This window comes from Salvelinus alpinus, chromosome 19 (genome assembly GCF_045679555.1).
Source record: "Salvelinus alpinus chromosome 19, SLU_Salpinus.1, whole genome shotgun sequence".
NCBI lineage: Eukaryota > Metazoa > Chordata > Actinopteri > Salmoniformes > Salmonidae > Salvelinus > Salvelinus alpinus.
The window spans coordinates 45,447,926-45,736,283 of record NC_092104.1 but is presented as its reverse complement, the minus strand read 5'-3'; the positions used below and the strand labels follow the sequence as shown (position 1 = coordinate 45,736,283).

Genomic DNA, 288,358 nt, shown 5'->3' with positions numbered 1-288,358 from the left:
ACGTTTGAAGTTCGAATTCCTTCGGAGAGGGCTCAGCTAGCCGTCATACGTCAGGGCAATTTGCTGACCTCACATGCTGCACACAAGTGTCTTTGTCTGCAAAAGAGCAGCTGTATAAATCCTCTGCCCAATCTTCTCTGTTTCTATAGTCCTCCGCTCAGGATGTTCTGTCTCGCACAGCTTGTTAGGCCAATAGACTGGAGTGCACCATGCAGTGAGAGACAATGATAGACTCATAGCAATGGGCTGTAGACCAGGCGATGGTGTCAGACCAGAGATGCAGGCCAGTTTATTTCGAATCAGTCTGTAGCCATTTTTCACCCTCTATTTATACTCATTATACATGTTTTACTGGGCTTTTTTGTCTTCAAGAGATCCAGGGCTGGAAGTATAACGCCCTATATTTGCTTAAAGCCCAGTGGATTGCTGGGATTAAAAATATGAATGTTTATGAAAATGTTGCTGTCTGCGGTCAATAAACAGTGTACAAGTTCAGACATACCAGTTGCAGTGACAGCATAGAAAGAAAAATATTTTACAAAATTCAGAATTGTATTATCCCTCTTTGTGGACCATGAAGCTCCCTTGTTCAAGAGACTGGATAAAAACACTTCCCAAAACGAGGCCATATTTTCAAAGCCCTGTATTATTATCAATCTTATGTAAGGTGAAGAAAATTATACATTTGTCTATGCCTCTTTTTAAAGGGTCAAGCCACAGTTGAAACAATAAAGTGTTGTCACTGTTTTGGTAAAACGTAGAGGGGTGGGCCTGGAGAAATATATAACCACTCTCAAATTCATAGACAGAGCTATGGACTGACCATCCATGATATCACAGTCGTTTTAACCAATATTTGAGGCTAGCACATTTGGTACCTTGGAAGTTGTGGGAACATATGTTTTTGGTTTGCCATTGGTTCTGGGAACGAAGCCATAATTTTCCCGACCGGTAAAAATGAATGCTTTTTTAAACATTCTGAGAATGGAAGTTAACTTTTCTCCAGTTCTGGGAATGTACATTTTTTAGGTTGCAGGGGGGTTCTGAGGAAGTTTTACTAAGGTTCCCTAAACTATTTCCTGGGAGGTTTTATAAAAGTCCTGAGAATGGAAATTATAGGTTATTTGAAGGAAATTAAATACATTTTCTGAGAACATTCTCTAAATGTTGTGAAAGTTTTGAATATAATGTAAAGGTTATTTGGAGGTTTTCCTTAACTTTCACTGAATGTTTCAATAAGACTTAATAAACCTGCTATCTTAGTTTGGGTTAAAGGTAAACATCACTTTTCTTACTTCATATTCAAAATCTCCAGTACCACCCCAACATCAACATATGTGAAAATGGCACGTTTCTATGTTTTGTAGTAAAAAAGATAGATATGTGTTTCCAATGACATCATCAACCAATTAGTAGACAACTAGTAGGAAGTGCCTACTCACAATTGGTAAAAATCACATGAATAACAAAACATAGAAACGTAGCATTTTCACATGTTGATGTTGGGATTGGGCTGGAGACGATGAATATGAAGTTGAAAAATGTTGACTTTTCCCTTTAGCTGTTCTGAACTCCAGGCACAGATGGGACAAATGGAAATGAATTTGCTTAGGCATTAATCATGCAAACACATTTCTTTTTTTATTTTGGCACGGTGTCATTGAGATTCAAACCTGTGATATTCTGTTCTCTGTCTTTGGAATTAGTCCTCAGCTAGCAAGCCATGTTTTTTTTAAACTCCTACAAAGCTGCTCATTTTAGTGTATAAAAACAGACCCCATTTCAATGGAAACACTCATTAGGATCAGGAGTGGCCAATTAGTGAGCCAACACACCTAAATAGGCTTGGGTGGTATCCATATTCTCATACCTTCATACCAACCTTATGCCATACCGGGATATTCTGTAATTGTCAACGGTGGGTGTAGCTGGTGCATGGAAGTCAGGCGCAGGAGAGCAGAGATGAGTGAACATGAAGCACTTTACTGAGGCAAATAGTAAGACCAGAACGCAACAGCGTCACCAAAACCAAATGTCCAAAACAAGTAAGGCAGCACAAAGTACCGCAAACAAAGTATAAAGTACAGGCTGCCACAAAACACAGTTAATACATAAAAACCTGGCGCTAACCAGCCGGAAGCGTGCCAACCTCGACAAATAAGCAATACCCCACACAGACATGGAGGGAACAGAGGGCTAAATACACATAGTAATTATGAGGAGACGTAAACCAGGTGTGGAGGAAAACAAGACAAAACAAATGGAAAATGAAAGGTGGAGCGGCGATGGCTAGAAGACCGGTGACGTCGACCGCCGAACGCCGCCCAAACAAGGAGAGGAACCGACTTCGGCGGAAGTCGTGACAGTAATACTGGCACTGAACATAAGGGGTGCAGTTTTTGAACCCCACAGCCTCTAATCCAAAGGTTAACAATGCTAACAAGTAGATGTAAAATCCCATAGAGAATGCTAAATAAATGCTAACGAGTGCTTTGCGAACATTTTGTACAGTCTCTGACCTAAACTATTTTCAGGACAGACATCACAGCTCAAAAAGTTATACAAGTATCAAAAAGATGCTACTCACAGTTTGCTGCACGCACAAAACAAATATTAGACAGCAAGGATCTAGATCCAGGAGGGGATTCTCTGCTGTTACCAAGCAAAACTTGATTTTGGATGAAGCTAACTAGCTACTAAATTAGCAAACCAAATGCACAACTGCAGAGCATTTGTCACATTTTAGACAGTTATAACATATCCAGCTGGCAAACATTTAGTTGTGAATTCCATACTGTATTGAAAAAACATTCCGTGGCTATTTACAAACACCCCAGTATATATATATATATATATATATATATATATATATATATATATATATAGTATACTGACCAAGCTTACACCTTAACACACTTAACAAGATAAAGGACAGAGTTTTGTTGACACTGAGAACGGAATCTATGTTTTAAAATAACATTCTTAGAACGTTCTTTGAACGTTACTAATGTTTTCTTGTGGTTTTTATGGAACATTTTCTTAATGTTCTGAGAACATGAGTTGTAATAGAACCCAGAGGAAACCTGTCGAAAACATTATGCTGAAGTATTGTAATTCCCACAGAAGAATTTTTCCTTCTTAATGTTCTCTGAACTAGTACATTGCCGAAATGAAATGTAACCATGTTAGATATTTTTAAGAAACATTCAGTTAAAGTAAGAAATACCAATATATTTTTTGTTCCTTAAATGTGCTGAGAATCTTCCAAAGCCAATTAACTATCCTGCACCATTCCCAGAAAGTTATGGGAAGGTTGTATGCAAAATATCCATATGACAACCACGCTCTCACAAAATTCTTAAGAAACATATGGTTCTCAGAATGTTAAGTGCTAGCTGGGTATACAGTGTTTGTTTACATGTACTTCTTACAAACATTGGAGTAAAACAAGTTTATATTTTGGGTTCTGATGGGGTACGACAGTTGAACTAAGATATTTATAAGTTATATTATACATACTTTTGTGTATATACACAGTATAGTGTATGTGGACAGTCCTTCAAATTAGTGGATTAGACTATTTCAGCCACACCCGTTGGTGTATAAAACAGGTGACAGGTGTATAAAATTGAGCACACAGCCCTGCCATCTCCATAGACAAACATTGGCAGTAGAATGGCCTTACTGAAGAGCTCTGTGACTTTGAACGTGGCACCGTCATAGGATACCTGTCACGCCCTGACTTTAGTTATCTATGTTTTCTGTATTATTTTGGTCAGGTCAGGGTGTGATGTGGGGGGGTATGCTTGTTTGACCTGTCTAGGATTTTTGTATGTCATGGGGTGTTTGTTAGTCAAGGCATATTGTAGGTCTATGGTGGCCTGAATTGGTTCCCAATCAGAGACAGCTGTTTATCGTTGTCTCTGATTGGGGATCCTATTTAGGTTGCCATTTCCGTTTAGGTTTTGTGGGTTATTGTCTGTGTAGTTGCATGTCAGCACTTGTGTATTATAGCTGCACGTTCGTTTTGTTATTGTGTTAGTTTGTTCAGTGTTATTTCTTTATGAAAAGAAGTATGTATTCATATCACGCTGCGCCTTAGTCTCATCGTTATGACGAACGTGACAATACCACCTTTCCAACAAGTCATTTCGTCAAATTTCTGCCCTGCTAGAAATGCCCCGGTCAACTGTAAGTGCTGTTATTGTGAAGTATAAATGTCTAACCGCAACAACGGCTCAGCCGCGAAGTGGTAGGCCACACTAGCTCACAGAACGGGACCGCCGACTGATGAAGCGCATAGCACCTAAAAATCGTCTGTCCTCTGTTGTAACACTCACTACCGTGTTCCAAACTGCCTTTGGAAACAACGTCAGCCCAAAAACTGTTTGCCGCCATTGGACTCTGGAGCAGTGGAAACACGTTCTCTGAGGTGATGAATCACGCTTCAGCATCTGGCATTCCGACGGACGAATCTGGGTTTGGTGGATGCCAGAAGAACGCTAGCTGCCCCAATGCATAGTGCCAACTGTAAAGTTTGGTGGAGGAGGAATAATGGTCTGGAACTGTTTTTCACGGTTCGGGCTAGGACCCTTAGTTCCAGCGAAGGGAAATCTTAACGCTACAGCATACAATGACATTCTAGACGGTTCTGAGCTTCCAACTTTGTGGCAACCGTATGGGGAAGGCCCTTTTCTGTTTCAACATGACAATGCCCCGTGCACAAAGATGTCCATACAGAAATGGTTTGTCGAGATTGGTATGGAAGAACTTGACTGGCCTGCACAGAGCCCTGACCTCAACCCCATCGAAACCTTTGGGATGAATTGGAACGCCGACTGCGAGCCAGGTCAAATCGCCCAACATCAGTGCCTAACCTCACTAATGCTCTTGTTGCCTCACTAGTCCCTGCAGAAATGTTCCAACATCTAGTGGAAAGCCTTCGCAGAAGAGTGGATGGAGGCTGTTATAGCAGCAAAGGGGGGACCAACTCCATATTAATGCCCATGATTTTGGAATGAGATGTTCGTAAAGGTGTCCACATACTTTTGGTAATGTAGGTTATCAATAATCCAAATATTGCCCCTTTTTTAAGCACATTTCACAAGGCTTGTGAAGCCTGCCTTCTCAGTTGTAACTGGTACTTTAGAGAGGGACTTCAGGTCCAGGGCCAGCTTGGGCCTACTCACTCTATACTCTGCCCTCTGATTGGCTCTTCTAAGCCAGGAATGTAGCTCTCTGCAGCATTTGTTCCCCTGAATGCCACAGAGGGAGAGAGTATTTCTGTAACCCAGTACCCAAACAGCTCCTGAACAGAAAAATCCCTAATTTATTTTCTTTACTCTTGAAAGAGGGAGGGACAGAACTCGGAGAAGCAATCTTGACTTTGTCATGGGTACTTCTGTGACTGCCTCTGGGTTGAGAGGAGGGGAAATGGCATGGGACATTTTGGATTGCTCCAATTTACTAGTCAGCTTACAGAGGAAGTCACTCTCTTTCTTTGAAGTGAGAAATTAGAAAAAGTCCTCTGAAGTTTTCCTTCATCCATACACCTTTCTCACGTGTGATCTTTAAAATAAAATTTGTGTTCTTTGTGGAAGACGGACAGTGAAATCCACAGTGTGCATTCCAACCACAAAACTCCAGAGTCAGCAATGCTTCTAAATGCTTTGTTTTCAAATCTAGTTTACCGCCATTGTAATGCCCGTATAGAAATGACAGCAGGTTGCTCTTCGATCATGCCAAGTTGTGACTTCACCACCCATAAGTCACCAAAGTGAAGTTCTTCTTTGCAGTATGTTTTGTATAATCCTCCCATCAGTAGTCACATTTCAATACTCTGAAACAAGCCACAGAAATGTGGCAAGGCTGTAAGAGCCCGTAAACTTTAGTGAAACCATGGGGAATGAGGATTTTTATTTTTTTAATTTTTTTGCTGTTTGCTTTATGTGCTGTGTTGAAGTGCGTTTCTCTTAAATGTTTTTCAAATTTGGTTGGTTGCTGTATGTACCCTATCTAGTGATTTGTGTGTTGGAATTTTGTGTCTCTTGACTGCTCTGAATCATACTGCTTTGCAGAAACAACAGTTCCCTACCAGTTTACCACCAACTGGCTCGAGAAGGTGCCTCCAGAGAGAAAGTACACAACACTGCTTATTATCCTCCCATCAGGGTATTATTTCCGCAAACTTTTTCCACCCTGGGTTTTAGAATAATCCACTCCTTTACTAAACTCTCTCACTCCTAGAATCTTCTCTGTGCTCAAACAGAAAGCTAGAAATGTAGCTTAGAGGATAAGTTAAAGGGAAATTCACCCATTTTGAATGTTATATTGTTTTTGTGCATCTGAGCAATGTTCTATTGATTCCTGGGGTGTTTTCATGTGTATCTGAGCTATTCGCCATTCAAGCAGGCAGAAATACAGCCAGTATGATGAGTTTTGCATCATATGCTCGGGAACTTGAGGAAAGTTTCAGAAATGTTGCAACCCTAATCTTTACATGTAGACACACCGTCAGCATGCTAATGATAAGCTTTCTAATCCAGATGAAGGCTTTGACTATCTTTTCATCCTAAAACAACCATCTGTGATAAGTGTAGCTAGAATACCATCAATGTTAATCTGAAGATTTGAAGATAAAGATTGTGCTGTGAATAGGTTGTTCCACAGGATTAATATTAAAATATAGGAACATTTAATGCAATGTTGTGTATAATGCCTGATTGTCTGGCTCTGACTCTGCCGTAAAGGCTGACTTGGTGTGAGAAGTTAGCTGCTTCAGTAGGTGACAGGCCCAATGTTAGTCCTGGCAAATGGAGTCCTCAGATTTTTGGATGTTGTACTGTAGGTGTTCATTGTTTTTAACAATTTTTGTAAAAAAAAAAAATGTTAAAGTTTCTTTTTAACACGAGAAAAAGGAATGAAAGCCAATGGAGAATTTGCTAACTGAAGCGTTAGCAAAGTTTTCGTTGGCCAGAGCTGGGTGGAGTAATAAGCTGATTACTGGAGTTTAGAATAATCCTTCATTTGGTATCACTAATTAGATTTGAGTATAAAGATATCCTTCACTGTAATGGTGAGTATCAGAGTCTCAAGTAGAACCATCTTGGATTTAAAAGCAAACAGTTTGGCTTTCTGAGGGTCTATCTCTACTGCATGTATTTTGGATGATTTACAGGCTAATATCTCACATTGGCCATACTCACAACTACTAAAAAGATTGGAACAGCATGCAGACTCAAGTAGGTCACCCAGATCTCTCTGTTTCCTGCTCCTAAGACAATTTCTGCATCATGGCATGAAACACCTCTGCCTGTATTTCTGGCCTGGCCTCTGCTTTAAACGATGACAGCTTTTGGAACACGAATGATTTGAGCGAACTCCAGAGATTAGTTTTGTTTTTGGAAGAGCAGAGTTGTGGAGCATTCAGGGCCCCCAGGCTTTTCACAGAAGCCTTTCACAGCAGCAGCGGGCAGGCAGGAGGGAGCAGCACTAGGTTTGAAGGAGCATACCAGACTGAGGGGTGGGTGACTGAGCGTATGTGACATGCTTAAGAGGGCTAGAATTCCAAAGGGGTTTGATCCTATTACAGCTGTATTACCATCCCCCCCAGAGGCATGAATTGCAATTTATGAAGGCTGAAAAAACGACCAACTGAAAGATGTCAAGGCGTCATGTGTCCTCTAAACTGCTTGCAGCATGGCAGGGATTTTTTAGGGACTGGAGGTTGTTGGAACATTCTTTCAGGGATGCATGTTAGGGAGATTACAAATATTGTACTTTTTTTCCTTAAACTATTTTTTTGTGAAATTGTTTTTGTGAGTATGAACATGTATTTTTGCAGCATTTGTTATGTATAAACACTAGACAGTACACACAGTAGCTTATTACTGCATTATTGGCCATATACACGTAGTGTACAAAACATTAAGAGCACTTCCTAATATTGTGTTGCACTACTCTCTCCCTCTTGCCCTCAGAACAGCCTCAATTCATCGGGGCATGGACTCTACAAGGTGTCGAAAGCGTTCCACAGGGATGCTGAACCCAATGCTTCCCACAGTTGTCAAGTTGGCTGGTTGTCCTTTGAGTGGTGGACCATTCTTGGTACACACAGGAAACTGTTGACCGTGAAAAACCAAGCAGTGCTGCAGTACTTGAGACAAACTTTTGCACTTGGCACCTACTAGGGCTGTGGTGGTCATGCACTTTTGTCAGATGGTTATTGTCATGCAAAAGACTGCCGGTCTCACGGTAATTGAGCGTTAATGAACATAAACACGTTTAGTATCTCCAGGCGTCCACGCATACAAGCTGCATACAAGCCGCTGATGTGCACCTTTTGGAACATCTACATTTAAAAAAGTAAAATAAATCAATTTAATGTACACCCTTATTTTAGTCAAGTCTAAAGAAAAATTATGTTGTGAAGAAAATCTATTTCCAAAGAACAGAATATGAGTTTGCCTACTGTATATTTTCTGGCTATGCTCCATGCCATAGGCTGTAGGCTTGTTCATTTAGCTGACAAGATATACCATTATTTTATATTATATGATTTTATAGTAAAAAGAATGTAATTGAACTTAGCTGAAGCGAGTGCACATATGAAGTTGCTATGTTGAGTGTAAAAGTTATCATTTGAAACAGGTCTTAAAAGCTAGATTTAGAGTTATTGGGCACATTTAGTTGTGAATGATACAAATCTTAGGAATCAAAACATATTATGGGCTGCTTGATTTAACTATAGGCTATTGATGATTTGAGAAAGTTGAAAAAAAAGCGTTCCTTGCCTCAGGCTGTATAGCTGTTCTCTCAAGTGATCATATTTTCACCCATCAGACTATTCTCAATTAAATCTTGTCTTTGCGAATATGTCAAATTAGTTTTGATTTATAATCAAATGGACAGCGGAAAAAAAGACATGCCATCTGTATGCACTCGAATAGCAAATTGCGGCCACGCGCTTTCCTGTCGGTCCATTTCTCAGTGAAGCCTGCTAGGCTACTTCAGTTTTATAGCTGAGCTGTGCTTCATATGAGCAGCCGAGAAATAAATATAACAACACTTATATTACTCCGTGCATCAACCACTGTTTGAGGAGCATGCTCTCGCTGGGCGCTGGTGATATTCCGGCCTAAACTCTGTACGCCAGGGGCTCTCCAACCCTGTTCCTGCAGCTACCCAGTGCTTAATTTGGGAAACCAAGTGAAATCTGTTCGGGAACATTGATAGTAACATGATTTTGCAACAAAACATATTTCACTAAACTGTTGATGGCCAGCCTCTCTGCACGACCAAGAAAAGAATAAAGGAGAGATAGATGGAAACGCATGGTGGTGGATATTCGGTATAGCTAAAGGTAATGTGCCACCCAATTACTGATGAAAATATAAAACTTTCCCTACTCAAAATCAAATACAAATTCACTATAATTGTAGGCTACCTATAAGCCACTCTACACAAGCAATGAACCAACAGCATCGCCTAGGGCTATACGTTCTCTCCCAGACTAATGGATAGACATTTTGGAGCCTAGCATAAGGTAATGAGTCTACCCAGTATGCATAATAATACAGTCCACACTCAAAGACGATTACTCTAATTGATTTATAATTTTGGAGAATAGGCTAGCCGCGAGACCAATTATGTACTAAAGACATCGTGAATCAGTTTAGTTTCTGCCATGCGTAATATGTGGTAGGCTATGAATTGCATAAGGCAGAATCATAACTTTATAAAAATGTTTAAAAATTCTGTCTTGTCTCATAAGCCTATGCTTATGTATAAGCTCTAATATGTGTATGGGCGTTTTGAATTAATCATCACCTTAGAAAGCGCTGTCCATTTTGTTGTGACAATGACCATGTTTTACAATCAGTTTCAACCTGCTTTTGAACTTATTTTTTTCAAATTGATCATCACAGTGAGGTGAGTTTTAAAAGCACGTACTGTTTTGATGAGTGTGTGATTTTTGTATATTTTTTTTATTGTATTTGATTTGCCTTGATGTCAGAGTGGGTAGAGGGACAATAGAGCCCTGCGTACCAGACCATTAGGACCTGATGGTCATCAGCAAGTTGGGTACTAACAAAGCATGTCTAGAGTGTATAAAAGGAGATTACCATGACTCAACGGTCACCTGGAATTTTACTGTGGTCATGACTCGTGACTGCCGGTGTAGAGGTAAAACAGTCGCCGCAACAGCCCTAACCATACCCCGTTCAAAGGCACTTAAATATTTAGTCTTGCCAATTCACCCACTGAATGCCACACACACAATCCATAGCTGTGTTCGAATAATCATACTAACCGCAATAACGGACTATTTGTGAAGTGAATTGAGTATGTAGTATGCTTATTGGTCATAATATGGATCTAGTTAGTATGCCATAAGTTCCCGGATGTCGTACTAAATTCACCAAAATACGACGTATACATGAAGTGGACACTATTTCCGTGCTTTTAGGAAATAGAAATACGGCAATTCTTACGAAAACGGACGTTGCTTCACAATGTTTTCAGATTTGAAGAAAATGGCGGAAAATATGCAGCCAAAGTCCGAGGAAATGAGAAAACAAATTCATTGCTTTAACTAATTATTAAGCAAAGTAATGACTTTTCAAATAAGTTACGTTACACGTTATATTGGCTGACAATTTGTTAGCTACGCTATCCTTACGAACTGCATAGCATTACAGCAGTAGGTACCTGTATGTTAGCTAGCTACCTAATGTTAGTTGGCTACTAATACATTGAACTTGCCAGGCAGTATTATTAACTATATGCTATCTAACTACCCAACGTTTATTGACTAGATCATTCTTAGCTAAGCGGTATAATCGTTGTGCGTTTCAATGGACAATGTTCATTCTGGCTATCTACTCTGATTTCAGAGCACTCTCGCGCAGGATAACTAACTAATTTAGGAATGCTCAACACACGTTGAATATGGCCTGTAAACGTCGGCAAAAAAAGCGTAATTAAATTGTTGCCAGCAGCACAGGTACAGTCACCAACATTCTAGATATCATGAACACCGACTAACCAGCTCTGCTAGGGCGAGTAAAATGGTCAGAGTGAGGTTCTCAGTCTCATTTGTGTCTGGAAGTAGCTAGCCAACATTAGCCAGTTAGCTTGGGTGCTTGACTGCCGTTGAACGCTCGCTCTGCTCAACCCTACTCCTCGGCCAAAGTGTCCAGTGTGCGCTCTGAATGCTCCGAATTTATGAACGGACAATCTGACAACTCTGGCACTCCAGATAGAATTTAGGAACACAACTGAAATTGTTAAATGTTTAGCTAGTCATTTGCTATGCTAACAAGCTAGCATGAGGTTCCACAGCAACAGCATCAACTTCTGGTAGACAGGCGAAGCTCTAGAACGCTCAACTGAAACGATACAATTCGTTTACAGTATACTAAAATGCACTGATACAATGTACTATATACTCATTAATTATGTAGTATACAGTATGTTAGCATGGGTATTCGAACACAGCTCTAGGCTCAATTGTCTCGAAGCTTAGAAATCCTTCTTTAATCTGTCTCCTCCCCTTCATCTACACTGATTGAAGTGGATATAACAAGTGACATCAATAAGGGATCATAGCTTTCACCTAGTCAGTCTGCCATGGAAAGAGCAAAGATTAAAAAAAAAATGTTTTGTACACTCAGTGTATAGGCCTATGTAGACATTTGTTGTGACTGGGGTGAAACTGGGTCAGCCCAAACATATTTTAATTGTTTTTGTCTGTGCGCTTGGATTGTTGTGGGAAGTAAGTGGATCTGGAGGCTGACAATCCAGCATTCCAGTGTGTTTGTTGGACCCTGTCCTTTTGCTGACACAAATGCATTGACTGGGTGTATTTTAAATCACTAGGGGAAAGTTAACAAGTCGTCTTGATTGGAATTATATCATGTTTTGGCAACTGACATTGTTAGTGGATTGGTTTGAGGGGGGGGATTATTATACCCGTAGGCACTCAATCAACAGATAAATTAGTTTGAAGTTCAGAATTTCAAATGAAAATGTATTTGTCACGTACCGAATACAGCAGGTAGACCTTACCGTGAAATGCTTATTTACAAGCCCTTAACTAACAATGCAGTTAAGAGAAATTAGAGTTAAATATTTACTGAATAAACTAACGCAATAAAATAACAATAACGAGGCTATGTATACAGGGGGTACCGGTACCGAGTCAATGTGCGGGGGTACAGGTTTGTCGAGGTAATTGAGGTAATATGTACATGTAGGTAGGGGTAAAGTGACTGCATACATAATCAATGAGTAGCAGCAGGGTAAAAAAAGGGGAGGGTCAATGCAAATAGTCTGGGTAGCCATTTGATTAGCTGTTCAGCAGTCTCATGGCCTGGGTGTAGAAGCTGTTAAGTCTTTTGGACCTAGACTTGGTGCTCCGGTACCGCTTGCCGTGAGGTAGCAGAGAAAACAGTCTATGACTACGGTGGCTGGAGTCTTTTTGGCAATATTTAGGGCCTTTCTCTGACACCGCCTGGTATAGAGGTCCTGGATCGCAGGAAGCTTGGCCCCAGTGATGTACTGGGCCGTACACACTACCCTTTGTAGCGCCTTGTGGTCAGATGCCAAGCAGTTGCTATACCAGGCAATGGTGCAACCAGTCAGGATGCCCTCGATGGTGCAGCTGTAGAACTTTTTGAGGATCTGAGGACCCATGCCAAATCTTTTCAGTCTCCTGAGGAGGAATAGGCGTTGTCGTGCCCTCTTCACGACTGTCTTGGTGTGTTTGGACCATGATCGTTTTTTGGCGATGTTGACAACAAGGAACTCTCGACCTGCTCCACGATAGCCCCGTCAATAAGAATGGGAGAATGCTCAGCCCTCTTAGGCTGTTTCATCGTTTTCGGTGATCAGGCCCACCGCCGTTGTGTCGTCGGCAAACTTAATGATGGTGTTGGAATCGTGCTTGGCCACGCAGTTGTGGGTGAACAAGGAGTACACGAGGGGACTAAGCACGCACCCCTGAGGGGCCCCCGTGTTGAGGATCAGCTTGGCAGATGTTGTTGCCTACCCTTACCACCCGGGGGCGCCCCGTCAGGAAGTCCAGGATCCAGTTGCAGAGGGAGATGTTTAGTCCCACGGTCCTCAGCTTAGTGATGAGCTTTGAGGGCACTATGGTGTTGAACGCTGAGCTATAGTCAATGAACAGCATTCTCACGTAGGTGTTCCTTTTGTCCATGTGTGAAAGGGCAGTGTGGAGTGGAATCAAGATTGCGTCATCTGTGGATCTGTTGGAGCGGTATACGAATTTGATGATGGTGTTGATGTGAGCCATGACCAGCCTTTCAAAGCACTTCATGGCTACAGACGTGAGTGCTACGGGTCGGTAGTCACTTAGGCAGGTTACCTTGGTGTTCTTGGGCACAGGGACTATGGTGGTCTGTTTGAAACATGTTGGTATTGCTGACTTGGCCAGGGACAGGTTGAAAATGTCAGTGAAGACACATGCCAGTTGGTCAGCGCATGCTCTGAGTAGACATCCTTGTGTCCCGTCTTGTGAATGTTGACCTGTTTAATGGTCTTGCTCACATCGGCTACAGAGAGCGTGATCACACAGTCGTCCGGCACAGATGGTGCTCTAATGCATGCTTCAGTGTTGCTTGCCTTGAAGAGCACATAGAAGTAATTTAGCTCGTCTGGTAGGCTTGTGTCACTGGGCAGCTCGCGGCTGGGCTTCCCTTTGTAGTCCATAATAGTTTGCATCTCTGCCACATCCGACGAGAGGCAGAGCCAGTGTAGTAGGATTACATTTTAGTCCTGTATTGACTATTTTTGATGGTTTGTCGGAGGGCATAGCGGCATTTCTTATAAGCGTCCGGATTAGAGTCCCGCTCCTTGAAAGCCTTTTAGCTCAGTGCGGATGTTGCCTGAAATCCATGGCTTCTGGTTGGGGTATGTACGTACGGTCACTGTGGGGATGATGTCATCGATGCACTTATTGATGAATCCGGTGACTGATGTGGTGTAGTCCTCAATCCCGGAACATATTCCAGTCTGTGCTAGCAAAACAGTCCTGTAGCTTAGCATCTGCTTCATCTGATTACTACCGTATTGAGCAAGTCACTGGTACTTCCCGCTTTAGTTTTTCCTTGTTTAGCAGGAATCAGGAGGATAGAATTATGGTCTGATTTGCCAAAAGGAGGACGAGGGAGAGCTTTGTACCGTCTCTGTGTATGGAGTAAAGGTGGTCTAGAGTTTCTTTTGTTGCTCTGGTGACATGCTGATAGAAATTAGGTAAAACGGATTTAAGTTTTCTTGCATTAAAATCCTTGGCCGCTAGGAACGCCACCTCTGGATGAGCATTTTCTTGTTTGCTTATGGCCTTATGAAGCGCGGTCTTAGTGCCAGCATCTGCTTGTGGTGGTAAATAGACAGCTACGGAAAATATAGATGAAAACTCTCTTGGTAAATAGTGTGGTCTACAGCTTATCAGATACTCAGGTGAGCAAAACCTTGAGACTTCTTTAATATTAGTTTTCGCGCACCAGCTGTTATTGACAAATTGACACAGACCACTACCCTTTATCTTACTGGAGGTAGCGGTCTCTCTTGCCAATGCATGGAAAACCCAGCCAACTGTATATCATCCTTGTCGTCGTTCAGCCACTTCTCTGTATTAATTTCAGTGATATTACAGTTTTTAATGTCCCGTTTGTAGTATAGTCTCGAACGGAGCTTATCCAGTTTATTCTCTAATGACTGCACTTATGTCAATAGGACGGATGGTAGAGGCGGGTTACCCACTCGCCGACGAAATCTCACAAGGAATTTAACTAAGCATGGATGTTGATGCAAGCAAAATGCACAGAGAAGTGATGTTGTCATTATTTATCCTCTGTTTTGATGAATTTAGAAGGCTAATAAGAATCTGGCACTTCACTTGTCTTCGAGTAAAAAAATTTTTAAACATCAACACACTCTGCAGTGTAGTTCTACCTTGAGGCAGTATGCCTAATTCTCAAAGTTATTCACTGTTCCCAGTCCAGAAAACCATTGGCCGTGTCTGAAATCTGGCTTGCCTACTTCTTACTTAATTAAACTGCGTTCTGTGTACTAATTGTACTATGTACTATTTAGCACTAACTGTTTAGTAAAACGTATGCATTATACCATGGCCAAAACCTATTACTTTTGGTGCATTCAAGACAACTGAGAATTCAGAAACAAAACAAGCTCAGACTGGGAAAAATTGTCACGTCGGGGAAGTCTGAGCTCAATGATGATGCCCGAGTTTCTGACTTGTAATTCCGAGTTGGATGACCGTTCAAACATTTAATAAAAATGTTGGAACACGTTTCTACCCCGAGTTCCCAGTTTCATTGAACGCGCCATCAGTTAAGCCTTCACATGTGAACCAGAATGGATTGTCTGTAGCCCAACCCAGTGACATTTCACTGCAACTGAGTGGTGTTGTTTTGGGCTTACATAAGTTAAGTAGATAGCTGTCCCTCTCCATCTTTTGGAGGATGCATGCACTCAAAGAATGGCCTCTATTGGTTGACCTAGCCAACTATAGCTACGTTTACAGTGGGTTCTTATTTAAAAGTTGCGTCATAGCACAGCTTGCGAGATGCTGCGGAATGTTCTGGCACATTGGAGTGCATGATATCGTAGTATTTTACTGTCAGCCATTGTTGCAAGTAATGCTTGTTCAACCACCAGAGGGCATCTTTGAGGGCTTCTTTGTGAAGCTTGTTGGTGCTTGCTTACTTTTCCAAATAATCCTAGAGGCCCATGCAGGCCAGACATTTTTATTGCTATATCCTTTCCAAAAGAGCATATTCCAAGGTTTTTAATTAACCTAGTTTTGCCAAACACCACAGCAGTTTTTACAGATGGTCTCTCTTTCAAAATATGTTTTCCTAGAATATATGCAGCTCCATGCCTACTGATGACAAATACCCATTTGGGGAGAATAACCTTTCTATTATATTCTGTTATATTCCATCGTATTCATATTGTAAAGGGCTGTGGCATATAAGCATGTGATTAACAAGTTAATTTCAGTGACATGGCGCAGCCATAGCCCCATCTAGAAGAGAAAGAAACGCACACCTATTTAGGCGAGGTGCTGGCTAGCGGAGTAGAAAACTTGAAAATAAAGGAGAGCCGCACACTCTAGGAGCTCAGATGCAAAATTTTATTACCAACGTTTCGACAGTAAAGCTGTCTTCATCAGGGTATAATCACAAACACTGTGGGATGACTCGTTTATATAGTGTCAAAAGACACACAGGTGTCTGTAATCATGGCCAAGAGTGGCCTAATATCATTGGTTAATTCTCAAATGGATAGTAAAACAAATGGATAGCATACGATCATAGATTCATGTTAGACTACACAAGCTTACAAACAATTACAATGGCAAAGTCACAATAATCACAAGAATGGCTTCAGATCAAAGTCTACGTAGTCATAGCCCCAACTACTATAGCGCGGATAAATACATCGTAAAACATGCTATTCTGTTTTGTGATTTGTGTTTTATTAAATTGCTTTATTGGACACTTTAAATATAATCAAGCATTTTAGTTATAAAAGGTAATAGCAAAATTAGCCTTGAATATTTAATGAATAAACCGCAACATGTTGGCTAAAGCGATTTGAATTTGACTGTTTTTAATCTTGGCTGTACTAAAGACTTTAAAAGCTTTTTTTGTTAAAACAGACTAAATGGCATTTATTGTAAATTATTATTGTATTTGTTGTGCTGTTTATACTGTTTGAAATTTGGCTTAATTCAATTGATTACAATTATGGTGTTTTTATTCCAAGAAACTAAAATGCATTTCACAATTTCTTAAGAAGACCTCTGGGTTTCCGTTAGGAAAATGTGGCGCTGTACAACGTGACCAGTCGGTAGTAGGCCTAGGCTACTAAGTGACTGCGAGTGAAGAGCAAAATAAAAAATGTACTGTGTGCGAACAGAAATAGAGAAACAGAAAATCTTACACTATTGCTCTTAATTCAATCACCCTCTTCATCATTCAGTTCATTCAAATTTAATTGTAATACATTTTGTCACTCACCTTCATCTCCAAATCGCTTTTGCATGCGCTCCAAAGGGATAACATGATATAGGTTCATTAAATAATCGAAAGGAAACAGTATTTATTAGCCTAGTGGATATGCAGTACCAGTCAAAAGTTTGGACACACCTTACTCATTCAAGGGTTTTTCTTAGTAAAAAAAAAAGAAGATTTTCTACATTGTAGAATAATAGTGAAGACATCACAACTATGAAATAACACATATGGAATCATGTAGTAACCAAAAGTGTTAAACCAATCAAAATATGTTTTAGATTTTATATTCTTCAAAGTAACCACCCTTTGCCTTGATGACAGCTTTGCATTCTCTTAACCAGCTTCACCTGGAATGCTTTTCCAACAGTCTTGAAGGACTTCCCACACATGCTGAGCACTTGTTGGATGCTTTTCCTTCACTCTCTGGTCCAACTCTTCCAAAACCATCTTAATTGGGTTGAGATCGGGTGATTGTGGAGGCCAGGTCATCTGATGCAGCACTCCATCACTCTCCTTGGTCAAATAACCCTTACACAGCCTGGAGGTGTGTTGGGTCATTGTCCTGTTGAAAAACAAATGATAGTCCCACTAAGCGCAAACCAGATGGGATGGCGTATCTTTGCAGAATGCTGTGGTCGCCATGCTGGTTGAGGGTGCCTTGAATTCTAAATAAATCACAGACATTGTCACCAACAAAGCACCATCACACCTCCTCCTCCATGCTTCACGGTGGGAACCACACATGCAGAGATAATCTGTTCACCTACTCTGCGTCACACAAAGACACGGTCGTTGGAACCAAAAATCTCAAATTTGGACTCATCAGACCAAAGGACAAATTCCCACTGGTCTAATGTCCATTCATGTTTCTTGGCCCAAGCAAGTGTCTTCTTAATGGTGTCCTTTGGTAGTGTTTTTTTTCAGCAATTCGACCATGAAGGCCTGATTCACGAAGTCTCCTCTGAACAGTTGATGTTGATGTGTCTGTTACTTGAACTCTGAAGCATTTATTTGGGCTGCAATTTCTGAGGCTGGTAACTCTAATGAACTTATCCTCTGCAGCAGAGGTAACTCTGGGTCTTCCTTTCCTGTGGCGGTCCTCATGAGAGCCAACTTTCATCATAGCGCTTGGTTTTTGCGACTGCACTCGAATAAACGTTCAGTTCTTGAAATGTTCCGCATTGACTGACCTTCATGTCTTTAAAGTAATGATGGACTGTTGTTTCTCTTTGCTTATTTGAGCTGTTCTTGCCATATGGACTTCTGTATACCCCCCTACCTTGTCACAAAACAACTGATTGGCTCAAACATATTAAGAAGGTAAGAATGGGCTGATGGTTGGGATGTGGAATTGGAGACAAGTGGGAGTGGAGTTAGAATGATGGTCAAAGATAAAGTAATAAAAAATTTAAGTCAAAAATAAAACATAATTAAAAGTAAGTTTGAATGACACTGAGGGCCAGTGTCATTAAAGCTAATGCCGGTTTGCCTGAGGCTGATGCCGTGCAGGTGTTTGTACACATGCATATATTCACACACTCTCATTCAAATACATACATACACGGACATGTAAATAGTGCTAGACATGCACTCAAACATATGCAGTTGGCCTTGCTGTTATGATTTTAGTTGTCCTTGATATCCTCTTTTTTTGCGTTGTTGTTTTCTGTTTCTTTTGTCTTTTTTCTCATGAGTTAATTTTCTTGGTTGGTGCGTTGGGGGATTCTTAGGGGTGGGGAATGGAATTAATTGTATTTTTTATTATTTCCTTTTTTTCTGGGGGGGGGGGGGGGGTTGACTGTGGGAGGGGTCTCGGATGGTTGAGGGACAGCTATGGGGAACTGTGGGGGGGGATCTTGGAGGGTTTGCATCCCCGTTTTTTCTTTGGCCTTGTGGGAGATTTGTCGATGTGCCCTTGAGCAGGGAGTTGGCCCTGTATGCTTCTGTGTGTCGCTCTGAATGGGAGTCTGTTGGATGACTGGTGTGGTGTCGTTGTTGAGCGGCTTCACTGCAAGTATGTTTTGGATATTAAATTTTTAAAAAGTATAATAATAAAGAAGGAAAGAACTTCCACAAATGTACTTTTTAACAAGGCACACCTGTTAATTGAAATGCATTCCAGGTGACTACCTCATGAAGCTGGTTGAGAGAATGCCAAGAGTAGGCAAAGGGTGGCTACTTTGAAGAATCTCAAATATAAAATATATTTTGATTTGTTTAAAACTTTTTTTTGGTTTCTACATGATTCCATATGTGTTATTTAATAGTTTTGATGTCTTCACTATTATTCTACAATGTAGAAAATAAACAAAAATAAAGAAAAACCCTGGATTGAGTAGGTGTGTCAACTTTTGACTGGTACTGTAAATATTTTAGGCATATCATGTGAATTAGGCCTCATGTAAATTCATTCTCAAAAGCACAAGAGATACTGATGCGTGACAAACAGGTGCTGTTAGATTACAATGTTATTCTTCTGCCCTTTTGGAACAGTGTAAACAACACTAAATAAATTATAAGTAAAACCAGAGAGTATCTTCTAATGAAAACAAATTGCAAAGATTAAAAACAGCCGGAGTTGTGAAATTGCTTTATCCGACATTTTGTGGTTGCATGAGGCTTGGTGATCACGGAATCAGTAGAATATTAAACCACTCGAATAGGCAACAGAAGTAGGAACAGAAGCATAGGGCTGAGTGACTCACTCATTTGTGGCTTTTGTTCAAAATAAGTTATATTATAATGTAGAGTTAAAGACACATTCTTTCTGATTGTCTTTGGCAAATGCAGTCTCTCTCTCACTACAGCTAATTTCGTTTCAATTATAATACATTTACATTTGTAGGGGTTGATGCATTCGTTTGGGCGAAACAGTTTTGTGATACTGAGTTAGAAATGTACGTTTTCCCTGTTTGATCATTAGGCTACACTTTACATTAGGACTCAACTGACTGAACTGAATACATCTATCAGCAGTCTAAACTGTGGCACAAATTGGGGGATTTTTCACACCTAGCCGAGTTATTAGACTATGTAGTGTGAACGTTTCTGTCCAAGAGTCTCTCTCCTCTCGCACTAGAGTCCTGCATTGGGTAAAAAAAAATCTGCAGGCGGGTGGTCCCGGAGTTGAGCGAGAACTTGGGTAAATACAATGGCGCAATTACACTTGACGTACGGACTGTCGGTTTTCGAAAAATAGGATACTTCTGCCTTACAGGCCATTAGCCTTCATAAACAAAGAGTGGGTGCTATCCACCACAGAGTGGGACAGTGCAGCTCAAAACTGCAGATAACATAAGGCCAGCTATTGTGAAAGAATGTGTGGATCTTGTTGATTTCCTCTATCGCTTCAAGAGGCCATTCTGACCTTGGAGGCAAGCAAACAGCCTACTGTTCACCTGTTCAATCCAGTGATGAATGGACTGTTTTTGAAGTTTTAGTATATTTATTTGTTGTCTAATATTAGAAGGCTCTTTAAAGCGGTATAAGTTGTCAATGTGTCCCATTGCATTGTGAAAATAAAAATTATATCGTTCTTAATTCATGGCATGGTTTCTTTTTAGCCAAATGTTGAATAGACATGCAGACAAATTAATTCATGCAGGAAAATAATAACAATAGCCTACTGTCTGTAGTCTTTAAAACAATCAGGCTAAATAAATTGACATTTTGTTGGGCAACGGATCGGATTGGCTCTCGGAAATCTATCTTCAATATAATCATTCATTCAGAAGGATAAACCCATAGGTCTTAGGCCTGCAGTAAATTAGATGACCAGGTCCGTTGTTCATTAGGTTATAATAATCCATGCCTTCTGGGAATGTTATAAAATCTGAAAGTTATGGGTGGCGTTAGAAAGTTGCTGTCAGAAGTATTACACTGGAAATGTACTTTTTAATCCGTCTGTGCATATTTCAAGACATGGCATATAAGAGTGCAGTGAGATACCGGATGGGTTGGACAATACTTTTCTCGTCAATAATCTTGAAAAAAAAAAAAAACGTATACTTAACTGGAAATCAACCAATGTCTGCCTTTTTAAATGCTTTATTATCCAAATGTTGAAAGTTTGTGTGTGTGTGGGCGACAGAGAGACAAAATAGTGCAGTTTGAGTCCATGTGGCGGAGAGTAATATGGCACTGGAGATGGGGGTGGGAGCGGGCAGGTGTGATGTAGTTGTTTGTGTGCGTCTGAATGTTGTCATTTTGTATGTGTATGTTTTGTATTGTAAAAACAAACAAAAAAACATCTTACAAAAAAGGAAACATGACAATCAACACACTTGAATATTCATTATGAGTGGGATGTATTTATTTTTTTATTAAATGTTTTAACTTTCATTGTAACCACAATGTCACAAATAATTGAACACATACACACAACATGAGCAGATTAACTTAGTCAAAAAAATTATAATTAAAGACCATCAGAAAGAATGTTGGTACTTTTAAAATGTTTATCCAAAGCCATGAATGAGTGAGTCACATAGCTTTATGCTGCAAAATTGCCAACTAAATAGTCCAAGCCTAAACGAATATATTAAATTGGCTAAAACTAGAAACATTTTCATAAATAAATTAAATCGATCAGGTCTTGAAAATGTGCCTTTTCCCCCTCTGTAACCTCCCTGGAGTCTTTCATCAGCAAAGAAGGATTCCTTGTTTCAGAAACTCACTTTTATATACTGTAGAGGGGCTATCACTCTTTCCACCCTGTGGTAAATAAATCCATTTTGTTATTTTATGATTCTTTCATTCTGTTTTTCGAGGGAGAGAAAACAAAAGCAGTGTTCTAACTCCCCCTTGCAATAGTGGCACAATGAGAGAGTGACGCAATTTACCACAATCTACCACCTGGCATAAGCTCAAAACTTTTAATTCAGGAACCACCGTAGGCCACTCATAATGACGTATTGCTTGTTTGTTTTTTTGCTTTGATGCGCTTTGAGATTTGTTATGAAACGCGCTATCGAATGATTATACCAAAGAAGGTTCATTTAGTTTAGTAGAGCAAAAAGGTCTGACGGAGGCCGACAAGTAAGCTTCGTTAGAAAAAGTTATATTAGCAAGAGCAGTGTGTAGGTTTCTTTTTTCTTTCAAGTTATCTCGTTTTTACCACGCACCTCACACAAGATGGCTGAGATGTGCGAGTGCTTTTTTGGATTGTTGAAAGGAAAACACACAAAGTACATGTACCGGTGTCAAATAAAAATGTTTCACAAATAAGTAACACTTTTTAATGAGAACAGAAATCCCTTCCCAAAAAAAAGACCAAAAGACCAAAAAGAGTAGAACAGCATGGTGTGAAATGGAACTGGAACCCAAGAACCTGCCTAAATGACTACAGACCCGTAGCACTCACGTCCGTAGCCATGAAGTGCTTTGAAAGGCTGGTCATGGCTCACATTAACACCATTATCCCAGAAACCCAACACCCACTCCAATTTGCATACCGCTCAAACAGATCCACAGATGATGCAATCTCTATTGCACTCCACACTGCCCTTTCCCACCTGGACAAAAGGAACACTTATGTGAGAATGCTATTCATTGACTGCAGTTCAGCGTTCAACACCATAGTGCCCTCAAAGCTCATCACTAAGCTAAGGATCCTGGGACTAAACACCTCCCTTTGCAACTGGATCCTGGACTTCCTGATGGGCCGTACCCAGTTGGTGAGGGTAGGTAGCAACACATCTGCCACGCTGATCCTCAACACCGGAGCCCGTCAGGGGTGCGTGCTCAGTCCCCTCCTGTACTTCCTGTTCACCCACGACTGCATGGCCAGGCACGACTCTAACACCATCAAGTTTGTAGACAACACAATGACAACGACGAGACAGTCTATAGGGAGGAGGTCAGAGACCTGGCCGGGTGGTGCCAGAATAACAACCTCTCCCTCAACGTAATCAAGACAAAGGAGATGATTGTGGACTACAGGAAAAGGAGGACTGAGCACGCCCCCATTCTCATCAACGGGGCTGTAGTGAAGCAGGTTGAGAACTTCAAGTTCCTTGGTGTCCACATCACCAACAAACTAGAATGGTCCAAACACACCAAGACCGTCGTGAAGAGGGCACGACAAAACATATTCCCCCTCAGGAGACTGAAAAGATTTGGCATACGTCCTCAGATCCTCAAAAGGTTCTACAGCTGCAACATCGAGAGCATCCTGACTGCTCGGCCTCCAACCGCAAGGCACTACAGAGGGTAGTGCGTATGACCCAGAACGTCACTGGGGCTAAACTGCCTGCCATCCAGGACCTCTACACCAGGCAGTGTCAGAGGAAGGCCCTAAAAATTGTCAAAGACCACAGCCACCCCAGTCATGGACTGTTCTCTCTGCTACCGCATGGCAAACGGTACCGGAGCTCAAAGTCTAGACCCAAAAGGCTTCTCAACAGCTTTTACCCCCAAGCCATAAGACTCCTGAACCACCTGTATATAGCCTCGCTACTGTTATTTTCACTGTTATTTTTAATTTCTTTACTTATCTATTCTTTACCTAATTCCTATTTTTTTTACTTCAAAAATACGCTTTTGGTTAGTGCTTGTAAGTAAGCATAAGGTCTACCTACACATGTTGTATTTGGCGCACGTGACACAAACTTTGATTAAATTATATGCAATCTCTAAGTCTGGCTTCTCTACAGACTCTGCATGATGATTCATCAACACTCAGTATGGAGCGCAGTTCACAATGAATGTAGACCTATCATCTCATTGTAACTTTTTTTTCTTGTGACAGGTAGGCCTAAATTTGTGGCAGAATAGCCTATGCTACAGTAATAAAAAGACCGAATGCGCATCTAATTTATTTTAAGGATGTTTTTTTAAATTACAGCCGCAGAGTTTTAAAACAGCCTATCACTCAAATATTGTTGCTTTAAATCAGTGTATGTCCTAGCCTACCTCTTTCAGGTAATATAGCTAATTATTGATGGGTTATGCCTAATAAGCTTCTGACTTATAGCTTATGCGCAATGCACGTGCTCCTCTGGCCTCTTTTTTTAAATGCTCCTTAGCTCTTGGAGTCTCATGTAGGAAAAGCTAGACTGGAATAGCTTGCTGGACATAATTTTTTTAGTATTTCTTATACCAATAGACTGTTCGAAGTGGGACACAAGCTCTTGTTTGCTGAATGTTAAATACTGCAGCCAATAGAACTCACGGGTAGTTTGAAAGAAGAGTGAACATGCGATGGCGGTAGGATATATCAGTTATTTATTCAGACCGATAACCATTCAATCTTTGTGAGGAGAAGTGAAAAGCCTTCTGCAACTATTTCTAGTCCTATATTATTAAAGGATGTCATTAGAATGATGGATGTTGAATGCGAGGAAAGAATGAAGCAACAATAGAGGTAGGCTAATAATATTATGGAAGGTATATAGTACATTCCAAAAAATATTCTGTCCCCTTCCCTTTTTCCACATTTTGTTACGTTAGACCTATTCTTAAATGTATTATACTTTTCCCCCCTCAATCTACACACAATACCCCATAATGACAAATCAAAAACAGGTTTAGACATTTTTGCATATTTATTAAAAATACTACATTTAAATACGTTATTTACATAAATAAGTATTCCGACTCTTTGCTATGAGACTCGAAATTGAGCTCCGGTGCATCCTGTTACCATTGGTCATCCTTGAGATGTATCTACAACTTGATTGGAGTCCCCCTGTGGTAATTCAGTTGATTGGACACAATTTGGAAAGGCACACACCTGTCTATTTAAGGTCCCACAGTTGACAGTGTATGTCAGAGCAAAAACCAAGCCCTGCGGTATAAGGAATTGTCCGTAGAGCTCCGAGACAGGATTGTGTCAGTACATATCTGGGGAAGGTTACCAAAACATTTCTGCATCATTGAAGGTTTCCAAGAACACAGTGGCCTCCATCATTCTTACATGGAAGAAGGCACATGACTGCCCGCTTGGAGTTTTCCAAAAGGTACCCAAAGGACTCTCAGACCAGAAGAAACAATATTCTCTGGTCTGAATGAACTCTTTGGCCTGAGTGGCAAGTGTCACTTCTGGAGGTAACCTGGCACCATCCCTACGGTGAAGCATGGTGGTGGTGGCAGCATCATGCTGTGGGTATGTTTTTCAGGGACTTTGAGACCAGTCCGGATCGAGGGCAAGATGAACAGAGCAAAGTACAGAGATCCTTGGTGAAAACCTGCTCCAGAGCGCTCAGGACCTCAGACTGGGGTGAAGGTTCACCTTCCAACAGGACAACAACCCTAAGCACACAGTCAAGACACCGCTGGAGTGTCTTGGGAACAAGTCTCTGAATGTCCTTGAGTGGCCCAGCCAGAGCCCGAACATCTCGGGAGACCAGAAAATAGCTGTGCAGCAACGCTCCCCATCCAACCTGACAGAGCTTGAGAGGATATGCAGATAAGAATGGGAGAAACTCCCCAAATACAGGTATGCCAAGCTTGTAGTGTCATACCCAAGAAGACCTGATGCTGTAATCGCTGCCAAAGGTGCTTCAACAAAGTACTGAGTAAAGGGTCTGAATACTTACGTACATTTTTTTTTTTGTAAATATGCAAAAATCTCAATCTGTTTTTACTTTGTCATTATGGGGTATTGTGTGTAGATTGAGGGGGGGGGGACAATTTTAATACATTTTAGAATAAGGCTGTAACGTAACAAAATGTGGAAAAAGGGAAGGGGTCTGAATTCTGTCCAAATGCACTGTAATGTGGTAACGATGAGTCAATCCTCTTAGCCTATTGTTTTCTGGCACGTTCATTTATTTTCTTTCACATGCAGGGTCCAACGACAACGATGGCGCACTGGCACGGGGCCAGAAAAACATGTTGGGCCAGTTGATCCCATCATGGCCACTAACTTTTCAGCGCGTTTTTGCATTCCAGTTCAACATTTAAGTGCTCTGTCGTGGTCTACCATTGAAAACCACACATGTAAATGTCATGCTATTTTTATTTGAGCAATATGATTTGCTGTTCGTTCAAGCACCACCACACTCCCGCAAGTCTAAACTTCTCTAGCAGTACATTAATTGATTCCATCACAAAGCACACGTGTAAGCTGTCCAGAACAAAAAGAAGCGCCCATCAAGCTGCTTGCTGAGTTTTATTTATTTTAGGGAAAGTGATTTACCCCACCAGCCCGGGGATGCCTGGCTGGCTACTTTTTCTATTTGGCTGGTTACTTCATGTGCTTGTGGAAAACACCGGAAAAATTTAAATGTAGGTTAGTTACCGTGTTACAAACGTTATAGCTCTTTTATCTCTTTTCAAAGATGTACGATGAAATAGCCGTGATCCTTTTAAGGATAACAAACTACTTACATTTGAACAATGCAGAAGCTTCGCTATTCGCCATCTTCCACATAGTTTTGCTGTTTACTTGGAGAGAGAACTCGCCGCCCCCCTCTTCCAATGCATTGTGGCTGTGAAATTACAGAAAAGTGTGGTGTGAATTCTACTAGATAAAAGTTGAAATGAGGATAACTTCCTGGCATTTTAAAGCATACTCGATTTTCAAAATGTACATCCTATAAAACGTTTTAATTTTTTGCATACGGAGTGTGTCATGTGCGATTGCGTTTCCCGCTATTCATTCATTTCTGTAGCACATCCTCATATCTATACTGAATAAAAAATTAATATAAACGCAACATGTAAAGTGTTGGTTCCATGTTTCATGAGCTGAAATAAAAAATCCCTGACATGTTTTATATACACAAAAAGCGTATTTCTCGCATTGTACTCACACATTTGTTTACTTCCCTGTTAGTGAGCATTTATGTCTTGAATAATTGTGGGGAAAACCCATTCTGATTGGCTGGGCCTGGCTGCCAAATGGGTGTGCCTATGCCCACTCATGGCTGTACCCCTGCCCAGTCATGTGAAATCCATAGATTAGGGCCTAATGCATTTATTTAAATTGACTGATTTCTTTATATGAACTGTAACTCAGTAAAATCGTATAATTTTTTTTCGCACACTCAAATGGCCTACTATTTAGGATGGAAGTATGGGTATTCGGACACGGTCCCAGTCTGTCTCAATGGTGATGAAGAGGATTTATGACTGTATTGATTGGAGGCTGCATGAATGTAGCCTGTCCCAATGGATTGGAAACATGGGTTGTGTTCATCAGAGCACACCATAATCGGGGGAAAAAAGTGCACAATTATTTAGTATCATCAAATTGAGAGCTTGGGACTATAAGGTTGGCTCTATCTGCATTTGTCAACATTTTGTTATTTATATAGTTCTGTTAAATGTTCTCTACCTATATAGCACTCTCATGTCTCTGACTTATCATTAAATGTGAAGACTTATTTTATCAAATCAATTCTCTGTAATTATTATTACGTGATTAGTTAATCATGTAAATTTAATTAACTAGGAAGTCAGGGCACCACGGAAAATGGTTGGTTTATTATAATTTTCCGAATTTAACTCTTCAGATATTTTAATATCTGATCAATTAGTCTTCTATTAATGTATTATTATTATTATTATTATCTTCCGTCAGTCTCATCTGAACGTCGTAAAATCTTTGGTTATCTTCACGAACTATGAATCATCCATACACCAATTGGCACCAATTGGCCAACATACACCAATTGGCTCAATGATTTATTTCCAAACGAATTAAACAATTACAGAATATACAATACATAGTAACATTATACAGTAAATACCGTCCCTAGTGAACTAAACAAAAACAGCTTGGTTATAACACAATAGATTCAGAGAGAAGAGAAAGGGGTTTTGGAAGGAAGACTAAGGGACATGGGTCTCTACCGGACCTGGGAAGCTATTCTCACATAAATACATATGCCACTAACGATCGCTCATTCGGAAAAGTAATGCATTGTATTTACGCGAAGGTGGCTTCGATAGTTGAGCTGGTGATGCAAGGCTCTGGTTTGCCCAGTCGTCGTTGTCGTGTGTGAGGTTCACGTGGTCTGAAAGGTTCATCTCACTGTTGAGATTCTTCCGCGTTGGTCAGTGTTCTCGTACTAGATTTGCTATCTTTCCAGCTGAAGTCTTTTAGGCTGTAACCTAGGACTCATTTCTTCTTGAGTGAGCAATAGTTCAGAGTTTCACGTTTGGAGCAAGCTCTCTCGTTTCCTAGCCTGTATAGTTGAAATTAGCCCTTTTCAAAGTGGAGGACAAGTCCTCCCGTTATTTGGAACTCAGGTGAATTTTCATCACGGGGGCTTTTATAGAAATGTAGAAAAGGGGTTGGTTCATCATTTCCAACCAATATCTATGGGCGTGGCCACTGAGTGAGCATCAGTTTACTTATGAAAACCATTCTCTCATTTAGAAGACTAAATATCACATTACATCATTTCGCAAATAGTTTCATCTTTACTCATTCATTTTATACAATAATTAGATGCAAGCCTCATAACTGAAGAACCTGTATAAACAGAGTTAGTGTAATGTGGCTGTATTGTCTTTCATGAGGTCACAAACATGAAAGAAAACGGACAGGGTCATAGCTGGCTTCTCCACTGACCGTTTCCACATTCTCCAGAATAAAAATATTGTTAAATTCTTAAATTCTGGGATGTAGTAGAATTTGGCGGGAGGGTTCTACTTTGATCCTCTCTCCCATATTGCATGGTCAGGGAGACAAGAGTCTCTGCAAGGAATTTACGACGTGGTTGTAAAGTTGTAAAACTGCCCCCCTCCTAACGGGGAGGGGGGGGGGGGGGGGGGTTGTTCACATAGCTGCTAGCCGATTCACTGAAAGGGCTAGCGTCATGACAGCATTCTAAATACCCAATTAATGTTATGTTCAAAGTAATAAAATATACAAATGTATGGCACCATTCAAACCAATGAGGGTTCGGAACATTAAAACCAAAGAAATGAAACATTGCTTTATTTATCTCAATCAGCTTTTTGCAGATATAACCTTATAGTCCCAAGCTCTCCATTTCTTTGAATGTTTTACTTCGTTAATAAGCAATTGTTTAATTCTCGTTGTGTTGATACTGCGATGTATGGCTTTTCATGTGGGTGTATTTTACATCTGTCATCTTGCCTCTCAGAAGAAGACTATTAAAGCCATTCAATACAAACTAGCCTCTGTGAGCTCACGAAGGCATTTTGTAGGTTTATCATGCTAGAAGGCAGAGGCACAGAACAATAGCAATGACAATGTCGTTATGATTCACATCACAAATGAACTTTTTGTTTTCACGTTCAAAATTCATGTTCATGCATAGATTACGAATCTTGTCTTTAAGCTGGCACACCCACGCTTTCACAGTGCTGCCAATTCTCTCCCCTAGCTCTAGATTTATTCATGTCCAGGCCACTGTGGTCCAGAGATAAAACAGACAGTGTCTTCAACATCAGCCTATAATTAATTGGAATCTGTCTAATGTACACAATAGCTTCTGCCACGCTAACACACAGGGGGGTTTCTCTGTTCTCTGAATGTGTAATGAAGCAAGCTGAGGTCCTCCTGAGTAGTTACTACTGTGATGAAGACAGAGACTGTTCAAAGATACGAGGCAATATTGATGATGGAAATATAGAGCTTATCCATTATAGTCCTGTTTTGATTTTGGAATTTGTCTTAGTCTCTGGATGGACTTGGAGACAATTTTGAAGGTTTTCCGTGATTGGAAGATGTAAAGACAGTGACACTAATACTTCCATGAAGGCAATTTACTGATAACATCATTAAACACTTTTGGGCTGGTTTTTGATTCTCTACACTTTTACCCAAAGTATGCACTTGCTCACTCCCCATCATAGTTTGAATAGCATTTGGATTGGTGTAAATTAGTACAGATTGAAAGAGTGAACGACTGCGCCCTTCAGAGTGCTTTTTACAAGGAGCCTGGATGAGCGTTTGATTATCCACACTAGTTCAATAGCGCTTCTCCCCTCATCCAGAGGAGGGCGCTACTTGGAAACATTTGGGGACATGTGTAGAGACGCCACAGATGTACTGAAACACCAGCTTCATTTGATTTCTATCACCACCACTGTCTGTCTCCAGTTGTGCCAGGACCAATTGAATATTCACCAATGTAGAAAAGCGGATCAGGTTTTTTTTGGGGGGGGAACAAACAGAGGACGGGATGGCCGGGTATTCATGTGGTTGAGTCCATTTCCGCGGTTATATTTACAATGGGATGAAACTTTGTTGCTCCTTGCTGAAACAAGCAAGGTGTTGTGGCAAATTAGGGTTTTACTGCCTAGGCAACGCTCCCCTTCCTGCAGCAGCAGCACATGCAGTCTGGAACGGAGGAGAGGAGAATATTTGTCTTTAAAAAAAAAATCATAATTGCTATTCAAGTGAACGGTGACCACGGTCATTTGGCTGACCAATAACGCCATCCTAAATTCCATGACCGTCACAATCCTAGTTACTGTATGGTATGCTGTCACTCTTGTTTTCCTCTGTCGAGTTGTCTTTTATCAAATGAATTTGATTTTCAAGAGACTATACAGATATTGAACCAAACCCGGCACTTAAGGGGGCAGTTAAAATCGGTGAGCAGGCTACATTTTTGGGGGGGGGTTTGCATTGGAGTTATATTAAATTCTGGTTATATAATCACGCTATACCACAATAAACAGCAGATACTCTGAGATCATTGAGTGTTTTTGAAATCTCTAGCCTACACTACATGACCCACAGTATGTGGACACCCACTCGTTTAACATCTCATTTCAAAATCATGGGCATTAATATGGATTTGGTCCCCCCTTTGCTGCTATAACAGCCTCCACTCTTCTGGGAAGGCTTTCCACTAGATGTTGGAACATTTCTGCGGGGACTTGCTTCCATTCAGCCACATTTATTGTATTGAAAAACCAACCTGTGGCTATTTCCAAATACCCCAGTATACGGTATGTGAGGTATATCGCCCAAGCCTTCTTTGAAGCCTAACATGCATTTTTTGTATTTCACCTTTATTTTTACCAGGTAGGCCAGTTGAGAACAGGTTCTCATTTACAACTGCGACCTGGCCAAGATAAAGCAAAGCAGTGCAACAAAAACAACAGAGTTACACATGGGATTAACAAACGTACAGTCAATAACACAATAGAAAATCTGTATACAGTGTGTGCAAATGAAGTAAGGCAATAAAAGGCCATAGTGGCGAAGTAATTACAATTTAGCAATTAAGACTGGCGTGATAGATGTGCAGATGAGGATGTGCAAGTATAAATACTGGTGTGCAAAAGAGCAGATTTTTAAAAATAAATAAATATGGGGATGAGTTAGGTAGTTGGTTGGATGGACTATTTACAGATGGCCTGTGTACTGATGCAGCGATCGGTAAGCTGCTCTGACAGCTGATGCTTGAAGTTAGTGAGGGAGATATGAGTCTCCAACTTCAGTGATTTTTGCAATTCGTTCCAGTCATTGGCAGCAGAGAACTGGAAGGAAAGGCGGCCAAAGGAGGTGTTGGCTTTGGGGATGACCAGTGAAATATACCTGCTGGAGCGCGTGCTGCTATGGTGACCAGTGAGCTGAGATAAGGTGGAGCTTTACCTAGCAAATACTTATAGATGACCTGGAGCCAGTGGGTTTGGCGACGAATATGTAGCGAGGACCAGCCAACGAAAGCATACAGTTCGCAATGGTGGGTAGTATATGGGGCTTTGGTGACAAAACGGATGGCACGGTGATAGACTGCATCCAATTTGCTGAGTAGAGTGTTGGAGGCTATTTTGTAAATGACATTGCCAAAGTCAAGGATCGGCAGGATAGTCACTTTTACGAGAGTATGTTTGGCAGCTTGAGTGAAAGAGGCTTTGTTTTGAGAAATAGGAATGCGATTCTAGATGTAACTTTGGATTGGAGATGCTTAATGTGGCTCTGGAAGGAGAGTTTACAGTCTAGCCAGACACCTAGGTATTTATAGTTGTCCATGTATTCTAAGTCAGAACCGTTCAGAGTTTGTGATGCTAGTTATAAGTTGCAGTTATAAGGTCTAAAAAGAATAGCAGATCCGTGCCACGTTGAGTGAGGCGGGTTGCAGGAAGGTATATTTAATTTGAAAATGGAAAAATGGATTTAAATGTATACAGAGAAAAAAAACGGAATATTACACGGGACAAAACACAGGACAAAAACAAACACGTCTTGCTGCTACGCCATCATTAGGTTTGTGCAAAATTATTTAGTATCATCAAATCGAGAGCTTGGGATGATAAGGTTCTATCTGCATTTTTTTCCAAATGTAGTTATTGATATAGCCTTGTTCTGTTCCATGTTCTATATAGCACTCTAAATTCCTAAATGAATGTTAAAAGTTAAAAGTATCAAAATAGAAAAATGTATGCCTCAATTCAAACGAATGAGGGTTCGAAACATTAAAGCCAATTCAGAAAGAAACACCGCATCCGTTTAACCATTTATTAGAAAAGATTACGATGCATAGTCTTGGCGTTAGAGCTCTGCTCCTTCAGGGTAGCTCACTGCTAGAGTGAAGCGTCATATGAAGATGATAATATAACTACAGGCAGTGAGCTATATCAAATCCCCTGAAGGAAGAAACACAAAACCCAGACAGGTGGAGGCTGGGGTGGTGATGGGATATCAGAAACAGCAAGCATACCGCGTAACAGCTAGTTACAGCAGCAAGAGACACCAGTGCATGTGTGCGAGGGACATCCGGCATTGAGGAAGCATGTGTACAGGTTCAATGGCATGCAATCTCCTCTGCGCTCTATCAGCAACATGGACAGCGCCCTAAAGCAAGATTTTGTTTCAATCTAGCTGGTTGGTTATTTATCAATCTTACCTTTCAAAAGAGTTGCAGCCTCCTTGATGCTCTGTGGAACCTCTTGAGTAATCAATCATTCCATTCTCTCATTCTCTTCTCTTCCGGAACCAGCTGTTCCGGAAGAATGTGTGATCACGCTCTCCGCAGCCGATGTGAATGTTGACCTGTTTAAAGGTCTTACAAGGCCACAGGGCCAGACGGATTACCAGGACGTGTACTGCAAGTATACGCTGACCAACTGGCAAGTGTCTTCACTGACATTTTCAACCTCTCCCTGTCCGAGTCTGTAATACCAACATGTTTTATGTAGACCACCATAGTCCCTGTGCCCAAGAACACTAAGGTAACCTGCCTAACGACCCGTAGCACTCACGTCTGTAGCCATGAAGTGCCTTGAAAGGCTGGTCATGGCTCACATCAACACCATCATCACATAAACCCTAGACCCACTCCAATTTGCATACTGCCCCAACAGATCCACAGATGATGCCGTCTCCATTGCACTCCACACTGCCCTTTCCCACCTGGATAAAAGGAACACCAATGTGAGAATGCTATTCATTGACTACAGCTCAGCGTTCAATTGTGGACTACAAGGGAAAAGGACCGAGAACGCCCCCATTCTCATCGACGGGGCTGTAGTGGAGCAGGTTGAGAGCTTCAAGGTCCTTGGTGTCCACATCACCAACAAACTAACATGGTCCAAGTAACTCAAGACAGTCGTGAATAGGGCACGACAAAACCTATAACGCCTCAGGAGACTGAAAAGATTTGGCATGGGTCCTCAGATCCTGAAAAGGTTCTACAGCTGCACCATCGAGAGCATCCTGACTGGTTGCATCACTGCCTGGTACGGCAACTGTTCGGCCTCCGACCGCAAGCACGAGAGATTAGTGCGAACGGCCCAGTACATCACTGGGGCCAAGCTTCCTGCCATCCAGGACCTCTATACCAAGCGGTGTCAGAGGAAGGCCCAAAAAATTGTCAAAGACTCCAGCCACCCTAGTCATAGACTGTTCTCTCTGCTACCGCGCGGTACCGGAGCAACAAGTCTAGGTCCAAGAGGCTTCTAAACAGCTTCTACCCCCAAGCCATAAGACTCCTGAATATCTAGTCAAATGGCTACCCAGACTATTTGCAGTGCCCCCACCCCACCACCTCTTTACACCACTGATACTCTCTGTTGTCATCTATGCATAGTCACTTTAATAACTCTACCTACATGTACATACTACCTCATATAACCAGTGGCCCCGCACATTGACTTTGTATCAGTACCTCCCTGTATATAGTCTCGCTATTGTTATTTCACTGCTTCTCTTTCATTACTTGTTACTTTTATCTCTTATTCTTATCTGTAACGCTTCTCGTGGGCTGAAGGAAGAGTGGACCAAGGTGCAGCGTTTAAAGTGTTCATGATTGAATTTTAAAAAAACAAATTGAACAAAAACAACAAACAGGAGAACGAAAGCGAAACAGTTCTGTCTGGTGCAGACACAAAAACAGAAAACAACTACCCACAAAACCCATGTGGGCAAGAGCTACCTAAATATGGTTCTCAATCAGAGACAACGATAGACAGCTGCCTCTGAGAACCACACCTGGCCAAACAACAAAGAAATACAAAACATAGAACACAAAACATAGAATGCCCACCCCAACTCACGCCCTGACCAAACCAAAATAGAGACATAAAAAGGATCTCTAAGGTCAGGGCGTGACATTATCTGTATTTTTTTTAAACTGCATTGTTGTTTAGGAGCTCGTAAGTAAGCATTTCACTGTAAGGTCTACACCTGTTGTATTCGGCGCATGTGACGAATACAATTTGATTTGAAATGATGGGGAATAACCAATCATGATGATGCATCGGCAGCTGTGAACTCTATAGCATGCTTCAGGCAACCACAGTGAATGTGACTGTACATCAAATGTTGCTATGGTAAAACGTTTTATATAATTTTCACTTTACACAATCACTTTGCCTACTCTTAAGTCTAATATGTTGGCATGCATAACCATTTTTAACCAATTCTGATGGCTGTTAAAAGCATTTTAAAAAATGTATATTACCGCTATATCAACACACTTGCCAGTCTCGTTTAACAAATCAAAATTGCTTTGGCACAGTGAGCATCAAGTCACTTACCGATAATGTTGTAGACCTTTCAAACATTTTCTATCATTTTCATCTAAACACGAAGTTAGTCCCGAGATGCTTTCAATTGCCAAACTTATAGGCATGCCCAATTTAGGCATTTTTTGTATCAACGTGATGCTGCGCTAAAAATGTGATTATGTATTAGCCGAGTGGTTAAAAGTATTTAGGCATATCATGTGAAATCAATGTCAAAATGTATGTATGTAGGTCTACATTGTAGTTGTTTTGATATTCCTATATGATCAAACCAATAAATGAAGCAATCGCATGTGGCGCAGGAACCACTGACTCACTATCAAGACACGTGCCGGTATCTCTTAACTGGTTAGGACCGCTCATGAGGTGTCCTACATATCTGTTGACTAGGTAGGACTCTAGATTAGGTTATGAATAGAGGCTTCATGCATAACTTTTATTTTGACCCATAAGTGTAGGAGTAAATTGTCTCTATTCTCAGCACATTTTCTACTCTGAGACGCTTTGTGGATACGGCCCTGATCCTAGATCAGCACTTCTACTCTGAGACACTTTATGAATACGGGCCCAGGAGCATAGCACAATGCTGCAGGGGCAGTAATAGTATCATCAGTCATTGATAAAACCAGCTCTGTGTGGTTGCAGTGTCTAACTACTCCTGGGCAGAGCCAGGGTGTTCACAGAGAGGTTGGTAGTCTCTGCGCATCTGGTGAGAGTGTATGAAAGAGAAACAGAGGAATTTATTTGATTTTATCAGGAAGTCATACTGAGATGAAGGTCTCTTTTACAGATGAGCCCTGCATTACATCAATTATAGAAAACACACACATCAAAATATAAATACAAAATGCAAGCAGAAAGAGAAACACAGTCATAAAAAAGGTCCTCAATCAGCTTTCTGAATTACCCTAGAGGCACCAGAACGTCACATTTAAGAGCATTTTGAAGATTGTTCCACAAATAAGGTGCAAGAACATTTCCAGAGTTAGCCATCCCTGAGACCGGGTGTTGTTAGGTACAGTGTGACTTTTTTGTAAATGTCCTTTATGAATGAAAACAAAGTATCAACCTATGTGACATCAGAGGGCCAATTAACTTTCTGGCAGAGATTGCAGTGATGAGTACTAAAATTGTCGCCTGTAATAAAGCGCAGAGTGCTATGATAAACTACATCTAATGGCTTTAATGACGTGGCAGCTGCGTTCATATACTGTACAGTGCCTTTGGAAAGTATTCAGACCGTTACAGCCTTATTCTAAAATGGATTTAACCAAATAAAAATATCAGCAATCTACATATACTTGAACATCTTGGCCATGTACTGTTATAATCGTCACCCGGCACAGCCAGAAGAGGACTGGCCACCCCTCAGAGCCTGGTTCCTCTAGGTTTCTTCCTAGGTTCCTGCCTTTCTAGGGAGTTTTTCCTAGCCACTGTGCTTACACATCTGCATTGCTTGCTGTCTGGGGTTTGGGGTTTTTGTATAGCCCTTTGTGACATTGGCTGATGTAAAAAGGGCTTTATAAATTTTATTGAACTCCTGGTGAGGTTTGTTCTAAATAGGACAAGGGGTTTAAGACTGCTTAAAACAACTTCTTTACATGCATGGAACTTTTCCTCCTATGACAGTTCCTTCTTTGCCTTTACTATATCTGCTAACTAAAGCCTGCTCTGTTTTGTAAGTTCAACAAAAGTGTCTCTAAGTTATCTGTTCTAATTTGGTTTCCTCTTCAGGCGTAAAAGGTCAAAGTCTGGCCAAATGGTGATTAAACACCTAATAGTCACAGTACTGCACATTACACCGAAATACCAACAGAGGATTCATTTCATTGCAGTCATTGTAAAAGTCATGATCATTTTCCATGGCCTTTGTAATGATCACCTATCTAGCTCATTGCTGCATTATGCTCCAGTGAAAAGTGTCATTGTTTTTGGTTGTTGTGGGAAGGGAGGGGAGAAACTAATCCCAGTAAAGGAGGTGTGTTATGCTCCTGAGGGGTGGGCCAGGGGTCATTCTTGTGGACTCTCAACCCCTAGACAGCATGCAAGTGTCAACTCACACCTAAACAAAAACAGAGGACATTCAGATATACAAGTACTATGTGTTTTTGACGTCCGGGGACCCTTACCGCCGACCCCGGACCGGGGACCCTCGCAGCGGGCCCCGGACAGGAGGGAGACCTGGCTGCTCCGGACAGGAGGGAGACCTGGCTGCTCCGGACAGGAGGGAGACCTGGCTGCTCCGGACAGGAGGGAGACTCTGGCTGCTCCGGACAGGAGGGAGACTCTGGCTGCTCCGGACAGGAGGGAGACTCTGGCTGCTCCGGACAGGATGGAGACTCTGGCTGCTCCGGACAGGATGGAGACTCTGGCTGCTCCGGACAGGATGGAGACTCTGGCTGCTCCGGACAGGAGGGAGACTCTGGCTGCTCCGGACAGGAGGGAGACTCTGGCTGCTCCGGACAGGAGGGAGACTCTGGCTGCTCCGGACAGGAGGGAGTCGCTGGAGGCTCCGGACTAGAGGGCGTTGCTGGAGGCTCCGGACTGACGTCCTTCGTTGGAGGCCTCGTGCCATAACTCCTCACTGGAGGCTTCGTGCCGTGGTTCATCACAGGAGGCTTCGTGCCATGGATCATCACAGGAAGCTTCGTGCCATGGATCATCACTGGAGGCTTCGTGCCATGGATCATCACTGGAGGCTTCGTGCCATGGATCATCACTGGAGGCTTCGTGCCATGGATCATCACTGGAGGCTTCGTGCCATGGATCATCACTGGAGGCTTCGTGCCATGGATCATCACTGGAGGCTTCGTGCCATGGATCATCACTGGAGGCTTCGTGCCATGGATCATTACTGGAGGCTTCTTGCCATGGATCATCACTGGAATGGAGAGACACACAGGAGGCCTGGCTCTGGGAGCAGGCACAGGACTCACCAGGCTGGGGAGACATGCAGGAGGGTTAGGGCTTAGCACAGGCACAGAACTCACCAGGCTGGGGAGACATGCAGGAGGCCTTGGCCTAGGCACCGGATGCACTGGACCGTGGAGGCGTACTGGCGGTCTTGACGCAGAGCTAGCACAACTCGTCCTGGCTGGATCCCCCCTGTAGCCCGGCAAGTGCGGGGAGTTGGAACAGGCCGCACTGGGCTGTGCTGGCGAACCGGGGACACCGTGCGTAGGGCTGGTGCAGTATACCCCGGGCCGAGGAGACGCACTGGAGACCAGATGCGCTGAGCCGGCATCATCCCTCCTGGCTCGATGCCCACTCTAGCCCGGCCGATTTGAGGAGCTGCGATGTAGCGCACCGGGCTATGCGTGCGCACTGGGGACACCGTGCGCTTCACCGCATAACACGGTGCCTGCCCAGTCACTCTCTCGCCACGGTAAGCACGGGGAGTTGGCTCAGGTCTCCCTTTAATGGCTATGCTAATGATCTCTTACTGTATACAGGAATGAGAACTGCAAAGATATGGGGTTTGGCACATACAGTGAGCTCCAAAAGTATTGGGACAGTGACACATTTTTGTTTTGGCTCTGTACTCCAGCACTTTGGATTTATCAACTTTAGTATTTTTATCCATATCGGGTTAACCGTTTAGAAATTACAGCACTTTGTACACATAGTCCCCCCCATTTTAGGGACCAAAAGTCCACATTCACTTATGTCTATCAAATCAAAGTTTATTTGTCACGTGCGCTGAATACAACAGGTGTAGACCTTACAGTGAAATGCTTACTTACAGGCTCTAACCAATAGTGCAAAAAATATATTAGGTGAACAATAGGTAGGTAAAGAAATAAAACAACAGTAAAAAGACAGGCTATATACAGTAGCGAGGCTATAAAAGTAGTGAGGCTACATACAGACACGGGTTAGTCAGGCTGATTGAGGTAGTATGTACATGTAGATATGGTTAAAGTGACTATGCGTATATGATGAACAGAGAATCGCAGTAGCGTAAAAGAGGAGTTGGCGGGTGGTGGGTGGGACACAATGAAGATAGCCCGGTTAGCCAATGTGCAGGAGCACTGGTTGGTGGCCCAATTGAGGTAGTATGTACATGAATGTATAGTTAAAGTGACTATGCATATAAGATAAACAGAGAGTAGCAGCAGCGTAAAAAGAGGGGTTGGGGGGGCACACAATGCACAGAGTAGCCATTTGATTACCTGTTCAGGAGTCTTATGGCTTGGGGGTAAAAACTGTTGAGAAGCCTTTTTGTCCTAGACTTGGCACTCCGATACAGCTTGCCATGCGGTAGTAGAGAGAACACTCTATGGCTGGGGTCTTTGACAATTTTTAGGGCCTTCACCGCCTGGTGTAGACATCCTGGATGGCAGGCAGCTTAGCCCTAGTGATGTACTGGGCCGTACGCACTACCCTCTGTAGTGCCTTGTGGTCAGAGGCCGAGCAATTGCCGTACCAGGCAGTGATGCAACCAGTCAGGATGCTCTCGATGTTGCAGCTGTGGAACCTTTTGAGGATCTCAGGACGCATGCCAAATCGTTTTAGTTTCCTGAGGGGGAATAGGCTTTGTCGTGCCCTCTTCACGACTGTCTTGGTGTATTTGGACCATTCTAGTTTGTTGTTGATGTGGACACCAACCTGCTCCACTACAGCACCGTCGATGAGAATTAGTGCTCGGTCCTCCTTTTCCTGTAGTCCACAATCATCTCCTTAGTCTTGGTTACGTTGAAGGATAGGTTGTTATTCTGGCACCACCCGGCCAGGTCTCTGACCTCCTCTCTATAGGCTGTCTCGTCGTTGTCGGTGATCAGGCCTACCACTGTTGGGTCGTCTGCAAACTTAATGATGGTGTTGGAGTCGTGCCTGGCCATGCAGTCGTGGGTGAACAGGGAGTACAGGAGGAGACTGAGCACGCACCCCTGGGGAGCTCCAGTGTTGAGGATCAGCGTGGCAGATGAATAGCATTCTCACATAAGTGTTCCTTTTGTCCAGGTGGGAAAGGGCAGTGTGGAGTGCAATATATATTGCATCATCTGTGGATCTGTTGGGGCGGTATGCAAATTGGAGTGGGTCTAGGGTTTCTAGGATTATGGTGTTGATGTGAGCCATGACTAACCTTTCAAAGCACTTCATGGCTACGGACGTGAGTGCTACGGGTCTGTAGTCATTTAGGCAGGTTGCCTTTGTGTTTTTGGGCAGAGGGACTATGGTGGTCTGCTTGAAACATGTTGGTATTACAGACTCAATCAGGGACATGTTGAAAATGTCAGTGAAGACACCTGCCATTTGGTCAGCACATGCCCGGAGCACACGTTCTGGTAATCCGTCTGTCCCCGCAGCCTTGTGTATGTTGACCTGTTTAAAGGGCTTACTCACGTCGGCTCCGGAGTGCGTGATCACACAATCGTCCGGAACAGCTGATGCTCTTATGCATGCCTCAGTGTTGCATTTTACATTTTACATTTAAGTCATTTAGCAGACGCTCTTATCCAGAGCGACTTACAAATTGGTGCATTCACCTTATGATATCCAGTGGAACAACCACTTTACAATAGTGCATCTAACTCTTTTAAGGGGGGGGGGGTTAGAAGGATGACTTTATCCTATCCTAGGTATTCCTTAAAGAGGTGGGGTTTCAGGTGTCTCCGGAAGGTGGTGATTGACTCCGCTGACCTGGCGTCGTGAGGGAGTTTGTTCCACCATTGGGGTGCCAGAGCAGCGAACAGTTTTGACTGGGCTGAGCGGGAACTGTACTTCCTCAGAGGTAGGGAGGCGAGCAGGCCAGAGGTGGATGAACGCAGTGCCCTTGTTTGGGTGTAGGGCCTGATCAGAGCCTGAAGGTACGGAGGTGCCGTTCCCCTCACAGCTCCGTAGGCAAGCACCATGGTCTTGTAGCGGATGCGAGCTTCAACTGGAAGCCAGTGGAGAGAGCGGAGGAGCGGGGTGACGTGAGAGAACTTGGGAAAGTTGAACACCAGACAACTTTGTGTTGCGTGCCTCGAAGCGAGCATAGAAGTGATTTATCTCATCTGGTAGGCTCGTGTCACTGGACAGCTCGCGCCTGTGCTTCCCTTTGTAGTCTGTAATAGTTTGCAAGCCCTGCCACGTAAGACGAGCGTCGGAGCCGGTGTAGTATGATTCAATCTTAGCCCTGTATTGACACTTTGCCTGTTTGATGGTTTGTCGCAGGGCATAGCAGGATTTCTTGTAAGCTTCCGGGTTAGAGTCCCGCACCTTGAAAGCGTCAGCTCTACCCATTAGCTCAGTGCGAATGTTGCCTTTAATCCATGGCTTCTAGTTGGGATATGTACGTACAGTCACTGTGGGGACGACGTCCTCGATGCACTTATTGATAAAGCCAGTGACTGACGTGGTGTACTCCTCAATGCCATCGGAAGAATCCCGGAACATGTTCCAGTCTGTGATAGCAAAACAGTCCTGTAGTTTAGCATCTGTAAAAGTGTATTATTTAGTCCCATATTCCTAGCACACTGATTAAATCAAACTTGTGACTCCAAAATTGTTAGTTGCATTTGCTGTTTTTTTTTGTTGTGTTACCCAATAACGACAAAGCAAAAACAGGTTTTTAGAAATGTTAACAAATTTATTACAAATAAAAAAACGTAAATTACATTTACATAAGTATTCAGACCCTTTTCTCAGTACGTTGTTGAAGCACCTTTGGCAGAGATTACAGCCTCGAGTCTTCTTGGGTATGACGTTACAAGCTTGGCACACCTATATTTGGGGAGTTTCTCCAATTCTTCTCTGCAGATCCTCTCAAGCATTGCCAGGTTGGATGAGAAGTGTCGCTGAGCAGCTATTTTCAGGTCTCTCCAGAGATGTTAGATCGGGTTCAAGTCCAGGCTCAGGCTGGGCCACTCAAGGACATTCAGAGAATTGTCCCGAAGCCACTCCTGCGTGGTCTTGGCTGTGGGCCTAGGGTCATTGTCCTGTTGGAAGGTGAACCTTCGCCCCAGTCTGAGGTCCTGAGTGCTCTGTAACAGGTTTTCATCAAGGATCTCTCTGTACTTTGCTTCATTCATCTTGCTCTCTCCTGACTAGTCTCCCAGGCCCTGCCGCTGAAAAACATCCCACAGCATGATGTTACCACCACCATGCTGCACCATAGGGATGGTGCCAGGTTTCCTCCAGACGTGAAGCTTGGCATTCAGGCCAAGGAGTTCAATCTTGGTTTCATCAGACCAGAGAATCTTGTTTCTCATGGTCAGAGAGTCCTTTAGGTGCCTTTTTAGCAAACTCCAAACAAGCTGTCATGTGCATTTTACTGAGGAGTGGCTTCCGTCTGGCCACTCTATCATAAAGACCTGATTCGTGGAGTGCTACAGAGATGGTTGGTTGTCCTTCTGGAAGGTGGTCCCATCTCCACAGAGGAACTCTGGAGCTCCGTCAGAGTGACCATCAGGTTTTTGGTCACCTCCCTGACTAAGGCCCTTCTCCCCCGATTGCTCAGTTTGGCCGGGCGGCCAGCAGCCAACTCTTGGTGGTTCCAAACTTCTTCCATTTAAGAATGATGGAAGTCGCTGTTCTTGGAGACCTTTAATGCTGAAGACATTTTTTGGTACCCTTCCCCACACATGTGCCTCGACACAATCCTGTCTCGACGCTCTATGAACAATTCCTTCGACCTCATGGCTTGGTTTTTGCTCTGACATGCACTGTCAACTGTGGGACCTTAAATAGACAGGTGTGTGCCTTTCCAAATCATGTCCAATTTAATTTACCACAGGTGGACTCGAATCAAGTTGTGGAAACATTTCACGGATGATCAATGGAAACAGGATGCACCTGAGCTCAATTTGGAGTGTCATAGCAAAGGGTCTGAATACTTATGTAAATAAGATATTTTTTTTTTTATATATATTTGCAAAATATTCTAAGAACCTGTTTTTGCTTTGTCATTATGGTGTATTTGTGTGTAGATTGATGAGGAAAATGTAAATTTAATCAATTTTAGAATAAGGCTGTAACGTAACAAAATGTGGGGAAAGTATTTCCGAATGCAATGTATTTGATGTAAGCCTACCTTCAATTAATTTAAAATTGAACGAAGTAATAATGGTGTGATTTTATTGATTTGAAGCAACATTTTAGGCTATATTTCCAACAACTTTTAGACTACTGTACCCTTGAAAAAATGTCAGCTAATCCAAGGCAGATTTTTGTCGATGCCTTCTGAAACTAAGCCAAGCGGAGGATGCAGTGAGAGGATATCTCCTGAGACAGCCAAACTCAGTGTAAACTATCTCCAGACCTTTTGCAGCCAGACGTTTTCTACACATCACTTTCCCATTTTGACAGCGTTCCCTTCCTGGTTGTTTGAAGTGATCTTGTCGTGTTGATGTGCTTTGATATTATTCTTTGGCCTTTCTGTGGTTGATCAGCAATTGTAGCTAGCCTAGCGAAACCCATTATTAGCTGAAATTGTTCGAAAAACCAGAAGTGAAGTTTTTTCACTATCAAAAGTTGATCATGTAATTGAATGCGGTGCCATTGTCTGTTATCTCCTCCTTCCTCCATGAGAAAGTGTGAGGCGATAAATGAGGGAGCTCAGAGGTCTGCTCTCTTGTTAGTCTTATCTCTCCAACAGAGGCAGCGGCGCAGAAATGAGAGTGACACTTCACTCTTGGCCTATCAACTTTGAACAGATACTGCTGCACAGAAAGAGAACATGTATGGATTTCATAGATCTTTGTCTCTCACGGATGGCTGCACTCTGTCAGTCATTTGTTTTCTGGGCAAACTCTCTTTCTCTCGTTGCGTTCCGCATAGACAAACAGGGGGGACGTGTAGCGCATCCCAAACACAAATCATTCAGAGAAAGCCAAGGGGTTGTGTGGGAAAGATACACGCAAGAGTGACATTGAGAATTAGATTCGTATGGATAAATTATATTATAAAAAAAAATCTGTGGATAGGCGATAATATTGAAATGACCATTGAACAGCAAGAACTTACAGATTGTACCTTTTTTAAGAAAAATAAACAAACTAGAAAAGCATACCCTTTTTAATTTGTGTGCTCGCTCCTTTCTGAAGATTATATGGACATTGTTCGGGATTATAATAGATCTGCAAACATCTACCTTTGGAATTTGACAATTGTGCACTAAGAACGTTCATGTGGATGTCTCTCCTCTCTCAGAGCTCCCTCCTGAGAGGGTTGGCCGCAGGCGCAGTATGCCGGGCAGCGCTCTGGACAAGTGCACCTCCATAGAGCCATCCACCTCCACCTCCTTCAAAGTCACGGTGAGCATTCATTAGTGCACCTAATCTACTCTACTGCTCGCTTGCTCTCTCTCTCTGTTTGTCTCTGTGTCTCTCTCTCTGTGTCTCTCTGTTTGTGTCTCTCTGTTTGTGTCTCTCTGTCTGTCATTCACAAACACACAGCTACACTATTGTTTGTCTCATGCCCTCTAGAGGTCAGTGGGGAGCATGAGATATTTGACATCTACTCTGTATAAACCAACTGCATGTAAATAGTGTTTTTAATGCTTTTGATGTACAGCTTTGTGTTTTAAAATCATACAGGTGTGGTTAGGTCCTTGTCTCAGTAGCTTTCTTTGGCCAAGAAAATCTATTTCCTTGCTATTAATGGTGGAGGCAAGACTCTGGTGCCTTAACCCCATAGGGAAGGTCCAACTGAATATGATCAGATAATTGTGTTCCCCTGAGAGCGGATGATGGGAGCTGACAGTGAACATAAAAGGTTGTGTGATCACTCACACACACACCTGTTGTGTTTGTAATGCCATGCTGCTAATCAGTGGGCTTTCTTTACTGTAAGATGGAGGTCATGTCGTTCACCTCTGTTGGATTGAGACGAGCACAGTAACCTTCTTGATACTGTGTTTAAATGGAGTCTAGGTAGATGGAGGAGCCCTCAGGTCAGGCTGGTGGTGCTAGAGGACCAGCTCCATGTTGTCAGATGGCATTTTGGCTCTGAGCGGTCACGCTGGAGGGAGAGACAACAGAGATCTGATCAGCTTATCCTCGTTTGCTTCACTGCCACAGAGCCTAATCAATTGTTAATGACTTGTTGTGTAACCAGAGATGGGACTGAGAATTCCCAGCCAAACAAAGCCCTGGCAGGCTGGCGTAGGACTGTTGCTAACGTAGCTACGGTATAACCTAGCTGAGTCGTTGTGGTTGTTGTTCAGTCACCGGTGCCTCCAATGCCATCCTGGCTGAGTTCTCCTAGGGGCAGGTTACCATGGTGACATTACTGCTGAGCGCCTCCCTCCGTGTCGTTCGTCATACCTGAGACACGTCAGTGGATTCGTTAGCTGATTAGAGCATGGTGACGGATTACCCTTGCTCTTTGCATTACAGGAGAGACATCCAGGCCTTCAATGTAAGACACTATTAGTGATGCAGTGCCTCGCTTCTCATTTGACAATCTCTCTTTAAGGATATGCCTAAATATAGGTTAGTACAGACATCTCCTCTCTCCTTCTGTGTCTCTCTCAGGATGTTCTCAAATGGGATAAAGTCCAATGAAATGATGCGCACAATGAAAGCCGTAGGATGAAACGGTACGGTGTTGACACGCTGTGGCTCCTCCCACTAATTGTCTCGTGTCTTCCTGTGGGACTGGAGGGCGAGAGGCTGGCCATCATGAGCTGAGCTCAGAGTGGTTGGGTGGGTGGGAGGGGGACCTGGAGCCTGTTGGAGCAGGAGAAAGGGGGAATGAGGAACCCTGGCTGTGAGGACGAGGCCCAGTGCCCCAGGAGGAACTCAACACCGCTAGCAGGTGGTCCATGTGAGAACCAGCAGGAAAAACCAACAGAGAGGAGGATATCCCACCAGTCTCATTCATACCAATCTGAAGTTGTAAAGAGAGAAGAGAGAGATCATTTCCGCTGTAGTTTGAACACAGCCGTGAGTCTTTGATTTGAGGTTCTACTTCTAGGTCTACTTACTGGCTCGATCAGCACCACTACTCAATGGCGTGTGCCAAACTCCTGATTTGTGTTTTGTTTTTGGAGTGGTCAAACGTACATGCAGCACTGCAGTCCCCCCAAAAAATAAAAGCACAGGCCAATCACTGTTCATCCAGTGATTGCCTGCCCTACCCAGCCCAGCCCAGCCCTACACTACACTACTCTACCCATGCCAGAGGTGCTCTGTAGGGGAGCTGGGGTCTGCGGCATCATCAAACACCTCTCCCTCCTCCAGCCCTGTCGAGGCCCATCAACAATTCCCCTCCCAGTCACTCTGCAAATGTCATTGGAGGGGAAGGCCTAAGAATAGAGAGCCCAGAAAATTCCCCACAAATTACAGCAGGAAAGGAGTAATGCCTCCCAAGAGCCTGTCATAATTGGAAAGGATGGTTTCTTTGCCAGAAGCAGAAATGTTTGGAAGGTCTTTTGAAGGACTAATTTGCTTGAAGGTTCCCGTTTTAGAAATGGGAGTTGACTTCAACCAGTACAACCCAACCTCAAGTCACCTCATCACCGAGTGTTCGGCTATGGTCAACATCTGTAATGTGATGTCATTTATGTTTTCTTCCTTTTTGTGTATTTTAGTTGTCAGTGTCACGCATTTCTTGGATACATTGAAGATTTCCTTTCTGTTTGTATGGAGCTCGTAATTAATTGTGGAGTTGGTATAATTCACATGGCACAAATATAATGTAGGCTGTAAAATGTAACAAACTGTAAATTAAAATTACCCTTGGTTAGGCTATTCTAGAAGGAAATAGCCTTTTTTTTTAGGAGCAGTGCTTGTGCAATATTGCAGATGGATATTGTTCTCTTCTGGCTGAGCAAAAGTTTTATTTTTGGCTCATGTTGTTCCTTGAAACAGATTCTGTTAGGACTAGCATCGACAATTTATTCAGGAAACGGTCCATTTCACAAATCTGTGTGCACGTTGCAGCTACATTAGCTATGGTGTGATGTCTGTGAGCTGTTCATTTGTTTAATGTGTGAGCCAGTAGGAAAGGAAGTGTGAGACCGATCCCAGTGAAAAGCTGTTATTGGATTTATTTATCAGTGTCTGTCCGGTGATTAAGACTGGGAATTGCCAGGGACCATCACAATACAATATTATCACGATACTGTGTGCTGATATAATATATTGCGATTCTTATGATTCTCACAGTTCTATATGTATTCCGATTCTATACTGTGATTTGTTGCGATTCGATGTTCCAAACATTGCTCACCATATGTCTGCTGCAGAGGGACAAGAGAGAGTCATGAAAAAATGAGTTTTGATCAGTCAGGAAAATAACAGTGCTGAAAACAAATTGGCTCCATGTTCAAAAAGAAGATGGAGAACAAGCTATGAAGGAAAAATACTAGAGTTTTGGTGCAGGTATAGCCAAACTAGCGCAAATATCATATTGCGATATTGTCAAAAGGATACGATATATTGTAAAAAAAAGAATGTCCCGGGATGTAGCTGTATCGTTTTTTCCCCCCATCACTACTGTTGATGTCTTTTTGTCCTTAATACCCACAGCCTTATACAGCCTTTTGCCATCTTTCCTCCCACTGTCTTCTTCTATGGCATGTATAGTTCATTCATTTGCTCAAATAATAATTAATGCAATTCATTAATTATACAGGGAAGTAGCCTTGCTTAGTATTTAGGATTGCAGCACCATCATTATCTCATCAAATGATTGTCGCTGAGGCGTTTGTTTGTCCCTCTCCACTACTCGAACACAGACAGGTCTAGGTCTTAGAAATAATCCAACGCTTTTTAATCTCTCTCTAATCTGGGCAGCCTATCAAAAGCACATGCTCAGCTTTCCCCTCTGAACTCGCGGCCGCTCCAGTCATGTCATTTTATGTGGAATACAGTTTTTTATTTTTTTCTCCTCCCCACGCCCGCCAACAGTTTCCATGGTAACAGGGACTTAGGAGAGTCGCACATCAACGCGGCTGCTTCTGCTGTGTGTGCACAGCGAGCAGATGTGCCGGAGAGATCCACACAACAATGCACTGCTCTATCCAAATGCCACGGATGAGAGGAGACACTCAATCAATATAATTTTTCTCTTGTTGCTCCACCATTTATATTGTGTTATTTTGTTATTTTAAATTAAAGGAGAGTCTGAGTGAATTTTCAACCTCTGGTTTCTCTCCTCCCCCCTGGGCCACGGCGACTCCCCTCTCTCCCGGTCCAGGGTTTCCTGAGTCGCAGACTGAAGGGTTCCATCAAACGCACCAAGAGCCAACCCAAGCTGGACCGCAACAGCAGCTTCAGAAACATCTTGCCGGGCTTCAAAACCGCAGACAATGACAGGTGAGATGCAACTGAACAAGTACTTCACATACACACACAGAACTATTTTCCAACGGGACTAACTATACATTTGGGTGAGGTTTTTTTCTCGCTTGAGTAGCCTTGTTTCACTGTCAAAAATAAAATTAACCATTTAGTGTTCAGCGAAATAACAACACAATACAGGTAGCCTAGTCAAATAATTAACATCCAATCACATTAACCGTAACTCTCTTGCGGGAATTCCACTAACGGTCCGTATGTAGCCAAACGTAGCTGCTGCTCATCCTGTTTGCTCGAAAATTGATAAATGTTTTTTTTTTAAAGTAAGGCCCGCGTCCATAGAGACAGTACTACACCTGCACCTGTCGACGACACAAGTTGTTCTGCTTCCATGAGCACATCCAATGCTAGCATCAGTAATTCTACATTTGTTGTTAGCCCAGCTAGCATGGACACCGACAGTTGTGAATCTGATGCAGCTGAAGAGCTACTGCCCCCTTACCCGGGAAAGCACCGAACAACAGACAGGGACATTGGATCATCGAAGAGGTGCAAATATGATGAGAACTACATTGATTTTGTGGTTCACTTATATTGGGAGTAGGGCCTTTCCTCAGCCACAGTGTGTTATATGTGAAAAAGTACTATCTCACAACTCGATGAAACTCTTGCGCAGACATTTAGAAATACAACATGCCAATTTAAAAAATAAGCCGCAGGAGTTTTTTGAGCGAGATTTAAGACATGTATAAAAGCAACAGATATCATGAATAAGAAGGGGCTAGAAGCTTCTTATATGGTGAGCTACCGAGTGGCTAGGACAGGCAAGCCCCATTCTATTGTGGGGGACTTAATTATTCTTGCTGCCGCAGATATGGCTGGGACAATGCTGGGGGAAAAAGCCCCCAAAAACTATACAGACAATGCCTTCATCAAACAACACTGTTTCACGACGCATCAATGACATGGCAGGAGAAGTTTTGAAACATTTACTGCTTCGCATACAAGCCAGTGAACTCTATGCGTTACAGCTGGATGAGTCAGACGTGGCGGGCCTGGCACTGCTCCTGGTATATGTCCGTTACTTTTATGAGGGGTCAATTAAGGAAGACATCCTCTTCTGCAAACCACTGGAAACCAGGACAACAGGAGAGGATATTTTTAAAGTACTGGACAGCTTTGTGACATCAAATGGACTTTGGGGGTTAAGATGTGTTGGTATCTGTACTGATGGCACAAAAGCCATGACAGGGAGTCATAGTGGAGTGGTAAAGCACGTGCAAGCAGTTGCTCCCGACGCCACTTGGGTACACTGCAGCATCCACCGAGAGGCTCTTGCTGCCAAAGGAATGCCTGACAGCTTGAAAGACCTTTTGGACACTACAGTGAAAATTGTTAACTTTGTTAAAGCAAGGCCCCTGAACTCTCGTGTATTTTCTGCACTATGCAATGATATGGGCAGCGACCATGTAACGCTTTTACAACATACAGAAGTGCGCTGGTTATCAAGGGGCAAAGTATTGACAGATCTTTTTGAATTGAGAGACAAGCTTAAAGTTTTCTTTACTAACCATAATTTTCACTTGTCTGACCGCTTGCATGATGACGAGTTTCTCACATGACTGGCCTATCTGGGGGATGTTTTTTCTCGCCTGAATGATCTGAATCTAGGATAACAGGGACTCTCCGCAACTATATTCAATGTGTGGGACAAAATTGAGGCTATGATTAAGAAGTTGGAGCTCTTCTCTGTCTGCATTAACAAGGACAACACACAGGTTTTCCATCATTGTATGAATATTTTTGTGTGCAAATGAACTCAAGCTTACAGACAATGTCAAATGTGATATAGCGAAGCACCTGAGCGAGTTGGGTGCGCAATTACGCAGGTACTTTCCCAAAACGGATGACACAAACAACTGGATTCGTTATCCCTTTCAAGCCCTGCCTCCAGTCCACTTGCTGATATCTGAACAAAAGAGCCTCATTGAAATTGCAACAAGCGGTTCTGTGAAAATTGAATTTAATCAGAAGCAACTCCCAGATTTCTGGGTTGGGCTGCGCTCAGAGTATCCTGCCTTGGCAAATCACGCTGTTAAGACACTGATGCCCTTTGCAACCACGTACCTATGTGAGAGTGGATTCTCGGCCCTCACTAGCATGAAAACTAAATACAGGCACAGACTGTGTGTTGAAAATGATTTAAGACTGAGACTCTCTCCAATACAACCCAACATGCAGAGTTTTGTGCATCCTTTCAAGCACACCCTTCTCATTAACCTGTGGTGAGTTATTCACAATTTTCAATTAACAAATATGTTTTTTTATGTAAGATGGATAAATAAAGAGCAAAATTATTGATTATGATTTGTGCCCTGGTCCTATAAGAGCTCTTTGTCACTTCCCACGAGTCGGGTTGTGACAAACTCACACTCATTCTTATGTTTATTAAATGTATCGTATAGTGTGCGTGTGGCAGGCTTACAATGATGGCAAAAAAACAACATTGGAAAGTGTGCTGACCCTGGTGCTAGAGGGGGTAGGTACGCAGCTGGAGGTTGAATGTTTGAAGTGGTACGGGACTATAAAAAGCTTGGGAACCATTGATCTAGGGCAATTCAAGCGGATGTTAGAGGGCGTTTTTACTGAAGAATGTGTTTTTTTTTCATATGAATGTGTTTTACTTTTCGTGTTTTGTGTTTGTTTTCCAGGTATTGTGTAAGTGTGTATATCGATACTGCACGTATAGTGTAATTGTTATTTATTTTTATGTTTGATAGGTCATCATTGTAAATAAGAATTTGTTCTTAATTGACATAGCTGTATAAATAAAGTATAAAATAAAAACTTCGGTCCTTCTCTCCGACCCTCATACTGTGGGGCTGTGGCACCTCACTTGGTGGTAGAATGACACTCTTCAGACAGTATCGTGGTTGCTGACTGTTCTATACTGTTGCTGTGAATCATTTTACATTTTATTCATTTAGCAGACGCTCTTATCCAGAGTGACTTAGAGTCATGCAGGGATTTATATGGTTCATATGTAGGTGGGAGAGGGATTGGCTGAGCTGTGCTGTCAGGAGATTTCATCCACCATTACACCTGCCCATTATCCCGGGGCTGGACGAAGAGGAAATCGTCCTCATGGCAACCACAAGGCAGGGGAGCCTGATGTATTATCTACACAGCCACTAGAGTGGCCATGCTTGTTTTTGTTTTTTAGGCAAGTCCGTTAACAACAAATTCTTATTTAAAATGACGGCCTACCCTGGCCAAGCCCTAACGACGCTGGGCCAATTGTGCGTTACCCTATGGGACTCCCAATCACATCCGGTTGTGACACCTCTAGCACTAAGATGCAGTGCCATAGAACGCTGCGCCACTCAGGAGCCCAGTCTGTAATTTGTACGCTCTACTGGAGAAAGGGAAAGGGGGATACCTAGTCAGTTGTACATCTGAATGCCTTCAACTGAAATGTGTCTTCTGCATTTAACCCAACCCCTCTGAATCAGAGAGGTGCGGGGGGCTGCCTTAATCAACATCCACGTCTTCGGTGCCCGGGGAACAGTGGGTTAACTGCCTTGCTCAGGGGCAGAATGACAGATTTTTACCTTGTCAGCTCGGAGATTCGATCCAGCAACCTTTCGGACCTTTCGGTTGCTGGCCTAGCGCTCTAACCACTAGGCTATGATGCAGACCATAGATGCTTGAATTGTGGGTGTTACTTTTGAGGGTGTGTTTGTGTGGGTGTGTTTGGAACTGGCATCCTAGCTCCTGGCTCTAGTAGTGTAGAAGAGCAGACCGAGGGGGTGCCTTCATCACCAGTCTATGGCAGGTCCACTACTTTAAATTAGTTTACACAACCCACTGAGTGAGTGTTTGTGTTTCTATAATTACATGGACTTCCCTCAAATATAAAGGTTGAATGTTAGTGATGGGGGGGAAATCGATACAGTTACATATTGTTAAGTTAACTAGCAATACAAATGGCTCTGAGATATGAATAATATTACTACACAGATCATACACTTAACGTTAGCTAGCAAGCCAGCTAGCTACAGTACGCTTTAACTTGAAATGAAAACGACTTTCTGACCAAATTAAAAACGTATAATATCTGAAAATGTAGCTAGCTAGACTATCTTACATGGATGGACGCTTCTCCCTCTGTCACGGATGCCATGGTTGTCCTCAGGGGCGTACAAGTTACGCCCCTGAGTGAGGTCAGAGAGTGTGTCAGCCTGACGGAACCGCCCTTTCTAACAAACTGTATAAAATGATGGGTTAAGAATTAACATATCGGACCAGAGAGACGTAGAGCTGCAGCTCACGTTTAAAGTGGCTTGAACTCTGAATCTCAACACGAGGTAGAGACGATAAAGTCACCTCCCAGACAATCACTGGTACGGCTGATTAGCTGTCCTAAGTAAAGTATCTAGAAAAGCGAATTGAAGTGGGACCATTCTACTACTCTGCTCAAACCACCGTAGTACTCTACTCTCATCACCCCACTAGGAACTGTCAACACGGCTGGCTAGCTTCAAAGAGGCATCTTCCAGAGCGAATGGAAGGAGAATAAACTCTGTAGTTCTGTTCAGGACTACACGACAAGTCACCGGATACCGGACAACTACAGAAAAGGACAACAGTAGAAGACTTGTGGAACCATTTTGGGACAAATCAGAGCCTTACAAGCGTGCCGCTAAAAGGCACAACCCCCTATACAAGGCAGCCCGGTTCCGAGAGAGATACACGGCGAACCAAGGCATTTTCACGTAAATACATTCATGATTTCTTACTCCAAGCGGGTGGCGGTTCGTGTGCAAAGTATAGGAGTACTAATAAGTGAGAGTAATTTTTAAATGTACCAAGTTTGTGTCTCTGTCCCTCTCTTGCCCTCTCCATGTAATTTGTAACAAGCAGCCATATTGTTGCCAGTCTGCAAGGGACCTGTTTTTTTATGTATTAAGTGTGTATGTTTATCCTGTGTTACCATTTAGTTAGCTAGTAAATAAATAATTAAGCCAATTTGTGATGTACTGAATCATATGTAAGGCTTGGGCTTTTGCAGATCCAAGGAGGTAATGACTGTTCAGAAGGATATGATACGAGGTTATGATTAATAAGTTGACTGTTTCTAGATGTGATAGGTAAGGTTCTTTACAGTTTCTGAACATGTGCCCTCTCATTATCAAGCCATTATCAGCCATCTCATTATCAAGCCTGTATGAGCCGCTAATATAGTGGGCTTTCTCCATATTCCATAGCTGCACACTGTGTTGTGACATAATGCCATGTGTTTGGACCTCCTTTGTCTTTGAGACATTTGTTTTGCTGACCCGGGTCGCCTTGGCCTTTCTTCGGATAGATGCCCAGAACAGTGAACTGAGGAAGAGGCACCCACCCAGGGCTGTACTGTTTCAGTGGTCTCACTTCCATCGCCTGGTTAGTCATAGAAAAGGTTTCCAGGTCATATTTTTACCCCAGCTCAGGGCAGTACTGTACAAGCAGTGGCTTACTTAATCACAGTCGCACACAGCTCTGTAACCGAGTGAATGCCAGGCATGGGAACAGAACACACAGTAATACCAGGAGATATGAAGGCTTCTCAGATGCACGAGTCCTTGTGTCTTTGTTTGGGCTTTAAGGGAGAGAAATAGGAAATTATTATTATTAATAAAAAATATATATTTAAAAAATTTGCCCTTTTTCTCTGCAATTGGTAGTTAGTCTTCTCCCACATCGCTGCAACTCAACTACGGACTCGGGAGAGGCGAAGGTCGGAGCTATGCATCCTCCGAAACACGACCCTGCCAAGCCGCACTGCTTCTTGACACACTGCCCTCTTAACCCAGAAGCCAGCCGCACCAATGTGTCAGAGGAAACATCGTCCAGCTGGTGACTGAAGTCAGCTTGCAGGCACCCGGCCCGTCACAAGGAGTCATTAGAGCGCGATGGGACACTGAAATCCCAGCTGCCCAAATCCTCCCCTAACCTAGACGACGCTGGGCCAATTGCACGCCACCTCATGGGTCTCTCAGTCACGGCCGGCTGTGAGCCTGGGATCAAACCCGGGTCTGTAGTGACGCCTCAAGACCGCTGCGCCACTCGAGAGACCAAGAGGAAATGTTTTGATGGCAAGCTGCTGTCTCAGATTCAGAGCCTGATAACAATATGTATTTGTATTAAATATGGTTACACAGGCATGCATTCCAGCTGATACTGTATACTATATTTCTATTGGCCTTGTTGAGCCAGTGATTGCTCAGTGGGTAGGTCCTCTGGGTTCTGGACCAAAGCTGTGAGTACTAGGAAAAGGCAGTGGTGCTGCTATGTGCTGAGATATGGACGTGATGGGAGTATGTGCGTGCAGTGAAGGGCCCGACGTAGTGGATTAAGTGTAAGAGCCTAAGGAGAGTGGATGCGATTTGTACATTGAGATAGAGTTGGGCATGTGTGTGATGTGTAGACAGACAATGGTTCCTGGCACCTATTGGGGATTAGCCTCATCAAATCCTAACCAACCAGCCCATCCAGTCTGTGTGCCTTCCTCTGATTTGGGCTGAATAGGCTCCCTCTCCCCCTCTCCTCCCCCAGTCTCTTTGAGCATGCTCTCTGTTACCCGCTTCTCTCTCCTGACATAAGAGGACCTGCTCCTTCCATTCCTGAGCTATCTGCTCTGACTGACTGACCATGCATTCTACACCATAAACATTATAGCCCACTGATTTAGTAATCAAATAAGTAGTAACTTTACCCAGGAAATGCACTGAATAGATGAATCAATAATGTACTGTATGTTCTCAGATGCATCCTGACTGTTTCAATGTCACTCAGGTATTTACTGGCATAGCCCAGGCAGTCAGGGATTAGCGATATGGATGTGGCGCATAATAATTACCGGAAGAGGATTTGGCCTCGCAGTCTGCAGCCTTTTTGTGTCTCTGAGATTCATGCTTAATTGGATGACTTGCTGGCATTTCATGCCTTCTGGAAGGTGAGGGAATTCCTAATCTTGTAGGATAGCCTATTATTATAGGCTAAATCTGTACGATTTCTCGCTTTTCAAGGGTCATTTCCAAAAATGACATCTATCTATTGGTTCCTGAATAATATAACTAATAAAATGCCTCATGACTGGATCCATACACTACCATTAGGGACTAGGTCTTCATTGTATTGTTGTCTAATTGCAATAGTGATGTCAAATCTCCTTTCCATTTTTATGTTCAAATGTAATTGAATTATTCAGATAAAGCCTATTTCATAAATGAGTCTATTTTGGTAGCTTAGTAGCCTGTAATCGTAAGTTATGCTTCAGTGCCGTATTTCCATTGTCTTATTGCCTCTGTCGTTCATGAATTTGGCTTGGACCACAAACCTCTGAACAGTGCCACATTTCTTGGCCCTGTTTGACATAGCCTAGGCCTAATCCATGAGAATAAACAACTGCGAAATGTCTCCACGCATGCCCTTTCACTCAGTGTGGTGCATCTGTTATAAAACATCCTTGTCTCAACCATGCAGTGTCAGCGTGTGCTTCCTAAGATTAGGCGTATCAGGCAATCATCAGCTAACAATTTACATGTTTAACCCACACAAAACAATGCAGCATTTTTTTAAACTTGTCTCTATTTCAAAAGTAATGACATTTCACATTATCAGCATGGAACAGATGCACACAAATCATTGAAGAAACCTATTATGTCAATACCATATGTAGCTTAGCCTTTATATAGGGTGTTTTGTTTTCAGAGAGATTGATAAGACATGCAAGAGCCTTCGTTCAGATTTTTTTTAAAGGCCACCCAGCAGGGGGCAGTCTGTTGGCAAACAGCAGGTCAAATTCCACATTTTCACGTATAGAGGTTCATTTTACACAGCAAATGCATTGTATTCGATAGTGACCGCACTTGTAACAAACTGCTGGTTTGTAGAAGACATTACACATTGGTCCTTGTGTCAGAACAGACCCTTTTGTCGAGACTTTCAGCCAAATGTTCCTGGCATCGTGACTGTGCTCTCTTGCTTAATCGGCTTGGAGCCAAGCAACTTAATAATGCAGGCCCATACGATAACTCCTGACAGGAGCAGGAGTTCTGTCCTCCTGTCTTCTCAACACTGCCTGACATGGGAAATGACTCGGAGATCTTCTCACCGACAGACTGCATGCTAATCCAGCCCTGCTCTAGTCCTGTCGAGATTCGGAGCCTACGAGAGCCTGTAAACACCATGCCAGGAGGACAGCATTGTCTATTACGCTGGTGGTGCTGTACCGGGATTCCCATCAGTTTTGTGTCTGACATTTTAGCACACGTTTGTTGAGAATCAGATACTAATGGCTACAGAAAACAAGATTCTGTCTGCTGCAAGACGGATTTTTGTCGACGCACTAGCCCAGAAATGGCAGCGCAACTGGAAGTGACATCATCATGGGTGCAGGTCAGGACAGTGTTGTGGTGGAGATCTTGTTGATGCGGAAGGTTTACAGTATATGCTGGTACATTATTACCAGAGGGCATTGTTCTGACTGAGCAGTGATCTGATCAGGCAATGGAAGTGGTAAGCTATAACGTTTACGGCAGTGAATCCCACTGATCAGCACAAAGCCCCTATCTTGTTACTTCGGATTTATTTTGTTTTAAGTGAGAGCTTAACCCAATCCTTGACCGCTGCGGTTCATTGTTTCACACGCACACGCACGTACTTATTTGTCCTGTGTGGGTTCCTGGCCTGTAATTGGGTACCCTAATTGTTAAAGGGCCGTTAAGCAGGAGATAAATCACTTTGTAGGACACAGTCCAAGTTTTGGGCTGTGATTTCGACCATCTCTCCTATTCTTTACTAAGAGGTCTTTGTTTTTCCATTACGCCACCTTTAATACAGTACTGCTTAGCAACCTTTATTATCCTCCTCTGGAGTACTCAGCGGTTTTATGCCGAAGATGATAATTGTTAACTTCTCATGCAATAATGGGGAGATGCGCAGAATGCACTCAAGGTACCAAAATGCTGTGGGTGACGTAATTTATGTGCCATGGTCGTATGGCTCAACCTGCACTCACTTCCATGTCAGACTCCAGAGACACAATCATTTGTGTGAAAGGAGAGAAAAAAAACATCTTGTGAAGTGTAGAAAAAAAAAATAGGCTGAAAATTGCACACTTACCCGTGAACAGTGTCAGTTGCCAGGAAGCAAAGATACCATTTTCCCTGACGCAGTGTTGTCATAGAAACACAAAAAACCTGACACTTATCAAGTGTGTATATTATTTATTGTAGCGTTGTGTGTATGTGCCTCCAATAAGTTGTGCATGAGTGAAAGTCTTTGATTCTCAGAGGTGGCTGTTTTAATGGATGGAACTCTTCTGACACTATAGGGAAGATAAGGACCACTTATGCTTTACCCTTGTTCTAGAGCTCTGAACTGTAGTGAGTGCTGCACTCTAAACAAGCCTGCTGAATTCTTCTGAACAGAGTACAGCTTGAAATGATCCGATTGACCAAACAGCATACCATATGGCCTCACCTTGTACTGCACCCCCTAAGTACATTGTGCAGCACCACTAACCTTTGGTCTGTCCCTGCTGCTGCTTCTATGAAAAGAGGAACGAGAAATAGAGAGAGAGTGTGATCTGCAGTGAGTGACTGCTAATCCCCAGAGGCAGATCTCTGTGTAGGGAGCAGGCCAGTCCGTCACAAAGACACCAGGACAAAAGACCACACTCACACGCGCACACACACTGCAGCAGGAGGGGGCAGAGTTACAGCACACCAAACAGCCTGCTTCCGCTGCGCGCGCACACACACACGGAGGCAGACAGACAGACGAAAGAGAGGGTGAGGGGGATAGAGAGAGGGAGCACAAGACGGTGGGCACAAGCAGTCCTCCGCCAGCCAGATAGAGGGAGAGAGAGGGAGCAGTGGCCCACTTAAAGGAGAGGAGCGGGGGAGGAAGTAGGGCAGGCTGTGGCTCTCTCGGCGGGGCTAGAGTAAAGAGTCCAGAGGAGACAGACAGACTGGGAGGGAGGGAGGGAAGGAGAGCAATAGGCTAGCAGCAGCACGCTGTGCAGGCTGAATGAGCCCCACCATGCTTTCCTCCGCTCTCACCACACAGAAGAAAATGGAGCACTGAGACGGCTGTCTCCTCATCCACCACCTCTTCCTCTTTCTCCTCCTTGCTCAAATTGTTCCCGGGGATTCTGACGGAATGTCTGGTGAGTATTCCGCCTCAGACTCGATCATCCATCTGATGGACTGCACTGTCTCCATCTCAGTGTGTTAGGAACGCTTGACACAGTGCATTCTATGCAAATGTCTCAGAATTTCTATATAGGTTTTGTGAGCTTGGCGTCTTATTATTTGTCTATAGACTTTGAGGGTGTTTCTTGTGTTTGGATGCAAGGCAGTAGTCTAGCTGTCGTCCTGATTGTTCTGGTTTTTATTTCATAGAATGAAAATGTTGAATGATGGCTTGTCGCAGTCAATATTTGCTCCTAGTAGACACATTCATTTGTGTTTAGCCAGGCAGCATAGTGTTCCTTTGTGCCAGAATAGATGCACGAGACTGTAGTTTACTCTATAATGACATCTCAAGAATGTCCTCGACCTTCCACCCGGCGCTTAACATCTCTCCCAGATTACCATTTAGTTTCTAATGTCCTATGGCTCCAAACAGTGTTCACACATGACAAGACTGTTGGCATGTGGTATGTTGAAAGACACTAGGTGGGTCTCAAAATCACTTTTCATCTGTGTTCTGAAAGGCAGCCACCCGATATGTTCTAAAAGCTTCTGAAATATTCACTACAGGAGTGGCAACCAGCTCTACCCTGCTGTGTGTGTGTGTGTGTGTGTGTGTGTGTGTGTGTGTGTGTGTGTGTGTGTGTGTGTGTGTGTGTGTGTGTGTGTGTGTGTGTGTGTGTGTGTGTGTGTGTGTGTGTGTGTGTGTGTGTGTGTGTGTGTGTGTGTGTGTGTCCAGCACTTAGCATGAGTGTGCACACGTGTGATCATAGAGAGTTGGAGATGTTTTTTTTCCCTCAGTTCTGCAGAGCTTCTCTGACTGCAATACTCAAAGTGAGGTTGGAGAAAAGGTGAGAAATGAAGGGCTTTAATGGTTTCTGTCATCGCATTTGTATTTATTTTTTTACTGCCTTGTAGAGGGAAAAAAAGGCATTGTGATATTCATGCCGACGTTTCCGTGCCTGTCTCAGAAACACACACACTAGACAGAGAGGCCTTTTGATGGAGGGATTCTGGGTCTGGAGTCTGGACTAACGTGTTGGTGCTCATTAAATCCAAACTCCTGTCACAGCTCATTTTGGAGGCAATCAGACATCTTCTTAGCAGTGGAACAGTTGTCAAAAGGAGGCGCAAACATGTCATCACGTTTCTAAGCCTGTGTGATACAGTATCTTCCCAGTCGCAGCACTTTGAACAGCTTGCTGTTTGCTAGACTTCAGTTTAGTGAGTATTTATTTATTAATTCAACACTTAAACTGGTAATATTTTGAATATGGAGCATACATTTGAGTAATCAATTTAGCATGCTCCGATGAACGATTCTTGTGCTTGACACCCAATAATTGTTATGTAGCAAATAGTATTATGTGCACCGTGCAGTTATGCGACTGTAGGTTATACAGCGGGTTACCTTTGCCCACTTTCACCCTGTTCTTTCGAAATGTACTTATTTTGCCAGAGTATTACCGCGGTAAGCTGCTTTGAGAAAGGGGCTTGCAAGTTTAACGCAATGGTCATCCATGCCAATAGTGCAGAGATTGTGTAATCTCAAGTCTTTCAGCTGTAAAAACATGAATCTAATGGAACCGTTTCTGTTTTTCAAGGCGCATTCTGACACATTGTGTGTAGTTGGTATCGTAAAATAGTTGGACTCCTAATACTCATGACATTATCCAAATAGGTGAGTATGTAGCCAACCGGTTGAGAGACATGCATGCAGATGTTTTGAAATGTATCTATTTACCGATTTTGATCTTTGTACCCTCAACAGGATTAGTTTAAGCTCATTGTATAAAATAATACAGGCTTTTGGCGAATGTTTTCCTTTCAATACACAGGAGCTTAGAAAATGTTCAGTCTCGCTCATGATAGCTCACAAAGATTCTCTGATTTGATTGATTTGTCTCCCAACTAGATTGGACACAGTGATAGCCCCACATACATTTTTGATTGCCCGAGAGACATTGTATATGCATCTTTTGAAACCCTGGTGATGATGTTTAACCTGTTTTCGTTTTTTGTGTTCTGACTTTGCCGTTATTGATGTATGATTGTTAGCGTACTGTTTTTTGGTGCAATCTGGATTCTAAGAATCGGGCCTCCATGTTCCCTTTTTCCGACACTAAAACATGCTTTCTGCCTGTTGTTTTGTGTGACTTCCTTGCTCGGGTGTTTGCTTTTCAGAACAGAGGTCCTCTGGGGTCCATGTTTCCTGTTAGTAGGGAGTGTTTGAGGCATTTTGGAAGTAGCCAGTATTTACAGTCCCATATCAAAAAGCCACTAAGTGATCTGATATCTGAGGTAAAAACGTGTAGACGGCTGCAGCGATGAATAATGATTAATAGGATGATGGGCACAACATCTGTTAAATTTTTTCTTTTACACCTGTATTGCCTTTTGATGTTTTAACTTTAACCGACTGGAACTGCACAACAGATGGTGGAGGACATGGTAGAAGAGATGACGACAAGCAAATCAACTGCATAAATTGCTGGGCTGTGCATTTAATGTGGTAGTTTGAATTCATGACTAGCACATTAGAGGCTGCTGCCCTATATACATAGACTTGAAATCACTGACCACTTTATTAAAGTGACTAGTGGTGCATGAATAATGTTTGCATATTTTGCATTTACACATCTCATAGTATGTATATTCTGTATTCTATCCTATTCTACTGTATGTTAGTCTATGCCGCTTAGACATTGCTCTTCCAAATATTTATATATTCTTAATTCCATTCCTTTACTTTAGATTGTGTGTATTGTTAAATATTACTTGTTAGGTATTACTGCACTGTTGGAGCTAGAAACACAAGCAATTCGCTACACCCGCAATAACATCTGCTAAACACGTGTATGTGACAAATACAATTATTAGATTATTATTGATTTTTTTGGAAAATAAAATATATAGGCCTATCTGGCTTATATTATTAACAAAATATGGAAATGTATAGAATCTAAGTTTGTTTGTTCACAACATTATGTACAGTACCAATCAACTTTAAGAACACCTACTCATTCAAGGGTTTTTCTTTATTTTTACTATTTTCTACATTGTAGAGTAATAGTGAAGACATCAAAACTATTGTAATAACACATATGGAATCATGTAGTAACCAAAAAAGTGTTAAACAAATCAAAATATTTTGTATTTTAGATTCTTCAAATAGCCATCCTTTGCCTTAATGACAGCTTTGTACACTCTTGGCATTCTCTCAAGCAGCTTTACTTGGAATGATTTTACAACAGTCTTGAATGAGTTCCCACATGCTGAGTACTTGTTGACTGCTTTCCCTTCACATTCGACACATCCCAAGCCATCTCAATTGGGTTGAGGTTGGGGGATTGTGGAGGCCAGGTCATCTGATGCAGCACTCCATCACTCCCCTTCTTGCTAAAATAGCCCTTACACAGCCTGGAGGTATGTTCGGTCATTGTACTGTTGAAAAACAAATGATAGTCCCACTAAGCGCAAACCAGATGGGATGGCGTATCGCTGCAGAATGCTGTGGAAGCCACGCTGGTTAAGTGTACCTTGAATTCTAACCACAAATGTGGAAGCCACAAATGTGCATGTGTCAGCATATGGTCTCACAAGGGGTCTGAGGATCTCATCTCGGTACCTAATGGCAGTCAGGCTACCTCTGGCGAGCACATGGAGGGCTGTGCGGCCCCACAAAGAAATGCCACCCCACACCATGACTGACCCATCGCCAAACCGGTCATGCTGGAGGATGTTGCAGGCAGCAGAACGTTCTCCACGGCGTCTCCAGACTCTGTCACGTCTGTCACATGTGCTCATGTGCTCAGTGTGAACCTGCTATCATCTGTGAAGAGCACAGGGCGCCAGTGGCGAATTTGCCAATCTTGGTGTTCTCTGGCAAATGCCAAACGTCCTGCACGGTGTTGGGCTGTAAGCACAACCCCCACCTGTGGACGTCGGGCCCTCATACCACCCTCATGGAGTCTGTTTCTGACCGTTTGAGCAGACACATGCACATTTGTGGCCTGCTGGAGGTCATTTTGCAGGGCGCTGGCAGTGCACCTCCTTGCACAAAGGCGGAGGTAGCGGTCCTGCTGCTGGGTTGTTGCCCTCCTACGGCCTCCTCCACGTCTCCTGATGTACTGGCCTGTCTCCTGGTAGCGCCTCCATGCTCTGGACACTACGCTGACAGACACAGCAAACCTTTTTACCACAGCTCGCATTGATGTGCCATCCTGGATGAACTGCACTACCTGAGCCACTTGTGTGGGTTGTAGACTCCGTCTCATGCTACCACTAGAGTGAGAGCACCGCCAGCATTCAAAAGTGACCAAAACATCAGCCAGGAAGCATAGGAACTGAGAAGTGGTCTGTGGTCACCACCTGCAGAATCACTCCTTTTTTGGGGGTGTCTTGCTAATTGCCTATAATTTCCACCTTTTGTCTATTCCATGTGCACAACAGCATGTGAAATTTATTGTCAATCAGTGTTGCTTCCTAAGTGGACAGTTTGATTTCACAGAAGTGTGATTGACTTGGAGTTACATTGTGTTGTTTAAGTGTTCCCTTTATTTTTTTGAGCAGTGTATATATATAACCGTTCAAAAGTTTGGGGTCACTTAGAAATGTCCTTGTTTTTGAAAGCACATTACTTTGTCCATTAAAATAACATCAAATTGATCAGAAATTCAGTGTAGACATAATTAATGTTGTAAAGACTATTGTAGCTGGAAACTGTATCTGATTTTTTAAAATGGATTATCTACATACTGTAGGCGTATAGAGGCCCATTATCAGCAACCATCACTCCTGTGTTCCAATGGCACGTTGTGTTAGTTAATCCAAGTTTATAATTTTAAAAGGCTAATTGATCATTAGAAAACCCTTTGCAATTATGTTAGCACAGCTGAAAACTGTTGTCCTGATTAAAGAAGCTATAAAACTGGCCTTCTTTTGACTAGTTGAGTATCTGGAGCATCAGCATTTGTGGGTTTGATTACAGGCTCAAAATGGCCAGAAACAATGCACTTTCTTCTGAAACTCGTCAGTCTATTCTTGTTCTGAGAAATGAAGGCTATCCCATGTGAGAAATTGGCAAGAAACTGAAGATCTCGTATAACGCTGTGTACTACTCCCTTCATAGAACAACGCAAACTGGCTCTAACCAGAATAGAAAGAGGAGTGGGAGGCCCCGGTGCACAACTGAGCAAGAGAACAAGTACATTAGTGTCTATTTTGAGATACAGACGCCTCACAAGTCCTCAACTGGCAGCTTCATTAAATAGTACCCGCAAAACACCAGTCTAAACGTCAACAGTGAAGAGGCAACTCTGGGATGCTGGCCTTCTAGGCGGAGTTGCAAAGAAAAAGCCATATCTCAGACTGGCCAATAAAACAAAAAGATTAAAGATGGGCAAAAGAACAGACACTGGACAGAGGAGCACTTATTTGGTTACTACATGATTCCATATGTGTTTTTTTTTTATAGTTTTGATGTCTTCACTATTATTCTACAATGTAGATAATAGTTTTTTTAAAAATAAAGAAAAACGAATGAGCAGGTGTCCAAACTTTTGACTGGTATTGTATAACTCTCAAAATACAGAAATTCAGCCGGCTGTATTTCTGTATTTTGAAAGTTATTCTGTATACCTTAAACTTCATTGCTGATATACAAAATATTTCGGGACTATATCAGCAATGGACTAATGAAACAAATACAAAAATATCGTTTTTGGGTGGAGTTTTCCTTTAATCCTTTGAATGTTGTCCACAATTACTTACAATTGTTTGTTTTTCTTTTCAGAAAAAACATTTAAGGGTTTCTGAACATTTAACAATATCAGTGTGGATTTGGATATCGTTTTTGAAAGATTATTTTTTTTTTATGGCAATCGGACCTGTCTGCAGTGCAAATAGCAATACGTATAACCTCATGAAATACTAGAATACAGTATTCTATTCGTAAATATATCTAACTCTGCCAGTAGGCTACTGTACGTATATATTTATTTTCATTCTGTGCTGTAAGAGATAGAAGTGTTTGTTTTATGTTAATTTCGATTCAGAGACCACCGTCTCCGAGACAAACGATAGTCTGACCTCATTTAATTGGCTGTTTTCGGCTGTTTGTGTGCTTGGCCCCCAACGGCATTGACAAGATCATTGGGTAAATGATGTGCCACAGACTGCAAGTTGAATAGCTGCCATCAGACGCTCATCTCTCAGGAAGTGAATTAAAAAGAAGCAAAGTTGTCAGCACAGTGCATTAACAGACTGCAGCATGAGTTACAGAGCTAGCCTACTGCCTTGGAGTTTGGTCTAGTGATCATGACACTTGTTTGTCATTGACTGGAAATATGAGGATTTCTTTTACGTCATTGATCCCCTATATCAGTGGTTCCCAACTCCAGTCTTCGAGTACCCCCAACAACGGCACACATTTTTGTTGTAGCCCAGGACAACCTCACCTGATTCAACTCATTGAGGGCTTGATGATTAATTGACAAGTAGAGGCTGGGGGTACAACAAAAATGTGTACTGTTGGACGTACTCAAAGACTGGATTTAGGAGTCTCTGGCCTAATATTATGGAACCAGACCCATTTTCATTTAAAGGCCATTATAACATTATTGTAGTACAATTTGTTTCATTAAGGCTTATTGTAAACAATTTTACACTGTCACATTTTGTTAAACAGTCACCAAGAACAAAATACACCCAGAGCTTCCCAAAGACTCTATTTTAGAATGTTACCCACATGCAAAAAGTTTTCCCCCAGAGATCTAGCTTCTCAGAGAGGAAGGTTTAATTTAGTTGGACCTCGAGGCTCTGCCAGGTATCTCTCTGTATTTCTCACAGCTCCTCACTGTGTCCCCGCCACCATAATAATGAGCTGAGCTAGAGAATGTGACGATTCACTCCCCACCCGAGGACTTTTCCCGACTCATCCCCGAGGCAGGAAGTACAGCCATGTTTAATTCATGCAGCCAATGAAGAGCCAGGGGAGCGATGAGTAAGCGCATATCTCTCCTTTTTGCCGCTCAGCAGGTGCTTAATTGCCCTGCTTACCCTCCTAGAAATAAATTGTAATGTGCAGGAGTTAACCAACACCACTTATGGGACAACAGAAAGAAGAGCATACACTGTAGGAGCAAACATTTATTCTGTCTAATATTATCTGTGACAACTTGCCAGTGATGCAACAATGCCAATATGGCGAGTTACAGATAGCTGGCATTCTAAAGCCTACTGTTTCCATTCCCCTTAAAATTGTATTCTTGTCTTTTTCGGTCAATAAATCGAGTTGAGGATTGAAGGTTGTGATACTTCTTTTACGAATGCCATGTTTTTCACATACAACTAAAATATTGAACCAATAACACCAAAATGAATCCTTACAGTTACTTGGTTGCACGAATATCTGTATCAGCTATCATATGTTACTGTGGATAGTACGAGTTTCTTGTCTTCTTTCACTTTAATGATATCGATTGATATCACTTGAACTTTGTTATTGCTGTTGACCTCTAATGGCCATGATGGTAGTCTTCCCTGCCTAGTGACTGAGTGACGAGTCAGATTGCCGCCACCTTGCCTCTGCAGCTGTGCTCTGCTGTTTGCCAGAGGCCCTATAAAGCATTATTGGAGCAGCGTCCCCACCTGCCAAACAAACAATCAAAAGCCCATCCAAGCAGGAGAGCTACCTGCTGGGAAATAATGGAGATCTCAGTCATGCCAACCCCGTAGGGCCAAAGCCAGTGGCATCCGACAGGGTGTACCCACAACACTAGTCTGTTTTTAGAACACATGCCTTCCCCCGCCCTCTTCCCTTGGTGTGGGACATAGCTGATTGTTGCCTATGTTGAGATATTGTATTTGTGTGAATGACTGACCGCGTCTCTTCCTCTTCTCCCCCAGATCCCATCTAATGCCGAGGCTGAAGGAATCACGGTCTCATGAGTCGTTGTTCAGCCCCAGCAGTGCAGTAGAAGCTTTGGATCTCAGCATGGAGGACGAGGTGTTGATCAAACCGGTGCACAGCAGTATCCTGGGCCAGGACTACTGCTTCGAGGTGAGCCCTCCCACCAGCGCCACCACTGCCACAGCTCGAGGCTCGCTAACTGCGGACTCTTTTTAATAGCGTCTTTTAGGATCCTGAAGCACCATATATAATGCATTGTGTCTAATCTCTGTATTTTGTCGCCATTACCTTAGTCTGAAAACCTGCGTAATAAAAGGTGGGCGGGTCCCTCAATGTCTGTCAAGCAGCCAGTGCCTTTGGGTAGTGTGAGTGTGTGGCTGGGCATCTGCTAGGGAGCGTCCCCACTGCCAGGAGGGTCTCCCTTCCCCTCTTCCTGCCTGGTAGTGGCATGTGTGTCTGTCTGGCCCATCTGTTGGCATCTCCATGCTCCTGCTCTCTGGATTTGCTCAGAGAGGTGAGCTCCGAGAGGGCCCAATTCACAAGGATTTACTGCCTATTATGCTAAAGCACGCTGCCAGCTGGACAGACCATGGCTCTGTGACCGAGTGGACAAGCGTTTCTCTGGTGGACAAGTGCAAGAGGATTTCAATGGCTGTCCAGGCTCAGTGTTTAGTATGCATTGTATCAGTGTGGACTGTGCACAGACTCTGCAGCCCAGCTGAAGCGTGTGTGTGTGTGTGTGTGATACCCAACCCTCCTTTCATAAAGGGAAGGGCTTAATTGTCTGCCATACTTCACAGGTAACCACTTCCACTGGAACAAAATGCTTTTCATGTCGGTCATCCGCCGAGAGGGACAAATGGATGGAGAACTTAAGGAGAGCTGTAAATCCAAACAAGGTAAACCCTGTACAAATAGTGGGCCCTCTGTGGAAGGAAAGAGCAATACAGTAGAACACATGTCAGAGCACCCATGAAAATGTTGTTGTTTGAAGTTGCACATGTTTGATGTTTTTCACAGGACAACAGTCGGCGTGTGGAGAACCTGCTGAAAATGTGGATTATTGAGGCCAAGGACCTTCCAGCCAAGAAAAGGTACTTCTGTGAGTTGTGTCTGGACGACACGCTTTACGCACGGACTACCTGCAAACTCAAAACAGACAATGTGTTCTGGGGAGAGCACTTTGAGTTCAACAACTTACCTGCCATCAAAAGTGTCACCGTCCACCTGTACAAGGAGACTGATAAAAAGAAAAAGAAGGACAAGAACAGCTATGTGGGCCTGGTCAACATTCCCACCGGCGCCGTCACGGGACGCCAGTTTGTGGAGAAGTGGTACTCTGTGAGCACGCCCAACCCGAACAAAGGGAAAACTCCCGGACCTATGATTCGGCTCAAGTCGCGGTACCAGAGCATGAGCATCCTGCCTATGGAGTCATATAAGGAGTTTGCGGAGTACATTACCAATAACTACATGCTGATGTGCTCCATCATGGAGCCTGGCCTCAGTGTGAAGAACAAGGAGGAGATGGCCAGTGCCCTGGTGCACATTCTACAGAGCACCGGCAAGGCTAAGGTAAGGCACCCTACTCTCCAGAGGCTGTGTTCTACGCATTTTCAAATGATAGTCCAAAATAGTCACATTGCCAAATGTCAACAATAAACATCAAATTGATATTCGCAATAAATCGTATTGTAATCATTACAGCTGTGAAAACGTTGATTACTCACAATCAGTAATACCGTTGTCTCAAATAAGCAACAATCAACATAGTCTCAGCTGCATATTGCACATAGTAGCTGTATAAGGTAAAGGGGTTTAACTTCTTACGGCTGAAATCCTGTTAACGGGACCGATTTGATAATAGCCAGTGAAAGTGCAGGGCGCCAAATTCAAACAGAAATCTCATAATAAAAATTCCTCAAACATACAAGTATTATACACCATTTTAAAGATAAACTTGTTGTTAATCCCACCACAGTGTCCGATTTCAAAAAGGCTTTACGACGAAAGCATATCATGCGATTATGTTAGGTCAGCGCCTAGCCACAAAAAAAAACACAGCCATTTTCCAGCCAAAGAGAGGAGTCACAAAAAGCAGAAATAGAGATAAAATTAATCACTAACCTTTGATCTTCATCAGATGGCACTCATAGGACTTCATGTTACACAATACATGTATGTTTTGTTCGATAAAGTTCATATTTATATCCAAAAATCTCAGTTTACATTGGCACGTTATGTTCAGTAATGTTTTGCCTCCAAATCATCCGGTGATTTTGCAGAGCCACATCAATTTACAGGAATGCTCATCATAAACGTTGATGAAAGATGCACTTCTCCTTAATGCAACCACTGTGTCAGATTTCAAAAAAGCTTTACGGCAAAAGCACACCATGCGAAAATCTGAGTACAGCTACCAAACAGATACCCGCCATGTTGTGGAGTCAACAAAAGTCAGAAATAGCATTATAAATATTCACTTACCTTTGATCTTCATCGGAATGCACTCCCAGGAATCCCAGTTCCACAATAAATGTTAGTTTTGTTCGATAAAGTCCATAATTTATGTCCAAATACCTCCTTTTTGTTCGCATGTTTAGTCCAGTAATCCAAATGCACAAGGCTCAGGCACTAGGTCCAGACGAAAAGTCAAAAAAGTTATATTACAGTTCGTAGAAACATGTCAAACGATGTACAGAATCAATCTTTCGGATGTTTTTATCATAAATCTTCAATAATGTTTCAACCGGACAATTCCTTTGTCTTTAGAAATGAAAAGGAACAGAGCTCGTGCTCACGGCCGCACGCATGACCAAACTAATGGCATTCTGCCAGACCCCTGGTTCAAACAGCTCTTATTCACTCCCCCTTCATAGTAGAAGCCTGAAACAAGGTTCTAAAGACTGTTGACATCTAGTGGAAGCCTTAGGGCGTGCAATTTGACCCCATTTCCACTGTATATTGGATAGGCAAAGACTTGAATATCTACAAACCTCAGATTTCCCACTTCCTGGTTGGATTTTTCTCCTGCCATATGAGTTCTGTTATACTCACAGACATCATTCAAACAGTTTTAGAAACTTCAGAGTGTTTTCTATCCAAATCTACTAATAATATGCATATCTTAGCTTCTGGGCCTGAGTAACAGGCAGTTTACTCTGGGCACGCTCTTTCACATTCTTCCGAACGTGAAAATTGTGCCCCCAGCCATAAGAAGTTAAAGGTCCAGTGAGCCTCGTTTTTCACCAGGGGCTTTGTAACTTAGCCTAGTCTTTGGGAGTCCTCCTTCCCCATGCTTACCGTAAGAAGTCTCCTGGAGGAATGTGAATGCTTCCTGTTTGGGTTGGGAGCAGGGTCATGTTCATGAGTCAAACGGAAGAAAAACAAACATGGAACGGACTATTTTAGTTTTTTAGTTTTCCGTTGCAAAACGCTTTAGAACGTTTTCCATTGTGTTCCCTAATGAATGTGACCCAGCCTTCACATGCTGTGGAAAAATAACTGAAACTACCCCTGCTTAGAGTGTGTGATTGGGGGACTGAGGACAAGATATTGTATTAGTACTTTCTAATGAGGACTAGCTGAGAGAGGACTTGCGTACACTGACTGGCATGGCTGAAAAAGCATACCTGTTGCTAATACCTCACAATGTTGCATTTGAAACAATCGCATAGACCATTTCAATTCAGTCCCTTTTTTTGACCACTTGCCATACATTAGGCTATGTGGTAAAATGTCCTACTCTTATTCAGAGAATCAATACATCCCATTGAGGAATTGTTTTGATGTTTTTGAAACAGTAACATTGATCTACTGTATTGAGTTGAGAAATCTGTCCGAACTCCACACAACAAAATCTCCCTTACTATAAAGAGAGAGAGAGAGAGGTCATCATGTTGAAATTCAGTCTTTATCCACATTCCATCTTTATGGAATGTGCAGACCATCAAATCTCACCACGCCTGGAGAAGTGTTTCTCTTCTCAGCAGTGGTGTAAAGTACTTAAGTACAAATATTTAAAGTACTACTTAAGTAGTTTTTTGGGGTATCTGTACTTAATATTTTTGACAACTTTTACTTTTACTTCATTACATTCCTAAAGAAAATAATGTACTTTTTACTCCATACATTTTCCCTTACACCTAAAAGTACTAGTTAGATTTGTAATGCTTAACAGGACAGGAAAATGGTGCAATTCACATACTTATCAAGAGAACATCCCTGCTCATCCCTACTGCCTCTGATTTGGCAGACTCACTTAACACAAATGCTTCATTTGTAAATTATGTCTGAGTGTTGGAGTGTGCCCCTGACTATCCAAAATAAAAAATTAACTAGAAAATCGTGCCTTCTGGTTTGCCTAATATAAGATATTTGAAGTTATTTATACTTGTACTTTTACCTTTGATACGTAAGTATATTTAAAATCAAATACTTTTAGACTTACTCAAGTAGTGTTTAACTGGGTGACTTTCACTTTTAGTCATTTTCTGTTACGGTATCTTTACTTCTACTCAAGTATGACAATTGGGTATTTTTTTCCACCACTGCAGGAGCCACATGAACGTGATCTAGTAGCAATCAATGCTGTATCTCATATGAATGTGGTTGTGACCTGGTACACGGCCACTGTGCTGTCTTCTCGCTCACCATTCCCAGGGAGGAAAGCGGTGTCAGCCCCCTGTGATAATTAGCTTTGTCGTCTTTAATTCCTGCTTCGCTCCATCCACCCCACAGCTCCTGCAGTAAAACCACGCAGATAGACAGAACGCTAACGCTAGTGTGTGTGTGTTCTAGTGCACAAGGTCATCGGTTGTCATTGAGGATAGCTGTTTCAGGATAGAAACGTCTTTTTAGACTTTGACCCTCAAACATTGCTCCTGCTTATGGAACACTGAGAATGTCCATGCCCTACAGCAGCTTGTATTAGTAAAAACAGCAACAGGGCGATGGAGCTTCATTTTAAACAACCTTTCTCTAATGTTAGCCTACTTTCTGCTCTGAGAAACAATTGGGACTTTGCCTCATTTCACATTTATCCACTGCCCCATAGTGGCTCACACCCCCTCCCTCTCATTTCATTTCATTTCACTGTTTAGCCTGCCCTAATCCAATAGATGGATAGATAGAGGTCCATGAATCTACACTTTCAATGAGGTTTCTCCTAGTCTAGAGGCGTTCTCTCACCAAATGGATCTCTCTTTAATTTTATTGAAATGACTGTGGCTCAATTTCAATTTAAAAAAGGGTTGTTCCACCTAAAAAAGCACAAGAAAGAGGATTGACACCTACCTTCTCAGATTGGGTCTGAAATCCTTTCTGTAGTTAGAAACAGATAAGATTAGCATTCCTGCAACTTTATTTTGATACGTTCCCCAGCAAGAAAACCAAAAATTGTAGCTCAAATTGTCGCTAAACAGGATGGGTTTTAGGAGGAGTTCTTTACAGACCCTCATGTGGATGTCCACTGAAAGTTGACTAGCAACAGCAATTGGAACATAAAAGACACCCTCCATGAGTGCCCACTAAATTTGGTCAAGACCAGGCAAACAAAATTTAAACCCTCACCAAAATAAAAGACAGGAAGGAAACCATAAAGGGGAGCAAAATGAAAACAGGGAAGATAAGCTAAAGGAGTATTTTCTTTTTTAGAACTCAAATAGGGAGAGCCAACTAAGTGTTAACCCTCCACATCTCTCAAGACAACTGGAGCACTGGGCCATCCATTCTTAAATATCACCTGGGCCTGCACAGGTGAAACACCTTCCCACTAACAAGATGACAATCCAGCATAGGTGTAACACATACTGACTAACGAGTTGACACCAATCGGTGCATCCCACATGCTAATGTGCTAACGTCCAACCTCAAAATATACATAGAAAAACCAAAGGCTGTAACATCATTCACCATACTTCAATTGCTAATTTCTCTGAACAGGGGGAAAAAACACAACCAAATTCACTGGGAATACATTACATAGTATGAAGAAGCAATAATCTAAGCCGCAACTCCATACTACTTGTTAGACATAGTGAACTGATACTGTATACTGGTTGCTTTGGTGGGATTTGGTGTGGTGGGTCGTGGGTGGCTTTTTACATTTTTGGGGGATTCCTCATGTCTCACTCATTGGTAGAAAGAAGTTGGGAACTATATTGAATATTATATGAATCCTATGAGTTAAAATTGACAATTTGGGTGCAATCAATTAGCTTAACTTCTCAGAGATCTAAAATATGTCTCAATATTGCTCAATGTCATCTATTTACAAACCCACCTCGTATAGTCTGTTAGTGTGTTTGTTTGTGCAGTCAGTGCATGTTAAGACTTCCCTAGCCGTTCTCCAGTTCTGCCTGAGGGTACTGTAGAAGTAGGGACAGCAAAACCCTTTTCACATGTCGGCATGGCTCATCACAGTAGTGTGAGACGGGTATAGCATAGTGTGTGTGTGTGTGTGTGTGTGGCTGATATGCTGTGACTGTCTGTCTGTCAGTCGAGCCAGCGCCCGAATTGGGCTTGCTGCTCATCCACATCAACCACGGATGAGCGTCATCATCAGTGATGAGGGCTAAGAGGGGTGCTGTATTAAGCCCTTAAATCCTCATTCAACACACAAGCAGGTAATGCTCTGACTACTGTCCTGCCATGCAGCCTGCCCTGCACAGGATATACAGCACTTCATACATTCATAATCCTCTGCATCCTCCAGAGAGCGTAATGGTTGAATGATCTGGCACGGGGTTCACGGCTTGTGTGAGCCAGGGGGACAGCAGCTATGTTGACAAGGAGCATTCGGGTATCTAGCCTACATTTGGCTGATACAGTAGCTACACACTGCATATACAGTAGCTGAAATGTCTACCTCTCTCTGGTGCAGACTTTAAGATGACGATAGCACGTTCCCTTTGACACCTCATTAGCATGCATAGCCTAGCGCTAGCCTACCCCCACAGGCCTCCCATAGAAGTAACTGCAGTCAGACGGAGCTGGAGCAGATAACAGGAGCTCATGGAGAGCGAGTGTGACTGGCTAAGAAAGACGCAGCCTGAGAGTGACTGTGTGTGGGAGGGGGGGGAAGGGAGGGATGAACCACTTGATCCATTAGACCAGAATCGATAAGAGAGTAAGAGTGAGTCATCACTTTTGTCTGAGCTGCCTGCGACTGACTCTCTCTCCAAACCCACTGCTTTCAGTATATATCAGGCTCACCATCAGGCCTGGGCTGTGCAGCAATAGTAGTACACTGTTATTTATTTATGTAGAGACTGTACACGTGCTGCATTTCAGATCACGTTGATAGCGTGTATAGCAAGCAAATGAGCCAATCTACAGTAAGTCTCTTCACAGGAGTTGTCGACAGAGATCACTACCACATTTGTTATTTTTCTTATTATAATTTTTTTTTTACTTCAGTTTATTTTAGTAAATACTAAACTGCATTGTTGGTTAAGTAAGCATTTCATTGTATTCGGCACATATAAGAAATACAATCTGATTTGATCATAACACACCTTGGTAAAGCACTGGTGCTGGTTGCCTAGTTCCATGATACGGCGCTGATCAGCCTTTGACTGCTCATCGTGTTGTCAATGTTGTGTCTGCAAGTTCTTGGAGATGAACATGGGACGAGGCGACACCGGTTCCCTGTTCCAATGCTTTTCCAAATGCATACTGTCTTCCTCCCTTCCTTGAGAGAAATTGTTATGATGACATTATAGGATTTGTGAAAGCTATGTGGTGGATCCATTGCTATCATCTATTCAATGGGGTAAGATCACAGGGAAGGAAGGATTTTCAAAGTATTGGAACACTGCCTCACTGTTCCATTTTTCTTTCAGGACTTCCTGACTGACCTGATGATGTCAGAAGTGGATCGCTGTGGGGAGAACGAACACCTGATCTTCAGGGAGAACACTCTGGCCACCAAAGCCATCGAGGAGTACCTTAAACTGGTGGGGCAGAAGTACCTGCAGGACGCACTAGGTAAGTAACACCCACACACCCTAAACAAGCGAGTGCTGCCATTACAGTAGAGCGAGAAATGCTTTTAGTAGAGAGCGAAGGAGCCATGAACACGTGGAATAGGCCTATGGGTTGTACATTAAGTATCATACGTCCAGGCTAGTATCTCTCCACACACAGTAGATCTTCACAGTAGATCTTCACAGTAGATCTTCAATTCTATTCAGATCAATAATTCATCGTTTTTCTGTAAAGTGACTTTGTTTGAAGCCGTGTTGAATGATTCAGAAAGGCGGCCTGTCCTTGAAGGTTGACTGGCCCGATTTGAAAGTATGAATGTATGAAAAGGGAACAGAAGAAGCCTGTCGGAGAACTCTGGGCTCTTTCTTTAGTCGTCTATCAACAAAACTTAAGACGTTGGTGAAAGACAATCACTTCTGCAGAGAAAATGATTCCTCAATCTATTTGCGGGGCGGCGAGAAGTAAGAAACCTGTGATTTAAATCTCTGATCTGATGTCTATGGCCATGTACAAATATATATTTTTTGCATGTTTTGTCACAGGATATTTAACTCACCACATTATAATGATCCAGTGGTCCATGAACAGTCATAACAAATAGCAGCAGCAGTTTTTTTAGTACAATACGTGGGTTTTCTATCAGTGTGCATGGCATTAGTGTGTTCCAACTAGCAGAACTGTACTCTATATGGAGGGATTTTAGTGCCAAAAGAAATTGAATCTGAATTGAATTTATTTTTCCATTAAAGCTACTCCATAACTGTAAGCCTATATGTACTGTAGATTGTAGTCCTAGACATAGTGCTGACCCCAGGCCTGTGTGCTGTGCTCCCTCCCTCCCTCTTCTAGGCGAGTTCATCAAGGCCCTGTACGAATCAGACGAGAACTGTGAGGTGGACCCGGGGAAGTGTTCCTCAGGAGACCTCCCTGAGCACCAGAGCAACCTGAAGATGTGCTGTGAGCTGGCCTTTTGCAAGATCATCGACTCCTACCGGTAAATACAAAAACCCCCCTGCCAATGCAAGTAGCTAGCATTAGCCCTCATACTATACTATCAAGTGTCCAGCTTTCAGAGCTTTCACAATTATCGAATCAATAATGAAAGCGTGAATTGTGCAAAAGGTCAAGTCAAAAACAACATGGTGGTACTGCATTCATGGAAGGAAGGTATTTTATTTAGCGGTAACATTTCCTTCTCTACCAGTGTTTTTCCGCGGGAGCTGAAGGAGGTGTTTGCCTCGTGGAGGCAGGAGTGCAGCAGTCGGGGCCGGCCGGACATCAGTGAGCGTCTGATCAGCGCCTCCCTGTTCCTGCGCTTCCTGTGTCCGGCCGTCATGTCCCCGTCGCTTTTCAACCTGATGCAGGAGTACCCAGACGACCGCACCGCGCGAACCCTCACGCTCATCGCCAAGGTCACACAGAACCTCGCGAACTTCACCAAGTAAGTGCGGGTGTGTGTGTTTACGATTGCGTGTGAACGAGTGTGTGTGTGTGTGCGTGCGTACGTACGTGTGCGCATCCATGAAAATATACGTGTATATGTGTTTATCTGATGAAAATAGCATCATTTTGGTTTTGGTTTTTGTTTCTTTGTCTGTCCAGGTTTGGTAACAAGGAGGAGTACATGTCCTTTATGAACCACTTCCTGGAGCACGAGTGGACAAACATGCAGCGCTTCCTGCTGGAGATCTCCAACCCAGAGACCATTTCCAACACGGCAGGGTTCGAGGGTTACATCGACCTGGGCCGCGAGCTCTCCACCCTGCACTCCCTGCTGGCCGAGGCAGTCTCTCAGCTGGACCAGGTACCAGGATTACACCGCACTACTTTGATTTACTCTCTAATGGCAAAGTCACGATACTCTCTACTTTCCGCGAGCAGAGCTACCGGAAATCAGTCCTTTTCAATGGGCTTGACATAAAGATGCACATTTTGCTAGGATAGCAGTCTATTGTCACCATGTAGATGTTATATGTGAAAAGAGATGTTACTAAATAATGAATTCATAGGAAGTTCATGGGAGAAATTGTAAAGAACTATACTTGATGTTATTATTTTGTGTCCCTGCAGAGCACAGCCTCTAAGCTTGGTCCACTGGCACGTATCCTGCGGGACGTGAACTCAGCACTGACCAACCCGTCTGGGGTCCAGGTGTCTACCCCCACGGAGCGTATGGGCTCCCCCCCCCTTCCCCTCCCCCTGGCAGGCTGCAGCCTCTCCACCGGCCTGCCTCTCCACAAGATGGTCATAGACAGCGAGCTTTCTGGGTATTTGTGCTTCGTATGACACACAACCTGCAGAGATCTGGGGATTACAGCTTTTCAATATTTATTTTAATAGATGTTGATTTTGCAATTCTGCTATTTTTTTTAACAGTTCTTTGGGAACCACAAGGACATTATCTTTACAGTGTCTCTGGTCAAAACAAAATGTATCTAATTTTTCAATGTTGTCTTGGTGCAGGTTGGTTGATTTTACGAGGCTACCGTCGCCAACCCCAGAGAACAAGGACCTATTCTTTGTGACGCGGAACTCTGGCATCCAGCAGTCTCCAGCCAGAAGCTCCAGTTACTCGGAGGCCAACGAGGCTGAGGTGCAGCTCCCCAATGGCAGCAAGAGTCTATCAATGGTGGACCTGCAAGATAGCCGCAGCCTGGAGAGTACCCCTGGCCCCCGCCCTGCCTCCCCCAGCGACATGCTCCTCAATGAATGCCAGTCCCCCGTCGCCCCTGGGCCAGGGGGCTGGGCCGCCCGCACCCCTCAGGGCATTATCCCCGGCCCCGGACCCACCCTCAGGAGAATGGTTCAGACCCCCACCAACCCTAGCACAGAGAGCAGCACCCTAGGTCCAGGGAGGCCCTCCCAGCTCCTCGCCCCGCTTTCATTCCAGAACCCCGTTTACCAGATGGCCACGGGCATGACCATGAGCATGTCCCCGCGGGGCCCCCTGGCCGATTCAGGCTCCGAGGGCCACAGCTCTCACAGCTCTCAGGGCAACAACACAGAGGATGCCCCCAAGCACCAGGGGGTATTCCTCACCCAAGGGGTTGCAGTCGGGAGCGGGGGAGGCAGCAGCAGTGAGGAGTTTGCGCGGCGCTCAGGGGAGTTCACGACCCGCCGCCAGCTGTCCCTCATGGAACCCCCGCGGCAGAACAGCTCCGGTCCCCAGCGCAGGATAGACCAGCCCCCTCCGCCCGTCACCAGGGGCAGGACGCCGCCAAACATGCTCCAGACGGCCTACCCTGGGCCGCGGCCCTCCAGCGGCAGCATGTTGTCATCATCTCCCGACTGGGGGCCCAGTGGCGGCACCCGGTTGAGACAGCAGTCGTCCTCATCCAAAGGGGACAGTCCTGAGACCAAGCAGCACACCCTGCACAAAGTGAGTAGAGCATGTCACGTCTATGTGTGTGTGAGGGGGGGGGGGCTGTGTGTGGTCTCACTGTTATCCTGGACAGCCACTGTGTCTGCTGACTTTTATTAGAGATAAACTCTTGGTTGACTAACTACTTAATATCTATCGAGCCAGAGTTTGGATTGCATGTACTGAAGTTAGGCTAGCAAAGCTAATGGGCTTGGCTGTGTGTATTATTCTGGACTTCATCCTTTGGTTATGGAGAGTTATTCCTCATCAGAATCTTATTTCCTACCTGCAGCACGAGTACATCCTACCTGCAGCACGAGTATAAATCCAAATTCTGGCTAGAGAGATATTAAGATTCTGATGAGGAATAACCAATGGCAGAACTACAGAATAATACACACAGCCAAACTTCATCTGTGGCCTAGAGGGATGAGCCAGGCAGGATATGACCTCAGTGGACGTATCCAGCTCACAGTCACAGTGGTGGGTGGAGAGGGTATGTATGGAGAGCCCAACTGGCCTCAATAAGCTATCATAACACTCAGCCTTGCTGAGCCAATAGCAAATCACCCAGGGCAGTGAGCCACAGGCATTACCCTACAGGCCTCAGCGCTGGAGCCTGCTAACAGACTAGACAAGCAGAATTAATTGTGTGACTGTGGACACCGAAGTGGTTATTAAATGCCTGTTCCGCTCAACTAAATAATTTTTGTACGTGGTCTGAATAAGTCCTCCTTATAAAATGATCAAGAATTTGCCCCCCCCCCTCCCCGTTGGTAATATTTACGATTAAAACAAAACAAGTGTCCTACTCTATTTTGGGCTCGATCTCCGTGGGTGTGTGTGGCCGTCTCCAGGTCTCAATCAGAGTAGAAGGGGTTATACGAGAATGAAGCGGGGAGGGGATCAATGATTCAAATCTTCTTTATCGAGGTTTTAGAGACGTGAGACCAAGCTCTCATCATTCTGTAATGATCTTGTCACAGACAATTCCAGATGGGCAATGCAAAATAATCACCCCCTGTGCCTTCCCACTTGCTTCAGTTGTTCCTCTAAACCCTCCTAGCTGAAGACACTGGCTCTCCTCTACTCCTCTGTAGACACTGGCCTCTCATTGTAGCTTGTGATCGTAATCGTGCAGCATTCATTTACCCTGCTGCGCTTCTTTCCCATTACTTACCAGAAGGCTGTGTGTGTGCGTGATGTGTGTGCGTGTTCGTGTTCGTCCCACCAGGCCCCCTCCCCTGTGAACCCCAATGCTCTGGACCGCACTGCTGCCTGGCTGTTGAATATGAATGTGCAGTATTTAGACCATGAGGGAGTTGACCCAGATACCAAGCACAGGGAAGACCTTCGAAACAAAGAGGAGCTCACTCAAACTGAAAAGGTAACTAACGTCTAGCCTCTTGTAAAAACCTAATATCTTCTACAGCACCACATCACAATATTGTTCAGCACAGCTACTTACAGACATCATCTTTATTACTTCAGAGGAGAAGCAGAAAGTCCTAAAAGATTAACGTGAGCAATTAATACGTGATTCTAGGGTTGTTATTGATTGCCAACAAGGAAGTGAATGTGTTGAGGAGCCAAAAGCAAAGGCATAACAAAGGCACTGTGTCTCTCCCTACTAGCAGGCCTGTCCGTGATTTGAATTCATGTGAATATTGAAGGGTAAATGCTGCTTAAGTAGTATGAAAAATTATTCTGTGTGTGAGAGATGCCCCATGATATATACTGGTTGTGTATTTATAGTTTTGTATACGAGTTCAATTAGCCTCTATTCTGACGTTGTTTAAATGTAGGCAGACAGATGGGGTTAGGCTGAACTGCTCGTACTGCAGCTCAAGAGAGGCCATATCTCAAAAGACACAGTGGTGACAAGGCAAGAGTGTGCCCTCCCTCTGCCAATTCTCCTAGCTACTCCAATGAATTATACACCAGCAACATATTGCACTCACGCACACTTATAAGCCAAAGACACTTGACACATTTTCATCACACACAAATGAATAGTTTTCAACTCCGAGATGGTTTTCAACTTTTCTTTTCAAGAGGTGTTTTAGTGATTATTTCAAAGATGTTAGGTCTGCCAAAGGGAGAACCAATCACTGTCCTTTTAAAGCGATAGTGGTGATACTTACGAATCAAACCGCTGTTTATTATGTTGGTCAATTACGACCAATAAATCCCCTTTATAAAATCGTTAGTTGTACTCTTTAATAGGTTTGTATTAAAAAAGAAAGAATGTAGTACTAAATGCTAAAGTAGAATATTTGAAAAACGGGGCATCATTCTGGTTTTAGACCAAGTTCAGTGTACTGTACGGTTTTTATGTGGCCACGTACCTTAAGTAAGGGCAGTGTCGTGAATGTCATTCGAAGTTGAAGTAAAATCCCTACATTTGAAATCCCATTTGACTTAAGAGGTTGATCGTGCAGCTTGTTTACTGCTGTGGGATGTATTCTTTTATATTTGTTTTGGATTCACTTGCTTGCAAAATGTCCTAGACATTTACATTTAAGTCATTTAGCAGACGCTCTTATCCAGAGCGACTTACAAATTGGTGCATTCACCTTATGATATCCAGTGGAACAACCACTTTACAATAGTGCATCTAACTCTTTTAAGGGTGGGGGGGTTAGAAGGATTACTTTATCCTATCCTAGGTATTCCTTAAAGAGGTGGGGTTTCAGGTGTCTCCGGAAGGTGGTGATTGACTCCGCTGACCTGGCGTCGTGAGGGAGTTTGTTCCACCATTGGGGTGCCAGAGCAGCGAACAGTTTTGACTGGGCTGAGCGGGAACTGTACTTCCTCAGAGGTAGGGAGGCGAGCAGGCCAGAGGTGGATGAACGCAGTGCCCTTGTTTGGGTGTAGGGCCTGATCAGAGCCTGAAGGTACGGAGGTGCCGTTCCCCTCACAGCTCCGTAGGCAAGCACCATGGTCTTGTAGCGGATGCGAGCTTCAACTGGAAGCCAGTGGAGAGAGCGGAGGAGCGGGGTGACGTGAGAGAACTTGGGAAAGTTGAACACCAGACGGGCTGCGGCGTTCTGGATGAGTTGTAGGGGTTTAATGGCACAGGCAGGGAGCCCAGCCAACAGCGAGTTGCAGTAATCCAGACGGGAGATGACAAGTGCCTGGATTAGGACCTGCGCCGCTTCCTGCGTGAGGCAGGGTCGTACTCTGCGAATGTTGTAGAGCATGAACCTACAGGAACGGGTCACCGCCTTGATGTTAGTTGAGAACGACAGGGTGTTGTCCAGGATCACGCCAAGGTTCTTAGCACTCTGGGAGGAGGACACAATGGAGTTGTCAACCGTGATGGCGAGATCATGGAACGGGCAGTCCTTCCCCGGGAGGAAGAGCAGCTCCGTCTTGCCGAGGTTCAGCTTGAGGTGGTGATCCGTCATCCACACTGATATGTCTGCCAGACATGCAGAGATGCGATTCACCACCTGGTTATCAGAGGGGGGAAAGGAGAAGATTAATTGTGTGTCGTCTGCATAGCAATGATAGGAGAGACCATGTGAGGATATGACAGAGCCAAGTGACTTGGTGTATAGCGAGAATAGGAGAGGGCCTAGAACAGAGCCCTGGGGGACACCAGTGGTGAGAGCACGTGGTGCGGAGACAGATTCTCGCCACGCCACCTGGTAGGAGCGACCTGTCAGGTAGGACGCAATCCAAGCGTGGGCCGCGCCGGAGATGCCCAGCTCGGAGAGGGTGGAGAGGAGGATCTGATGGTTCACAGTATCAAAGGCAGCCGATAGGTCTAGAAGGATGAGAGCAGAGGAGAGAGAGTTAGCTTTAGCAGTGCGGAGCGCCTCCGTGACACAGAGAAGAGCAGTCTCAGTTGAATGACTAGTCTTGAAACCTGACTGATTTGGATCAAGAAGGTCATTCTGAGAGAGATAGCAGGAGAGCTGGCCAAGGACGGCACGTTCAAGAGTTTTGGAGAGAAAAGAAAGAAGGGATACTGGTCTGTAGTTGTTGACATCGGAGGGATCGAGTGTAGGTTTTTTCAGAAGGGGTGCAACTCTCGCTCTCTTGAAGACGGAAGGGACGTAGCCAGCGGTCAAGGATGAGTTGATGAGCGAGGTGAGGTAAGGGAGAAGGTCTCCGGAAATGGTCTGGAGGAGAGAGGAGGGGATAGGGTCAAGCGGGCAGGTTGTTGGGCGGCCGGCCGTCACAAGACGCGAGATTTCATCTGGAGAGAGAGGGGAGAAAGAGGTCAAAGCACAGGGTAGGGCAGTGTGAGCAGAACCAGCGGTGTCATTTGACTTAGCAAACGAGGATCGGATGTCGTCGACCTTCTTTTCAAAATGGTTGACGAAGTCATCAGCAGAGAGGGAGGAGGGGGGAGGAGGGGGAGGAGGATTCAGGAGGGAGGAGAAGGTGGCAAAGAGCTTCCTAGGGTTAGAGGCAGATGCTTGGAATTTAGAGTGGTAGAAATTGGCTTTAGCAGCAGAGACAGAAGAGGAGAATGTAGAGAGGAGGGAGTGAAAGGATGCCAGGTCCGCAGGGAGGCGAGTTTTCCTCCATTTCCGCTCGGCTGCCCGGAGCCCTGTTCTAGAGACAGCAGAAATGTACCCAAAAGCTTTGCAGGATCCTGCATTTGAACCCAGTCGGCTTTTCACAGCATGACTAGGAGCTGTGTTTGTGTTTATTATGGATCCCCATTAGCTGCTGCCAAGGCAGCAAAATTAAGGCAGTTATACATTTTAAATACATTACAATACATTCATAACAGATTTCACAACATATTACGTCTGTGCCCTCTACTGCCACATATCAATAACACAAAATCTATGTGTACATGTGTGTATGTTATCGTGTGTTTGTATGCATGTGTCTATGTTTGTGTTGCTTCCCGGTCCCCGCTGTTCCGTAAGGTATATTTTTGTCTTTTTTTCAAATCAAATTTTAATGCTGGCATGAGTTACTTGATGTGGAATAGAGTTTCATGTAGTCATGGCTCTACATAGTCTTGTGCGCCTCCCATAGTCTGTTCTGGACTTGGGGACTGTGAAAAGACCTCTGGTGGCATGTCTTGTGGGGTATGCATGGGTCTCTCCGAGCTGTGTGCCAGTAGTTCAGACTGACAGCTCGGTGCATTCAACATGTCAATACCTCTCACAAATACAAATAGTGATGAAGTCAATCTCTCCTCCACTTTGAGCCACGAGAGATTGACATGCATATTATTAATGTTAGCTCCCTGTGTACATCCAATGGCCAGCCGTGTTGCACAAAGTCCCTCTTTGTGGCACCTGACGACATGACTGAACAGTTGTCCAGATGCGACAAAACTAGGGCCTGTAGGACCTGCCTTGTTGATAGTGTTGTTAAGAATGCAGAGCAGCGCTTTATTATGGACAGACTTCTGCCCATCCTAGCTACTGTTATATCAATATGTTTTGTCCATGACAGTTTACAATCCAGGGTTATTCCAAGCAGTTTAGTCTCCTCAACTTGCTCAATTTCCACATTATTTATTAAAAGATTTAGTTGAAGTTTAGGGTTTAGTGAATGATTTGTCCCAAATACAATGCTTTTAGTGTGACTTGATTGTGAACCTGAATTGTCATCCACAGACTTTCATTAGCATACACTGTACATTACACTTGTTAGTCCACAGACAAGGGTGGATGGTAACACCACTGTTCTGTCAGCAGTTGAGTACAGTGGCCCTCTGTAGCTCAGTAGGTAGGGTATGGCGCTTGCAACGCCAGGATAATGGGTTCGATTCCCAGGACCACCCATACATTAAAAGAAATGTATGCACGCATGACTTTAAGTCGCTTTGGATAAAAGCGTCTGCTAAATGGCATCTTATTATATTCTGGCATATATTTAAGCAATAAGGTCCGAGGAGGTGTGGTATATGGCCAATATACCACGGCTAAGGGCTGTTCTTAGGCATAATGCAACGCAGAGTGCCTGGACACAGCCCTTTGCCGTGTGGCATATTGGCCATATAGCACACACCCCCGAGGTGCCTTATTGCTATTATGAAGTGGTTACCAATGAAATTAGAGCAGTAAAAATAAACGAGGTGCTATATCCATGGTGTACGTTCTGATATACCACTGCTGTCAGCCAATCAGCATTCAGGGGTCGAACCACCCAGTTTATATTATATCATTATATATTATATTACAAGAAAAACAGGAGCATACCGAACAGAACCACAAACTGGGTTAAAGCCCACTGAATGGGCGCAGCTTTGAAAATGACAGGTGTGTTCGCGTGCGTTTGGGCATGTACGTACGTGCACGAGTGTGTGTACTGTCACTGACTCGCCACGTCCGACTCTGTCCTGTGTCCAGTACCAGCAGGAGATCGCCATCCTGCAGGACAAGCTGCGTCTGTCAGCCAAGAAGCTGGAGGAGTATGAGTGTCACCTGAAGGGCCAGGACGAGCAGACCCAGACAATGCTGCTGGAGTACCAGGCACGCCTGGAGGACACGGAGGAGCGCCTGCGCCGGCAGCAGGACGACAAGGAGCTCCAGATGAAGAGCATCATCACCAGGTGAGGAGTCCTCTACCACTGGAGGCTGGTGTCACTTCAAATCGTAGGACAGGTTTATTGCCTTGTTGTATTGGCTGTAATTAGGGTGACGGTAATGGACTTTAGAATGAAATTGTATTGGTTGCTTCCACATATTTTGCTGATTTTGATTGGGGTGTAACGAAATGCTTATGTTCCTAGCTCCAACAGTGCAGTAGTACCTAACAGTACAAAACAATATACGCAAATCCCCCAAAAAATCAAGAAAGGAATTAAGAAATATAGAAATATTACAACATGCAATGTCAGTGTCCGGAATATAAATATATATGTATAGTGCGACATTATATGAATGGAAAAGGTGTGTACAGCAGTAGTTATATAGGATGAGCCGTGACTAGAATACAGTATATACATGTAACGGTTCTCCTCTTCCTCTTCATCCGAAGAGGAGGAGCATGGATTGAACCAAGGCGCAGCGTTGTGATAAGACATGATAATTTATTAAACAAAACAGACGAAGACGAAAACGAACTATACTTGATATAACTAACAAAACAACAAACGATGTAGACAGACCTGGACGTAAGAACTTACATGTAACACGAAGAACGCACGAACAGGGAAATGACTACATAAAAACCGAACAAACAAAATGAACAAACAAACCGAAACAGTCCCGTATGGTGCAACATAGACAGACACTGACACAGGAGACAACCACCCACAAACAAACAATGTGACACCACCTACCTTAATATGATTCTCAATCAGAGGAGATGAAAACCACCTGCCTCTAATTGAGAACCATATTAGGTACCCATTAACCAACATAGAAACAGAAAACATAGACTGCCCACCCAAACTCACGTCCTGACCAACTAACACATACACAAACTAACAGAAAACAGGTCAGGAACGTGACAATACATATGAAGTGGGTAAAACAGTACAGTATGCAAACATTATTCAAGTGACCAGTGTTCAATGACTATGTACGAAGGACAGTAGTCTCTAAAGTGCCGGGTTGAGTACCAGGTGGTAGCCGGCTAGTAACAGTGACTAAAGTTCAGGGTACTGGCCGGCTAGTAACAGTGACTAAAGTTCAGGGTACTGGCCGGCTAGTAACAGTGACTAAAGTTCAGGGTACTGGCCGGCTAGTAACAGTGACTAAAGTTTAGGGTACTGGCCGGCTAGTAACAGTGACTAAAGTTCAGGGTACTGGCCGGCTAGTAACAGTGACTAAAGTTCAGGGTACTGGCCGGCTAGTAACAGTGACTAAAGTCCAGGGTACTGGCCGGCTAGTAACAGTGACTAAAGTTCAGGGGACTGGCCGGCTAGTAACAGTGACTAAAGTCCAGGGTACTGGCCGGCTAGTAACAGTGACTAAAGTTCAGGGGACTGGCCAGCTAGTAACAGTGACTAAAGTCCAGGGTACTGGCCGGCTAGTGGTGACTATTAAACAGTCTGATGGCGGTAATTGACCAGACTTTTTTTATCAAATTATTTTTGGGACGGTATTCATCCATAACCATCGGTTTCACGGTTATACAGTAATTGTGCCAGCTCTAGCTGTAATGGAATAAATGGAACGTTTCCAGCCACTGCAATGAGCCGTCCTCCCTTCACCAGCCTCCACTGTTCTCTGCCTACACTAACACACTATGAACTATGTAATTTAGTCCTGGTTTTGTGTACGTTTTGTACAAGCTATTTTTAATGTCTTATTTGTTGTTTTGTCAGTGCTATGCGTCAAAGTTAAATGTAATATTTTTAACATCACTATAATAAAAGACCAATCAGTCAACAACTCCAGCTTTCACCAGCCACCAGTACAAACATATCTTTGTTACTGTTTCAGGCTGATGTCTGTTGAGGAGGAACTGAAGAAAGATCATTCGGATATGCAATCGATAGTGGACTCAAAACAGAAGATCATTGAAGCCCAGGTGAGCGCTTAGTGTACACGAGAGATGTGTTGGCTGTATCAGCAATTACAGTTCCGCAACTGTGAATATACTGTATTTACTGAAATACTGTATTCACAGCTTTACTCTGTCAGTCTAAGGTCTTGAAGTGGACGGCGCCCTCTGGTGTTAAGAAAATGTCAACGACCTCAGATTGAAAATGAAAGTCTAGCTCCTTGCAAACAAACCAGTCACTGGAATTACTGTGACAAGTACACTATGGACTGTATGTGGACAATATGTCTCTGTTCTTGAGAAACAGTCCCTTTCAGTTCACAATAGTGGCTACTTGTTTTCGATGAGGTCCTGTTGGTCTCCTGAGGTGCTACAGTTTATCAGCAATATGATGAAGGACTCATTGGATTGTGTGAGGATGTGTAACAATACTAACCCTCCTCTTCGTCCCTCGGTCCTTCTTCCTCCATCCCCCTTCCTCCTCACTCTGCAGGAGAAACGCATCGCCTCTCTGGACTCGGCCAACGCCCGCCTGATGAGCGCTCTGACCCAGCTGAAGGAGCGCTACAGCATGCAGACCCGTAACGGCATCTCCCCCACCAACCCCAGCAAACTCCAGATCACTGAGAACGGAGAGTTCAGGAACAGCAGCAACTGCTAGGGATGGGGAGAGGGCCTCGCCCAACTCAATAACACTTGGGCTAGGGGAGAGACGAGAATATGGCCCACACCCAGTCACTCTCTGGAGAAACGTGTTCATACTGAACAAATCCATTATTTTCAATGGATGAGGTCATGATGACATAAGGAGTAGACTGACTATGAAGCTGTTGCTGAACAATATAAAGGAATTCAGCAGATTGACTTAAGATAAAGTTATAATGTCTACAACACCTGGCTGCATGACGTCCCAGACTCTCTATCCCAGTACATTAACAACATTGTAACAAATAAGATGGGAATAGGTTGCACTGTTATCTTGGAAAGAGCCTGTTTTGAAGTGATTTGAACCACCAAGCTTCAGAATGTTTCAGATTTCTCATGTACCCGTATCATTTTCAGTCACCGCGTTGAAATAGCACAGGTTGCTAAAAGAGGACGCTCCTTTATGGATCCTACACCTTTTTAGAGCGCACTTGTACCCTACATGTCCCTCTGACCTACAGTATACAGTACTAACATACTCAGGCCGTTTCTTCTGGCAACAGTATAGTACAACACAAGTGTGTATATATAGTACATTGTAGCATCAATCTTCGATTTTACTCAATGGCTGTTTTCTAACCCACTGATTTTGTTTCAAACTTCAATAGCATACATACAGTATGTGTTGCCAAGTGAACAACTCTCGATCAGTGAAAGCCTCCTCTGTTGACCAGCTTTGAAAACCAGAGCTTTGCTGAAAACACATCCCAATAGCAAGTGTTTCTGTATTCTACCTGTATATTTTAGGTATCCCCTTCTTTTCTTACCTCAAATGAATTTTTTGCATGTATCATATCAGGACTACAGTAGCACAACTTGCTAGCTTTGTTTTAAATAGATAATATTAAGGAAAGAGCTCAACTATTTAATGTTTTGCATACTTTGTATGTGCTTAAATATTCGTCTATTTAGAGGTTTAAATGCCTCGGAGATGTATATAAAATGTTCACAGTATTTTTATTGATTGTTTGGAATAGTATCTGTACAGTAAGCGTTCCTTGAATTAAACTCGGCTGTTCTAATATTACAATTTAAGCGGTTCTGACTAATTTTGGCTCTACTTCAGTAGACAGTTCACACATCCTTTGAGCCATTATTCCCTTTTCATACGTAGGTATTCTTTGTTAAAAATTCACAATTTATTGATGCTGTTAAATGAATGATATTGATAAACATAGTTTACTGTGTATTTAAATGGTTGTGTGTGGGCCAGTCCTATATTGTTTGCAGTTTGTCAGTGCTGAATAGAATAGGACTGAACTCAAATACCTGGCCACCCCTCTACCCTTGCACTTCTGGAACTTAGCTAAGGACCTTACAATATGCACTTTCAACCAACAGAAACACTCTTTAATTTAGAATACCTTCTATCCAAAGTAAAGAACAAAACATCCATATGGGGTTTTAGGCTGTAACTGAGGTATAAACCAGATTCATTGATAGTTTCAATTCCCTCTTGTGTTGATTAAGGGCTCGATTCAATCCGTATCGCGGATGTTCAGCGCTATAGCGCAATTTACATTTTTAAAGGCAATGTTCCAGCGTTCACGGAGTCTGCATTCTTGGTAAAGAATGCAAATGTCGGCTCAATCGGAAATGACCTTTACATTTCAATTGTGCTATCGCTCTGAACTATTGTGATTCAGGTTTAATCGAACCCTAAAGCTATACAAATGGAGTGGACTCAAAGGCTTTTTGTGTAGTCTTATTGAAGTTGCAGGTAGCTAATTTTAGCAACCATCAAAGGTGGTCTCAACAAATGGCTTGATTTCTCAATTCTGACTTCTGCAAATTCTCCTGTGAAAACACTAGCGTTCTGCTTTCATGAAGTTAGAGGCACGTCAAACGGTTCTTAGTGACATGAATCACTGTGTCTGGTCTGGAAACATTCAGCTTAAACAGAATGATCCTTTTTAAAGTAAATTTTATAAGTGATGTAAAATTGTATGTATGGTATGCTCTAAATTATGTTTGTTTATATCAGTTCCTTATTTATTGAATTTCTATATTGTTTTTGATTTAATAAAATGCCCTCGTGATGGATTGTTTTGAAGATGCAGGTATAAAGAAAAGTATGCTTTCTGGTAGAAATGTGCTCCTAATTCCCTCAAGTGGTCTTACTACACCCAACCTGCTCAGTCAAGAGAAAATGTCTTTAGAGGGTTTCAATTGATTTTCTCTTTCAAAGCCAAAGGTGCATCTATCCCGCTATGATGTTATTTTATTGAAAGGAAATAGTATATACTGCACCAGAAACCACAGATCAATTCACAATATTGTGCATCTTCATGGTCTCCCAGTTCTTTTAGGGAGGTTTTTCAACCATTTTGCAAGAAGAGTGACTTACCAAAACTATTCTCTTTTCCTTGCTCTATATAATACTGAACAATATTTTGCCATGTTGTCACTGCAAACTCATAACTTTTGTATGAATGTTAAAATAATAATTTGATTTGTGTAAATGGTAACAAGAATAGGTCAACTAAAGTGTATGTAATTTATGTACAAATTCAACTAGACTTATTAAAGATTTATTTCGTTATTTTAATCATGTAGTGTTCTCATATGTGGTATTTATTCTCACAATCTCAAATGCTGTCATTGATTAATTGAATATTTTTGAAATATCGCCAGCCAGTGGTATCACAAAGCAAGCACAGTAATTCAATCATTAGTATGCACTTAACAAGCAGCAGGCAAACTTGGTTGACATGACGTCATTACAACCAGAAACTAATGACGTCATTTAAACAAATTCTGTATTTTCAACCAGTTATTTTTCACTGGGATGGACCTAGAAATAATACACATATCCCAACACTGAAAGAGACATGCTCATCTTAGTGGCTGTTATTGTCCATACAGAGTAGACTACAGAGTCCCCTCTGATCCTTATCTGGAAGGTTGGCTGTTGACCAATACATCATTCAAGTGAGGTACACATCACAGAACCCCATGGTAACTCAGCAAACAACTTTGATAACGCTCCTACTCTCCTTTTAAAGGTCTAAAATATGAATGAGTCTTAACATTCAGGACAAGGATTTCAGCGATAACCTCATCACTTGTTGCTAAGAGAAGATCAGTGTTATAATTTATCAAATTTAAAAAACTGAAATATCACATGTACAATAGTATTTAGACCATTTACTCAGTACTTTGTTGAAGTACATATGGCAGAGATTACAGCCTTGAGTCTTCTTAGGTATGACACTACAAGCTTGGCACACCTTTTCTGCAGATCCTCTCAAGCTCTGTCAGGTTGGATGGGGAGCATAGCTGCACAGATATTTTCAGGTCTCTCCAGAGATGTTCGATTGAGTTCAAGTCCCGGGTCTGGTTGGGCCACTCAAGGACATTCAGACACTTGTCCTGAAGCCCCTCCTGTATTGTCTTGGCTGTGTGTTTAGGGTTGTTGTTCTTTTGGAAGGTGAACCTTCACCCCAGCCTGAGGTCCTAAGCGCTCTGGAGCAGGTTTTCATCAAGGATCTCTCTGTACTTTGTTCCATTCATCTTTCCCTCGATCCTGACTAGTCTCCCAGTCCCTGCCACTGAAAAACATCCCCACAGCATCATGCTGCCACCACCATGCGTCACCGTAGGGATGGTGCCAGGTTTCCTCCAGACATGAAGCTTGGCATTCATGCCAAAGAGTTCAATCTTGGTTTCATCCTTTGGGTGCCTTTTGGCAAACTCCTTTTACTGAGGAGTGGCGTCCGTCTGGTCACCATAAAGGCCTGATTGGTGGAATGCAGCAAAGATGGTTGTCCTTCTGGAAGGTTCTCCCATCCCCACAGAGGAACTCTGGAGCTCTGTCAGTGACCTTTCGGTCATTGGTCACCTCCCTGACCAAGGCCCTTCTCCTCCAATTGCGCAGTTTGTCCGGGCAGTCTGCTTTAGGAAGAATCTTGGTGGTTCCAAACTTCTTCCATTTAAGAATGAAGAAGGCCACTGTGTTCTTGGGGACCTTCAATGCTGCATAAATGTTTTGGTACCCTTCCCCAGATCTGACGCAATCCTGTTTCTGAGCTCTACAGACAATTCCTTCAACCTCATGGTTTGGATTTTGCTCTGACATACACTGTCAGCTGTGGGACCTTATATAGACAGGTGTGTGCCTTTCCAAATCATGTCCAATCAATTGAATTTACCACAGGAGGATTCTAATCAAGTTTTAGAAACATCTCAAGGATGATCAACGGAAACAAGATGCACCTGAACTCCATTTTGAGTCTCATAGCAATACCTTATGTTACTAATAATTAGAACTTTTGATAAATTATCCAACCCAAATTTAGAGTGATGGTCCTTAGTGCTTCACATTGGATCTATCACTTTAATTTAAGACCCTCAACTTAGCACACACTGATACTGGCAGAATGTACATTTACATTGACATACAGTGTATTAATCTTATATTTCTAGCATGAACTTTTCTCATCATGACAGATTGGTATCTCAATGCATTCTTAGTCTAAATTACTATGAATCTCAATGCATTCTTAGTCTAAATTACTATACATTTCGCAGTGTGCAGACCTCCACAATCAACTTGATACTCAAAATATTTTTTGGGGGGATAAGCCTAAATCAGTTCCGGCATGGTTGACCAACCCCCTCGCTCCCGACACTCATCCTTCTGGTGTTTCTTCATCCGATAGTGTTTCAGTTCGTCCTCCCAATGGCACATGTTCAAAGTGGATGGTCCTTGATAATGTCTTTCACCTAATTTCACCCTGTACAGTCCATTATGTCTTGTCCATTTTCCTACCAGTACACCAGCAGCATGAGAGAAGTTTGGATGGGATCTCTCTCCATGCTCACTCCACGTGGACTCATGTCGCACTCCTGAGAGGCAGTTGGTAGCTTCAACTGGATGCTGTGTACAGGTTGCTGGCTCGGACTCAGGTCTCACGAAAGAAGTGGTGAAGGACCACAGCGAACGCCATTACTTCAGCCGGTTAGGGGAGGTTGAGGTTCACACTGTTCTTGGTCAAATTATCCCTTCCATGCGTCTGGATACCATCTGTGGTCACCTTCACCATAACCTTGAGAAAGGGCAGACCAGAACAACAGTTTAGTTTAGAGCATTTCTGATTCAGGAAATCCAGACAAATGATTTACTGTACAGTATTATAAATTATTACTAATACCAATATTCTTAATACAGATTTCTAAGACAAATGTCAAAGAGAATAACAACACACAGTTGAAACACATTTTTTCCCCCCAAATTGGCTTATACTCCCCTATCATCTTGACGATCCCACCGCAGAGTTACAGGGTCAGGGAATCCCGACCATCCTGCAGACCCAATCTGGTGAGATTTGTATTGAAGCAAGACAAAAACAAACAAACAACACAACAACAGCAATAAACTTCTTCATATATCACTTGATGTGGGGAAAACTTCTGTCCATTTGGAGTAACTGTCAACCATTACTAACATATATTTTTTCCTTTTACAGACAGGCATGTGAAGAACATAAATGTGCATATTTACCAAAGGGACCTAGGGGACTGGTAGTTCCCCCTTTGGACACATGACTCACATTGTGATTCACGCGTCCCAAAAAAACAACACTGCCTGTTAACTTCTCTAGGGTAGGGGGCAGCATTCGGAATTTTGGATGAAATGTATGCCCAAATTAAACTGCCTGCATCTCGGGCCAAGAATATATGATATGCATATAACTGGTAGATTTGAATAGAAAACACTCTAAAGTTTCCAAAACTGTTAAAATAGTGTCTGTGAGTATAACAGAACTGATTTGGCAGGCAAAAACCTGAGAAAAATCTATTCAGGAAATAGTTATTTTTTTGGTTTTGTAGTTTTCTATTCAATGCCAATACAGTATCCATTGACTTAGGACTCAAAATGCAGTTTCTATGCCTTTCACTAGATGTCAACAGTCTTCGGAAAATGTTTCAGGCTTGTATTCTGAAAAATGAAGAAGTAAGAGCAGTCTGAATGAGTGGACCCTGCCGTGTCACAGAGCTTTTTCCTGCGCAAGACCGAGAGAGTGCGTTTCTTGTTTACCTTTTAAATTGACGACGTTATTGTCCGGTTGAAATATTATTGATTATTTAGGCTAAAAACAACCTGAGGTTTGAATATAAACATCGTTTGACATGTTTCTATGAACTTTACGGATACAATTTGGATTTTTTTGTCTTTCCGTTTTTACTTTGTTTGAGCCTGTGGATTACTGAAGAAAACGCGCGAACAAACCGGAGGTTTTTGGGTATAAAGAGACTTTATCGAACAAAAAGAACATTTATTGAGTAAATGAATGTCTGCTGAATGCAACCATATGTAGATCATCAAAGGTAAGGGATTCATTTTATCTCTATTTATAAATTGTGTAACTGTTCTACCTGGCTGGCTACTGTTTGTAATGATTTGTCTAGTGGGCTATGTTCTCATAATCGTAATGTATGCTTTCGCCGTAAAGTATTTTAAAAATCTGACACCGTGGTTGGATTCACAAGCAGTTAATCTTTAAACCTATGTGAAATATGTTTTGTTTTCTGAATTTTTATAATGAGTATTTCTGTATTTGAATTTGGTGCCCAGCAGTTTCACTGGCTGCTGTAGAGGTGGGACGCTACCGTCTCACGTGCCCAAGAGAGGTTAAATCAAAAGAACAAATTAAATTTGAATTACAACCCTTGATGACTCAATCTTAAGTTAATTGTATCTCATAAGGTGATGGTAAAATAGACAGGTGTCCCTCATTCAAGGGCAGCTCTCTCTCACTCCTTCTCGTGTTCCGAATCACACATAGGACTGTTGATAAATTAGAAACTTCTTCCTAATTATTGTTGTACATATTACATTTAAATGTCACCCAATGTCCCCAGTCATGCTGGTGAGGGTGATCAGGCCTCACCAGAAAGTCATAACAGAGGTCAGAGGTCATTCAGCCCTATTAAGTGAGTGTGTGTACATCAGACATTATTTAAAGATATTTCAAAAAGAAATTGTATCAGGTTTACATTGGGTTTTTCAGTACATTTCGTATGAAGAGAATTTACATGTGTGCAACCCAAACTCTGACAATAGAAACTTAAGAAAATGTAATTTGTGTGTCCTTTAAGGTGTATCCTTTCTAACTTATGAAAACTGACTAAAACCAAAATAACAAGACCCCACACATAAATCAAACAGAGTATGAACACCACTACTACATATTCATAACAGGTGGGTTGTGTGTGGGTGCTGGCATGTGTGTGGTAAAAATTGTAGGTTAAAAACAAACAAAATGGCCAGGCTTTACCCGTCAAGCTGAATAGGCACCTTCTAAATTAAACAATCCCAGAGCCCCTCTCTTGTAATAACTGTCATTTGGACCTGTTGCATTGACATACAGTTCAGTACAAACTGTCCCTGGGTCATAAACTAGTCAAAATATAAAACCTGTTGTTTAACAAATCTGCCACGACCTTCAAAAAGTTGGTGCTGGCTTATCAGCTCAATATCCAGTACTAAAATGTTTACTTGGATTTACTTCATTCTAGACACAGTTCCACGTAATGGAACCAGATTATTGTTTTAGATTACATTACCATCTTACTTAAATCACTGGTGCTACCCAAGCTATAGAATTTTATAATAAATTGTAATAAATAAATGTCTAATTCAATTCATACCTCTGTTCCAAATTTCCCCACAGTCTGTTTGAGTTCAAACTGCGGCTATCTATTGTTCCACAGGAAGCTTATCACTGACCCAAACACCAGATGGCAGCCTCATTTCATATCAGTCCCAATGCACAATCCCTCTGTTCGTCATGTGACCTTGAATTGAAACATTTACTTTTTTAAATTACTAAGATATTGCATTATTAAATTCCTATCTGAAAGCCACTAATATTACCATTCCCTTTATTACTTTCACTAGTCTCCATATCTGTTTCCCTCAATTAGGACTCCCTTCTTCCCAATAGGAAGACCTTCTCAATCAATGTTCTGAACTTCCCCCTATTGCAAAGTTTAAAAACAAAACAATTATGATAATGCCTTCCAATATGGAGAAAGTTGTTTTAATTTTAGTCTACCCTAACAATGTTACTATATATACACTACCGGTCAAAAGTTTTAGAACACCTACTCATTCAAGGGTTTTTATTTATTTAGACTATTTTCTACATTGTAGAGTAATAGTGAAGACATCAAAACTATGAATGCCCCATGAAGCTGGTTGAGAGAACGCCAAGAGTGTGCAAAGCTGTCATCAAGATAACATTATATGGATGGGAAAACTCAGCTCACACAGAACTTGTAGGGTTATTCATTATTTTCCCTATATGACTAGACTTAGGTATTCACATCCACACGACTCCATGTGCATCTTCAACAATTCTAAATGCCTACAATGACACCTTGTGCTATTATCAGCGGTTCTCAGACCACAGAGACGGTTTTATTGTCACATCCTATGCACCATATGTATCTTCAACGGTTCATGCCACTACTTCCAATACACTCTAGTAGTCCCAGACTACGATGGACGGAACCCCTAGATAACGTTATAGATGGAAAAACTGTCTCACACAGAACTGCATAACTCAGCACACATTCACACTGGAGCTAGTCCCCTGAAAGCTCTCATTCCCTCAGTACGTTATAGCTAAATTTCAATATCTTATTAACCAAATTTCAATCTCTTGTTATCTTATTATCCAAATGTCCATTTTAATAGTAATAATTTCAATCCATTGTCATGACGTGGCCCTTTGGGGGTGTATATATTGCCCCCCCCCCTCTTACTCTCCCCACCACAAGTTTTATGACTTTATGACAGGTCATAAATACCTGGTACAAACTGACATGCAGTATTGGGGGAGAGAGAACAAAGAGAGACTTGGCCAAACTCCTAATCCCCAAAATGGGAGAATTAAACAATATTTCCACTTTTGAGAATGTGGGAATGGTTTGTGGACACTTAATGGACAGTTATGATGAGTGTGTTTCATTTGGTGACCTCATGAAGGACAGGAAACACACATAACTGTATCTCTTAAAGTGTACATTTCCCAGCTGTCAGGTTTACATCTAAATATTGTGTAACATATGTGATTAAACGTGAAACTAATAAACATCAAATAAACATTAACTAGTCAGTGGCCACACCCCTGTGAGCCCAGACATCACATTAGGCGTCATAGAACCCCCCTTCTTCCACACGGTATAAAACACCATCCTACAAAATATACATTGAGTCAGAGAACGCCGGGATGGAGTCCCCACTTTGGAATGGCTACAATTCTGCAGGCCACGGAGACCATACAGCTGTAGTTTTGGCTACATGGCTAGAAATGGTTCAACTCTGAGACTATCAATTCACTACAGAAGGAGCAAATTGTAGACGACACGAATTACTAGTCTGCAGCTAGAAATTACGTAAACCTAGAACGAGAACACCGACAACCGCCGAAGCACCTATACCATAAGAACATTTCTGAATGGTACTCTGAAGTATCCATTCTAACCACCTACAACCGCGAAAGACATTGTGACTTCTGGGAAAGTTAACCAGAGACTTCTACATATTTATGTCTAGTTTAATTGGTTTTATATGTTTTTATATTTTTTATATACATTTATTTAAATTGACTTACCGAAATCAGAATACATGTCCCTCAATTGTTCGCAGATGATGTGTCTCCTCCTCGGCAGCTCACAGTAAGGGTCTGGTCTGGGCGGGTCTTGTCCTCTTTTGGTCAGACGGGAATTTCCCTCACGATACATGAAATGCGCCACCTGTTTTCCTTGCAGACCCCCACTGGAAAGCTCCGCATGCCGAATCAGTCATCGTCGTTCGTGACGCCAAATTGTCGCTGGAATTCTACACATTGACACTCGAAGTCAATCTTAAATTAATCATTGTTTATTATCAGCGTGCTAGAGAGGTTCCAACCAACTCAATGCACCAAGTACACATGTCAATCAGGAGCTCTCCCGGGGCAGTCCTGTTAGTTCTCTTATATACAGACAAGTTATTTGCATGATTTAACTTATTCATCATTCATAATTAATTCATCATTAATTTTTGCTTCATTCATGTGAACGACCAAAACTGGGTCATGCATGTGATAGACCAATACCTCACGAGGCATCTTCTCTCTAAGCTGAGACAGTGAAACTGATATATCGTTCTCAAAACAAGGGTCTGGGCGTACCGCTAAATTGCAAATACTGATAGTGAAGATTCGTTCAATCAGTAATTTGCATGAAGACAAAAATAGTTAAGAAAAGCACATAAATAGAACACAGACATTGGTTATTAGAAAAGCACAAACAATAACATTTTCCATCACAAGGTAACCATGGTAACAGTCTGACGTTACAAGCAACACCGATACCTGCTCCCACAGTCAAGAACAAGCCGGAGATAATTAACTGGGCACACACTGGTTGAATGAACGTTGTTTCCACATTTAAATGAAATTACATTGAGCCAACGTGGAATAGATGTTTTATTGACGTCCGTGCCCAGTGAGAAACCATTTAGAACAGATAAAATGATACATTTTATGCACCGGAATAATTAGGACAAACTATTACCAGGTCTTAACCACTATTCCAAAAAGCAGCTACATAAAAAGTTCATTTCATATCACTAAATTACACATTCTCGTTTATTCTTCAATCTTCTTCAATTACTGTTATGGAATTATCAAGGCACAAGGCGAGACCCAGGTGCAGACACATGAGGCAGATGGTTGGAGTCTTACAATGTTTATTAATCCAAAAAGGGGTAGGCAAGAGAATGGTCGTGTACAGGCAAAATAGTCCAATAAGTACCGAAGGGCAGGCAGATTCAAAGTCGGGGCAGGCAGGATGATCAGGCAGGCGGGAAAGTAGTCCAGAGTCAGGCAGTGGTCAAAACCGAGAAGACTAGCAAAAAGAGAATAGAAAAGGAGTACGGGGGAAAACATGCTGGTTGACTTGACTAAACATACAAGATGAACTGGCACAGAGAGACAGGAAACACAGGGATAAATACACCGGGGAAAATAAGCGCCACCTGGAGGGGGTGGAGACAATCACAAGGACAGGTGAAACAGATCAGGGTGTGAAAGGAATGGTCAATGGACGCATGGATATAATGATTACAGAAGCTACATCTCAAAAGTACAATACAGAATCTAGTATGCTCCAATCATGTATTGGTAGGCTCTGGTACAGTCCCGAGCTACACTTTTATGGCTCTGACTGTACCAACAAAATGTGACAAACACATTTAGTGGAACAAAATGCAAAGGTACATGTAGACATTCTATAATTAATTAATTCAGCGACATTTCTGCCTGTCACCTTTTGTGCCTTTGAACCAAAAAAGGATTATATTGGGAGTAAGAGCAAATCAAAATGAACTCAAATCAAATTGTATGGGTCTCGTACACATATTTTGCAGAAGTTATCGCAGGTTCAGAGAAATGCTTAAGTTTCTAGCTCCTAACAATACAAAAACAATACACACAACCCCCCCCCCCCCCCCAAACAAAACAAAAAATAAGAAATTAAGAAATAGCAGAATGAGTAATGTCAGAGTCCGGAAAATATATACAGTACCAGTCAAAAGTTTGGACACACCTACTCGTTCAAGGGTTTTTCTTTATTTTAACTGCTTTCTACATTGTAGAATAATAGTGAAGACATCAAAACTATGAAATAACACATATGGAATCATGTAGTAACCAAAAAAGTGTTAAACAAATCAAAATATATTTTAGATTCTTTAAAGTAGCCACCTATTGCCTTGATGACAGCTTTGCACACTCTCCATCCTCTAGAGAGAGACTTAAACCTGGGTACCAGGACGACGGTAAGGGACCTTCCAAAGGGTGGAACCTCCTGGGGTTGGTCAGTGAAGATATAATAGTGGACTCAGCCCAACCAAATACTTCTGCTCTGCTGTTGCCAAAAATGTATCAAGGAAGCGAATGTATCTGCCAATCAGAGGTGTTCAAAACGTGAAGTTTCAATACGAAAAGCAGGTATTATAATTTGTTTTTGAATTCATCAACCTCTTTACTTTCCAACAGTGAAAACCGTAGTTGCTATAGTGAGGTTTAGGGGTGGTCATTAATGTCTGGATTGAAGGTGCCAACCCCAGCATCACTGTCAGAGGATCTGCTCTCCTGCAGTGTATAAGGAAGTCAGATACAGAGATTCATGATCATGGAAAACACTATCTTTTACATTAGGCATATTGCTTTTCTTTATCTATTAGTTTTAGGGAATTCATCATTTTATGTTTGCAAACAGAGGGAATACCTTTGATTCATCATTGTGGGCTTTGTTGAGACCTGTCTAAAAAGAAAATGGTTGATTTCATTCCAATAATGGAAATGAGGTGTTGTATTACAGAAAATAAGAGTACACTAATGACTCAGCCATCAGGAGACGTGACCTCTACTTGTATTTGTCTCCAGGTTTTTTGGACATCAATTTTGTTGCCTTGCCCAAGGACCGATTGATCCCTGACTGAAAAATGTCAATGATGGCCATAGTGCTTGAATGTTAAGCATATCATTTAGTGGAAGAGAAAGTTGAGAAGGGACCTCCACACTCAGGTGTAATAGCATGTCCCCCTATTACCCCGTAGTAGTTGAAGAGATTTCAGATGAGTGATGCTGCTGGGCTATAAGAGCGAGTAGTATTGTACCTGCGGAGGATGCAGTCTCTGTTTTAGAGTTGGCCACATACCCACACAGTGAAGTTAGTGTTACTAATTCAAAATTCTTTATTCATGCTGAATATTAACAGCCATACCTAAAAGTCGACCAAACAAACATCCTTAATTCAATTTAAAATGAACGTTGTCCCTCAACACTAATAATTCAGTATCAATAGACCACTATTTCTTCAAGTGCAAGATCAGTGTGCTCACTTACCCAAGACTAATGTAGCTGGAGTCCTGATGGCTAATCGGCAAGACCGAACAGTGGTGGAAAAAGTACCCGATTGTCATACTTGAATAAAAGTAAAGATACCTTAATAGAAAATGGCTCAAGTAAAAGTGAAAGTCACCCAGTAAAATACTAATTAAGTAAAAGTCTTAAAGTATTTGGTTTTAAATATACTTAAGTATCAAAAGTATAAATCATTTAAAATTCCTTATATTAAGCATAACAGATGACACAATTAAAACAAAAATACGGATAGCCAAGGGCACACTCCAACACTCAGATATAATTGACAAATGAAGCATTTGTGTTTAAGGAGTTTGCCAGATCAGAGGCAGTAGGGATGACCATGGATGTATTCTTGATAAGTGTGTGAATTGGGCCATTTTCCTTTTCTGCTAAGCATTCAAATTGTAAAGAGTACTTTTGGATGTCAGGGAAAAGTACGTTATTTTCTTTAGGAATGTAGTGAAGTAACAGTAAAAGTTGTCATAGTAAAGTAAATTACATATTACATAAGTAGCAGTTTAAAGAATTTTTACTTAAGTACTTTACACAACTGAGACCTAACGTGTCATGTTTCTGTTAATGAGCAAACATTTACATTTGAATTAGTAGGCTCTCTATCATACACATTTTATAGAACCAAAATGGGGTTTTTAGAAAATCACAAGCACAAAATAATTCCAACTGCGGTGCTCTTCTTCTGTTGAGGATGTGTAGTGTATCAATCCTATATTGTGCTCTACAGCTCTGTCCTCTAATATCATTGGCTGCTAAAATCCAGAGCTGGGATGATGTTCATTTTGGATATGGGCTTTCACATTCCATATGCAGTTTCAAAAACAGAATTTCATGACGAATATCCAGATCTGATTTCACTTACATACCAGGCTTGTGATGCACAGTATAAGAATACGTATAAAATCATAAGAATGTACTATCAATGCCACGGTTTCATGTTGTGTGAGCTAAAACGATCAACTAATATATCAATGCAGCTCTTGCACTGTACATGTTTTGTTATAGACTTTTGATAAGGGATTAGTGAAAATAGTGTTCTTCCGGAAATATTATATTCACGTGTTAGAGAGAGCGAGAGTGTGTGTCGCGATAAAACCCTGGAGTCAAATTATTGAACTTTCAAACCTTCACACTTTATTCCTTCAACTGTCTTTATCCAATGGAATCAGGAACATCATCCTAATCTTCTAACAGTCACGTTCTCAGAAAGGTTTACGGTAATAAAAAGCTCATCATGGGTCATTTTCTTTAGAATGATAACGTTTACTTAGAACAAAAATAACAATTTCTACCAAAAATATTCAAACAATGTTAATATACAATAGTCATATATTTCCTTTGAAATATACATAGATTTGTTCAATTTGGATAGGTCATACTCCCTCTCTTTGCTTCATGATTTCCATGCAACAATTGATTCTCCAACACAAGCCACTGAAACATCAACTCTGATTAAAACATGTTTTACTCATATTTCCCCACTCTTTTCAGTTCAATGATGGTTGCCAGGAAACAAATAGGCTATGCAGCAAAGTAAGGAAACGTGAATTTGAGAGTAAGAGAAACTTGGCATTAGTAGGCCTCAGCAGTGATTACAACCATCTCGGGTCAGAAAACAAGTTGGCTAAGTGCAGTATTTCAGTGAGAACAAACTTAGATGTACGACAAGAAGAAAAAAAACTGTTTCATAAAGAATACTCTTCACTCTTTAAACTTTTCTTAGATAGTGATTTAGTTTTTTTGGTATACGTTCTTTCAGCACTGGCTTTCAGAGTGAGAGCCAGAGAGGAACTCTCTCTTTGTTTCCTCGTGGCGAGGCGACGAGAGGCTTGGCGCCCGCAAACAATGTTTCAGAATGCAACAGCACCGTGAGACTGAGGTTAGCGCGGCGGGTGGAGGGTCCCAATACTACAGCCAGGTGTGCTCCAGCTGTCCTGGTTGTGGCTCAGCAAGCAGTGACTATTCTAAGCAGGGCGTTGGCTAGAAGGCAGCTCAGCATGGCGGCCAGGCTGACGTAGGAGGCAGAGGCACCGCTACAGCCCCTCTCTCCCTCGCAGAGCAGCTGCTCACACAGCACCCCCTTGTACTCTGGCAGACACAGACACTTCTGGTTCTGGAAGCAGGTGCCTCCATTCTGGCACAGCAGGAACTCATCATCGCAGACGTTGGCTACGAGATGAGACAGGGAGGAGATGGAGAAGGAGGGAGGAAACAAAGTGAATAGGATCAGTGTGACCACTGAATGCCTCAAGCCTAGAATCACTCCAGACACCCTGAGAAAAGTTAACTGGTTTTGGCAACGAGTACTATAACAAGACACCTGTTTTGACCTTACCTGTACGGTTGACATTTTCTGTTGAATGACTGATTATACAGTAAAGCTTGCCAGATTGTTACATGACCTTGAAAGGACTCATAGAGCTCACTGTGCATCGATTACCATTCAATTGGCAGACTGCTCAACTTTAGGCTACTGGTCTTAACTTTACCTTCACACACCCACGCACACCCCTACTTACGGGAGCAACCTTGTCTCCAGCTGTATCCAGGCAGGCAGTCCTCACACTTCGGCCCAATGGAGCCATCTCTACACTGGCAGAACCCTGTGTCGTTGCAGCGAGCATGGAAGGATCCCAGCTGATTACAATTACACTCTGCACAAAGGGATTAACAACACATTGCTGCTTTAGTGAGGGTAGAAATACAATATATCTAAGATCAGTACTCATCAATCGAGCTGAAACAGCAGTTTCACTCGCCCTGGTCACATGTACCTACATAAACATAAACAGGTCAATGGTAAGCTATCCATTTGATGCTGACGATTCTATGAACATTTAATCTCTTTACCTGAAGGAACAATGTAGGCGTTGTCGGTTTTGACTGGTTCCCTACGGCGTCTCTCTCACCCTGAGGAAACTATGACAGCCTGAGGCATTGCTTTACTATTTCTCTGTAATACCTGCTTCCAGCCATGTTCTCTAGTACATGTCTTGTTTTCTGCCTGAAGACTTTAGGCCCACTTCACAGCTGTATCTTATAACACTGGCACTGAATTCTGTGACAAACTTATTTGGATAAAATGTCATAAAATGTGTGTTTTAAGAGTTCAGCTGATGTCATTGTTTAATTATTGAGAAAAATATCAGCTTTGCCCAAGCGGAAACCGGTATGACAGGGTTGTGTTCATTTGGCACCAAACAGAATAACTTTTCAAGTAAGAAATGTTGATTTTTGTTTCTGTTGCAAAACATTGTCTGTTGCATGTCCAAATGAACACGACCCAGTTGTGTGTGAGTGAGCCTCCAGTAGGTGTCAGTATGCCATTGTGTCATTCCTGCTCAGTACTGCGCTGTGGTAGTGCAATAGTATGTGTAGTGGTATTTGTGTAGTAAAATGTGACTACACTGATGAATTTCTCTGATATTACTTTAAGGTAAACATAATAATGGGTTTAAAAAAGTTAAGACAATTTATTATAAATGTATATAAAAATATGTAATAAACCATTAAAACTCATTGGTTGAAATTGTAATTTTCTTGCTGTCCAAATAAATAGTTTATAAATGCACCCGAATGTTACATGTTGTTTAAAATTGTTGATTGTTAAATACAATTTTGGCACTGGCTGTATTCTTTAGGTGTACAGTTATTTTCACCTTACCCAATGATAAGTGGGGAGTGGAATAGGATGCATGGGAACCAACACAATTCTAATATATATATAATATATATATATATGTGTTATTGTAATTCCTTAGCATTTTATAAAGGCTGCTATGGTATGAATGTTTATGTTTTTAAACCATTTCTAAATAAATGATCAGCTAGCTTCTACGATTCTCTTTAGCTGTTAGTATGGTCAAAGGATCATGCTTTAATCCTGTTGAGCTACGACGGGTCATACAGGAGATGCGTCACAGAGATTTGCAGGTAATTAGTAGAGATTGAAGGCAATACAAAATGATAAGCTGTCTTGTTATGCCTTTATCAACGTCTTCATCAACATTTTCCACGGTTCATATCATTGTGTAAATGTACATGAAGAAAGTCAGTGGTAAAATGCTGTATGTGTGGACGTGTCAGTGATGTGCAAACGGGTTAAACTCTTCGTAGCTGTTTATAGTGAGTGCGTTTAGGGTGGAGTTTGCGTGGTGAGACAGTGAGGAGAGCTCCTAACTGACCTATACAAACGTTCTCATCGTCCAGCTCGGCAGAGACATTCCGGAAGAATCCCAGTCGACAGTGCTGACAGTTCTGCCCCCTAGTGTTGTGTTTACAGCTGACACAAGTCACGATGTTGATAAAGTCAATATAACTGCAGCGGTTCGAGTGGCCATAGCACTCGCAGTCTGACAGGGGGAAAGAGCAGAGTAGGGTTAGTACAAGGTGTTGGAGGATGAGGAAGAGGAGGAGGAGGAGGAATGGAGTCCTATTCAAACTCAGAGGTAGCACTCAAAGAGGTTTAGATATACCCCAAAACTGTTTCACTCATCATACAAAAGCCAAATAGGCAAGACATAGCAAGCTCCATAGACCTGAAGTATGCTGAGTTCAGAAACCAGTTCCTGACTTTGTGGCCCCATGGGAAATCACTTGACCTCAATAAGCCCAAATCTGCCTTATTCAACCAGCTAACAACCAGGCCTCTGAATACTGCACATTGATTTACCAAGGGATAAAAAAATGAATAATTGTAGAGCAAATACACCAAAGTGTCAATTTAGTTTGCATTATATATTTTTTCAATTGATTCATTGATTTACACCTAATTAAAATATAATTGTATATATATATATATATACAGTATATGGATGTCAAAATGGAGCTTATAATGCTTTAGGAGTTTGTTCCATCATACTACAAGAATCTGAATAAAATAGTTTTTAATGCTAATGTACAAGACGATTTAGCTGATAGTTAAGTTATTTTATCAGGCATCGTGTTACATCCCTTTGTTTAGAGGGGATTCATTATTGACACGCTATTTTAAAAAGATGTTGCTGGTGCAATATGAAGACCTGCTGTACCACAGAGTAGAGCAGTGGGACAGGGGGCAAAAACAGCTTATCAAATATGAATGGGCCTATTACCCTACAGATTGTTGAAAGAATGGTCACCATCTCACAAATGAATCCACAGTTAACACAGTCATCCACACAAATGACACTATAAAATCAGTTGCGACACAGACACTATAGGTTCTGAGATTTCATTACAAGTTCACAACAAAAAGGTAACGACAGTAATGCTATAAATGGAGGGGAAATAAGTTGCTTACCTTATGAAGCAAACAAAACCCAAACGTGCAACATAGAAATGCATGGAAAAAACAAAAGACAAATGAATGAAGGAAAAAGACTGGTCAAACTTTGGTCATTTTTCCACAGTTCTCTAGTCCAAACAGATTCAAAGCTTCAGTGTGGTAAATCATTTCTTACCTTGAAACTGGACGTATGCAACCTTAGACTGGCTGTATTTGGACCCACCGGGAATCAACAGTTTTACAACCGCTTGGGAAATAAAGCATCTATTTAACTGTGTTATAGATAATACTAACATGCCAATGTGTACAAGCCTCTACTACACAGTGTCTGAAATATCATGGCTATTAAAATATACAATTGATGCCAAAGCAATCCTGAAACACAATAGGGTGCCAACTGCTCAGACATCTTGCATGATTCACAGAGAAAGACCTCATACATTCCATAAACCACTGAAATCTACACATTAACACACAGTATTGTGTATTACCACAACGTTTAGTCATTCACAAAGTGTAGATATTCACTCCTCTACAAGAACAACAATTTCAGTCCCAATCAGACAATCCATCTCACCAGCAATAAAATGCCTACCTGGGTTGTGTTTATTAGGGAACGTAACAATTATTTTAGTTTTAAAATTTAAACATAAAACGAAATGAGCTTCAGTCCGTTTTCTCCCGTTTAGTGCCAAATCAACACAACCCTGAAGTGATAGGAATCATAGTCCATAGCAAAGATGTTTAGCTTGCAATACTGGTTCAGCTACAGCTGATGAGTGGAGTCTTGAGTGGTGACAGGATCACCCACACAATACTATGTGGCATATTCTGTACCACATGATCCTTGTCAACAACAAAAATACATTAGCTGCTCTAGGTTTGACAAACACACAGACTACTCCTAATGCTTGTCAGCAGCCTGGTGCTTTGAGTCAATAGCCTCATGAAACCATGGATCAGGTATCCTACTGGGACATGGGCTCATCCAAAAATGGCTCAATGCTTTTCCGCTCCTATTTTGTCCATCAATTATCTGTTTGTACTCTGACACCCAGTGGGGATGTTTTCCTATAGCAACCAGGTGACTAACACTCCAACTTCAACCCCATTGAGTTGGTTCAGGGAATTCAACATGAATGGTTACAGACGCCACTACAAATTGACATGCTAATGCTAATGTAAAGGACGTCACGCTGCTTGGCTTAGCGAGTACCGCTCCCTCCTGACTCAGGTTTGAACCCGGGACCTCTGCCTCGCAAACAAACATGGCCGCCAACCTGAAGCGTCTTACCCAGCTAGCTGTTCGGCAGCGCGAGTGGAGTTTCACAGAACCCCATCTGCTACCTTCAACCCCCCCCAAATTCCCTCCACAGGGACCCCAGCGTTGAGTTGAGCGCAACTGCAGATCTGAGTCAATTGGCACCATTGTAAAGGATGTCACGCTGCTTGCTTAACGACTACCGCTTGCTCCTGATTCAGCTCATATCAGGGCTTGAACCCAGGACCTCTGCCTCGCAAACACACATGACACCCCTTCTGAAGTGTCTACCCAGTTGCGCCACCAAAAAGCTAGCTGCAAGTGGAGACACTTCAGGCTGAGGAGTGAGTTTCACAGATCCCCATCTGCTTCAATAACAGAGTTGATTTGTTGGATTATACTAAAACTATTTTTTAATCTGACACAACTATATTTTGTAGTACACACAACATACAGTACAAATACTACTAGACTACTGTTAAGCAATATACCTTTTTTCTCATTGTCTTTCGTTTCAAAATCTTTTTTTTTCTCTTTCTCTTCCTCTTTGCTTTCCCCTTTGGCTTCAGTTATGGGGGTAACTGTGTACACCGGAGAGATTGAGAGATCAGGGAAAAAAAGCAACTTCAAACTTTTTACTCATTCTTTATTCATGTTGAATGAACCTTTAGATAATGGCTTTGTCAAATGGTTGAGACAATAAGGCAACAGCTTGTGTAAAGGTCATAAAACCTTACTGACACAACTGCCTATTAGCAGCATATAGACTGCATACACAACTGTACATTAGAGGATAACATTGTTCATTCTAAATATATCACTGGGCAAAAATGGGTTAATTCAGCGTTGGCTCCACATAATTTTAGCAAAAATATTCTATGTCATGTTGTTGAATCAATATGGAAAACTGATTGGTTTTCCAAAAACTCATCAACGTGGGGGAATTGTCTTTTTTTCACCCAACTTTGAATCTAATCCAATGACATGGTGAAATGTGTTGTTGATTTCACATTATTTGACTCAACCAAATTTAAAATCAAAACTAGACGTTGAAATTACGTCTGTGCCCAGTGGGATGGTTCCTTCAATATTTGCAGTTTTACCATAGTTTACTGATGGAATATTTATACACTTGTAAATGAAAAAATAAGAGGGTATTGTTGCTATATCACGGTGTACCTTTTTCCTCTTTAACATTTTCTTCTTTATTTTCCACTTTCTCACTGACCCCAGCATTAGGCATTGGAGCGGCAGCATCAGGAGCTGGTCCTGAATCAGGAGCTGAATCAACTGAATCAAGAGCTGGATAATTTGAATCAGGAGCTGGTCCTGCATCAGGGGCTGGATTAACAGCATCATCAGGAGTTGGATCAACTGAATTAGGAAATGAATCAACTGAATTAACTGAATCAAGAGCTGGTCCTACTTCAGGAGCTGGATCAACTGAATCAGGAACTGGTCCAACATCAGGAGCTGGATCAACAGCATCAGGAGATGGTCTTGCATCAGGAGCTGGATCAACAGCATCAGGAAATGAATCAACTGAATCAAGAGCTGGTCCTACATCAGGAGCTGGATCAACTGAATCAGGAGATGGTCCTACATCAGGAGCTGGATCAACTGAATCAGGAGATGGTCCTGCATCAGGAGCTGGATCAACAGCCTCAGGAGCTGGATCACCTGTGTCAGGAGATGGGGTAGCAGGATCAGGAGCTGCTGAAGATGAGTCTGGAGCTGTAGTAGCTACAACAGGTGCCAGGGTAGCAGCATCAGATGTTGAGGTATCGGTGTCAGGTGCTGGAGTAGATTTGTCTGGAGCTTGGGTGGTGTCTCCACCCGGTGTACGGGAAAGAGGATCAGGTGCTGAGGAAACCGTGTCGGGAGGTGGAGGAACTGCTTGAGGTGTTGAAGGAGCTTCATCCGGTCGTGAGGTCAGTCCATCAGATACTGAAGTAGCCTCGTCAGAGGCGGGTGTATCTCCCTCAGATGCTGGAATAAATGTATCATCAGGGGGTGAGGTAAATCCATCTGTTGGTGGTGTTACTACATCAGATGCTGGAGTAACTGTGTCCGATGCCAGAAAGGGCACACCAGATGTTGAAGTGAATACATCAGATGCTGAAGTAATAGTGCCATAAGTTGTGGTAAATATATCAGATGTTGAAGTCATTGTGTCAAATATTGTAGTACTTGTGTCAGATACAGTACTTGTGTCAGTTGTTGTAGAACTTGTGTCAAAATAAATATTTGTGTAAGATGTTGTAGTACTTGTTAGAAATGTAGTACTTGTGTAAAATGTTGCGATATTTGTGTCTGATACTGCGGTAGTTGTGTCAAATGTTGTGGTACTTGTGTCAAATGTGTTAGTACTAGTGACAGAAGGTGTAAAACTAATGTCAAATAGTGTAGTAATTGTGTCAAATATTGTAGTACTTCTCACAGTTGTTGTTGAACTTGTGTCAAATGTAGTACTTGTGTCATATGCTGTAGTACTTGTTTCAGATGTAGTACTTGTGTCAGATGCTGTGGTACTTGTGTCAGATGCTGTGGTACTTGTGTCAGATGCTGTGGTACTTGTATCAGATGTAGTAGTACTTGTGTCAGATGTAGTAGTACTTGTGTCAGATGTAGTAGTACTTGTGTCAGATGTAGTAGTACTTGTGTCAAATGTAGTGGTACTTAAGTCAGATGCTGTGGTACTTGTGTCAGATGCTGTGGTACTTGTATCAGATGTAGTAGTACTTGTGTCAGATGTAGTAGTACTTGTGTCAGATGTAGTAGTACTTGTGTCAAATGTAGTGGTACTTAAGTCAGATGCTGTGGTACTTGTGTCAGATGCTGTGGTACTTGTGTCAGATGCTGTGGTACTTGTGTCAGATGCTGTGGTACTTGTGTCAGATGCTGTGGTACTTGTGTCAGATGCTGTGGCACTGTTGTTAGAAGTCACTGTGTAAGAAGTTGTCGTTGTGCTGTCAGGTGTGAGAGTAAATCCAACTGATGTTGGAGTGGTTGCATCAGATGATGGTGTGACTGAGTCAGATGTGGCATCAGCTGCATCAGATGATTGAGTAACTGCAATTGTGTACAGAAAAAAAATCACACCAATCAGTTGTTAAGATGGCATACTAACCACTGCACCGTTATATTTATAATATTTTGATGTTGGCTCGCTGGCATCATCTTGTGATATCTACAGCATTCAGCTTTTCCCTATTTCTGTCAGTATCAGTAGAAATGGGATACCCCATGCCCAGATATCATCACTTCCCCTGCATCTGCCCTGTGGCTACTCCTCAAGGACACGGCTCCGTGCCTCCATCCTGTTATGGTTTCATGTATCTATCTACTGTATCTATCTCCACAGGCTCCGTAACTTGCCTGGTTTGCGCTCCCTTACCACGACCTGTCTTCTCCCGGCTTGTGAAATATTTAGCAGCTGTTCATTCAATTGGTATTCAGAAATAGATCAGAAAAGGCTTGAGCTTTGGCCCCCAGCACAGTATTGCTGGCTCGATGCTGTGCTCCAGAAAAAGATGATGCTACACAATGATAGCGTTTTTAATGATTTATCGCTCCTGGCTGCTGATTGTGTCCAGTGGCAGCACTTTCCTTGTGAACAGTGGATGTCATCAGACCCTTGCTAGGCAGGAGGAAGGTGGTAAGAGAGCAACAAACAGAATGACCGTTTGATTCAAAAGTCAAATGCCACAAAGCACTTTGGTGCCATTCTATTGCAGGTGATATGAAATGTTCTGTTGCATTCCTTTTCCTATCAAACATTCCTGAGGGAATCAAAGTAGGCAGTTTAATCTGTGTTCTGGAAAGCCCTGGGATGAACTCAACATGCTGCCAGAGCCTGAGGGATAGTGAGCCTGCTGGGTATTTTATCTTCCAAACAAGAGAGTAGAAAACACTTGGCCAACTTCTCACCTTCTGTATTTTGCCAAATGTCTCTGTCAATAGACCAAAACACAGCATGGAATGATATCATGACTTAACTTTCTACCATTGGTCCTCTCAAAGTATGCATTCCATACTCTCCAAACACCCCTATTCACACCCACATTCACTGTCTCTTTATAGGTGGGGGTTACAAATGTAGCATTTGTACAGTGAATACAACAGTAAGGCTCTGCTCTAATACTCCCCCTGGCACTGAGGGACACTACTAAGCTAGTAGCTGGCACCCGACAGGGAATCCTAAAGTGTAAGAAGCCTAGCAAATGGAGATGTTAAGAGGTCAGTATCATGGCCCTTATACCATACCTTGCCTTCAGGACTACTTTAGCCCAGTAATCATGTTTAATCTCTTTACCCCAGTGCAACCTCTGGGGAGAATAAGGCACTCTATGGCCTCTGGCAGTCCTGATTCACACTGGGAGAGGTTCATGGGGGTAAATATGACAGTCTACAGGCTTCTTTTGGGTTTCCTCTGCCAAACAATGAAGATGTTTTGTTTCTCCTGCCTGTCTCTCTTACATGTCTGATTCAAGGACCCAGTGCGCCACTTGACTGTTCCCATTAAACCACAGTTTAATCTGCTGTTAACCCCCTGGTCTCAGTTTTGCTTACAGGCAAGACGGTTTAAAACAGATGGTTTACAGACACAGATTGTGAGACGGACAAAGTGTTTCAGTAGGAGTAAGATCACAAACACTACTACGCCACTGTGCTCAGTTCATCATTTGTATCCCGTCTTGTATTGCTCTCATTAGTTGACAAGGATGAAGCACAACGATCAACATTTCTATTACTACATCAATGTAAAAGTGGCAGTCCGTTATGATGTTATATGGTATCATAACCCAGGTTTGCTTTGCTATTCTTATAGTCCCAAACGTTTGTAAAATGTACTAAATGATTAAGTCACAGAAAATCCATGTGACCATCGATATGTCCAAAGTGGATGGAATAGTCTAACCAATATTCACACGTTTAGATCCCTGAACAATATCAAAAGACATTTGGAGAAAAAAGTATTATTTGAGGTGTTAAAGCTCATGTAGTGTAAGGGTGAGAGGTCAGAGGTCAGCGATTCCTCTGGTGTTTCAGGGTACTTACCTTTCGGCTGTGCTCTCACTGTGGTTGTGGGGGGATTTACCTCCATTGGTAGCAAGTTCACTGTGGTTAAGGATGAACTGTCGGTCTGGTCGGGACTGGCAGAGACTGGCACAGTGTCTGACATACTGGCTGGAAGAGTGGCTGGTATAGTGGCTGGCACAGACGTTTGATCTGTTGCCAGAAGCAGCACTTGAGGGAGCAATTGGAAAGCATTTACTGAGCCAGCAATGAGGTAATTTAGGTAATTGAGAGGTTTATTGCATTTACACACCAATGCTCTCCAGATGTTGTCTAGCATCATAGACAAACATGCTGTATATACAGCCTTTTCTACAAATTCTATTCTACAAAACCACTGAGACTAATCTAAGTGTGGGTACTAAAAGTACCTAGATGAATAAAAGGAGTTTGCATTGATATACAGTTTGAGGTACACATACCACTAGCTACTACTACGTTACCTACTATCAAATGCCTAATGCCTAGTGTTCATCTCACTAGTTTCCAACCTGGTGTGTCAGTTAGGGAGTCACTGAGCTCTGTGCTGGATGTGGGACCCACCACAGCTGTCACTATGTCAGTGAAGGTGGTGATGTCTGTTTGGCACAGAAGATAAATCGGGGTCAGTATCTCGTTAGGGTCTGATGTTTTGAAGTATTCTAACAATGAATGCTAAGCGTAACTAAAAAAAGGTACATTGGCTGAGAGACAGAAATACAGGCACACAGAAAAACATGCGCGCACTAATAAACACACAAGCAAGTATTCTAGTAAACACGCCGACACACACACACACACAATACAGGTGTCTTTGCCCTTGCCAAATAACCAAATCATGTTTTCATTCTCCCGTATGCCCAATATTTAAATCGTACTAATATTATGCGGCAACGTGCTTCAGGTGTAGCGTTAAGTGTAGAGTCTCCCTGTAGTGAGCGACTCGGCCTCCTCCTGCAGATGGGTGCATTGGGATTCAGTGGGGCGCATTTGGAACAGTGGGAGCTTTCCTGCTGTCTGGCATGCTGATGTTTTATTAAGGCTGTAGCCCTCCCCAGTGGTTGATCATTAGCGCATGGCCAAAGGGACAAACTCCCAAATCAATCTTTACATAAAAAGAGACCCAATTATCAGCCGGGACAGGTTTTTACACGCTGGGTACCACACACACACACACAACCTCATATCATTAAGGAAATGCTTATGCATGTACTTTGGGACACTTGCTGAGGCATATCTTTGTGGCATCAATGTGGGGAATTGAAGTTGGTCATGTTCCGCTTTCTTATGATCTGTATTTACATATCTGAATGTTTTGTGCCCGAAGGAACATCATGGCTTTGTTAGGGTGCGGTAGTAGCCATGTTGAAACCTTATGAGTGCTGGAGGTGGATTTACCTTGGGTAAACTATCTGGGCTACATTCGACCCACATGTACGTATGTGGAGCAGAGGTGGCCACTGAGGCATGTCACAGTGTACTGCAGCTGTGGAGTAACACGAAGTTACAGAGGTTGGGACATGTACAGCTTTCCCCTAACCCCTCCCCTCTCCCCCCCTTTACCATCTGCCACAATGGCCAACCAATTTAGAGAAGGTTTCCCAGAGAAGATCTGCTCCCTGAGAGACAGCTTGTTCATCTAGATCAGAGAGCACTCTCAGTCTCTTGATGGTGGAGTTACGCTGGTGTGCGTTTGTGTGTGTGTGTGCGCGCACATGTGTATGCAACCCAAGAGAAGCCTTGGGGTGGACATTGGCAGGTAATAATCATTGCCTGTTCATAATCATATTCATTATAATCTAAGTCTGAACTTTTCCAGAATTTGTTGTTAAATTGACCTGCCTGGTAAAATTTAAATGTAAAATAAATGTTTAAAAGATCAGGACTCCAGGTCGAGAAAAGGCTGCCTTGGTACTTTGGGCATTCATTTTGACAAACAAGCAGGTGAGAATAGTCTAAAGAACAAGCATGCTGAATAAATATGGAACCTTTTATTTATTTTTACTGCAAAGCACCTTAAGTGGATGCTGCCTAGAAGCCGCTATCATCAATGCTGAGCACATTCATAACTATGTACTCAGTAGATGACTGTTTTCTGATACTTGTGACACCGCAGAGAAAGGTATCAGAAGAAGGCGCTCATAAAGAACCATGACCTTTCATCTTACATAGTGATATTGAGAGTATTCCATAATTCATCAGGACAAATGGCTAGTGACACGTCTATAGGTTTCCAATGATGAAATAAATAAAAAATACAAATTTCATCCTATGAGCTTAGAATAGTTCAAGCTATCATGAACATTTTAAGCATAGGCCAGGTAATCTCCGACTAAAACGGTAACTGAGCCCTTGGCGTTATAAAGACCCATCTCAGTGAAATGGACAACCGACCCTGTAGTGCTCCAATGTGGACAACAGTGTATCACTTTCGCTATGTAGAGTAGCTGACTTCACAGAACCCTGTCCTAAGCTGTTTCTGTGGGGATGGACCTTAGATTTAAGTGCATTCTACAAACTAAGGGCTGGATTCAATCCATAACGTGGAAGTATCAAGGAAGAACCGCATTAAAATGTAAAGATTGAGCAGACACACCATGAATGCAGTGTCCTCGAACGCGGAAACATTGCCTTTAAATTTCAATCGAGCTATAAAACAGACCTTCCGCGATATTTTGGTGATACGGATTGAATCCAGCCCTTAGTCCATACTAAAACTGAGCTCAAACACAGCTTGCTTGACGCATTTGGTGGATATGAGATGCTTAGAATTTCTCTCTTTGTCAGAGACCTAAACAAAACAAAATTTGAATTTTAAATACATTCAGAAATTATTCATACCCCTCGACTTATTCCACATTTTGTTGTGTTACAACCGGAATTCAAAATGGATTTAAAAAAAATAGATATTCTCACCCATCTACACACAATGCCCTATAATGACAAAGTGAAAACATGTTTTTATTCATATGATAGGTAAGATATACAAAACCTTGCAGAGAGCCTATCCAACTGGCAATCTCTTAGAAAAACATATAAACTACTGGAACCAAGACTTAAAAAGAACTGATATTGGCACAAGATGGTGGGAATGTTGAAACATAACTAGCAAAAATACAGTTGACAAAAATGTACGTTTTGTATATCTTACCTATCATATAAACATCCTTGTCTGATTCAAATAGGATTCCCTCAACATTGCTCTGATGTCCAAAAGGTTTCAAATCGAAATGTCTTGATTAAACCTTTACGTTCCATGACTACCTAATCTCTGTACCCCACACATACAATTATCTGTAAAGTCTCTCAGTCAAACAGTGAATTTCAAACACTGATTCAACCACAAAGACCAGGGAGGTTTTCCAATGCTTTGCAATAAAAGGCACCTATTGGTAGATGGGTAAAAATATAGAAAGCAGACATTGAATATCCTTTTGAGCATGGTGAAGTTATTGAATCACACTTTGGATGGTGTATCAATACACCCAGTCACTACAAAGATACAGGCGTCCGTCCTAACTAATTTGCTGGAGAGGAAGGAAATCGCTCAGAGATTTCACCATGACGCCAATGGTGCCTTAAATGGTTAGAGTTATGTGCATTCGGAAAGTATTCAGATCCATTGACTTTATCCAGATTCCTCTAAAATCAATTAAATTCAACATTTTCCTTATCAAGCTACACACAATACCCCATAATGACAAAGTGAAAACATGTTTCTGGTCATTTTTACAGATTAAAAAGCGTTGGACTAGTAACCGAAAGGTTGCAAGATCGAATCCCCGAGCTGACAAGGTACAAATCTGTCATTCTGCCACTGAACAAGGCAGTTAACCCACTGTTCCTAGGCTGCCGTTGAAAATAAGAATTTGTTCTTAATTGACTTGCCTAGTTAAATAAAGGTAAAATAAAATGTAAATAAAAAGTATTCAGACCTATTGCTATGAAATTCAGGTTCATCTTGTTTCCATTGATCATCCTTGAAATGTTTCTACAACTTGATTGGAGTCCACCTGTCGTAAATTCAGTTGATTGGACATGATTTGGAAAGGCACACACTGGTCTATATAAGGTCCCACAGTTGAAAGTGTGTGTCAGAGCAAAATCTAAGCCATGAGGTCGAAGGAATTGTCCGTAGAGCTCCGAAACAGGATTGTGTCGAGGCACAGATCTGGGGAAGGGTACCAAAACATTTATGCAGCATTGAAGGTCCCAAAGAACACAGTGGCCTCCATCATTCTTAGATGGAAGAAGTAAGGAACCACCAAGACTCTTCCTAGAGCTGGCCGCCCGGCCAAACTGAGCAATCGGGGGAGAAGCACCTTGGTCAGGGACGTGACGAAGAACATGTTGGGCACTCTGACAGAGCTCTAGAGTTACTCTGTGGAGATGGGAGAACCTTTCTGAAGCACAACCATCTTTGCAGCACTCCACCAATCAGGCCTTTATGGCAGAGTGGCCAGACGGAAGCCACTCCTCAGTATAAGGCACATGACAGCGCGCTTGGAGTTCCAAAGGACTCTCAGACCATGAGAAACAAGATTCTCTGGTCTGATGAAACCAGTGGTGGTCAAGTATGTTTATCCCGGTTTTGTTCCGTTTAAGACATTTTTTTTTTTTTCAACAGAATCGGCGGAATGAATAAACCCCTGATGACTTGTAAACATAGTTCACTTTCATAGCAGCCATGTTGTATTCCTTCTCGCATCCATGCACTCTCCTTCTCTCACCGCTTCCCTTCGCTTGTGGATTTCAATGCACAACACATCAGCTGTATATGACCAGACGAAAAAAACTTTCCAAGCCAAACAGCCTACATCGTTGTCACCATATTAGCAAAAGTAACGTCATAGTCAATATAGCTAATAGAACTGACGCGTTAGTAAACCCGCTACAATCAAGCAGTAATGTTACTGTGTACAGTCAGTAAGCAGTTACACCGGTGTGCCCCGGTGGCAATAAATTTGTGATACCAAAAGCTTACCTTGACCCAGTGTTGTGTTGAAAAGTCATAGCCAGCTAGCTAACATAGCATCCCTCTGTTTGAGCAGGGTGTTTCAGTAAGCTAAACTAGCTAGCTGCATTTGCTAGCTAAGTAGGTGAAACTGAAAAGAAATGATAATCTCTTGATATTTCTCTCTAGCTTCGCCCTCATTTTGGAAGAAATGAATTTGTTAAAAACTGTTAAACTATTGTCTTTCCCTTTGAGTTAACTACCCACCACATTATATACACTGCAGTGCTTTCTAGCTGTAGTTTATGCTTTCAGTACTAGATTCATCATCTGATCCTTTGATTGGGTGGACAACATGTCAGTTGATGCTGCAAGAGCTCTGACAGACTGGAGGACGTCCTCCGGAAGTTGTCATAATTACTGTGTAAGTCTATTTGTGGGGGTGGGAACCATGAGCCTCCTAGGTTTTGTATTGAAGTCAATGTACCCAGAGGAGAACGGAAGCTAGATGTCCTCCGGCTACACCACGGTGCTATCCTCCCGAGTGATTGAGGCTACTGTAGACCTTTGCAAAATAGAGTGTTTTAATCAGGTTTTTGGTGATGTGAATATATTTAGTATAGTTTTATCTAAAAAGGATACATTTTAAAATCTTTTACAATAATTTTTTTTAATGAAATTCACTGAGGAGGATGGTCCTCCCCTTCCTCGTCTGAGGAGCCTCAACTGGATGAAACCAAAAAACCAACTTTGGCCTGAATGCCAAGCATCACGTCTGGAGGAAACCTGGCACCATCCCTACGGTCCCTACGGTGACGCATGGTTGTGGCAGCATCATGCTGTTAGGATGTTTTACAGCATCAGCGACTGGGAGACAAGTCAGGATCGAGGGGAAAGATGAACGGAGCAATGTACAGAGAGATCCTTGATGAAAACTTGCTCCAGAGTGCGCAGGACCTCAGACTGGGGTGAAGGTTCACCTTTCAACAGGACAACGACCCTAAACACACAGCCAAGACAATGCAGGAGTGGCTTTGGGACAAGTCTCTGAATGTCCTTGAATGGCCCAGACAGAGCCCGGACTTGAACCCGATCTAACATCTTTGGAGAGACCTGAAAATAGCTGTGCAGCGACAATCCCCATCCAACCTGACAGAGCTTGAGAGGATCTGCAGAGAAGAATGGGAGAAAATCCCCCAAAACAGGTGTGCCAAGCTTGTAGCGTCATACCCAAGAAGGCTCGAGTCTGTAATCGCTGCCAAAGGTGCTTCAACAAAGTACTGAGTAAAGGGTCTGAATACTTATGTAAATGTAATATTTCAGTTGACTTGTTTTAAAATAAATTTGCAAACATTTCTAAAAACATGTTTTGCTGCGTCATTATGGGGTATTGTGTGTAGATTATTGAGGAAAAAGTATATATTTAATCAATTTTAGTATAAGGCTGTAACGTAACAAAATGTGGAAAAGGTGAAGGGGTCTGAATGCTTTCCGAAAGCACTGTAAACTAATGTATGGAATTTATTACATGAGACACAATTCACAAATTCTACAGCAGTACGGCAGAGTCATGTCTTAAGTGTAAAACTAACAATGACTCAACAATCCATGCCCTCTGGGAATTCTATAAAGTCCAAAAGTCATGGGCGGAGTTAGAAAGTTGTCTGTGAGTATTGCAATGTATTGCAATGTAAATGTACTTTTTAATCCATCTGTCTACATATTTAAAAGACATGGCATACGAGAGTGCAGTGAGATACCCGATGGGTTGGACGAAACTTTTCTCGACCAATCATGTTGAAAAAAACGTATACTTATAAACAATACATCAACCAGTCCTCCATCGTTAACACAATGGAAAGGTCAAATGCTTTATTATCTAAATGTTGAAAGTGCGTGGGGAACGGAGAGAAACAGAAGGGTGCAGTTTGAGGCCATGTGGTGGAGAGTGAAGTGGGCGCTGGAGATGGGGGTGTGAGCAGGTGGGTCTGGGCAGGTGTGATGTTGTGGATGTTTCTGTGCATCTGTATGTTGTCGTTCGCATGTGTATATTTAGTTGTTTAAAAAAAAAATCATAAGTCAAATTTACAACAAAATAGAAAAATAAGAGATGAGGTACTCATGCAAAAATCATGTTAAACACTAATATTTGTAACGCAAATTTTTACTCCTGAACTTATTTTGGCTTGTCATAACAAAATGGTTGAATATTTATTGACTCAAGACATTTCAGATTTTAATTTTTAATTAATTTGTTTAAAAAAATCTAAAAACATAATTCCACTTTGACATTATGGAGTATTGTGTGTAGACCAGTGAACCAAAATCTAAATTTAATCCATTTCAATTTCAGGCTGTAACACAACAGAATGTGCAAAAGGTCAAGGGGTGTGATACTTTCTGAATGCACTTTATTTGCATTTGAAAATGACATGTGTTACTTTGGAGGTTTTGAAGTCCCTACTAACAGGGAACACACACTCACAGAGCCTATAGGAGTGTGTCACGTCACAGCAGTAGAGAGAGACATGAGGGGGTCCACTCTGCTGATCCACACACACACACACACACAGGTCAGAAATCACTGGGCCATGGGAGACTCTCTGTCCAGCCTGACATTATGGGAGATTCCATAGAAGTATAATAAGTGAAGGATATCTAGTGAAAGTACAACCTAGTTGACAAAAAGTCTCTCTCACAGACACACACACACGAAGTAACTGTTTACTACAAAAAACAACATTGCTACTTATCTGATAACACAACACAAATGCAGATATGTTCTATTCTCTCTAACATGCAATACATCACAAACTGTAGGGCGGTTGGTAAAAAATGATGTGAGCTATAGTATACAACACACACACTCAACCAGCCACTTTACTACAAACTAAATGACCAAGATAACCGAGACGAAGATTCATCAACTCCTCTCTTCCATTGCCTTTGTGCTTCATCAACATTATAGCCTTGCCTTCCCTTTCAGCTGTGTAGGACAACACATTTCCTGGTCATCGGGAATACACCGGGGACACATTCTACTGTATGTGCTGCTTTAGTAAGTGTACTCTGGTTTAAAAGTCAATAGGAAGCAGGTGGTTGATGAGCCCTCAGACTATGGCTGCGTCCGATTGCACTTTATTCCATGTAGTGCACTACTTTTGACCAGGGCCCATAGGGCTCTGTAGTAGTGCACTATATAGGCAATATACTGAATATAGGGAATACGCCGCCATTTCAGACACAGCCTGTGTTCCTTTTAGACAGGCACTCTGCCTGGCCGTCAGAAACTACAACCGTAGTTGCTTTCCCACCTGCCATAATAGTGGTAATTGTGGGCAGTTGGTCTGTGGGTGGCTTGGTTGTAGTCGCCAACGCAGGTGTGGTTGTTGGCGGGGTCTGGACTGTTGTGGGTGCTGAGAGGGCACCACACCAAGAAGGTAGAGAAAAACAGTCAAATGATATCAGATGCACTAACATGGGAAAATGCTGATCGTGGATATACCATGAAATCGTCCTTTGGCCATCTCCCAAAACAATATGGTTACTTCACCACAGCTGTAGCAGTACCGTATCTCCTATAGGTCTGCAAAGAATCCCTATGAGAGACTCTAGTATATACACTCACAGTCCCTCTCACATCATGTCCTTGGAATAGCCCTCATCTACACACTTTAAATCCTCTCCCCCCTTTTGAGTTAGACCAGCAGTAAGGGATATAAAACTGTGGAAAAATGTAATTTGTGAGTGGGATCATTGTGATTAGAATGAAGGGACCCACCACAACATCAGAGGAGAGGGACACATTATATAAGATAGTGTGCTATAAGTAAGACAAAAGAATGATAGCATATGAACAGAGAATTAAAAAGATAAGTGATAACAAGCTCTACCCCGTTTGATTAGGACTTTACTTACTGCCAAGAGTCCCAGCAGCATCACCTGAAAGAGAGAGAGGAGTACTTGAGGTTTACTCATTTATTTTGGAGAATTACAGTATTTTTATGAATACATCTGAAAAAAAAGAGAGCTGGAGGTTTTCAATGCTTAAATAATATACAAGTACATCAGCCGCCACATCTGCCGTTGGAAGCAGCAGGCCCCCCATTCCCTCTGTAGTGGGCGAGTATAGCATAGGGTGCTTCTGCATATGTATACATCTGTAGGATTCCTCAAACTAACTGACATCTCTCCTTTGAAATGTGACAGCTTCAGCTGCTCCTCTCTGTGGCTGTGTAGAGCAGATGACCCAAATTCTTCTTCAACCATTACTTAATCCATCTAGTATGTGCCTGGTATAGATGCAGTATGGTATGGATGGTATCCTGTTGGAAGTCTATACAGTAGCTATTAGGGATGAATATTTCCCCGAAAATCTACCAAGTTTCAATACCGGGAATAATTCATATCTATCCCTTGAAATACCGCAACAAAAAAAATCACAAGTGCCAATTTAAGGCACCCGCGCCACCTTGTCGGTTTGGCTCTGCCACTATGTAAAGATTTCAGGGCAAATTACACTGATATTTCCTAATGATAGTTACTCTATCTTAGATTCCCAGTGCATTTTCATGCCCAACAGGAGTCGGGATTTTGGTTTTCAGTGGGATTGGGACTGGATAGGAAAATAGCTTAGGCTCTAGGAGAAGAGAAGATAGAATTTTCCCTCGTGCCTCTCTGCATTGTTAACAAACGTAATGTCAGTGGCAGAGATGCCTATGTAGTGAATTGTGCATAGGCCCATTTGTGACTGTCAGAATATTCACAATAATAATAATAATAATAATAAAGGCACACATTCTTTTATAGACTAAACCTACTGTATGGGTTTCATGTAGGGTTTATTAACTGCATTCGGGTCGCGTGTGCAGTCCGGCAGTGTCAATTGTGCGTGCGCTTTGAATTTATGGCGACTTCGTGTGAAGTAAATATGCTAGGCTAAAGGCTTCCATGCGACAACCTGTTTGGATAATGTGCTATAAATGTTTTTACTAATCTGTTCCTGCGCATGTTGTGCATTATTGCCGGTTTTGGGGGAAGATGTAATTTCCCGGGCCTTGTCATTTAATTTTTTCAGGAAATGTGAAGAGTGTTCACGGGACAGCCCCGGGATGCCGGTTACCCATGTTAATCCCTAGTAGCTATATTGTAGGTTACGTACAGGTATTGGGGGATCCGTTGGGGGTGGGTAGGTACGATCCAGGTTTCCATGACTTGGCTTTGAAGCCCCTCTCACAGCGAGTGCAGTCTTGGCCCGTCGTATTGTGTTCACAGTCACACTGCAGACTGCCCTCCCGAAAGGTGCACTGGCTAGCATGGAGGTTACACTTACACCTATGGCAAGTCAGGTGGGGGAGAGAGGTATAATCAATGTCAGTCCACAACATGTCCCTACAACATGTCCCTGTTATGCCTCGCTTGAATTTGAACAACTGCTATGCTAATCATGCATGATCATGTACCTTGTGGGGATTGACATTATTGTAGACAAGCCAATCAATGCTTATGCCCCCTATGTACAGTAGAAATGAGCAGGTAGTTATCGATCAAGATATTATTTGATCAATTGCTTACCTGGATAAATAGGGGTCTTAAATACAGTAGTAAGATGAAAGAGTAAGATTTCAATTACATTGTTGAAGCTGAGTATGAGCACAAGCGATAAAACGTTGAAGATCGTGATTCACAATCTGCAGTACATATTTGCATGTTTTAGAAATGGCAAGAGACAAATCTTTCAGGGAAACAGAATCAAATAAATAGATAAGAAAATGTAAACTCCCAGATCAACCAACACTTCCCGATCTCGAGAAATTACCTGGCCATGTACATCTAAATTATTTTTTCAAGGGGGTAGAATTGAGGTGGCGAGAGAGGTGGCAGGCAGGTTAGTATGGAAATGGTGACATTTGAATAACAATCTCCCTAATCAAATGAGGGAGTGACTTCCAATACCCTGTGTTCCACTCTGGTGAGCCACCCACCCTCCATTTGCATGAAATATTCATAGAATGGACCTCCACATCTCCAAAAGGATGTCTCCTCTCCTCTTCTTCTCGCCTCTCCTCTCAATTATGAGGGAAAACTCAATTGAATCAAAGGGGAATTATCCAAATAGTGACACTCTGATGCCATAACGATGTACAGTAGGCTATCACTTTCTCAGGTGTGTTTTAATCAGTGAATATCTCATCACACTGACTTCAATATTGACTTTAAAAAGGTTAGGTATATGCTCACCCTGGTAAAGATAGATACAAAGGGGATAATATGAGGATGTGGCTCTCATTTCCTACCCAACACACTGAGGAGGATAATTGACAGACAGAGCCCGGTTTCATTCCAATCCCATTGACTTTAATTAAGTCTGTTTTCAAAAGCCCCCTTGGAAACAGTTGGCGTTTCTTCCACCCTCTCAAGACCTTTAAGCCATAATTAAAAACTTGGCGACAATCACGGGGCTTTTTCATCCCAGTGCTCCTGGAGACAGAACTCCCATCAAGCACCTCTTCATGACAAATTAATCAGTGGCCCACTTCGTCTCAGTGCCTTCTGGGAAAACCCACGGCACTCCAGCTTATCACTGGATCCTCCACTTTAGCCCAACTATTAATCAATTACAGTACTCTTTGGGCAGTTAGCAATCATCTCCCACCAAACCTCTTTGCACAAAGATAATTTTATTCACTCCTTAAAGGTCCAGTGCAGTCAAGAACGAGATTTCCTTTGTGACCCTTTTAATTGAAAACAATCACAGTAAGGTACTTCATCAAATCAAATTTTGGCACATGCAACGACTACAACAGGTGTAGACTTTACTGTGAAATGCTTACTTAGGAGCCCTTTCCCAGAGTTAAAAAGTCAGAAAGAATTGCTCAATAAAAAAAAGGAAATAGTAACGCAATAAAATAACAAGACTATACACAAGGAGTACCGGGTTAATGTGCAGGGGTACGGTAGTTGAGGTAATACAGTGAAGACCCCTTCACTTTTTTCACATTTTGTTACGTTACAGCCTTATTCTAAAATAAATATATTTTTAAAAAGGTTCCTCAATCTACAGACAGTACCACATAATGACAAAGCAAACACGTTTTTAGAAGAAAAAAAAATAAGTAAAAAAACGGACATTTTTATAAGTATTCAGACCCTTTACTCAGTACTTTTTTGAAGCACCTTTGGCAGTGATTACAGCCTTGAGTCTTCTTGGGTATGACGCTACAAGCTTGGCACACCTGTATTTGGGGAGTTTCTCCCATTGTTCTCTGCAGATCCTCTCAAGCTCTGTCAGGATGGATGTTGCTGCACAGCTATTTTCAGGTCTCTCCAGAGATGTTGGATTGGGTTCAAGTCTGGGCTCTGGCTGGGCCACTCAAGGAAATTCAGAGACTTGGCTATGTGCTTAGGGTTGTTGTCCTGTTGAAAGGTGAACCTTCTCCCCAGTCTGAGGTCCTGAGCGCTCTGGAGTAGCTTTTTATCAAGGATCTCCCGATCCTGACTATTCTCCCAGTCCCTGCCGCTGAAAAACATCCCCACAACATGATGCTGTCACCACCATGCTTCACCATAGGGATGGTATTGGCCAGGTGATGAGCGGTGCCTGGTTTCCTCCAGACATGACGCTTGGCATTCAGGCCAAAATCTTGGTTTCATCAGACCACAGAATCTTGTTTCTCATGGTCCTTTAGGTGCTTTTGGCATACCCCAAGCGGGCTGTCATGTGCCTTTTACTGAGGAGTGGCTTCCATCTGGCCACTCTACCATAAAGGCCTGAATGGTGGAGTGCTGCAGAGATGGTTGTCCAGCTCTAGGAAGAGTCTTGGTGGTTACAAACTCCTTCCAATTAAGAATGATGGACATTTAGTTATTGGGGACCTTCAATGCTGCCGACCTTTTTAATACCCTTCCCCAAATCTGTGCCTTGACACAATCCGGTCTTGGAGCTCTACGGACAATTCCTTCGACCTCATGGCTTGTTTTCTGCTCTGACATACACTGTCAACTGTGGGATCTTATGAAGACAGGTGAGTGCCTTTCCAAATCATGTCCAATCAATTGAATTTACCACAGGAAGGCTTCAATCAAGTTGTAGAAACATCTCAAGGATGATCAATGGGAACAGGATGCACCTGAGCTCAATTTCGAGTCTCATAGCAAAGGGTCTGAATACTTATGTGAATAAAGCATTTCTGTTTTTTTTATTTTTAATACATTTGCAAACATTTCTAAAAATGTTTTTTTTGTTTTGTCATTATGGGTTATTGTGTGTACATTGATGAGAAAAAAATTGTTAATCCATTTTAGAATAAGGCTGTTATGTAACAAAATGTGGAAAAGGTGAAGGGGTCTGAATACTTTCCGAATGCACATGTACCTTAGGCAGGGGTAAAAATTGACTAGGCAATCAGGATAGATAATAAACATAGTAGCAGCAGCATATGTGAAGGGTGTGAAAGTGTGTCTGATTGAGTGTGTGTGTGGCGTCAATATGTGTGTGTGTGTGTGTGTGTGTGTGTGTGTGTGTGAGCATATGTAGCGTGTGTGCGTGTGTGTACAGTATGTGTATGTGTGTGTTAGAGTGACAGTGTAGTATGTGTGAGTGTGTGGGTAGAGTCCAGTGAGTGTGCATAGAGCCAGTGCAGGATAGTGTTTAAATTGTTTTTTAAATTAACCTTTTGCCCAGGTAACCATTACATGAACTGTTCAGTAGTTTTATGGCTTGGGGGTTCAGGAGTCTTTTGGTCCCAGACATGGCGCTCCAGTGCCGCTTGCCGTGCGGTAGCAGAGAGAGCAGTCTATGACTTGGGTGAGGGGAGTTTTAGACAATTTTTAGGGCCTTCCTCTGATAGAGCCTGGTATAGAGGTCCTGGCCCCAGTGATGTATTGGGCCGTATACAGTACCCTCTGTAGTTGCCATACCAAGCGGTGATGCAGCCAGTCAAAATGCTCTCAATGGTGCAACTATAGAACTTTTTGAGGATTTGAGGGCCCATACCAAATCTTTTCAGCCTCCTGAGGGGGAAGAGGCATTGTCGTGCCCTCTTCATGACTGTGTTGGTGTGTTTGGACCATAATAGGTCCTTAGTGATGTGGACACCGAGGAACTTGAAGCTCTCAACCCTCTCAACTACAGCCCTGTCTCGTTGAATGGGGGTGTGCTCGGCCCTCCGTTTCCTGTTGTCCACGATCAGCTCCTTTGTCTTGCTGACGTTGAGGGAGAGGTTGTTTTCCTGGCACCACACTGCCAGGTGTTGAACGCTGAGCTGTAGTCAATGAACAGCATTCTCGCGTAGGTGTTCCTTTTTGTCCAGTTGGGAAAGGGCAGTGTGGAGTGCAATAGACATTACGTCATCTGTTGATCTATTGAGGTGGTATGCGAATTGGAGTGAGTTTAGTGTGTCTGGGATGATGGTGTTGATGTGAGCCATGACCAGCCTTTCAAAGCACTTCATGGCTACAGATGTGAGTGATACGGGGCGGTAGTCATTTAGACAGGTTACCTTGGCGTTCTAGGGCACAAGGACTATGGTGGTCTGCTTGAAACATGTAGGTTTTACAGACTGGGTCAGGGAGAGGTTGAACATGTCAGTGAAGACACTTGCCAGCTGGTCAGTGCATGCTCTGAGTACACGTCCTGGTAATCCATCTAGCCCTGCGGCCTTGTGAATGTTAACCTGTTTAAAAGGTCTTACTCACATCGGCTACGGAGAGCTTGATTACACAGTCCTCCGGAACAGCTGGTGCTTCACTGGGCAGCTCGTGGCTGGGTTTCCCTTTCCCATCTGTGATAGTTTGCAGGCCCTACCTCATTCGACGAGCGTCAGAGCCAGTATAGTAGGATTCGGTCTTAGACATGTATTGACACTTTGCCTGTTTGATGGTTCGTCGGAGGGCGTAGCGCAATTTCTTAAATAAACGTCCGGATTAGTGTCCCGCTCCTTGAAATTGGCAGCTCTAGCCTTAGCTCAGTGCGGATGTTGCCTGTAATCCATGACTTCTGGTTGGGATATGTACGTACGGTCACAGTTCGGACAATGTCGTTGATGCACCTATTAATGAAGCTGGTGACTAACTCCTCAATGCCATCAGATGAAATCACAGAACACATTCCAATCTGTGCTAGCATTGTTAAGCAGAAATGATTTGATAATGAGATTAAAAAAAACGGCTGCATTGGACCTTTAACGTGCTCATAGAACTTCCTTGCCAACTATTTCGCAAAGACAGCTCGAAACATTTAATGTTGAAGCTACCCACAGATGTCTGAACCGAATACAGGAGTCCTTCCCGAGCTATTTCCGGCGTTCACAGGAACATTTTCCATCCTCCTCCACCATTTATGCTTACAAATAATGCATGAACGTCGAACATGTTAAATGTACAAGATATTTGCATCCACTGGCAGGTCCCCTATTTCTGTAAGAAAGCCACTGCTGCATATTGAATGATACAGACCCTACCCAAGCCCGATCCCTGACTGTAGCGTTTCCCGGAGAAAGGGCACTCTAAACAAAAGAAATCTGATGCAAAAGAAACCTGTCTTGTCTGATGGCAGAATAAATGCCTGGTGGCATATTCTAAATGTGCTTAGTTATGGGCTGTGAAACACTATGCAATGCGCACACACACTAGTAGGCAGATTGGTATGCATCACAGTGAATATTCTAAATTATTGATGCCTCACAAAAAGTGCAAAGTGGACAGTAAAGCCCCTTGATTAAAAAAGGGGAGCGAGCCAAGGAATCATTTGTTATACTGTAAAGGACAGTATGGACAAGGCGGCTCTAGCTTTGACAAAAAAAAACACTATTTTCCTCTTTTCCTTTAAGGCCTTCAAAGCCTATAAGTCACTGAAGCATGTGGGTGGCTGCGGAAAAGAGAATATACTGTATATTAATGGCTCTGTTCACACTGCGCTCTACATTCAGGAAGTATCCTGCCTTCACGCAGTGGGTGTCACAGACACACACACACGCACCCCCACACACATACTCATAGACCATCTATCCATAGTGAGTCATTCATTACTGAGACCATGTTAGATTTTCACGAGCAAAATCAGTGTGCGGAAATTGCACTGTTGTCAATTTCCGCCCCCCCTTATGAGTGTGTATGGAGCCTCACTAGTGTGTTCTCTGAGGAAAATGCCCTCCTTCCTTTCCAGAACCAGGGCAGCTATATCCGGTTGCTGCAGGGCAAACCCCCCCACTGTCTGGGCTCATGAGCTCATGTTACAGGCCAGCCAAGCCCTGCTATTGGGCCAGCATCAAACCCCCATCCATCCATCTGGAGTGGAAGAAGGAACAGTACCGTACATTCTACATATGGCTCGGCCACACTACGATTACCACGCACAGGACAGGTTGACTGGAGGAGACGTTACGTATTAAGTCAGTTGCAATTGGAAACACAGGAAGACTTGAACAGTACTGTTTTTTAATCCGCCGAAATTGAATGACATAATCACAGCCTATAAATAGCTGAATATTTATTAGCGTTGGCGAGCCAGAGCCACCAGCCCCCCTTTCAAGACGATAAACAAAAAAAGCTTGCATCTGCTGGAGATGAGAAATGCAGGATTTAGGTGAGTAAATAACAGCAAGCGCTAAACAAATGTGGATAGACAGATAAAAGGCTGGTGTAGAGTGGCATGCTCTGCTCACTTACAGCTGGGAGCTGCCGTTAATGGGAGCTTTATTTATTTCCTCAACTTCTCTCGTGAGAATCCCCCACTATTTATTTTAATTTGCCGGGCGCTCACTGCCAGTGATTCATGATGACTAGCTTAGTCCCAAATAAGAATGGATGGAGAGGAGACAGGGACAAATGGTGCCCTGCGAGGTACCCTCCTGCACAGAGGGGGCCACATCTGTCATTATTACAGCTGTTAAGACTCACTTCTTCTTTGGAGAGAAAGGATTTTTCAACCAAGAAAACAATTACTGTTTCTGACCTACTACTCAGCTGGGACAACTAGGCTCATAACCACCATGATGCAGTTATAGAGTGGGCTTCACCTGACTATTGGGATGATCAATGAATCTGAGAGGGTCAAAAAATAACATGACTTCATTCTGTAGGCCTGTATTGGTAGTCTAGGAGCAACATTGTATGGCTCCTGATATTGGTTTGCAGGTGTACAGGTTGTCTCCATAGGCTTTGAAGAGCCAAACATGTATAATTGGCTTCAAACATCCTTTTCTGCTTGGTCCTGATCCATGACTGGGACCAGATGATTTCTGACCTCCGCTAATGATAAGCTGCTCAGGGTTCACACAACAGCTCTCCAATGGAGGTACCATTTCACCTCACTAACAGCCCCTTCCCTTTACCTATAGCTACTATACATTCCTATAGGGGATCTGAGGTACTGCAGCTCTAGAATGCTGCTAGCCCCTTGACAGCAGATGCAGTCACAGAGTTCATTGCTTCACATGCTTTTTGCCATTTCTCTCTTTTCTCTTTCACTGTGCTCTGAGGAACTTATGATATGAGGAGAAAATAAAACCCTGCTGTTTCCCTCCAATACCCGCGAGAGCACTGGATCCCCAACCAACTCGGAGACAGCTACGGGAGACCTTTTCTCAACATTTTCCACCTTTGCCCCCTCCTGGAGGATTTTGCAGTTTAAGGGTTGGTGGGCACCAGAACGTCCCGGGGAGCACTACCCCATGAGGGGAGCAGCAGCCCTTCACGCGGCTGGCTCTTTAAATACCAATTTCAAATGACCTTGAAAGCTTTGGCATGGACAGCTCCTGTAAATTATTTACACAGGATGCTGAGAAAAAAAACCGCCTTCTCCTGCACTCCCAACGAACAAGGGTGGAAGTCAAATGCAAAGCGCAGCTCCTTTTCCCCGAAGGGATATGCAGATAGGCAGAGATATAGACACATTAGTGTAAGTGAGAAGTGTAGACAAAGTGGAGCTGTAGAAAGGGAGTTGGCTTTAAATTTCTCTGAGCACATCAAAATAGTTAAAGGACACTGGGAAAATAAAAGGCTCCTTGCATAATTAATTTGTGGGCTCCATGGGTTGAGGCTCTGTGGGGTTCTGCCAATTATGACCAGAATGTTGTAAAAGCACCTGCAGCGCAACTGTCCACAGCAGGGACCGTTAGGGACTGAATCCATTTCACTACTCCCATAAAAACACAATGTGAATCTGCACTATTTCTATCTACAGTAAATGAAGAGTAATATGACAAAGGAATTATTATCATTCTAATTTGACACAGTGTCTGAACCCCCTCTGCGTTTTACATTTAAGTAATTTAGAAAACACTCTTATCCAGAGCGACATACAGGCGCAATTAGGGTTAAGTACCTTGCTTAAGCAAACAGTTTTTTCATCTAGTTGGCTCAGAGATTCGAACCAGCAACCTTTCAATTACGAGCTCAACACTCTTAACCACTAGGCTACCTGCCGCCTATGTGACACAAGCACACCCAAAACATCTGTATGCCCGAGTCAGACACATCAAATCAAACCACATTTTATTGGTCACATACACATATTCAGCAGATGTTATTGAGGGTGTAGCCAAAATGCTTGTGTTCCTAGCTCAAACAGTGCAGTAATATCTAACAGTGCAGTAGTATCTAACAATTCACAACAATACACACAAATCTAAAAGTAAAAGAATGGAATTAAGAAATATATAAATATTAGGACGAGCAACGTCGGAGTGGCATTGACTAAAATACAGTAGAATAGAATACAGTGTATAAATATGAGATGAGTAAAGCAGTATGTAAACATTATTAAAGTGACTAGTGTTCCATTATTAAAGTGGCCAGCGATTCCATGCCTATGTATATAGGGCAGCAGCCTCTAAGGTGCAGGGTTGAGTAACCGGATGGTAGCCGGCTAGTGATGGCTATTTAACAGTCTGATGGCCTTGAGATAGAAGCTGATGGCCTTACCGGGTCACAACCTTACCGGGTCCAGTATGTGGCCTATCACTGCTTTGAGCTATACAGTACATCCTGGCATTAAGGGTGATAGTAATGATAATGAACCATATGCTCTTGTTCATTAAAGGATGGATGGACAGGTTAGCTGACCACAGTTCTCCTGCTGTGATGGAGCTGCACCAAAATTAGTCTGCCTCATCATTGAAATGGGCAGATTAAAATTTGATGAGGGACATCGTGCTGCTGAAATATTCCGTTTGCCTGGCAAGGACACCCCATTTTCGTTTGGGACACTGGAGGCATGGGATCCATGCAGGCTGCCACAATATTTACGCCTGAGGTGCTGTTAGCATACAAGGAGGATCCCACACTCAGCAGCCTTTCAAATATCCCATCCCCGCAAACGTTGCTGCATAAAACCCAGATATCCCAGCTCCTTCCTCAGAGACAAATTGCCCGCCCAGTAACCTTTGAAGATACTGGCATCATTGGGATAACAAACCGCTCTTCACTTCAAATTATGTTTCACTCCCTCAATTTGGCCCTTGTAAATGTATGTATAAATATTTCCCCCTACAAATAAAAACTGTGCTTATCCTGATATCCTCCCGTAACGTTGCCTCTTACTTAAGCTACCTAGAGGATAGAGTTTGACGGTAAACTATAACGATAAAAGACCTAAAATTAGCACTAACCTGCTGAGTGACAATGCAAAGCTAGTCAAATGATCACAAGTTTTCTAATAAATTGACACACTAGAAGCGTACAGTTTTAAAAGAGCTGTTTCATCTCATTGGGTAATGAGGATCCTACAGAAATAGACAACACTGCAGAGCAGGGGAGGGAGAGGGAACGAGGGAGGGAGGGAGGTTGAGAGCGAGGGTGGGAAGGAAGGAGGGAGGGAGGGTGCTGTTCTCCACTCATACAGAGCTTACTTCCTGAGATGACAGCAATAGTTACTCATATTCCAGCCCCCTGAAATGTTAATTTCATTAGCCGCATTAGGGTTGTCCTGTAAGTGTTGGAGTACCAGACCGCGAGCAGCGTTTTTCTATTTTCATAATTCATCTGCAACCCAAAGCAAAGTTGAGACCAACAGCGCAGAAAACATGGACGGGTTAACTCTGTTATCCTCCTAAGCCTGGACAGAGCATCATCAGTCATACAATAGGCTACTCCCCTACAGGGGAACACAGCGAGAAAAGAACTGGTGGAAAACTAGGCTTTAGAGAGAGAAAAAAATAGATGCATTTGTGAACATACAGTATCTACTATGCTGATATACTGTACATTCAGTGGGACCAGACAGTCACTCCTTAAAATGATTTCAAATTAAAGTTATGCATAGAAATAATAAAACATGCACATAATGCATTTCACATAGCTACATTGTCTAGAATGGGCCATTTCTGAAGACAAATTGTTGAGAATACTAAGGAAAAGATCAATGAGAAGAACATGTGCCTTGATGAAGAAAATAATACTGAGCAAGACCAGCAACAAAGTTCACAGGCAATATCAAGTGCTGAGTCAACATAATTCCACAAACTGTTACTACACTCCGTGCAACTGTGTTAGTATATACAGTGGGGCAAAAAAGTATTTAGTCAGCCACCAATTGTGCAAGTTCTCCCACTTAAAAAGATGAGAGGCCTGTAATTTTCATCATAGGTACACTTCAACTATGACAGACAAAATGAGAAACAAAAATCCAGAAAATCAAATTGTAGGATTTTTAATGAATTTATTTGCAAATTATGGTGGAAAATAAGTATTTGGTCAATAACAAAAGTTTCTCAATACTTTGTTATATACCCTTTGTTGGCAATGACAGAGGTCAAACGTTTTCTGTAAGTCTTCACAAGGTTTTCACACACTGTTGCTGGTATTTTGGCCCATTCCTCCATGCAGATCTCCTCTAGAGCAGTGATGTTTTGGGGCTGTTGCTGGGCAACACGGACTTTCAACTCCCTCCAAAGATTTTCTATGGGGTTGAGATCTGGAGACTGGCTAGGCCACTCCAGGACCTAGAAATGCTTCTTACGAAGCCACTCCTTTGTTGCCCGGGCGGTGTGTTTGGGATCATTGTCATGCTGAAAGACCCAGCCACGTTTCATCTTCAATGCCTTTGCTGATGGAAGGAGGTTTTCACTCAAAATCTCACGATACATGGCCCCATTCATTCTTTCCTTTACACGGATCAGTCGTCCTGGTCCCTTTGCAGAAAAACAGCCCCAAAGCATGATGTTTCCACCCCCACGCTTCACAGTAGGTATGGTGTTCTTTGGATGCAACTCAGCAATCTTTGTCCTCCAAACACGACGAGTTACCAAAAAGTTATATTTTGGTTTCATCTGACCATATGACATTCTCCCAATCTTCTTCTGGATCATCCAAATGCTCTCTAGCAAACTTCAGACGGGCCTGGACATGTACTGGCTTAAGCAGGGGGACACGTCTGGCACTACAGGATTTGAGTCCCTGGCGGCGTAGTGTGTTACTGATGGTAGGCTTTGTTACTTTGTTCCCAGCTCTCTGCAGGTCATTCACTAGGTCCCCCCGTGTGGTTCTGGGATTTTTGCTCAATGTTCTTGTGATCATTTTGGCCCCATGGGGTGAGATCTTGCGTGGAGCCCCAGATCGAGGGAGATTATCAGTGGTCTTGTATGTCTTCCATTTCCTAATAATTGCTCCCACAGTTGATTTCTTCAAACCAAGCTGCTTACCTATTGCAGATTCAGTCTTCCCAGCTTGGTGCAGGTCTACAATTTTGGTTCTGGTGTCCTTTGACAGCTCTTTGGTCTTGGCCATAGTGGAGTTTGGAGTGTGACTGTTTGAGGTTGTGGACAGGTGTCTTTTATACTGATAACGAGTTCAAACAGGTGCCATTATTACAGGTAACGAGTGGAGGACAGAGGAGCCTCATAAAGAAGAAGTTACAGGTCTGTGAGAGCCAGAAATCTTGCTTGTTTGTAGGTGACCAAATACTTATTTTCCTCCATCATTTGCAAATAAATTCATTAAAAATCCTACAATGTGATTTTCTGGATTTCTTTTCTCATTTTGTCTGTCATAGTTGAAGTGTACCTATGATGAAAATTACAGGCCTCTCTCATCTTTAAGTGGGAGAACTTGCACAATTGGTGGCTGACTAAATACTTTTTTGCCCCACTGTACATCATTGACAGAAACAACTTTAATTGTTGCATCTCGTCGTGTTGTTGTCCTATGGCTAGCTAGCCAAAATTGTCCCTTTCCTAAATTATCACAATCTCCATCCATGGCTTTGGACTTGTGGTTTTACTTAATTTTTCGTACTGGCCAATAATTATAACGGTCATTCTGTTCCATCCATAAATTCATACATTGTGCCCCGGTATGTTCAGTATGTAGCTAGATGTAATTTTAACTAGCTAACATTGCCAATAAAAGTGAAGTTAGGCTAGCTAGCAAGCAAGTGTTTCAGCCAGATAGCCTAGGACACAAAAAAAAAAAATGTACTCGAAAAATGTCAGATATCTTTACCTCTATGGGATCGGTGTCCCTAAACCGGGACGGTAGTTGCTCAATATGCAATAATGTGACTAGAACGACATTGTAAACAGCCAATTCTGGGACATAGACATGTCTTATATTATTGTTAGTCTAACTGCAGTTTCCAATTTACAGTAGCTATTAAAATAATAAATACCATGCTATTGTTTGAGGAGAGTGCACAACAACAAAACACTTATCATGGCAACTGGCTTGATACATTCACCTCTGAAGGTAAATAATGTACTTACATTCAGTAATCTTGCTCTGATTTGTCATCCTGATGGTCCCAGAGATAAAATGAGGTGTAGTTTTGTTAGAATTTTTTTATTCAAATGTAAGAACTGGATTCTTCCATTTGACCCCACTGCTGTCTCTGGCTCCACCCCGGCCATCTAGATGTGTGAAGGTAACATATTTTCTGTAGGAAATGTCATGTATGACATTCCTGGGAGAGTGTAAACTTAACGTTTTATTACAATAGCATGGTTGTATGTTCTCTGTAGTTATGTACTCGAAAATGTATAAATTGACCAATTGATATAACATGTGATGTAGTAATGTAATTCTTCATTGGATCAGTTTGAAACTTTGCACAGACACTGCTGCCTCTTGTGGACAACATCTAAATTACACCTAAAATCCTATCAATGTTTGGCCTTTCTCTTGCATTTCAAAGATGAAAAAAAAAATTATCTTTTACCAGATCTAATGTGTTATATTCTCCTACATTAATTTAACATTTCCACAAACTTCTAAGTGTTTCCTTTCAAATGGTATCAAGAATATGCATATCCTTGCTTCGGGTCCTGAGCTACAGGCAGTTAGATTTGGGTATGTCATTTTAGATGAAAACTTGCTTGACGATGCTGTAGGTCATGTACCCGCTTGTTACATGTAAAATGCTTTGTGGACTTCACCGGACAGAGGTTGCTCCGTGGTTTTGTGAGGAAACAAAGGTGTGGTTGAATTTCTTCTGCCACTGTGTCTTCTTATTGTCTTGGCCTTAGGCCTATATATCACAATTGCAAGGCATATGAACTAACAGGTTATAGAGCAAACAACGCAATTAATATGGCAATATGGCTTTTTTTCTGGCTTGGCTTCCCCAGTGATTTTACCCATGCACCACTACTGGGGATTTTATTGCTCAATCTAAGTCATGCTGATAAAAATAAAATATATATATATATCCAAAAAGCCTAACGGACATATGCTTAAAACTCATTCACCTTTGACAGACTTCAAGAACTGTAAATTATCGAGATATCAAAGTGTCACCCATAGAGATCCAATTAAATGAATGAAGTATTCTAATTCTATGGTGTCACCAACAAAAACGTAAACAATAAACCAATAGCAAATACAGCATATGGCATTCACGTTTCACTTCATGCAAATAGCACTTTTCGGTAGTGCTCAAAGCATGCCATTCCATCATTTTTGGATTATGTTCAGGGAAACATTGAGACTAATCTATATTTCCAAGACTAATCTATATTTCTTGTAGATCAAGGGGTATTTCATTAATTGGAATGGCTGGAAATTTGACAGACTTTATTTTTATATATATAACCTAATCGTTTTATCTGTATTGAAGTGGAAAGAAATGGGTTAGAAGCCTATACAACCATAGCCGCGGGAAGTAAATGTGCTGAGGGTGCTGCAGCACCCCTTGAAAAATGTGAATTAAAAAAATATGTCTCTCGTTTCAGGACATAGGTGTATGTCGCACGTCACTACTTTACAGGAGTGGCATTTGAACGTAAACATGTATTTTTTATCAACATGCATTTTTTGGGCAGAAATGCCTTCTGGAACATGTGAACTTTCATGTGTCTTAATAACAAACTTGTATTCTATCCATAAATAGGTGTAGAATTTTTTAATTACGAGCCTAGTTGGTTTAGCCACGGAAAAAGCCAGGAACCTTCCGCTAGCCATGAGTTTGGATTGGTCTGCCATGTAGCGTGCTTCTGTCAATAACGTGAGCTGTTCAGTATGTGTTGACAGTCCTTTCATCCATGTATACGAGTAAGAGTCTAGCTACATTTTGTGATACGTTTCTAATTTTGTCAGAAAGTTGTTCATTTTTATTTCAAGTGAAAGCGTACTGTTAGTTAGCTAGAAAATGCTAGCTTTCTGGCTCGATAACGTTACATGTATGATCTGTGTAGTAATATTATTCTTTTTTTTCAATTTAAAGTTTTATTAAGTTTTCAAACAACCAACCAAACACATTCCACATTCACAGATGTGACAGACTTAAAAAAAAAATAATAATAATAATAATAATAAAAAATAAAAAATAAATGTTATATGTATATATATACATATATACATACCTACATATACATACATACACACATACACACAAATAATAATTATAACAAAATTTAAAATGTAGAACTTGCAGCAGCACTATCAAGGTTCTTATTTGCTATTTCCAGCCTTAGCTGAGATGACGAGCCAATGATTAGTTTTTAGATTTTACAGCACCTTACACAACACGCATCTGCTCACCTCCCCGATCCCCCCATTCACTCTGTCCAATTTGAGATATAGTGGAGTAGTGGAGACCAGAGTCTATCAAACTTGGGCTGTCTCTTGTGGAGGTCATAAGTGAGCTTTTCAAGAGGGAGAAAGTCAACAATCTGGTCAATCCACATTTTAAATGTAGGAGAGGTACTAGAGGCCCACAATAGAAGGATACATTTCTTAGCAAAGTATGTAATGGTCATGAGCAAATTTTCTCTGTCAGGATCAAGAACAAAGTCCTGCTGGGCATTAAGAAGATAGAGACACGGGGTCATATCAAACTGTACATCTAGTATTTTCTGTGCAGCAGTATGTATAGATTGCCAAAATCTGGCAATCTCTCTACAGCTCCAAAATACATGCATATAGGTTCCACTTTCAGAGGTACATCTTTTACAGTTAGGAGAAATGTCTGTTTTCATTTTATGGAGTCTCAAGGGAGTGTAATAAAATTTGTACAAAAATTTGTAATTCGATTCTTTCATTTTTACATTAGTAGAGGAGCAGTATACCCTGTCGCAAACCTCCGCCCATAACTCATCACTGATAGTCAGACCAAGGTCCTTTTCCCAGATTATTTTCAAAGGAGTAAAGGAGGAGCCTCCTTTCTCAGAAAGGAGTCTATAGATATAGGATATTTTGCCTTTAATGGATTGTGCTGTGACAAGAAGGGTTTCAACTTCGTTCAACTGAGTTCTAAACCTCCTCTTGGAAGTAAATGAGGAGATGACATGTCTAATTTGAAGATATTTTAAAAAATGGGATCTTGGCACATTGAATTCACTGCAGAGCTCTTGAAAGGATTTCAGTGTAGTGGTCTTCTGATGAAATAGGTCTGAAAAGGTCCTGATTCCTAGAGTATGCCAAAGATTAAAGTTGGCATCCCTCTGGGCTTTTGGCAAGTCTGGGTTGCCTACTATAGGCGAGTGAGAGCATATTTGGGAGGAGATGCCCAGGTATTTCTTACAGTCCCTCCACGCTAGTAGGGTGCTGTAAATCACAAATGTTTTGGCTATGTTGCCCACTTCACTAAAGTTATTAATGAATATAGTTGAGCTTAGTGGCAATGAACCACAGGATTGGGCTTCTATCTGGATCCACGTTGACTCTTGTCTGTTTGTGATCCATGTTAGCATGTTGCGGATTTGGGCAGACCAGTAGTACAATTGAAGGGAGGGAAGGGCAAGACCGCCCTTAGATTCAGGTTTCGATAGAGTGGAGAGCTTGATCCTAGGTTTTTTATTGCCCCATATAAATTTGGTGATGCTTTGGTTAATTGTTTTGAAAAAGGAAGCTGGGAGATAGCATGGGAGCATCTGAAATAAATAGTTCAGTCTAGGGAGGATGTTCATACGGATTACATTAATTCTTCCTACTAAGCTAATTGGGAGGGAGATCCAGGTTTGGAGGTTGTTTTTGATTCGATCCAGGAGTGGAAGATAATTCTCCTTGAAAAGCCTATTCAGATCTGGTGTTATGAATATCCCAAGGTATTGAAACCCCTGTGTCTTCCATTGGAATGGGCATAGTGTCTTCATAGAACTGGTGAGTGTAATATTGAGAGGGCAGACAGTGGATTTGTTAAAATTGATCTTATAACCTGAAAACGTGCCATACTGAGCAATTGTGTCTAAAATGGGAGGAAGGGATTTCTCAGGGTTGGATATGTAGAGCAAGACATCATCCGCGTAAAGCGAAATCTTGTGCTGCAGGCCGCCTGCAGGAACACCTGTAATACTTGAATTGCTCCTTATCAACTCTGCCAGAGGCTCCGCCCCCAACAAGTAGAGCAGGGGGGATAGCGAGCACCCTTGTCTTGTGCCCCGTCCCAAAGGGAATCTGTCAGAGTTCAGTCCGTTAGTAGTCACCATGGCATTTGGATGAGAGTATAGTGATTTGATCCATTTAATAAAGTTTGGGCCCATATTGAACTTTTCTAAGACTGAGAACAAAAAGCTCCACTCCATCCTGTCGAACGCCTTCTCAGCATCCAGTGAAGCCAGCAGGACAGGGGTCTTCTGTGCGTTTACTTGATCAATAATATCAAAAAGACGGCGAATGTTATCAGAAGAGTATCTGTCTCTAATAAATCCAGTTTGGTCCGCTTTTATTATTTTGGGAAGAAGAGTGTTTAGTCTTTTGGCCAGCAATTTGGTAATTATTTTGTAGTCGAAATCCAACAAGCTTATGGGCCGGAAGGAGGAGCAGGATAGGGGGTCCTTGTCTTTTTTGAGCAACACTGTAATGCGAGCTGTGCGCATTGAGTCTGGGAGAACTCCGTTTTTGCAAAAATCCTCCAGCATTGGCATGAAAATAGGGCTAAGCTGGGGCCAAAAAGCTTTGTAGAACTCTCTGGGGAATCCATCTGGGCCTGGGGACTTGTTAGGTGGCATGGAGGTAATTGCCTCCAGGATCTCCTCAGGAGTGAAGGGGGAGTTGAGATCTTCTTGGTCAGTCTCTGATAGTTTAGGTAGCGAGATTCCCTCTAGGAAGGAGTGGAGTTCTGCTTCCGTGTGTTTTCTCTCAGAGGTATATAGTTTGCAGTAAAAATCATGAAAAGTTAAATTGATCTTTTTTGGGTCATATGTGACCTCGTCCTCTGCTGTTCGGATAGCCATAATTGTACGCTCTGACTGCTCTTTTTTTAATTGATAAGCAAGCAATCTACTAGGCCTATTGCTATACTCATGGTATTTCTGTTTAGTAAAGAAAACTTTTTTTTTAATCTCCCGAGTATAGTCCAAATTCAGCTTGGCTTTGGCTGCTTTAAGTTGACTCCAGGAGGTGCTGTCTGTGGATTGTTTATGTACTTTTTCACAGCGTTCCAGCTCCCTCTCCAGATCTAGCCTGTGTGCTTCCATTGCTTTTTTCTTAGAGGAAGCATATGCAAGTAGATGACCTCTTAGTGTGGCTTTAGCAGCGTCCCACATTGTGGCCGGAGAAACAGGAGAATCTTTGTTGTCTTGTGTGTAGTTGTCTATCCATGTAGTTACCAATGTATGGAATGCTTCGTTTGATAGCATGGAGGTGTTGAATTTCCAGCTCTTTGACCTCGGGATGTTTTTGCAGAGGTCAAAGCGGAGGTGGACAAAGGCGTGATCCGAAAGCGCTATGGGTCCGATTCTACACGTGGCTGAATTTATGAAACTCTTTGGGATAAAAATGTAATCTATACGGGAGTAGGTGTTATGGACATTAGAGTAGTATGTATAGTCCATAGATGAGCTATTAGTCTCTCTCCAGATATCTATCAGTCCCATCTCTTTAGTAAGAGAGTTCAACATCTTTGCAGATCTAGGATTTGTGGTGGGGACTTGAGATGATTTGTCTAGGGTTGGGTTCAGGGTACAATTAAAATCTCCGGCCAACACTCCAAAGGAAACACAATGCTCATTGAACAGGGTTATCATTTTCGACATAAAAGCAGGAGTATCTGTGTTAGGGGCGTATATGTTTAAGAGAGTAATTGGTTGCCCATACAGTGACCCAGTTATCAAAATAAATCTCCCCTCCGGATCAGATATGTTTTTGTCAATTATGAATGGAACATTCTTATGGATAAGTATGGCTGTGCCTCTACTGTTGGATTTGAAAGATGAGAAATACACCTGTCCCACCCAAGCTCTGCGGAGTTTGGCATGTTCAGCATCACAGAGGTGTGTCTCTTGCAATAGCGCGATGTCTGCTTTTTCCTTTTTTAGAGCACATAGTATCTTTTTCCGTTTTATTGCATGACCTAGACCATGGCAGTTCCATGTCAATAGATTTAAGGTACTAGTCATCGTCATCGAACAGTAATCGAACTTTAGTGCAAGTCATCTCTGGGTAAAGGTGGATAGTAGTTACAGCTGCGTTCACATAAAAGGAAAATAAATGGTTTACATAAAATAACAGTCTCTGAACACCCCAGCCGAGTTCCCAAACAACTCGACATATCCCGTTGGATCTATTACCTCCCCGCTCAGTCACAATTCTGTGTTCCAACAACAACAACAAAAAAACCGGGAACAGTTAGCAACGCACAACGTCTCCCCCTCCCCACCAAAGAAATGCCTCATCCTCTCCGCCCCGCATTGGGTAAATGACAACGTAGCCCCCGTCCAGACCACATTAAAAATGGGAGAAAATAAAATCAATAGCCCAGCCTACATATAGTAGGCCTAGGTTATAATATGGAGCCTATCCCTCTCAGCTAAAGGAACATAAATATAGATTAGACGGCTATAATGACATTTAGCAGGGCGGGTGGGTCTTTGGATATCGGCTATATGTTGTCTTACCTCCTTTAGTAATAATAGTAATCGCATTTAGTCATTGGTCCATTTCTCATTGACCGGGGTTGTCTTTCAAAAAACGTTTTGCCTCTTCGGGAGTTTTGAAGTGTCGCAGGGCTCCTTGGTAAAGAATCCTGAGCTCGTTTGGGTATTTGAATCCCCTAAAGATGCCTCGGTCAATGGAGCATTTCTTCACCTCGTCAAACTCTCGGCGCTTTCGGCGTATTCCAGCTGACAGGTCCTGGAGTAAGATGAGTTTGGCGTTTCCCACTGTAATGGTGTTGGTTTTCGCCGCCTGTAGGACTCGTTCCTTGTCGGTGAATCTCAAGAAACGTATGGTGATTGGGCGCGGTGGTTGTCTGGCTGCTGGTGGGGGTCTGTCGGTGGACAGGTGGAGCCACTCGGGAAGTTTGTCTTGCAGGTAGCGGATCAGTGGCATGTTTCCCTCTTCTTTTTCGCCCAGATTTAATAGAACACAATTATTCCTTCGCCCCCTGTTTTCCAGGTCCTCTGTTTTCTCTTCCAGCTGCTCTATTTTTTTTTTAGCATATGCTATTGTTTCCATGGCGTCTGTCAATAAGTTTTCCGTGGATAGGATTCGCCCCTCTGCCTCGTCCAGGCGCCCCGCGTTTATGGTTATCTTGTTGTTTATGTCAGGCAAAGCATTTTCCAGGATTGTCACCTTGCCCCCTATCGCACTGAGCTGAGCGTTAATGGCATCTAGTTTAGTGTTGAGTTCTGTACGTTGGGATCTCAGCTCAGAAAAGATGTCTTCGACAGAGTGCGAGGTTGGCCTTCGTTGGGCCTCGGGGGGGAACGGGTCCTCTTGCTCCTGGCTAATGGCGCTAGCTTTTTCTGAAGCTAGCTGCTTCTTGGAGGCTTTTTCCGTCGCTAGTGCTCGAGTCCGGGTAAAAATGTCACCTGTAGTGTCGCCTTTTGTAGCCGCCATGACTTTTTGACTAAAGCTAAATGAGTTTAAACTTGAAGTGGAGGTAAGATTAGGAATTGGAAACTACTTGTGCGGAGCTCCTAGTTCATGCGGCCATCTCGTTCAGGGGTCACGTGATCCCCAGTAATATTATTCTAATCAGAAATCCATTTGCATTGCTAGTTATAGCTGTCACGATCGTCGTTCGGTGAAAGAGAGAGCGTGATATAGATACATCTTCTATTTATTTGAGAAGATGAAACAAACACTAATACAAACTAAACAAAAACAACAAACGACCGTGAAGCTACAAACGAAAGTGCAGACACAAGCTACTAACGTCAAACATAGACAATTACCCACAACCTACCTAATGCCTATGGCTGCCTAAATATGGCTCTCAATCGGAGACAACGATAGACAGCTGTCTCTAATTGAGAACCAATTCAGGCAACCATAGACTTACATAAACACCTACACTGAACACAACCCCACGAACTCTACAAAACCCCCTAGACAATACACACACCCTAGACTAGAACAAAAACACACAAACATCCCCCATGTCACACCCTGACCTAACTAAAATAATAAAGAAACGTCCCCCCCCCGGGACGTGGACCCCACTCCACCATAGTCAATACCTGCTTTGGTGGCGCCTCTGGAACGGCGACCCTTGCAGCGAGTCCCGGACTGAAGACCATCCCAGAGGGCGGCTCATGACTGGGGGGCGGCTCATGACTGGCGGGCGGCTCCTGAGTGGCGGGCGGCTCCTGAGTGGCGGGCGGCTCTGGCTGCGCCTGACTGGCGGGCGGCTCTGGCTGCGCCTGACTGGCGGGCGGCTCTGGCTGCGCCTGACTGGCGGGCGGCTCTGGCTGCGCCTGACTGGCGGGCGGCTCTGGCTGCTCCTGACTGGCGGGCGGCTCTGGCTGCTCCTGACTGGCGGGCGGCTCTGGCTTTTCCTGACTGGCGGGCGGCTCTGGCGGCTCCTGACTGGCGGGCGGCTCTGGCGGCTCCTGACTGGCGGGCGGCTCTGGCGGCTCCTGACTGGCGGGCGGCTCTCCTGACTGGCGGGCGGCTCCTGACTGGCGGGCGGCTCTGGCGGCTCCTGACTGACGGGCGGCTCTGAAGGCCCTTTACAGACGGGCGGCTCTGAAGGCTCAGGACAGACGGACGGCTCTGAAGGCTCAGGGCAGACGGACGGCTCAGACGGCGCTGGGCAGACGGACGGCTCAGACGGCGCTGGGCAGACGGACGGCTCAGACGGCGCTGGGCAGACGGACGGCTCAGACGGCGCTGGGCAGACGGACGGCTCAGACGGCGCTGGGCAGACGGACGGCTCAGACGGCGCTGGGCAGGCGGGCGGCTCAGACGGCGCTGGGCAGGCGGGCGGCTCAGACGGCGCTGGGCAGGCGGGCGGCTCAGACGGCGCTGGGCAGGCGGGCGGCTCAGACGGCGCTGGGCAGGCGGGCGGCTCAGACGGCGCTGGGCAGGCGGGCGGCTCAGACTGCTCTGGGCAGGCGGGCGGCTCAGACGGCTCTGGGCAGGCGGGCGGCTCAGACGGCTCTGGGCAGGCGGGCGGCTCAGACGGCTCTGGGCAGGCGGGCTGCTCAGATGGCTCTGGGCAGGCGGGCTGCTCAGACGGCTCTGGGCAGGCGGGCTGCTCAGATGGCTCTGGGCAGACGGCAGACTCTGGCCGGCTGAGGCGCACAGCAGGCCTGGTGCGTGGTGCCGGAACTGGTGGTACCGGGCTAAGGACACGCACCTCAAGGCTAGTGCGGGGAGCAGCAACAGGGCGCACAGGAGGCTTGATGCGTGGTGCCGGAACTGGTGGTACTGGGCTGGGGTGGGGAGGTGGCGCCGGATATACCGGACCGTGCAGGCGTACTGGCTCCCTTGAGCACCGAGCCTGCCCAACCTTACCTGGTTGAATGCTCCCCGTAGCCCGACCAGTGCGGGGAGGTGGAATAACCCGCACTGGGCTGTGTTGGCGAACCGGGGACACCATGCGTAAGGCTGGTGCCATGTATACCGGCCCGAGGAGACGCACTGGAGACCAGACGCGTTGAGCCGGCTTCATGGCACCTGGCTCAATGCCCAATCTAGCCCAATGCCCAATCTAGCCCGGCCGATACGAGGAGCTGGAATGTACCGCACCGGGCTATGCACACGTACAGGAGACACCGTGCGCTCTACCGCATAACACGGTGTCTGCCCGTACTCTCGCTCTCCACGGTAAGCACGGGGAGTTGGCGCAGGTCTCCTACCTGACTTCGCCACACTCCGTTGTAGCCCCCCCCAACCAAGACATTTTTGGGCTTGACTCTCAGGCTTCCAGCCTCGTTTCCGTGCTGCCTCCTCATACCACCTCCTCTCGGCTTTAGCTGCCTCCAGCTCTTCACGAGGGAGGCGATATTCTCCCGGTTGTGCCCAAGGTCCCTTACCGTCCAGTATTTCTTCCCAAGTCCATGAATCCTGTGTTCGCTGCTCCTGCTGCTGCTTATCACGCTGCTTGGTCCTTTTGTGGTGGGTAATTCTGTCACGATCGTCGTTCGGTGAAAGAGAGGACCAAGGCGCAGCGTGATATAGATACATCTTCTATTTACTTGAGAAGATGAAACGAACACTAATACAAACTAAACAAAAACAACAAACGACCGTGAAGCTACAAACGAAAGTGCAGACACAAGCTACTAACGTCAAACATAGAGAATTACCCACAACCTACCTAATGCCTATGGCTGCCTAAATATGGCTCTCAATCAGAGACAACGATAGACAGCTGTCTCTAATTGAGAACCAATTCAGGCAACCATAGACTTACATAAACACCTACACTGAACACAACCCCATGAACTCTACAAAACCCCCTAGACAATACACACCCTAGACTAGAACAAAAACACACAAACATCCCCCATGTCACACCCTGACCTAACTAAAATAATAAAGAAAACAAAGATAACTAAGGCCAGGGCGTGACAATAGCCTAATCTTAGCTAGCTAACATTGAACATAGTTTGTTAGCTTTAGCTACCTGCAGATTCATACTACAGCTATGACAATGTTTATATTAGTAGTAGTGTGAGTTGGGATTGTTCCAGTTCATTGTTTAACTAGCTAGCTACATGTCTAAACAAAAGACTCCACTTCGGCCGGACAATAGTGACCCATCCACTAAGCTAGATGTGGCTGAGGGGTGGTTATAGCATTTCCTTCACATGACCCATCGATTAAGACAAGTGTGTCGCGTAAGCGTCATCTAATAATGTAACCACTTCACTGTACCATTTACACCTTCTGTATCCTGTGCATGTGACAAATAAACCTAGATTTTATTTGATATAGCGTGTGTTTACCACATGGCCTCACGTGAATGCTTAAAGAGATGGGAGTAGACAAAGAGCTCTCCAGTAGGTGTACTAAAACATTCAAGGCCCGTTTTCTCAAAAGTGGGGTTTACACGTTTATCATCTTTCAAAGCAGAATTACTTTCCCATTGTTCCTCAACTGCAGCGTATGATATACCATTTTCTAGCTCTGAGTCTCTACTTTTATCCAATGATAAAAACACAATTTCAAATGTTGCTACATAATACCGAATCGAGGCGGTCGGTCACATATTAATACAAATATATATTATTATTTGTTGAAAATATTTTTCACAAAAATAGTGCACTAGTCCTTTACTACTATTTGAGGACCGATATAGATATACGTAGCGTGGGCAAAAACATTTTTCAGCATCTCCACATGGTAGTTGTATAATTAAGAACAGTATCTTGCAGGATTCAATAGTTGGAATTGTAGCCCTGTCCCTTTCTCTGTGATTGTCATTCTAATGGAATCCAGAAAGAACAAAACCCTGTCTTCAAACACTTACATCAAAAAGGTGCAAAGTTATGGGAAAAGACACAAAGCATCCACATCAAATTATTATTATTTTTGGATCAAACATGGAAAACAACCACTTTTTGTGCAGTATTAATTTACCATCCTTACAAACCACTTAACGTAAATGTACATTAGTGTATTGTCATCAAGGTTAGTACTTGTAGACTTTGCATCACCATGAAGAAAAACAACGCACAATACAGTAATTGAGTACATTGAGACATCAAGTGGTTTGTGATGATGTGATCTGATAATGTGGCTCAGTTGGCCGAGCATGGCTCTTGCAATGCTAGGGTTGTGGGTTCGATTCCCACAGAAAACATATATCAAGCAAGAATTTTATATTCCACAAGTATTATTAGATGAGCTGTTCTGTACAGATAATTATCAGACAGAAGTTACAAATGCTGGTAAATACTAAAATATATTTAGTAAAAAAAAAAAAAAAAAGTAAAACACAAAAGCCTTTACTAGTCTTGTCTATATCAGTCCGCTAATACGTCTTCAGTGCGAGCAATATTTTTTGTCCTGCATCCCCCCACCTTCCACCCTCAATAAAAGAAATTACAATAAAATAAAATAAAAAATCGCAGTATCCCCACCCCCAAACTACTGTACTTCCTGCAGCTATGTACATAACCCATAAAGTAAAATGCAACATCCATTTATGGCCAGTTATGTAAACTCTAACATTGATTTATCCTGCAATAGATGTCGTTCAAATGGTAATATACATTGTCTTCTTCTAATGCCTCTTAAGGGGAAAGTAATCTAAAAGTAAGATTAGATTACTTTACTGAGTTTGGGTAATCCATAATTATGTTACTTTTTGCAATGTTGAACAGGTAACTAGTAACTGTAATGGTTTACATTTAGAAAGTAACCTACCCAACCCTGAACTCATCCACTCATTAACTGCCGAAGGACTTTGAGAAAGACCAGAAAAGGGCAGACATCCATTTCCTCCAGACAAAGTGCCACTGGTCATGTTACCTTACCCTCACCATAGCCAAGGCCCATAGCTGGATATTTGACAGACAGCTCTGATGGTGATGGTTTAAGGGCTTAGAAGCAAACTCACGAGACTCTCATGAGTTGTTTAAGTGGCCCTTTACCCCCACCCTGCAACCCTTACATTCATAACGCGTTTCCTCATACTACTGTTCTACAGCACATGACTCCGCTCTAGAAGCACGAGCTGTTCCAAAACTAGGCCAAAGCATGCATCATACACAAGCAATTGCAGACCAAAGCAAAAAAATGACAGAAAAACTGTATAGACACATACAGTAGCAACAGTGCACTAACTTCATCCCTAATCTTACTTTACCCAAGACAATAGAGCCGTGTGGAGATTATACTGAAATTGCATCATCTTAAATCTAATTTGCCCTTCTTTGCTTTCCAGAGATCTATTCAGAGTGTGCCGTGAGTTGAGTCAGTTCCGGATACACGTGTCCTTTTTACCCACTCTCTGGGATTCTCTGATCCACCCAGTCTCCTTTACAACTCAAATCCCTCCACAGTCACAGCACAGTGCAGCAACACCAGCAATGGAGTGAAGCCACTCAGAGTTCCATACTGTACACGGGCCTTAGAGGACAACGTTTGACAACTGTCTGGACACAATGGCGACTGGACTGTGTGTGGATCTGAATGTTAGGCTGGACAACTCTCTTCCAAGACTGGCGAACACATTTAACAAAGTCATGTCTGTGTTTTGTATATTACTGCATTATTAATTAACAGGCATTGTGGGATGGGGTGGTGCAAGTGTAAAGGTGGGTGGTTCTATGTCGGAGGATCGGGAGGAAAATATTGCGCTTTTTCTGCCCGTCGTATTTGTCTCTCCCACTAATCCATTCACTCGTAAGAGCTTATCTTTCTGTATAGACATTTTTTTTATTCAATTTGGACCTTTTTTTTTTTACATGGAGCTGTTTTCCAATGAGAGAGGTGGTGGCAGGAAACAGATAGGAATGAGGTTAAAGGGAGCGAGGCCAAAATGCCACTGTCAGCTCTGCCCACAGGATCCTTGTTGTGGAAAAATAAATCATGTAAGCACGCAGAAGTATTCCTCCACACTTGTATAAATCAGGTTGACCATGTGTCTCCATAGTCCCAGCCAAAGGAAATCACCTGTTCCACTCAGTTAGACTGAGATTGTGTGGAAGGATTTTCCCAATGGTTTCTGAAGAATTTGAACAGCAAAAAGTTGACCCCTGGAACCCTAACTTGAGACAGGTGAGTGAAACTTAAACTTTAGTGGAAAATGGTTCAATGTGATAAACAGTTGTTTATGTCAAGGTCCTTTTCCCCACTGTGATGGGTGCTGAGACAGGACCACAGGCAAATGAATACAGCATTAGTGGGGCCTCTGTCTGTCTGACACTGTGGTCTCTCCTGACAGCTTGACATGTCTCCTATCATTGTGTAGTAGAGGAAGGTGGGCGAGGAGGTCAGAGGGATAATGGCTATGCCAATATATTATACCCAACAACTGGAGCCATCCGTCACATCTGACACGGCTCCATCCCCAAACAAGAGAATGAGCACCAGGGTCACTCTCACCCTAATCCACCTATCAGTGACAGAACCCTATTTTCACCCCTTATTTAATTGTTTCCTGATTGTAACAATATTATTCATTTCGACATGTGTTTGTATAATACAAACCGAGGGTTTTCAAATGCCTTCTGGACACAGACAGGCTTCACACCATTATTACTTGTAATGTTCTACTTCTACTCAACTTAATCCAACCCAGCTGGTGATTATTTAGATGCTGCCGCATCAGGCTTGAGCGCATGTGGTGTACTTGTTTTTTGAGCTGACAGATTCATTTCATCCTATAGGAAAATAAAGATCCCATGTACGCTAAGAGTGACCAGAGTGAAGGTCTGAGGATGGTTTCCTTATTTTGTTCTATCCTTTTAAAAATGGTGGAAGGACAGAATGGGATAAACAGATACATCTGGTTTGCTCTCGTCCGGTGTTTCTCAAAAAAGTTTGTGCAAGTGAAGGGACATGCAAGCTACGGTCCTTCCTCCTTGGGGCCACTTCAAACTACCACTTAGAACGGACTACATCAGAGAATCTTTGCAATAGCCAAAGGAACCTGATGAGGATGTTTGTTGCTCTGACTAATGATACATCTTTCGCATTGAATGATTCAGAACTTTCTATATTCCTTCCGTATAGGGCTATAAATAGAGTGCTATCCAGTGGAAATATCAATTACCACGGCAGCCTTTGTGAACAAGCATTATCTAAATGTCCAAGCATTATCAGAAGAGTTCAGAACAAAATCCCTGAAACAAGGCTCAAATCAGATTGAATCAAAATAGGAAATTATAAAACAATTTAGCCTGCCTCTCACAAGTAGCATTGCATCTTACTCAATTCGGGGGCCTTGGCTTGTGTTGCTCTACCCGATTAGGTTTAATCACCGGTTGATTATCTGCGCTCCTCATATCAAGGGGAAATGAGCTGTGGAGAGGAAGGGGGGGAGGAAAGGGGGAGGAGGAGGGGAGGCAGAGGAGGAATGGGAGGAGGAGCAGGGGAGGTGGTGGAGGAGGCAACGGCGGCAGTTCTGTCCCTGTGCTGATAGGCCTGATGTCATTACAGAGCCCTAGGCCATTTCTCTTGGTGTTTGCAGTCCATTTATTGAGACACACACACACACATGGGCCATCAGGGAGGCCATCCCATCCCAGTCATTCAGACACTGCAAGTGCTTCCCAATACTGAGGGATGGATAAAATATCCAACAACAATTTTAAGGTAGGTATTAGCTTAACATATCTCCTCTATTCCCTGATCATTATAAACCAGTGAACATCAGTCATGGGCTCTTTACCTTATCTCCATGTGTCCATTTGACCACTCAACTCCTCTAAACCCTATCCCCAACTCCCTTTAAAAACAATTTGCTATTTGACATACAGGAATAACTATTGATTGACGGCTCGTATTACTGGAGGTTTGGGCAATGCAATGTTGCCAGGAGAGACTAATTCACTAATTTATCAATATTTATATTTGCAAAGGTTACTGAATTAAGCACTAAGATTGGATTGCTATAGAATTGACTGTCAGCAGGAAGAGAGTGACCGTTTCTTTAACAGAATCAAACCAATTTTTGTTTCAGACAACTTCCTACACAGCTCCTTATCAGAAGCTAAGATATTGGGCACTCTTTTCCCACTAATATAGAGCAGAGGAGGCTGGTGGGAGGAGCTATAGGAGGACGAACTCATTGTGATGACTGGAATGGAGTCATGTGTTTGATACTGTTCCATTAATTCCATTCCAACCATTACAATGAGCCTGTCCTCCTATAGCTCGTCCCACCAGCCTCCTCTGGTGTACAGAGTAAGATACTGTACAGTATACCATTAGGACTGTGCATTTTCTCAATTGATCACAAAATAGACTGTGACTCAAATATCTTTGTAAGAGATATTGTCCAATAAGGCAAAGAGAGGTAGGTGTGTATTTACCTGGCTGGTACCTCTATGTTGGAAATGGCATAGAAGTATTTGAGGAGGTTGTCTTTCTGGACGTAGGTTCCCCCCAGGGCCGGCCTCAGCAGCCTCAGTCTCAGGTTGGTGAAAGTGAAGAAGTCCCTCAGGCCCTTCATACTCTCCATGCGTGTGTACAGACTGTCCATGTTGAGCAGCTTGGGCCCCGTGAAGATAGTGAAGCGTGCCATCACCTCGAAGCGTAGCACCTTCTCGTTCTTGGAGCCCACCCAGCGAGAGTACTGCTCTGTGCAGATGACCCGCGTCACATTGGTGGCCGACAGGTCCTGCACCCGCTTAGCGGGCATGCCGAAGGCTTCCATGCAGTCGTCGGCGTAGAACTGGTAGGGCTGCCAGGTGCGCCCTTTGTCTAGGGACTTGTCCAGCACCATCATGGTGGGGCGGCCATACTCGAAGGTGACCTGAACGTCGTCGGTCAACTCCAGGCTCTTGTTCCAGGCCAGGGAGATGTTGGCCAGCAGGGGCTCCGGGTAGCGGCTCCATGTCACCGTCTGCCAGTAGGTGATGAGGCCGCTGCGCTCACGATCCTGCATCAGCTGGGGAGGGTGAGCCAGGTCCGGGTTGGAGGCATCACACTCGTCACTACACAGGTAGGGGTTCTCCTGAAAGAGGGAGAGGGGGGAAAGAAAACTGGTCAATGTTGGAAAACACTGTTCGTCTCCCTTCCCCATTTGAAAATAGAAAACATTTACTAGCTCATCACTTGTTAACATTCTAAATCCACACTGAGTGAGTTCTTTGTTAATATTCAGCATAGAATATATGACTTATAAGAATGACTCCCTAAAGGTTCCCACATACTCAAAGTAGGCTACACAACTGATGTTTCTAATAGTATTTCTTGGTTCTTTGCATGTCTATGCTAATGAGAAATAAGTCAGATAAAATAAAAAAGTTACATTCTCATTATCTTATATTGGCTACTAGCCCCACCAAAAAAAATACACCCAAGCAACATGAAACAACAGATTTTCCAAAACAATCTGGTCAACCTCAGGTCCCCCTGAGACCATGTCTGTGTGCTTGTCCCAACAGGTTAACATGCTCACCATATGTCCCCATTAAACAGTTTGTGAGCTCTGTTTGGTGAATAGCCATCTGGGAATTTCTACATACAGGGTAATAATTGCACATAATCTGGTTATAATGACACTAATTTAATGCACATAGTAAATTACAGTGTTGCATTGAATCAAATGACATCATCACTCCAAAAGAGATCAGCGAGACTACTCTAATGCGTTGCATACCTAAAAGTCCGACATTATATAGCTTCAACAGTGTCGTAGATGTTTCACTTCACCCTTAAGCTGTAACACTGCTCTACTGACACACATGGATTACACACAGAATGGATTAACATGGGGGGGGGGGGGGGGGTTGCCTACCATGTGGTCATCCCTGACCTCTAAATCCCAGTGTCACATTAGTCGGCCTGAGCGCAAACTGTCGCACGTCTTGTCATCAACAGTCATCCTCACCCACTCGGTTTCCAGACCTGGGTTCAGATACACTATTTGAGAACATTTCAAATAGTGTATCTGCTTGATTGAACTTGCCCGTTTCAATTTAACCAATAGAAAATTCAAAAATGGCACTCCAGGCAGGCTATTGGCAGTAGAATGGCCTTACTAAAAGAGCTCAGTGACTTTCAACGTGGCACCTTAATAGGATGCGACTTTTCCAACAAGTCAGTTCGTCAAATTTCTCCCCTGCTAGAGCTGCCCCGGTCAACTATAAGTGATGTTATTGTGAAGTGGAAACGTCTAGGAGTAACAACGGCTCAGCTGTGAAGTGGTAGGCCACACAAGCGCACAGAATGGGACCGCCGAGTGCTGAAGCGCGTAACGAGTAAAAATCGTATTTTCTGCGGTTGCAAAATTCACTGAGATCCAAAGTGCCTCTGGAAGCAACGTTAGCACAGTAATTGTTCGTTGGGAGCTTCATGAAATGGGTTTCCATGGCTGAGCAGCCAAGCACTGGCTGGAGTGGTGTAATGTTCGCCACCATTGGACTCTGGGTATGGCTGATGCCAGGAGAATGCTACCTGCCTCAATGCATAGTGCCAACTGTAAAGTTTGGTGGAGGAGGAATAATGGTCTGGGGCTGTTTTTCATGGTTCAGGCTAGGCCCCTTAGTTTCAGTGGAGGGAAATCTTAGCACTGCAGCATTACAATGACATTCTAGACGATTGTGTGCTTTCAAGTTTGTGGCAACAGTTAGGGGAAGACCCTTTCTTGTTTCAGCATAGCAATGCCCCCATGCACAAAGCAAGGTCCATACAGAAATGGTTTGTCGAGATCACTGTGGAAGAACTTGACTGGCCTACACAGAGCCCTGACCTCAACCCCATCAAACACCTTTGGGATGAATTGGAACGCCAACTGCGAGCCAGGCCTAATTGCCCAACATCAGTGCCCGACCTCACTAATGCTCATGGCTGAATGGAAGCAAGTCCCCGCAGCAATGTTCTAACATCTAGTGGAAAGCCTTCCCAGAAGAGTGGAGGCTGTTATGGCAGCAAAGGGGGGACCAACTCCATATTAATGCCCATGATTTTGGAATGAGATGTTCCACAAACAGGTGTCCACATACTTTTGGTAATGTACTGTACATTCTTTCCCCTTTATGTCAATGGTGTTATGAGAGCCACACAACAGGTGCCCAAGCCAGAGCTTCAGCTTCTTCTACCTTTAGCCCACAATCCTTGCCTCCTTCTGCAGAGCACACAAATCCAGTCCAACTGCTACACCAGGTGGCTTTCACCACTAAACCGCTCCAGCAATTATCCACACTGGATTCCTGTCACAGTTAAAGAGCAACCCAGTGCTAAGCAGACTGTTTGCCCACTTCTCAGTGACAGCCGCAGGGAATTCAGAATGGATCTCTCTTGCTCTCGCACTGGAGGAGAACCCCGAACTTTGATCCCCTTTCACTGACCAATAGGTTTCTTGTGTGTTTTTGAGACAATCCAACATTCTATCCTCAATGACAACAGAGGGTTTTTCCTCTCTGCTAGAGTGGAAGCCCTCCACTGATCTCCCCTTTAAGCTGTGGTTTGATGGCATTAGGAAGCTAAGCAGCTCCATCGATGAGGTTCAGACACCCTGACTGTGAGTGGCTGGGGATCACTGACCTCTCTCCTGAAGATGACCTGGCCAGTTTATTCATTGAGTCAGAGTCCAGTTGACATTGTTAAGTCCAATCAGAAGGACATCTGTGGACCTGCACTGACCGAAATAGATGGGAAGGATGAGGAAGAGACAGAAAGTGTGTGTTGCGGAAATGGAGAGGAGAGGTCATGTAAGAGGAGACGAGTCGAGACGAAAGGACCAGGATGATAAAACTAGAAAGGCAGTTGAGCCCAGAGATTTGGACGGTACCTCAGTCCACAAACATGCCCAACTGCATTGGTGTAGATGGGGAGCATTAAGCCATGTACTGTATGGGAAGCTAGTGTTTAGAGCTGCTATTCCCTCAACTGGTGAGATGCGTTTCCTCGCTTGACTAAAATGAATGTGAAGGAAGCTCCTGATACAACATCTGGAAAACAGCAGCCTAATTATACCAGAGACAAAACAGGCCACACAAGACCCTCACCTGTCCCAGCATGGCCCACTGCCTACTGTTTTAAATCTGTGCGGGCACACACACACCATTTCAAACTGTATTATGTTCATAGCACTATAAAAAAAAGCTGTTCAGATCAGCATAAATTAGAATGTAATCAAAAACCTTTTTTGAAAAATATTGTAATTCCCTGAAAGGATGACAGAGGATTACCATACGCACACCTTATTTTGAAGGATCCTCCAAGACCTGCAGTGGCATGAAAACAGGAGAATGGAGATTATTGCATGTGGGCATAGCGAAAACAGGATGAAATCGCTACCCTTTGGGAGCACAGGACGGGGGCTGAAGCTACCAGGACTCATGTAAAATTAATGACACAGGACAAAACTGACCAAAGCTGCACGTTAGTGACAATACATTAACTCTACACCGGTAGGATAAATATGGTGACATATGATCTAATCTAAACATTTATTTTAACCTACTGCAAATAGTGTACCAAATTGAAGTCCTTACTATAGCGCACTCCACTGCTGTGCTGTAACCTGCACTGCTATTTTTAGTTCCGGCTGTTTGTGCATTTTAAAATTAGCAAATGCAATGTGGGGCAGGATTATATCTAATATGTTGCGACCATTACTGTTGAAAAGAGTACTTGTAATTAATCATTTGAGCTCAGTGATGCCTCACTTCAGTTATGGACACTGTCTGGCTCCTCTCTTCGTCTTTCAATGTGTGTATAATTACATCAGTAGTGGGTCGAGATTTGTTGTTTTGCTTAGCTCCCTCCCTCCTTCCCTCCTCTGCTCATTAAGCGATGCTACATACAGAGTGCACTCCCCTCCCAGCACCAGCTAACATCATGCATGGCGGGGAGGGGGGGGGGGCAAAGCACTGACTAAAAATGCAACGGCATCTCCTGTGGGCCTAGTGGCTGAAATGTGCTCTAAATCATTCATGAGCCGGAAAGCTTTCCAACGAAAGCCAGCATACTCAATCTGGGGATGGCTTATTCTAATCAATGATGTTGCTTTCCGAAAGGAAAGCATGAAAAACATTGTCAATTGAGTGCACTCCTTCAATATCTAAAGTACAAAGCATGTAATTGATGTAAAATAGGCCACACACTGTATCATATTGCACTGTAAGAGTCATGGCAAGTCTAAATATGTGACTGTGTCTAGCTGTATTGGGTAGCCCTTTGGTAATGGGCCACTCATGGCACATTTACCTTTCCATAAGATGAATGGTCAGATCACTGGAGGAACGATAATTTACCAAAGAGCTTCTTGCCATAGAAGCACGTCGACACGGAGTCTTCATTCTTCAACAGCACAGTCAACAGGAGGCCACTTTACATTTCATAAAATGTTCATGACTAGACTACTTTGGGGCCAAAGAGAGGCCAACAAGTCTTTCACGTTAAAATGGTCAATGGTCATTAAGAATCCTATTGTGGCTGATCAGCATTTCTTGAAGTAGTAGGCTTACCAGTATGCCAACAGCCACACCATCCTGCTGCATCCCTGGCTTCCGTCTAAAGCTAAGCAGGGTTGGACCTGGTCAGGGCTTGGATGTGAGAATGCATGGCAAAATCAAGTTGCTGCTGGAATTGATGTTGGAGAGCCAGTTGAGGGGTGTAAGGTGAACAAATTCACCTGGGGGGAAGTGATGAGGACTCTACCCTGCAAAGGGTGCCTTTCAAAGTCCCAACCTGGCTCATGCCATCATAGCTCTCTCTAATTATCCCCAGCTTCAATTTGGCAAAATCCAGGCTAACCTCTCCACTACCACATCCAATGTGTGGTTAGTAATCTGGCATAAAAAAAGCTGTGATTACCACTACACAGGTGGATGCTACATATTGCTGCATGTTTAGTTGCAATGTGATGATCATAATTACCATTGGTGATATTTAGGATGTTAGAAGTGACTTGTCTCTTACCACAAAGACAGATGCTCAAATCAAAGTGAGTGATTGACAAGTCTAAGGCTATATAACAATTGATAACCAGGAGTTTCAGATTACACACTATACAATTGTACATGGTATGCTTTGTGATCATGGTTTGATCGTCCTCTCTTCATGGGTTCCAAAAGTACGACCCAGCTGGACAAATCATACATTTGCTTATTTTACAATCAAGCCCTCAGCTAGATTCCCACAGCAACATTGTCAGCCTCTCTTATAGAAATTAACCTCACCCATGTCAGCACTCTCCCCAAAAAACAGGAGCATACCATATATATACAGTATATATACATACACACAGTACACACACAAGCTTACAGCTATACAGGATACAAAATACTACATATAAATGTACATTTATAACCTTAAAGTTACTATTCATATGAGCTAATGGTGTTGCATCACTCATATTGCTAGAGTGTTAAACAGTGTTATAAATAAAGGATATCAGTCAAGGTGTGAGTCCCTGTAGGGAGGCACAAACACAATAACAAACCTAATTTAATGATATTGTTTGAGACAGACAAAATTTACTTGGTTAAATAACCTGATATACTGTAGTGTAGACTTAGTGTGTTTCATTCTGAAAACAGCAGGTCAAAGCAAAAAATATTTGTTTTATTGAATATTGCTGCTGCTATATTTTTTCATTTAGTCATATTTCATATTTATAGAAAATATAAATAGTATGTTTATTTTATTATTAAGTTATTCTATAGCACTATTCTGTTCTAATCTATTATATTGGTTTATACAACGGTTGGGTCTAATCCTGGATGCTGATTGGATAAAACCGCATTCCAGCTGATGTCTATTCCACAAATTACCACCAGCTAAAGCTATTGCGTTGAAAAGCCTATTTGCTCTGTTCCATCTCAGTTCGCAATCCACTGTCGGGGGGGGGGGCTCTTGTAGCTGAATGGAAGCAACTCCCCGCAGCAATGTTGGTGGAGGCTGTTGCAGCAGCAAAGGGACCAACTCTTGGCCATGTAGTGTATCTATTGAGGCAGTGATTCCAAAATAAATGTAATAGTATTTTGAAGTCTTGTTTGCATTTTCACTATAGTAACAAGAAGCCTACTGAAAGTAGGTTTCAACTCTTATGTCCTGAGACCTTTTATTCCTGTCATCTTGTTCGAGATCAAAGTTTCTCATCTCATATCTAGGATCAGATACCCTAACGATATCTAATATTTCTAGGAAACCTTCTATGTCAGTTTTTCATCACTCTTTTTGATATACAAAACTTCAAAGTGTAGGCCTATAAAAATCATCTAAGTATAAAACTAGTGCTGGCGTTACACCAACTGAATTCAAACTTACCAGGGTACAGAACCTTTCCGGGGGGTTGCCGCAAGTGATGCCAGGAGGATCCACCCTAATTTGCATGAACTCCTTCATAGCCATTGGTTTTGGCTGGCACGCATAAAACTCCCATGTTGGTCCATCGTCCGTACTAAACAGCGACTTACATATGTCATACTGGCCAAGTGTCAGAGTAACAAAGTGCAAAAGAAAAAGCACCTGTGAGAGCATGGCACTCGTAGAGACCACACCCATGGTCCAAGACCGAGAGTCCGGAGGGAAGAGGGAAGTGGTGCCACCGTCGGTCCACACAGGGAGAGGATCAGCTTGGAATCCGGTTGGTTTTCATGTTGGGAGAGACACCTGCCGCTTGCAGGATACAGCCTTACAACTCTCCTGGTTTTGTATACCTGCCTAAATAAGTTACACGTACTTCTGTTTTGAAGTATTTATCTTATTTTAAAAACAAGTAAATTAAAGTGTTACTTTAAATTATAGTTACAATAACTTGTTGTATTAGAAATGTATACAATGCTAATCTTTCTCAGATCGACACCCTTTGGTACTCCAGGCAAGCCATGCTGAAAGCAGTCGATATGTCCATGAGTAGACCATTGAGAATATTCCCGCTGTCCACTCAGAAGCTCGCTAGATAAGATTTTGTTGTGTTTTCATGTCAGTCAAAGGAAGTATTTACATGCTCCATCGTTGGCTATATTGAGAAGGAGAAAATACAATAATTTATTAAACATTTAACTTTTGGGGGGAAATTGCCACTCACATTTCCAGACAAAAAAGGCAATCTAAAACTATATCTAATAGGCTACTGCTACTATACAGACTATTTTATTTCGTTTCTACAACTAGCAATTAGGTTAAACATATCTTTCATTAGAGGAACTTGAACCCATTTGACATCTGTTAATTAATATCGGTAGGCAATACCGTAGCTTAAAAATAATATTGTAACCTTTCACGTTTGTTTTCACAACCAATTCTATATTCACAAGACTACCCTAATTAATGAATTTCCAAACAAAACTGCAAGTAAAAAAATATATACCCTAGTCCCCACAGACGGATGTCTGTTGCGCTCTTGGCTTTGCCAACAGAGGCAACATAACTGTCGATAACTTCTCACAGGCAGATGGTGACAGACCTAGGCTGTAGTCTACAATTGGCAAGTAAAAATAAGTAATTTGATCAACTTGGATCATGTTTGGACTTGTCCTATAATGTGGACAACTGATGTTCTCGACGTTGATGCGCTTTCCAAACCTCTGAAATTCTCTGAAGTGTGTAGCCTAATGCTGCTTTCAAATGTAGGCTATAATGGTTGATAAGAAATAACTGTGGCAAGTCACTGGTTGCAAGATTATAAGCATTAGTCCTATACAATTTTGAAGGTGCACGGTTACAACAGTTACTATCCTCTATGTTCACGGAGGAACTCGAACACTTACCAAATTGGTCCGGGAAAATATGATCATTCTGTCATGGGTGGATCCTTTGCAAAAGTGTTATCAGCATTCTAAAGCCTCAGCATTGGTTCGTCGTTGAAATAAAGCTTAACGTTACCGTATTCCCTTCTGTAAGAGGATTAGATGAGATGCTCTCCCCTTCTGTTTGTTTCCCTTCTGTTTTTATACTTTTGAGGAAAGCAGTGCGTTAGGATGGTATCCTATACATCCCGTACGCACAATAATTGACTTCTTGTTCGAAATATATTATATTTCAATACTTTTTCAGAAGTGGTACTGCCTCAATTAATGTTCCGTTACTTTTTGCGATTTCGGTTGTGTCCTAGGCGCTCAAGGGCAGAAGGAAAAAGCTCTCTCTCTCTCTCTCTCTCTCTCTCTCTCTCTCTCTCTCTCTCTCTCTCTCTCTCTCTCTCTCTCTCTCTCTCTCTCTCTCTCTCTCGACCTCACTTTCCCCTATGCATAAACACACTCGCTTATTTCATAAATTCCCCCCTGCCATTGTTCTCCAGCTCTCTTTTCGTTTCCTTATTTAGCTATCAGTATCTGATTTGCAAACTACGTGTGTGTGTGTGAAGCAGGTACGCAACTTTTACCGGTCAGAAATATAACCACCCCATGAGCCGATCGGGCTACCCGTCCTGCTTAAAGGAGCAGCTCAAAAATCACTCAAGGCAGACATAAGGAGCTCTAGTTTTCGCTAAGCAATAGGCTAACACAAAACTGTTTAACAGTTAAACAACTTGAAGTTCCTATATGGCTCTTAAAAGCATAGCGCATGCATCTTCAACACAGTGCAGGCGTCCTCAATTTTGTAACGTTCTCTCTTGAGCGGATGGTCAGCGGCCAGAACATAGGTATAAATACATTTGTACACTGCAAATTGACTGCAAGAACACCAAACAGATATAGTATTTGACAAAAACAGAATCATTTCAAACCTGGATTACATTGGGATACGATCGCATATGCCTCTATTGATGCGTGGGAATAATTGGGAACGGATATCCTAAGTTAAAATCCATTTGAGCTGATTTCCTGGTGATTTTACAGTGAAAATTATACATATAAAAAAATAGCCAATTTATAGGATATATATATATATAGCCCAGATCACTTGGGTGGCCAAATAAAATCAACCAATCCCCAACAGGGAGCCGTGTGCCAAATTTGGCCCGTGGTTGATTTTATTTGGCCACCCAAGTTCTGAGCAAAACATATATTGCCTATAAAATTGGCTATATATTTTTAGCAAACTATAACTTATGCTATTTACATGTACATTGTTGACAATTGCATTAGCCTACTTAATACCCAATTCAGCTGGATAGTAAAAACACATTTTAAAAAAGCAGCCAAAACCCTTAATTTGCTACTTTTGGATGGGTGTAATTGAAGTAACAGCATCAAAGCCTAAGGGGGCTTCCCATGGAAGAACACTAAATTGAGCTGTCCATGGTCCTGATGCATGGCCACAGACCAATGTGTGTAAACAGCCTACACATTTCTACAGGTCATCTGAGGCCAAATTATTGTCACAGACAGACACTGCACAACTTTTGTAGACAGCAATATAAAGGGTAGTTAAAAAATGATTTAAGAAGTAGTTGAATGCGAAAATGTATACTGGCAGTTAACAAATGAGAAGACAGCAGGTACGGAAAGCGTGAACTACATTTCCCTTGCTACGCACTGCATCTCGATGACGGTGTTTATGCGACGTTCATCTCAGCGTGCGAAGAAAATGGCGGACGCAATGAACGTTGGTGTGAATTTAGAAGCATTTTCTCAAGCAATAAGTGCTATTCAAGCACTTCGTTCAAGTGTAACAAGGGTTTTTGACTCTCTGAAAGATGGGATGAAAAACAAAGAAACCCTCGAAGGACGCGAAAAGGTTTTTATTACCGAGTTTCAAGATAACCTGCAGTCTGTGAATCGCGACTTGAAGTGAGTAGCTGTAACGTTAAGTGCTAACGTTAGCTAGGTAAATCTTTGCTGTAAACACACAAGTTAGCGTGCTAGATAGTTGGATAACATTCCATCCTCACGCCTAAAAAGTTAATTTCCAACTAGCTAGTATCCATGACTTGGCTGAAGTGTAAATGGTGTGTGTGCGCAACGTTAGCCTAGTTTTACAGACCATTGCTAAATAAAGTGTGCGCGCGCAAGTGAAATGTATCATAGCAACTAACGTTAGCTAGCTAGCAAAAAAAAAAAAAAGTACTCTGACATTCTTGTAGGCACCTATTTTGAATGCATTTTAAAGTCTAGGCCTACATATTGTGAAACGTGTAGCTAGCTAAGTTCACATTACTTTGACGTGAAAGCAAAGTTAAACTCCCAGAAGGAATGGTCTAATGTTCCTCAATGCTGCAAAAGTTTTTTTTCTACACTGAACAAAAATATAAACGCAACATGTTAAGTGTTGGTCCCATGTTCCATGAGCTGAAATAAAATATCCCAGAAATGTTCCATATGCACAAAAATCTTATTTCCCTCAAATTGTGCATCCAAATTTGTTTACATCCCTGTTATTTTGCATTTCTCAAGATAATCCATCCACCTGACAGGTGTGGCATACAGCTTTCTTAAGTATTCACCCCCTTGGCATTTTTCCTATTTTGTTTCCTTACAACCTGGAATTAAAACAGATTTTTTGGGGGGTTGTATCATTTGAGTTACACAACATGCTTACGACTTTGAAAATGCAAAATATTTTTTGTGGAACAAACAAGAGAAGACAAATCAGAACTTGAGCGTGCATAACTATTCACCCCCCCAAGTCAATACTTTGTAGAGCCACATTTTGCAGCAATTACAGCTGCAAGTCTCTTGGGGTATGTCTCTATAAACTCAGCACATCTAGCCACTGGGATTTTTGCCCATTCATCAAGGCAAAACTGCTCCAGCTCCTTCAAGTTTGATGGGTTCCGCTGATGTACAGCAATCTTTAAGTCATACCACAGATTCTCAACTGGATTGAGGTCTGGGCTTTGACTAGGCCATTTAAATGTTTCCCCTTAAACCTTGAGTGTTGCTTTAGCAGTATGCCTAGGGTCATTGTCTTCATGGTGCCGCTAGCTTAGTGGTTGCAGACTTTGGGGCCTTTCAGAACAGCTGTATATATACTGAGATCATGTGACACTTAGATTGCACACAGGTGGATGTTATTTAACTAATTATGTGACTTCTGAAGGTAATTGGTTGCACCAGATCTTATTTAGGGGCTTCATAGCAAAGGGGTGAATACGTATGCATGCACCACTTTTCAATTTTTTTTGTAATTTTTGTTTACATTTTATTTTTTTAATTTCACTTCACCAATTTGGACTATTTTGTGTGTGTCCATTACATGAAATTCAAATAAATATCCATTTAAATTACAGGTTGTAATGCAATAAAATAGGAAAAACGCCAAGGGGGATGAATACTTTTGCAAGGCACTGTATCAAGAAGCTGATTAAAGAGCATGATCCTTAAACAGGTGTAGGGTTCCACACTTTGGAGGTGGGAATTAACAGGAATATATGGGAATTAACAGAAATATATGCAAATGTAATATTAATACTATTTACATGTAGATGTTTTTTTGCATTGGCTATATTTACCATATCATATGGGGACAGAAACATAAAACTTTTACCTTTAATGAGTAGACATAATTGCAGATGATTAAAGCCTTCCATAGTTACAGATTTAACTTTAATTAAATGAGTTGACTCTTCACATGGGATGATTTCACTGGACAACAAAAGAAAGGGAATATTGATTGATCCCCTATGATCCATCGCATCTCCAAAAAATGTTTTCAACATCTGTAAAATGAGTCTACAAACTAAAGCTTTAGTTGTTTTCCTCTCAGGCTCCCATGTCTTCTCCCTGGACCTCCTCAATGTCCACCTCTTGAACATCAGACTCTGAGGCCTCATCTTTACCGTCACTTTCCAACCTTGTTGAGGATGGCTCGTTGTCAGGCTCAAAAAGCCTCAAATTTGCCCGGATGGCCACCAATTTTTCAACCCTTGTATTGGTCAGCCTGTTGTGTGGTTTCCCAAACAAGGACCAGTTGCGCTCTGAGGCGTCTGATGTTGGTGGGATTTGGAGGATGATGGAGGCAACAGGGGAAAGAGCCTCAGATCCACTAAGTCCCTTCCACCAGGTGGCTGATGAGATATGTTGCTACGACTGCCATATTGCATCTCCATCCCAAAGCCTTTGCTTGGAAGTGTATTTCGCCGGACTGCCAAGAACTTTGCCCTCATCCAGGCCAAGGTGGCGAGACATGGTCGTGAAGACACCATAGGCCTTGTTGATCTCTGCACCAGACAGGATGCTCTTGCCAGCATATTTGGGGTCCAACATGTACGCTGCGGCGTGTTTGGGCTTCAGGCAGAAGTCTTCACGCTTTTTGATGTATTTCAGAACTGCAGTTTCCTCTGCTTGGAGCAACAGTGAAGTGGGCAGGGCAGTACGGATTTCTTCTCTTACATCTGCAAGCAGAGTCTGAACATCAGACAGGATGGCACTGTCTCCCGCAATCCGTGCAATGGCTACTGCTATAGGTTTCAGGAGTTTCAGGCTGCTTACCACTCTCTCCCAAAATACATAATCCAGGAGGATCCTCTTGATGGGGCTGTCTATATCGGCAGACTGTGATATGGCCATTTCTTGGAGAGACTCTTTTCCCTCTAGGAGACTTTCAAATATGATGACAACACCACCCCAATGCGTGTTGCTGGGCAGCTTCAATGTGGTGCTCTTATTCTTCTCAGGTAGATTGCTGCTACAACCCTTCACATACCTAACCATTTCCTTGGCTCTCTTGTAGAGTGTATCCATTGTTTTCAGTGCCATGATGTCCTTGAGGAGCAGATTCAATGCATGAGCAGCACAGCCAATGGGTGTGATGTGAGGGTAGGACTCCTCCACTTTAGACCAAGCAGCCTTCATGTTTGCAGCATTGTCTGTCACCAGTGCAAATACCTTCTGTGGTCCAAGATAAATGATGACTGCCTTCAGTTCAATACACATTGTCTGTATGCATCAGAGGTGAACCAGTTGCATACACAGCTCGAGCAAAACATTCATCAGCATTTCTCTGACTATGTTCCTCTATTCAGTCAAAAACTTCTGATTCCAGGAGGACCATGAGCTTTTGCTACCGATAAGGTGTCTGATTCATAATTTTCACCTCGAATAGGTGTAGAGGGATTTTTGTCAGAGGTTGCTTGTTCTGAGGGAACTTTATGCACTTGGCCAGATGATTCTGCATCTTGTTTGCATTCTTCACATGTGATTTGGCACAGTATTTGCAAATGTACACAGCTTTTCCTTCTACATTAGCTGCAGTGAAATGTCATCACACATCCAGATAGTGCCCTTGTCATTTTCCAGTAAAGATTAGAAAAACAAAACCCAAATACAATCTCATGTACAGATAAATAGTTAAGCAGTTAGATTAAACAACTCCTTTGTAAGATAAATGTTTTAAAATGAAACATGTATGGAAACAGGTGAATTAACTCTCCTGAGTTAGCAGGTTCAAGCAAGGTAAAACCCACATAGTAGCAAAAACTAACTAGCAGAAATTGTTAGAAATGATTTAAACATACTTTGCTGTAGGCTACTTACTATAGGCTATTTACTAGTTAACAAAAAGTAATGTATGTCATATAAAATATATTCACCCCACCCAGTATTGTAATCAAAACTTACCAGAAAGCATGTAGTCCTTGGCTCAGACAGTGTAGTAGTGTGGGCTCAATAGCATCTCATTAGTGTGCAAGATCTTGAGAATCAGCTGTACAGTCATGGCCAAAAGTTTTGAGAATGACACAAATATTAATTTTCACAAAGTCTGCTGCCTCAGTTTGTATGATGGCAATTTGCATATACTCCAGAATGTTATGAAGAGTGATCAGATTAATTGCAATTAATTGCAAAGTCCCTCTTTGCCATGCAAATGAACTGAATCCCCAAAAACCTTTTCCACTACATTTCAGCCCTGCCACAAAAGTACCAGCTGACATCATGTCAGTGATTCTCTCGTTAAGACAGGTGTGAGTGTTGATGAGGACAAGGCTGGAGATCACTCTGTCATGCTGATTTGAATTCGAATAACAGACTGGAAGCTTCAAAAGGAGGGTGGTGCTTGGAATCATTGTTCTTCCTCTGTCAACCATGGTTACCTGCAAGGAAACACGTGCCGTCATCATTGCTTTGCACAAAAAGGACTTCGCAAGGATATTGCTGCCAGTAAGATTGCACCTAAATCAACCATTTATCGGATCATCAAGAACTTCAAGGAGAGTGGTTCAATTGTTGTGAAGAAGTCTTCAGGGTGCCCAAGAAAGTCCAGCAAGCGACAGGACCGTCTCCTAAAGTTGATTCAGCTGCGGGATCGGGGCACCACCAGTACAGAGCTTGCTCAGGAATGGCAGCAGGCAGGTGTGAGTGCATCTGCACGCACAGTGAGGCGAAGACTTTTGAAGGATGGCCTGGTGTCAAGAAGGGCAGCAAAGAAGCCACTTCTCTCCAGGAAAAACATCAGGGACAGACTGATATTCTGCAAAAGGTACAGGGATTGGACTGCTGAGGACAGGGGTAAAGTCATTTTCTCTGATGAATCCCCTTTCCGATTGTTTCGGGCATCCGGAAAAAAGCTTGTCCGGAGAAGATAAGGTGAGCGCTACCATCAGTCCTGTGTCATGCCAACAGTAAAGCATCCTGAGACCATTCATGTGTGAGGTTGCTTCTCAGCCAAGGGAGTGGGCTCACTCACAATTATGCCTAAGAACACAGCAATGAATAAAGAATGGTACCAACACATCCTCCGAGAGCAACTTCTCCCAACCATCCAGGAACAGTTTGGTGACGAACAATGCCTTTTCCAGCATGATGGAGCAACGTGCCATAAGGAAAAAGTGATAACTAAGTGGCTCGGGGAACAAAACATCAATATTTTGGGTCCATGGCCAGGAAACTCCCGAGACCTTAATCCCATTGAGAACGTGTGGTCAATCCTCAAGAGGCGGGTGGACAAACAAAAATTCCAGGGCTTAACTTCCCATGGAAAATCTCCGGAAGTTTCTAACCCTTTGTAACCCTACACAGGCGCATCATGTTCTGGGGACAATAAAAGGCCACTCTAAAATGTGCAGTTTTGTCATACAACACAATGCCACATATCTCAAGTTTTGAGGGAGCGTGCAATTGGCATCCTAACTGTCCAACACTGCTGTTGTCAGAGAATTAATTTCTCTACCATAATCCGCCTCCAACGTAATTTTAGAGAATTTGGCAGTACATCCAACTGGCCTCACAACCGCAGACCACGTGCAACCACAGTAGCCCAGGACCTCCACATCCTGCTTCTTCACCTTCGGGATCATCTGAGACCAGCCACCTGGACAGCTGATGAAACTGTGGGTTTGTATAACTAAAGAATTTATGCGCATTCTGTCAGAAACCGTCTCAGGGAAGCTCATCTGCATGCTCGTCATCCTCACCATGGTCTTGACCTGACTACAGTTTGCATCGTAACTGACTTCAGTGGGCAAATGCTCACCTTCGATTGCCATTGGCATGCTGGAGAAGTGTGCTTTTCACGGATGAATCCCGATTTCAACTGTGCCCGGCAGATGACAGACAGCGTGTATGGCATCGTGTGGGCGAGCAGTTTGCTTATGTCAACGTTGTGAACAGAGACCCCCGTGGTGGTGGGGTTATAGTATGGGCAGGCATAAGCTATGGACAACAAACACAATAGCATTTTATCGATGGCAATTTGAATGCACCGTGACGAGGTCCTGAGGCCCATTGTCGTGAAATTCATTCGCCGCCATCACCTCATGTTTCAGCATGATAATGCACTGCCCCATGTCACAAGGATCTGTACACAATTCCTGAAAGCTGAAAATGTCCCAGTTCTTCCATGACTTGCATACCAGACACGTCACCCATTGAGCATGTTTGGGATGCTCTCGATCGACGTGTACGACAGCGTGTTCCAGTTCCCGCCAATATCCAGCAACTTCGCACAGCCATTGAGGAGTGAGACAACATTCCACAGGCCACAATCAACAGCCTGATCAACTCTGTGCAAAGGAGACGTCGCGCTGCTTGAGGTAAATGGTGGTCCCACCAGGTACTGACTGGTTTTCTGATCCACGCCCCTACCTTACTTTTAGAGCTATCTGTGACCAGCAAATGCATGTCTGTATTGTGTGAAATATATAGATTAGGGCCTAATGAATTGATTTCAATTGCCTGGTTTCCTTTAATGAACTGTAACTCACTCAGTAAAGTATTTGAAATTGTTGCACGTTGCGTTTATTTTTGTTCAGTTAATATTCCTTTAGTAATACACAAATCTTAACAAAGATGCATACCCTTGCGCCTCTAAAACGACGTTACATAAACCTGGTAGCTGATACAGGATAATTTATTACATAAGAAAGGCAGAAACGGACTCTTCATTGAAAATATTATGCATTTGCCATGTGCACGATTTTCTCTGGATAGTCTAGAAGTTCTTAGATGATTTAAGATCCCAGTGTGAAAGGATGGTGATCCTTCTAATCTAATCTACTGTCCCCTTTCCAAACTTTCTGTTCTTGCCAAAGTCCTTGAAACACTTCAGTTGGTGTCAACAGCCCATGGTTTGGTCGCATCAATTTGTTTCCACGGCATCACATAATAGAAAAAAATATGAATCACCTTTTATAAAGTAATTCACAGTGTTTTAGACTGTGTAACAGACTGCTGAGATTGTAGGCTATTCAATAAATATGTTTAATCTAACATGTCTAAGCAGGAATGCATGATTTAAGACACAGTGCATTCGGAAAGTATTCAGGCCCCTTGACTTTTTCCACATTTTGTTACGTTACTGCCTTATTCTAAAATCCTCATCAATTTACACACAATACCGCAGAATGACACAGCCAAAACAGTTTTATCAAATTTTTTGCATATGTATTAACATTTAAAACAGATACCTTATTTATGTAAGTATTCAGACCCTTTGCTATGAGACTCGAAATTGAGCTCAGGTGCTTCCTGTTTCCATTGATCATCCTTGAAATGTTTCTACAATATGATTGGTGTCCACCTGTGGTAAATTAAATTGATTGAACATGATTTGGAAAGGCACACACCTGTCTATATAAGGTCCCACAGTTGACAGTGCATGTCAGAGCAAATCCAAGGCATGAGGTCGAAGGAATTGTCCGTAGAGCTCCGAAACAGGATTGTGTCGAGGCACAGATCTGGGGAAGGGTACCAAAAAAGGTCTGCAACATTGAAGGTCCCCAAGAACACAGTAGCCACCATCATTCTTAAATGGAAGACATTTGGAACCACCAAGACTATTCCTAGAGCTGGCCGCCCGGCCAAACTGTGCAGTCAGGGGAGAAGCGCCTTGGTCAGGGAGGTGACCAAGAACCCGATGGTCACTGACAGAGCTCCAGTGTTTCTCTGTGGAGATGGGAGAACCTTCCAGAAGGACAACCATCTCTGCAGCACTCCACCAATCATACCTTTATGGTAGAGTGGCCAGATGGAAGCCACTCCTCAGTAAAAGGCACATGACAGCCCACTTGGAGTTTGCCAGAAGGCACCTAAAGACTCTCAGACCATGAGAAACAAGATTATCTGGTCTGATGAAACAAAGCTTAAGCTCTTTGGCCTGAATGCCAAGCGTCACATCTGGAGGAAACCTGGCACCATCCCTATGGTGAAGCATGGTGGTGGCAGCATCATGCTATGGGGATGTTTTTCAGCGACAGGGATTTGGAAACTAGTCAGGATCAATGGAAAGATGAACGGAGCAAAGTACAGAGAGGTCCTTGATGAAAACCTGCTCCGGTTCCCTCAGGACCTCAGACTGCCGCGAAGGTTCAACTTCCAACAGGACAACGACCCAAAGCACATAGCCACGACAACGCAGGAGTGGCGTCAGGACAAGTCTCTGCATGTACTTGAGTGGTCCAGAGCCCGGACTTGAACCCGTTTGAACATCTTTGGAGAGACCTGGAAATAGCTGTGCAGCAACGGTCCCCATCCAACCTGACAGAGTTTGAGAGGATTTGCAGAGAAGAATGGGAAAAACTTCCCAAATACAGGTATGCCAAGCTTATAGCGTCATACCCAAGAAGACTTGAGGCTGTTATGGATGCCAAAGGTGCTTCAACAGAGTACTGAGTAAAGAGTCTGAATACTTGTGTAAATGTGACATTTTTAAAAATTTATTTGTATACATTTGCCAAAATGTACACAAACCTGTTTTTGCTATAAAAAAAAATATCCTCATCAATCTACATTTAACACCCTATAAATGACAATGTAATCGTTTTTAGAATAAGGCTGTAACATAAGAAATGTGGAAGAAGTCAGGGGGTCTGAATACTTTCTGAAAGCACTGTATTTTGATGTGCAAGAAAGTCCAGTGATTATCGTGAGTTGTGGTTTGACAATAGGTTGTTATATTTTGCTGTTAAAATAGGGCTCCAGAATCTTCTGAATTTTGTTGTTCAGTAAATATGAATTTGCCTACATCTTTATGTGCACTATTATCATATGCTAATACATTTTTGGGCTATTTCACCACATGAGGAAGTGAAACTCAGAACACATTAGCTACATCACTAACACAAAATGTAATACCCAATGCTAGTCGTAATCTAACAGTAAATGTCATGTCCTAAAAAAACGTTGCACTTGTAGACTGCTACCCTATGCACTCGCAATGGCTGATCCACAATTGCACATTTCGCTCGCTCCATATCTTAAAGCCATATCAAATATATTTAGAGATGACAAATACAAATTATACCCGCAGAAAGCTGAGAACAACATCAGTTGCTTCCAAAGATGTGTATTTCCCGCAAATGTTATACAATCAGAAGCCTTTTTCTCTATCCCTCACTGCACATCTGAGGAGACAAAGAGAGAGCGTGGCTTGCTCATCACATCAGCAGGCCCAGGGTCAGGGCAGACACTTTCATTACAGGAATCATGAGGGTAATGCACTTTCCTGTTTGACCAAATCATGGTTTTAGCGCCAAAAAATGTGATGTTTTGAAACTGAGTGAGGTGACCATGTAATGAATGTTCAGCTCGCACTGATGCGACCAATTACGTTTTTTTTTACTCGCACAGACAAGTCAAAGGGTCACAAATTGTGACTAAATGGTTGCAGTCCGGAGCCCTGACTTGTTAGTGAGTAGCTGAAGGAGTTTTTATACACCAATAATGTCCTGAACAAGTTTCAGTCTGGATTTAGAAAGAAGCATAGCACTACTACGGCGACCATGAAAGTTACTAATACTGGAAGCACTTGATTCTAAACAGCATTGTGTTGCTTTGTTCATTGATTTGTCTAAGGCGTTTGACACCGTAGACTGAGATATTGATGCAGAGCTTGTCAAACATAGGCCTTTCAAGTAAATTTTTTTGTTGGTTTAATGATTTTCTTAGTGTTAGATCACAATGTGTACAGGTTAATGGCATGACTTCTGACAAGCTTTCTTTAAATACTTGAGTGCCGCAGGGTTCCATTCTTGGGCCATTATTGTTCATTATTTATGACTGGTGTGAAAAAATAGCTGATGAGAAGGTACATCTACACTGAATGTACAAAGCATTAGGAACACCTTCCTAATATTGAGTTGCAATCCCTTTTGCCATCAGAAAAGCCTCAATTCGTCGGGGTAGGGAATCTACAAATGTCAAAAGCGTTCCACAGGGATGCTGGCCCATGTTGACGCTAATGCTTCCCACAGTTGTGTCAAGTTTCCTGGATGCCCTTTGCATGGTGGACCATTCTTGATACACACGGGAAACTGTTGGCGTGAAAAACACAGGAGTGTTTCAGTTCTTGACACACTCAAACCGGTGTGCCTGGCACCTACCATACCCCGTTCAAAGGCACTTAACTTTTGTCTTGCTCATTCACCCTCTGAATGGCACATATACACAGTTCATGTCTTAATTTTCTAAAGACTTAAAAATCCTTCTTTAACCTGTCTCCTTCACTTTCTACACTGATTTGAAGTGGATTTAACAAGTGACATCAATAAGGGTTCATAGCTTTCACCTGGTCAGTCTATGTCATGGAAAGAGCAGATGTTCCTAATGTTTTGTATACTCAGTGTCATCTGCATATACACTATCTATAGTACTGATCTCGCACTAGTTAAGGCATTTCTCAAATTGTAGGAAGCGTTTGTTGTCCAACAACCTTTTTCCGCTCAAAGCAACCCCCTACACTGCCTCAGATACTCACTCAAACAAGCCAATAGAGGTGGTGTCCTCATACAAGTACTTGGGATTTCACCTTGATGAAGCTCGGTATTTTAAACCCCACATTCAACAGCTCATTAAAAAGCTTCAACTTAATCTGGGCTTTTTCTTTAGGAAAAGTTTTATTTCAAGCTAGAAAAGACAAATGTTGCAGCCTTTGCTGGACAATGATGATATTCTTTACATGAATGCCCCATGGTTTTACCTGCACACACTAGAAACACTACCATGCTGTAGTTAGATTTGTAACAAACACAAGACCTCTTAAACATCACTGTACCTTATATCAGTTAGCAGGATGGCCATCCTTATAGTACATGTTTGTCTATAAGGCCATTTTAGGGCAGCTGCCCCATCGTCTTGGAATACATCTTGGAAACTAGATTATTTTAATCCAATTTGATAATGTTAAATGACAGATTATAGGCCTGCTGACCACAAATTGCACATGTGGTTTTAAACCTGCTCTTTTAAGCTCTCTTATGGGCTTTGCGCTGTTAACTTCCATTCATTGTTATGTTTTATGTTGTGTTTTATGTTGTGTTTACTATATGCTGCTTTCTTGGCCAGAGCTCACTTGTAAAAGAGAGAAATCTGCAATGTGACCTTTCTGGTTCAAGGATAAATACAAAATAAGAAACAAATCAGATGTTTTAAAGCAGGGATGGCAGCCCCCCCCCCACGCGCGCACACACACACACTCAATTAGCCCACATTTCTGAGATTGGTTAGTAAGTCTAACGTCCGGATATCTAAATTTGTAGTAATCATGGTCGAAATACCGAACAGGGTAGTCGCTCTCAATCACATATATTAAAAACTGCAAACACTTCTCTACACCTAATGGCAAAATGTGTAGAATAGCGGGAAATTAGCTGTAAAAAATAAAAATGGGGGGGTAGCAAAATGCTAGGCTCTGACTGCATGTGTGGGTATGGATGTGGGTACCCAGACCTGCGATCCACTGCAGCCGCCTCCATAATGAGTTCAGATTTTTTGTGGCCCCCACCCCAATCAGAATTGCCCATGCTTGGGTTGAAGGGAAATTACAAGCCTATTCTAACAGCTGCTATTCTATGTACTCATGTAGTGAATTGGAACGCCTCAGTACCCTGGTTGGCAGACCTTCAGAGAGTCATCCCCTTCACAACAGTGGCCTGTTGAGTCTGGACCCAGTTCAGGACAAGACCCCGCTGTACAGTCAGCTCCTTCAGGCATACAAGTGGTCTAACAAGGTAGGCCAATCTTTTCTACTGGGCTACAAGGGAAAAAATACGATAAGGCCAGAATTCAATTCTAGGGCATAGTGGATTTTCTGCAATGCAGTTTCATGTGTCAAAGATTGGAATCTTGTGGACAATTTCCTTGGATTTCAATGTGAAGCCACTCCCATCGTTAACATTATTTGTTTGATCCAAATTGACGTATGGTAAACACATGATAAAGTTTAGCTTCTGTTTCCTCCGGGATACGCTTCCAGTGTATCAGCTAAAAACCTACAATGACAGGCTGCATTAGTTACGGGAACAATATGCCCCCAGTGCAGCATCTCTGACCACCCCATTGTCGCAACTCTCTAAATACACTGCTCTGATGGAAATGATTCCGTTTTTAAAGCGTATGCTGGAAGTCTTAAATAACAGGTAAGGTAAAGATTGATTCGAAATAAAATGCAGATGCACGGTATATGGTAACATACATTAGCCTTTACTGTATGTATCAAGCTGTGACACCACGCCTTCCATTGTTTGTAAGGTCACCATATAGGATATTGGAAATTCCATGATAACGGAGTGATGCTGAGACTCAGATTTGTTACTTTAAAATGTATGTCAAACAAAAAAAGAATGATTTTAAGTTAAACAAACCATACCACTATACTCAAGGACTACTTTTAACAATTTCCACAGAACATTTTACAAAAACACATTTACTTGAAGAACAGTGCAAATTCAAAGTTTGGTAACAGAATGACGGTTTGTGCTGTTGTTACACAGATGGCACCCACTCCTGTAGCTGACACGCTTGTGCCTAAACTTTGACAGACTTGCCAACCTGCACAAATTTAGCGTACCATGCACGCAATTTGAGGTCAAAGTATTGTGGTATGAAAAAGTACCCTAAAATACACAAAAATAGGCTTCTAATTGGCATATTGTGTTTTTTGACTCAACTGTCTGAAGTTGGAGCTGAGAAAAAATTCAAACTCTCCACTCCGGTTCACCCACCCGTAGTCATAGTACTATTTTCTTAGAGGGCCCTCACAGTGTTCTACAGGAGCACCATTGAGCGCAGCCTGGTACGGCAACTCTGCCGCCGCCGACCGCAAGGCACTACAGAGGGTGGTACGCTCAGCCGAATGCACCATTAGGTAGACACGGACTGCTGTCCAGGACACCTACAACACCAGGTGTCGCAAGAAGGCCAAGAAGATCATCAGGGATCCAAGCTACCCGAGCCATGGCCTGTTCTCCCTGCTTCCATCACTAAGACGCGGTACAGGAGCACCATGTGTACACCTAGTCAGTACAAAGATACAGCCGTCTTTCCTAACTCAGTTGCCGGAAAAGGAAACCGCTCAGAGATTTCACTATGAAGCCAATAGTGACTTTAAAAAAGTTAGAGTTTAATGGCTGTGAAAACTGAGGATGGATCAACAACATCATAGTTACACCGCAATACTAACTTAATTGACAGAGTGAAAATAAAAAAGCCTTTACAGAACAAAAATATTCTAAAACATACATCCTGTTTGCAACAAGGCACTAAAGTAATACTGCAAAAAATGTGGCAAAGCAATACACGTTTTGTCCTGAATACAAAGTATTGGATTTGCCCCAAGCATAACACATCACTGAGTACCACTCTCTATATTTTCAAGCATAGAGGTGGCTGCATCATGTTATGGTATGCTTGTGATTGTTAAGGACGGGAGTTTCAGGATAAAAATTACAGAATTGAGCTAAGCACAGGTAAAATCCTAGAGGAAAACCTGGTTCAGTATGCTTTCCACCAGACACTGGGAGATTAATTCACCTTTCAGCAGGACAATAACCTAAAACACAAGGCCAAATATGCACTGGAGTTGCTCACCAAGAAGACTGTGAATGTTCTTGAGAGACCGAGTTACAGTTTTGACTCAAATATGCTTGAAAATATATGGTAAGACCTGAAAATGGTTGTCTAGCAATGATCAACAACCAATTTGACAGAGCCTGAATCATTTTTTTTTAAGAACAATGGGAAAATGCTGCACAATCCAGGTGTGGAAAGCTCTGAGACTTAACCAGAAAATACCTACAGCTGTAATCACTGCCAAAGGTGATTCTAACATGTATTGACTTCGGGGGTTGAATACTTATCTAATCAAGATAATTGGATTTTTAGATTTTTTTTTTTACAAATAATTTTTATAATTAAAAACTTTGAGCCAGGAGAGATTGACATGCATATTATTCATGTTAGCTCTCTATGTACATCCAAGGACCAGCCGTGCTGCCCTGTTCTGAGCCAATTGCAATTTTCCTAAGTCCCTCTTTGTGGCACCTGACCACACGGCTTAACAGTAGTTCAGGTACGACAAAACTAGGGCCTGTAGGACCTGCCTTGTTGATAGTGCTGTTAATGCAGAGCAGTGCTTTATTATGGACAAACTTCTCCACATCCTAGCTACTGTTGTATCAATATGTTTTGACCATGACAGTTTACAATCCAGGGTTACTCCAAGCAGTTTAGTCTCCTCAACTTTCTCAATTTCCAAAGATTTTGTTGAGGTATAAGGTTTAGTGAATTATTAGTCCCAAATACAATGCTTTTATTTTTTGAAAGACCTGAATATAGCTGTGCAGCAACGCTCCCCATCCAACCGTACAGTGCTTGAGAGGATCTGCAGAGAAGAATGGGAGAAACTCCCCAAATACAGGTGTGCCAAGCTTGTAGCGTCATACCGAAGAAGACTCAAGGCTGTAATCACTGCCAAAGGTGCTTCAACAAAGTACTCAGTAAAGGGTCTGAATACTTATGTAAATGTAAAAAGAGGAGGAAGGGAAGCGCTACTAAGGTACACAATAGTACATTTTGGTAGACAGACAGTGCTCTTTGGTAAAAGGGGTAAATTGGTCATCAAAAAGAAAGGAGGACCAAGGCACTCTTCATATAATTAATTAAAATGCCTTTATTAGTATGGCATGTTCAACATAGTTTTGAAACGTGTCGGATTTTTTAAAATGTGTTTCTATTGAACATGCCATACTAATAAAGGCATTTAAATTAATTATATGAAGAGTGCCTTGGTCCTCCTTTCTTTTTGATGACTTATGTAAATGTGATTAATATATTATTTTTTTTACCAAAAAATTCGAAATATCTCTATATATTTTTTATTTAACCTTTATTTAACCAGGTAGGCTAGTTGAGAACAAGTTCTCATTTAGAACGGCGACCTGGCCAAGATAAAGCAAAGCAGTTCGACACATATAACAACACAGAGCTACACATGGAATAAACAAACATACAGTCAATAATACAGTAGAATAACTCTATATACAGTGTGTGCAAATGAGGTAAGATAAGGGAGGTAAGGCAATAAATAGGCCATAGTGGCGAGGTAATTGCGATATAGCAATTAAACACTGGAGTGATAGATGTGCAGAAGATGAATGTGCAAGTAGAGATACTGGGGTGCAAAGGAGCAAAATAAATAAATAAATACAGTATGGGGATGAGGTAGTTGGATGGGCTATTTACAGATGAGCAGGCGGGGCTTTACCTAGCAAAGACTTGTAGATGACCTGGAGCTAGTGGGTTTGGCGACGAGTATGAAGTGAGGGCCAGCCAACGAGAGTGTACAGGTCACAGTGGTGGGTAGTATATGGGGCTTTGGTGATAAAACGGATGGCACTGTGATAGACTGCATCCAATTTGTTGAGTAGAGTGTTGGAGGCTGTTTTGTAAATGACATTGCCGAAGTCGAGGATCGGTAGGATAGTCAGTTTTACGAGGGTATGTTTGGCAGCATGAGTGAAAGGTGCTTTGTTGCGAAATAGAAAGCCGATTCTAGATTTAATTTTGGATTGGAGATGCTTAATGTGGGTCTGGAAGGGGAGTGTATAGTCTAACCAGACACCTAGGTATTTGTAGTGGTCCACATATTCTAAGTCAGAACCGTCCAGAGTAGTGATGCTGGATGGGCGGGCAGGTACGTGCAGCGATCGGTTGAAGAGCATGCATTTAGTTTTACTTGCATTTAAGAGCAGTTGGAGGCCACGGAAGGAGAGTTGTATAGCATTGAAGCTCGTCTGGAGGTTAGTTAGCACAGTGTCCAAAGAAGGGCCAGAAGTATACAGAATGGTGTAGAGGTGGATCAGAGAATCACCAGCAGCAAGAGGGACATCATTGATGTATACAGAGAAGAGAGTCGGCCCGAGAATTGAACCCTGTGGCACCCCCATAGAGACTGCCAGAAGTCCGGACAACAGGCCCTCCGATTTGACACACTGAACTCTATCAGAGAAGTAGTTGGTGAACCAGGCAAGGCAGTCATTTGAGAAACCAAGGCTGTTGAGTCTGCCGAGAAGAATGTAGTCATTGACAGAGTCGAAAGCCTTGGCCAGGTCGATGAATACAGCTGCACAGTATTGTCTCTTATCGATGGCAGTTATGATATCGTTTAGGACCTTGAGTGTGGCTGAGGTGCACCCATGACCGGCTCGGAAACCAGATTGCATAGTGGAGAAGGTACGGTGGGATTCGAAATGGTCGGTGATCTGTTTGTTAACTTGGCTTTTGAAGACCTTAGAAAAGCAGGGTAGGATAGATATAGGTCTGTAGCAGTTTGGGTCTAGAGTGTCTCCCCCTTTGAAGAGGGGGATGACCGCGGCAGCTTTCCAATCTTTGGGGATCTCAGACGATACGAAAGAGGTTGAACAGGCTAGTAATAGGGGTTGCAACAATTTCGGCAGATAATTTTAGAAAGAGAGGGTCCAGATTGTCTAGCCCGGCTGATTTGTAGGGGTCCAGATTTTGCAGCTCTTTCAGAACATCAGCTATCTGGATTTGGGTGAAGGTGTGTGCAGATTGAGGGGATTTTTATTTTTTTTAATCCATTTTAGAATTTTGTAACGCAGTGTCAATATAGAATTTTTTCATTTGAGACATTTTAGTACATATGGCTATGAGAGCAATTACAGTGCTGCAGTGAACGATCACTAATATGAAGTTTTGCTTAATGTAGCTTATGCCATTCCAGAAAGTATCATTGTTAATATTATCAAGAACCGTTGTCGTCATCTGTGAAAATATTTAAGAATTGTAGCTAGCTAGTCCTATTGTTTGTTAAACAGCCTTTGAACTCACATTCAATGAACTGTTGCCTCTTTAGTTCCGTGACAACCCGATCTTGATCAACAGTTAATGTCTGCTAAATGAATCAAAAAGGCACAATACTGTCTCCCTTACAGTGTGTTGCTGTCTTTGCCAAAGGGAGGATAAAAGCAGTGGATCAATAGCAGTTTTCCGGCTATTGATCAGTCGGCTATGGCTGTATACCTCTGCTGTCTTTTCCCCTGTCTACATCTGACTTGCTCGCCAACTTGATCCCTCACAGTCATGGGAAGAGGCACCCATGACTGTGAGGGGCACCCACCCAAATCCACTCTGAAGTTTCACTTCTTATGGGAGTTTGTCTCATTTCACCAGTACTTTCCCTTTGTTACCAGTGCATGTGGAACTCCGAATGTTGTTGAACTTCTTTTTGGATTTAGATGCAGTCAGTTATTAGTGTTTTCCTTTGGATTTGACTTTCTGTGTAGCACTTCAGTGCTTTCTGAATACTCTTTCTAGATTGTGTCATGCTACTGGGTCTGCGTTTAGGCTACTGAAATGTTGTTTGTTTTTTGCTTTGGTAAAGGTGCAATATGCAGAAATAGCTCTGCCATTTCCTGTGTGGTAAAATTCTAATAGTAGGCCTAAGTTCAGTTTATGTGACAAAACAAACGAATCATTGTAACATCTAAACCGCTGTGAAATATATTTTCAATAACCCAAAATATTGTATGTTCAGCTCTCTGAAACTGGTGTACAAAACAGCAAAAACTAAGCTTAAGAACAGGAAGCATAGAAATGGTGCACATAGAACAGATCTACCGCTTCTTAGACTTGTTTTCAGAGTGACATTCTATATGAATTTGGTCAGATCGCCCAAAATGTTACATATTGCAGCTTTAAAGGGGCAATCAGCACTTGCTGTGTAAATTTTTTGACTTATAAACTCAGCAAAAAAAGAAACGACCCTGTCTTTCAAAGATAATTCGTAAAAATTTAAATAACTTCACAGATCTTAATTGTGAAGGGTTTAAACACTGTTTCCCTTGCTTGTTCAATGAACCATAATTAACGACTGTTCCACAGTTGCATGTTCATTAACTTCTCTGGGATATGTGGGACGCTAACGTCCCACTTGGCCAAAAGCCAGTAAAAATGCAGAGCGCCAAATTCTAATAAATTACTATAAAAATCAAACTTTCATGAAGAATTAAAGCTACACTTGTTGTGAATCCAGCCAACATGTCAGATTTCAAATAGGCTTTTCGGCGAAAGCAAATGATGCTATTATCTGAGGATAGCACCATAGTAAACAAAGAGAGAGAAGCATATTTCAACCCTGCAGGCGCGACACAAAAGGCAGAAATAAAAATATAATTCATGCCTTACCTTTGACGAGCTTCTGTTGTTGGCACTCCAATATGTCCCATAAACATCACAAATGGTCCTTTTGTTCGATTAATTCCGTCGATATATATCCAAAATGTTCATTTATTTGGCGCGTTTGATCCAGAAAAACACTGGTTCCAACTTGTGCAACGTGACTACAAAATATCTCAAAAGTTACCTGTATTTTTTTACGTAAATAATCGATAAAATTGAAGACGGGATGATCTGTGTTCAATACAGGATTAAAACAAACTGTAGCTGGCTTTCTGGTCACGCGCCTCTATCTAACAGTACACTTCAAATTACCCTCGTTCTAGATGGCCGTACTTCTTCATTACACAAAGGAAAAAACCTCAACCAATTTCTAAAGACTGTTGACATCCAGTGGAAGCGGTAGGAACTGCAAGAAGCTCAATTAGAAATCTGGATTCCCAATGAAAACCCATTGAAAAGAGAGTGACTTCAAAAAGAAAAAAATCTGAATGGTTTTGTCCTCGGGGTTTCGCCTGCTAAATAAGTTCTGTTATACTCAGACATGATTCAAACAGTTTTAGAAACTTCAGAGTGTTTTCTATCCAAATCTACAATTAATATGCATATCTTATCTTCTGGGGATGAGTAGCTGGCAGTTGAATTTGGGTATGCTTTTCATCCAAACGTGAAAATGCTGCCCCCTATCCTAGAGAAGTTAAGACACTAACAGCTTACAGACAGTAGGCAATTAAGGTCACAGTTCTGAAAACTTTGGACACTAAAGAGGCCTTTCTACTGACTCTGAAAAACACCAAAAGAAAGATGCCCAGGGTCGCTGCTCATCTGCGTGAACGTGCCTTAGGCTTGCTGGAAGGAGGCATAAGGACTGCAGATGTGGCCAGGGCAATAAATTGCAATGTCCGTACTGTGAGACGCCTAAGACAACGCTACAGGGAGACAGGGCGGACAGCTGATCGTCCTCGCAGTGGCAGACCACGTGTAACAACACCTGCACAGGATCGGTACATCCGAACATCAATGGCAACAACAACTGCCCGAGTTACACCAGGAACGCACAATCCCTCATCAGTGCTCAGACTGTCCGCAATAGGCTGAGAGAGGCTGGACTGAGGGCTTGTAGGCCTGTTGTAAGGCAGGTCCTCACCAGACATCACCAGCAACAACGTTGCCTATGGGCACAAACCCACCAACGCTGGACCAGACAGGACTGGCAAAAAGTGCTCTTCACTGACGAGTCGCGGTTTTGTCTCACCAGGGTTGATGGTCGGATTCGCGCTTATCGTCGAAGGAATGAGCATTACACCGAGGCCTGTACTCTGGAGCGGGGTTGATTTGGAGGTGGAGGGTCCGTCACACCGTCCGGTGTGTCACAGCATCATTGGACTGAGCTTGTTGTCATTGCAGGCAATCTCAACACTGTGCGTTACAGGGAAGACATCCTCCTCCTTCATGTGATACCCTTCCTGCAGGCTCATCCTGACATGACCCTCCAGCATAACAATGCCACCAGCCATACTGCTCGTTCTGTGTGTGATTTCCTGCAAGACAGGAATGTCAGTGTTCTGCCATGGCCAGCGAAGAGCCTGGATCTCAATCCCATTGAGCACATCTGGGACCTGTTGGATCGGAGGGTGAGGGCAAGGGCCATTCCCCCCAGAAATGTCCGGGAACTTGCAGGTGCCTTGGTGGAAGAGTGGGGTAACATCTCACAGCAAGAACTGGCAAATCTGGTGCAGTCCATGAGGAGGAGATGCACTGCAGTACTTAATGCAGCTGGTGGCCACACCAGATACTGACTGTTGCTTTTGATTTTGACCCCCCCTTTGTTCAGGGACACATTATTCCATTTCAGTTAGTCACATGTCTGTGGAACTTGTTCAGTTTATGTCTCAGTTGTTGAAGGTTATGTTCATACAAATATTTACACCTGTTAAGCTTGCTGAAAATAAATGCAGTTGACAGTGAGAGGACGTTTCTTTTTTTGCTGAGTTTTTAATAACATGGATGGTCAGTAGGAATGTGCACCTACCCTTTCAACATGATTCGATTCATTTCTAGATACATGGGCTCCGATATGATACAGGAACGATTCTGTGTTTTTCGGTTTGATTAGAGAACAAATCGATGTGATTAGGTTATATTCAATACGATTCAATGCACTAACATATGTTGCATAAACATATTCATTTTATGTTCTAAATTAAAATCTACTGCTGATTGAGCTCATGAGCAGGGCCTCTGAACTGGATATCTCTGTTTGCGTGTGTGTGTGTGTGTGTGAAAATGATGTATGTCTATGGTGTATGCACTATGTAGGCACCTAGGCTGAGCCATAAAGGATACTAGGCATCTACCACCCCACCTCCACTATCAGATTATTGGGGGGAGCAGCAATGTAGCCTGTTTTGTTTGTCCCCCCACTTGGTTCTGAAATCAGCACCAGCCACAAATGAACTTGTTATTTTTGCAGATTGTGTTTGAGCTAGTAATCTATTTAATATTTATTGTTTACAAATTAGCTATGACATAGCCACTGAATAAATATATATATATATATATATATAGTTGAAATCTGAAGTTTACGAACACTAGTTGGAGTAATTAAAACTCGTTTTTCAACCACTCCTCAAATTTCTTGTTAACAAACTATAGTTTTGGCAAGTCGGTTAGGACATCTACTGTGTGCATGACACAAGTAATTTTTCCAACAATTGTTTACAGACAGATTATTTCACTTACAATTAACTGTATCACAATTCCAGTGGGTCAAAAGTTTACATACACTAAGTTGACTGTGCCTTTAAACAGCTTGGAAAATTCCAGAAAACGATGTCATGGCTTTAGAAGCTTCTGATAGGCTAATTGACATCATTTGAGTCAATTAGAGGTGTACCTGTGGATGTATTTCAAGGCCTACCTTCAAACTCAGTGCCTCTTTGCATGGGAAAATCAAAAGAAATCAGCCAAGACATCAGAAAAATAATTGTAGACCTCCACAAGTCTGGTTCATCCTTGGGAACAATTTCCGAACGCCTGAAGGTACCACGTTCATCTGTACAAATAATAGTACGCAAGTATAAACACCATGGGACCACACAGCCGTCATACCGCTCAGGAAGGAGACGTGTTCTGTCTCCTAGAGATGAACTTACTTTGTTACGAAAATTGCAAATCAATCCCAGAACAACAGCAAAGGACCTTGTGAAGATGCTGGAGGAAACAGGTACAAAAGTATCTATATCCATAGTAAATACGAGTCCTATATCGACATAACCTGAAAGGCCGCTCAGCAAGGAAGAAGCCACGGCTTCAAACTGCCATAAAAAAAGCCAGACGGTTTGCAACTGCACATGGGGACAAAGATCGTACTTTTTGGAAATGTCCTCTGGTCTGATGAAACAAAAATAGAACTGTTTGGCCATAATGCCCATCGTTATGTTTGGAGGAAAAAGGGGGAGGCTTGCAAGCCGAAGAACACCATCCCAACCGTGAAGCACGGGGGTGGCAGCATCATGTTGTGGGTGTGCTTTGCTGCAGGAGGGACTGGTGCACTTCACAAAATAGATGGTATCATGAGGCAGGAAAATTGTGGATATATTGAAGCAACATCTCAAGACATCAGTCAGGAAGTTAAAGCTTGGTCGCAAATGGGTCTTCCAAATGGACAATGACCCCAAGCATACTTCCAAAGTTGTGGCAAAGCGGCTTAAGGACAACAAAGTCAAGGTATTGGAGTGGCCATCACAGAGCCCTGACCTCAATCCTATAGATAATGTGTTGGCACAACTGAAAAAGCGTGTGCGAGCAAGGAGGCCGACAAACCTGACTCAGTTACACCAGCTCCAAGGAGGAATGGGCCAAAATTCACCCAATTTATTGTGGCAAGCTGATGGAAGGCTATCTGAAACGTTTGACCCAAGTTAAACAATTTAAAGGCAATGCTACCAAATTGAGTGTATGTAAACTTCTGACCCACTGGGAATGTGATGGAAGAAATAAAAGCTGAAATGAATCATTCTCTCTGCTATTATTCTGACATTTCACATTCTTAAAATAAAGTGGTGATCCTAACTGACCCAAGACAGGGAATTTTTACTCTGAATAAATGTCAGACATTTTGAAAAACTGAGTTTAAATGTATTTGGCTAAGGTGTATGTAAACTTCAGACTTCAACTGTACGTACATACATACATACATACATACATACATACATACATACATACATACATACATACATACAGTGGGGAGAACAAGTATTTGATACACGGCCAATTTTGCAGGTTTTCCTACTTACAAAGCATGTAGAGGTCTGTAATTTTTATCATAGGTACACTTCAACTGTGAGAGACGGAATCTAAAACAAAAATCCAGAAAATCACATTGTATGATTTTTAAGTAATTAATTTGCATTTTATGGCATGACATAAGTATTTGATACATCAGAAAAGCAGAACTTAATATTTGGTACAGAAACATTTGTTTGCAATTAACAGAGATCATACGTTTCCTGTAGTTCTTGACCAGGTTTGCACACACTGCAGCAGGGATTTTGGCCCACTCCTCCATACAGACCTTCTCCAGATCCTTCAGGTTTCGGGGCTGTCGCTGTGCAATACGGACTTTCAGCTCCCTCCAAAGATGTTCTATTGGGTTCAGGTCTGGAGACTGGCTAGGCCACTCCAGGACCTTTAGATGCTTCTTACGGAGCCACTCCTTAGTTGCCCTGGCTGTGTGTTTCGGGTCATTGTCATGCTGGAAGACCCAGCCACGACCCATCTTCAATGCTCTTACTGAGGGAAGGAGGTTGTTGGCCAATATCTCACGATACATGGCCCCATCCATCCTCCCCTCAATACGGTGCAGTCGTCCTGTCCCCTTTGCAGAAAAGCATCCCCAAAGAATGATGTTTCCACCTCCATGCTTCACGGTTGGGATGGTGTTCTTGGGGTTGTACTCATCCTTCTTCTTCCTCCAAACACGGCGAGTGGAGTTTAGACCAAAAAGCTCTATTTTTGTCTCATCAGACCACATGACCTTCTCCCATTCCTCCTCTGGATCATCCAGATGGTCATTGGCAAACTTCAGACGGGCCTGGACATGCGCTGGCTTGAGCAGGGGGACCTTGCGTGCGCTGCAGGGTTTTAATCTATGACGGCGTAGTGTGTTACTAATGGTTTTCTTTGAGACTGTGGTCCCAGCTCTCTTCAGGTCATTGACCAGGTCCTGCCGTGTAGTTCTGGGCTGATCCCTCACCTTCCTCATGATCATTGATGCCCCACGAGGTGAGATCTTGCATGGAGCCCCAGACCGAGGGTGATTGACCGTCATCTTGAACATCTTCCATTTTCTAATAATTGCGCCAACAGTTGTTGCCTTCTCACCAAGCTGCTTGCCTATTGTCCTGTAGCCCATCCCAGCCTTGTGCAGGTCTACAATTTTATCCCTGATGTCCTTACACAGCTCTCTGGTCTTGGCCATTGTGGAGAGGTTGGAGTCTGTTTGATTGAGTGTGTGGACAGGTGTCTTTTATACAGGTAACAAGTTCAAACAGGTGCAGTTAATACAGGTAATGAGTGGAGAACAGGAGGGCTTCTTAAAGAAAAACTAACAGGTCTGTGAGAGCCGGAATTCTTACTGGTTGGTAGGTGATCAAATACTTATGTCATGCAATAAAATGCAAATTAATTACTTAAAAATCATTCAATGTGATTTTATGGATTTTTGTTTTAGATTCCGTCTCTCACAGTTGAAGTGTACCTATGATAAAAATTACAGACCTCTACATGCTTTGTAAGTAGGAGAACCTGCAAAATCAGCAGTGTATCAAATACTTGTTCTCCCCACTGTACATACATACATACGTGGCCAAAAGTTTTGAGAATGAAACAAATATAAATTTTCACAAAGTCTGCTGCCTCAGTTTGTATGATGGCAATTTGCATATACTCCAGAATATTTTGAAGAGTGATCAAATGAATTGCAAAGTACCTCTTTGCCATGCAAATAACAGACTTTACATACATCGACTTGTGTCATTTAGATTTAGAATTTAGAACCACATGACAATGATTTTGAGATACAAAGACTATTATACATTTAAATGAAACTGTTCCACAAAAATGTGCATTTGAAAATCATAACCGCCACGCAGAACAGTAGAAATGGTAAGATAAATTAGCACTCCAAATGGAAAAGGTTGCCGACTCTTGGTGTAGCCTATTACCAGCAACTTCGGTAGCGTAACCGCAGAATCTGCTAAGGCCAGTAACAGCGGACGGAGGAGGGTTGGAAACATTATTTTTTTTCTTCTTCATGATCTCTGGCTCCAACTTGAGTCATTTGTGTGGTTTAATTATTTAATCAAAGAGCGTGCTCAAAACATCAGACAAGTTCAGTGTGTATATATATATATACTGTAGTTGATTTTATTAAAACACATAGGGTGTATCTATATAGGGAAAAATACACGTTTAAACATTTCGACCAATGGATTAGTCAAAGGAAAAGCTTACTTTCGGTCGACAAAGATTTCTTTAGTCGGGGACAGCCCTAATCTCTATACAAAAAACTGTCCGACAGCTAGAGCCAGGATTCTTACAGGATTCAAAGTCAATGTCTTATTTAACTGATTAATGCTTAATATATGATATAATGACAACTTACACTGCAATAAATGGAAAAAGTAATGTTTTATGTCACGATTTTGGACAAATCTATTAAGACCCCAACCAAGGGTTAAACAGGTTTTAAATACATTTTTGAATTTTGTTGAATATAGCTATGTGCCTCCGTTATATCTTAATGCGATTACATGATACAAATTGGCTGATTTATTATCAATGATTTATCAACAGATGTAGCAAGTTGTCCAGTGTAGGAAATCCTCACTGGTACCCTAGTTTATAGAAAGACCCATATCTAAAAATGACCGTATACACAGATTGTTAAAAGCAAAACTACCAAAACTATTGCTGATGGTGAACCTGAACAATCAAAATCAAATCTATTGTTAACCCTGTTCAGCAGGTATAAGCCAGATGAGTAGTCTCTCTCAACAGTGCATAGACAGCAAATGACATAGGTTGTCACTCAACTAATAAAGCCTAATATCACGTAAGCCATTTTAGTATTTGAATGCCGAAGGTGCCATGCAGATGTGCAACATCAAGAACAGGCCACCTACATCGTGTTAGTCAGCACGCGAAGCTGGGCACAGCGCGCGGTTTGACTAGGCTACTAAGATTGCCTGGGGTTTTTCGGCACGCAAAATGACATGAAGATCAATGACTGTCGACACCGTTACATGCAGATCGATGCTGAAGGAGAGGACGCATCGATTGTCACAAAATATTATGTATTTTCGGAAGCTAGAAACAATGTAATATGAGCAAAACATGTTAGTGAACTGTCGATTCGTAACATTTGCATTGATTTTCAGACCAATGCACGGTACATTTGGATCGGTTTGGGGTCTGTGTACCGATACACTTCTATCTTAGGCATCGGTCCCCGATTTTAAAATGTTTATCTGTGAATTATTACATCCCTAATGGTCAATCCTTGCATCCACCGTTCTGTCAATGAATTTGAGTGGTTACACTTCTCCAGCCCCATCCCTCAGCTTTTTGAAGAAACAATGGCAGGGAGATCGCTTTGTTATTGTTTCATCTGCGGATTGCCACTTTAAAGCCACGAGTGAGTGCTCGTGTTGCATTTTAATTCAGGACTCGTATGTTTCTTTTGGGCCATAAAGTAAGATTTTGTGTGTAAAAGAGCGAGAGATGCACAGTGGTTGATGAAGGGAGGGAGGTGTCTTTCTCTCTCTCTTTTCCCCACCTCCCCCTCTCTCCAGTCTTGTTGTGTTTTCCCACACTCCCAGGCCACAGCCCTGGGGTGAAGCAGAGTTAGAGGGGGATTAGCTCTGTCTCCCCCACACCTACAGAGGGTGTCCAGAGAAGGGCCGGGGCTCTGGTGCAGGAGTATCGACGCTCTCTGTGCACTTGGCCCAAGACTGCAGCGCTGACCCTTTCCTGCAGTCTCTATGTTAATGTAAACACAATCGATGAAAGTATTACCAGTTCCGCAAATAGAGGTTCTGGAAGCTCAGACCAAGTCCATGAGACAAATACAGATATTCGAGCCACTTTATAATCAGTTTGCACCCTACACAGTACAGAAGTTTGCACAGTTGCGATGTGTGCACCAATGGTAGTCTATACCCAAGCTAGTGGTAAACCAAAGGCATAAACAAGGGTACATGATGCTTCTGAAATTGCCATTCTTCTCAGGTTTTTTTTCCTTTTTACATGAATTGCTTTCCAGGATATTCAAAAACATGGATTGTAAGTCTCATAAAATGATATAGCTTGGTTTTGAAATACAACCATATTTCGAGAAAGGATATATGCAAGGATGAGTAAACATTTCATTTAAGGGAAACATGTTCAGCCCACGGCTCCTAGTTGTCACTCACCACCATAGCCCAACCTTAGATGTGTTCTGTTTGAGAAAGCTCAAGGTCCACTTCGTCCTGCGGCCTATGTTTAGTTTAGCAGAAGTAAAAATATATATATATATATATATTTTGAAATTGCTCTAATGAAAGGTAACCATGTAACTCACTTGGTAGCCTTTTTGCCTTGTCAAGTTATTTTTTTGGCTTAAGCAAGGTGAATTGTATATTAGCCAACTTCTCTGACCTCAGTGTGTCTCTGTGTGAAAATGCTCACTCTCCTACACTGATGCATCATAAAAAATACATACAAAAATCCAAAATGCTTGTGACTAAGAATTTTTAGTGTCCAGGACCATAGGCTACATGCCAGGGGGAAAAAGTATATTGGTTTGTTAACTACATCAGTATTGACTGCTAAATCATAATTGCCTGCTGAACTAGCAGAAACAGCAGATTCAGACAGAACCACAGAACCACGACACCACTACAGAACCACGACACCATTCTGGTTAATATTCCCGCCTCCCTACACTTCAAGCGCTACCTTGATTTGTCAGAAGAATCAGTGACACATCATATTTGGGGAAATTTGACATGCACCAGGGTAAATCAACCTTTGTCAAAATAATCAGTGACACTGTGCTCTTCTTCACCAGAGACTTTCCCCCCCAGATTCAGAAAGGGTTGCTGACTAATGTTAACATTTTTATGAAAGGTCTGTCACGAGAGATTAGGGTTATCCCTGTAAAGACCCTATGTGGAAAACGATACACCGTCAGCATTGCCAAAGTGGAAAATATACAGGAAAGTATCAACTAGAAAAGATGATTAGGTCACAAATCTCATAGTTTGCATTCAAGTTGAGATGTCTATTCTGCAGCTAGAGAATATTGAGGAAAATGTAACTTTTGGGCAGAGGGGGAATTTCCTAATGGATAACTCTTAATTCACTTAATCAGAATCCAATGGGATAAAAATCTCACTGATAACATCTGTCCACCCCCATGGTTATGCATCCAGTATTAATCAGACAAAGACAGATGGCAAAACATTTGGTCTCCAGCTATCTGTTGTCCTTTTCAGAATTTCCTCAATAGAGGCTTGTTTTTTTCCCATACTTCTTGATATGTTTGTTTGGTTTTTGTTAACCAACTGTCATCAGTGCCAACAATTAAATTCCCAGTGATTATGTACAACAGCTTTAGGAAGACTGATTATGTAGAGCTCAGATGGTTTGCAACGTTTTTATATACTTTTTTATCTTGAGAGGATTGTGTCATTTTCATATTTTAATGAGCCAATTGCTTAGCCCAACTTACAGACAAAATTGACAGAAAACAAACTTAAGACTATGGTTATGTACATATAAAACATTGTGATATATACGATGCTATTTCCCCTATAAGCCACCCCCAAAATAATTTTATATATACACTGCTCAAAAAAATAAAGGGAACACTTAAACAACACAATGTAACTCCAAGTCAATCACACTTCTGTGAAATCAAACTGTCCACTTAGGAAGCAACACTGATTGACAATAAATTTCACATGCTGTTGTGCAAATGGAATAGACAAAAGGTGGAAATTATAGGCAATTAGCAAGACACCCCCCAATAAAGGACTGGTTCTGCAGGTGGTGACCACAGACCACTTCTCAGTTCCTATGCTTCCTGGCTGATGTTTTGGTCACTTTTGAATGCTGGCGGTGCTTTCACTCTAGTGGTAGCATGAGACGGAGTCTACAACCCACACAAGTGGCTCAGGTAGTGCTGCAGCTCATCCAGGATGGCACATCAATGCGAGCTGTGGCAAGAAGGTTTGCTGTGTCTGTCAGCGTAGTGTCCAGAGCATGGAGGCGCTACCAGGAGACAGGCCAGTACATCAGGAGACGTGGAGGAGGCCGTAGGAGGGCAACAACCCAGCAGCAGGACCGCTACCTCCGCCTTTGTGCAAGGATGGGCACTGCCAGAGCCCTGCAAAATGACCTACAGCAGGCCACAAATGTGCATGTGTCTGCTCAAACGGTCAGAAACAGACTCCATGAGGGTGGTATGAGGGCCCGACGTCCACAGGTGGGGGTTGTGCTTACAGCCCAACACCGTGCAGGACGTTTGGCATTTGCCAGAGAACACCAAGATTGGAAAATTCGCCACTGGCGCCCTGTGCTCTTCACAGATGAAAGCAGGTTCACGCTGAGCACATGAGCACATGTGATAGACGTGACAGAGTCTGGAGACGCCGTGGAGAACGTTCTGCTGCCTGCAACATCCTCCAGCATGACCGGTTTGGCGGTGGGTCAGTCATGGTGTGGGGTGGCATTTCTTTGTGGGGCCGCACAGCCCTCCATGTGCTCGCCAGAGGTAGCCTGACTGCCATTAGGTACCGAGATGAGATCCTCAGACCCCTTGTGAGACCATATGCTGACACATGCACATTTGTGGCCTGCTGTAGGTCATTTTGCAGGGCTCTGGCAGTGCCCCTCCTTGCACAAAGGCGGAGGTAGCGGTCCTGCTGCTGGGTTGTTGCCCTCCTACGGCCTCCTCCACGTCTCCTGATGTACTGGCCTGTCTCCTGGTAGCGCCTCCATGCTCTGGACACTACGCTGACAGACACAGCAAACCTTCTTGCCACAGCTCGCATTGATGTGCCATCCTGGATGAGCTGCACTACTTGAGCCACTTGTGTGGGTTGTAGACTCCGTCTCATGCTACCACTAGAGTGAAAGCACCGCCAGCATTCAAAAGTGACCAAAACATCAGCCAGGAAGCATAGGAACTGAGAAGTGGTCTGTGGTCACCACCTGCAGAACCAGTCCTTTATTGGGGGGTGTCTTGCTAATTGCCTATCATTTCCACCTTTTGTCTATTCCATTTGCACAACAGCATGTGAAATTTATTGTCAATCAGTGTTGCTTCCTAAGTGGACAGTTTGATTTCACAGAAGTGTGATTGACTTGGAGTTACATTGTGTTGTTTAAGTGTTCCCTTTATTTTTTTGAGCAGTGTATATAAAAATACAATAAAATAAAAACTCTAAACGCTAAAACGACAGTTTGGCTATAGCGCAGAATCGAACGCAACTGGATGAGTCATGATGAAAGACATGGTTGAAAGCCTGTGCAGGCAATGGCAAATATTTTCTAATATTCCTTTGTGGTAGAAGGGCTAAACAGGTTTATGTGGTGTGTCTGTGTCTGCACATGATGGGGCAATGACTGTCTGATGAGGAACTGGCTGTCTTTCCGTAGTGAGCTAGGTTATAGGTCTACATCATGGGCTGGACATAAACAGTCTAACATCTTCAGAACTGGATCATAATTAGAGGTGGACCGATTAATCGGCCGATTTTCAAGTTTTCATAACAAGCGGTAATCGGCCTTTTTGGACGCCGATTATGGCCGATTACATTGTAATCCACGAGGAAACTGCGTGGCAGGCTGACCACCTGTTATGCGAGTACAGCTTCAAAAGGACCGTGTGGCGGTCACAAATCACAGCCTACTTCAACTTCGCCAAACGTGGGATGATTTAACAAAAGCGCATTCGCGAAAAAAGCACAATCGTTGCACGAATGTACCTAACCATAAACATCAGTGCCTTTTTTAAAATCTGTACACTGTATATTTTTAAAAACCTGCATATTTAGTTAATATTGCCTGCTAACATTAATTTATTTTAACTAGGGGAAATTGTGTCACTTCTCTTGCGTATAGTGCAAGCAGAGTCAGGGTATATGCAACAGTTTGGGCCGCCTGGCTCGTTCTTCCTAACAAAGACCGTAATTAATTTGACATAATTATGACATAACATTGAAGATTGTGCAATATAACAGCAATATTTAGACTTAGGGATGCCACCCGAATGGTTCCGTATTTCACTGAAAGAATAAACGTTTTGTTTTCAAAATGATAGTTTCCGGATTTGACCATATTAATGACCAAAGGCTCGTATTTCTGTGTTTATTTTATTATAATTAAGTCTATGATTTGATATTTGATAGAGCAGTCTGACTGAGCGGTGGTAGGCTTCTTAACTGGGAATATTGAAGAACTGGGAATATTGAACCACCAGCTTTCATATGTTCTCATGTTCTGAGCAAGGATCTTAAAAGTTAGCTTTTTTACATGTCACGTATTGCACTTTTACTTCCTTCTCCAACACTGTGTTTTTGCATTATTTAAACCAAATTGAACATGTTTCATTATTTATTTGAGACTAAATAGATTTTATTGATGTATTATATTAAGTTAAAATTAGTGTTCATTCAGTATTGTTGTAATTGTCATTATTACAAATAAATAAATAAAAAATCGTCCGATTTAATCGGTATCGGCTTTTTTTGGTCCTCCAATAATCGGTATCGGCGTTCAAAAATCATAATCGGTCGACCTCTAATGGTGACCAGTGAAATACACCTGCTGGAGCGTGTGCTGCGGGTGGGTGCTGCTATGGTGACCAGTGAACTGAGGTAAGGCGGGGCTTTACCTCGCAAAGACTTATAAATGACCTGGAGCCAGTGGGTTTGGCGACGAATATGAAGTGAGGCCCAGCCAACGAGCGCATACAGGTCGCAGTGGTGGGTAGTATATGGGGCTTTGGTGACAAAACGGATGTCGCTGTGATAGACTGCATCCAATTTGCTGAGTAGAGTGTTGGAGGCTGTTTTATAAACGATATCGCTGAAGTCTGTAGGATAGTCAGTTTTACAAGGGTATGTTTGGCAGCATGAGTGAAGGATGCTTTGTTGCGAGATAAGAAGCCGATTCTAGATTTAATTTTGGATTGGAGATGCTTAATGTGAGTCTGGAAGGAGAGTTTACAGTCTAACCAGACACCTAGGTATTTGTAATTGTCCACATATTCTAAGTCAGAACCGTCCAGAGTTGTGATGCTGGACGAGCAGGCAGGTCCGGGCAGCGATTGGTTGAAGAGCATGCATTTAGTTTTACTTGCATTTAAGAGCAGTTGGAGGCCACGGAAGGAGAGTTGTATGGCATTGAAGCTCGTCTGGAGGTTAGTTAATAACAGTGTCCAAAGAATGGCCAGAAGTATACAGCATGGTGTCTTCTGCGTAGAGGTGGATCAGAGAATCACCAGCAGCAAGAGCGACATCATTGATATATACAGAGAAGAGTCGGCCCAAGAAATGAACCCTGTGGCACCCCCATAGAGACAGACTGCCAGAGGTCCGAACAACAGGCCCTCCGATTTGACACACTGAACTCTATCTGAGAAGTAGTTGGTGAACCAGGCGATGCAGTCATTTGAGAAACCAAGGCGGTCGAGTCTGCCGATAAGAATGTGGTGATTTACAGAGTCTAAATATTGACGTAATGCACTACTTTCTCTTGTATACTGAGGACATAGGGAAGTTTTGCAGTGGAAAAGAGAAGAATGTTCCTATCTGAAAGCTAGAAAAAAATGTGTAGCTCGCAACATGTTTAATTAAAAAAATATATGCTCTCATGCTAGAAAAGGTTGAAGCCCACTGTGCTAAACCATCGTGTGTCACATTACGATGTCGTCACCATCGACGAAGTCGTCGCCATCAACGATGGCTGTCAATCATCGTCGAAAGACAATGCTGTCGTAATATCGCCCAACCTTACCCCAATCACACTTCTTTACATTTTTTATATCTGTTGCGCTATTCGTACGCGTTAATTTGTGCACAAAATAAACTGTTACCCAAGAGTATCTCAACCGGTTGTCGTTGAAGGAGTAAAATGACTATTATTGTTCATCCTGAGTTTGAAATAGCTGAACTCCATAATGTGGCTAGGCTACTAATGTATAGTGCTAAGCTGTATCCTGCAGACTGGAGTGCTACATTTCCCCCAACCCTCCCAGCCCTGTTTGCCTCCACAAGGTCACATTGCCAGCGGCAGTCCTACGTTCCCCACTAAAAAAGAAAAAACCCATACAGCTAATGAGTTCAGAGATTAAGGAGCCACAATTAGGGCTCAGACACACCAAGGATACTGACTGCTGAGAGATACTTAGCACCTCTGCACAGAGTGTCGGCTAGTTAACCTTTTGTTGTTCACATAGCACAGATCCACCACTGATCCAACAGTCACAATACTCCAGACCACAAGGTGGCAGTAGCTTGTTTAGCTTGTGCCTGCTGTAGATGGCTAATGTTTGCTAACTAGCTAGTTTGCTGTGCTAATGTTGCTGCTAGCTAGCTAGCTAGAATGTGGTAAGCCCTTGTTAATACTAGCCAGATGGCCACAACTAGATAAAAACATTTTTTTATAAAAAATAAAAAAAACTGGGCAAGTCAGTTAAGAAAAAAATATTATTTACAATAACGGCCTACCCCTGCCAAACCCGGACGACGCTGGGCCAATTGTGTGCCTCCCTATGGGACTCCCAATCATGGCCGGATATGATATAGCCTATGTGATAACTAGCGTAGCTAGCAACATTATAATTACATCACAATGGATTCATTTTGTTATGAAGCAGCTGCCTGCTAGCTGCCGATAGTCAATGGAGGAGCTAGTTAGCCATGTTGTGCTACTGGCAAATGGTGATGCAAACGTTAGCTAGCAAGAGCACTGGCTTTGGCAGTATGGGATAATTGAGAGTGAATTACATTATTTCTTCATCTTGCTAGATAAATAGCTTGTAAATGCATTTAGTGTTGTGTGCATTGTGCTGCACTTGCCACCCCATTCGTTTCATATGAAGTGTGTGTGTGACTGCCTTGTTAATTTAGCGAGCCAACGTTAGTTAGCTAGCTAGCTACCTAACAAAAATATCATTTTTCAAGCACAACTCCTTAGCTAGATGTAAATATGTGTTATGGAGCTTTATTGTTTTAGTTAGAACAATTGTGATTAAAAGGGAAAAAGTGCCCTCTTTTTTTCCCTTTTTCTTGTCACTCCTTTCAGGTCCCCCATGTGGACGTTCGTGCTCTGATTGTTTTAAAGTAAAGTTGTTGGCCATTGCCAAGCATTGTGATTCTGCAAGTAGAAAGGTTCATCTGTACCAGGTCGGTACGCAGCAGGTACATCTTTTGTAGAAGCAAGAGAAGGAATGGCCTCCTACAGTGCTAAGTACCTACTGGCAGACATATTTCTCGGTGTGTCTGACCTCTTAGTCCTACCTTTCTGTAAATTGGTCCCGATAGCAAATTACACATTGATGTTATCGATCTCCATTCACTTGCATTTAATTAAATTAGTGAAAAGGTTCACATCTTGCTTTTATGTACTGCTGGATTGAAATTCAATTCAACATATCGTTTTATGCATTAGAATGCAATGCTAGAATGCAGTAATAGTGTGCCTTTTTTTACAACCTCACTTGCTGGTGGTAAAACACCTTGTGTAATAGCATATTTCTCTCCTAATGTCATTACTAATGTCAGTATCTTTCTCTGTGAACTAGTCTGATTGTTTTGTTCTCTGCACAATCCCAATATTCCATCAGCAGGTTGTAAGTCTTAATCATCTGTTGAACAAGGCTGTCAAGTCAGACGAATGGCGGGGCTCAGCCCCTTACCCATGTTAGGATCAGAGAGCAGAATGCTCGCCTCCACATACCACGGCTCTGCCCTGCCGGTAATGATGGAGCACATGTCTGCAGATTGCTGCAAAAGGACCAACTAATAGGCTGGTCAGTTTGAAAGATCTGGACTGCGAGGGGGGAGGGAGAATCAACTTTTAAAAAGCAGCGACCTTTTGAAAATATGCTGCTCAGAGAAAAGATGTTTGATGTTCAAACTTTGCTGGCTTGTATCCCTTATTAGTTCTCAGACAAGGGACTATAAAGCTTAGAGAACAAGTCGCCTGTGTTTGCTTTCGCCTGCTAATTCCTTATTAAAAAAGTTTAGGACGGCAGGGGACCTTTGATAACAGATTCCTAATATTTGTTTTCTGAATACCACACATTCATCTGTAACTGCTCATGTCTGATGTTTTCAGAAGGACCTTTTCATCTTGGATTTATTATTATTTTCAATGTGTTTCACTCCTACAACTAGCCTACAAGTTGCGTTGAACTCGTGGACATGATGATTTTCAGTCGATCTTCTTTTAGCAAGAATATTTAAATCTTTCAAAGCACACTTTGTCAATTGCATTTGCCGATGATGCCTGGTGCCTCACCAATTTGCACGTCCCTGTTGTTTCTGAGAACCAATTGCTGCCTTTGTTAAAATTCCTCTATGCTGTAAGTACGAATCTCCATTTCAGTTTTTATTAGTAAAACATTTTGATGATAAAAAAAAAAAAAGGAAAATGTGTTCACAGCCATTCTGGCAGCGGTCATTGGCAGTTAGGCTCTTATTAAAACACGGCTGCACTGTCACACCGCTGCGTCTCCTTGTTCAATCACAGCCAGTAGAAACTTGTTTAAACCCAAATGAGTTTCCTGGGAGGAATATGACCGATCTTATTTGCGTTTCAGATGACCCTGATTTATGAGAAATACGCCCCAGAAAAAAGCCTTCAACCTGAAACTCTGTGGCTGATATTTCTAGATGAATTAAACCTATGACAGCAGTACAACTGCCTGTCTACAACTCTTTCTCGGTGCATGTTGTCTTCTGCATTTCCTCTTCCTTCACTGCTCCCTTGTCGCTGCCTCTTGGAAGCTACCAACCAAGGACATTTCCAATGTCAGCCTTATGAAAGACACAAAGCCTGCTTGATTTATCTGACTGTATTCATACTGTATCATCGTACTTCTGCTTGTTCCGTCACTGTCCTGTGATGAAGAAGTGAATGGCAAAATCCAGAAGCAATAATGAGTTGTATAAACCACTACAGTGAGAAGACCTCATTGTAGAGGTGGAGGTTTTTCATCAGGCCTTTACTCTGGCATCTAGGCTACGACTGCACAGAGACGCATGAAGATGTATGAAATTGGATGAGCTATTTATCATTGTCTGCTTCTGTCAGTCAAAAGTTTAACTCAAGTCAACTATTTTCAGATTAGCTGCATGTAACATCTGTTTTACAATCAACATAAATAATCAGTCTTCAGAATTAACCCTCTTAGAGCTGGGAGATATATTTGTATTTTATGGTGGATTTTTACAATACCGTCTATAAAGGTATTTTGATACAGTGCTAAATAAAATAAAAGTTCTTCAAAATGGACTACCTCACTGTCAGTTGTGTCCTATTTTGGTTGAGTGCAAAGCAATCAGAAGGGAGAATTCCCATTTAAATCCACTTAGAATTAATTTGTTGCCATCCTAGGGTCACGTGCTACTCATAAAACATTAAGAACTTATATTATTCCGAAACATAAAATACCATCAAATACCGCCGTACCTCCAAAAATAAAAAATAAATGTTATTTTGTCCATATCGCGCAGCCCTAGCTCCTCTGTAATTCCCTCTTTTTTGTGTTTTGACATGATCAACATTTGTTCCAATCTAAAATGTGAATGAAAGTGTTTCCCCAGACTTACTTTGATGCTCCCACTAGTCCTATAGTTAAAAATCTTTGGCTGTCCAGTCCCATTATGCTGGGTGGGGAGGAGTTAGGGGGAGTTGTGGAGGTAGGGGACCTGGGCAGGCAAGGAAACAGCTGGCTCTTATTGAATGGAATGGGAAGCAGGAGACTATAGCTTGTGTAAGAGCTGAATGGGGATAATGCCAGGTTGTGTTCACACGCCCCCTGCTGTTCCCACTCTCTTCCACGTGAGCCTTTTGGGATTGTTATGTAACTTCACTGAAAAAAGGGAAGAGAGGCTGTCAAACAGTTAGAAAAATTCATGTTTTTTTGCCCCCTTTTGAAGATGCTCACAGTTTTATTCAGTATTATCTTCTGTGCCTCTGTGAAAGAATTCCCAAACAATATTGTGAAGTGGGATCAGAGCCAGTAGTATTGAATATTGCGTAGGCCTTACAGTATGTTGCTGCCGAGGGGGGTTTGGGTAGTTTCTAGAGGCCCTCTTGGCCGCAGAGACAAACGTTTGCTGGTTTAAAACTAATTTCCTGCAATTCTACACATTTAGCTATGGGGCAGATGGAACATGTTACAGTTTTAAAGCATTTTACAGTTTTAAAATATAGATGCAACATGTCAAGTATTGGTCCCATTTTTCATCAGGTGAAATAAAAGGTCACAGAAATTTTCCGTACGCACAAAAAGCGTATTTTGTTGAAATGTTGTACACAAATTTGTTTACATCCCTGTTATTGAGCATTTCTCCTTTGCCAAGATAATCCATCGACTTGACAGGTGTGACATATCAAGAAGCTGATTAAACAGCATGATCATTACACAGGTGCACAAGAATTTGGCGGTACGTCCAACCGGGCACACGACCACATGCAACCACACCAACCCAGGACTTCCACATCCAGCTTCTTCACCTGCGCCACCCAGACAGCTGATGAAACTGTGGGTCTGCACAAACTGTCGGAAACCATCTGTGTGCTCGTTGTCCTCACCAGGGTCCTGACCTGACTACAGTTCGGCGTTGTAATCCGACGTCGGTGGGCAAATGCTCATTTTCGATGGCCAACGGCACGCTGGAGAAGTGTGCTCTTCACGAATGAATCCCAGTTTCAACTGTACCGGGCAGATGGCAGACAGTGTGTATGGCATTGTGTGGGCGAGCGGCTTGCTGATGTCAACGTTGTGAACAGATTGCCCAGTGGTGGGGTTATTGTATGGGCAGGCATAAGCTACGGACAATAAACACAATTGCAATTTGAATGCACAGAGATACCGTGACGAGATCCTGGGGCCCATTGTCATGCCATTCATCACTTCATGTTTCAGCATGATAATGCACGGCCTCATGTCACAAGGATCTGTAAACAATTCCTGGAAGCTGCAAATGTCCCAATTCTTCCATGGCCTGCATACTCACCAGATACATCACCCATTGAGCATGTTTGGGATGTTCTCGATCGATGTGTACGACAGCGTGTTCCAGTTCCCGCCAATGTCCAGAAACTTTGCGCAGCCATTCAGGAGGAGTGGAACAACATTCCACAGGCCACAATCAACAGCCTGATAAACTCTGTACAGATGAAATGTTGCGCTGCATGAGGCAAATGGTGGTCCCACCAGGTACTGACTGATCCATTTTCTGATCCACGCCCCTACCTTTCTTTTAGAGGTATCTGTGACCAACAAATGCATGTCTGTATTCCCAGTGATGTGAAATCCATAGATTAGGGCCTAATTAATGTATTTCAATTAACTGAATTCCTTATGAACTACAACACCAGTCTCAACGTCATCAGTGAAGAGGCGACTCCGGGATGCTAGCCTTCTAGGCAGAGTTGCAAAGAAAAAGCCATATCTCAGACTGGCCAATAAAAATAAAAGATGAAGATGGGCAAACAAACACAGACATTGGACAGAGGAACTCTGCCGAGAAAGCCAGCTTCCCGGAGTCGCCTCTTCACTGTTGACGTTGAGACTGGTGTTTTGCGGGTACTATTTAATGAAGCTGCCAGTTGAGGACTTGCGAGGCGTCTGTTTCTCAAACTAGACACTCCAATGTACTTGTCCTCTTGCTCAGTTGTGCACCGTGGCCTCGCACTCCTCTTTCTATTCTGGTTAGAGCCAGAATAGAATAAATAAGTAATGAGAAATGACAGTCCATCATTACTTTAAGACATGGTGCCTTTGTGTGGCGCAGAGTATGCGAGCGGATAATCTCTGCATGTGTGGTTCCCACCATGAAGCATGGAGGAGGTAGTGTGGGGTTGCTTTGCTGGTGACACTGTCTGTGATTTATTTAGAATTCAAGGCACACTTAGCCATGTTGGTTAACACAGCATTCTGCAGCAATACGCCATCCAATCTGGTTTGCACTTAGTCCCACTATCATTTGTTTTCCAATAGGGCAGTGACCCAACACACCTCCAGGCTGTGAAAGGGCTATTTGACCAAGAAGGAGAGTGATGGCATGCTGCATCAGATGACCTGGCCTCCAGTCACCCGAACTCAACCCAGTTGAGATGGTTTGGGGTGAGTTGGACCGCAGAGTGAAGGAAATGCTGCCAACAAGTGCTCAGCATATGTGGGAACTCCTTCAAGACTGATGGAAAATCATTCCAGGTGAAGCTGGAAAATTCTAGATCACCTGTACTCCACACACAGAGACGCGTACAAAGCTCTCCCTCGCCCTCCATTTGGTAAATCCGACCACAACTCTATCCTCCTGATTCCTGCTTACAAGCAAAAATTAAAGCAGTAAGCACCAGTGTCTCGGTCTATAAAAAAATGGTCAGATGAAGCATATGCTAAACTACAGGACTGCTTTGCTATCACAGACTGGAACATGTTCCGGGATTCTTCCGATGACATTGAGGAATACACCACATCAGTCACTGGCTTTATCAATAAGTGCATTGAGGACGTCGTCCCCACAGTGGCTGTACGTACATACCCCAACCAGAAGCCATGGATTACAGGCAAAATTCGCACTGAGCTAAAGGGTAGAGCTGCCGCTTTCAAGGAGCGGGACTCTAACCCGGAAGAAATCCCGCTATGCCCTGCGACGAACCATCAAACAGGAAAAGCGTCAATACAGGGCTAAGATTTAATCATACTACACCGGCTCTGACGCTCGTCGGATGTGGCAGGGCTTGCAAACTATTACATACTACAAAGGGAAGCACAGCCGCGAGCTGCTCAGTGACACAAGCCTACCAGACGAGCTAAATCACTTCTATGCTCGCTTCGAGGCAAGCAACAGTGAGGCATGCATGAGAGCATCAGCTGTTCCGGACGACTGTGGGATCACGCTCTCCGTAGCCGACGTGAGTAAGACCTTTAAACAGGTCAACATACACAAGGCTGCAGGGCCAGACGGATTACCAGGACGTGTGCTCCGGGCATGTGCTGACTAACTGGCAGGTGTCTTCACTGACATTTTCAACATGTCCCTGATTGAGTCTGTAATACCAACATGCTTCAAGCAGACCACCATAGTCCCTGTTCCCAAGAACACAAAGGCAACCTGCTTAAATGACTACAGACCCGTAGCACTCACGTCCGTAGCCATGGAGTGCTTTGAAAGGCTGGTAATGGCTCACATAAACACCATTATCCCAGAAACCCTAGACCCACTCCAATTTGCATACCGCCCAAACAGATCCACAGATGATGCAATCTCTATTGCACTCCACACTGCCCTTTCCCACCTGGAGAAAAGGAAAACCTATGTGAGAATGCTGTTCATTGACTACAGCTCAGCGTTCAACACCATAGTACCCTCAAAGCTCATCACCAAGCTAAGGATCCTGGGACTAAACACCTCCCTATGCAACTGGATCCTGGACTTCCTGACAGGCCACCCCCAGGTGGTGAGGGTAGGTAGCAACACATCTGCCACGCTGATCCTCAACACTGGAGCTCCCCAGGGGTGCGTGCTCAGTCCCCTCCTGTACTCCCTGTTCACCCACGACTGCATGGCCAGGCACGACTCCAACACCATCATTAAGTTTTCTGACGACACAACAGTGGTAGGCCTGATCACCGACAACGACGAGACAGCCTATAGGGAGGAGGTCAGAGACCTGGCCGGGTGGTGCCAGAATAACAACCTATCCCTCAACGTAACCAAGACTAAGGAGAAGATTGTGGACTACAGGAAAAGGAGCACCGAGCACGTCCCCATTCTCATCGACGGGGCTGTAGTGGAGCAGGTTAAGAGCTTCAAATTCCTTGGTGTCCACATCAACAACAAACTAGATTGTTTCAAACACACCAAGACAGTTGTGAAGAGGGCACAACAAAGCCTATTCCCCCTCATGAAACTAAAAAGATTTGGCATGGGTCCTGAGATCCTCAAAAGGTTCTACAGCTGCAACATTGAGAGCATCCTGACCGGTTGCATCACTGCCTGGTACGGCAATTGCTCGGCCTCCGACCGCAAGGCACTTCAGAGGGTAGTGCTTGCGGCCCAGTACATCACTGGGGCAAAGCTTCCTGCCATCCAGGAGCTCTATATTTCAGGCGGTGTCAGAGGAAGGCCCTAAAAATTGTCAAAGACCCCAGCCACCCCAGTCATAGACTGTTCTCTCTACTACCGCATGGCAAGCGGTACCGGAGTGCCAAGTCTAGGACAAAAAGGCTTCTCAACAGTTTTTACCCCCAGTCATGAGACTCCTGAACAGGTAACCAAATGGTTACCCGGACTATTTGCATTGTGTGCCCCCCCCCCCAACCCCTCTTTTACGCTGCTGCTACTCTCTGTTTATCTTATATGCATAGTCACTTTAACTATACATTCATGTACATACTACCTAAATTGGCCCGACCAACCAGTGCTCCCGCACATTGGCTAACCGGGCTATCTGCATTGTGTCCTACCACCCGCCAACCCCTCTTTTTACGTGTCTGCTACTCTCTGTTCATCATATATGCATAGTCACATTCTACCTCCATAAGCCTGACTAACAGGTGTCTGTATATAGCCTTGCTACTCTTTTTTCAAATGTCTTTTTACTGTTGTTTTATTTCTTTACTTACCTACACACACACACACACATACCTTCTTTTTTCTCCCGCACCATTGGTTAGAGCCTGTAAGTAAGCATTTCACTGTAAGGTCTATACCTGTTGTATTCGGCGCACGTGACAAATAAACTTCGATTTGATTTGGTTGAATGCCAAGAGTGTGCAAAACTGTCATCAAGGCAAAGAGTGGCTACTTTGAAGAATCTCAAATATATTTTGATTTGTTTTAACACTTTTTTGGTTACTACATGATTCCATGTGTATTATTTCATAGTTTTGATGTCTTCACTATTATTCTATAATGTAGAAAATAGTAAAAATAAAGAAAAACCCTTGAATGAGTAGGTTTGTGCTGCTAAATGCACGAAGGGGAAGCACTCAGCTACATCGGACATATGGCCTAAAGCAACACTATCTTCTCTGCAGTTTTGTTTATTTATTTCTATCCAGTGTGTTTAGCATTCAGGTTGGGCTTCCCTGGGCACCAGTCCAGCAGCACTGGGCTGCTTCACGATCCAGGTCTTACAAACTAGCCTCATTAGCCACGAAGAGTAGGCTTGGTCAATTAAAATAAATCCCTGTTAGCACAGCTGCTTTGGTCAGCCAAATGTAGCTCGGGGAGCGCTGTGTAGTCTGCCTCTCGCCTAGTGAACGGCGCTCTGTAGCCGCATATCTTGACTAATTATTTCAAGAGGAGGAATATTTTAATAGCAATTAATGAGCTGCGGGATTATGTGAGCCCCAATTTAAGTGCTCTGTCTGTGAATGAGCGCTATGAAGAATCCCCAAAGAAGTGAAGTACCGGATGGCTGGCGGAATTAGTCCAGGTGAGACCTGCCACCGGTTTGCACTGCAGTCTGGGGAGAGCCTAGGGAATGGTCCTAGGTTGTCCTCTAGTTGTTGATTTGGTTTCTTACTCTCCTTTTGTGGTAACACTATGGCAATACCAGTATACTGCATAATGATGCAGGATACGTTAAAATTTGTCATAAGCATGGCTTTATCAAATCTGCTATTTTCAAACTTTTTATACGTTGACTAATAAAATATTATTATAGATGCTTATAACATTATGGTAACACATTATACTAAATTCTTACCAAATTAGTAATGTGTTTATCAGGCTTGTATATCGCCAGTTTTATAAATCCAGATGTTACATCTACTTTTTGAGTTTTTATATTTTGAATATCAAATAGAGGGATTTCTGGTCCCTTTAGGATTTTCTGTCACATTTGATACCAGTCATTGGGCTGTGTGACTGACACTGATTGAAACACCTGTGTCTTCTGCATAGCTTCCGTCTCTTTCACGACGTTTCATCAGACGGGGAGCAGAGCTGCCGACAGGCTTCTGCCGCTTCCACATCAAAGTGAGAGCTGCTTTACTTGCCATGCATCGCTCCCAAACTAACGACAGGAGGAGAGGGGGAGGTAGAGTGGGCAGGAGCGGAGGATATAGTTGGGCTACAAAACCAAATATTTCTCCTTTTAAGTGAGCGGAGTGTTGTCAGGCTTGCGATTTAGCTTTGGGGAAACAGTCGGCTACGATGTCTCAATTAAACTTGATGATGACTTTTTTATTTTTTCTTATTTTTCTCTACTCTGTTGCCAGTAATGTTTTCGTGTGAATTGTACGATTTTGTGTGGGCTGCCCGAGGCTAGAACAGAGGACAAATTATAATACATGTTGTTACTGGTAGGGCAGCTTTCAAGTTGTCACGTGTCAGTTAACTCAAGGTCAGATTTCTACCTTCATTAACTTTCGTCTGACGCCTGTCACATTACTGTCACATAGTTGGCCTTGGAGCTGTGTTTTAAGTGTCTCAAGGTTTAGTGGCGAAAACAGACCCAGACTAGGTCAGCTGTTGGCTATTCTCCATGTATGTTTGATGTGATGTGGTTTAGAGCTGCCTGGCTGCGCAGGATGATCTCCACCCTGTGGTAGCGATAGTGTCGTCTGAAATGGCCTGTCCTTCTCACCACTAATAGGCTGCACACGGTAGACGCACAGCCTACCGCGTGGTTTCAATTGGCTCTGTGAGCCAGAGCATGGGGCTTGCAACACCACAGAGTTGTGGGCTTGATTCCAGCCAATGAGATACTGTCTTCACTAATGCCTAATGTTTCCTTTTAGGCCTAGTTACTGTACTAACACATGGCATGTTTCAAAAATATATATTTTCTGTTCTTTTCTCTCCCCATTTAGTTACAATACCATGCTGGCTTGGCGTCCAGTCTTCTCAACCAGCAGTCACTCAAGCGCTCAGCTAACCAAATGGGGGCATCAGCCAAGAGAAGACCCAAAGTCCAGCCCAGTACCCTGGTTCTGCCACCACAGTGAGTACAGCTCCTCTTCTTCCTGCTCGCGCATTTCCATGATAGTTGGGAAAGCAGTGACTGAAAGATGAATGATCTCACTCCAATTGTTTTTCCTCAGTTTAGTGTCGTCGTAGTCCCGAGGGATCACATAATGGGAATAAAGCGGTGCATTGTCTTATTTTGTTGTCTTGGGCCGTAGACCTCTTGCTTCGATAGGAGAGTGGGGGAAGGGCATGCAGAAAGTCTGGATGGATGGATTGAGGGATGACATCCCCAATGAAAGATGAAAGAGTGGGTGTAGGAAAGAGAAGAGTGTGGTCCCCAGCTGGCATAGCTGCTACAAAATCTGAAATACATTGTGTGTTGGGCTCTTATGGATAGTCCTTGATCAGTGTGGCATTGTACCCTGGTCTTTGAAATGTCCCACCTTTTTTCAGAAATGTTTGTCAGTGTGCCTTTTGAAAGACATGGGCTACTCTTTTCATAATGTTGTTACAGTGCAAGTTATTGTGCGACTTTTATATAATTTAAAGTCCTTCGGGTAGATGAGGTTTGTAGAATGTGTGGAAAAGGCACCTGGTGCACTCTTCTGTTCACCCTCACACCACTTGTCAACAAAGAAAGATCCTCACAAAATGTCAGATTCACTGGGTTTGGGTGACATTTTCCTCCATATTTCCCATCTGGCATTTTAGACGTTTTTGGCATGGGAGGTAGGGCCGGCGTCGCTCAGTAAAGTGTCTGCACTCTGGATGTAAAAGGAAATATCAATAGTGGGGAACAGTGAAGGCACGGCTGTCACTGTAAATCTTCCCGGAGCAGCTTCTCACTGGTCGGTTTCCTGCGTTGTGCAGGAGGGGTGACTCTGGGCTTTGGGGAACTCTAATGGCTCCGTACAGCACAGGAAGAGAGCGAGGTGAAGAGCGGAGCAAGGTGAAGCCAACCAGCGGCTCCTCTGTCAAACGTCATTGTCCTGATGAATTTGCCGTTTCTAAAAGGAGCACCCAGCGCATGAATTATGCAGGACAACCTTCATGCGAGGTGGCTTTTAAGTTTTTTTGCATCCACCCTCCTGCATTGCCAGCTGTTTTCGCCCTGCGTTCTTCTATATGTACAGAAATGCCCCAGAAAGTGCACAGTGTAATGATGGTATAACAAATAAATGTTGTGGTCGTGAATGAATATAGATGATATGATATTGGGTTTATGCAGATACTTTAGCTACCAAGTAGTCAAGTCCTGAGTAGACACATTTCTGTTGGAGAGTAGATCAATGGCAGGCCATTAGAGATTGGCATATTTGATTGTTCAAGTCGAATCTGCTTTGTCAGCCTTGAAAACGATCTTGTTATAGGTATGGAGATACCAGGTTATACAATCTGATAGCCTATTAGTCCGACACTAGACACAGGAAGGACTTGTTATGCAGGAGTCATGATCTAAGACTGGATGCTGAAGAGATTAACAGATAATAGAAGACACCGGACTGCTAACTAGCAGGCCTCATGCTAAGAAATTGATGGGGATGTGGCTTTGGGAGCAACGTTTTTTTTAACAGATGCATACAGTATGAAAAGGGCCTGGAGTTATGGGACACTTTTTGAGGCACTGTGTTTTTTCAGGTATTTAGGAAATGTTCTTTAATTGACACAAGCTCCAATCAATCAATCAATCAATGTCTGGTTGGTCATGTGTTTTGTGGGGGGACCGCCTAAGCCATGGGATGCGTAGCTCTGCGAATCTTAAGTGAAGTGCCAATATTCTATTAGTCTGAATTTGCCGAAACAGTTAATGGTCAGAACACTATCAATTAGGAATATCGCTAGCAATAACCGAATACATTTTGGGGGAATTGCATACCTACAGTAGGAAAGAGGAGAATATCTATCTAATGATGTCAATTTTATTTCTCAACTCCTAATATCACACTAATTACACTCATTGGAGCCACTTACACTCACTGGAGTATCTGACATAGGCTTTGAAAAAGCACCCGTGGCTATGCTACCAGTGTGGCAAGTGCTGCTGTTAAGCTTTCTAGACTTGGACATACAGTACCAGTGAAAAGTTTGGACACACCTACTCATTCAAGGGTTTTTCTTTATTTTTACTATTTTCTACATTGTCGAAAAATAGTGAAGACATCACAACTATGAAATAACACATATGGACTCATGTAGTGACCAAAAAAGTGTTAAACAAATCAAAATAGATTTTTAGATCCTTCATTTGATCCTTCAGCCACCATTTGCCTCGATGACAACTATTCTGCCCTTGAGTTGCGTTCCCATGCAAAACTAGACAGATAGCTAACAACTAAGTCTTCAATAAAACTCCCAAGGCGTAACTTTTCTTGAATGAATATATTGTAAACGTTTATGTTGTAAAACTGCAAAACACAGAAAAGAATATACTTTAGTATTCAATTCACACCAACATACTGTAGCTGTACATTATACATTTGAAGTTGCATGAATACAAAGCACGTGCTACGGTACCATGCATCTGGCATGATGCCAAACCATATAGCTAATTGCTTTCTCATATGGTAATTAACTAATTCCTTTCATTACTCTAATAATGTACAACCATCTATGTAGAATAACAAGGCATATTACACTAGAAACAGTAACAAAAATACAGTATTGTATATTTTACAATTCGTTTGCATGACGCACGAGCAAAGTAATACAGCTAACATCATACATGAAAGGCATTGCAATTTGTGAGTAAATGCAACCAACCAACATTGATATGTAAGAAACTCTATCAATAACAAGATTATCATCATTAGCTAAATGCTTGAATCGAACTTACAAACAAATATTTTCCAAGGCTGAAGCGTGACAAGAAATAACTACACTGAAAGACCTGCACCGTAGCGTTGTTTTTAGCTGCTTCTAAGCGTGCAGAACGAATTCTCTACTTCCTGTTTGTGTACACTCTAAGTACCAGAAAGCTCCACTAGGGGGCAAATAACATCATGGAACACAATGAAAATCCATTTTAACTATTGTAATAAAATAATCTGTTACCTTCTAACAGGATGGCAGCACAACAACGTTGCACACTCTTGGCATTCTCTCAACCAGCTTCAACCTGGGCAAGAAAAGGTTGACGACCCCTGTGCTCTAAATGGAGCCATGCCGAATGTAATCAGCTAAACTGGCACGTTGTGACTGACTCCTGTCATGCATAAACCAACCTCCCGTAGACAGCTAGCCCCCATATCTGGATTATTACCGTCCTAAGTGGTTAACACATTTAGGTTAATCATGCATCTCTTTGAGCTGCTGCTCTGTTTATCCAGAGATGCAGTGACCAAATTAGAGCAATTGTGCTCTCTCTATTGTTAAAAGCAAAGACAAATTGATGATTAAAGTGGAACTAACCACTACGTTTCATAGCTAATCCGACTAACTGATATAAAATTCCTTCTTGTTTTGGGAGGGTACCACTATAATACTATGGTGATATTGCCTGTGCTTCTGGAAAGTCACCAGGAAACTTTGCGCGGTGCAAGGTCACTTTTGAGTGACTCATGCTGGGCGTGTCGTCTGTTGGCCAACGATGATCAGTTCGTCACTCCGGGGACACAGGCCTTTGTCCTTGGAGCATCGATTCAAAGTGGCGTTGTCAGCTTGGGCCTGCCCATTCCCATCAACAGAGAGGCTAAGCAGATCTATTAGAAGCAAGCCTGGAATTTGTGATTTTAGGGGCAAGGCCATTTGGCCTTCAAGAGGTGCCCAATCTGCCAGAGAGCCAAGGCCATCTGCTAGGGCACCAAGGCCGTTAAACCAAAATAACCAATTAAATGTATTTTAAAACGTATGTGTATGTAAATGTACATGAATAATTTGCCTACATGTCAAGGTGTAGGTGATAGACTATGCGTATTGGCTACAGCATCTCATGTCCACACCGATGCTGACATGAGAGGCACCAGAAAATATAGCCAAAGTTTAATGAGACTTTTAATTACATATAGTGTATATAGGCTAAACGCCAGTCATGTTTGATAAATATAATGTAGTATATTTAATAGTAACGCCTAAATGCTTGATTGTGTCAACATACTTGAGGCACTGTTCTGTGCTTGTTGCGCACCGCAACATCACCCACATTGCAATTTGAGCAGAGGCAGTCATACTTTTTAAACCTTTTAACCATAAACGTAATTGTTTAAAACCTGGATGTTTTTTATTTTATGAGGCATGTCTTACCTTGTTTCAAAGTAGCCTAGCCAAACTCCCGACCATAGGAATGTTGAGAGAGTTATTTTATAATCACTTTCTCATATGCCATTGAAAAAGTATTTCTCTCTTGTTGTATTAGTTTTCAAATCAACTTTCTTTCGTTGTCCAGCAGCCAAAGACACAATCTTAGTCATATTAACAACCCATGCTAGTTGTTGCATCTTTAGATCTTCCCTCTTTCTACATGTCTAAAGATGATTTTCCTCTATGTCCCATGAAACCGCTCGCATTGGCAGTGCGCTTTTACAAATGATGATGTTTTCGCGCTAATTGCATTTTGGAACATTTGCGTGTGTAGCCTACTGCCGTGTGCGCATTGCTGCGCTTATAATGTGAATAAATAATAGTTTATCAGCATTTTAAGCTAAACGTCCTGATTTTGTTGCATCAGCGTCATTGCTTTTAAAAAATATATATGTGCAGTGATTGTAGGAATTTGGGATCTATCGGCCCACAAATGTCCCAGAGTCTGTTAGGAATATTTATTTCTCACACAGAACGACAAGATGACCAATAGAATAGGTCAACTGTTGTACTATGGGAGATAGTAGATTGGCATAGGCTAGTGATTTGACTGTTTGTTACTCATCTTGTTGGCTGAGGAAAAGTAAATGTGGACAGTTCAGTGTGTGCCTGGGGAATTCAATAAGAAGGACGCGCGCTGTTCATCCCTGATGTTGCATCCCCGATGTGTCCGGTCTTCACTTGTACTTTGGAGCTGCGATGCCTGTGAGAACGACACAATCACGTGACTGGCATTGGCTAATAAGAATTTCAATACTCTATCTGAGAGAGCCGTGTGAGTGAGAGCTGCTTCGAAGCACACCGAATGGCAACTGGGAGAAGTGAATTATAATTATTATATTCAGCCCAAGGGCACAATGGCCACTTTGGCCGCAAGGCATTGCTTTTTTTAGGGGGCATTACAGCCACAGAAGGGTGGGGGGCGTCGATGCCGTCGGGAAATTGGCGGTCTGATTAGGAGCCATCCCCGCTGCACTTCTCTCTTAGGTCTGGCCCTGTCACAAGCATCACACAAACTCACAGGCCCCACTCGCATATTAAGACTGTATTAACATAGGAGGTGGAACATTTCCCAAACACATGTAGTAGCCATTTTTCACATTGGTCTCTGAATGTAACATCCCATTGTAACTGGGGTGATAACTTCCAAATGGTTGGGCTGTGACCGTCATGGAATTTCCGGTTATTTGTCAGGCGTATGACCACGGTCACCATTATAATAGTTTTTAATAGAAAGGGGGAAAAAGCCCCCCATTGTCTCTTCTCCTCCGCTTCTAAATGCATGTTCTGCTGCAAACGTTGGGTTGAATGGGGAACGTTTCATCACGTTGTAAAGAATCAATTTTATTGTGGAAAATGACTCAGCTGCACTTTTTTAATGCCGGGCCATCCCATCTTCAGTCAGCTATTCATTCCACAACACAACATTCTAAAACTGTCTAGTTTTCCTCCTCTCGTCTTTCATTATATCGGCTGTTAAATGTAAACCAGGCTTACCTTTTGCTGCTTTTGAGTAAAGCTTGTCGAAGTTGATTTTAAAAGTTTTCTTTTTGGCCTCCCGAGTGGCTCAGGACGCACTGCAACGGTGCTAGCTGTGCCACTAGAGATCCTGGTTCAAATCCAGGCTCTGTCGTAGCCGGCCGCAACCGGGTGACCCATGGGGGAGTGCACATTTGGTCCAGCGTCATCCGGATTAGGGGAGGGTTTGGCCGGCCGGGATGTTCTTGTCCCATCGCGCTCTAGCGACTCCTGTGGCGGACCGGGCACATGCATGCTGACACAGTCGACAGGTGTACTGTGTTTCCTCCGACACATTGGTGCAGCTGGCTTCCGGGTTAAGCAGTCATTGTATCAAGAAGCAGTGCGGCTTAACTGGGTTGTGTTTCGGAGGACGCACGGCTCTCGACCTTCGCCTCTCCCGAGTCCGCATGGAAGTTGCAGCGATGGGACAAGACTGTAGCTACCAATTGGGGAGAAAAAGGGGTAATACTAATAATAGTTTATTTATTTTAAATGTTAATGACGGTTATTTTGTTTTCATCACTTTCTTCGTGCATAATCATTTGTTGCTCGATTAAACAGTTACCCTGCCAGGCCTACCAAATGTGTTTGTCTTCTCGATGAAACTTGGGTCCTCGCAGCTTTGGTTTTTCCCATTCTCCATAACGGACTTGGTCAGACACCGTCCACTTCTTTTTTAATTCAGGTGATATTTGGATATATTTGTCCTGCAGATTGTACTATAACAATTCACAAATGTTTGAATTAGTGAACTTAGGCCTAATCATTGGCATGCAGACGCTGGTTTGGCTCTGGGCATCCTGTATCCGGTGCTGCATTGCGACACAGTAGAGTTGAGGAGGATGAAATTTCAGTCATCAGTTATCCCTGATTAGACTGAACAGCAAGTCAGACCGCTCTGATTTATCAGTATTCATCTCAGTGAGCCATGCAGTCACAAGCAAGGGAATATCTGACCACTCCTCATAATCAACTGCAACGTTTGCAGGTGTAAGAGAAATGTTAGGCTCCATCCCCAAACACTCTGGCAAGCTGATACCAGTCTGTCAGTTGTTGTTTGTCATCTCTCTTAGTTATAATTCGCCGTCATGAAACTGCGCTAGATCCGATTTGTCTTGGTACTCGCAGATCACTTTTCAAATACTTTTTTGAGGGTTTTCACCTGCTCAGCGGCTCCTAATGGTAATCTGGAGTATTCACATTCAAGACACTCTTCACAGTGGATTCTTAAACTATGTAACATAACTTCCCTTTATGTCTATATTTCCTTAGTGTTCATTAACTTTGCATTTAAATTACAAGGTTAATAGAAAGAAGCCCAAATGACTTGTAGATATTCTAAAGGCTAATCCTTTAAAGGGAAATTTCACTAACTTTTGCTATTTTAAAAAACATCTTTTGCTTTTTTTGTAATTAGTCCACTGTTGATACAGTACCAGCAAGTTTTGCATGTCACCAGTCAAGTTCTCATATGATGCAAAACACATCATCATGATGATGTGGCCAGTGACACACTGCTTCTTAAGTTCAATATCTTGACCCTGACTGCATGTGCTGGAATTGAAATATAATTATTAGAACAGGCATCCCCATTCAAGTCAATGATGGCATAATGGGTAGACTGGCGGCCATTGCGAGGTGTACCCATAGGAGCAAAGCAGGAAGTAAAATACGACGGTCCCGTTCTGTCAGCTTGTGTGGCTTACCACTTCACGGCTGGGCCGTTGTTGCTCCTAGACTTTTCCACTTCACAATTACAGCACTTACAGTTGACCGGGGCAGCTCTAGCAGGGCAGAAATTATGACGAACTGGCTTGTTGGAAAGGTGGCATGTTGAAAGTCACTGAGCTCTTCAGTAAGGTCATTCTACTGTCAATGTTTGTCTATGGAGATTGCATGGCAGTGTGCTCGATTTTATACACCTGTCAGCAACGGGTGTGGCTGAAATAGCCAAATCCACTCATTTGAAAGGGTGTCCACATACTTTTGTATATATAGTGTATGTGCAAATATATGTGCTGTGATTTATTGATTCAACTCAAATGACATTATAAAAAATACATTCCATTGCATGAGCCACATCAGTTAACATCATTTGAATTATCAAATCAAAGTTTATTTGTCACGTGCGCCGAATACAACAGGTGTAGACCTTACAGTAAAATGCTTACTTACAGGCTCTAACCAATAGTGCGGGGGAAAAAAAGGTGTGTGTGTGTGTGTGTGTGTGTGTGTGTGTGTGTGTGTGTGTGTGTGTGTGTGTGTGTGTGTGTGTGTGTGTGTAAATAAAACAACAGTAAAAATACATTTGAAAATAAGAGTAGCAAGGCTATATACAGACACCGGTTAGTCAGGCTTATTGAGGTAGTATGTACATGTAGGTATGGTTAAAGTGCATATATGATGAACAGAGAGTAGCAGTAGTGTAAAAGGAGGGGTTGGCGGGTGGTGGGACACAATGCAGATAGCCCAGTTAGCCAATGTGCGGGAGCACTGGTTGGTCGGGCCAATTGAGGTAGTATGTACATGGACGTAAAAGAGGGGTTGGGGGGGGCACACAATGTAAATAGTCCGGGTAACCATTGGTTACCTGTTCAGAAGTCTTATGGCTTGGGGGTAAAAACTGTTGAGAAGCCTTTTTGTCCTAGACTTGGCACTCCGGTACCGCTTGCCATGCGGTAGTAGAGAGAACAGTCTATGACTGGGGTGGCTGGGGTCTTTGACAATTTTTAGGGCCTTCCTCTGACACCGCCTGGTGTAGAGGTCCTGGATGGCAGGCAGCTTTGCCCCAGTGATGTATTGGGCCGTACGCACTACCCTCTGAAGTGCCTTGCGGTCAGAGGCCGAGCAATTGCCGTACCAGGAAGTGATGCAACCGGTCAGGATGCTCTCGATGTTGCAGCTGTAGAACCTTTTGAGGATCTCAGGACCCATGCCAAATCCTTTTAGTTTCCTGAGGGGGAATAGGCTTTGTCGTGCCCTCTTCACGACTGTCTTGGTGTGTTTGGACCATTCTAGTTTGTTGTTGATGTGGACACCAAGGGATTTGAAGCTCTCAACCTGCTCCACTACAGCCCCGTCGATGAGAATGGGGACGTGCTCGGTGCTCCTTTTCCTGTAGTCCACAATCATCTCCTTAGTCTTGGTTACGTTGAGGGATAGGTTGTTATTCTGGCACCACCCGGCCAGGTCTCTGACCTCCTCCCTATAGGCTGTCTCGTCGTTGTCGGTGATCAGGCCTACCACTGTTGTGTCGTCTGCAAACTTAATGATGGTGTTGTACTTGTGCCTGGCCATGCAGTCGTGGGTGAACAGGGAGTACAGGAGGGGACTGAGCACTCACCCCTGGGGATCTCCAGTGTTGAGGATCAGTGTGGCAGATGTGTTGCTACCTACCCTCACCACCTGGGGGCGACCCGTCATTCTACATTACCATGGAAATGATTGCATCACAATACCAGGGAGCCATTGCGAGTATAATCATGAGTGTACCAGTCAAATTGGCAGGGTTAGAGGTTCCAACCATGGAGTTAGGAATTAGAATGGACATGAACCCAATTAGTCATTAGAATCGCCAGTTGCCCATCCCTGATGTACATTTAACCAGTTCTAAAATCCCAAACTACGGTTCACAATGCTCCCACATATGGAAATCGAGCCTGCGAGAAGAGCTATTTGACGTGGGAACTGTGGGACACTGTGTCCAAGGAGGTACAAGTAGCTATATGTGTGGAAAACATTTCATCACAAGTAAGACATTTAACTTGTTTAGTCTGTTTGAAACTCCGCTCATTACTTGTAGCTGTAAAGTCTGTTTATTTGTGTTGTTGGTCTTGGCTATCTAGCTAGCACTCACTCACGTGGCTGCTAGCACCGTCATGAAAAGGGGCATGAGCGAAGCCCTTCAATATTCAATTTTTCTAAGTTGTGAGATCGCACGGGAGCAGACAATGTTTAAAATAGGGGTGTGTGCCCAGTACTCGGACAAAACTATCAACTGTCAATTTACGGATACGAGTACAAGTATGGCCATGTCGGCACAGCCCTAGTTGAAAAGTAATCTTTAGACATGTTTCTTAAATGTAGTTTTGACTAAAACAAGCAGAAAACAAGAAAATAGTGTTTGAAAAAGGTAAAGTTTTTGCTGTGAGCCAATGCGGTAACCGCAGGTTGTTTTCCGCCACATTCTATCTAATAGCGACTGGGACCATTCTGGAACTTTGAGGATTTGTGACATAGCCTCTCTAGTAATTTAATAGGATACATAGCCTCTCTAGTAATTTAATAGGATTTCTATGGTTCCAACTTCAAAGTCCGTTCTATTCATTCTATTTCTATGTGTGCTACTGCTCTATTGTGCCTAGGCAACCAAAGACGTGTTTGTTTACTTGTTTCAGCAAGGAACAACAAAGTTTCAGCACGTTAAGAGTCCATGTTATGACCGAAACAGACTCAACCGCACGCCGTCCTGTTTTCAGTCGGTTGTTCGTTCCACACACACAAAATGTATTTTACCGGTTATGACTGCTGCAAAAATTCAACACTGGCTACATGATGATGTCCCGCAATCACCTGCCGCCCCTGCAGTGTGTTCCGCACAATTGGGGACATGGTGGCGAGTTCTAAATGTTGAATTTGATTCAACATTTAGAATTTTCGTCGGCTGTCGATGATGGCTTCCAAACTTGAGCCAATCAGAGCAGGAGGGTGCTCTTCCGACAAGAAAATTTGGCTGTGCAGTCCACAGCGACCGGACACCTTTTACGCCATTTATGTTTTAAGCTTGAGTCCACCGAATACAACCATGCTGCCATCTTTAGACTATTGTCCCTCATCAGGGCCACATTTGTTGTGTGCACTACAGCCATGGCAGAGCTCACAGTTTCCCAATACACATAAATAATGATCTCCAAAATAGTTTAAAAGAAAAGTTTTGAGATATGATATGGACAAAAAATACCACCCGTAGTCTCTCAATAAACATCCATCCACCTCCCCTATGCCATATCCTCATTTTGCCTACATACTTACAGGCTCAAAGAGAAAAAGCAATGCAGACCACTGCCCTTCTATGTGTACTCTAGTGTTCAGTGAGATTAAAAAGAAGCAAAAGGATGACAAGTATTAGAACAAAAAGATGATATCTGTATTTGACACTCTCAACCCCATCCTCATTTTGTATTTAAGGAGCAGCTTCATAACAAGAAATTAGGCTTATTCTAAATGAGTATCCCCATGCTGCAGGGTTTGCCTTAGGGAAGTGAACTTTTACATGGAGACTGGATGCAGCCATACATCCAAGTGTTGTTCTTCTAAGGTTAAGAAATGGAGGTAGTTGTTTCTGTACAGGGTAGTTGCACTGAAGTTCTCAATGTTGAACCATACATGTACCAGGGATTGTTTTTGGTCAGGCTTAAATATCTTGGTTTGGTTGGAACTGGAACTTGGAACTCCTAGCCCAGAATGCCAAGTAGGTTCTCTAACGCCTAGGGAGATTTGAATTTACTATACTATACTTGAATCAGTGAAAATGTGTTGTTTTGTGTTGTTGTTAAACGAGTTTCACTCTCAAGATGAATTATTAAGCAGCTAAATGTAAGAACAAGTCTTGTCTTGTAACTGGCTGGCAGTCTGGCACCCTACAGTGCCGGCAATTGAGAGTTCTGAATCTCCATTTAACAACTCTACTGCCTATGTTCATCCCAATGCACATAGTGAGAATGTAGACCTAAAGTTTGATGTGTATGTGGCTATGGTGTGCGAGAACACACCAGTGAACTTCTGTACATGTTGGTCAAAAATGGTAATTACATGATTGTGGGTCTCTTGACTTCTGTATGACTTTTAAATTCATTCTTAATATGAGATTTTCTTTTCATGTCTATTTTGAATGACATCCGTAGGTCTGTCGATGGCTCATGGCTAACAAGATTCTCATTATATTTCGATTAGCATGCAAGCACTTGTGGCCTCGCAGTCCAGGTTAAAAGTGATCCCTAGCAGCGCTGACAGTTAACAGGGTCCCCCTGGCGAAGGTTTAAGGGTGCAAGTGGATTGATGTTTGGGAGGTTTGGGGGTCAACCAGACTGAGAACAGTGTTAAAGCTGTCTGTCTCTCTTAGCCATGACTGTCGGTCTATCTGTGGCATTGATGTGAGAGCTGCTGCTGCTGTAGTGTACTCAAATACTGGCTTGGAGGGAAAGAAGTTGGGGGGTGCCTTCTAAAGGAGCAAGTATCCTACAAGATGACAGAGTAGCCTGGCGAGTAAGGCTACTATTATGTACAGAGTTAGAAGTGTGTGTGAGTGCATGCGTCACGTGTTTGTTTGATTAGGGATGGATGAGTGGCTGATTATGGGTCATTAGTATTATCAGACTAATGTGATCAATTGGGAATTTGTTTCTTTGAAACCATTGATTAACATCAGGAAAACATTGATTCAACTGCGCTTCAGATGTTGAATAATTTCAAGTGTAAATCATCTAAAATATTTGTTAAGAAAAGATACGTGACCTAAAACATTTAGACTCTACACGTCAATAACACAGCAGGACATTTTGCTTTTCTAGGTCTGTGGATTGATGTAGTTTGAAACCTGTTTGTTGTTAATTTCCAAAAGGCAAAAATGGACTTTCTCCTCCTCCAGGTATGTGGACGACGTGATATCGAGGATCGGCCGGATGTTCCCAGACATGTCGATTGAGCTCTTCCGACCCAATGGGACATCGGCAGTACTTCTGGTAAGATTCCTCCTCACCACCGGGCATCCAACACGTCTCTGGTTCAAAACGCTCTGCTTCGCTCACTTTCAACATCTGACCAATTATTGAAATTTGGAGGGCACCTCCCAATATAAATATATAAACAAGCTGACCAAGATGATATTTGCATGGTGTCAACAATATCCACAAAAGAGCACTGAAATGCAAGCTATGCACGCAGTTTTTCCTCCATCGGATTTCAGGATGGAGGGTGCCCTGGCCAAGTGCAGGTTGCTGACCATGAATGCCAAAAGAATGAATGGATTAATGCGCTATTATTGTGAAAACCATGATAGAGGAACTGGGTCAAGTTCCTTGACCAATGAGTGTCATGTACAGTGCAGATGAAAGGGTACTTACTGTACGACTTCTGTTCATGCAAGAGGTAGAATATAGAGAAACCTCTTCAATCGTCTGACCAACACTAGGTTCTCACTCAGCTCTGCTTTGCTCTAAGTTTTATTTCAACAAAGTGCTTAAGGATTCAAAGAGGACTTGTCGTGTTAAATATTAATACTACCTGTAATTATTAACATGGTTCCCTGGGATGTGTGGTGGAGCTCTGCTCTACAGAAACATACCACAGAACTATACAGCTGCTCTTCTTTACTGTCTCTTACCACAGAAAATGCCCTACCATGATGATTATGTTCAAAATCATGTCCACATATTACTGACAGGTGTGTATCTCCTAGTGTTGCACGGTATACTGGTACCACAGTAATATCACGGTACCAAAACATCATGATCATTACGATACCAACGTTTTAGAATACTGTAGTACCGTTTCATATGATATTACCAGAATTTTCGCACCTACCAGTCTAAAGAAACCAACTGGCGCCTGTTATAAAAATGTTACAGAGTCAATTTTGTTTATAAATTCAGCTACATTTTTTTTAAGCAACAACTATTCTTATTAAACGCGAAGCGAGAAATGTCCACTACAAAAGTCACGGACATTGTCAGGTTTTGGCCAGGACTGTTCTGGTTTTTTGTCACTAGATGTCCCCATTGCACCTTTTTTGTACCTTTTGTTTTTCCCTTGCTCTATTATTGTTTGCACCTGTATGTCGTTCCCTTGTTAGTATTTAATCCCTGTGTGTTCCTTAGTTCCTTGCTCAGTGTTTGTATGTTAGCACCCAGCCCCAGCCCAAGCCTTGTTGTGAACATATATTTTTCTCTTGTTGGATTTTCCAGAGGTTCTCTGGTTTTGTTCTTTTGTATTTTGGATTAGTCTTTTAGGTTTGTTTTTTCCCTTGCTGTTTTTACCACTTTGTGGATTTTCTTTGTATTTTGGAAGTTATCTATTTTTTATTAAACCACCATCTCTAGTACTGCTGTGTCTGCCTCATCTTCTGGGTTCTGCCGATTTAGTGACTGTTTCTCGCACCGGGTCCTGACAGAAACACTGAGCCATTAAAATGAACCCAGAGGCAGCCAGTACCCAGGACTTTTTTCCCATGCTGTCCCACCACGAGGGGACTGTCCAACGTCACGAAGCTGCTCTGGTTCAGCAAGAGGCCTTAATGGCTGGACATTCTCAACTTCTGTCGGAGATGATGACTTCCATAAAGCAGATTTCTGATCAACTTTCTCCTGCAACCGCTTCTGCTCCAGTTCATCAGATTCAAGTGCCCGTGGCAGTTAACCCCCTGGCTGAACCTCGTCTGCCGCCTCCCCAACGGTTCTCAGGTGATCCGAGTGGTTGTAAGGGGTTTTTCACCCAATGTTCTCTCTCCTTCGAGCTGCAACCCTCGTCATTTCCCACCGACCGGTCCAAGATAGCATATATCATCACCCTGCTGTCGGAAAAAGCCCTAGCCTGGGCTACTGCTGTGTGGGATGCCCAAAGTCCCTGCTGTGCCAGCTACTCTACCTTTGCTGATGAATTCAAGCGAGTGTTTCAAGGTCCTACCAGCGGTCCTGACTCAGCCAAACAGCTCCTGACTCTCCGCCAAGGTCGGCGCAGCGTGACGGACTATGCCATCCAGTTCCGCACGGTGGCAGCAGCGAGTGGCTGGAATGACGAGGCGCTCACAGTGTGCTTTTTGAAGGGTCTTTCCGACACCATCCAAGATGAACTGGCCACTCGGGAACCACCGGACAACCTCGAGTCCCTGATCAAGTTGGCTTCACGCATAGACCAGCGTCAGAGAGAGAGAGCTCAACCGTAGATCTCTCACCCTAGCTCCTATCGGTCCCAGCTCCGAGTCTCCACCTTTATCCCCGCTGACTCCACCGGAACCCATGCAGGTTGGACGCATCTCCCAGGCTGAGAGAGACCGCCGGATGAGGGAGCGATGCTGTCTATATTGCGGCAAACCGGGCCATTTCCTCTCCACGTGTCCCGGGCTCCAGGGAAAACGCACTCTCCCGTGCAGGCCTGGGAGGACTGTAACGGGAAACATAACCTCCTCCCATCCATCCAACTCCCGCCTGCTCATTCCAGTTACCCTTTCCTGGGACAACCACGAGCTTCCCCTTCAAGCCTTGGTAGACTCTGGAGCCGCAGGTAACTTCATGGATGGTGTCTGGGCGAAGGAGAATGGCGTTCCCTCTGAACCTCTAAGTGACCCCATAAGGGTTACTACGTTGGATGGAAGCCCTTTGGGATCTGGACTTGTCACTCGTGTCACTACCCCCTTGCGTCTTTCAGTTTCCCAACACCAGGAAGTGATGAACTTTCATCTGACCTCGTGTTCCGAGTTCCCTCTCGTCCTTGGATACCCCTGGCTTCACAGCCATAACCCTCACATCGACTGGTCTGTGGGCACTATCAAGCAGTGGGGTCCTACGTGCCAAGCCACTTGTATCTTCCCAAGTTCCCCGAGTTCCCCTCCCGAGTCTCTAGAATCCATCGACCTGTCCCGAGTTCCCGAGTGTTACCATGACCTCAAACCGGTATTTAGCAAACAGAGGGCCACCAAACTACCACCCCATAGACCTTACGATTGCCCCATCGACCTGTTTCCGGGCACCTGCCCCCCCAGGGGTCGGATCTTTTCCCTATCTCCTCCCGAACGAGCTGCTATGGATACCTACATCAAGGACGCTCTGGCAGCAGGCCTCATGCGTCCATCCACCTCGCCGGCGGGAGCAGGTTTTTTCTTTGTGGCCAAAAAAGACGGGGGATTACGTCCTTGCATCGACTACCGGGGACTTAATGCCATAACCGTCCGTAACCGCTACCCGCTACCCCTTATGGCCACAGCCTTTGAGCTGCTCCAGGAAGCAGTGGTCTTCACTAAGCTTGACCTGCGGAACGCATACCATCTTGTGCGGATCAAACCCGGTGACGAGTGGAAGACCGCTTTCAACACGCCTACTGGTCACTACGAATACTTGGTGATGCCCTTCGGCCTGACCAACGCCCCGGCTGTGTTCCAAGCGCTCATAAACGATGTGCTTAGGGATATGCTTAACATTTTCGTGTTTGTTTACTTGGATGACATCCTCATCTTTTCGAGCTCCCTTCAAGAACACACTAAGCATGTCAGACAAGTGCTCAAACGCCTCCTAGACAGCCATTTGTACGTTAAGCCGGAAAAGTGTGAATTCCATTCCTCTCGAGTACAGTTCCTGGGATTTGTAGTGGAACCCGGTCGAGTCCAGATGGACCCCAAGAAGGTAGGGGCGGTAGCAGATTGGCCCACCCCCAAGTCCGTTAAGGAAGTTCAGCGTTTCCTGGGCTTCACTAACTTCTACCGCAAGTTCATCAAGAACTTCAGCTCGGTGGCAGCCCCTCTCTCAGCTTTAACCAAGGGTGGCAACACAAGGTTTCTGTGGGGAAGAGAAGCTGAGACGGCCTTCCAAGGACTCAAGCAGCGCATCCTCTCTGCTCCCATCCTGACACTACCGACGGCGGATGAACCTTTTGTGGTGGAGGTAGACGCATCAGAGGTTGGTGTTGGAGCTGTCCTGTCTCAGAGGGGTGAAGACAAGAGGCTTCATCCTTGCGCCTTCTTCTCTCACCGGCTTACCCCGGCCGAGAGGAATTACGATGTGGGGGATCGTGAACTCCTAGCGGTTAAGATGGCATTGAAGGAATGGAGACACTGGCTCGAGGGGGCTTCTCAACCGTTTCAAGTGCTTACGGACCACAAAAATCTGGAGTATATCCAGCAGGCGAAGCGGTTGAACTCCAGACAAGCTCGATGGTCTCTTTTCTTCAGCCGATTCCAGTTTATTCTCACCTATAGACCCGGGTCTAAGAATCTCAAACCGGATGCCTTGTCACGAGTCTACTCTCCTGCCATTCGAGAAGATACTGACATGACTGTTCTTCCTGCCGCTAAGATCGTGGCTCCGATCTCGTGGCAAGTGGAGGATACCGTGAAACAAGCTCAAGCCATCGAACCGGGCCCTGGAGGAGGTCCTGCTAATCGGTTGTTTGTTCCCAAGGCAGCAAGGTCCCAAGTCCTTCTGTGGGGGCACTCCTCTCGCCTCACCTGTCACCCGGGCGTAGGTCGCACCTTGGAGTTCATCCAGCGTAAGTTCTGGTGGCCCACCATAAAAGAAGACGTTGCCACTTTCGTCAAGGCCTGTTCCGTGTGCTGCCAGGGCAAATCTTCTCACCTCCGCCCTCAAGGACTCCTTCACCCTTTATCTATTCCCCACCGACCCTGGTCCCATATCTCGCTGGACTTTATTACTGGCCTTCCTCCGTCCCATGGTAATACTACGATCCTAGTCATCATCGACAGGTTTTCTAAGGCGGCCAGGTTTGTTCCCTTGACCAAATTACCTTCTGCCAAGGAAACAGCTGAGTTGGTGATTAACCATGTGTTCCGAGTCTTTGGCATCCCGCAAGATATGGTTTCCGACAGAGGTCCCCAGTTCGCCTCAAGGTTTTGGAAGGCCTTCTGCCAACTCATAGGGGCCACGGCCAGTTTATCTTCAGGGTACCATCCGGAGTCCAACGGCCAAACTGAGAGGATGAATCAGGAGCTGGAAACCACCCTCTGATGTATGGTTTCCAACAACCCATCCACATGGTCATCCTTCATTGTTTGGGCTGAGTACGCGCACAACACCTTGTGCTCCTCCTCCACTGGTATATCCCCGCACGAGTGTCAGTTTGGCTATGCTCCTCTATTGTTCCCGGACCAGGAGGCAGAAGTCAGAGTGCCTTCAGCCTCGAGGTTCATCAGACGCTGTCGGCTTACGTGGAAGAAGGCCCGTCTTAATCTTCTGCGTTCCTCTCAGCAGTACCAACGACAAGCCAACAGACGTCGCCGTCCCGGTCCTACCCTGTACCCCGGCCAGAGAGTATGGCTCTCAACAAAAAACTTACCGCTACGCGTGGAGTCTCGCAAGCTGTCCCAGAGATTCATCGGACCCTTTAAGATTGCCAGGAGAGTCAATCCCGTTACTTTTCGCCTGCACTTACCCAGATCCCTTAAAATCAATCCCACATTTCACATTTCTTTATTAAACCCTGTTGTTTTTTCTCCCCTTATTCCGGCAGGCAGACCTCCCCCTCCGCCCCGTGTCATCGGAGGCCAGTCGGCTTATACCGTCCACCGGATACTGGACTCCCGCCGGGTGCAGCGGTCCTGGCAGTATCTGGTGGACTGGGAAGGCTACGGTCCCGAGGAGCGCTCCTGGGTTCCTGCCAAGGACATACTGGACCCTGACCTCATTCGTCAGTTCAGGGCCCTCCACCCTGAGAAGGCTGGTAGGAACGTCAGGAGCCGTTCCTAGGAGGGGGATTCTGTCAGGTTTTGGCCAGGACTGTTCTGGTTTTTTGTCACTAGATGTCCCCATTGCACCTTTTTTGTACCTTTTGTTTTTCCCTTGCTCTATTATTGTTTGCACCTGTATGTCGTTCCCTTGTTAGTATTTAATCCCTGTGTGTTCCTTAGTTCCTTGCTCAGTGTTTGTATGTTAGCACCCAGCCCAAGCCTTGTTGTGAACATATATTTTTCTCTTGTTGGATTTTCCAGAGGTTCTCTGGTTTTGTTCTTTTGTATTTTGGATTAGTCTTTTAGGTTTGTTTTTTCCCTTGCTGTTTTTACCACTTTGTGGATTTTCTTTGTATTTTGGAAGTTATCTATTTTTTATTAAACCACCATCTCTAGTACTGCTGTGTCTGCCTCATCTTCTGGGTTCTGCCGATTTAGTGACTGTTTCTCGCACCGGGTTCTGACAGACATCTCACGTATGGCAGCTGTGTTCAGTCAGCCACATCCCCTTCCAGCTATCACTCACCTGCTTCTCTCCGTCCGCTCTTCCTGTGTGTCTATTCTTCCATCAGTTTTTTAAATATAATTTCGCGATGATGGTGAGCGGGGATGCAGACCCTTAAGTCTTCTTTGGTTACATGTACATTTGATACATTGGAGCAGTGCGCAAAGTCAGCTCTGCTCTACTTTATGCAAATTGCACACGGCCACCACTGCCGTGAAGCAATCAGGTGGAGCAGATGTTTGCTTGAAAATCTTCTGTTCCTGAAACATAGTTCCACCTGTCATTAGTTCCGGGCAAGCACAACCAATAAAGATGGTGGTTTGCCAATCATCACCGTGTCTGGTTTTCCAATTCTATATAATGTCGCTTTGCTAGAATACAGAGACAAAATCATAAGGTCATTGGCCTGGAGAAAGATTGCAGCGAATGTTGGTGTTGATGGTGGGTGAAGAGAGATTTGCACAACAATGGTTGCTTGTGCTGCTAGCTAGCTATGCACATCAATCAACCTAAACTTCAAAACTGTGATCAAAGCCACCATTTGTGAATGTGTTGACTAAATTAAATTGTGAAATTTGTCCACCAAAGGATAGAAATCACCAGTAACGTGCGTTATATCATTGTAAATGATACACTAAGCATGAATTTCCCATGTAATATGCTAGCAACTAGACATTATGATTATCATATATTATAGCGCTTTCATTATACTTGTGTCATGACATTGACGATTATAGTTCCCTTCCTGCAAAATACACAGGCCTGCATGTAAAATGCAATGAATGGGTACATTGGGTAAAGGAAATTGACTTGCAAACATTGTTGTACAAATCAACGTCGACACCAAAATCTCTTCAATCCTCCTCCATGCCATTGACCTTCTGATTAATGCGGCTCCCAACACCCCATTTATTTTGTTTTTGACATTTTTAATTAGCCTACAAATTGTCAGCTCCATATTTTCATGTACTGTACCTAGAATACAACAGTTGGATTTGCACTAAACAATTTCATGTCAGAAAAATCATGTACAAAATCTGGCTTGAAATAGCTTGTTTACATAAGTATTCAGACCCTTTGCTATGAGACTCAAAATTGAGCTCAGCTGCATCCTGTTTCCATTGGTCATCTTTGAGATGTTTCTACAACTTGATTGGAGTCCAGCTGTGGTAAATTCAATTGATTGGACATGATTTGGAATGGCACACACCTGTCTATATAAGGTCCCACAGTTGACAGTACATGTCAGAGCAAAAACCAAGCCATGAGGTCGAAGGAATTGTCCGTAGAGCTCCGAGACAGGATTGTGTCGAGGCAGAGTTCTGGGGAAGGCTACCAAAACATTTCTGCAGCATTGAAGGTCGCCAAGAACAGTGGCCTCCATCCTTCTTAAATGGAAGAAGTTTGGAACCACCAATACTCCCTAGAGCTGGCCACCCAACCAAACTCCGCAATCGGGGGAGAAGGGTCTTGGTCAGGGAGGTGACCAAGAACCCGATGGTCACTCTGACAGAGCTTCAGAGTTTCTCTATGGAGATGGCAGAACCTTCCAGAAGGACAACCATCTCTGCAACACTCCACCAATCAGGGACTGGGAGACTAGTCAGGATCGAGGGAAAGATCAACAGAGCAAAGTACAGAGAGATCCTTGATGAAAACCTGCTCCAGAGTGCCGCTCAGGACCTCAGACTGGGGTGAAGGTTCACCTTCAAACAGGACAATGACCCTAAGCACACAACCAAGACAACACAGGAGTGGCTTCGGGACAAGTCTCTGAATGTCCTTGAGTGGCTCAGCCAGAGCCCAGACTTGAACCGGATCAAACATCTCTGGAGAGACCTGAAAATAGCTGTGCAGCAACGCTCCCCATCCAACCTGACAGAGCTTGAGAGGATCTGCAGAGAAGAATGAGAGAAACTCCCCAAGTACAGGTGTGCCAAGCTTATAGCGTCATACCCAAGAAGACTCGAGGCTGTAATCGCTGCCAAAGGTGCTTCTACAAAGTACCGAGCAAAGGGTCTGAATACTTATGTAAATGTGATATTTCCTTTTTTCCCCATTTTCTTTCTTCAGTTTTTGCTTTGTCATTATGTGGTTTTGTGTGTAGATTGATGAGGGGAAATCCATTTTAGTATAAAACTGTAAAGTAACAAAGTGGGAAAAGTCAAGGAGTCTGTATATTTTCAGAGTGTACTGTACAAGGATATGCTAGTAGTCTCTTGGGACATTCACTGGGACCTCTTCATAAGCAGACAGGCTTTCACAGCGCCCTATGTCTAAGGAGAGACATCACAAAGAAACAGGCTTCATTATATTACAATTAGATAGTCCTGACTTCTCTCTGTCTTCTTAGTTTCCTATCGAGGACTGTAACTGGAGAATATTTCATCCCACAACCTGCCCTATCAAACCAGCTAGTACACCTACCAGCCAGTATGGATTTGGCTTCACACCAATCACATCAAAAGGAAAATGTAATTCACAGAACTTGAATTGGTGCATCTAGTTGTGTCTTTTTCCTTCGGTGGCTGGCTAGCTAGCTAAAATTGTTTCTTTCCTGAATTACCCATGGATGGAGATAGGGATTTGGATTTGTGGTTTTACTTAATTCTCTGTACTGGCCAATGATTTTAACGGTGATTATGATTCAACCATAAATTCATACATTGTGCCTCTGGCCTGAGATGATGGAAGTTCCATATGTAGCTAGATAGTAGGCTCATGTTAACTAGCTGGCCTGGTACACTGGCCTGGCACAAAACATTGTCGAATCATGACTCGGTGATCTTCAAGTCAGAGCTCTAGAAAGAGACCCGAGTTCCCGACTAGAAATTCCGAGTTGGATGACCATTGAAAACGTATTTTCCCAGTCGGACCTCATTTTTCCCAGAGTTCCCAGCTCTCTCTCTTTAACTGAAGTCTGAGATTTCCCAGTTCTGAGTTTCCATTTGTTTTGAATGCGGCATGCTGAAAAGCAGGCTAGTGGTTGCTTTGCAACGCTTGCAGTTAGCCACTGATTCCTTCCAAACCACTCTTTGTTGGATTTGCGATTTCCAACTTGTAGTTAACAAAGATACGTTATATCTATAATTTATCTTCATATGACAAGGATTGAAAAGGATTTGCCAGTAGATTGTCGACGTGATTCATGACGATGACTGCTTGTCTAGCTTACTAGCTAAGATTTTGAAAGTGTGATGTTCACATGATCAGTCCAATCAAAGCTATGGTAGATATAACGTGATTTGATATCATTTTATCTGTGGCCAATGACTTTGAGCCGCCTTGGATGGGCACTTCAAATGTAACTCTATGGCAGCAGCCAAGGGGCTTGAGTTTTCGAGCTCTCCCCGTAGATTTACATTGTAGAATAATAGTAAGGACATCAAAACCATTAAATAACAGACATGGAATCATGTAGTAACCAAAAAAGTGTTTTACAAATCAAAATATATTTGATTTTTGCGATTCTTCAAAGTAGCCACCCTTTGCCTTGACAACTTTGCACACTCTTGGCATTCTCTCAAACAGTTTCACCTGGAATGCTTTTCCAACAGTCTTGAAGGAGTTCCCACATATGTTGAGCACTTGTTGGTTGCTTTTCCTTCACTTTGCGGTCCAACTCCTCCCAAACCATCTCTATTGGGTTGAGGTCGGGTGATTGTGGAGGCCAGGTCATCTGATGCAGCACTCATCACTCTCCTTCTTGGTCAAATAGCCCTTACACAGCCTTGAGGTGTGTTTTATGTCATTGTCCTGTTGAAAAATAAATCATAGTCTAGCTATGCACAAACCAGATGTGATGGTGTGTCATTGCAGAATGCAGTAGTAGCCATGCTGGTTAAGTGTGCCTTGCATTCTAAATAAATCACAGTGTCACCAGCAAAGCACCATCACGCCTCCTCCTCCATGCTTCACGGTGGGAACCACACATGCAGAGATTATCCGTTCGCCTACTCTACGTCTTACAAAGACGTGGCGGTTGGAAACAAAAGGACAGATTTCCACCGGTCTAATGTCCATTGCTCGTGTTTCTTGACCAAAGCAAGTCTCTTATTATTATCTGTCCTTTAGTAGTGGTTTCTTCGCAGCAATTCGACCAGAAAGGCCTGATTCACGCAGTCTCCTCTGAACAGTTGATGTTGAGATGTGTCTGTTACTTGAACTCTGTGAAACTTTTATTTCTGAGGCTGGTAGCTCTGATGAACTTATTGTCTGCAGCAGAGGTAACTCTGGTATCTCTAACTCTGGGTCCTTCATTCCTGTGGCGATCCTCATGAGAACCAGCTTAATCATAGTGCTTAATGGTTTTTGTGACTGCACTTGGAGAATCAAGAGGTAGTCACCTGGATTGCATTTCAATTAACATGTGTGCCTTAAGATAATTTGTGGAATTTCTTTCCTTAATGCGTTTGAGCCATTCAGTTGTGTTATGACAAAGCAGGGGTGGTATACAGAAGATAGCCCTATTTGGTAAAACCAAGTACATACAGTTGAAGTCGGAAGTTTACAAACACTTAGAACTAGTTTTTCAACCACTCCACAAATTTCTTGTTAACAAACTATAGTTTTTGGCAAGTCGGTTAGGACATCTACTTTGTGCATGACAAGTAATTTTTCCAACAACTGGTTACAGACAGATTATTTAATTTATAATTCACTGTTTCACAATTCCAGTGGGTCAGAGGTTTACATGCACCAAGTTGACTGTGCCTTTAAACAGCTTGGAAAATTCCAGAAAATTATGTCATGGCTTTAGAAGCTTCTGATAGGCTAATTGACATAATTTGACTCAATTGGAGGTGTACCTGTGGATGTATTTCAAGGCCTACCTTCAAACTCAGTGCCTCTTTGCATGGGAAAATCAAAAGAAATCAGCCAAGACCTCAGAAAATAAATTGTAGACCTCCACAAGTCTGGTTCATCCTTGGGAGCAAATTCCAAACGCCTGAAGGTACCACGTTTATCTGAACAAACAAGAGAATGCAAGTATAAACACCATGCAGCCGTCATACCGCTCAGGAAGGAGACACGTTCTGTCTCCTGGAGATGAACTTACTTTGGTGCGAAAGTGCAAATCAATCCCAGAACAACAGCAAAGGACCTTGTGAAGATGCTGGAGGAAACCGGTACAAAAGTATCTATATCCACAGTAAAATGAGTCCTATATCGACATAACCTGAAAGGCCGCTCAGCAAGGAAGAAGCCACTGCTACAAAACCGTCGTAAAAAAAGACAGACTACGGTTTGCAACTGCACATGGGTACAAAGATCGTACTTTTTGGAGAAATGTCCTCTGGTCTGATGAAACAAAAAGAGAACTGTTTGGCCATAATGACCATCGTTATGTTTGGAGGAAAAAGAGGGAGGCTTGCAAGCCAAAGAACACCATCCCGACCGTGAAGCACGGGGGTGGCAGCATCATGTTATGGGGGTGCTTTGCTGCAGGAGGGACCGGTGCACTTCATAAATTTGTAAGTCGCTCTGGATAAGAGCGTCTGCTAAATGACTTAAATGACTTAAAATGACTTAAATGTAAATGTAAATAAAATTATGTGGATATATTGAAGTAACATCTCAAGACATCAGTCAGGAAGTTAAAGCTTGGTTGCAAATGGGTCTTCCAAATGGACAATGACCCCAAGCATACTTCCAAAGTTGTGGAAAAATGGCTTAAGGACAGCAAAGTCAAGGTAAAGGAGTGGCCATCACCAAGCCCTGACCTCAATCCTATAGAAAATTTGTGGACAGAACTGAAAAGGCGTGTGCGAGCAAGGAGGCCTGCATCCTGACTCAGTTACACCAGCTCTGTCAGGAGGAATGGGCCAAAATTCACCCAACTTATTGTGGGAAGCTGATGGAAGGCTATCTGAAACGTTTGACCCAAGTTAAACAATTTAAAGGCAATGCTACCAAATACTAATTGAGTGTATGTAAACTTCTGACCCATTGGGAATGTGATGAAAGAAATAAAAGCTGAAATAAATCATTCGCTCTACTATTATTCTGACATTTCACATTCTTAAAATAAAGTGGTGATCCTAACTGACCTAAGACAGGGAATTTTTACTAGGATTAAATGTCAAGAATTGTGAAAAACTGAGTTTAAATGTATTTGGTTAAGGTGTATGTAAACTTCCGACTTCAACTGTATGTGACTCACCGCCTGGATTCGGTCTTCTGTAGCAACATTTGAAATTGTGTTTTTTACATTGGATAAAAGTAGAGACTCCGAGCTACAAGATGGTATATCATACACTGTATTTAAGGAAACAATGGGAAAGTAATTTTGCTTTGACAGTTGATCAACTTGTAAAATCACTTTTGAGAAAACCATCTTTCAATGTTTTGGTACTACTACTGGAGTGCCCTTCTTCTTTGTCTACACCCATTCAGCATTGTCCACACCCTTTTAAGCCTTAGCCCCACCCATCTCTTTAAGGGTTGATCTGAGCATTCTGTACTAACTAGCCAGCTACTTCCAGACGTCTAAGAGAGAGAGAAAAGCTCACTGAACATTACTCGCCCTAGCAGAGCTGGTTAGGCTGTTATGTTATCAAGAGCGTTGGTGACTGCAACTGTGCTGCTGGCAAGAATTGAATTACGCTTTGTTGCCGACTTTTACTGACACCGGACATATTCAAAAGGGTGTTGAGTGTTCAAAAATTAATCAGTTATTCTGCTCTCTGGCACACTAAGATGAGAGTCTTTTGTTAAGAAATGTAGATAGATATCTAGCTATGTAAACAATGAATTCCAACGCATGACGTAATGTTAGGACGCTAGCGTAATAGTAAACTAACTTGAAATGGAAATACTTTGTCAAAATTAGAGTGGAGTCTTTTGTTAAGACATGTAGCTAGCTAAACAATGGACCATAATCACAACTCATGACGTTACTACCCTGCTAAAATCTGCAGGTAGCTAACCAACCAGGTTCTATGGCTATAACTAGTCAAGCAAATGTGTCTGAGATACGAAGAATAAGATCATACACATAACGTTAGCTAGCAACCCAGCCAGCTAACGTTAGCTAGCTAACAGTACACTTGAAATGAAACCACTTTCTGTCAAAATTAGAAACGTGTAATATCTGAAAATGTAGCTAGCTAGACTATCTTATCGGTATACATCATTGTTGGACGCGTCTCTTGTCTGATGCCATACATGGTTGCCCTTAGTTTGACGATGTAATCCAGACTGGTGTTTTCTCCGTCTCCTTAGCTATCATACTCGAATTCCACTGATTTCAAAACTCGGCCCTCCAGAAAGTGGAGAGCATACATATAACGTTAGCTAGCGAGCCAGCCAGCTAACAGTACACTTTAACTTGACATTAGGTTTATGCAGTTTTACTACTCAATCTTTTTTTTTTAAAGCCGCGTTTGACATGATTACCTAGACATACTGACCAGCTCCAATAGACAGAAGCGTGCTATATGGCAGACCAATCCAAACTCATCTCTCGGCATGTCCAGCCCACTCATTATCTCAGCCAATCATGGCTAGCGGGACAGTTGCTCACTTTTTCTGTGGCTAAACCAACTAGGCTCATAATTTAACAATTTTATTCGTATTTACAGATGGCACACAAGTTCGATATTAAGGCACATGAAAGTTCACATGTTCGAGAAGGCATTTCTGCCAAAAAACACATTTTGATAAAAAAACGAATGTTTCACGTTCAAACAGCTGAGGTCGTGACTTGCGACATATGCCTAGTTTGCTGAATCGGGTCACATATTATGGCAAGAACAGCTCAAATAAGCAAAGAGAAACAACAGTCCATCATTACTTTAAGACATGAAGATCAGTCAATGCATAACATTTCAAGTCGTTTTTTGGTAGAACAAACGCATAACGTTTAGAAAATGACAAAAAGCATCCCGGGAACAGGCCGAACAAGATGCAACGCCACTGAACATTTTCCCCCGCGTTATTGCGATACTACTTGGTATCATGATGCTTGGACTGGTATCGTATCATTAGTAAAATGTTGGTATTGTGACAACACTAGTCTCTCCAGGTCGGTGCCCCTACTGACTGGTCACTGGTCAGTCTTGCCATTTTCATCATGACCGCCAGGTTGTCAGCACTCAGCATGCACTTTGACCTTCCACTTAAGCCAGCCTCTCAGCTCAAATGACGCTAAGAGCACTTCATGCGCCACTACTGTGTCCAACTCTAATCCATTGGGCATGCAAAACAGAAATGAGAGGATAAAGAGAGAGGGGTGGAGAGGGAGAGTAAGAAAGAGAGAGGCTGGCAGCGGAGAGAGACAGGAAGATTAGACATACTCCATCCCCAACAGTGGGCGTTCACTGGTTCACACCCACGGGGCACTGGCTCACAGATGGCCCAGTTGGCAGGCTGGCAGCTCCCAGCTCTACTTCCAGTCCTGGCCTCCATAGTACACCTAGGCCTCATTACCTCACCGTCACTGGCACTGCAGATCTCCAAAGAACACCAACACTTACCGTGTGCATTGTCAGTTAAGTACAAGCAACCCGAAAGTCGGTTTCTTGCAGATGCATTTGTTAATGGACTGTTAGTGTTGTAACAATCACCAAAAGTGTGTGTTTGGCCACTGTTAAAGCAGTCATAACTTGTCCATTCTCTCAGTGGGTTATTGTTGGTTGGAATTACAAATGCGCTCGCCTCGATAATGTATGCGTCGCCCCTCAGTCAGAATACAATGCACATCAGTATCAGATGGTTCTGAATATGAGGTTAGCTCTCCAAAAGCACAGAATGTTTTCTACTGTAACAGAAGATGATGAACACAACTTAAGGGCTTGCCTGTAGGGGTAGGGGTGCTTGTCCTTGAAGGAATAAAGTGAAGCTCTACATCTGCCTCTGTTTTTCTCCATATAATATGATCCTGGGAGAGGGATGTCATGCACTGTTGTGAAACGTGACAGCTGAAGAAAGTATGTTCTGCGGAGGGATATCAATAGCGTAGAGCAGAGATGATCAAATGGTTTTAGCTGCGGGCCGATTTTTCTTGAGCGCATGGTCAGGGGGCCGGAACATAATTCTAAATCATTTGTAGACTGAGTGGTAATACGTTGGAACAGATTTCTAAAATTAAAATCATTTGGAACTGATTTGCTGGTGTTTTTAGTTTGTCCCAATAAATAAATAAAAATGTTTAGTTTTTTTGCTCAGAAAACTGGGGGGGGGGGGTTCTTATCCTCTGGCGTAGAGGATCTCTTCCGATAACCTGTAGTTGAAAATGAAAGGGAAAGGGGGGGATACTTAGTCAGTTGTACAACTGAATGGATTCTACTGAAGTGTGTCTTCCTGGCCATGCGTGTGTTTTGTTATTCGCGCTCTCTCTCTTACGTCACTCACTCACACGTTCTCTGCCCAGCTGTGTGTTAACGGCTGTTTGTGAAGTGTGTCAGTAGCGAGAGGGATGCAGTGTTAATTGAGGCTGGTGCTTGAGGCTATTAGCGCTTTGGGTGACACCTTCATCAGCCACACCCCAACCATCCCGATCTCACTCTTCTCTCACTCTCTTTACCCTGCAGCGTAAGCCTCCAGAATTTCTGTATGCATGAGTTAAATGTACAGATCATCTATGTTCACCATTCAGGCAACCGTATAGGCTATTCATTAGATTTGACCTAAATCCCATCCATAACCTCTTCTTATTTCTTGTATTTTGTCAAATAGAGCAATGTTGTCTGTCAGATCATATCACTGATGATCCATCTGAGACAATACTGAAATCTTAAAGATGAGCACGTAAAAAAACAACGTTTCACTGCATCTTGGTAGTCGTTGTTGAAGCTCAGAGTTGTTTGTTGCTTCTTTTGACACCTTTGAGAGGAGCTGTACATGGGGCTCATTAATTGACCTTGTTGGGATATCGATCCAAATTAAAAACTTTGTTTCCCACCTCAGGGTCGCTGCAGCGGAACGGAACACCCAGGCCAGGGGCGGTATGTAAGGGGAGCGGGGCGGGTTGGCACTGCTCCATGTGTGGAATATTGACAGAATATCCTCTGACTAGCTTAATGCTGAGGAGGAGAGAACCTCCAGGCGCTGAGGTCAGGCCAGGGAGTAGTGTTGCCTTGATTTGTCGCTAGACTTCACAGCACCAATTTGCTTTGCTGCTGTACCCGACGTAGTGTTTTCACCCCCCTTTCCGTCGCACATTTCCCGTCGCACACACCCCCCTCCTTGTCCTCGGTTGCAACACTCACTACCGAGTTCCAAACTGCCTCTGGAAGCAAAGTCAGCACAATAACTGTTCGTCGGGATCTTCATGAAATGGGTTTTCATGGCCGAGCAGTCGCACACAAGCCTAAGATCACCATGCGCAATGCCAAGCGTCGGCTGGAGTTGCGTAAAGCTCGCCGCCATTGGACTCTGGAGCAGTGGAAACGCGTTCTCTTTAGTGATGAATCAAGCTTCACCATCTGGCAGTTCGACGGACGAATCTGACTTTGGCGGATGCCAGGAGACCGCTACCAACCCCAATGCATAGTGCCAACTGTAATGTTTGGTGGGGGAGTAATATTGGTCTGGGGGTGTTTTTCATGGTTTGGGCTAGGCCCATTTTACAACATCCAGTGGAAAGCCTTCCCAGAAGAGTGGAGTCTGTTATAGCAGCAAAGGGGGTGACCAACTCCATATTAATGCCCATGATTTTGGAACGAGATGTTCTAAGAGCAGGTGTCCACATACCTTTGGTCATGTAGTGTAGCTGAATTCGTCACTATACTCTTTTACCAATACATCTCACTGGAGTGGTCTGAAAACCTGGCAGCCAGATGGGCAAATAAGTCCTGTTTTGGTGATTTTAAAAATGTTCATTCCTACTGAATGAAAAGGAGATCTAAAATAGTGGAGGCGTTTCCATCATAAGTCCAAGTGATCCCTCTCACACTGTTATTTCACCAGTTCAAAGAAGGAACTGATTCACCTTCAACAATTCCCTCCCCCTAGTGTCACACAGTGGCATTGTTGGGTTTCATGGAGTTTTTCTTCAGAACAAATGATTAACTGTCAAGAGGAAGGGGAATTGGTGTTTTTTTCCCTACCATTTGTTGCCCACAGCCACACAACTTCATAAACCTTATTCCTTGAGGTGACATATCAGTGGGCTATAGTTTGGGATCTTGAATTATGAGCCTCTCCGTGTCTGTGACGTGTGCTGCGGAGGTAGCACGTGGAAACTGCAGAGCCTTTTATTGCAAGGCAGACTGTCCTCTTTCTCAGACGCTCTCTTTCTTTTCTCCATCTCAGCGTGTCGGCTCTCTTTTTATCTAACAGGACCATAGAGGACGTCAGTCACATCCACTTTTTGCTTGGAAACTTTCACTTTTTAATCGCGTCTCCAATTTGTTGTGTGCTCTGCTCTCTACTATATGCGCTCGGCTGCCCACTCTCTTGCTAAATAAAACGTACCACCATCTGTGAGCCTATGCTGCAACCATGGACAGAAATGCACTTTCACTTTTCCTAATTAACCACACTAGGCCTGCTCATCGGCGCCCTAGGTGGAGCTCTGCTCTACCCACTGGCTACTGGAGCCCTGCCAGGGCCATACTTTTAGTCTGGGCACCAGGAAAGCACTTTGGAAATGTATAAAGTACAGCCAACTAGGTAGTCAGTCTCATTTGTAGTCATTTCAAACAAGTTTGAAACCTTCATAAAAGATGCAGTGGAGAAGACCTGAGTGTAGAGAGAAGTCTTAGACTCTACGATTGTGCTGACCATTGTGGTTGTGAATATGTCAGACATAATCTGTCAACAGTTGTTCAGGAATGAGACCTGTAGATCAATTCCTAGTATAAGCGTACATGTACCTGTGCGTCTGTGTGAGCGCACATCTTTCTTCTGTCCCATTTCACTGGATAGACAGAGCCTGAAGCAGATGGTCTGTATTTTAGCGCCTAAGTAAGTATTCAGACCCTTTGCTATGAGACTCGAAATTGAGCTCAGGTGCATCCTGTTTCCATTGATTATTTTCTTCACATTTACAACTGCGACCTGGCCAAGATAAAGCAAAGCTGTGCGACAAAAACAACAACACAGAGTTACAGATAAACAAACGTACAGTCAATAATTCAATAGAAAAATCTATGTACAGTGTGTGCAAATGTAGAAGATTAGGGAGGTAAGGCAATAAATAGGCCATAGAGGCGGAATAATTACAATTTAGCATTAACACTGGAGTGATGGATGTGCAGAGGATGATGTGCAAGTAGAGATACTGGGGTGCAAGAAGATAAATAACAATATGGGGATGAGGTAGTTGGGTGTGCTATTTACAGATTGTCTATGTACAGTTGCAGTGATCTGTGAGCTGCTCTGACAGCAGGTAGAGAGGGAGATATAAGTCTCCAGCTTCAGTGATTTTTGCAATTCGTTCCAGTCATTGGCAGCAGAGAACTGTAAGGAAAGGCGGCCTAAGGAAGTGTTGGCTTTGGGGATGACCAGTAAAATATACCTGCTGGAGCGCGTGCTACTGGTGGGTGTTGCTATGGTGAACAGTGAGCTGAGATAAGGCGGGGCTTTACCTAGCAAAGACTTATAGATGACCTGGAGCCAGTAGGTTTGGCGACGAATATGTAGCGAGGGCCAGCCAACGAGAGCATACAGGTCTCAGTGGTGGGTAGTATATGGGGCTTTGGTGACAAAACGGATGGCACTGTGATAGACTACATCCAGTTTGCTGAGTAGAGTGTTGGAGGCTATTTTATAAATGACATCGCCAAAGTCAAGGATTGGTAGGATAGTCAGTTTTACGAGAGTATGTTTGGCAGCATGAGTGAAGGAGGCTTTGTTGCGAAATAGGAAGCTGATTCTAGATTTAATTTTAAATTGGAGATGCTTAATGTGAGTCTGGAAGGAGAGTTTACAGTCTAACCAGACACCTAGGTATTTGTAGTTGTCCACATATTCATATTCATCATAGGTACACTTCAACTATGACAGACAAAATGAGAAAAAGAAATCCAGAAAATCACATTGTAGGAATTTTAATGAATTTATTTGCAAATTATGGTGGAAAATAAGTATTTGGTCAATAACAAAAGTTTATCTCAATACTTTGTTATACAGTAATCCCTCGTTTATCGCGGGGGTTACGTTCCGAAAATGACCCGCGATAAGTGAAATCCGCGAAATAGAAAACTTTTTTTTTTTTTACAATTAGCAACTATTACATGTATACAAATACAGTGACTCACGTGTAGGCCGTTTCGTCGACATTATGGGTTTAGGAGATGTTCGAAATTACAAGATAATTTGGCCAACTTAATGTAAATTTGCCAAGCTGTTTTATGTACGTACACATAACTGCACGAGACGACAAAATGATAGCACAATTCGTAGCATGTTTTGATACAAGAAGCGGGAGTGAGTTTTTAGCGAATCAGAATGCAGAGCACAATGCACCAAAAAAAAAAAAAAAATGCATTATGAAAATCCGCGAAATAGCGAATCCGCGATAAGTGAACCGCGAAGTGGCGAGGGATCACTGTATACCCTTTGTTGGCAATGACAGAGGTCAAACGTTTTCTGCAAGTCTTCACAAGGTTTTCACACACTGTTGCTGGTATTTTGGCCCATTCCTCCATGCAGATCTCCTCTAGAGCAGTGATGTTTTGGGGCTGTTGCTGGGCAACACGGACTTTCAACTCCCTCCAAAGATTTTCTATGGGGTTGAGATCTGGAGACTGGCTAGGCCACTCCAGGACCTTGAAATGCTTCTTACGAAGCCACTCCTTCGTTGCCCGGGCGGTGTGTTTGGGATCATTGTCATGCTGAAAGACCCAGCCACGTTTCATCTTCAATGCCCTTGCTGATGGAAGGAGGTTTTCACTCAAAATCTCACGATACATGGCCCCATTCATTCTTTCCTTTACACGGATCAGTCGTCCTGGTCCCTTTGCAGAAAAACAGCCCCAAAGCATGATGTTTCCACCCCCATGCTTCACAGTAGGTATGGTGTTCTTTGGATGCAACTCAGCATTCTTTGTCCTCCAAACACGACGAGTTGAGTTTTTACCAAAAAGTTATATTTTGGTTTCATCTGACCATATGACATTCTCCCAATCTTCTTCTGGATCATCCAAATGCTCTATAGCAAACTTCAGACGGGCCTGGACATGTACTGGCTTAAGCAGGGGGACACGTCTGGCACTGCAGTATTTGAGTCCCTGGAGGCGTAGTGTGTTACTGATGGTAGGCTTTGTTACTTTGGTCCCAGCTCTCTGCAGGTCATTCACTAGGTCCCCCCGTGTGGTTCTGGGATTTTTGCCCCGTGGGATCATTTTGACCCCACGGGGTGAGATCTTGCGTGGAGCCCCAGATCGAGGGAGATTATCAGTGGTCTTGTATGTCTTCCATTTCCTAATAATTGCTCCCACAGTTGACTTCTTCAAACCAAGCTGCTTACCTATTGCAGATTCAGTCTTCCCAGCCTGGTGCAGGTCTACAATTTTGTTTCTGGTGTCATTTGACAGCTCTTTGGTCTTGGCCATAGTGGAGTTTGGAGTGTGACTGTTTGAGGTTGTGGACAGGTGTCTTTTATACTGATAACAAGTTCAAACAGGTGCCATTAATACAGGTATCGAGTGGAGGACAGAGGAGCCTCTTAAAGAAGAAGTTACAGGTCTGTGAGAGCCAGAAATCTTGCTTGTTTGTAGGTGACCAAATACTTATTTTCCACCATAATTTGCAAATAAATAAATTAAAAATCCTCCAATGTGATTTTCTGGATTTTTTTTTCTCATTTTGTCTGTCATAGTTGAAGTGTACCTATGATGAAATTTACAGGCCTCTCTCATCTTTTTAAGTGGGAGAACTTGCACAATTGGTGGCTGACTAAATGCTTTTTTGCCCCACTGTAGGTCTATAACAGTTTGGGTCTAGAGTGTCTCCCCCTTTGAAGAGCGGGATGACCGTGGCAGCTTTCCAATCTTTGGGAATCTCAGACGATACGAAAGAGAGGTTGAAAAGGCTAGTAATAGGGCTTGCAACATTTTCGGCAGATCATTTTAGAGAGGTTTCAGATTGTCTAGCCCAGCTGATGTGTAGGGATCCAGATTTTGCAGCTCTTTCAGAACATCAACTATCTGGATTTGGGTGAAGGAGAAGCGGGGGGGGGGCTTTGGCAAGTTGCTGCTGCAGGGGGTGCAGAGCTGTTGGTCAGGGTAGGGGTAACCAGGTGGAAAGCATGGCCAGCCGTAGAAAAATTATCATAGATCTATCGGTGGTGACAGTGTTTCCTAGCCTCAGTGCAGTGGGCAGCTGGGAGGAGGTGCTCTTGTTCTTCATGGACTTTAGTGTCCCAAAACTTTTTGGAGTTAGTGCTGCAGGATGCATGTTTCTGTTAGGAAAGCTAAGGTTAGCTTTTTCAAACTGACTGTGTATATTGGTTCCTGACTTCCCTGAAAAGTTGCATATCGCGGGGGCTATTCGATGCTAATGCAGAACACCACAGGATGTTTTTGTGCTGGTCAAGAGCAGTCAAGTCTGGGGTAAACAAAGGGCTTTCTCTGTTCTTAGTTCAACATTTTTTGAAAGGGGCATGCTTATTTAAGATGGTGAGGAAAGAACTTTTAAAGAGCAACCAGGCATCCTCTACTGACGGGATGAGGTCAATATCCTTCCAGGATACCCGGGCCAGGTCGATTAGAAAGGCCTGCTCGCCAAAGTGTTTTAGGGACCAATTGACAGGGATGAGGGGTGGTCGTTTGACTGCGGACCCATTACGGACGCAGGGAATGAGGCAGTGATCACCGAGATCCTGGTTGAAGACAGCAGAGGTGTATTTAAATGGCAAGTTGGTCAGGATGATATCTAAGAGGGTGGTGGTTACAGATGTAGGGTTGTACCTGGTAGGTTCCTTGATCATTTGTGTGAGATTGAGGGCATCTAGCTTAGATTGTAGGATGGCCGGGGTTTTAAGCATATGCCAGTTTAGGTCACCTAACAGTACGAACTCTGAAGATAGATGGGGGGACAATCAATTCACATGTGGTGTCCAGGGCACAGCTGGGGGCTCTATAACAAGCGGCAACAGTGAGAGACTTGTTTTTGGAAAGGTGGATTTTTTAAAGTAGAAGCTCGAATTGTTTGGGCACAGACCTGGATAGTATGACAGAACTCTGCAGGCTATCTCTGCAGTAGATTGCAACTCTGCCCCCTTTGGCACTTCTATCTTGTCAGAAAATGTTGTCGTTGGGTATGGAAATTTCAGGATTTTTGATGGCCTTCCAAAGACTGGATTCAGACACGGCTAGGACATCAGGGTTGGTGGAGTGTGCTAAAGCAGTGAATAAAACAAACTTAGGGAGGAGGCTTCTGATGTTTACATGCATGAAACCAAGGCTTTTACGGTTACAGAAGTCAACAAATGAGAGCGTCTAGGAAATGGGAGTGGTGCTGGGGGCTGCAGGGCCTGGGTTAAGCTCTACATCACCAGAGGAACAGACGAGGAGTAGGATAACAGTACGGCTAAAGGCTATAAGAACTGGTCGTCTAGTGTGTTTGGAACACAGTGGGCGTGGAAGAATAGATTCAAGTAAAGGGTCCAGGCCAAATGGCAAAAGAGGTATTGTAGCCCAATAATTAGCTGGTGGACCTATTCGGCTAGCCGGGAGATGGGCCTAGCTCGAGGCTAGCTCAAGGCTAACTGGTGCTTGCCTTGGGACAGAGACGTTAGCCAGGAGTAGCCACTCGGATTGCAGCTAGCTAGCTGCGATGATCTGGTGTAAAGGTTCAGAGCTTGCGGTAGGAATCCGGAGATGTGGTAGAGAAAAATCAGTCCGATATGCTCTGGGTTGATATCGCGCTGTGCTGACTGGCAGGTATTGACCGAGCTGAGGCTGGCTGTTGTCCGAGTTAACAGTGAAGACCGCTAGCAGTGGCTAACTGACTGCTAGCTAGTAGCTATTTAGCTGGCTATATTCTGATGGGGTTTCCGGTTCTAAAGTATAAAAATAGCAGATCCGTACCACATTAGGTGAGGCGGGTTGCAGGAGAATATAATTACACGGGACATGACGGGACAAGACAAAACACACGTCCGACTGCTACGCCATCTTCGATCATCCTTGAGATGTTTCTACAACTTGATTGGAGTCCACCTGTGATAAATTCAATTGATTGGACATGGAAAGGCACACACCTGTCTATATAAGGTTCCACAGTTGACAGTGCGTGTCAGAGAAAAAAAACAAGCCATGAGGTCGAAGGAATTGTCCGTACAGCTCCAAGACAGGATTGTGTCGAGGCACAGTTCTGGGGAAGGGTACCAAAAAATGTCTGCAGGATTGAAGGTCCCAAAGAACACAGTGGCCTCCATCATTCTTAAATGGAAGAAGATTGGAACCACCAAGACTCTGCCTAGAACTGGCTGCCAAGCTGAGCAGTCAGGGGCAGTCAGGGAGCAGTCAGGGAGGTGAACCCGATGGCACACTCTTACAGAGCTCCAGAGTTCCTCTGTGGAGATGGTAGAACTTTCCAGAAGGACAACCATCTCTGCAGCACTCCACCAATCAGGGCTTTATGAGAGAGTGGCCAGATGGAAGCCACTCCTCAGTAAAAGGCACATGACAGCCCGCTTTGAGTTTACCAAAAGGCACCTAAAGGACTCTCAGACCATGAGAAAAACAAGATTCTCTGGTCTGATGAAACCAAGATTGAACTCTTTGCCCTGAATGCCAAGCGTCACATCTGGAGGAAACTATCCCTACGGTGAAAAGCATGGTGGTGGCAGCATCATGCTGTGGGGATGTATTTCAGTGGCAGGGACTGTGAGACTAGTCAGAATCGAGGGAAAGATGAACGGAGTAAACCTGCTCCAGAGCACTCAGGACCTCCGACTGGGGCGAAGGTTAACCTTCCAACAGCAGAACAACCAAGTCTCTGAATGACCCAGCCAGAGCCCGGACTTGAACCCGATCGAACATCTCTGAAGAGACCTGAGCTTGAGAGGATCTTGGGAGTAGAATGGGCGCATCTTCCTAAATACAAGTGTGCCAAGCTTGTCACATCCCAAGAAGATTCGAGGCTGTAATCGCTGCAAAGGTCCTTCAACAAACTACTGAGTAAAGGGTCTGAATACTTATGTGATATTTCAGTTACATTAATTTTTTATTGATTTGCAAACATTTCTTTACCTGTTTTTGCTTTTTCATTATGGGGTATTATGTGTAGATTGATGAGGAGGGAAAAACAATTTTAACAATTTTAGAATAAGGCTGTAAAAAAAAAATTGAGGGGTCTGAATACTTTCCAAATGCACTGTAGTTGATGTCAATCCACCTTGGAAAAGAAAACCCTGGTGAATTCAGTTGTTTACAGAACCATTTACAGTACCGTTACAATCAAGTCGATTTAAGACATTTTATCTGTTTAGGATTAGAAATTTGATTCGCTCATAAACTGGAAAACAGGAACTATTTTTGTTTTAGCTGCACCACATCAGTGTGTACGGGAGACTGGGGACGATTGTATTTTTTTTTGCTTTTACGCTATTGCTCAGACGCCACTTGATCTAGGCCAGTCATTTTTTTGATGTAAGAAACTTATATCTGTCTCCTGACCATTTGTACCATTTTTTTTTTGTTTTGTTCTGTACATATGACCGTTGGATCACAATATTGATTTTAGATGTAACAGTAGCTGTGGTCAAATGTAACACCTGAAAAATAAACCAAATAAACTCAAATGTTTAATTTAACGTTTTTTAAAGTTAAGTGAGTTTAACTTCATAGACATACAGTGCCTTCAGAAAGTATTCACACCCCTTGACTTTTTCCACATTTTGTTGTGTCAGTCTAAATTTAAAATGGATTCAATTGCGAATTTTTGTCACTAGCCCAGAAACAATGTAAAGTGGAATTATGTTTTTACAAATGTTTACATCATGAATTAAACATTTAAATGTTGAGTCAAAGTATTTAATCCTTTTGTTATGGCAAGCCTAAATAAATTTAGGAGTAAAAATGTACTTAACAAGTTACATAAGTTGCATGGACTCACTCTGTGTGCAGTAATAGTGTTTAACTTCTTATGGCTGCAGGGGCAGTATTGAGTAGCTTGGATGAAAGGTGCCCAGAGTAAACGGCCTGCTCCTCAGTTATAGTTGCTAATATATGCATATTATTAGTAGTATTGGATAGAAAACACTCAAGTTTCTAAAACTGTTTGAATTATGTCTGTGAGTATAACAGAACTCATATGGCGGGCAAAAACCTGAGAAAAAATCCAAACAGGAAGTGGAAATTCTGAGGCTGGTAGATTTTCAACCAAGCTCCCATTGAAATCACAGCGAGATATGGATGAGTTTTCACTTCCTACGGCTTCCACTAGATGTCAACAGTCTGTAGAACTTTGTCTGATGACTCTACTGTGAAGGGGGGCCGGATGAGAGGAGAATTAGTCAGGTCTGCCATGGGGTGACCATTCTTTGACCATGCGCGTTCACATGAGAGGGAGCTCCGTTCCATCGCTCATCTGAAGTCAATGTAATTCTCCGGTTGGAACGTTATTCAAGATTTATGTTAAAAACATTCTAAAGATTGATTCAATACATCGTTTGACATGTTTCTACGGACTGTTATGGAACTTTTGGACATTTCGTCAGGTTTTAGTGAACGCGCTTCCCTGACGTTGGATTTGTATACCAAATACGCGACAAAAATAGCTATTTGAACATAAATGATGAACATTACCTAAAAAAACGAACATTTCTTGTGGGAGTCCTGGGAGTGCATTCCGACGAAGATCAGCAAAGGTAAGTGAAGATTTATAATTCTTTTTATGAGTTTTGTTGACTGCACAATTTGGACGGGTAACTGTATGGCTTGCTTTTGTGGCTGAACGCTGTTTTCAGATTATTGAATATTGTGTTTTGCCGTAAAGCTTTTTGAAATCTGACACAGCGGTTGCATTAAGAACAAGTTTATCTTTAATTCTATGTAAAACATGTATCTTTCATCAAAGTTTATGATGGGTATTTCTGTTATTTGACGTGGCTCTCTGCAATTTCTCTGGATATTTTGAAGTCATTTCTGAACATGGCGCCAATTTAAACGGAGGTTTTTGGATATAAATATGAACTTAAACATGATTTTTGAATGACTACTTAATCTCTGTACCCCACACATACAATTATTTGTAAGGTCCCCCAGTCGAGCAGTGAATTTCAAACACAGATTTAGCCAGAAAGACCAGGGAGGTTTTCCACTGCCTGGCAAAAAAGGGCACCTATTGGTAGATTTAAAAAATGAAGCAAAAGCTAACATTGAATGTCCCTTGGAGCATGGTGAAGTTATTAACTACGCTTTGGATGGTGTATCAATAGACCCAGTCACTACAAAGAAGAATTTTGAAAATAATAATAGGCTAATGTTGCAGAACCCAGGTGTGGAAAGCTCTTAGCGACTTACCCAGAAAGACTCACAGCTGTAATTGCTGCCAAAGGTGCTTCTACAAAGTATTGACTTGGGGTTGGAATACTTATCTAATCAATAGTGTTATATATATATATTTTTTTTTTTTACAAATGTTGGAATTTTTCTTACACTTTGACAGAGTATTTTGTTTAAATCATTGACAAAAAATGACAATTAAATCAATTTTAATCCCACTTTAACACTACAAAATGTTGAAAAAGTCCAGGGGTGTGAATACTTTCTGAAGGCACTGTATGTTGGCTAAACATCATGTTAAACACTATTATTGCACACAGAGTCCATGCAACTTAATTTGTCTTGTTAAGCAAATTTGCTCTCCTGAATTTATTTAGGTTTGCTATAACAAAGGGGTTGAATACTTATTGACTCAAGACATTACAGATCTTCATTTTTTATTAATTTGTAAATATTTCGAAAAACATAATTCCACTTTGACATTATGGGGTATTGTGTGTGTGTGTGTAAACCAGTGACCAAAAATCTCATTTTTATCCATTTTGAAATCAGGCTGTAACAACAAAATGTGAGAAAAGTCAAGGGGTGTAAATTCTTTAGTGATACAATTATGCTAATTAGAATTATTGGACATTAATGGTCAGGACAGTATAAAAAATATACAGCTGGTGGAAAAAAATGACTTTTGCCCATAAAATGTGAAAATAATGAGACATTTGGCTAAAACATTTCAAGCAGGGGGAACCTAAATGAGCATGTATTGAGTGAGTTGAATCACTCTAGCTTGTTTCTGTTTGGAGAAATTCAAAGTTTTACAATTGCCCCATGCCCCTGGTCTCCCTTTCTCCTGACGTACAGTCCGTTCTGGGACCATTAATGGAAGTGTTGATGGAATTAAATATTATTCTTAGCTTCTTATTGACTTGTGAGTTACAAAAATTTGACCAAAACTTTGTCAATTACCGTATTTTTCTTGCAGAGTAGGTCTAATAGAGAAATACTGAAAAGGCTACAATAAAAGGCTACTAAAATTACTGAAAAGTTTACTATGGAGGAGAATTGATTTGAATTTGTTGTAGCTGAAGAGATTGGTGACTGTTTATCAGGCATGGGAGATGGAAGCCTGTCCAGTGTGCTTTAGTTAGTCAGTCAGTCAGTCAGTCAGTGTGGATGAGCCTCAGGGCCTGGCCAAGCCTGAGCAGAGAACTAGGGCCCGCCTCTATAAAAGGCCTGTCGTCAGTAATGGATTCTCCCTTTGAGCACCTGTCTTTCTGGGGAGCGAGCGGGCTGCCGGAGAGACATGGCAGCCTTTGAGCCTCCCTGACACTCCTGAATGTAATAAGCCCAACCGCTAAAGAAGGGGAAATGTGTGTTGCTGAGGCACCCTAATGAAATATGATTGGGTGCGGATGGGTTTTCTTGACATGTTTAATCACGTCTAATCCCCACTCCTCTGTTGAATTTAAAAGGGCCGTGCAGGTCTGCACTATTCAAAGTGTTCAAAGTGTATTTTGGTGTCATCTCTCTGAAGGTATTTTGGAGAGACAGGTCTTTGTGTGCACTGCTCTTAGTAGTGGTTCTGGGTTGATCGACAGTTTAACCTGACTAGAAGAGATAGCCGACTTTGGCTGGCCATGCAGGAAGACTTTCTTCCTCTTTTCCTGCATGAGTAAAAGGGTAATTTGACTTAGTTAGCCTCATACTGTTTCGTAACCGTCACTGTCTTTTACTTGTCTGTGGTAACACACTAAACAGGAGGACGTTTCTCTCCTCTCTAAACTGCACTTGATGTGTTCAGGCACTCCTCGAAATGAGTTTGTCGATCACCTCTCCAATTAGCAGGCTTACAAGAGCTCTGGAAATGACAAGCCTTTTACAGAAGCCTCTTAGGCCATCTAACCAGCCGTCTTCTGCGGGGAAACAAATACTATTCAATGGTGATATTTTCCTCATTAATGGATTTATTCATTTATGCATGGAGGATCGTTAGATTCTCTGTCACCGGACTTAAAAAGTGTCCTTTTGTTTCTTCTTTTGAAGTGTAGAACAATCCATCAAGTCAAATGCTTTTGAAGTGTTAGACAATGCTGGGGGTTTTCCTCACCGCACAAATTCAAATACCAAACCTCTTACTATTCTGCCATGAACTGAAACTCTGGTCAGCTTCCATAGGATTTAGAGCTAGAAAAACATATAACGGGTCAGCTTTTGGCCATTGCAGATGTCTTGGTAACACTTCATTTTACGGTACTCTTTCCACAATGTCTCATATTATCAGGAAATTATATGGCAACAAATGGATAGGCTAGAATTCAACACAATTGGTAAATTGTACCAAAGAAACAAATAAGTAATATATTGGTTAGCCCATTACTGTATAATTAACATGTAGGCCTACCATACGTTTTCAGACTTCAAAACCATTTCTACACAATGTTCTCAGTTTAGCGGAGCCTAATGAAGACAATTTACAGAGAATGTAACCTGTAACCTCCATTGCCACATCATCCTTGTTGTCTCTAAGGCGTTGTTGCTCAGTTCATGCAATGTCATACAGTCTTCTGTTGAATCCAACTGATTTGGCTTGTTTCAATGAGAGGGTTTCTCAGTCACCATCTCTTTCTCATGTTTGAGTGGAGTCACGAAAAGAGTTGAAGCCCTCCCAAACACTGTCCTCTCCTTGTCAGTCTGGGACGGTGTTTCCCGCCCACTCGCCGACCGAGCCAGAGCGCTGCCTGGGATAAATAATTCAGGCTGGGTAGATCAGGCGATAAGCACCACTGTTTTGTTCTGGGGATGCTGCTGATGTTTGAACAGATTTGACAAATAAAGAGGGGGCTTTTCTCCTATCATGCTCCCCTTCTTCCCCCTTTCCTCCCCCACCTCTCTCTCTCCCCCTATCTCCAGTACTTGCAGTGGGAAGTCCAAAAGAGGCCGATTTCCGCTGTGCCTCATTCTTATCCCGCTGCTCTTATACAGAGATACCCAAAGACCTCAAGTCAAAGCCCTCTGTAAACTTTCCTTATCCTTCAAAGATCAAGGTCAATGTCTAACACAGGCACACTTTGCAGCTCAGCAATTCTGTTTGTCAAGCGCGATGCAAAGAGGTGTCTGCTCTTTTCCAAGGTTAATTCACTGGAAAGGTTGTGTACAGCAAGCCTATTGGGCCATCCAGTGGAGAGCACTGTAGGTTGTAGGTTAACCACCGTCTCAAGGGGAAAGAGAAGGGGAGAGAAGGCTAAGCACATTTCTTTGGCATAGTGGTAGGTTAGGAGAGACTGAACAGTGCTGAATTTGTCATTGTTTTTTCCTCTCTGCTGTCTCTTCCTTTAGGTGACGTTGGGGAAAGTGCTGAAAACCATTGTGGTGATGAGAAGCCTGTTCATAGACCGAACCATCGTGAGAGGATTCAACGAGAACGTGTATTCCGAGGATGGCAAGGTATTGCTTTAAATGGGAGGTTTTTGCCCAAACAACTGGATTGAGTAGTACTGCATGTGATAGTGAGGTGCAACCCTCTCTCCATTGCAAAAATACAAGTACGGTATTTTTTTACTTGACATAAGAGGCGTCATACTAGGCATTCAGTGCCTTCTGAAAGTATTCAGACCCCTGGATTAAGTAAAAACAATTATTCAGCAATCTACACACAATACCCTATAATAACAAAGCGAAAACAGGTTTTAGACATTTTTGCAAATTTATAAAAAATAAAAACAAAAATACCTTATTTGCGCAAGTATTCAGACCCTTTGCTATGAGACTCGAAATTGAGCTCAGGTGCATCCTGTTTCCATTGATCATCCTTGAGATGTTCCTACAACTTGATTGGAGTCCACCTGTGGTAAATGCAATTGATTTGACATGATTTGGAAAGGCATACACCTGTCTATATAATATCCCACAGTTGACAGTTCATGTCAGAGAAAAAACCAAGCCATGAGGTCGATGTAATTGTCCGTACAGCTCCGAGACAGGATTGTGTCGAGGCACAGATCTGCGGAAGGGTACCAAAAAAGGTCTGCAGCATTGAAGGTCCCCAAGAACAGTGACCTCCATCATTCTTAAATGGAAGAAGTTTGGAACCACCAAACTGAGCAATCGGGGAAGAAGGGCCTTGGTCAGGGAGGTGACCAAGAACCCGATGGTCACTCTGACAGAGCTCTAGAGTTCCTCTGTGGAGATGGGAGAATCTTCCAGAAGGATAACCATCTCTACAGCACTCTACCAATCAGGCCTTTATTGTAGAGTAGCCAGGCGGAAGCCACTCCTCAGTTAAAGAAAGGTACATGACAGTCCGCTTGGAGTTTGTCAAAATACACCTAAAAACCATGACAAACAAGATTCTCTGGTCTGATGAAACCAAGATTAAACTCTTTGGCCTGAATGCCAAGAGTCACGTCGGGCGCAAACCTGGCACAATCCCTACGTTGAAGCGTGGTGGCAGCATCATGCTGTGGGGATGTTTTTCAGAGGCAGGGACTGGGAGACTAGTAAGAATCGAGGCAAAGATGAACGGAGCAAAATACAAAGAGATATCCTTGATGAAACCTGCTCCAGAGCGCTCAGGAGCTCGGACTGGGACAAAGGTTTTACCTTCCAACAGGACAACGACCCTAAGCACACAGCCAAGACAACGCAGGAGTGGCTTTGGGACAAATTTCTGAATGTCCTTGAGTGGCCCAGCCAGAGCCTGGACTTGAACCGGATCAAACATCTCTGGAGAGACCTGAAAATAGCTGTGCAGCAACGCTCCCCATCCAACCTGACAGAGCTTGAGAGGATCTGCAGAGAAGAATGGGAGAAACTCCCCAAATACAGGTGTGCCAAGCTTGTAGTGTCATACGCAAGAAGACTCGATGCTGTAATCGCTGCCAAAGGTGCTTCAGCAAAGTACTGAGTAAAGGGTCTGAATACTTATGTAAATGTTATATTTCAGTTTTATTTATAAATTAGTAAACATTTCTTCAAACAAGTTTTTGCTTTGTCATCATGGGGTATTGTGTGTAGATTGAGGGGGGGGGGGGGAGATTGAATACATTTTAGAATAAGGCTGTAACGTAACAAAATGTGGGAAAAAGTCAAGGGGTCTGAATACTTTCCGAATGCACTGTATATCATCTGTACACATCCAAGGAGAGCTCAGTCCTCTTGAGAGTTTCCTGGGTACCATGAATGGGTCTCTCTGGGCTATGTTTTCAAAGTGACCTCATACCTGTCGAACAGTTTTGTTAGAGGGCTGACAGTTTCCAGCTGCTAACGTAAGAGTATGCAATCTAGGGTCTGGACCTACAATCCTCATTGTCAGTTTTCTGTTGGCACTGTTGAATCATTTAGATGACGGCTTCCTTTATCACTCTCTCCCATGAAAAGCTTGTAAAGGATGGGAGACATTGGCTTTCCTCTATGATTTCCCGTCTGTCAGTCCCTCGTTCATTTTGAATATGGCTCTGTGTTGGCGTTTCGCCCTCACTCCGGGACTCTTTGAACTGACATGAATATGAGGAGGCCATCAAAGCCACAGAGAACTAGCACTGTTAATTAAGCCAATGAAGGGGAGACTTTTGAACCTCCCACTACAACAGTGTTGTCTGATGTATGCAATTGTGTGTGTGTTCATGCATGTGTGTTTACAATAAAGCTCTTACATTTACTGCCACAACTAACCAGGTACTTTATAGAGATAATTTGCTCCTTGGAAAATGTTTTGTAGTCCAGACATTCCCAAAGCGCCACCTAGGATGACTTAGACACAACAGCAGCAGCCAGGGTTTAGTTTAGGGTGTCTTGCCTCGTCTGCTCCGTCCTCAGGGTCCACCATCCCCATTTCTGCCATTTTCTCCACTAATTATCATATTGTAAGAAGCAGCTGGAGCCGCAAGCTGAGCCTCCTAGCGTACAGAAAGAGAGAGGAAAAAGGAGAAGGAAAACTGCACTATCAAAGGAGGGCTTCAAAGGCTATCTAAGGCATCTCTTGGGTAATTTGCGATCCTGTATTCTTCCCCCTTCAAAGGGTCTCTGTGTGTCGGAAGTGGGTAGAGGGACAGAGGGGGATCGAATCCGATTTCTCTAATAAATGCTGACACCAGGCCTGTTTGATATTAGATTCAGGGGAGCGTTTTGATTTGTTAACGCCTTTGAAAGTGTTTGGACAACCTTCACACAATCTCCTGCTCACCTCTCCTCATTTACTGTAGGACCATGCAAGCCAGAGGACAGTAGGGCGGCAAGTGGAGAGGAATCATTTGAGCAAAAAATATAGACCTGATCAAATGATCAAAATCCCAGAATGCAATGCTAATGAATGGTATCACGAATACCAAGAGAAAGTTGTTGGCGTTGTCAGTCTTGATGATGACGAGGACAACATATTTAATCCAATCCCATTGTTCTGAACTCACCAAAGGAGCACTTGGTATGATTTGCATCATATACAACTGAATAAAAGAATGTGTAATGGTTTGAAAATGATTTCTCCTTTTCTCTCCTCAGCTGGATATCTGGTCGAAGTCAAACTATCAAGTATTTCAAAAGGTGAGACCTCATCTTTATGTGTTCACCCCAGACTGAGGTGCAATGTCCACTTGGCAGGCGCCAACCTGAGGAACTCATGAATAGTCACGTAGGTCTCCATATTGTGGTCCAGTCGTCTCTCTCTCGTTGGGCCACCTGTTACTGTGTGTTCTTCTCTCTCACTAGTCAAGCCCTGTCATACCAAAATATACTCTGTTTCCTGTTGGATTTGATTTTAAACTAAAACCACTTTGCATCATAATCAGTTCTGGCAAGCATACAGAGATTATGAGTCGTCCTCACTCCCCTCCCTCATAAAATCTCAACAGGCAGGGGCATGGCAGCCTATGGGCAGCCAACCGCCACACACACCAGTGACGGCGATGAAGCCAACATGAATAGAATGAGAGCACACAAATGTGTCTTTCATAAAGAATTCTCAATTATATGTTTATGTCTATTTTCTTTTTACTTTTAACGTTCGATCAGCTTTACTATTACAGATAGATTGTGGCTTCCATCAATGTAATTGTCTGCATCATTTCCAATCCCCCATATATTTCAAAGGTTTGGACTCCTACACCTACTTTTTTTAAATAATTTTTTTTACTATTTTCTACATTGTAGAATAATAGTGAAGACATCAAAACTATGAAATAACACATATGGAAACATTTAGTAACCCAAAAAGTTGGTTACTTTTTAAATGTTAGATTCTTCAAAGTAGCCACCCTTTACTTTGATGACAGCTTTGCACACTCTTGGCATTCTCTCAACCAGCTTCACCTGGAATACTTTTCCAACAGTCTTGAAGGAGTTCCCACATATGCTGAGCACTTGTTGGCTGCTTTTCCTTCACTCTGCGGTCCAACTTATCCCAAACTATCTCAATTGGGTTGAGGTCAGGTGATTGTGGATGCCAAGTAATCTGATGCAGCACTCCCGTCACTCTCTTTCTTAGTCAAATAAACCTTATACAGGCTGGAGGTGTGTTGCGTCATTGTCCTGTTGAAAAACAAATGATAGTCCCCCTAAGCGCAAACCAGATGGGATGGCATATCGGTGCAGAATGCTGTGGTAACCTTGTGAGTTAAGTGTGCCTTGAATTCTAAATAAATCACTGACAGTGTCTCCAGCAAAGCACCCCCACAACATCACACCACCTCCTCCATGCTGCTTGGTGGGAACCATACATGCGGCAAACATCCGTTCACCTACTCTGCGTCTCACAAAGACACGGCGGTTGGAACCGAAAGTCAAAAATTTGGACTCATCAGACCAAAGGACATATTTCCATGATCTAATGTCCATTGCTCGTGTTTCTTGGCCCAAGCAAGTATCTTCTTCTTATTGGTGTCCTTTAGTTGTGGTTTCTTTGCAGCAATTCAACCATTAAGGCCTGATTCACGCAGTCTCCTCTGAACAGTTGATGTTGAGATGAGTCTGTTACTTGAACTCTGTGAAGCATTTATTTGGGCTGGTAACTATAATGAACTTATCCTCTGCAGCAGAGGTAACTCTGGGTATTCCTTTCCTGTGGCGGTCCTCATGAGAGATAGTTTCATCATAGCGCTTGATGGTTTTTGCGACTGCACTTGAAGAAAGTTCTTGAAATTTTCTGCATTGACTGACCTTCATGTCTTCAAGTAATGATGAACTGTCATTTCTTTTTGCTTATTTGAGCTGTTCTTGACAAAATATGGATTTGTTTTTTTACCAAATAGGTAAAAATATCTTCTGTATTACCACCCCTACCGTGTCAATACACAACTGATTGGCTCAAGCGCATTAAGAAGGAAAGAAATTCCACAAATTAATGTTTAACAAGGCACACCTCATGAAGCTGGTTGAGAGAATGTCAAGAGTGTGCAGAGCTGTCATCAAGGCAAATGGTGGCTACTTTAAAGAATCAGTACCAGTCAAAAGTTTGGACACACCTACTCATTCCAGGGTTTTTCTTTACTTTTTTACTTTATTTTTTACTAATGGACAACAACTCTTAGGCTTCTACTTCCAGCTTATACATACTATTTGCATTTTACGGACACAGTATAGTTTTACAATTGTTATCGTTTGTTTGTTTTTAGTCCCATCCTTCAGCTCCACTCAACCCCTCCCATCTGTCTCTGAACACCATCCAGTATTTTCATAGATTCTACATATTGTAAATTAAAGATAAAAAAAATTCTAAGACTATTATTAATCGATTGACTATGACTTTTTAAGTCACCCAGCAGTGCTATTTGCATATTTGGCTCCAGGTAAATGTTGCAATTCTTAAGCCATTCCTGAACCTGCGACCAAAAACAATCTACATATGTACTAAAACAGTACCAAAACAAATGATCTAATAATTCTATAATATAATTGCTGGGATGGTTGTATCCCCCAAATATTTAACATTCTATTGGTTGCAAGAATTTTGTGTAATAATTTAAATTGAAAAACTCAGTTTTAAGTCAAATCAAAATTTATTTGTCACATGCGCCGAATACACGTGTAGACTTTACCGTGAAATGCTTACTTAGAAGCCCTTAACCAACAGTGCAGTTCAAGGAGAATAAATATTTGCCAAGTAGACTAAAATAAAAAGTAATAATAAAAAGTAACACAATAAGAATAACAATAACGAGGCAATATACAAGGGTGCACCGGTACCGAGTCAGTGTACAGGCTAGTTGAGGTAATCTGTACATGTAGGTGGGGGTGAAGTGACTATGCATAGGTAACAAACCAACAGCGAGTAGCAGCAGTGTACAAAAGGGAGGGGGGATCAATGTAAATTGTCCGGTGGTGATTCAATTAATTGTTCAGTAGTCTTATGGCTTGGGGGTAAAAGCTGTTGAGGAGCCTTTTGGTCCTAGACTTGGCTCTCCGGTACCGCTTGCCGTGCGGCTTGTTTTCTATGGCTTGTTTTAAAAATAGCAATATTTTAGAGATGCTTTCATTTTCAAATAACCGAAAGTGAGAGGTTGTAATCTGAATAAAAGGGAAAAGGTCATTCTTGAACATGGAGTGAGATATTCTTACTAATCTTCTAGAGAACCAGTTCGGATTTAAGTATAACTTTTGAATGACTACTTTTAGTGAGAGGTCTAATGGTTTAATATTTAATTATTTCTGCCCTCCGAATTCATATTCATGATATAAATAGGCCCGTTTAATTTTGTCTGGCTTGCCGTTTCAAATAAAAGGTCATCTTCTTTGCTCATATAATTTAAAAAAACAGGTCGCTAGGTGTATGCAAGGTCATAAGCAAATAGGTAAACTGGGATATGACTAAAGAGTTAATCAGGGTGATTTTCCCACAAATAGACAGGTATTTTCCTTTCCACGGTAGCAAGATCTTATCTATTTTTGCTAACTTTCTATTAAAATGTATTGTAATTAGAGAATTTCTTTCTTTTAGGATATAAATACAGAGTATGTCCAATTCACCGTCAGACCATTTTATTGGTAAACTACAGTATGTTTATTTCTTGATCTCATTCTAATGCAAACAGACCCGGTCTGATGGAGAGGGAGGAACGAGGAGGGCACCTGTCAGCTTCCCCTCCCATCTTTCATTGCACTGGCAAGATCTGACTTGTGACCGAAGCCTCTTTGTTACCTGTCCAGTCATATATATACCTTACATCTACTTTGGGGATAACTTTTCCCCCGGTTTTGATATGTTTTCCCTGCGCATGTACTGTACTGCCTGCCATGTGCTAGTAATAGCCATACTGTAACGGCTTTCCTCCTCCTCTTCATCCGAAGAGGAGGAGCAGGGATTGAACCAAAATGCAGCGTTGTGTGATGACATATTATTTATTTATCAAGACGAAACTAAACACACGAAGAACACTTGATAATTTTACAAAACAACAAACGAAGTAGACAGACCTGGTGCGACGAACTTACATGTAACACGAAGAACGCAATAACAGGAAAACTGACTACATAAAACGAATGAACAAACAAAACCGAAAACAGTCCCGTGTGGCGTAACATACTGACACTGACACAGGAGACAACCACCCACAAACAAACAGTGTGAAAACACCTACCTTAATATGATTCTCAATCAGAGGAGATGAAAACCACCTGCCTCTAATTGAGAACCATATTAGGTACCCAAACCAACATAGAAACACAAAACATAGACTGCCCACCCAAACTCACGTCCTGACCAACTAACACATACAAAACTAACAGAAAACAGGTCAGGAACGTGACACATACACTCGTCATGTGTCTCCAGATGGTCAAAATGCAATAGCAATGGACATATTGACTGGACACAGCAACAACAACAAAATGTCAGAATAATTTGGTTCATCAAAGTTACATAATAAATAGCCGCATATAATTGCATGTGGGATGAATATTAGATTTTGATCAAAATATTAAGAATAATAAGATGCCTAGTCACTGCCAAGTGAATGTGTAGGAGGGAGAGATGGATACAGTATATTCTATGATTAGGATTGCTCCAATGATAACCCTGCGCTGGTCTAGCAGACTTCTATTAGTTATGTTGAAAGTCGAGTAATGATTGCTCAGGCCTTGAAAACATGTTTTACTTGACTGCTTTTATTGATTAAGTATATGTAGTACTCACTTGCTCATAAAATCATATTGAATTGAAAAAGAACTGGCAGACTTAATGTGATTGTATTGTCTCAGGCTTAGCAGAGGGAATTGGAATGTTTACAAATATTCAGCGACAATGTGTTTTTACAAGCCCTGGTTTTTCTCTAAGGTTACGGATCACGCCACCACTGCTCTGCTCCACTACCAACTCCCCCAGATGCCCGACGTGGTGGTACGTTCCTTCATGGTGAGCACATTCACAAAGCAAACCCTCTACATAACTTACTCCCACCCCGTGACTGAGCTCCACTACTTGATAATCTACTCTGTCTTTGGTCCAATATCTTCACCATATACACATAGCTGATGGATTGCACTCGCATTGCTGTCTCTATCTTATCACACCTCTATCTTATCACACTTCCTCAAACAAATGTTTGAGGAAGGGGTTAAAAACTGTCAGGCTATTACTGGATACAGTGCCTTGCAAAAGTATTCATCCCCCTTGGCGTTTTTCCTATTTGCTCGGAGTTGCGTTACAACCTGTAATTTAAATTGATTTTTATTTGGATTTCATGTAATGGACATACACAAAATAGTCCAAATTGGTGAAGTGAAATGAAAAAAATTACTTGTTTCAAAAAATTCTCATATGTATTCACCCCCTTTGCTATGAAGCCCCTAAATAAGATCTGGTGCAACCAATTACCTTCAGAAGTCACATAACTAGTTAAATAAAGTCCACATGTGTGCAATCTAAGTGTCACATGATCTGTCACATGATCTCAGTATATATACACCTGTTCTCAAAGGCCCCAGAGTCTGCAACACCACTTAAGCTAGGGGCACCACCAAGCAAGCTGCACCATCAATACCAAGGAGCTCTCCAAACAGGTCAGGGACAAAGTTGTGAAGAAGTACAGATCTGGGTTGGGTTATAAAAAAATATCCGAAACTTTGAACATCCCACAGAGCACCATTTAAACCCATAAAAAAATGGAAAGAATATGGCACCACAACAAACCTGCCAAGAGAGGGGCGCCCACAAACTCACAGACCAGGCAAGGAGGGCATTAATCAGAGAGGCAACAAAGAGACCAAAGATAACCCTGAAGGAGCTGCAAAGCTCCACAGCGGAGATTGGAGTATCTGTCCATAGGACAATTTTAAGCCGTACACTCCACAGAGCTGGGCTTTACGGAAGAGTGTCCAGAGAAAAGCCATTGCTTAAAGAAATAAATAAGCAAACACGTTTGGTGTTCACCAAAAGGCATGTGGGAGACTCCCCAAACATATGGAAGAAGGTACTCTGGTCAGATGAGACTAAAATTGAGCTTTTTGGCCATCAAGGAAAATGCTATGTCTGGCGCAAACCCAAAACCTCTCATCATCCTGAGACCACCATCCAATGTTTTTCATCGGCAGGGACTGGGAAACTGGTCAGAATTGAAGGAATGATGGATGGCGCTAAATACATGGAAATTCTTGAGGGAAACCTATTTCAGTCTTCCAGAGATTTGAGACTGGGACGGAGGTTCACCTTCCAGCAGGACAATGACCCGAAGCAAACTGCTAAAGCAACACTCGAGTGGTTTAAGGGGAAACATTTAAATGTCTTGGAATGGCCTAGTCAAAGCTCAGACCTCAATCCAATTGAGAATCTGTGGTATGACTTAAAGATTGCTGTACATCATCCTTGAAGAATGGGCAAAAATCCCAGTGGCTAGATGTGCCAAGCTTATAGAGACATACCCCAAGAGACTTGCAGCTGTAATTGCTGCAAAATGTGGCTCTACAAAGTATTGACTTTGGGGGGTGAATAGTTATGCACGCTCAAGTTTTCAGTTTTTTTGTCTTGTTTGTTTCAGAATAAATTGCATGTTCAAAGTGGTAGGCATGTTGTGTAGATCAAATGATACAAACCCCCCCAAAAATCCATTTTAATTCCAGGTTGTAAGGCAACAAAATAGGAAAAATGCCCAGGGGGGTGAATACTTTCGCAAGCCACTGTAATTAGTGGTTGTCAGGCAAAGCTCCCCTGTCCCGGTGAAGCTTGTAACCAGTCTCCACATGTACAGTCCTATGGAGGAAGTACCTCAGGAAGCATACTGTACAATAGACTTATCATTGTTACTGCGTGATGTGTAGGTACCATCGGAGGTTTTTACTCCTTACTTCCTGGAGTGCGGGCAAGATTATGCATTAGTCTTGATGTTTGCTGTAACGGTCATGGAATTTTGGATGACAGTAATTGGTCAGCCAAATGACCGCGGTCACCATTATAACTGTTAGAATAGAAAGAAGAAAAAAGTTGTGTATACAGTGGGGAGAACAAGTATTTGATACACTGCCGATTTTGCAGGTTTTCCTACTTACAAAGCATGTAGAGGTCTGTCATTTTTATCATAGGTACACTTCAACTGTGAGAGACGGAATCTAAAACAAAAATCCAGAAAATCACATTGTATGATTTTTAAGTAATTAATTTGCATTTTATTGCATGACATAAGTATTTGATCACCTACCAACCAGTAAGAATTCCGGCTCTCACAGACCTGTTAGTTTTTCTTTAAGAAGCCCTCCTGTTCTCCACTCATTACCTGTATTAACTGCACCTGTTTGAACTCGTTACCTGTATAAAAGACACCTGTCCACACACTCAATCAAACAGACTCCAACCTCTCCACAATGGCCAAGACCAGAGAGCTGTGTAAGGACATCAGGGATAAATTGTAGACCTGTACAAGGCTGGGATTGGCTACAGGACAATAGGCAAGCAGCTTGGTGAGAAGGCAACAACTGTTGGCACAATTATTAGAAAATGGAAGAAGTTCAAGATGACGGTCAATCACCCTCGGTCTGGGGCTCCATGCAAGATCTCACCTCGTGGGGCATCAATGATCATGAGGAATGTGAGGGATCAGCCCAGAACTACATGGCAGGACCTGGTCAATGACCTGAAGAGAGCTGGGACCACAGTCTCAAAGAAAACCATTAGTAACACACTACGCCGTCATGGATTAAAATCCTGCAGCGCACGCAAGGTCCCCCTGCTCAAGCCAGCGCATGTCCAGGCCCGTCTGAAGTTTGCCAATGACCATCTGGATGATCCAGAGGAGGAATGGGAGAAGGTCATGTGGTCTGATGAGACAAAAATAGAGCTTTTTGCTCTAAACTCCACTCGCCGTGTTTGGAGGAATAGAAGGATGAGTACAACCCCAAGAACACCATCCCAACCGTGAAGCATGGAGGTGGAAACATCATTCTTTGGGGATGCTTTTCTGCAAAGGGGACAGGACGACTGCACCGTATTGAGGGGAGGATGGACGGGGCCATGTATCGCGAGATCTTGACCAACAACCTCCTTCCCTCAGTAAGAGCATTGAAGATGGGTCGTGGCTGGGTCTTCCAGCATGACAACGACCCGAAACACACAGCCAGGGCAACTAAGGAGTGGCTCCGTAAGAAGCATCTCAAGGTCCTGGAGTGGCCTAGCCAGTCTCCAGACCTGAACCCAATAGAAAATCTTTGGAGGGAGCCGAAAGTCCGTATTGCCCAGCGACAGCCCCGAAACCTGAAGGATCTGGAGAAGGTCTGTATGGAGGAGTGGGCCAAAATCCCTGCTGCAGTGTGTGCAAACCTGGTCAAGAACTACAGGAAACGTATGATCTCTGTAATTACAAACTAAGGTTTCTGTACCAAATATTATGTTCTGCTTTTCTGATGTATCAAATACTTATGTCATGCAATAAAATGCAAATTAATTACTTAAAAATCATACAATGTGATTTTCTGGATTTTTGTTTTAGATTCCTTCTCTCACAGTTGAAGTGTACCTATGATAAAAATTACAGACCTCTACATGCTTTGTAAGTAGGAAAACCTGCAAAATCGTCAGTGTATCAAATACTTGTTCTCCCCACTGTATATATATATATATACACTGCTCAAAAAAATAAAGGGAACACTTAAACAACACAATGTAACTCCAAGTCAATCACACTCCTGTGAAATCAAACTGTCCACTTAGGAAGCAACACTGATTGACAATAAATTTCACATGCTGTTGTGCAAATGGAATAGACAAAAGGTGGAAATTATAGGCAATTAGCAAGACACCCCCAATAAAGGAGTGATTCTGCAGGTGGTGACCACAGACCACTTCTCAGTTCCTATGCTTCCTGGCTGATGTTTTGGTCACTTTTGAATGCTGGCGGTGCTTTCACTCTAGTGGTAGCATGAGACGGAGTCTACAACCCACACAAGTGGCTCAGGTAGTGCAGCTCATCCAGGATGGCACATCAATGCGAGCTGTGGCAAGAAGGTTTGCTGTGTCTGTCAGCGTAGTGTCCAGAGCATGGAGGCGCTACCAGGAGACAGGCCAGTACATCAGGAGATGTGGAGGAGGCCGTAGGAGGGCAACAACCCAGCAGCAGGACCGCTACCTCCGCCTTTGTGCAAGGAGGAGCACTGCCAGAGCCCTGCAAAATGACATCCAGCAGGCCACAAATGTGCATTTTGTACACCTCCACAGGTCTGGTTCATCCTTGGGAGCAATTTCCAAACGCCTGAAGGTACCACGTTCATCTGTACAAACAATAGTATGCAAGTGTAAATACCATGGGACCACGCCGCCATCATACCGCTCAGGAAGGAGACGCATTCTGTCTCCTCGAGATGAACATACTTTGGTGTGAAAAGTGCAAATCAATCCCAGAACAACAGCAAAGGACCTTGTGAAGATGCTGGAGGAAACGGGTACAAAAGTATCTATATCCACAGTAAAACGAGTCCTATATCGACATAACCTGAAAGGCCGCTCAGCAAGGAAGAAACCACTGCTACAAAACCACCATATAAAAAGACAGACTACGGTTTGCAACTGCACATGGGGACAAAGATCGTACTGTTTGGAGAAATGTCCTCTGGTCTGATGAAACAAAAATAGAACTGTTTGGCCATAATGACCATCGTTATATTTGGAGGAAAAAGGGGGAGGCTTGCAAGCCGAAGAACATCATCCCAACCGTGAAGCACGGGGGTGGCAGCATCATGTTGTGGGGGTGCTTTGCTGCAGGAGGGACTGGTGCACTTCACAAAATAGATGACATCATGAGGAAGAAAAATTATGTGGATATATTGAAGCAACATCTCAAGACATCAGTCAGGAAGTTAAAGCTTGGTCTCAAATGGGTCTTCCAAATGGACAATGACCCCAAGCATACTTCCAAAGTTGTGGCAAAATGGCCTAAGGACAACAAAGTCAAGTTATTGGAGTGGCCATCACAGAGCCCTGACCTCAATCCCATATAAAATTTGTGGGCAGAACTGAAAAAGTGTGTGCGAGCAAGAAGGCCTACAAACCTGACTCAATTACACCAGCTCTGTCAGAAGGAATGGGCCAAAATTCACCCAACTTATTGTGGGAAGCTTGTGGAAGGCTTCCTGAAACGTTTGACCCAAGTTAAACAATTTGAAGGCAATGCTACCAAATACTAATTGAGTGTATGTAAACTGCTGACCCACTGGGAATGTGATGAAAGAAATAAAAGCTGAAATAAATCATTCTCTACTATTATTCTGACATTTCACATTCTTAAAATAAATTGGTGATCCTAACTGACCTAAAACAGGGAATTTTTACTGGGATTAAATGTCAGGAATCGTGAAAAACTGAGTTTAAATGTATTTGTCTAAGGTGTATGTAAACTTCCGACTTCATCTGTATATACAGTGGAGAGAACAAGTATTTGATACACTGCCGATTTTGCAAGTTTTCCTACTTACAAAGCATGTAGAGGTCTGTAATTTTTATCATAGGTACACTTCAACTGTGAGAGACGGAATCTAAAACAAAAATCCAGAAAATCTCATTGTATGATTTTTAAGTAAATAATTTGCATTTTATTGCATGACATAAGTATTTGATACATCAGAAAAGCAGAACTTAATATTTGGTACAGAAACCTTTGTGTGCAATTACAGAGATCATACGTTTCCTGTAGTTCTTGACCAGGTTTGCACACACTGCAGCAGGGATTTTGGCCCACTCCTCCATACAGACCTTCTCCAGATCCTTCAGGTTTCGGGGCTGTCGCTGGGCAATACGGACTTTCAGCTCCCTCCAAAGATTTTCTATTGGGTTCAGGTCTGGAGACTGGCTAGGCCACTCCAGGACCTTGAGATGCTTCTTACGGAGCCACTCCTTAGTTGCCCTGGCTGTGTGTTTCGGGTCGTTGTCATGCTGGAAGAACCAGCCACGACCCATCTTCAATGCTCTTACTGAGGGAAGGAGGTTGTTGGCCAAGATCTCGCGATACATGGCCCCATCCATCCTCCCCTCAATACGGTGCAGTCGTCCTGTCCCCTTTGCAGAAAAGCATCCCCAAAGAATGATGTTTCCACCTCCATGCTTCACGGTTGGGATGGTGTTCTTGGGGTTGTACTCATCCTTCTTCTTCCTCCAAACACGGCGAGTGGAGTTTAGACCAAAAAGCTCTATTTTTGTCTCATCAGACCACATGACCTTCTCCCATTCCTCCTCTGGATCATCCAGATGGTCATTGGCAAACTTCAGACGGGCCTGGACATGCGCTGGCTTGAGCAGGGGGACCTTGCGTGCGCTGCAGGATTTTAATCCATGACGGCATGGTGTGTTACTAATGGTTTTCTTTGAGACTGTGGTCCCAGCTCTCTTCAGGTCATTGACCAGGTCCTGCCGTGTAGTTCTGGGCTGATCCCTCACCTTCCTCATGATCATTGATGCCCCACGAGGTGAGATCTTGCATGGAGCCCCAGACCGAGGGTGATTGACCGTCATCTTGAACTTCTTCCATTTTCTAATAATTGCGCCAACAGTTGTTGCCTTCTCACCAAGCTGCTTGCCTATTGTCCTGTAGCCCATCCCAGCCTTGTGCAGGTCTACAATTGTATCCCTGATGTCCTTACACAGCTCTCTGGTCTTGGCCATTGTGGAGAGGTTGGAGTCTGTTTGATTGAGTGTGTGGACAGGTGTCTTTCATACAGGTAACGAGTTCAAACAGGTGTAATTAATACAGGTAATGAGTGGAGAACAGGAGGGCTTCTTAAAGAAAAACTAACAGGTCTGTGAGAGCCGGAATTCTTACTGATTGGTAGGTGATCAAATACTTATGTCATGCAATAAAATGCAAATTAATTACTTAAAAATCATACAATGTGATTTTCTGGATTTTTGTTTTAGATTCCGTCTCTCACAGTTGAAGTGTACCTATGATAAAAATTACAGACCTCTACATGCTTTGTAAGTAGGAAAACCTGCAAAATCGGCAGTGTATCAAATACTTGTTCTCCCCACTGTATAATAAAATATAAAAAATTCACACATTTCCTCCTCTGCTCCGCTCCTGACAGCATGTGCTGCTGCAGGGAGGGGGGCTTTGCTAGGCAACCGAAGACTGGTTTGCTACAACACCTTGCTTGTTTCAGCAAGGTGAAACAAAGTTTCATCATGTTGTAAAGACTCCATGTTACCGCAGAACAGACTCAACCGCACTAATGCCTGGCTATCCTGTCTTCAGTCATCTGTTTGTTCCACACGAAAAGAATGACAGTTATTTTATTTTCATGGCAGTCTTCATCCATAACCGCCGGTTATGCAGTAATTGTGCCCGCCCTACTTGATGTTTTTAAATAGCCCGACTGTCCACTCTGCAGACCTGTGCCCCTAGTGCTGAGGTGAGGGAGATTAATTAGCCACTCCGGTGTTGGAGACCTATTCTGATCTGGCCTGGCCGGGGTGTGGTGGCTGGGTCCAATCATACAGATCAACGGCTCTGCTTCAAGGGCAACACCCGGGCGCCTCCATTACAAGCCTGTCCTCGTTTACAACTTGACTCTGTCTAGAAAGACATTAGCACAATGTCTGCAATCAATCCTGTTTAAAGGAACAGTTGGCCTAAGTCCCGCCTTAAGTAGCCTCTAAGCAATAACACAAATATGGCTTCTTTGCACCTGTTTTGCAGTTGCTATTCCATAGGCTTTGCAAATGCATAACTCTCTACTTACCTATAACCGTAGTCTTCTCGTTGCAGCGCTAACATGAGATTGTTGTAATGGGTCTTTTCTCACGCCGCCCAATGAGGGTGCTGATCATTACGCTGGCCGGTGATGAATCGGGGAGCAGGTTTTTAATCCTGCAGATGGATGGTGCCAGTGAATAGGTTTGACAGGTGTGTGACTGTGTGAGGGAGGTCTGGCAGTGTGGCTGGCTGGTGCCGACTGATGGGCTGGGAGAGAGAGGGGGGCCCGAGGATGAGGAGAGACTCCACTCACACCCCTGGGTGGATCGACCACAATCCCCACATTGGTGCTCTGTGTCTCTGTCCTCCTCGCTCTCTATCTCTCTCTCTCTCACCATGTCAGCTCATATGTTCATCAAAATAGCCCGTCATTGAGTTTTGATACATTTTATGTTTTACTAGAATCAGTCTATTGGTGAATCCTTCTGAGAAATATATCACTGTCTTCCTGCCTAAATTTCCCTTTTCTTTTCTCCTTGTCAGACCTGGCTAAGAAGCTACATCAAGCTGTTCCAGACCCCGTGTCAGCGTTGTGGGAAGTTCCTGCAGGAGGGCCTTCCCCCGACCTGGAGAGACTTTCGCACCCTGGAAGCCTTCCACGACACGTGTAGGCAATGAGGAATCAGCGGGGAAAGGTTCCATTGGAAACTGTTCTGACACCCCATCTAATAAGACATGGCAAGACTTCACCTGCTCTTCAACCTCTGCCTACACTGTGCATGTAGGCATCAGCACTGTTGTTTATAGACTGTATGTCACTGCCTTATAGTCCTCTTCTTGGTTGAATGGGCATCAGGAAGCCAACTGGGTTGGAATGGGAGGGAGAGGGATCTAATCAAATCTGCCAAGACTGCCACTATTGGCTCTTCCTCCCTCATTGCCACATAGGGATGAGCCAGTAGTGGCAGTCCCGGTGGTTTGATTTGAATTGTGTTGTTGTCCTCCCACTGTGTAGGATGATGTCATATTAATGAGTCTACTCACGTTTAACCCAATCTCACACTTTAACCCAATCTCACAGCTCCAAATGTTTGCCATATAATAAATTGTTGAGTGCTCCTGCTCCAGCCCCCTGGTTTTGCAGAACCTTTTTATTTAGGTTCTGCACAACCAGAAGCTCCAAATAATAATAAAATAAGTTATTTTTCAGCAAAGTTAGAGCGAACACATTTATGGCCCAAGTATTGTGCAGTTTGTTTGTCATTGTGTTGTATCCCTTCTGTACAGGAGCTGGGTTTAATATTTCATGAACCATGCTGGATATGTGGAGGAAAAAGGCTTTTTTGTGAGGTGGGAGTTAAAAAGGCAAGTGAAGGGAATTGCTCATTTTGTAGAATTAGGCGGCAGACTTTTTGTACACTTTCAAAATAATCTGTGCTTTTTTTTGATAACCATTGTCTAAATAAAGTACAACATTTTGTTTAATAGTGTCATCTTATTTTAAGCTTTTGCAGGATGGAGGAAATGGTTTTGCCAATTCTTAACACAACCAAATATGAATACTTTTGAACATCTCTAGTCTTGTTCATCAACTTTCAGATAGACATTACCCATGCATTTCATCATTCGTGGGACTCTTTGTGACTCTGAACAGCAGTTTTTGTCAAGGATCCTTGGCTCATTGTCAAAGAGCATACAGTCAAATGCAGTTTCAATTTTTTTGACTACACGCAATACTGACATTCTGAACCAAGGTATTTTAAGTCACAGATATACGCCGCATACAAGATTCTCTCCTAACGAAAAACTTAGTTGCACACTTTTGAGAAAAACAATATGAGTTTACAAGAGTGGTTCAGATTGCATGAAGCATGAAGCATGAAATTGGAATGGGCCTTTTGTATAGTAACCTTTCCAGCACAATAGGGACATCATGCTGTGCCTCTACTGTACAGGTTCCCTTCTGGCTTTCCAGCTCTGAATTATTGATTTTGTTTATGTTACTTTGTAGAATCAGCCACTGGAAGAGCTAGTCAGATTAAGCAGAATATGACGAATGGTGATAAAAGCGTACTGTTAGTATCCATCTCCTCCATAGGACAGCAGGACAGGACCGTGTGTCCGTCTGCTTGTTCTGTCCATCCGTCCACAGGAATTAGTCCATGCTCCGTTCAGAGAAGCTCCAAACATCCCTTCCCTCCAATTTATTTGCTGTGTGAAATAGCCACCGGGCCTTCATCAGAGTGTAATAGTGTGATTGATGGGCAGAGGAGGGCGATGTGGGGAAAAGAGAAATGGGCCGGTGGCTAAAGAAAGCACAGCTGATTCATTCCTAGCCCACGTGTTCTTATTATCTCTCTCAATTATCTTAGCATTCTTACATGTTCAACTTGTAGTAACAAACTTAGTGAATGTGAAATATTTTATTCTGTCAATGACATCAGTCAAGTACGCCTAGTACTCAATAGGCTCTATAACAAACCTAAAGCAATGGTAAATCGTAGCACTATAGGTTTGTGGTTGTGTCCAAAATGTTTTGGATATTTTCACAACCAGAATTATGGGCGCAATAGCTGGTGGTGGTGTGAGGGCTGGGTAATGATTAATAAACAAGTTGTAAATGTGTCGAGGCTTGACCCGTTACTGGCCATTCATAACGTGCTCCACGTCTAAATATGTGGTTGCTACACGTTGTGTTTATTTGGGTCCCCATTAGCTTCTGTAGAAGCAGCAGCTGCTCTTCCTAGGGTTTACAAAAAAAACACAAAACATGACCAGTAACAAAACACTGATAGACAAGGACAGTCACACACGTTTAAAATACAACAATATACAAATAATACAACAAAAACAATACAACTAACAAATAATGTATGTGTTTGTGTGTCCCCTCACAGTCCCCACTGTTCCATGAATTGATGCTTGAGTAATTGGAGATGGAAGGGAGTTCATGACTTTGTATGAAACTGCATTGCCGTGAATTCGTTTTTCGACATGGGACAGTGAAGAGACCCCTGGTGGCATGTCTTGTGGGGTATGTATGGGTGTCTGAGCTGAATGTTATTTGATTATACAGACAATCTGGAATTTTCATCACAGTAATATGTATCATAAAAACTAGAAGAGAAGCAGTTCATCTCTTGTGAACCCAACCAGGAAAGACTGGCATGCATGTTGTTGATGTTAGTTCTGTTTTGAGCCAGGGGCTATTCATCATGATAAATATCCATTTGGGTAACAATTAAGTACCTTACTCTAATTGTTTTCCATAAAAATGGCCCAAAAATATATACAAATTGCTTCTTAGCAAAGAGCAATTTTTCAAGCAAGAATTTTGATAGGACTGTCTGGGAGAGGTCTAAGTTGGGAGGGGAAACCTAGCTGTTATTGGCAGAGAAGTTTGGAACTCTTTCTTATTGGTCTATTAAAGTTGAAATATGTCACTTTTTTCATTCTCATTGAAAGCAAGTCTAAGAACGGTAGATATGTTCTATGTGCACTATTTCTATACTGGTGATGTCACCAGGCAGGCCAAAACTCCATCCCACCAAAACAGGCAGAAATTTCAGGCAGTGTTTTCAAACAGCTCTTAAACTAAAAGGGCATTTTCACAATTTGAAATTATTATATTCCAACCTCATAGTGTTGATTGCACTGGTCCTTTTAAGAAAGACCAGAACTAGATGGAGAGATGAGTGTGATGTACAGAGGAAAGTGGCAAGTGGAGGACCTGGGGATAGAATCCCAACATTACCATTAGACCAGAGTCTGGCACGCTGCGTAGCTACAGTTGAAAAACATGGGCATGTGAATGTCATTTTATGTTTGGAAAACAGACTCACTCCTAATAATGAATCATGGAAACATAAAATGGTACAGTATATTATGATCGTTTGCACTAACTGGTGTTGCAATCTGACTTGTCTGATTGAACACCAGAAGAATACTTCTCTAGTGAATCGTAACTATTTTGGTAACTCTGTTAAAAAACAGAAGGTAACACCAATCATTTCTTAGCATTATGTTCTATTCCACTAAACTGCACAGAGGAATATTGTGTGAAATAATTGTTTATTTTGTCTTACCTCTTTGCTTATGATGAATTTGTGTGTGTTATTTCTGCAAATCCCATGTCACAATCTGCTCCCAACCTGAGTATTCAAACAAATGAATTATTCAGGATGTTTACCTTCCCCCATTCTGACTTCTGCCCCTCTTTGTAATGAGAGAACTCTAAAAGCTAACAATTCATTTCCAATGTTTTACCTAGGTCCCCAGTTCCCAGAAACGTTTCATTAGAACTGTTTCACTTCCACTCAAGTTTCCAAATAGTACGATTAGTTTGTGTCGTCATTCATCAGAATTTCCCAAAGTGATTGGCAACATAGATATAACTCTACTCAGTGTTTGGGAAACAGACTCTCGTCATCCCACCCGCCACAGTGGAAAATATTTACCTCGCGGAGAAGTGCGTGTTTTCATGGATGGTGGTACCTGTAGTGGTACCTGTAGCCAAAGGAGTTCCCCTTTCAGAGTGTTCTATAGCAGTTGATAAGATGCAATTCTATGAGTTAACATGCAGAAGGAGTCGTAGAAAACAACTAACAAGCTAACTATATACAGGTAACTGCCAAAATAAAGGAAACACCAACAGAAAGTGTCTTAATAGGATGTTGGGCCACCACGAGCCAGAACAGCTTCAATGCGCCTTGGAATAGATTCTAAAAGTGTCTGGAACTCTATTAGAGGGATGCGACACCATTCTTCCACGAGTAACTCCATCATTTGATGTTTTGTTGATGGTGGTGGAAAACGCTGCCTCAGGCGCCGCTCCAGAATCTCCCATAAGTGTTCAATTGGGTTGAGATCTGGTGACTGAGACGGCTATGGCATATGGTTTACATCGTTTTAATCAAACCATTCATTGTCCACTCGTGCCCTGTGGATGGGGGCATTGTCATCCTATGGGGGCATAGACATGGTAGCCAAAATAATGGCCTGCCCAGCATTTTTATACATGACCCTAAGCATGATGGGATGTTAATTACTTAATTAACTCGGGAAACACACATGTGTGGAAGCACCTGTTTTCAATATACTTGTATCCTTCATTTACTCAAGTGTTTCCATTATTTTGGCAGTTACCTGTAGCTTCCAGTAGGGAATTGTAAACGTCATAATGGATAGACACTTGGACTGCATTTCTTCCTCGTTTTAGCCCTTCCCACTCTTTCCCCCTCCTGTGTGTATGCCCCCCCCCCCCCCCCCTGCTGTGCCCGCCTCCTACTCCTCCCTGGACTGTGTCCTCATTATCTCACCCACCCCCAGACCCCCTTGTTACCCCCAGGCCCCCCATCTCAGACATGTTCCCTTCGGAACACCTAATTACTGCTCCCAAACACTGCTTATTATTGATAACAAGTGCTGGTGTTGCCCTACCCTCGAACCACTGTGAGTCAGAAAGAAGAAACAGAGCAGGGCGTGAGGTGTGTAGCTAGCATCGGTGCTGTATGACTGGTGTCTGCAAAGCTAACTGTGCCCCATGCCGTAATTCCCTCCTCTGGGTTGATGCAAAGTTAGACAGATTGGGTCCTGCACAGATTTCAGTCCACACACTGGTAGTTAAGACTACTCAATTCTCCTTACAATCCAAGGATTCACCACCCAAATACACGTCTATTGAAATGTGTGTTATTAAGTAAGAAAAAGTAGTGGACACCGACAAGGCGCTTTCCCTCCTTGTTTAATAAAGTTCTCCTTCGTCATGAAAATGGAAACTGACAGCATAATAAAAGAAAGGCTAAGTCTATGTTAAAGGTTGTCATAAACCTATTGAACAGACACCTTGACATTTCTTAATTACAGCGGAGGCGTTTTCCCGTGGTCTCCCATTCTGCCTGCATTACTGAGTAGAGAGAGAGGGGTGGTGGAAGATAGAAGGAGAAGTTCTGCTTAAGGGAGGTCGGTTGTTGTCCCGGGAGACAGATGGTGATGAGTTCCTCTTGGTGCCAGGAGTTTTTTGGACGGGCTCCATTCACACAGCCCTAGGCGTATGTAGGAGGTGCGTACACCAGGTTCGGCCTCAGCAGTGGAGGCTACATCCACGTCCCATCTGTTCCTCAGCATCACCACCAGATCCCCAACTAGCACTTTGTTATCAACAGTACTCCGGGCTCGCATCATCACACATGATTCCTTCCCTCTCTGTTGTCGCGGAATGGTCACGTTTCGAACCGGGAACCTGCCCGAACCACACCGCAGTAATGATTGTGTATCACCATGTTTGAATAGAAAGATACAGCGACACATTTGTATGGCATTCAAAATCCTGATACACCAGATTGAGGAACATAAGCCAGCAGTACATATCACTGGCCCTCAGTTGGCTTTCATACTACTGAATGACAATTTAGGGGGAATCGTGCTTTTGGCCGGGGAATAGCCAAGCACCAGAGGTGGTGACACAACAGCCCTGAAAGCTCTCTGAATCAGATGCTCTACTGGCTCCTGGACAGAAATACCGTAGAATTGTATCCCATTCCATAACATATGGTGAAACTTCCGTAGAGAAACAAAAGTCAAGTACAAGATGCACAGTATTAGGGAGAAAGGCAGACTGAGATCAAATCTAACCCAGAAGTTTGCAGCAGCCAATCAGGTGGAGGCCTTACAATCACATTGACTTTTACGTGATGTGTATGTTTTTATTGAGTCTATGGGACCCAGGACTCCCTGGAAAACAGTGTAAATGTTATGCCTATGATTAACTTGGAGGGCTGAGAGTGAAGAAAGTAAAGCACAATGATATGATAAGACAGCATTATCACAGAACAAGTTTGCAATAAACACTAAGCGATGTACTGCCCTGATGAACCCCACATATTAAAATATTCATGATAGTCATCCAATGAAATATCAACTCCAGGGCATTGTTCATTCAATGATGTAATTTTATTATATCTATGCGAATGTACTGTTATAAATAAGTGCTTGAGCTTTTCATAATGCTGAATTACAGCATTTTAATGTCAGTTTCTTTATTTGGTGGCAGTGCTTTAATGTGATATTTAACAGAATTGAATTTGCTCCAGAGAATAATGCTTTATTCCTAGAAGTGTTTAGTGTGCACCAGTCTTCTAATTCATTGATAATTGAGTTTTCTTCGAGTCGTCATCAGCTCAGTAAATGAAGGCAAATACACATACACATACAGATTTGTAAGAATGAAACTCGGGCCCTGTTGTGATAATTTAATACTATACTGAACAAAAATATAAACGCAACATGTACTGTAAAGCGTTGGTCTAATGCTTCATGAGTTGAAATTTTCTATGCACAAAAAAACGTGTTTCTCCCAAATTTTGTGCATAAATTTATTTACATCGCTGTTAGTCAGTATTTCTCCTTTGCCAAGATAATCCATCCACCTGACAGGTGTCACATATCAAGCTGATTCAACAGCATGAACTTTACGCAGGTGCACCTTGTGCTGGGGACAATAATAGACCACTCTAAAATGGGCAGTTTTGTCACACAACACAATGCCACAGATCTCAAGTCTCAAGTTTTGAGGGAGAGTGCAATTGGCATGCTGACTGCAGGAATGTCCACCAGAGATGTTGCCAGATAATTGAATGTTTGTTTATCTACCATCAAACCAAATCAAATGTTATTTGTCACATACACATGGTTAGCAGATGTTAATGCGAGTGTAGCGAAATGCTTGTGCTTCTAGTTCCGACAGTGTGGTAATATCTAACAAGTAATCTAGCAATTCCCCAACAACTACCTAATACACACAAATCTAAAGGGGTGAATGAGAATATGTACATGTAAGTATATGGATGAGCGATGGCCAGGCGGCATAGGCAAGGTGCAATAGATGTCATAGAATACAGTATATACTGTACATGTGATATGAGTAATGTAGGATATGTAAACATTATTAAAGTGCCATTATTTAGAGTGTCATTGCATAAAGTGACGAGTGATCCATTTATTAAAGTGGCCAGTGATTGGGTCTCAATGTAGGCAGCAGCCTGTCTGAGTTAGTGATTGCTGTTTAGCAGTCTGATGGCATTAAGATAGAAGCTGTTTTTCAGTCTCTCTGTCCCAGCTTTGATGCAGCTGTACTAACCTCACCTTCTGGATGATAGCGGGGTGAACAGGCTGTGGCTCGGGTGGTTGATGTCCTTGATTATCTTTTTGGCCTTGCTGTGACATCGGGTGCTGTAGGTGTCCTGGAGGGTAGGTAGTTTTCCCCCGGTGATGCGTTGTGCAGACCGCACCATCCTCTGGAGAGCCTTGCTGTTGAGGGCGGTGCAGTTGCCGTACCAGGCTGTGATACAGCATGACAGGGTGCTCTCCATTGTGCATCTGTAAAAGTTTGTCAGGGTTTTGGGTGGCAAGCCAAATTTCTTCAGCCTCCTGAGATTGAAGAGGCGCTGTTGAGCCTTATTCACCACACTGTCTGTGTGGGTGGACCATTTCAGTTTGTCTGTGATGTGTACGCCGAGGAAATTAAAACTTTCCACCTTGTCCACTGCTGTCCCTTCGATGTGAATAGGGGGCTGCTCCCTCTGCTGTTTCCTGAAGTCCACGATCATCTCCTTTGTTTTGTTGACGTTGAGTGAGAGGTTGTTTTCCTGACACCACACTCCGTGTACCCTCACCTCCTCCCTGTAGGCTGTCTCGTCGTTGTTGGTAATCAAGCCCACTACTGTTGTGTCGTTTGCAAACTTGATGATTGAGTTGGAGGCGTGCATGGCCATGCAGTCGTGGGTGAACAGGAGTACAGGAGGGGGCTGAGCATGCACCCTTGTGGGGCCCCAGTGTTGAGGGTCAGCAAAGTGGGGATGTTGTTTCCTACCTTCACCACCTGGGGGCGGCCCGTCGGAAAGTCCAGGACCCAATTGCACAGGACGGGGTCGAGACCCAGGGTATCCAGCTTGATGATGAGCTTGGAGGGTACTTTGGTGTTGAATGCTGAGCTGTAGTCAATGAACCATAAGCCACCTCCAATGTCATTTCAAAGAATTTGGCAGTACGTCCAACCATCCTCACAAGCGCAGACCATGTGTAGCCACGCAAGTCCAGCACCTCCACATCTGGCTTCTTCACCTGCAGGGTCATCTGAGACCAGCCACCCGGACACCTAATGAAACTGAGGAGTATTTCTGTCTGTAATAAAGCCCTTGGGGGGAAAAAATATTTTGATTGGCTGGGCCTCGCTCCCCAGTGGGTACCCAAGTGAGTGGGCCTATGCCCTCCCAGGCCCAGCTATGGCTGCGCCCCTGCCGAAGTCATGTGAAATCCATAGATTAGGGCCTAATGAATTTATTTTAATTGACTGATTTCCTTCTATGAACTGTAGCTCAGTAAAATTGTTGAAATTGTTGCATGTTGCATTTTTGTTCAGTGTATTTGTTGTTCCTTCTAGTTCCTACTAAACAAACAAGGAAACTAGAATAGCATCAACAAAGTACTACAATCAATGTGCAATACATTATTCCCCCATTCTCTTCCTTCTGGGAACAAGCAGTTTGTGACTGGTCAAAGCCTCTAAAGTGAATTCAGCTACAGTATCAATAGCCGGAGTGGCAGAGCATTAAAGGCAGCACCGTCAGGGCAGCTACAGCCCCCGTTGGTAAACACATCTTGAATTCTGGATTGTAGATTATCAGAAGGTCACTGAGGTCAGAAGACTGATTGATAGTGTAAGTTAAATGCAAATATGAAAATAGATGTTTGTAACAGAGTTGCAGCTTGAAAGTGCTTCTACGGGGTCCATAAGGGGTTAATGGTGTGAATTGTATTGATTTTGGGCTCTCTGACAAGTGTTAACTGATTTTCTGTCCCTGGCAGAATTTTTGTGCATGTTAATCCATTGGAGTCAGATCGTAATGGGGCTCAGTAGGTATTGGTCATCACTAGCGGGATGCTAATGAGGGCCGGCCAATACATTTTTGCTTTATAAGCCAATCAATGCATGCTGCAGCTGGCAGCCTGCTGTAGCCCAAGAGGCTAGAAGTGCCGTGAGAAACTGTGAGGCTGGCCCCAGGTTCAAAACCTCCCAGTTACCCACCCTCTAGTGCCGGGCCTATATCTCTGTTCCCATTCCAACAAAATAGCTCATTTTAGTACGTTCCGTTATGTGTCGGACCTCAGTAAGACTAGCTGTCGCCATTGGCGTCAGCTGATGAGGATCCTAATAAATCAAATCAAATATAGACAGTTGAATTCATATCAGATAATCCAAGATACATTATACTTGCAAATTATTCTTAATTTCAAGCGGGTTTCATTGACCAGTTTTCATGTGGTAAATTTACCATGACACTAAATAACATGCAAAATCAAGGGATATATTATATATTTTTTAAATGCTGCATAAATTACAAACTGTGGCTTTAAACATTTCTTCTCAGGGCTTTTGGGTTTGCCAAGTGCATTACTCTCAGACACACATTGATAGTTTCAGGGCAATACATTCGTACTTTTTGAAAACTCAGAAGAATAGTGTTACTCAATCTTGTTTTCTACACCGTGGCCTGATACCAGAGAGCACAGATCTGTTAAAAAGAATGGCTTTAATCCCTGAACTGACAGGCAGGAAGTGGAAGGCGAGGAATTAATCTCGGAGAAAGATCCCAAATAAAAACAACCAAGCAATAACCGGCGCTGGCTGCCAGGCAACTGTACCTGATGCGTCCTTTCTCTCTTTAAATGAAAATCGTGTGGCCCTGTTGGATTAAAACATAGCTGGGGAGAGGGCCACTCAGTCCACATTACGGACTAATCTGTATCCCCAAGACCATCTGTGTCTCGCAGGGCCAGGGGGTGCTGGACTCTTCAAACACATTCAGTGAACATCTGCTGAGTCAGCTGGTATACAAAGACATGGACAGGTGGAGCTCAGCTCACATTGAACTTGCCACATATAAACCCTCAGATCACATCCACAGATGGTGGGTGGACTGGGAATGAGCTCCACAGGTGCAGTCCCTGAGCCATAGCACATAGACTTGTCCTCACAGGGGCATGGTGCCTGTTAAAACTGAGGGCCACAGCAACCCTCAGATGTATCCACTTGTACAATAAAAATATAGAATATATTCTTTGTTTTACGTATATATTCAAAAGGTTGAATTTGGCCATCACTACCCCTTCAAAAATGATGTATGTATGATGCTTCTGATCCCCGACGCTAGAGACGTCAAACATCTAATGTGTACAGTTTCAATGGACATGGCGACACTGCTCTACCCTACTCTGCCCCCTCTTATCCTAATGGGATGGATATGATGGGACACTAAAAGGTCTGACAGAGTTCATGGAATTCAATAATTTAACTTGATGAAATCGTATTCATTGAGCAAGATCATGTATAACCTTTACTCTTAATGAATAATGCATTCAATGTTTATTTGAGGCTCATTATCAAATTCTATTACTTTTTCGCTGTATTACTGTTACTTTCTCTGACTAGAGAGGATGTTCACAAAAACGTTGTACTTCGTTGATTTGTCAAGAAGCATCTTTACTCACATACATTTTACAATGACTAGAAATTACTATGTTTAATTTCGAAGCAAATCAAAATTATTAAATCTGTCAGCATCATTAAGTAAGATGTGACAACCTATTATCACATTAAGTTTGATCATAAAGCCTTATTTACCGGTATTAATATGCAGTATTCATTTGTTTAGATTTTTTTTGCTGGGGGGTTTACAGATACAATATTCATTTAAATTCATATTATCAGTTCATATAACATCTACCCGTGGGCTGACACTCAAAAGAAAAACAAACGTTGGAAATTCATAGAGAAATTATCATATTGATCGAATAGGATTTTATAGTAGTAAAATTGGTATGTAAAATTAACACAAAGAGGTGGGCCTGCTCCACCCCCCCCTCCCCCTCCCCCTCCCCTCCCATTTCAGATTTGATACTTGCTATATCAGCTAATTGATCATTACTGCATAGCTTGTTAGCCAGTAAATGACTGCGATGGTTACCATGGACATAATGGTTGAGTCTAACTCCGTGGATGGCGAATTCAACTCTGTCCTATCAATAAATTAAGTTATGTCTTGACTTTGAAAAGAGTAATAGCTACCCTGTCTGAAAAAAATGTTTGTATAGAACATTTCCAATTCTGATATCTTCTTTAATTTTGATTTATTCAACCCAGATGCAAATGCAGTTGCATTATTTTTCATAAAGACGTTGGTGGAATCTGGGGATCAGACTGAATTTTTATTAATCATTAGGAAGGAATTTAATGAAATGTCAAATTGATTACAGAATTTAGGATTTTTGTAGTAATGAAACATCATCTTGTGGCTCTTTTAGGAAATTATTAAAGTTTTAGTTGGCAGTAGTAAGTGTGATGATCAGACAAGCTCATATGTCAAATTTAAATGTTCTTAATTTGAGAAAATAGAGGTGTAGATAATAAAATAAAATTGATTCGGGAGAAGGTTTTATGTCTGTTTGAGTAGAAAGTGTACCCGTTTGCTTTTGGATTAAGTGCTCACCAGGCATCTGTAATGTGTACGCTGGAAGCAAGTACAGGGAGTGAATGTAATAATTGAAACATGGAACAAAACAAGAAACACGAGTAGCGTACAAACATAAAAACACAGGAACAGAAACAATAGTGCCTCGGAAAAGATCCAAAGAGAGTGACAGATGTAGGGGAGGTAATCAGTAAGATGATGGAATCCAGGTGAGTCTCATGCGGAGCAGGTGCGTGTAACTATGGTGGCAGGCGTGCGTAATAATGAGTAAACCGGCGACGTCGAGCGCCAGAGGGGGAGTAGACATGACGGTACCACCCTTCCCTGACGAGCATCTCCAGCAGCAGGACAACGCTGACCAACCGGAGAGGGGGAACGGGAGTAGACGTAACAGTACCACCTCCCTGACGCGGGCCTCCAGCCACAAGACGCCAACCAGAGGGACGGTCCTGGGGACCAGTAGTGGGCCGGTCACTTCTGCTGAGGCGCAGGAACCTGTAGAGCCAACCGAGGCTTGTGAACCTGTCGAGACAGCTGAGGCATGAAGAGACAGCTGAGGCATCCCCTGTTGCTTCGGCAGTTACACTTGGACCCGACTTCACTAGCAAAAAATTAAATCCCTGTTGCTTCCCTTTGGTGAGGCGTTATTCTGTAATGTTTATGCTAGGAGTCGGGAAGCAAGTACATGCAGTGAATTTAATAATAAGTGAAACATGGAACAAAACAAGAAACATGAGTAGCGTACAAACATAAAACACAGGGACAATAATGCCTCGGAAAAGATCCAAAGAGAGTGACATATATAGGGGAGGTAATCAGGAAAGTGATGGAGTCCAGGTGAGTTTCAGGAGGCACAGGTGCGCATAACGATGGTGGCAGGTGTGCGTAATAATGAGTAAACTGGTGACCTTGAGCACCGGAGAGGGGGAGTAGACATGACAGCATCAGTGAGGTTGTCATCAGAGAGCGTATGTTGGAGAGCCTTGTTGCATGTGGATTGTAGTTGGTCTTACTAGATTTGTCTCGCATGTCCAAAATGGCATTCATACCTGTCCTAATAACCAGATGGAATTCAGTTAATTCTAACAATATACTGTTCAGACAGTCAAAAAACATAGGATCATATGAATTTAATTTTCTTTCCATTTTGGATACATGAAAGGAAAGGGATTCTGCCTTTTTGGTCTTTGCCTTTACCCAAGATGGTGATTTTGAGTTTCTTATGTATCATTATGATTATATCTTTAGCTTTGCTTGGGGCTGATGAAAAGCAACCACAAATGGTTCTGCATTCTATGTGCATCCTTTTGGAGCAGGTGTGTTTCTTGGAGCATTGCTATCAGTATAGTTTCTTGCTAGGATATCAAGACAGCCGGAACGTTTGATGGGAACATTTTGGCCTGGGTACCCAATCTGGCGGCCCACGGGCCAAATTTTTTGTGTTATTACAACAGCCGAGAATAACTTTTGGATATCAGAGCAGCGGTACCTCAGCAGCATTACCAGCATTACGGCCAGGAATATGACTTTCCCGAACCGGATCCTTTGTTTGTACCTTGCAGGGCAATTGAACTGATCCCAGAGGCTGTTCCAAAACTCAGCTGGCAGAAAAGAGGTACTTGGAGCTGCATTTTAGTCCGACTTAGGAGGCGTGCACACCACCTACCGCTTCCAAGTATATTACTCGCTAATGTTCAGTCTCTGGATAATAAAGTTGATGAGCTCAGGGCAAGGATTTCCTTTCATCAGGGATTGTAACATACTCTGTTTCATGGAAACACGGCTCTCTCTGGATATAATGTCTGAGTCCATTCAGCCAGTTGGGTTCTCAGTTCATTGCGCAAACAGGAATAAATATCTTTCCGGGAAGAAGAAGGGCGGAAGTGTATGTTTACTCATGATGTGATTGTGATAACATACAGGAATTCAAGTCCTTTTGTTCACCCGACCTAGAATACCTCAATCAAATGCTGACCGTATTACCTCCCAAGAGAATTCTCTTCGGTTATAGTCACAGCCGTGTATATTCCCCCTCAAGCCGATACCACGATGGCCCTCAAAGAACTTCACTGGACTGGAAAACATTACAGAAGTTCTAGCAACACATTGACTGTAGAACTCGCGCTGCTAAAACACTCAACCAATGCTACTCCAACTTCCAGGATGCCTACAAGGCCCTCCCCAGCCCTCCTTTCGGTAAATCTGATCACGACTCAATTTTGCACCTCCCTTACTATAGGCAGAAACTCAAACAATCAACATTGTTTTTACGGACTACAAAGTAAAAACCAGCCATATCGCAGACACCGACGTCTTGCTTCCGGACAAGCTAAACACCTTCTTTGTCCGCTTTGAGGATAACACAGTGCCACCGACGCAGCCCACTACCAAGGACAGTGGAATCTCCTTCTCTGTGGACGACGTGAGTAAGATATTTAAGCATGTTAACCCTCACAAGGCTGCCGGCCCAGGCAGCATCCCTAGCCGCGTCCTCAGAGCATGCGCAGACCAGCTGGCTGGAGTGTTTACGGACAAATTCAATCTCTCCCTATCCCAGTCTGTTGTCCCCACATGCTTCAAGATGTCCACCATTGTTCCTGTACCCAAGAAAGTAAAGGTGACTGAACTAAATGAACTAAATCGCCCCGTAGCACTCACTTCTGTTGTCATGAAGTGCTTTTAGAGACTAGTCAAGGATCATTTCACCTCTACCTTACCTGACACCCTAGACCTACTTCAATTTGCTTACCGCCCCAATAGATCCACAGACGATGCAATCGCCATCGCACTGCTCACTGCCCTATCCCATCTGGACAAGAGGAATACCTATGTAAGAATGCTGTTCATTAACTATAACTCAGCATTCAACACCATAGCTCATCATTAAGCTTGAGGCCCTGGGTCTGAACCCCGCCCTGTGTATCTGGGTCCTGGACTTCCTGACGGGCCACCCCCAGGTGGTGAAGGTAGGAAACAACACCTCCACTTCGCTGATCCTCAACACTGGGGCCCCACAAGTATGCGTGATCAGCCCCCTCCTGTACTCCATGTTCACTCATGACTGCGTGGCCATGCACGCCTCCAACTCAATCATCAAGTTTGCAGACGACACAACAGTAGTAGGCCTGATTACCAACAATGACGAGACAGCCTAAAGGGAGGAGGTGAGGGCCCTGGAAGTGTGGTGCCAGGAAAACAACCTCTCACCTAACGTCAACAAAACAAAGGAGCTGATCATGGACTTCAGTGAACAGCAGAGGGAGCACCCCCTATCTCCATCAACGTTACCGCAGTGGAGAGGGTGGATAGCTTCAAGTTCCTCGGCGTACACATCACAGACAAACTGAGATGGTCCACCCACACAGACAGTGTGGTGAGGAAGGCGCAACAGCGCCATATATATGGGTGTATGGAAATATGGTTTGGCACCTAAAACCCTGACAAACTTTTACAGATGCACAATCGAGAGCATCCTGTCGGGCTGTGTCACAGCCTTGTACGGCAACTGCACCACCCGCAACCGCAAGGCTCTGCAGAGGGTGGTGCGGTCTGCACAAGGCATCACAGGGGGCAAACTACCGGCCCTCCAGGACACCTACAGCACCCGATGTCACAGGAAGGCCAAAAAGATCATCAAGAACAACAACCACCCGAGCCACTGCCTAAATTCAGTATGGTAAATGGAGCGGGGCAGCCATCAAAATAAATTTTAAAAACGAACCAAAATAAATTGTGTGGTAGCCCATAAGGGACTGGCCATCTATCCTAATCAGTAATACGATAAAAATAGTAGGGGAATAGCTTCCAATTTATATTGCCATATTTAGCCCACAAGGATGCAATGTGCTGTAGCCTCACAAGGAAGCAATCCCAGTCTGTAAATGTGGCGTGGTGTCATCATTGTCTAAATTCCCTGGACCATAGGCAATACAATAAGTCCAATGTTCACCAATAATAATAATAATAATAGTGTTCCTTTTACCCAAATGAGGTGGTGTCCTCATCATTGTCTTATGCTGAGTGCAGCATCATAGCCATAGGCTTGTGCATGGATAGCATACCTGAACATTGAGCCAGTCAAATTGGGGTCAGTGTCACACCATGATCTGTTTCACCAGTCTTTGTGCTTGTCTCCACACCCCTCCAGGTGTCACCAATCTTCCCCATTATCCTCAGTGTATTTATACCTGTGTTTGTCTGTTGCCAGTTCGCTTTGTTAAGTGAAACCTGCTAGAGTTTTTTCCCTTGCTCCTGTCTGTTCTAGTTCGTTTTCTAGTTTTTCCCAGTTTTGACCATTCTGCCTGCCCTGGCCCTGACCCTGAACCTGCCTGCTGTTCTGTACCTTGCCACACCACACTGGATTATTGACCTCTCGCCTGGGCTACGGAAGTATGGGAACAACAGTCGGCCGCCGTATGCTTCATTCTGAAGGAGATCGTGGCGGAAATAAAGAACGTTTTCGATACTCCATTGTCCAGGAGAGAGGCTGCCCGGAAGTTACTCCAGCTTCGGCAAGACTCTCTCAGTGTTGCAGACTATGCGATGGATTTCCGCACATTGGCAGCTGAGAGTGCCTGTAACCCGGAAGCCCCGTTCGACATGTTCCTGCACGGAGTATCGGAGGATGTAAAGGACGAGCTTGCAGCCCGGGAACTACCAACGGATCTCGACTCGCTCATCGCCTTTATTAACCATTTGGATCGATGGGTGACTACGGGAACGAAGGAAGGAGAGGAGATTTGATTTCACTCCCACGTCCAAGGATTCCACCTCGCCTACGAGGCATCCCGGATGGCTCCAATGCCAAGAGAACCGGAGGCTACCCGAGTTCCCTCGAGAGTCTCCGAAGACTGCCGATTCACCTCTGCCCAAGCCTATTCAACTAGGCAGAGCTAGTCTCCAGCTGAACGGCTATACAGGCTTCACACTAAGAGCTGCCTGTATTTCGGGACTACTGGTCATTTCGTCTCCACCTGTCCACTAAAAGACCAGGCTCAATGTAGGAGCGAGTACTCTGATGGGCCATACGGAGAACTTATCCTCTCCACTTACTCGCACCCCTTTTCATTCCATTTTTCTGTGAGGGAGCCAGTCGAAATCTGTCCGGGTATTCATTGACTCTGGGGCTGATGAGAGCTTTATGGACGCTACCCTGGCTTCCGAGCTGGACATCCCCACTCAGCCCCTCTCCATTCCCATGGATGTTAGAGCACTGGACGGGCGCTCTATAGGCCAGGTCACCCACAATACCACCCCCATCAACCTACCTGTGTCAGGGAACCACAGCGAGATGATCCAATTCCTGCTCATTAAGTCTTCTCAGGTTCCCGTGGTATTGGGATTCTCCTGGCTCCAGTGGCACAATCCCTTCATTGACTGGTCTGCTGGTGCCATCATGGGCTGGAGTCCGTTCTGCTATGCCCATTGCCTGAAGTCAGCACGGCCTGCCCGGGGATGTCTTCCTGGGGGCTTGGAAGTTGCCCCAGACCTCTCCTCCATTCCTGCGGAGTACCATGACCTCCGGGAGGTGTTCAGCAAGGCCCGGGCCACTTCACTTCTGCAGCACCGACCATATGACTGCGGGATTGGCCTTCTCCCGGGCACCACTCCACCCCGGGGATGACTGTACTCTGTCGGGTCCGGATACCAAGGCTATGAAGACCTACATTAAGGACTCCTTAGCTGCAGGTTTCATCCGTCCTTCTGCCTCCCCCGCCGGTGCAGGGTTTCTTCTTTGCTGAGACGAAGGACAAAACTCTGTACCTGTGCATCGACTACTGGGGTCTCAACGACATCATGGTGAAGAACTGCTAACCGCTACCCCTCATCTCCTTGGCCTTCGAGCAGCCCCAGGGGACGACCGTGTTCTCCAAGCTGGACTTCCGGAACAACTACCACCTGGTGCAGATTTGGGAAGGGGACGAGTGGGAGACTGCCTTCAACACAGACAGCGGTCACTACAAGTATCTGGTCATGCCATTTGGCCTTACCAACGCCACTGCTGTGTTCCAGGCTCTGGTTAATGATGTTCTCCCCGACAGGTTGAAACTGGTTCGTCTTCGTCTACCTCGATGACATCCTCGTCTTCTCCCGCTCCGCCCAAGAACACGTGCTTCACGTCCGACAGGTTCTCCAACGCCTCCTGGAGAACCAGCTTTTTGTCAAAGCAGAGAACTGCGAGTTCCATCGCTCCACCATCCCCTTTCTGGGTTGCATCATCGCCGCAGGGAGTGTACAGATGGATCCCGGAAAGGTGAGCGAGGTGGTGGATTGACCCCAGCCTGTGTCCAGGGTGCAGCTGCAACGTTTCCTGGGATTCGCCAACTTTTATTGTCGCTTTATCTGGGGTTACAGTACCTTGGCTTCCCCCCTGTCTGCACTCACCTCTCCCAAGGTTCCGTTCACGTGGTTCCAAGCTGCTGACTGGGCGTTCCAGGAACCCATCTTGGTTCTTCATGACCCGTCCCGCCAGTTTGTGGTGGAGGCCGACGCTTCGGATGTCAGAGTGGGGGCTGTCCTGTCCCAGCGTTCTGCCCTGGACCTCAAGTTACATCCCTGCACCTTCTTCTCCCACCGCCTCAACGCCACGGAGAGGAACAACGAATTGTGAACTTCTCGTGGTGAAGATGGCGTTGGAAGAGTGGAGGCACTGGCTGGAGGGGGCTAGCCTGCCACCTGGCCTTTGTGCGACACCGCTTTTGGTGGGCTACCATGATTCCTGACATCTCCGCGTTCTTCGCTGCATGCACAGTCTGTGCACAGAACAAGACTCCTCGGCAAGCTCCAGCTGTCTCCTTCAACCTCTGCCTGTCCCTCACGGCCCCACGGTCTCACATTAACCTGGACTTTGTCACGGGTCTCTGATGGCCACATTGCCTATCTGACCTTAGTGGATCAGTTTTCCAATGCCGGCCACTTCATTCCTCTCCCCAAGCTTCCCTCTGCCAAAGAGACGGCCCAGCTCATGGTACAGCACGTCTTCCGGATCCATGGACTGCCAGTGGACAGTCTGTCCTCCGGGTTCCACCCCCAGTTCAACAGCTAGTCGGAGCGAGCCAACCAAGACCTGGAGACAACTCTGTGCTGCCTGGTAACCGCCAACCCCACCACCTGGAGCCAGCAACTAGTGTGGGTCGAATATTCCCGCAACACCCTTCCTTGCTCTGCCACGGTCTATCGCCCTTTGAGTGTTCCTTGTGGTATCAGCCCCCGCTCTTCCCTGAGCAGGAGGAAGAAGTCAGCATACCTTCAGCCCAGATGTTTGTCTTCGCTGTCATCGTACATGGAAGAGAGCCCGGTCGGCCCTTCTCAAGACCACCTCCAGGTATCACCGACAAGCGGATCGCCACCAGACCCCAGCTCCTTGGTATCGTCTCGGGCAGAAGGTATGGCTGTCCACCCGGGAACTGCCCCTCCGGGTGGAATCCCTCAAACTCTCCCCCCAGGTTATTGGCCCTTTCCCCATCTCCAAGATCATTAGCCCCTCTGCTGTTCATCTTCTGTTGCCCCGTACCCTCCGTATACATCCCACTTTTCATGTTTCCAGAATTAAACGCATGTCTCACAGCCCTTTGTCTCCTGTTTTCAGGACATCCTGGACCCAGGTCTCATCGCAGATTTCCAATGCCGGCATCCCGGTCAACCAGGTATGCGCCCAGGTAGGACGCCAGGTGGTGTCCCTAGAGGAGGGGGGGGGTACTGTCACACCCTGATCTGTTTCACCTATCTTTGTGCTTGTCTCCACCCCCCTCCAGGTGTCACCAATCTGACCCATTATCCCTAGTGTATTTATACCTGTGTTCTCTGTTTGTCTGTTGCCAGTTAGTTTTGTTTCGTGAAACATACCAGCATTTTCCCCCTTGCTCCTGTCTGTTCTAGTGCCGTTCTCTTCCTTGCCACACCACACTGGATTATTGAACCCTGCCTGCTCTGACCCTGAGACTGCCTGCCGTTCTGGACCTTTTGCACCCTATCTGGATTTCCGACCTCTGCCTGCCCTTGCCCTTTCGTTTTGCCTGCCCCTGTACTAGTAATAAACTTTTGTTACTTCGACACTGTCTGCATCTGGGTCTTACCTGAAACGTGATAGTTGCGCCTAGATATGTCAGCATGGGACCCAGCTACTCCTGCCCAAATAGTTCATAGAAAAGATTGCTCATGAAGGAAGTTGGGTTGCCTCTTTAACACCAGTTTCTGGTCCTGTGACCCACACATTGAATTTAAGAGAATGATTTTCCAGTGATCTGTTTTATTTTTTGGGAGATTGATTTCCCCTTCTAGCTTAGCTCGCACTGTTTCCAGGTCACGGAGTCGCCCCTCTGTCACATTCGCCACAGTCTCCAAACTTTCCACTTTAGTTAAGTAGGTATCCACTTTAGAAGTGAGCAGTGCAACTTTTAGATAATAAAGCATTTGACCTTTCCATTGTGTTGGTTGATTTCCAGTTTTTAAGTATACGTTTTTGTCAATATGATTGACGAGAAAAGTATGGTCCAACCCATTGGGTATCTCACTGCACCCACATATGCCATGTCTTGAAATATGCAGATAGATGGATTAAAATAATGTAAATTGTAATACTTTTTGACAGCCAACTTTCTAACTCCATCCATAACTTTTGGACCTTATAACATTCCCAGAAGGCATGGATTGTTGAGTAATTGTTCATTTTACACTTAAGACATGACTCTGCCATTGTGCTGTAGAATGTGTTAATGTTGTACTGGATTAAGCGTACATTTTCGCTTACTGTAATTTTGTTAATTATGTTCCAGAATATCCTTCATCTTCTGCCAATATCAGTTATTTTTAAGTCTTTATTCCAATAGTATATTTCTAAGTGTTTCTAAGTGTCAGTCGGATGGGCTCTCTGCAAGGTTTTCTATGGCTTACCTATCAAATGAATATCCTTGTCTGACTCAAGTAGGATTCCCTCAAGATTGCTATGATGTCCAAAATATTTCTAATCGAAATTTTGTGATATAAAACTTAAATTGTATGTATTTGAAAATATATACATTGGTCAATCCAAAATTGTCGTTGGCTGAATTGTAAGGTACAATTCAACATTAGAAAACGGCCTTCTTGGTCTTTGTGCTTGGATATAAGGGAAAAGGGTGTATTCTTATTTATCAGGATTCCTACACATTTGTTGTTGGTACAGTAGGTGGCAGCATAGGCCTCTCCAACCCAGTTCCTCTTTAAATATTCAATTACATTATTTTTTTTAAGTAACTCTCTGCTGTTTTGAAAACCACATCTGCTGACAATCTCTTTTAGTGTTCAAGAACCATATGCTTTTTTCCTCATCATGAAGCCTGTGCACATTTCAAGTAATACTTTGGATTTTAAGGTCATTTCCTCACAAACAATCTCTTGGGTAGTAGCGGCCAACTCTTTCTGTTGTTGTTTGTTGAGAGACCTCCCACAGGTCAATTGTGAATGGACAGATTATGCTAGCTGCTGGAGAAAAATAGACCTGCTAGTTGTTCCTTGTAATACAGTGAATGTCACACACATTCATGTGGTGTTATATGTTGACAATTATTTGAAGTCTGTTTCATAGCTATTTTGCCAAAGAAAGCCACGAGAAAGCCGCGCGTTTCAATGCATGCCACCGGAACCTAAAGTTCTCCTGCTGTATTAATTTTTATACGCAATTGGTTTTGTGATACAGACACAATTTCAATGTCTTCTTAAGAATGCTTGCAGTTTCTGAAACCAATCTAATATAAAGCACAATCACATGATCACACACTGGTTTGGATGTAGTGGTAAATTATAATTCAACATTGTTGTAATACTATAATTTTGATATTTATAAAACAGAGCCATTTATAAGAGGCGGCTATTTACTGAACAACAGATGGACAACTAATTATAAAGATGTGCTTTTACACTGTTGCATTCTGCAATTTGAACTCAGAGCAGGGAACTTATGGCGTATCCTTGGTGCGATTTATTTCTGATCTAGCTCCTCTAACAGGAGCATAGCTTCTTTCATTTGTATGAAAGTCTAACCTTCATTAGAGATGAGCAGATCACTCCAGGAGCCGTTCTTTAATGATGCCTAAATGTGTTTGATTTGAGCTTTCTCTGCTGTTTGAAGGCCCCATACTGCATGACCAGAATACTAGCAACGTGCCATAAAGTAGCCCACTGAATGTGCCTGTTCACAAAATAAATTGATTGACCTCTGTTCAAAGAGGAGCAAGATTACCATGAAAGTGTCGATGTCCTGAAGGTTGGCTAAGCATTAAGAAAAAGTTTATAACTTTGGATCATTATCAATTCATACCTTGGGGTATGAAACCATTTAAACTACAGCGATGAAATAAATGTCAACACTGCTAATTTCTGATACCACCCAGTTGATTTTAGTTTATGTAAGAACATATGCATCTAAATTCATTTGGAGGAAAATGCTTCATCATATTTTTTTCATGTGTGAATATTTATCCCGGCTTTTCTCATTAGTTTGGGAGCAATGTGCTAGCTGTCATATTCCCACTAAATATGTACGCAGAGAGAAAATACAGTGCACTCCACCATGCATTCCAATGAGGTAGGAATAAAAATTCCTTTTGAAGGGAAATCTATTTGAATATCTTTCAAGCTGTTTAAAAAAAAAAAAGATACCTCATACAATATATTTTTAGCATCAGTACTGCCATATACTGCCAAAGGTAGTTTGGAACGTTCTAAATATTATTGTGAAATATTCCCAAGAGTTTCTCTGTAAATAATCCTTTAACTGGAAAAAGTTTAATTATCGTCAAGGAAAGGTTTAAAAAAGAATCAAAGTGCTAAAATAAGAAACAAGCTTTCAGTCATCTTGAAATGAATCAATTCATATAATTCTATGACTTTGAGTGCACACTTTGTCAGCCAGGTATGGCTGGTCGTTACTGCAAGTAGCCCACACTCGTAGTATCTCTCCTTTCATAAGTATGTTATCATAACTAGTTTGTTAACTTATTATTATATTGTATTACTGATGAGAAAACTGACCAAGCATATAAACCCATGGCTTTTCAGCCTCTAAATAGCTCCTTTATCCCTTGTTGCATAAGTGTCTCCATCATCCTCCACTACTTTTTAAATCACCTGCTGCCACTGCTGTACTGTAGACATCCCTCACCACTCACCAGATCATGTCTCGTCAAGTTCTTCATTCTTAAAATAAGTCTGCTCTACCATGACAGTGCAACAATCCAAATAATGTGTGATGTAAGGCATGTTTTTTAGTGTAGGGATACATTCTGCTTGTAATATGGACATGGATAAATAATGGATCTTTGAGGGGCCTCTCTCAAAGGCCTTCATTATGATCAATTTATCAGGAGCCAAAAAATTAAAGAGCTGCCTTTGAACACCACGCCACACTCCAGCTCCACATGGCTCGCTCTAAATTGCAGACGTGCTACTCCCATGTCCCTGTCATACTGCTTCCATCTTCCTCCTGTATCGCTAACAGGACCTGCTCCACTTTGCCTATCGAACACTATTTAATCACTGTTTAAGCACACTGTCTTTTATCTTTTCCTTTACCTCGGGGGGGGAAAAGCCTGTTCAGAACCGTGGCCTCTGCTGTTTGCTTGGACAAGGTCACGGAAAGACTACCGCTGCACGTCCTTCCCTGCAGACTACAGTAATGAGTGATGTGTTCTTCTTGTTCCAGGATAGACTGCATTTCCTCAAGGGTACACAGTCAAAGTGCATACAGATTGAAGCATCAAGCGAGGGTAGGCAATAGGCAAAGAATAGTTTCGGGAATGGACCAGCAACCTGAAGAATCAAAACCCTGTAAAATTCACTGCACTGTTATACAATACACAATGTAAAATGTAAAAGGTGTGTGTGTGCATGTGTGTTGGGGGAGGGGAGGCCGGGGGGGGGGGGGGGGTAGCAACTCAGAGACCAGAGATTAGAGATGTGGAGGAGATAGCAGCTCAGAGACCAGAGATCAGAGATGTGGAGGGGATAGCAGCTCAGAGACCAGAGATCGGAGATGTGGAGGGGATATCCACTCAGAGATCAGAGATGTGGAGGGGATAGCAGCTCAGAGACCAGAGATCGGAGATGTGGAGGGGATAGCAGCTCAGAGACCAGAGATCAGAGATGTGGAGGGGATAGCAGCTCAGAGACCAGAGATGTGGAGGGGATATCCACTCAGAGACAAGATATCGGAGATGTGGAGGGGATAGCAGCTCAGAGATCAGAGATGTGGAGGGGATAGCAGCTCAGAGACCAGAGATCGGAGATGTGGAGGGGATAGCAGCTCAGAGACCAGAGATCGGAGATGTGGAGGGGATAGCAGCTCAGAGACCAGAGATCAGAGATGTGGAGGGGATAGCAGCTCAGAGACCAGAGATCGGAGATGTGGAGGGGATATCCACTCAGAGACCAGAGATCAGAGATGTGGAGGGGATAGCAGCTCAGAGACCAGAGATCGGAGATGTGGAGGGGATAGCAGCTCAGAGACCAGAGATCAGAGATGTGGAGGGGATAGCAGCTCAGAGACCAGAGATTAGAGATGTGGAGGAGATAGCAGCTCAGAGACCAGAGATCAGAGATGTGGAGGGGATAGCAGCTCAGAGACCAGAGATCGGAGATGTGGAGGGGATATCCACTCAGAGATCAGAGATGTGGAGGGGATAGCAGCTCAGAGACCAGAGATCGGAGATGTGGAGGGGATAGCAGCTCAGAGACCAGAGATCAGAGATGTGGAGGGGATAGCAGCTCAGAGACCAGAGATGTGGAGGGGATATCCACTCAGAGACAAGATATTGGAGATGTGGAGGGGATAGCAGCTCAGAGATCAGAGATGTGGAGGGGATAGCAGCTCAGAGACCAGCGATCAGAGATGTGGAGGGGATAGCAGCTCAGAGACCAGAGATTAGGGATGTGGAGGAGATAGTAGCTCAGAGACCAGAGATCAGAGATGTGGAGGAGATAGTAGCTCAGAGATCAGAGATGTGGAGGGGATATCCACTCAGAGACCAGAGATTACCATCAAGAAGAATTTATTTAATCGCAAGGCCTATCACCTGGAATATAACAATGTGACTCCGCTAACAGGGGCTTGGGATGAGATGCCTTCTTCCTTCCTCTTCTCTTTTATGGAACACTTGTCAAGGCCTGTATTGATAATAGATGGGAACGATGCAGCTCTCAGGCCTGGGTGTGGTTTTACATTTTACAGAATTATTTAAGCAAAATTTGTCAGCAATCACCATGTGCACACAGAAAGTGTGTGAGTATGTGTGTGGGGGTGTGGGGGGTGAGAGAATGAGAGACAGGGAACTAGAGAATGAGAGAGAGAGGAAGAGAAAGAGAAAAGGGGAAGAGGGGCAGAAAGAGAGACGGGTAAGCGAGAGTGAGTCAGAAAATGAGAGAGAGGGGTGGGGTGATGGGGTGGGGTGGGGGATACTCATTGATTTTCATCACTAATCTGCATGCTGCCTCCTAAATAATGTATTGATCTCTGGACTTGTTCTTAATTCCCCTGTTATTGGGGTGTGTGGCAGCTCGTGATGGATGAGTGGTTTGGCCCAGCTGTCTATGTACTTCGACAGCCATAGTCCCACTGCAGTGTGTTGGAAGTGACCTTTGCCGAGGATGGAAGAGTGGGCATCTTTTTCAAACCTCTTGCAGTAGCACAGCTAATGTCACTTTTCCATTGAACAACTACACTCTTAGAAAAAAGGGTTCCAAAAGGGTCCTTTGGCTCTCCCCATAGGAGAACCCTTTTTGGTTCCAGGGATAACCCTTTTTGGTTCCACATAGAACCCTTTTGGAAAGGGTTCCACATAGAACCCAAAAGGGTTTCTTCAAAGGGTTCTCCTACTGGGACAGCCGAAGAACACTTTTAGGTTCTAGATAGCTCCTTTTTTTCTAAGGGTGTTTTCACACTTGGTCCCTTTCAGACAATTGTTTTGAACTCAGTGCAGTTCGCTTAATGGAACTCAGACCCCGGAATAGAGCCCCCAAAGCGAACCAAACTGAGACCATCTCAAGAGGTGGTCTGAGTTCAGTCCGCTTCAATTCAGCGGTCCGGTTCCCTTTTTTAGGGCAATA

The 288,358-nt window shown here is 43.1% G+C and overlaps 3 protein-coding genes across 5 annotated transcripts in view; 2 read left to right on the top strand and 1 right to left on the bottom strand.

Annotated features, from left to right (window-relative positions):
* The window catches only part of LOC139545720 (disabled homolog 2-interacting protein-like), a 93,821-nt gene extending 4,436 nt beyond the window's left edge, over positions 1-89,385 (top strand). The window contains exons 2-16 of one of the 3 annotated variants that reach the window (XM_071353784.1): positions 44,103-44,206; positions 48,096-48,214; positions 66,346-66,499; positions 67,150-67,248; positions 67,370-67,924; positions 74,194-74,338; positions 75,188-75,332; positions 75,543-75,779; positions 75,941-76,142; positions 76,409-76,605; positions 76,802-77,717; positions 78,934-79,086; positions 84,029-84,231; positions 86,072-86,159; positions 86,626-89,385. In XM_071353784.1, the coding sequence (XP_071209885.1) occupies positions 44,103-44,206; positions 48,096-48,214; positions 66,346-66,499; positions 67,150-67,248; positions 67,370-67,924; positions 74,194-74,338; positions 75,188-75,332; positions 75,543-75,779; positions 75,941-76,142; positions 76,409-76,605; positions 76,802-77,717; positions 78,934-79,086; positions 84,029-84,231; positions 86,072-86,159; positions 86,626-86,793 (3,485 nt within the window). In that variant the 3' untranslated portion in view covers positions 86,794-89,385. Of the gene's footprint in view, positions 1-44,102; positions 44,207-48,095; positions 48,215-58,023; positions 58,413-66,345; positions 66,500-67,149; positions 67,249-67,369; positions 67,925-74,193; positions 74,339-75,187; positions 75,333-75,542; positions 75,780-75,940; positions 76,143-76,408; positions 76,606-76,801; positions 77,718-78,933; positions 79,087-84,028; positions 84,232-86,071; positions 86,160-86,625 lie in introns of those variants that run through there. The other 2 variants (XM_071353785.1, XM_071353786.1) reach the window with 2 other exon arrangements.
* A 9,056-nt stretch (positions 89,386-98,441) lies between these two features.
* On the bottom strand, positions 98,442-158,828 carry LOC139545718 (netrin-G2-like). The gene is made up of 8 exons (XM_071353783.1): positions 158,257-158,828; positions 156,812-157,505; positions 149,902-150,545; positions 121,479-121,651; positions 120,236-120,259; positions 103,963-104,130; positions 102,298-102,432; positions 98,442-101,947 (listed from the first exon to the last, which is right to left on the bottom strand). Exons 2-8 carry the CDS (start codon positions 157,046-157,048, stop codon positions 101,724-101,726), a joined length of 1,605 nt encoding a protein of 534 aa, XP_071209884.1. The 5' UTR covers positions 157,049-157,505; positions 158,257-158,828; the 3' UTR covers positions 98,442-101,723.
* Positions 158,829-159,981: 1,153 nt separating this feature from the next.
* Positions 159,982-263,237, top strand: LOC139545717 (mediator of RNA polymerase II transcription subunit 27-like). Its single transcript, XM_071353782.1, has 8 exons — positions 159,982-160,218; positions 171,665-171,809; positions 203,396-203,526; positions 215,956-216,049; positions 245,998-246,105; positions 249,157-249,198; positions 253,922-253,999; positions 262,296-263,237. The coding sequence occupies exons 1-8, from the start codon at positions 159,986-159,988 to the stop codon at positions 262,428-262,430; spliced, it is 966 nt and encodes a 321-aa protein (XP_071209883.1). The 5' UTR covers positions 159,982-159,985; the 3' UTR covers positions 262,431-263,237.
* Positions 263,238-288,358: the final 25,121 nt, after the last annotated feature.

What these genes read in the sequence shown, in the direction of transcription:
- LOC139545718 (XM_071353783.1), bottom strand. Translation starts at nt 157,048, where the DNA reads ATGGGTGTGGTCTCTACGAGTGCCATGCTCTCACAGGTGCTTTTTCTT. An exon ending in AACATAGAGGTACCAGCCAG is followed by an intron (nt 121,652 to 149,901) that starts GTAAATACACAC and finishes GACTTGCCATAG; the next exon opens with GTGTAAGTGTAACCTCCATG. An exon ending in CTGGAGACAAGGTTGCTCCC is followed by an intron (nt 101,948 to 102,297) that starts GTAAGTAGGGGT and finishes CTCATCTCGTAG; the next exon opens with CCAACGTCTGCGATGATGAG.
- LOC139545717 (XM_071353782.1), top strand. Translation starts at nt 159,986, where the DNA reads ATGCGACGTTCATCTCAGCGTGCGAAGAAAATGGCGGACGCAATGAAC. An exon ending in TCTGTGAATCGCGACTTGAA is followed by an intron (nt 160,219 to 171,664) that starts GTGAGTAGCTGT and finishes GTACTCATGTAG; the next exon opens with TGAATTGGAACGCCTCAGTA. An exon ending in ACCCTGGTTCTGCCACCACA is followed by an intron (nt 203,527 to 215,955) that starts GTGAGTACAGCT and finishes CTCCTCCTCCAG; the next exon opens with GTATGTGGACGACGTGATAT.